Raw genomic sequence first — 244,394 nt, 5'->3', positions numbered from 1 at the left:
GTTGGTAACCTATTTTTCCAATAGGGCTTGTTTATATTGCACGATTTCTAGGATGGTTTCTGGGAACACAACTATCGTGCTATACGAGGACTGACTATTTGTCCCCAATAAAAGCCCATGGGCTTCTATTTGGAAAACAAAATCCTAATATGGGCCTCTTAATGGAAAAACCTGGTACTTGGCCTCAGTCTTCACTGGGAGCACAATAGTTAAAATTGAATGCAATAAAGCAAATGAAATTTATTTTATTTGAGTGTTTCTTGTTATACTGTTTAGCATGTTAGGTATGCTTTTGCTTCCTGCTGTGATTCTTCAACTCTGTTGGTAATGGTCCCAAATAAACATCTTTAAGATAAATAAATTCATCTGTGGATAAAGTGATGTGTGCTGTTCTGTTTGAAAATTACTTCCCTCTGCCAAGTCAACTTGAATTGTCTGTTGGAAAATAAAATTTTTTGCAATGTCAGGATGCTTGAACCGAACCTGGAATATGTTTCTCCCATCCCCCAAGAAGGGAGGAGATACTACAAAGTTTCACGTACCAAAGCACAAGACATTTCATTTGAGCTAGTCTTGCAAATGCTTTCAACTGATGAGACTTCAATTTCCCATATTCTTACATTCTGTTCCCTTTGATACTGAAATAAAACATGTAGTTATCACTGTCCCTGGGTGCTAAATATTTCCTTGATCAGAGGACAATTCTATTGCACTTCAGATAGTGCAATGGAATTGTCCCCTATAAGAATCTATAATCATCATCCAAGTTTTTGGAGGGTGATTATAGATTCTTATTAATTTCAGATACTGCTTATTGTTTTATCCTCTAATCAAAAGTATTTCTTTTTCTAAAAATTGAAGTTTTAATATTATTCCAATGGCTTGGTTACTTAGTGCACTGTTGTCATCCTGTGTCAGGGTTGGTAAGCTAGGAAGAAAAGTAATCTATCTGCAACTAAAGGGAGAAAATGGGTCCCAAAAAAACTGAGCTTGGCTCTCAAAAATAAATTAAAAAAACCCTGCAAGATCCAAATATATCAGAACGAAAATATTATGGATTTGATTTTTTTGTAGATAAGTTTCCACCCTTCCTTGTGCAAAAGTATCTGGGAAAGCACAGCAGGCTGTCCATCAAGATCAGCAGACCTATTAACACCTAACAACTGCATACTTCTCAGAATATGTTGAAGAATCATCATTGAATCACAACTCATTAACATGCCAGGTGATTTATAACAAATTACAAGATCAAGGGGGCTGCAAATGGTATGGAAGCAAGGTGGCACGTGATTTCCTGCACGAAAAATTGTCATTAATTTCAAACGTGGTGCTTTAAGTGGTGAAGTTTGGACACTCAGATTGCAGATCAGTGTTTCTCAAAATTATTTAAAATATTTTTAAAATTATTTCCCTCTAAAGGGCTTTTTTAGACTTTTTTTTTTTTTTTTTTCCCCTGTCGCCCCCATGAAATTTTAGACAAGAAAATACTTTATATTTACTCTTTATTCACTGGGATTCCTGAGCCTGATACTACTTAGCTAAAAATTCAATGTTTGGTATGATAGTAAATTTAATTCTAATGTCTCCTCTTGAACATATATCAATTCTGTTTCTTTCCTTTGTTAATATTTTCTTTACTGAACACATTGTTGGATAATGAAGGTTAGTTGTTTTTTTCCCAACAACTAGGCCATTCCATCTTTTTCAAATTTATATTTGCATTCTACATTTTAATTCAATGAGTTCCTGAATTTCTTCACTAGGAGACCCAAAATCACATTCAATCGGATATACCATCCATGGCTTCACTTCAAAAGAAAAATCTGAAAACCTATTTTTCATTTCACCTTTTTAAAGAATGCAAATGATTATGAACAATTCTTAAAGATCATTCTCGGTGAGAGATTGATTGATTTCAGCTAACTCTTGCATACCATGAAATTGTTTTCTCATTAAATTGCTTTCAAATATTTCCAGTCTTTCTGTGAAGGCTTTTAATCTGAGTTTCCAGTCTATTTTTTATTATTAATTTCCCTTGAACTTGAAGTGATACTTCATTAAGTATTCAAAAATTCAAAGCCATATAGCATAAGTTGTTTTTGTGTTTGCTGATTTCCCTTGCTAAATCTGTCTCCTCTTTGTATCAAAAATGTTTACAAATATTGTTAGTTTCTTTAGAAAGCCCACTGACTTCTGTATGTAAAAGAAGCTTCACGTACTGTTCTTCCTTATCAACACAAAATTTTCTGAAAAGGCAATCATATTTGCTATGTGACTTTATTTTATTGATGGTTTTAATAACTATACTGAGAAATTGATAAAGAAAAGAACTTCCTAAAAAATGAAAGGGGCCAATTAATTTGGTGTAAGGAGCATGTCAAATGGATCTGCAACCAGTGTAAGTCAGTTATTTTTCCGAATGGGAAGAAACCTGCATGGCTCTGATGGGAGACAAATGATTTGCTGTAGATGTGAAGAATAATCCCATACAGACTGTATGGTGTCTACAGTGAAATTCCCTACCAGCCAAATGATACGGAGGATATTTTGTATCGTGGAATAGGTCACCTGCAGGCCAACCAGGGGGATAAAGTACCTGCCTGGCAACCCAAAGGTCAGAGGATTGGATCAGAGTAGTGCAAAAACTTTGGGAGGTGCATTATGGCCACAAAAACTGATGTGCCAACAACTAACAAAAAAAGTCACCTGCAGTTTATTAAAGGTTCTGTAAAGGCAAATTGCTGCCCACCATTAGAGCCCATTTCAACCTACCAGGTAACTGCATTTTTCAGGATGACTGCTTGTTATCAGGTGAAAAGTGTAAGTAGGTACTTCTGTAGTTGCTTTAACTTCATTTCTGCATTAGACGTTCAACAGTAATATTTACATTTGTTAAAGGTGAAAAAAATGGAAGAACAATCCATTACAACTCAGCTGGCCAAGGAACAGCTTGGACCTGGATTCTATAGAGAACTGTCATGTGGAATCGGCAGTTGCTAGAATCCAAGACCCGTCGCGAACTTCAGGAAGCCATAATTCGTGTTTGGAACCACGAACTATCAGTGAAGTTCTGCGGTTCAATGCTGGGTCCATGTTTTTGATACTGGGGTTATTTCAAAAATTTTGTAACGAAAAACCGTCATGCGAAAATGTATTCCAGTTTAATTTATCTTCTACTGGATCAAATTTAATGAAATTTTACACAGAACTTCATCTTGAATCTATACTATAGGAAAAATCCATGTCTGAAAATTTCAGTACTTTTTCCAGGATAGTGGAAAATATGAACATTGTGATCAAGGATATTTTCTCATTGTTTTCAAGAATACAAAGGTTTTAACTGATGCTACATTTTTTGTTTCATTATTCATCAAGACTCCATAACTAAATCCTTTCTCTGCATAGTGACTTCTGCTACCACTCCACATTGACAGAATTATAGCTACAACCTGTTCCTGCTAATCTTGTTTTTGAATGACATTACTACTTCTGTTTGACGGTACACGTTTTCTCTTTATGGACTTTTGGGCAAAGACAGATTTTGGTTTTATTTTATTTTTTTAACTTTATGCCAATCTTGTGTATGCACATGCTGTTGCCTGCATGGGGTTCAATTGAATAACTCCAAACTCGCTTTGGACTTTCAGTTCGTGACTGTTAAGGTTGGCCATGGTTCGTGCGTACTTGTGGCTTGCCTCCCAGTGGTGTAGACGGGGTGGTAAGCCATCATCGCCTACCTGGTCACAAAACGTACAAACAACACTGCACGAACATATTACACACATTTCTGGCCTTTTACAGTGCTCTGCAACCATCACAAAGGTGGAGATAAACTTTCATTCAGGTGCCGTCCTACATAAGGTACTATACATGCAGGGCCGCCGTAAGTGAGGTAAGCGCGCTTACGAGCAGCAGCAGTTCAGGAGGGTGGAAAATTTTTTTGACACGTTCAAGTAGGACTGTTTAGCTAACTTCTTAATGGCAAAATTTTCTATTGAGCGATTTTTTTTTTAATTTCCTCTTAGTAATTATATTTAATAAATATTGACTAAAATAACCCTGGGTGCTCATATTTATTATATGAAAAAGGTCGAGGGTTACTTTATTATTGCGAAATTCTGTATTTTGCTTTTGTAAAATATATGGCGATTGTAAAAACCGAGTAATCAATTTGAAGAAATTTATCTGCTATTTTAGGTAAGCATGAAAAAAGTGCAGTACGTATTAGAAATCATAACTGGTTAGATCAGGGACAGTCACTAAAGTCAAACATTACAACCTACGCTAGAGAGCAGCGATTATATGATATAGAAAAAAACAGGTAGTGGTATTCGGTAATTGAAAGAATCTTTACCAAGGCAGTATCATGTTCGGGGATCTTCAAAAGATTTCAAAAGATAATATGAAAATAATGGTAACTTACCGAAACAATTGCTAAATTTGATTCAGCTAGGGTAGAACATGTTCGCTGTTTCTTATTCAGAAATCTGAATTGAAAAATATCGGCCTTATTTGGGTGATGAAATATTTTCACAAAATATGGATAAAATACTATAAATAACTAAATGTTTTGCTTTGATTTTGGATACCTCAGATGTAACTCGACTGATATTTAGAGACATGCACTATGAAAGTTGAAATAAGCAGAAATTTTGGGATTTTATCGTACCGTGATTCTAACAGAAAGGGATTGTTTGAGTGTATATCGAATTTAGCATTAGCAGAGGCATTTGATGCAAGAAAGCAAGCTTATGCAGCATCAGCCAAAAAAAAACCACTTCCACTTCACCCCTCTGTTCATTCAAAATACCTGTCCAGCTGAGCCTTAAACTTATTTAGGCTATCAACCTCCACGACAAGGGATGGGAGTCTGTTCCACCAATCAACCACCCGCTGGCTAAAGGCAAATTTCCGCACGTCTATCCTACATCAGTCTTTCCTCAATTTGAATTTATGCCCTCTCAGGTGATTCTGAGCTAGAGGAAGAATCCCATCAGCATTGAGCATGCTCAAACCATTCAACACTTTATACACCTCTATCAATTCACCTCGCTGGTGCCTAGTCTCCACTGTAATTTGCAAAACTTAAGCCTTTCTTCATAAGAGCACCCCTTTGTTCCATTCACTAATCTTGTTGCCCTTCTCTGTACTCGTTCCAGCAGCTCTACATCCTTCTTGAAATGAGGTCTCCAGACCTGTATACAGTACTCTAGGTGTGGCCTAACCATTGCCTTATACAAGGGAATAATCACCTCCTTATCCCTGCTGGAAAAATTCCTGTATATCATTGACCATACTCCATGAGCTACTCTTGCAGCCTGTCTGCACTGCTCAGAGAACTTCATATCTGCCTGCACAACCACCCCCAAGTCCCTTTCATTCTCTACCACTGTCAGTGTAGTACCACAGAGTTGATACGTTGCTCTGGGGTTGATAAGGGGAATGTCCAAGTTTGTGGACATTATTATTTAATTAATTATCGAGCAAATTTAAATAATCAGAATTTACGCGGCGAAGGTTCGAATGTGAGCCGAAAATGCCAGTTTATAAAAAAAAATAAGTTGATCCTAGAGCATTTTTCATTCCGTGTACTGCTCACCCTAAATCTTGTAAACATCGCCACTGAGACTTCCTTTGAAATAGTTGGTTTTGTTTTTTTGGAATTGTTCTTATCATCAACCTATCGTTGGAACGTACTTAAAAATATACAAATATATATAACTAATTTAACACAATCCTTTGTCTGACAGTCGATAACAAAGTTTAAAATAGAGGCCAAATAGAAGAAATTAACGATACTTTATTGAAATCACTGAAGACGAAAATATATATGGATACATGGAATCATGATTAATCAATAGCCTTAAAAATAACATCTTATGTTTCTTTATTCAATTATAATTTGGCATGATATTTTTTTAAAAAAATTTATCCAGTAAGTAAAATGCTCCAAAAAAGGTATTTTGATATACTGTACTGGGTAGTGTTAAAATAATTTCCTATTCAACAGAGCCTGGTGTTAAAACAGTTACAGTTAGCGCTGGGAAATCACTTTAAATTTCCACCACCATGGGAGAAATTGACAATGTATAAACATGAGCTGGAATGCTTAACTTAGGATTAGATTTTAATATCAGAACTTAGAAATCTACAGATATTGTTTTATGTGCTTTCCTTTACTTGAGATGGCATTCTGATAACGCAGCCTGTGACAGGCTTTCGCATAGCATCTCATTGGAGATGTTTGCTACATGCTATTTAATGCTTGCTTTCAAATCAACAAGTGTCTGTATGCTGCCACGGTAAACTCTGTCTTTCAGAATCCCCATAACCAGAAATCACAGGGATTGAGATCTCTTGATCAGGCTAGCCAGAACTGCGGAAAGTCTCTAGAAATGATACGATCATTTCCGGATATTGAACGGAGCAGTTCCTTCACTTGTCGCCCAACTTGGGGAGGGGCGACATAATGTGATCTCTTACAGAAGAGCGCAGTCCTGTTCACCAGTTACCGTACAACTTATGGGACCATGAGGTGTAGACTCTTCTAAGAAAAATGGTTTGAATCTAAACTGCTGTGAATTCACAATACTATAAAATATGGACTTGTAGTGGTCTTTTATGCACAACAGATGGACGAGAGTATTCGGCAGTTTTGTGCATTTACAGCCCCATCGAATTTTTGTGCATTTACGCCCTGGTACATGAAGCTTTTGAATGTCTACAAAATATGGAATATTTTAAAGAAAATATTGCAGAGGAAGTATGTCGCACCAGACTACAAGATCATTTAAACTCATGTATCGTCAGGTTCCATAAGAGCCAAAAAATCGTAGAGCAAAGTTTTATTGCTGCTGATCACAAGACTAGTTCTTGTATGGGTACCAGCATGAAATTATAAAAAAATACTTTACATACAGTAGACTAAGGAAGGTTCAAGTCTCTTGACACACCCTGGAACTACTGACTGGTAGTGTTTTGCATTCTGACCATTGCAACCGCCAATACATCGGTTTCTGATACTTGGTTGTCCTTTGCCGAGAATTACACCTAAGTCCCCAGTCGGTCGCTTCAGATTTCTTTATTAGTTTTCGAAAACCCAATGATGTCAAAGGTCCTTTACACAAACCTTTAAGTTTCCTATATCCAAGTAGTGCTGCATTAGCATTAGTTTTCTGGTAGAACAAGTTTATTAAAAGAGCATGTTCCTTTTTTGTAAGTGCTGTAATGGTTATTGATGGTGGCTTTGGCTTTTATCTAACAGGACGTTATTTTCGTAAGCAGTGTATCTTGAAGTAAATGACAAATTTTACATATGTGCAGCGCCGATTTTCCCCCAGTGGCTAAAATGTGAACTAATTTTTTTTTTCTTTCTGCCAATCGCTTCCCCATACCTCTCTGAGCATTTTGACACTAGAGTTTCCTAAATAGGGAAACTTATTTAAACGCCCTGGTACATGAAGCTTTTGAATGTCTACAAAATATGGAATATTTTAAAGAAAATATTGCAGAGGAAGTATTGTAAGAAATTCTCAATTTGCCTAATATGGCTATTATTAGCATTAGGATAGGCATATGATGCAAGAAAGCAAACTTATGCAGCATCAGCCAAAAAAAACTCCCATTTCACCCCCACCTTTCGTTCCAAATGCCTGTCCAGCTCAACCTAAAATTTATTTGGGATATCAACTTCCACGACAAAAGTTGGGTCTGTTCCACCAATCAACTACCTGCCGGCTAAAGGCAAATTTTCACACATCTATTCTATAACTGCCTTCCCTCAATTTGAATCTGTGCCCTCTCAGGTTCTTAATCTCAGCAAGAGGAAGAATCCCAACAGCATTCAAGGCCTTATACACCTCAATCAGATCATCTTGCAGGTGTGCCTACTGCCCAGGTGCTGCAATTGGCAGAACTTAAGCCTTTCTCACCAATCTTGTTGCCCTTCTTTTGTACTCGTTCTAGCAACTCTACACCCCTCCTAAAATGAGGCCTCCAGACCTGTACACAGTACATTAGGTGCGGCTTGACCATTGCCTTGTATAACGGGATAATCACCTCCCTGCTATTAGAATTCCTATATATCATTAACAAGATTCCGTGACCTGTCCTATGAGCCCGTCTGCACTGCTCATCGAACTTCATATTCCACTGCGCGATTATCCCAATGTCTTTTTCACTTCCCTTAGTGTAGTATCACACTGCTGGTGCAGTTCTCTTTCGTTATTGCTACCCATATGCAGTACTTTGCATTTGTCTATGTTAAACTTCAGTTGCCACTTCTCAGCCCGTAACTAACTAGATCCGTTTGGAGTAGCATACTGTGGTTAACAATCCTGCAAGCTTGGACATTAAACCTGATATACCTTCATCAATATCCAGTGCTTTTTTTGTAAAAAAATAGGTGCCCGTACTCATTCTTTTCTATCAGGAAAATTGAAAATTAAAAGGGTATGAAAAGTACTCTAAAAATTTTTGTTTCCTGATATTGTTACTTTCGTAGTAATGTTTTTGGAACAAGAACAACAAATTTAGTATATTAACACAGTTTATTAAGTATAAATTAATTCAAGTATATATAGAAAAATATGTAAAATGTGAATGAAATAAGTAAATAAATCGGTCAACTACTGAGTGCAGGGCACTCAGGATGACACGAATGGTCGTTAGCGTAGTATCTGAAATAGAGATTTTTATGGTAACTGAAAAACGTTTCTAGAACTTTTAGGCCAAGTTTTAGACTTTTAGACTTAGACTTTAGGCAAACTTTTAGACTAAGTTTTAGGCCAAGCCCCCGGCTTGGCCTAAAACTTAGGAAATAACGAAAACGTCTATTTGAGTCTTACCAGTTGTTGTGAATGCCAAGGGTGGGAGAAGCGACTCCGACTTCTTCCTGGAGTAGCGATTAAAGTCTCAGGGGAGAAGCGACTGGCAGGTGAGAGCCATGCAAGACTCCGCGCAGCCGCCTCTCCTCCACCACCACCGCCTCAACACTGGCCCTCTGAGTATCTCCTTACTGGGACAACTCCAGCTTTGAAAATTGGTAAAAATACTTCTGGTCGCAAAATTTATAAATGACCTTTATAGAATTATTAAATAACTTTAGCAACCTTTTTGTCATCAAAAGGAGAGTTATTAGTACAAAAAAGCATGCTATCGAAGTGCAATAAAAAATTGTTTTTTTTAATTTTAACACAAAAATACATGATAGATTTCAATCTAAATAGTTTTCTCTCGATAGGCATCGAATAACGCATAGTTTAGGTAAGGTAAGGTACAATTTGTTGTATATTGTTGTCATGTGGCACCAGGGGTTCCCCCATCTCCGCCTTGCTTTCTTTGTGGGTGTACTAGTTTCCTGGGAATGCCAGAGGTTTAAAAGTGTGTGGGTATTGTACCTGTGTAATCTCGTATACCGTTGTTCATCTGGTCATTTAGCCGCTGGAGCCCAGCGTTGCCCCACCTTCGCCCCGTGGAGGCAGACCAGGATACACCAGTAGACTAAGATTTATTCTGGCAGGTCCTGCTGCTTAATTTCCTGAGATTTCGGCAGCTAGGACCTAAAAAAAAAAAAACACTTATGTACACATGCACACATATACACAACAGTGATACATAATATATACGCATCCATGCAATCGTAATTACTTTGGATGTTTGCATACAGCACGTGTGCATGCATCCATATGGCAATGCATAGGATAATTAGGCCGAGACTGAGTGAAGATTATTTTTGGGCTAGATTAATTTAGTGTGTAGGGCGCTCGTGTCGTGTATAGATAGAGTGGGGGGGGAGGAAAAGACAGAAATATGGGGGACACAGAAGAGATTCCCCTAGGTGGTCAGTGAGGCATGCCCATGCCTCACCAGAAGGAAATGCGGGGTAGCAGGGGGGGGCGAGGCGACTGCTCGTCTCGTCCTCCTGCCAGGAAGGGGTATTAAAGGAGAGCCAGGCTAGTGCTTGGCTCAGGCCGCTAGAACAGCTGCAATTCGTTCTTCTTTCAGATTTTTAGTGACCATCCCGATCATCTTGTCAACCGTAGGTATGATGACAAAGACCCTACATAACAGGCTAGCAACAATAGGGCTCCCAGCGAACAACTACAAGGAACTCCAAAAAGTTGCAACCCTGAAGACCTGTAGTACAGTCAGAGAGTTCCTCGACCAACAGTAAGCCCTGACTTAACAACAACCACCCCATGTACTAGGTAGAATACTCGTCACGAGGTGGAACCCCCCGATCAGGGAGAAATAATATAATAATAATGATATTTCAAACAAGGCTCGGAATGGATCGTTGTGAACCAAACACCTTTTCGGTCCGTCAAGACCTTTGGCAATGTCATGTGTATATTAATTAATAAAAATAAGCTATTTTATTAACGAGCGATCTCATTTGTAAAATTTTCTATTTTCAAGCCCTGATTACATTTTTTTATCTTCCGACTGATGCTTTCAGATGCTAAACTTTGAGACATAATTTTGCCAGCACCACCACTAATATATTCTAATAGTACAGGCAGTTCCCGCTTTACGAGTTTTCGCTTTATGAGTTCCCGGGTTTACGATTTTTTTCCCAAAGTATCGAGTATTAACAAAATCGAAAATATGATCATTAATTGAAAAAAATTAATGTTAAACATTCATTAATACCACATTTCAAAGCACGCGAGTAGCTCTACAATACAATGTACCCCGCTTTATGATATTAAGCCGTTCCAGAGGTGCCATCCCATCATATCGCTAAAATATCGTAATGTGAACCCAATAACACATTGCTTTTTTGGTAATTCGTTACGACTTTGGAATTGAAATTTTCTCTATATAACTCTCTAAAAGGTCGTTTTTATAGTGCAAATTATATTATTTACCAATCCAAATTATTAAAATGCAGTACAATTTCATCGTTATCAGAACCTATCATATGTTCTGTTATATGAACCAAGTTTGAACGGCTTTGTGACATTTTTCTAAAGCAAACTTCTGGAGGTCCCGACCATATAACAAAAACAATTGCAGTTTCCGGTTTATTGGGTTTTTCTGTTACTGCAAGCAATTAAAAACGGGTAGTAAACTCCATGTTACTGCATTTGCGAAAATAACGTTAGCTGGAATTGTGTGGTGTTTTACGCTATTATGGCGACATGTGTTTCCCCTTTACTTCCAATCGTACAAAAAACATAAATAAATTTTCAATATCTTCTCTTCATTCCTTTTTTTTTAAAGCTTTGTAAACTTGTTACTCTGCGCAAATCGTGTTATTTGCAATTTGTGTATTCCGTTAAAAAATGCTTATGCATGCTGTCGAAATTTATAAAGAAAAGAGAAGATTATCTATGAAACAAACGCTTCTTCAAGCATTTCTGAAGAAGACGACTCCTTGTGCAACGAACCAACGAGTGCCGATCCGATTGGTGGAACAGACTTCCATATTTTGTTGTGGAAGCTAATAGCCTAAATAAATTTAAGACTGAGCTGGACAGACATTTGGAACGAATGGAAGGTTTTTTTTTGGCTGATGTTGCATAAGCTTGCTTTCTTGCATCGTATGCCTCTAGTAATGCTAATAACGAGTGTTCAAGGAGTGTGCATTTAATCGTTGATGATGAAGAATAAACATTCTTTAAAGACCCCAGGGGCTCACATCTCGTGAGTATGGGCTTGGCAAACCCAGGGTCCTGAGCTGGATATCATCATTCTTCTCTTTCTTGGTGATTCCTTTCTACTTCTGACACACTCTCTCTCTCTCTCTCTCTCAGGGTAACTCAGGGAATTTTTTTTTTTTTTTTTTGGCTGGTGCAGCATAAGCCTCAGGCTTCTTTGCATCATATGGCTAATAATAAAAATTAAAAAAAATAAAAACTTTGTAAGTCATAAATAATTTCTTTATTCTTATAATTTGCTTGATTTTACAATCTACGTTTTCAATTCTTTCGATAAATCAATAATTGTTTATATATAAACTAATTAGCTAACTAATTTCATTGTTGAGAACGTAACCCCTCTTTTTAACATTATGTCTATGAGATGTGTATTCCCGCTTTACTAATTTTCGCTTTACGAGCGCGCGCTAGGAACGAATTAACTCGTAAAGTCGGGAACTACCTGTATTTTACATTATTTGGTAACTATTATTTAATAGAGATCATAAAATCTATGATCCCATTCTACTGCCCAAATTGACATAACGATTCATCCCAACCCACTCCTGTATTATATTGTCTGCTAATAGAAACCAATAAGAAGCAGCTTGCTATTCGTCGGCTTTCATTGACCAATAATGAAGTATATAAGGTCTGCCTTGGTTCAAGATGGCAGCATGTTCAGAACAGGAGTTGGAGGAGAAATCATCAGGCGAAAGGCTTCCTCGTACTTCATTTTCTTATCAACATTCTGATTGTAATGTCGATTCCAGTCGTGTTAAGAAAATTAAGAATAGTGAAATGCCAACAAAATTGAATCATGAGGTAATACTTTTCATGAATTATAATGCGTACTTATATATGATTTGGTTTTTTTCTGAGTGAATTGAACTGGTTTATTTTACTTAGTAATTTCGCAGTTTTTGGCATTGGTTCTTTTATAATTTGCCGCAAGTGATTTTTTCGTAACAACGCATTTACAAATTTTCGTAATTAGGTTAATATTAGGAAAAGCATTTGGAAGGATAAATTACCTGAAAGCCGATTTCAGATGTTTCAACTTGCATGTCAGAGAAAATGGGGATTTTTCGTAAAGTGGAATATCCTTTACGTTTAGGAGGGCGAGGTGTTCGCTGTTCACTTGTTTGGAAAGGCCTGGATTTTGAATCTCTTTGGGGGCTGGTTAAATTCAGTGTTCTATAGTCGCTGTTAGCTGAACTATCTTAGGAGGAAGAAGTAGAATTCTTCCGTGAGTTCAGCCCGCACAACATGGAAATTGGCCGTGAGCGCACTTCTAAAGACATAATACGTGATAAAGTATACACAAGATCACATTTTTGTCGTGATTGATGTAGTCGACCCACCAAGAAAATTCATAAAAACAACAATACAATAATTAGCATTTAGTACAACTACTAAATTCACTTATAAGTTGCTTTGAAAAAACTTAATGGTAAGTGGTTATGAGGTACACATTTGTGGATTTAAACTGTCATGAGTCTTTCATTTTGTTTAATGCATATGTTTCAGATGGATACATATGCATTAAATAGAGGTTACTGTTCATCTCAGTATACAGTGGCAGACATAAAATCTGCATCACTTGTGAATTTTGCAAATAACGTGTTTTGCATTGTGGGTTGCAGAAATGCTCGAAATGCATTTGTTAGTTGGGAAATATATCTCTGTGAATGAAATCCAATTAAAATGATTAATCCTTTAATCATCTGATATACCTAATCGTCATAAATATCTTCCCAAAGGGTAAAATGCATAATTAATGGAAATATGAGAAATCATGCAAATGGCAATCATGACAACCAAACATACATTTTATTGCATTTACATGTACAAACTGAAATGACAAGTTAACGTAATAGTATTATGTACTGTAAATCAGCAAAATAAGTCCTCAATATTTTGTTATTCCTCCTTGAGCTGCAATTACAGCCTTGCAACGATCTGGCATAGAGTTAATCAACTTCTGGATATACGGTTACCCAGTTTTGTGGTACCACACGCTTACAGTGCTCTCCTGCAGCTGAATCTTACTTGTTGGCTTCTGACCAATTTTAGACAACATTATGTACCAGCAATTTTCAGTACGGTTCAAATGTGGACTGTTGCAGGGCCAGTCCAACAGTGTAATGACAGTATTTCTGAGGTATCATTGCACCTTAAGGGCGAAAAATGAGGGAAAACATTGGTGTATGTTTTAAGCCTTTAATCATTAAGTCTAAATAGCATAAAATGTACCAATTTTGCTGTGTGGCAAGTTGCTGAGTCCTGTTGAAAAATGCAGTTTTGGACATGTGTGGTGATCCTAATAACGGGTTTCAGGTACCCCTCCAAGATAGCAGTGTAGGCTTCTGCATTCACATTCCATTAATAAACTTAATTTGCCCCACCCCTTTGCTTATTATGCATCCCCAGATCATCTAGGTGGAGGGGGGGGGAAACTTTACAGTCAGGATGGAATTCCTCCAATTTTCCTTTTCCGACATATTGCTTCCCATCCAAGCCATGCAGGTTGAATTTCAATTCGTCAGAAAAGATGACGGTGTCCCATTGCTCTCTTATCAATGAAACATGCATTTTAGCCCAAGCAAGTCCTTTCTTTTTGATGCGATAGGCATGCAGACCACATTCTGAAAGCAGTCTTTGGATAATTTGTGCACTTGTTTCAACACCAGAGGCAATTTCAGAGTCTAGTTTTAGATCAAGAGCACTAGCATGGTGATTATGAAGGCATAGCCGTTTTAAATATTGATTTTGGGTAGGTGTAGTCACTCTCTGAAGGCCTGATCCAGGTCTGCTCTTCACATCACTGGTTTCACGCTTTAATTTCAACACCTGGGATACTGGTGGCAGGCTATTTTATCAGCGATAGCACTTGTAAAAAGGCCTTCCTGGGACAGAGCAATAGCTGCACTTTTTTTTTCTTGGTGTCAATTGAACATATTAAGCCATGCCACCTCTGCAAAACAGGATACTAATGTGTGTATACCCTTCCAATGCTGTATTTATAGAAACGGCTGATGCAGTAACTTGCAGTTACTGTCTGATTCAACAAAGCATTATCTGATGCAATACCTTTGCTTTGCAACAAACAAAATGACTGTAATCAAACAATATATTATACTTTTCACTACAAATGTTACTTTTTTTAAGGTGATGCAGTTTTTTTTTGTCCGCCACTGTACATGTCTTACCCCTATATTAGTTATGGCCAGGATATGTACGTGTGGTGTTGAAATTTAAATGCATCCAGTACTGCCATGCTAATTTTTAAGTTTAGGTTATTTGTAGTGAATATGCCCTTTTTTGCCATGTTTATCAGCATTAGTTTATTCATATGATGCACGAAAGCAAGCTTGTGCAGCATCAGCCAGCCGAAAAAAAAAAAAACCTTCCCATTTCATCCACCCTCTCACTCTAAATGTTTATCTAGTTCTTAAATTTATTTAAATTATCAACTTCTACAACAACAGATGGAAGTCTGTTCCCGCAATCAACTACCCGCTGGCTAAAGGGAAGCTTCCGCACATCTATTCTACAACTGTCTTTCCTCAATTTGAATCTATGCCCTTTCAGGTTCTTAGTCTGAGCAAGCGGAAGTATCCTGTCAGCATTGAGCCTGATCAAACCATTCAAGGCCTTATACACCTCAATCAGATCACCTTTCAGGTGCCTAGTCTCCAGATGCTGCAACTTGCAGAACTTTAGCCTTTTTTCGTAAGTGAACTCCTTTGTTCCTCTCACCAATCTTGTTGCCCTTCTCTGTGCTTGTTCTAGAAACTCTACATCCTCCCTAAAATGAGGCCCCGAGACTCGTACGTAGTACTCAAGGTGTGGCCTGACCATTGCCTTATATAAAGGGATAATCGCCTCCTTGTCTCTGCTAACAAAATTCGTATATATCATTGACAAAACTCCATGACCTTCTCTGGCAGCCCGTCTTCACTGCTCAGAGAACTTCGTATCTGATGGCACAATTATCCCCAGGTTTTTTTTCATTCTTCACCTCCCTTTGTGTAGTACCACACAGTTGGTATGTTTCTCCTGGGTTACTGCTACCTATATGCAGTACTTTGCATTTGACAATGTTAAATTTCATTCCATCTTCCTAATTTTTCTAGATCCTTTTATTATTATTATCCATATGATGCAAGGAAGCCTGAGGCTTATGCTGCACCAGGGGAAAAAAAAAAGTTCCCGAGTAACCCTGCGAGAGAGAGAGAGTCAAAAGTAGAAGGGAATCACCAAGAAAGAGAAGAATGATGATATCCAGCTCAGGACCCTGGGTGTGCCAAGCCCATACTCACCAGATGTGAGCCCCCGGGGTTTTGCAGAGCAAACTGTCTTTTACTATCATTAACAACCCTGCCAATCTTTGTATCATCTACAAACTTAGACATTAAGCCTGATATATCTTCATCAATAAATACACATAACAACAATGGCCCAGCACTGAAACCTGGGGGCTCCATTAATAATATTAGTCCATGTAGAGCAGTGTCCATTTATTACCACTCTCGGCAGTCTCCCATTCAACCACTCTATCATTATCTATTATCCCTTTATCCATTGCAGCAACTTGCCCTTAATGCCATAACATTGCAATTTGTAAGCAGTCTTCCATGTGCAACAGTATCAGAAACTTTCCTGAAATCCAAGTATATGATATCAAAATTATTTTTTGCATTCAGTTCCTTTGTGACCACGTGATAGTATCCAATCAAATTTGTCAGACAAGACTTCCCCTTAATAAACCCATGCTGTGTTTGAACTATTACGGCAGTCTTGTCTGTGTGATCCTGTATTGCATCTTTAACCAGTGACTCCATTATTTTCCCCGCAAAAGAAGTTAAACTAACAGGTCTATAATTATTTGTCACCCTTCGCACTGCCCTTTGTGAATTGACATTACATTTGCACATCTCCAGTCCATGGGGATATCCCCTGACTCTAAGGATGGATGGTTATGATGGAAGTTTTGAATTTGATATTAAACTAGCAGTAGTGACACTTGTCTGATAGGACCTCCCTTTAGCGAAATATCTATTGCACATTAATCAGGGTTCAAGATTTAGCAATGCCTACCATTGTACTTGTTTTATATGTGTGGTCTGAGTAGTTTTGGAAGTGATGTGTTATTGTTTTCATAGAAAAGGGGCTGACAGATTATGCACCCATTAGAATATAACTGGAGGTATCTGATGTGTCAGACTCCAAATTTTTAGTTTTATTTCTTAAATTTATTTTTTAAATTAAGCAAGAAACATATAAGATATAAGGCTAAAATGCCTCAGGCTGACTTTTTAGTTTACTGTAGAATAAGTTAGTGCAGTAGCATCATAAACCAACCAAAATTCTGCAGTGGCATCATTACAGAATGTCTCATATTGTGAATTTCTTCACGATTTTCCTATCATTATATTTCGAATAAGTAACATTTCCTGCAGCCCCAAAACAGCCACCTGGGTGGTGATACTCACTGAGAATAAGAAAAAGATCGAGAAGGCTACTTGGGAAAGTTACTGATTCAAAGTATATTGATAGAGGCAACCCATTGTCATTTCCATCACAATATGAGATGTTATATAATGATGCAACTTCACAACTTTGGATGGTTTACTGTATAGGAATGATGCTTTTGCCCTAACCTATACAACATTAAGCAAGAAATAAAAAAATTTAGGGGTTTAAAAATGTGTTTTTTACATAGTTATTTGCAATGAAACACAACTCTTTTGGTGTTCTGTCCCAGGTTCTTAGGCAAAATCACTTCTGGCTTAATTATCAGTTCAATATTAGTAGTGACTATTACTTTGCTGCTTAATTATATATATATATATATAGTCTTATTTAAGTAAGTAGTTTAATAATATTTCACACGCATTGAATTATTCCAAACAGAATTCTAAGGGGTACATCTGTAATAAGAGCATCAATTTTTGTGCAGGTAATGAATTTATAAACTTAAATAAAGACTAATGGTTTCATGTTCATATATTTAGTGTATGGATTTTTAATTTTTTCAAGCAAAGTTAAAATTTTTTTAAAAAATAACAGGTGCAAAAAATGCATTTTTAAATTTTCAATTTTTTCTTTAAAGTAAAATAGACTTAAGTATTTCAATTCATTAGTAAATGGGCAAGAATTTAAAAGGGGAAAAAAAAAAAAAATTTTTTTTTTTTTTTTTTTTTTTTTCAGAAATGAAAAGCAAAATTTTGGGATTGTGAATATTGCACCCTTATTGTTAGAATTGGAGTCACACTGTTGAAATAAAATATGGCTAACTATTGTTGTTTTGATTGTGCAATTTCTGACTTTAAATATTGCCTAATCAACTGCATTTTTACCTCAATGACCCATAGAGGCAACTTATTCCAATAATTAACTGTTGAAATAAAATATGGCTAACTATTGTTGTTTTGATTGTGCAATTTCTGACTTTAAATATTGCCTAATCAACTGCATTTTTACCTCAATGACCCATAGAGGCAACTTATTCCAATAATTAATAACTCGCTGGCTAAAAGAAAATTTTCCTGAAATCCAATCTAAACCTCTTCCCCATAATTTCAACTTTCTTTCAAATTTACTTTCACCTCAGAGCCCTATGCACCTCGGTCATTTTCTCCTCTAAGGTATCTACTTTTCAAGATCTACAGCTCACACATTTGAAGTTTTTCCTCTATAGGTGCCCTTTCACTGATCTCACCAGTCAGGTTGGTTGTGTTTGGATCTTTACAAGAGTCTTTTTAGGTGCAGTCTCTGTACTTGAACACAGTATTCCAAGTGTGATCTTACAATTGCCTTATGCAGGGGTATTATGACCTCCCTATCTATACAAGCAAATGTTTGATAAATAATCCATAGCACACCTTGAGTCCTCCTTGATGCCTTTCAGCACTGCTTGGAGAACTTCTGTCCAACTGTATCATAATTCACTCTTCCTCTACTATTGTTAGTTCAACCCCACTAAGTGTGCAAGTTACTTTTGGTTGCTATTCATGAAGTATAAGGCCTTCCATTATGCTGCATTAAATAATAGCTTCCACTTTTCTGATCATCTTTGAAGTCACTTGGAGAAGTTAAACTTGGTGTTAAGATTCTTAGCAAAGCTTATTATCTTAGTACTCACCTGTAGATCCATATTGGTTAGGGTTACATAAAGGAAAGTAAAGAGAGTCAAAGTAAAATTTGCTTGTATATGTACACATGAAAAATGTAAAAAATATCCTTATATCATTCATCAGACCTCATTAGCTATAGTAAAACATGAATTAAAAAAGAAATTTCGCAACAAATACAACTTATTACGCCAAATCCACTATTATAAATCCTTGTTAAAGAGGAAAGTGTCACAAGATGCATGGGTTAATTTTATAGAACAAAATAACACACAAATTACTGCCATCCAACACATAGTAAACCAAAGGCATAATAAAAAATGGGACACACTCACATGCAGGACACATAAACCCCAACCAACATCAGTCATGAACCTTTCTTCGAAACCCTTCACACCTACACAATTATCTGCACTTGAATATGGGTTCAATTTTTCTATTAACAATAATCACTACCCCATAAAAGACAGTATAATAGAGCTCCAAACAAAACTAGAGAACCACCCTGATAAGAATCGATTAATGCATGAAACAAATTGGATCATAAATTCAAATATCAAAACACATCCCAACATGAATACACAACAGTTAATGAGCCTTCAAAAATTCCGGAAAGACATTGTCATTCAGAAGGCAGATAAAGGTGACACGATAGTAATTCTAGACAAATCTACATACATCAAAAAAATCCAAGAGATTCTTTCTGATGAGGACGCCTATAAAATAGATAATGCATATACAATCACTAGAATAAAAAATCAATATGACAATCTTCTTAGACGGCTTAGAGCTCAAAAAGAAATTGATCTACATACCTTACAAAACATAGGTATTCGAAACAACATTCTACCACATATATTTTGGGCAATCAAACTACATAAAATAAATCGCCCATTACGGCCCATAATTTCATTCAAGAAATCAGCTTTTGCCCACTTATCAGCTTTTCTCGTAAAAATAATATCACTATTAATGAGATTCTCAGAATTTAGAATACACAATACTAATCAGGCATACGAGAAAATTAACTCCACTAGTGTATCAGACAGAGACACACTAGCATCCTATGACGTATCACTTTTTACTAACGTAAACGTCGATTACACACTACAAAAATTGCGGGAGTTATTGACCATAGATTCTACACTAAAAGATCACATGTCCCTAAACATCAACAGTATCCTAGAATTAACTAGCCTTTTAGTTAGGGCAATACATTTTCGGTTTGGGAATGAAATATACGAACAAGTATATGGCCTTCCAATGGGTTTGGGACATTTCGGCCCCACTTTCATAAATTTGTCTTGCTACCATTGAAAACCAAATACTTAAACCCTTTCCTTCTAAGATTAAATTATTCATGTGATATGCAGATGACGTATTAGTTATAAGCAATAAAACCACCATCGATGAACTCCTACAAAAATTTAATTCCATCCACAACAGACTAAAATATACTTTGGAACTAGAAGAAGATAATATTAATTTTTTTTAGTTTTTTGAAGATAGTATTAATTTTTTAAATCTGACCATATATAAATCTGATAAACTCAAAACGCTAACATACAAGAAAAAGACACATACAGGGAAATTCCTACATTTTCATTCCCACCCCCCTACAACACAAAAAAATCAGTATTATACAACCAAGTCTACAATGCAATTAAATACAATCATTCACAGGAAGATTTGACTGCAGAACTACTATACCTAACAAAAACCTTTATAGCTAGAAAATACCCCAAACAGTTAATTCAAGAAACCATATTAGCTGTAAAAGAAAAAATTAATAATCCTTGCATTGATAACATTAGTACTGATCATACACAAAATAAAATAGTCACACTTCCGTATCATAGCCAACTTGCACCTCAGCTCCGGAATATTTTTAGAGGGACAAACATTACACTGATTTTTTTCATCATAATAAACTAAGTACTTTTTTCAGCAAATACAGGGAAACATATATATGCAATATTCAAGACAAACAATATAATATACCTTATAAAATGCCAATCTGGATGTAATGCATGCTACATAGGTAGCACCACCACAAAATATGGAACTTCCAGAACAGCCAACACAAGAGCATACTATCATTATAATAGTTTCAAATCAGACCAACCAGGAACTGAACTCAGTCAGCACGTACACTCTTTTAATCATGATCCATTAATAGATAATGTAATTACACTAACTAAATTTAAATCGAATTATAAGATATTCCAGTACGAAGCCCTAGCTGTAGAATGGTTCCGCCAAAATAGATCTTACAAAATTTTAAACACTAAATTACCCACGAATCTATCACCAGTATGGCAGCTCACAAGAATCAAATTTCCATGCATTTAACGTAATGTATCCTGGGTACTACGATACTATAAATCAACACTTACACCTCATGTCATTCACCAACTGATGACGAGAACATCAAAATTTTCTCGTCTAGCTCTTGGTTTTTCAACATGCAAATCTTCTTCATATAATTTTATAAATGACAACTGGGAAAAAGTGGTGCACTTCCTCTTCCTAGAGACATGTTTTTAAATTAATTAATCTATTAATATAATTGGAAACTTTTACTCTCTTTACTTTCTTTTATGTAAATTTAATCCTAACCAATATGGATCTAGAGGTGAGTACTAAGATAATAAGCTTTGCTAAGAATCTTAATAGATAATCAACAGCTGTAAAATCAAGCTTCCAGCTGTAAAATTAGTCATCGTTACACTTGGTGTTAATAATTAACTACTCAACCAATCTTGATATCATTTATAAATTTTGACATCATGTCCTCTATTCCTTCAATGTCATTTAAGAAAATGAAAAATAAGAGTGGTCCCAGTACCGATCCTTTAGGGAACTCCATTTCTTACATTGGTCCAACCTGAAGAATAACCATTAATTACAAACATCAGTCTCCTCCCTGTAGCCATCCTGCAATCCCTCTAAGCATTTTCCATGCGATGCCATTCATCTTCCATCTTATACAGTAACCTCTCATGTGTGACTGAGTGAAATGGTTTGCTACAATCTAAGTTAAAAATGTCAAGGTTATTTCCTACATCCAGCTCACAAGTGACTCTAAAAACACCGTACCAGGCTAGTTAAATATGATTTTTCCCTTTATAAAATTATGCTGTTTCCTTCAGAATACCATTTCTGTGTAAATGATAATGTAATGCACTCTTTATCATTGCTTCCATGATTTTGCCTACTACTAAATGGGTAACTACCAGTTGGTAGTTATCCATTTCACTCTTGTAGCTACTTTTATTAAATATTGATACATTGGCACTTCTCTAAACCAAGGGGATAACTCCTGAGTCTAGTGATGGCCTCATAATTAACTTCAATGGTTCAGTTCACTGTCTTGCCACCTTCATCAAAATTACCAGGTATATCATCAACTCCAGGAGCCTTACTTGCTTTTAGGCCTGCAATTTTAATATCTTCATGGTGAGGAGAAATTATTCACTCGAACAATTTCTTCTCGCCATGTAGGGTCTCTGTTCTATAAATATTACTGCAAAGTATCTGTTGAATTCATTCACATCAGCAGGGTTGACTAATTTTCCTGCATCCATTATGCAAGGGGTCTGATCTGATTTGCTCCCTTTTTTGCAGTATTCATCTACAAAAAAACTCCTTGTTCTCCTTCTTTGCTCTTTTAGCCAGTGATATCTCATCTGTCTTTGTTAGCCTAACATTTCCTGTGGTATTGTTACAGATCAGTTTGTGACTATTATAGGCTTCAGGGCAATTTACAGTATTTTCTGCTCTTTTAAACTGCTAGTTCATTATTCATTCATCTTGGAATCCTTGTATTTTCTTAATGATATATACTCTCTCTAGCCATTTGTTACTATAGAATTTGAAGTTATACCATAATTTAATTTTTTCACACTGTGCTGTTTTTCCAGTTGGTAGAAGCCCCGTAGCATCTTAAGTTTTCATAATCTCTTTTCCTGAAGTTGAAAGCTGTTCCTTAGCCTTTAATAACTGCTAACTCTCTACTCATCATCCAGCTTAGAACTCCATCATCACTACTGGCTAATGGTTCCTGTACTGTCAGCCCTACGATGTCATCTGGTTAATGAGAGATGATCAGATGTAGAATACTTATTTCTGTAGTACTTTCCCTAGCGTGTGTCAATATGAATTACAGTCATCGAGTTAATTTAAATTTTGTTCACCATGGTTGAGTCCCTCCCACTTGTTCTTGTCAGTTATTTGCAAATTGAAATCACCCATAATAAGAGATTAACACTTGCTTGCCCATTCCATTTCTGTATTGAGGCTCTTATTCATAAACTTTTGGGAAGTTTTTAGGAAGCCTTCAGGGATTTAATTTTGGAGGCTACTAGGCTTTTCGTTCCAACTAAGAGATACTGTTTAAGGTTTAGGCCTAAATGGATGTCAGATGAACTAATGAGGCTTGTGGCAGAGGATAAAAATGTATGGGATGCATATAAAGTATCGAGTGACACAGAAGCCTATGGCAGATATAAACTAGTCTGTAATCAAGTCACAAAGGAGATTAGGCAGGGGAAGGCAGATTATGAGAAAACCTTGGCAAAGGATGCAAAGAAAAACAGCAGAGTTCTTTACTTATGTAAACTCTAGAAGGAAAGGGATGAATCAGATTGAATCACTTAACATAGATGAGTTGACTATTGATGATCATGCTCAGGTAGCTGATAAACTGAATGAATATTTTGCATCTACATTCATACATAAGGAGTTATTCAATGAGGGGAGGTCAGAAGTTTATCAAACTCTAACAGGGAGTTAAGTGATTTTGTAATAACTGAGAGCAAAGTGGAGGAGAAATGGTTGAAGTTAAACATAAAAAAAGGCACCTGGGGGTGGATGGGATCTATCCGGTTATATTAAAGGAGGCAGCAAAGGAAGTAAGCAAACCTTTAGACATAATTACGAGAGCTTCCTTGGACTCAGGGGAGGTCCCCATGGACTGGAGGTGTGCAAATGTATCATCAATTCACAAAGGGGGGTTCAAAACGTGACATAGATAACTATAGATCTGTTAGTTTAACTTGTGGAAAATAATGGAATCACTGGTTAAAGAAGCATTGCAGGATCATCTAGACAAGGCTGCAGTAATAGTTGAGACACAGCATGGGTTTGTTAAAGAGAGATCTTGTCTGACCAATTTGATTGGATACTATGATGTGGTCACAAAGGAACTGAATGCCAAAAATAATTTTGATATCATATACTTGGATTTCAGAAAAGCTTTTGATACTGTTGCACCTGGAAGACTGCTGTACAAATTGGAGAGGTATGCTCACCCTCATTAAGGGTGAGTTGTTATAATGGATAAAGGGATGGTTGAGTGAGAGACGACAGTGGTAATCAATGGATGCTGCTCTTCGTGGACAAATATTATTAGATGAGTTCCCCAGGGTTTGGTGTAGGGCCCATTGTTGTTTTGTATATTTATCAGTGATATTGATGAAAGTAGATCAGGTTTAATGGCCAAGTTTGCAGATAATACAAAGGTTGGCAGGGTTGTTAACGACAGTAAAGACAGTATACTACTCCAACTGGATCTAGATAAGATGGACAAATGTGCTGAAAAGTGGCAACTGAAGTTTAACATTGACAGATGCAAAGTACTGCATATGGGTAGCAATAACCAAAGAGAAACCGAAAAAGACCTGGGGGGTAATTGTGCAGTCAAATATGAAGTTTGCTGAGCAGTGCAGAGAAGCAGGTCATGGTGTCTTGTCATATAGAATGATAGAAAATGTCATATAGAATGATATATAGAATATTGCTAGCAGGGACAGGGAGGTGATTATCCCGTTATACAAGGCAGTGATAAGGCCACACCTAAAGTCTGGAGGCCTCATTTCAGGATGGATGTAGAAGTTGCTAGAACGAGTACAAAGAAGGGCAGCAAGATTGGTGAGGGGGAACAAAGGGGTGCTCTTACCAAGAAAGGCTTAATTTCTGCAAATTGCAGCACCTGGAGAGTAGGCACCTGCAAGGTGATCTGATTGAGGTGTGTAAGGCCTTGAGTGGGTTGAGCAAGCTGAACGCTGATGGTATTCTTCCTCTTGCTCAGATTAAGAACCTGAGGGGGCACAGACTGAATTGAGGAAAGACAGTTATAGAAAAGATGTGCGGAAATTTGCCTTTAGCCAGTGGGTAGTTGATTGGTGGAACAGACTTCCATCTTTTGTTGTGAAAGTTGATAGCCTAAATAAATTTAAGGCTGTGAGCTGGTCAGGCATTTGGAACGAATGGAGGGGTGAAATGGGAAGTTTTTTTTTTTTTTTTTTGGCTGATGCTGCATAAGCTTACTTTCTTGCATAGTATTGCTAATGCAAATTTCATAATATTCTGATCTATAGATTATTCATATTTCTTGTTTGGAAAGCTGTGATTTCATTAGAAATAATATAGGAGTTTTATGTAAAATGAATTAAGACATTTTAAATTCAGTTCCAGGAAAATGTTAATCGAAATAGTAATAGGAATTTTGTTGCATATCCATGTTATTTTAGCTATTTCTTTTTAAAAAATATTTAATTATACATTAAAATTTTAATGTATAATAAATGTTTAACAGCATTACTTTTTATGACTGTTCTTATTTCCACAAATTTACTGAGGCTCTGGGGATCTTTCCAGAGCCTTAGTAAATTGGAACAAATACTGCACGACTCGTCATATTAAGCTGTATGATAACCATTTGTGTTTTATATATACAGGATGTCTCAAAAATATTGGTACAAACATTTAGGGGAGGTAGGTAACATCTAAAGGAATGTGAATTGCATAGGAACCCATAACCTTAAATGTCACTGTAAGTCGGTACATAGCGCTGTTCATCAGTTCGCGAGAGGGAAAATTTCTGATTTACTCATTCAAGCAGTAGTCGCTGCACAAAGAGCATGCATCGATATACGAACTGTGAGCTGGCAGCTCACAATCATATGGATTAGCAGAGGGCAATGGACGAGCCGCTCAACGAATTTATGGAGAATTCTTCCCAGACAGACATGTACCGGACCACCATTTGTTTGTGCGTTTGCATCAAAATTTGTGCGATTATGGGTCATTTAGAGTTAACAGGAGTAGTGCGGGCAGACCACGTTCGACGCGAACTCCTGCCATGGAAGAAAGTATTGAATGCTGTCCAGAATAATCCTACTATCAGCACACGTGTGCCATTGCCTCTGCCTTAGGAGTGTCTCGTTGCAGTGTACAGCATGTCTGGCATGACGATTCCTTACACCTCTTTCATCTCCAAAGGGTTCAGTTACTGCTTCCCCGGCCGACCGGGCTAGCCGAGTGGGTAAAGTACCTGCCCGGCAACCCAAAGGTCACGGGTTCGATTCCCGCCTCGGGCTTGGAGCAAAGTACTGCAAAAAACCTTGGGAGGTGCAATATGGCCACAGAAGCCGATGCGCCAACAACTACCAAATCAAAAAAAAAAAAAAAAAAATACTGCTTCCCCAAGATCATCCTGCATGTGTGGCTTTTGCGCAGTGGTTCCTCCAAGAAAGTGTTCAAGACTTGAATTTTCCAGCCTATGTTTTGTTCACGGATAAGGCTTATTTCACTCGGGAAGGCTTATTCAATCAGCACAGTGCTCATGTGTGGACGTGAAATGTGAGACAACATTTGGTTTTAACATGACGGGGCACCTGCCCATTATGGAAGGTGTGTTTGTGACCATTTGAACAGGCGTTTTGAGCATCGATGGATTGGCCGTGGTGGACCCGTTGCCTGCCCCCACGCTCACCTGATTTATCAAGCCTTGATTTCTTTCTGTGGGGGGGGCCCTCAAGTTTATCGTGTATGAATTGCCTGTGGAGACGGAAATGGATCTCGTGGCGAGACTCGTCTACACTGCTGCTACTGTCAAAGAAACTCCAGGTGGGTTCAACCATGTCCGCCAATCCATGCCGTGTTGGCGTCACGCATGCATCGCGTCTCGTGGTGGAACCTTCGAGCATCTGTTGTAACATCATGAAATGCATTCATCTCATACTCCATTATTAATATTATGTCAAATAAATGTTTGCCACTAATTACTGTCTTGTGTCATTTCTGCTTCTTGTGCCTCTGCTACTACTTTCCAGTGATGTTTCCGGTTATGGGTTCCTATGCAATTCACATTCCTTTAGATGTTACCTACTTCCCCTAAACGTTTGTACCAATATTTTTGAGACACCCTGTATTATATAAAAGCCGGTTAAAATTCAAGAAAAGTTCAAACTTCATTCGGAAGTTGAGCTCTGATCATTGTTAGAGCTTAATTGACATGTATCGTTGTTATGTGTGTACACATACATTTGTCTTAGTTTAGTGGCACCAGAAATGTTTTTTCAAATCTGCCTTATTATTCTGTGAAGGTAGAATACTGTAAATTGCCCAGAAGTATATTATTTTATATATAGTGATACGTTATGTTGTTTTTTTGTGTGTGGCTATTTTGCTATCCAGGAGTGGTGACATGGAAAGCCACTGCTGAAAATCCATGCCTACAACAGAGGCAGGCTTCTACAATAAATTGTTGTCAGTCTTCTAAAGAAGAAAATAACTTTGCACTCATAGGATTACACCTGACTTTGCAGGTGTAGGGGAAAAAAAATGGGGCAAGCAAAAAAAATAAATTAAAAATAACAATAAAATAAAAAAAATTAAGAAAAAAGTAAAAAGTGAGAGGAAAACTGTACACTACAGATATAAGTGTATTTATACATTTTTTTATATAAAAATTTTATAAATAAAAAATTACATTTTATTTGTAAATATTTAAATATATTTTATTATATTACATTAAATATAATATAATTAAAGATGTTATATTTATATATATATATATATATATTTTTTAAATATATCCATGTATTTATACTTATTCCCTCCCTACAAATATTAATACATATTTGAAAATGCAGCATACAGATGTAGAAGCTCCTGTGTTTCACATTTTAATGCCATATATTTTTATGCTTTTCATGCCATATATTTTAAACATTTTATAGTAATATTTTACTATAAAATGATAAAATTAAAGTCTGGTAAAATGCTTTTACCAGATTTTAATATTTAAATTATGGCTAAGGGTTTGCTTACTTCCTTTAATATAACTGGATAGATCCCATCCACCCCAGGTGCCTTTCTTATGTTTATCTTCAAAAGTTTCTCCTCCACTTTGGCCCCGAGTGTCAAGCAAGTGAACATAGCGATTTACAAAGTGATTTGAAAGCGTCTTTTTTCCAAGTGACTGATTAGAGAGATTGTTAAAACCTTTTCTTTTATAAAGTTATTTATTTTGGCTCTTCCTAAATAAAGAAGTAAGTTTCCTGCCAAGAAAGGAGACACCTTTCTATTATATATATAATTAACTTCTCTAACACACTAATCACTTATCGTTTGGTCACTGGTGGCATTGCTCCTGCCTCCACGTGGTGGGGCCGGTAACCTGGGAGAAGAAAGTCCCTCTCCCGGGGCTAAAAGGAGCAAACATGGAATTTGATGATTTTCCTCCAATTGAGCCTCGACGCTCATCATGTCCAAAAGTCAATGACACAGACCATACACATCATAGTCGAAAAGACTATGAACTGACAAAGAGCAATAGGAATTCCCATCTTTCCTAATCTTCCATTTCTGATACAGAAATGCTTGGAAAGCTCATCAGGTTCGCCTAAAATGGTGAAAAGGCTTAGATTTGGAGATTTACTAATAGAAAGTGTGAGTCGTAAGCAGTCAGACTCTGCTGAACCTCTCAACCTTTGGTGGTATTCCTGTGAAAATTACTCCACATGCAACACTAAATGGGCGCCTCCGTAGCCAGGTGGGCAGGAGCAGCAGTGCGTAGCACATGCTTCTTGATTAGACTGGGGTTTGAGCCTGTGACCACTAAATACGGAGGATGCGGAAAGGTCAGGGAATGACCACCGCATATCCCCGGAGCTATATGGCCTTAGTTGCTAATGCTCCTAAAAACCAAACAACAAACAAACATAGCAACACTAAATAGCTCCAAAGGGGTAATTGCTGAGTGGGATTTGATGAATGTCACAGAAGAACTGGTCCTAGAGTTAAAAGAACAAAGTCACACAAGCTAAGCGGATTATGATCAGAAAAGATGGTCAGCTTGTTTCCACACAGAACATTATCCTAACATTTGGCATACCAAATTTACCATTGAATGTTAAAGCCAGCTACTTCAGCTGTCACGTAAGAACCTACATTCCTAATCCCATCAGGTGTTATAAGTGCCAAAAGTTTGGGCACTCTGACAGTCTGTTGAGGGGATGCAGTGTGCCCAAACTGTGGTTCAAAATCTCACACACAAACGGAATGTGATGCTGAAACGCCACATTGTCTAAACTGTCAAGGCCAACACCCCGCTTATTCAAGGACCTGTGAATTATGGAAAATGGAAAAATATCCAAAAATACAGAGTAGAGCGGAAAGTGACTTACCAGGAGGCAAAGAAGCAAATTATGCTTATGACACCAAAATATACCTATGCAACAGCAGCAAAGAAATTCCAGTCAGCCACCACTCAAACTGACGTGTCAGTTCCCCCAACCATATCTATTTCAGATTGGGCCCGAGAAATACTCTCAACCTCACAGCAATCTACTAAACAATAGCATGTGACAGATCGTGCCAATAATACACCAATTACAGTACCGCCAACTGCATCACAGTTTTCCTCAGAAACCATAAAAACTAAGACAGCTCCAATGCAGAACACTCAGCCAAATTTAACGAATATGGATACAGATGAAAACATCAACCAGGATGAGCCAATCTTAGATCTGCATGCAGAAGACGACATGGACACCTATCTTTTCAAAAAAAGAAAGAATGAAATTGGAGAGACAGAAACAGACTGGACCTAAAAGGCAGACTGAACCAGACCCAACTGCTAAAAACAAATAATGGATCACATCATACACTGGAACTGTAGAGGCCTATGTAGCAACATTGATGATATCTATGACCCAATCCAACAGTATAGTCCGGTAAGCATATGTTTACAAGAAACTAATCTACCACCACAAGTAATTCCAAAAATCAGAAACTATACTATATACAGGTTGACCATCACTAATCCGGCAGCGTTGGGACCTGTGGATGTCAGATTAGTGAGTTTACTGGATCACCAGTGGTTATTTTAGCACATACACTTTACCCAACAGTTAACCACCTCATCCTACCTTTAACACATTGACTGCCAAGCTAATTTATGAAAAAAATTCCCCAGGGACCAAAATATATTTAGCAAATAATTTAATTAGTAATTCTAAGATAAATATAGTAATGTCAGTATTGTCGTTTTTTCGCTTAAAATATCCAAAGAAAAGTTTTTTTTATGTCGCATATGTGTGGCTGACGTGGCCCAGTAGGCTAGTTTATTTCTTGAGAAGCCATGTCGGCCACATACGTGAGATGCTCTTACGGCATACATATGAAGGTCATTTGAAGGTTTTGTTAAGGGGAAGTCTTGCCTGACCAATTTGATTGGATACTATGATGCAGTCACAAAGGAACTGGATGCAGGGCATAACTTTGATATTATATACTTGGATCTTAGAAAGGCTTTTGATACTGTTGCACATGGAAGACTGCTGCACAAATTGGAGCAGTGTGGCATTAGAGGCAAATTGCTGCTATGGATAAAGGGGTGGCTGAGGGGAGAAGACAGAGAGTGGTAATCAATGGACACTGCTCGTCGTGGACTAATATTATTAGTGGAGTCCCTCAGGGCTCATTATTGTTTTCTGTATTCATAAATGATATTGATGATGGTATATCAAGCTTAATGTCAAAGTTTGCAATGATACAAAGGTAGGCAGGGTTGTCAAGGACACTACTGACACTATGCTGCTGCAACAGGATCTGGAAAGGTTGAGCAGATGGGCTGAGAGGTGGCAAATGAAGTTTAACATTGACAAATGTAAAGTACTACACATGGGAAACAGCAATCCCAGAGCAACGTATCAACTCTGTTGTACTACACTGACAGTGGTAGAGAATGAAAGGGACCTGGGGGTGGTTGTGCAGGCAGATATGAAGTTCTCTGAGCTGTGCAGACGGGCTGCAAGAGTAGCTCATGGTGTATTGTCAATGATATATAGGAATTTTTCTAGCAGGGATAAGGTGGTGATTATTCCCTAGTATAAGACAATGGTCAGGCCACACCTAGAGTACTGTATACAGGTCTGGAGGCCTCATTTCAAGAAGGATGTAGAGCTGCTGGAATGAGTACAGAGAAGGGCAACAAGATTAGTGAATGGAACAAAGGGGTGCTCTTACGAAGAAAGGCTTATGTTTTGCAAATTATAGTGTCTGGAGACTAGGCACCAGCGAGGTGATCTGATAGAGGTGTATAAAGCCTTGAATGGTTTGAGCATGCTCAATGCTGATGGGATTCTTCCTCTAGCTCAGAATCACCTGAGAGGGCATAAATTCAAATTGAGGAAAGACAGATGTAGGATAGACGTGCGGAAATTTGCCTTTAGCCAGCGGGTGGTTGGTTGGTGGAACAGACTTCCATCCCTTGTCGTGGAAGTTGATAGCCTAAATAAGTTTAAGGCTCAGCTGGACAGGTATTTCGAACAAACAGAGGGGTGAAGTGGAAGTGGTTATTTTTTATTTATTTATTTATTTTTATTTATTTTTCTTTTTTTTTTGGCTGATGCTGCATAAGCTTGCTTTCTTGCATCAAATGCCTCTACTAATGCTAATGCTAATTTGTGATTAGTTTATTGCACGTGCGGTGAGCACTGCAATAAAACTAATTGCGATAAAATAAACTCAAACATTGCAATACGTTTGTCAGTATTGTTAGAAATTTTGTGAAAACATGTTCGTTAGCACACTGTATTATGAATCATATTGTGTTGTGTTTTTCCGAAGGTTTGTACAAGTGTGTTGTAAAAAAAAAAAAAAAAAAAGCTAAAAAGGAATGGTTAAAAGAAAATTACCAAAATAAGAGGAACTGAGAGAAATTGCTGGAATTTACAACTAAGTAGAGTTAAACTTCTCACATACACACAGCTGTTGAGTTTTTTCAGAAGTTCAACTTTATGTGTTATGGACAATGTACTGTGTTTGCGCTTTACACCACGAGACGCACTTCCTTTATGCATTGGAACCATGGCTAAATGTGAGCAGATCATGATAACAAATGTAGAAAATCAAGTAAAAATGGCTTGCCAGTGTTTACGATTTCGTGCCAACAGCTGATGCTGCAATCACTGCCACAAAAACAGTAGCGGCAGGTCGGTGCTCGAACCTGGGAATTTGAAATTACGTTCGCGGAAATTATGTGCCAATTAGCGGTGGAACTGGATTAGTGATGGTCGACATTAGCATTAGTAGAGGCATATGATGCAAGAAAGCAATCTTATGCAGCATCAGCCAAAAAAAACCCACTTCCACTTCACCCCTTCGTTCATTTGAAATACCTGTTCAACTGAGCCTTAAATTTCTTTAGGCTATCAACTTCCACGACAAGGGATGGAAGTCTGTTCCACCAACCAACCACCCGCTGGCTAAAGGCAAATTTCCGCACGTCTATCCTACATCTGTCTTTCCTCAATTTGCATTTATGCCCTCTCAGGTGATTATTCTGAGCAAGAGGAAGAATCCCATCAGCATTGAACATGCTCAAACCGTTCAAGGCTTTATACACCTCTATCAGATCACCTCGCTGGTGCCTAGTCTCCAGACACTGTAATTTGCAAAACTTAAGCCTTTCTTCGTTAGAGCAACCCTTTGTTCCATTCACTAATCTTGTTGCCCTTCTCTGTACTTGTTCCAGCAGCTCTATATCCTTCTTGAAATGAGGCCTTCAGACCTGTCTACAGTACTCAAGGTGTGGCCTGACCGTTGCCTTATACAAGGGAATAATCACCTCCTTATCCCTGCTGGAAAAATTCCTGTATATCATTGACAAGACACCATGAGCTACTCTTGCAGCCTGTCTGCACTGCTCAGAGAACTTCATATCTGCCTGCACAATTACCCCCAGGTCCTTTTCATTCTCTACCCACTGTCAGTGTAGTACCACAGAGTTGATACGATGCTCTGGGATTGCTGTTTCCCATCTGTAGTACTTTACATTTGTCATTGTTAAACTTCATTTGCCACCTCTCAGCCCATCTGCTCAACCTTTCCAGATCCTGTTGCAGCAGCATAGTGTCAGTAGTGTCCTAGACAACCCTGACAACCTTTGTATCATCTCCAAACTTGGACATTAAGCTTGATATACCATCATCAATATCATTTATAAATACCGAAAACAATAAAGGACCCAATACTGAACCCTGAGGGACTCCACTAATAACATTAGTCCACGATGAGCAGTGTCCATTGATTACCACTCTGTCTTCTCCCCCTCAACCACCCCTTTATCCATAGCAGCAATTTGCCTCCAATGCCACACTGCTCCAATTTGTGCAGCAGTCTTCCATGTGCAGCAGTATCAAAAGCCTTTCTAAGCTCCAAGTATATAATATCAAAGTTATTCCCTGCATCCAGTTCTTTTGTGACTACATCATAGTATCCAATCAAATTGGTCAGGCAAGACTTCCACTTAACAAAGCCATTCTGTGTCCGAGCTATAACTGAAGTCTTGTCTAGATGATCCTGCAGTGCTTCTTAAACCAGTGCCTCCATTAATTTTCCTGGAACAGAAGTTAAACTCACAGGTCTATAATTACTTGTGTCAGCCTTTGATCCTCCTTTGTGAATTGGGGTCACATTTGCACATCTCCAGTCCGTGGGTACCTCCCCTGAGTCCAAGGAAGCTCTCATAATTATGGCTAAGGGCCCGCTTACTTCCTTTGCTACCTCCTTTAATATAACTGGATAGATCCCATCCACCGCGGGTGCCTTTCTTGTGTTTATCTTCAACAATTTCTCCTCCACTTTACTCTCATTTATTACAAGATTCTCTAGCTTATTGCCAGAGTTCAATACACCTCCGGCATTCCTCTCGCTGAATAACTCCTTGTGTGAATGTCGATGCAAAATATTCATTTAGTTTGTTAGCTACCTGAGCAGGATCATCAACGTTTGACCCATCAATATCAAGTGGACCAATCTGATTCATCCCCTTCCTTGTAGAGTTTACATAAATAAAGAACTCTTTGCTGTTTTTCTTTGCATCCGTTGCCAAAGATTTCTCGTAATCTGCCTTTGCCTGCCTAACCTCCTTCGTAACTTGGTTACAGATCAACTTGTATCTATCATAGGCTTCTGTGTCATGTGTTAATTTATATGTATCCCATGCATTTTTCTTCTCTGTCATATGTCTCATTAGTTCATCTGACATCCATTTAGGCCTAAACCTTGAACAGTATTTCTTAGTTGGTATGTAAAGCCTAGTAGTTTCCAAGATAAGTTCTTTGAATGCTTCCCATTTTGAATTTGCTGTTGGTAACATCTTCAGTTGCTCCCACTGTATTGAATTTAAATACTCTCTCAGACCATCGTAGCCGCCTTTACGAAAGCAATAACCCTTCCCTTTACCCCTGATGGTAGTTACCTCTTTGAGTAAATCCCACTTCAGCACACTGTGATCACTGCTGCCTAGTGGTTCCTTTATCTGCAGATTCTTAATGCATGAAGAATCACTACTGATAATCAAATCAAGATTATTACTCCCTCTAGTTGCCTCCCGAACATGCTGATGTAGAAAACAATCATCCAATAAATCCACAAAAGCCTTGCTAGTGTGTGAGTGACCAACCCACAAATTCCAGTCAATATCTGGGAAATTAAAATCCCCCATTATAAGACTCTCTGATGTACTGGCCCTCTCTGTTTCCCTGTACAATTTCTTATTATACTCATCAGGAGTGTGCTATAGGCCTAATCCTACTCTCAATTTTGATCTCCTAATGCTTATGTCACACCAAACTGACTCAACACTGCACTGTCCAGCAATGTTGACTGGCTTCACTTCCTTGGATTTTATGTGTTTCTTAACTAATAGCATAACCCCTCCTCCCTTCCTATCCTGTCTATCCTTTCTGTAGACGTTGTACTCCCCAAATTCCAGTTCTGCATTCCTTATATCTGTGTGACACCGCGTCTCTGATATCCCAACAATATCAGCCTTTGATGCTTTGAGCAATACTTCAAATTCATCAAATTTATTTACCAAACTCCTAGCATTGGTGTACACGCAAGTATACATTCATCATACCTGTATCAGCATAACAGAAATAATAATAACACTGTGTGTGGTGTGGCCATTCTTGTAAACTCAAGAATCCCTACTAAACATATTCCACTGCAGACCCCCTTAGAAGCAGTAGCAATATGTGTCTCCTTAGGAATCATGTTAACGATAGTTTCAATCTACCAATCGCCAAACAAAGAATATATTTATAATGACCCGGTCTGCTGCAGATCCCTCCTCCCTTTTATTCATTAATGGATTTTAATGCTCACCATCCACTCTGGGGCTCCCCACATACAGACAGACGAAGAAAAATTCTGGAATCGCTGCTTGACCAACGTAATCCAACACTGCTGAATACTGGTGCAGATACTTGCATTTATTTTGCTACTAGAACAACTACAGCTATAGACTTAACAATCTGCTCTCCAACATTGTATCCACTCATTCGCTGGTCAGCATTGGATAATCCCCTAAACAGTGACCATTATCCGATAATTTGTGAAATCCAAACATCTAGAATACCTCAGGCAAATAATACTCACTTAAAATGGAAATTTTGGAAGACAGATTGGAAGTTGTTTGCTTCTAATATCTCATTCAACAACAAAATTATCAGACATCAATCCATTGATGATGCCGCACAACACATCACAACTGAGATTCTAAATGCTGTAACCAAGTCTATACCCAAAATCCGTACTGTTTCCTCTAAACCTGCAAATTTGTGGTGGAGTGATGCGTGCCAGCTTGCCAAAAAAGAGAAAAACCGGGCATGGAACCTGTTTCGAAAACACCCAACAACGGAGAACTTTATAAATTTCAAAACACTTAAAGCAAAAGCACGATTTGTAAGGAAAAAGGCCAAAAAAGATTCTTGGATCCAGTTTGCCTCTACTATAACGAAAGATACCAACTGCAGAATAATCTGGAATAAAATAAAAAAAACTTAATGGTAGATTCCTACCAGCACACTATACAATACTGAGATGGAACGGACAAGACTTATCTCCAGTTGAAATAGCCAATGCTCTTGCAGAAAATTTTGCCAGAATCTCTGCATATGAATCATCCTTTCAGCAACAGAAAAGAGGGCTGAGAAATGCAAATTAAATTTCAACACAAGACTAACACGCCCATATAATCAATCCTTTACATTTTCGGAGCTACAGGAGGCTCTAAAAAAAAAATCAACAAATTGGGCATCAGGTCTTGATGAGATTTATTACCTCATGTTGCAACATCTGTTTCTGAATTGGCTCTTCTCTGAAAGCCATTATCCTTGCTCATGGTGCCATTCAACAGTGCTAGCTTTTCCTAAACCTGGAAAAGATTAGACAAATCCATGCGACTATAGACCAATATCCCTTACCAGCTGCTTGGGCAAGACATTAAAAAAGATGATACACAATAGACTTGTATGGTACATAGAATCCCACTCAGTCATCAACTGTAATCAATACGGCTTCCGCAAAAACCAATCCACATTCAACCTAATGGTGAAAGCTGAGTGTAACATACAAAACGCCTTTATCCGAAAAGAACATTTTGTCCTGGTGTGCCTAGATATTGAAAAAGCATTTGACACCACCTGGCACTATGGCATTCTACAAGACCTCTACGTATATAATATACGTAAGTTAGTTATAATCCAGTTTAATACAAATATATACTAACAAAATCAGTAGCTTTCGAGACGCGTGTCACCACCTGGCACTATGGCATTCTACAAGACCTCTACGTATTCACTTTTGTAAAAAACATCAGTTAGTAACGAATGGGCCTGGAGTACTGGGGTCCATAGGTTATAATATATGTAAGTTAGTTATAATCCAGTTTAATACAAATATATACTAACAAAATCAGTAGCTTTCGAGACGCGTGTCACCACCTGGCACTATGGCATTCTACAAGACCTCTACGCCATAGGACTCAGAGGTTGACTCCCAATGATCATAGAGAGTTACCTTAAAAATAGAACTTTTCAAGTGAGATACCGTAATGCTCTTTCACAATGTTTTGTCCAAAGAGAAGGTGTACCACAGGGATAGGTACTCAGTGCTACACTCTTTGCTCTCAGCATAAACAATTTAGTGCACAACATTTTGGGTAATGTAGACATCTATCTTTATGCTGATGATCTTGCAATATCTTGCCATTCACAGAATATGCATTCCATTGAACGACAACTGCAACTTTCCATAAACAAAATAGTGTCATGTCAAGTTTACCATAGAATCAGAGGTGAACGGTACGCTCCCATTCCTGGACGTCCTAGTGCATCGCGTAATCCCACATCTAGAGACCTCAGTATGCCGCAAGCCTATGTGGTGCGGTCAATTCACTAACTACAGATCCGGCCACGCACCAAGCCATCTCAATAGCACTGCCCGCACCCTATTCTCCAGAGCTTGGAGCCGTTCCAGCACCGACACAATTAGGCATAACGAGATCTCCCGTGTGAAGGCGGACCTAACCAAATGTGGTTATCCATCCCATGTACTAAGCAGATGCCTACTACAGGCAGAACTCACATCCAACCAAAGACCACTGAGCCAAGTTGGTATATCATCCGCCTACATTCCCTATTATCCAGGCGTGTCAGGACGGATCTCGAAGGTCCTTAGAAGTTACAACATCAAATGTGTGCAATTACCCTGCAGGAACCTACGTTCACTTGTCTCCAGCGTGAAGACCCCTGTAACACCTGTCTTACGCAGCAATGTGGTATATCGCATCACCTGTAGAGACTGTAACAGTTGCTACATAGGAGAAACATCAAGGCGTCTCCAGGATCGCCTCATGGAACACGACAGAGCAATCCGGCTTGCCGAAACTGGCCAGTCCGCGGTTGCGGAACATTTTTGGGCCACCAACCACGATCTTGACCCCAAACGCGACTTTGAAATAGTAGACCATTCACGACACTTTCGCCACCGCCTATGGCTAGAATCACTCAACATAGTAAGCAATCCAAAGGCATTAAATTGCCAGAAAAGCATACGTCTACATCCCATCCTAGAGACAACCGTTTTATCGCCGGATGATCACTGGTGTAGAAAGCAGCGCACGTCCGTGCAACAACAGTGATGCATGATTAATGTGCCTCACTCAGCTTGTTGTATTTTTGTATTTAATTTGTCAGTTGACAGAGGGACACGCATCTCGAAAGCTACTGATTTTGTTAATATATATTTGTATTAAACTGGATTATAACTAACTTACGTATATTATAAACATCAGTTACATCCAGAACCTGACTTATCATTGGGAAATAAACCGATACCAATTGCTAGCAATATCCGATTCTTGGGTATGACAATTGACACCAAACTGACATTCCAGAAGCATATACAGTAAACCCCTGCTATTCGTGGTTTTGCATATTCGCGGTCGCTGATTTAATATAAAATGAAACCTAAAAAAAAAAATGTGAATTTTAAAGCGCCGTGAACATTTTCCGCCATAAAAAAACATGGGCGTAGCTAAAATTCTTTCCCGGTCAAAACAGCACTCAGTGGGTGGGGGGAGAGGGGTAACAAAATCACGAGTGGGGTTGTTTCTCGCTAATCCATGTTCAACATGTGTTATGCGCTTGTCATGGAAGGTGTCATCGTTTGCTTTTAATTAATATGCTTATAAATTGAATAAATTTATAAATTGATATGCTTACAAAAGTGATAAATCTACCATTTTGCAGTGTAAAACAGACTTTTTCGAGTGTGTTAACGGAAGAAAGTGACTTTATTGTGGACAAGTTCTTTCTAACCCATACAAAAATGTGGCTACGAATAACAAGGGAAATGTGAAAATATCAAAGAAGGTGATGGCATTAGCGAATAAAATTGAGTTATTAGACAAAATTTATAATGGTGAAAGTGTCTCTTCAGTGGCAAAACATTATAAAATCAATGAGTCAATGGTACGATCAATCAAAAAATCGGAAGAAAAAATCTGCAGTAGTGTCCGTGAAAACGTCTAATTGCTTCAAAAATTTGCTCTGTAACTCGTGATGTTAAATTAGAAAAAATGGAAAGCTTTAAATATGTGGATAGAAGACCTAACTCAAAATAAAATTCCGTTAAGTTCACTCCTCATTCATGGGACTCCTTTATCAACACTTTAGCGAAACTGGTGATAGCACTGGCGGGATAAGTTTTTTAGCTAGCAAAGGCGCTGGTTTGAAAGATTTGTTTGAAATTTCTAATAAATATTACATTTAATATTAAATTGTTTCTTATTTTCATTTCAATGCCATATGCTTGCATTTCACTATGTACATAGTCATATTATGAAGGTACATATAATACATACATAGACAAAATTTTAGACTATTTTTTTCTTATAAATTTCATACTCTGGAACGGAACCCCTTTATTACTATGGGAGCCATAACTCAGTATTCGCGTTTTCGGGGCATTTCTCAGGAACATAACCCCGCAAATAGCGGGGTTTTACTGTACTACAAACATGAACTATCTGTATGGAAAAGCTGAATGTACTTAAAGTCATTTCATCCATGACATGGGCAGCTGATTGCTATACTCAGCTCCATCTATACCGAGCTTTAATAAGATCGCAATTAGATTATGGGGCTCCAGTTTATGATTCTGCTTGAAAGACTCTGTTGGCCTGTCTTAACACAGTACAACATAGTGTGCTCAGGATTGCTCTTGGGGCTTTCCTTGTTCAGTATCTGTTATGCGCTTGTCATGGAAGGTTTCGTCGTTTGCTTTTAATTTGTATGCTTATAAATTTATCAATTTATAAATTGATATGCTTACCATTCAAATTGAGGAAAGACAGATGTTGGATAGATGTGCAGAAATTGCACATTCATCGGACATTCATTTAGGCCTAAACCTTGAACAATACTTCTTAGTTGGTAAGTAAAGGTTAGTAGCTTCCAAGATTAATTCTTTGAATGCCTCCCATTTTGAATTTGCTGTTGATAACATCATCAGTCAGTCCCACAATATAGAATTAAAATACTGTCTCAGACCACCATAGTCACAATCATCCAATAAATCCATAAAAGCCTTGCTAGTGTGTGAGTGACCAACCCACAAATTCCAGTCGATATATGGAAAATTAAAATCCCCCATTATAAGACTGATTTACTGGCCCACTATTTCCCCATACAGTTTCTTATACTCATCAGTCATTAGGCCTATAGCACACTCCTACTCTCAGTTTTGATCTCCCAATGCTTATGTCACACCAAACTGACTCGACACTGCAATGTCTGGTGATGTTGACTGGCTTCACTTCCTTGGATTTTATGTGTTTCTTAACTAATAGCATAACCCCTTCTCCATTCCTATCCTGTCTATCCTTTCTGTACACATTGTACTCCCCAAATTCCAGTTCTACATTCCTTATATCTGTGTGACACCACGTCTCTGAAATCCCAACAATATCTGCCTTTGATGTTTTCAGCAATACCTCGAATTCATCAAATTTATTTACTAAACTCCTAGCACTGGTGTACACGCAGGTATACATGCACCTGTTCTCTTTCTTAGCTCCCCTAACAGAACCCATGTGTTTTCTTGTATCGCATTGACTCCCAGCAGGCTTTGAAATACCCTGCATCTTGTTTTCCAGACTGCTGCTCATTCCAATAGAAGCAGTGCAAGAATCACTTTCACCTCTGCCAGTGTCTACTGTTAATCTATTAGTCCTTATATCCCCTCCCCCAAGCTAGCAGTTTTCCGACCCACCTAACACTGCCTCAATAGCATCAGCAAATATTCTTGCACCCTTCCTATTTAAGTGTATCCCATCCCTGTAGAAGCAGTCACCCCAGTTAACAAGTACAGATCAGGCTGGAAAAAAATTCTACCCCTTGAGCCTTGCACAATCTTTCCAGAGGCCGAATTGATCATCAAGGCTTTCATCGTATACTCCCTTTTATCATGTCTGGGCAGAATTGCAGATTCAAATTCAACCCTAATTCACGGCTTTTTTTTTTTTCAACAGTGACCTGTACTTGTTAAGTAATTCTGCCGGTCTCCTACGCTTAATATCATTAGTGCCAGCGTGTACAACAATATCACCTTTTGTGCCCTTAAAAGATGATACCCGTTCTACAACGTCAACAACCTTTGCCCCTGGTAGACATAACCTGGTCCTGTTCCACTTATCCTTTTTACATACCATGTTCCCCGTTTCCCTGACAATAGTCAACAACAACTACTAGTTCCTGTGGGACCAGCGCATTCTACCTTGGGGTTTCCCGCTGTGTTGTGTGATGATCAAGTGCAAGCTCTGGCGTTGATGTGGGCAGCTGAGAGCTTGATGGGCCCCTCAACTTAGATCCTTCGACGGCATCCATCCACCTTTCAAGCTCTCATATAGGCCCATAACAATGCTGAGTTGTCGCCTGATTTCCTTACACTCCATACATTGCACACACACAAAGACATCCCCCATGGCAATATCATGTCCCGCACCCGATTGATCCACAAACATCAAGCAAGCAGTGCATTTTAAAAGGCTGTCATTCAGAGGGCAACTGCCCCCCCTCAGTTCTCCTCTGAGCCACAGCATTCCCTTTTTTGCTTTGCTGCTCTGGTCTGAGTCATGATTTTGATTTAATTTCAATAAAATTTCAATTTCAGTATAAAATTATAACCCTAAACTTGTATCCCAATGCAGTTATAACACTATATATAGTAGCCATAGTAGCCCTTGTGCCAAAAAACAATAACATCTCCACTTTGCTCTCAGTAATAATAAAATCATCTAGTTCACTGCCAGGGTTTAATTCATCTCTGGTATTTTCTCCCTCAATAACTCCTCATGTGTGAATGTAGATGCAAAATACTCATTTAGTTTGTTAGTTACCTGAGCAGGATCATCAACAGTTGAACCATTGATATCAAGTGGACCAATCTGATTCATCGCTTTACTTCTAGAGTTTACATAAGTAAAGAACTCCTTGCTGTTTTTCTTTGCATCCTTTCCCAAAGATTTCTTGTAGTCTGCTTTTGCCTGCCTAACCTCCTTTGTGACTTGGTTATAGACCAGCTTATATTTATCATAAGCTTCTGTGTCACTTGTTAATTTATATGTATCCCATGCATTTTTCTTCTCTGCTACATGTCTTATTAGTTCATCTGACCTCCATTTAGGCCTAAACCTTGAACAGTACTTCTTAGTTGGTATGAAAAGCCTAGTAGCTTCCACGACTAATTCTTTGAATGCTTCCCATTTTGAATTTACTGTTGGTAACATCATCAGTTGGTCCCACCGTATAGAATTTAAATACTGCCTCAGGACCACCATAGTCACTTTTATGAAAGCAAAAACCCTTCCCTTTATCTCTGATGGTAATTACCTCTTTGAGTAAATCCCACTTGAGCACACTGTGATCACTGCCACCTAGTGGTTCCTTTATCTGCAGATTCTTAATGCGTTAAGAATCACTACAGATAATCGGATCAATAGTATTACTCCCTCTAGTTGCCTCCCAAACATGTTGCTGTAGAAAACAATCATCCAATAAATCCACAAAAGCCTTGCTAGTGTGTGAGTGACCAACCCACAAATTCCAGTTATTAAAATGTAAATTAAAATCCCCCATTATAAGTCACCGTGGTTTACTGGCCCACTCTATTTCTCTGTACAGCTGTTTATTATACTCATCAGAGTCATTTGGCCTATAACACACTCCTACTCTCAATTTTGCTTTCCCAGTGCTTATGTCACACTAAACTGACTCAACACTGCACTGTTCAGCCATATCGACTGGATGTACTTCCTTGAATTTTGTGTTTCTTAACTAATAGCATAACCCCTCCTCCTTGTCAATCCTTGCTGGGGATGGCATTTGGGGAGTACACATTGTACTCTCCAAATTCCAGTTCTGCAATCCGTATATCTGTGTGACACCACTTCTCTGATATTCCTACAATATCTGCCTTTGATATTTTGAGCAAAACCTCAAATTCATTAAATTATTTACCAAAAATCCTAGCATTGGTGTACACCAAATGTACATATACCTATTCTATTCTTAGCTACCCTAACACAGAACAATGACTCCCAGAAATTGCTGGGAGTCATTGTTCCGCAATGACTCCCAGCAATTTCTGGAATCCCCTGCACCCTGTTTTCAGGCTGCTGATCATTCCAGTAGAATCAGTGCAAGAATCACTTTCACCTCTGTCAGCAGCTACTACTAATATACTAGTCTGTTTATCCCCCCCCAAGCTAACAGTTTTCTGACCCACCTAACACTGCATCGATAGCAGGGCCGAATTGATTGATAAAGGCTCTTATTATATACTCTCTCTCTCTCTGAGATTGACGAGGCAAACAAAGGGTTGCTCTTTCCAAGAATGGCTTAACTTCTTCAAATTGAAGCATCTGGAAACTAGGCACCTGCGAGGTGATATGATTGAGGTGTATAAGGCTTTGAATGGTTTGAGCAAGCTCAATGGTGTCCCATCAACTTTGAGCAAGCTCAAAGTTGATGGGTGTCTTGTTGCTCAGATTACAGAACTGAGGGGGGCCATAAATTCAAATTGAGATAAAGACAGTTGTTGAATAGACATGCAGAAATTTGCCTTTAGCCAGCATCTAGTGGATTGCTAGAACAAATTTGAATTTATTGTTGCGGAAGTTGATAGCTTAAATGAATTCAAAGAAGAACTGGACAAATGTTTGGAGCAATTGGATGAGTGAAATGGGAATTTTTTTTTTTTTTTTTTTTTGATGATGCTGTGTCAGCTTTCTTTCATCATATGCCTCTACTAATGCTAATCCAAATATATGATATCGTAATTATTTTTTGTATCTAGTTCCATTGTGACAACATCATAGTATCCAATCAAATTGGGCAGACAAGTTTCCCTTAACAAACCCATGCTGTGTCTGAACTGTAACTGCAGTCTTGTTTAGATTATCCAGCAATGCTTGTTTAATCAATGACTCCATTATTTTCCCCTGAACAGAAATTAAACTAACAGGTCTGTAATTCCTTGTGTCACCATATGATCCTCTTTGTGAATTAGGGATATATTTTCACATCTCCAGTCTGTGAGGATCTCCCCCAAATCGAAGGTTGCTCTCCTAATTATGGCTAAGGGTTTGCTTACTTCCTTTTCCTGTCTCCTTTAATATAACTGGATAGATCTTTTCAACCTCAGGCACCTTTCTTATGTTTAACTTCAATTTCTCCTCCATTTTGCTCTCAATTATTATAAAATCATTCGACTGGGTACTGTTGTTATGGAAAAACAGGGTTAGGTTCTGAAACTTTATGTAGGGAATTAAAACAATCTTTGTTACAAATGGTACAATTTATTTTTAAAAGAAATTAACAATTTTAGTTTATAATTTAAAATATATTCCAACTAAAAACATAATGTATGGAAATACTAATTTTCTATGTTAATTTTTGTGGGAAAGGGGGTTTCAAAAATGAATGGTGAGACTGACTTTCTCCATAATTTCTCATCTCTTGTTCCATTGATTCAATTGAGTGACAGTGAGTTCGTGCCCCCTAATGGAAATGTAAAGTGCCCCTATGTTAAAAGAAAACACAATGAAAGAAAACTAAACCCCAAAAAATCAAAACTAAATTATGGAAACAGCAAAAACTTAATCTGGTATATGCTTCCATTATGGAATTGAAATGAATTCCTACATAATTTTAAAATAAAACTGTATGCTGAAAAAAGTAAAACAATGAGTTAAAACTCTTAATTGACAACTTACCAACACATATGAAGGAACATTCAGTTGTTTCAACTGTTCAATATTATAAATTTGTAATCTGTTGGCACATTGTTTTATTTAATTTTTTAAATTCTGCCCGGTATCTGACACTTTGCCTGTCACTATTTACATCCTATTTTTTGAGTATATATATATATACATGAACTCCCCGACTTACATAAGGGTTGCGTTCCGTGGAACGCTACGTAAGTCAGATTTTACCTAAGTCGGAATTTCCCCCATTCTTGTGCAGCACTTGCAACTGTGCTTGCTGAATTGATTGAATCAAAAAAGAAATGTTCGACTAACATTTGAAATTATTTATTGTATTTATTAAATTTTTTATCTCACATGCAGGAAAAATTACGAAAGCGTGCAGTTTAAAAAATTTTCAAACTAATAAAATTACAAAAAATAGAGGAGACAGGCATAACTTCGGAAAGTTTTACCTCTCGAGCATCGTTGCCAGAATCGAGGTCTTCAGCTGATAAGTATGCCGCTGCGGAGGTTGAGGGCTGTGGTGATTTAGAAGCGGTCGGCTGCTCAATCTTACGAAAGAACATATTAATGGATGACTGGAGTGGCTTTTTTCTTTTCTTCGTAGATTTCTTTGTAGCAAGCAAGCATATCATTCGCTCCTCTGTTAACTTTTAAGAATTGTTTGCTGTCAGGATCCATCTTCTCAAACCTTGCCATTGCCGATGCAATTTCACGAAATGCCATTGCCATCTCTCTGGTGATGAAGCGTCTTGGCTCGTCATTTGGTTCATCCTGAGCTTCATCAGCATTTTCTTCCTTCTCTTCTTCCTCTATTAACTCCTCCACGTCTTTGGCATCAACCTCCAACTGAAGTAGCTCTGCCACCTTTACAATCTATCTGTAACCTCTTCATATGATTCGTCTTTTTGAAATACTTTGAAAAATCATTCCATGCACCATTTAAACAACTTTAGTAATTTCCGCCCAGGCCCTATTAATGTTTAAGATGGCGTGGTAAATATTGTAAGATTTCCAAAAGTCTTTTAAAGTAAAATTTTTCTCATAGTCTACTACACACAATGCCTGAGCAAATTTTGTGTGTAAATAGTATGCTTTTAAATTCGAAATAACACCCTGATCCATAGGTTGGATGAGTGAAGTTATGTTTGGCGGTAGAAATATGACTTTCACATTTGAATTAAAATCATCTAGATGCGTAGAATGTCTAGGAGCATTATCTAATAGAAGCAAAATCTTGAAAGGAATGTCATTGTCTTTACAATATTTTTTACCTTGGGAATGAAGCAGCATTTAAACCAATCCTCAAAGAGAGATATTGTTATCCATGCTCTCTGGTTTGATCAGAAATGCAGAGGTAGGGTGGCTTTATTGATGCTCTTAAATGTACGAGGATTTCTAGAATGGTACACGAGCAGTGGTTTTAATGTGTAATCTCCTGCTGCATTAGCCCCAAGAAAGAGCGTTGCCCTATCTTTTGACACCTTGAAATTTGGCATTGTATGTTTGACAATTTGTGTTGCCAAACATACATTGCCTCTTTGGCAATGTATGTTTGATCCAACATTTTTTTCCAATACAGACAGTCTCGTCAACGTTAAATATTTGCTCCGTTGAATAGCCGCCTTCATCAATAATTTTTTCCACTACATCAAAAAATTTCTCTGCAGTTTCAGAATCGGCACTGGCGATTTCACCGCATACTTTAACGTTGTGAAAACCAGCGCGATGCTTGAACCTATTAAACCGCCCATTGCTTGCCACGAACTTGGGTTGGGGTTCGCTGTACTTATCCTTAATATCTGTGTAAATACTTGTTGCTTTTGCTTGATTGGTCATTAGACTCAGAGGCACTCGCTTCTAATAGCTTTTCCATCTTCGATATAGCACCTAAATGCTCTTTTGTGATCACTGTTGATCTTAAATGCATTGATCATTTGACATGTTCTTTTTTATACTCGCACTGTCCTTTAAAATAGTATTCACTGTTGAAGCAGCGAGACCTAATTCCCTTGCAATAGATGACAAACTTTGTCCTGCTTCGTACTTCTTAATCATTTTCATCTTCATTTCTAAATCAATTTTGTTTCATTTCCTGGCACTACCACCACTTGCTCTTTTCGTTGGTTGCTTTCCCTTAATCATTGTAATACGTAAATAAGAATGAAGAGAAGTTTCTGAAAATTTGTTTTTTATATGATCGAAGATTTCAGTGAAACGGAACACGTTTCACCATAATAACGTAAAAGCCCACACAATTGCAGTTATCGGTATTATCGATAATGCAGTAAGATCGAGTTTACTACCCGTTTTTAATTAGATGCACTAACAAAAAAAAGCCCAGTAAACTGGGCTTTTTTTTTGTTAGTGCATCTAATTAAAAACAAACAACCAAAAAACAATTTTGGTCACAACCAAAATTGTTTTTTGGTTGTGACCTCCAGAAATGTGTTTTTGAAAAATATCACAAAGGCATTCAAAATTGATTTTTATAACGGGAACATATGATAACAGTGAACGTGTCATGCAGTTTCCATCATAAATATGACCTTTTAGAGAGAGATAAATAGCTTAGTAATATAGCAAAATTTTGAATTTTCAAGGACTTGGAACGAATTACAAAAAAATAAATAAATAAATAAATAAAAAAAAAATGTACTATTGGGTTCACATTACGTTATTTTCATGATACCTCCATTTATTCCTCTGGGATTCAAAATACGTTTCCACGATTTTTTTAAATTTGCACCGGCCAGCAAAAACTTACGTAAAGTCGGATTTCCGTAGGTCGAGTATTAGGTAAATTGGGGAATTCCTGTAACGTGTGATTAATTTTTAAGATTTTTTTTCTTATTATATACATTTCTAAGATTTTTTTCTCTACTGCTTATGCAACAAAAATAGTACTGTTTTAGTTAAGGATTGATTTGTACCAAATTGGGTGAAATCACAACTTGAAAATAGTAAAAATTTTAAGGCAGCAGCTAACTGGTGTAGCCATTTAATGAAAAAAAAATTCTGATTTTGAGACATAGACCAAAGTTGCTCAAATTACAGAAGGAAGAAGTTTTCAGAAGGTTATAAAAAGTTGGAAAATACATGGATATCCATTATCTTATATTGCCAACACAGATGAAATTCCCATTAATTTTGATATTAGCATTAGCATTAGTAGAGGCATTTGATGCAAGAAAGCAAGCTTATGCAGCATCAGCCAAAAAAAAAAAAAAAAACCACTCCCACTTCACCCCTCTGTTCGTTCAAAATACCTGTCCAGCTGAGCCTTAAACTTATTTAGGCTATCAACTTCCACGACAAGAGATGGAAGTCTGTTCCACCAACCAACCACTCGCTGGCTAAAGGCAAATTTCCGCACGTCTATCCTACATCTGTCCTTCCTCAATTTGAATTTATGCCCTCTCAGGTGATTATTCTGAGCGAGAGGAAGAATCCCATCAGCATTGAGCATGCTCAAACCATTCAATGCTTTATACACCTCTATCAGATCACCTCGCTGGTGCCTAGTCTCCAGACACTGTAATTTGCAAATCTTAAGTCTTTCTTCGTAAGAGCACCCCTTTGTTCCATTCACTAATCTTGTTGCCCTTCTCTGTACTCGTTCCAGCAGCTCTACATCCTTCTTGAAATGAGGCCTCCAGGCCTGTATACAGTACTCTAGGTGTGGCCTGACCATTGCCTTATACAAGGGAATAATCACCTCCTTATCCCTGCTAGAAAAATTCCTATATATCATTGACAATACACCATGAGCCACTCTTGCAGCCCGTCTGCACTGCTCAGAGAACTTCATATCTGCCTGCACAACCACCCCCAGGTCCCTTTCATTCTCTACCACTGTCAGTGCAATACCACAGAGTTGATACGTTGCTCTGGGGTTGCTGTTTCCCATGTGTAGTACTTTACATTTGTCAATGTTAAACTTCATTTGCCACCTCTCAGCCCATCTGCTCAACCTTTCCAGATCCTGTTGCAGCAGCATAGTGTCAGTAGTGTCCTTGACAACCCTGCCTACCTTTGTATCATCTGCAAACTTCGACATTAAGCTTGATATACCATCATCAATATCATTTATGAATACAGAAAACAATAATGGACCCAACACTGAGCCCTGAGGGACTCCACTAATAACATTAGTCCACGACGAGCAGTGTCCATTGATTACCACTCTCTGTCTTCTCCCCCTCAGTCACCCCTTTACCCACAGCAGCAATTTGCCTCCAATGTTACACTGCTCCAATTTGTGCAGCAGTCTTCCATGTGCAACAGTATCAAAAGCCTTTCAAAGATCCAAGTATATAATATCAAAGTTATTCCCTGCATCCAGTTTCTTTGTGACTGCATCATAGTATCCAATCAAATTGGTCAGGCAAGACTTCCCCTTAACAAAACCATGCTGTGTCCGAGCTATAACTGAAGTCTTGTCTAAATGATCCTGCAGTGCTTCTTTAACTAGTGCCTCCATTAATTTTCCTGGAACAGAAGTTAAACTCACAGGTCTATAATTGCTTGTGTCAGCTTTTGATCCTCCTTTGTGAATTGGGGTCACATTTGCACATTCCAGTCTATGGGTACCTCCCCTGAGTCCAAGGAAGCTCTCATAATTATGGCTAAGGGTTTGCTTACTTCCTTTGCTGCCTCCTTTAATATAACTGGATAGATCCCATCCTCCCCAGGTGCCTTTCTTGTGTTTATCTTCAACAATTTATCCTCCACTTTACTCTCATTTATTACAAGATTCTCTAGCTTACTGCTAGAGTTGAATACACCTCTGGCTTTCCCCTCGCTAAATAACTCCTCATGTGTGAATGTCGATGCAAAATATTCATTTAGTTTGTTAGCTACCTGAGCAGGATCATCAACAGTTGACCCATCGATATCAAGTGGACCAATCTGATTCATCCCCTTCCTTCTAGAGTTTACATAAGTAAAGAACTCTGCTGTTTTTCTTTGCGTCCCTTGCCAAAGATTTCTCGTAATCTGCCTTCGCCTGCCTAACCTCCTTTGTAACTTGGTTACAGATCAACTTGTATCTATCATAGGCTTCTGTGTCATGTGTTAATTTGTATGTATCCCATGCATGTTTCTTCTCTGCCATATGCCTCATCAGTTCATCTGACATCCATTTAGGCCTAAACCTTGAACAATATTTCTTAGTTAGTATGTAAAGTCTAGTAGCTTCCAAGATAAGTTCTTTGAATGCTTCCCATTTTGCATTTACTGTTGGTAACATCATCAGTTGGTCCCACTGTATAGAATTTAAATACTGTCTCAGTCCAACGTAGTCGCCTTTACGAAAGCAGTAACCCTTCCCTTTACCCTTAATGGTAGTTACCTCTTTGAGTAAATCCCACTTCAGCACACTGTGATCACTGCCACCTAGTGGTTCATTTATCTGCAGATTCTTAATGCATGAAGAATCACTACTGATAATCAGATCAAGAGTATTACTCCCTCTAGTTGCTTCCCGAACATGCTGATGTAGAAAACAATCATCCAATAAATCCACAAAAGCCTTGCTAGTGTGTGAGTGACCAGTCCACAAATTCCAGTCAATATCTGGGAAATTAAAATCTCCCATTATAAGACTCTCTGATTTACTGGCCCACTCTATTTCCCTGTACAGTTTCTTATTATACTCATCAGAGTCATTAGGCCTATAGCACACTCCTACTCTCAATTTTGATCTCCCAATGCTTATGTCACACCAAACTGACTCGACACTGCACTGTCCAGCGATGTCCACTGGCTTCACTTCCTTGGATTTTATGTATTTCTTAACTAATAGCATAACCCCTCCTCCCTTCCTATCCAGTCTATCTTTTCTGTAGACGTTGTACTCCCCAAATTCCAGTTCTGCATTCCTTATATCTGTGTGACACCACTTCTCTGATATCCCAACAATATCTGCCTTTGATGTTTTGAGCAATACCTCAAATTCATCACATTTATTTACTAAACTCCTAGCATTGGTGTACACGCAAGTATACATGCACCTATTTCTATTCTTAGCTACCCTAACACAACCCATGTGTTTACTTGTACCGTAATGACTCCCAGCAGTCTCTGAAATATCCTGAATCTTGTTTTTCAGGCTTCTGCTCATTCCAATAGAAGCAGTGCATGAATCTCTTTCACCTCTGCCAGTGGCTACTGTTAATCTATTTGTCTTTGTATCCTCCCAAGCTAGCAGTTTTCCGACCCACCTAACACTGCCTCGATAGCATCAGCAAATATTCTTGCACCCTTTCTATTTAAGTGTATCCCATCCCTGTAGAAGCAATCCCTCCTGTTAACAAGTACAGTCCAGGCTGAAAAAAATTCTATCCCTTGAGCCCTGCACAATCTTTCCAGGGCTGATTTGATCGACAAGGCTCTCATCATATACTCCCTCCTATCGTGTCTGGGCAGAATTGCAGACACTTTCAACTTCAACCCTATTTCACGGCTTTTTTTCAACAGTGACCTGTACTTGTTAAGCAATTCTGCCGGTCTCCTACTCTTGAAATCGTTAGTGCCCACGTGTACAACTATATCAACTTTTATGCCCTTAAAAGATGATATCTGCTCTAGAACGTCATCAACCTTTGCCCCCTGGCAGACATACCCTGGTCCTGTTTCACCTATAATATGCTTGGTAACTGTACCATTCAGTTGAAATGCTCACAGACAATCTTTGTAAAATTAACAGGATACTAAAATACAAAATTCACTGTATTCACTTGCACAGCTGACAGAACAAAATTAAAGTATAATTATTTTCAGAATAAAAAAGGATGCCAAAAATAGTTTCCAGCAGAGTGTTTTTGTTCATATTAACAAGATAAGTTGAATGAATGAAGACAGGGAAGGTAGCCTGCACCAAGAACAGATTGTTAGTATTGATTGTGTTCTAATACCATTTAATAATGTAAAGAAATAATTGAGAATTCTCAACAACACTGATATTGCAGTTGAATCAGAAGGTGTGACATCATTAGTTCAGGTGTTAATGTCTAACACCTGAATTAATAAACCATTTAACCATTCCAGTGGTGCATATATGGCTCTACATTTGATGGTTGCTTCAAACAATTTGTTTGAAATGACCTTCAGTGTGATTTGCATTAATTTTTGTATACATGCAGCCATCTTTGTGTGCCCAACTAATTTTAGACACAGGTAGAATAATAGCAGATGAAAATAGCCTTAAAAATTGAAAGTAAGCACCCATTAACCTCAGTTGTTGATTTGTGCTCACAAAAACTAAAATTGAAGAATTTCTGTAGAATTCAGATAAAGAATTAGATAAAACAGAATCCCCAGGGGCTCACATCTAGTGAATATGGGCTTGGCACACCCAAGGTCCTGAGTCTCTCTCTCTCTCTCTCTCTCTCTCTCTCTCAGGATAACTCAGAAATTTTTTTTTTTTCTTGGCTGGTGCAGCATAAGCCTCAGGCTTCCTTGTACTATATGTCTATTAATAATAATAATAATAAATAGATGTAAAGGATATTGCATCAAAAAAATAGTAAAAATTGTACAAATTTTTTATGAATTTGAATTTTTTTTTTTAATTTAAATTTTATTTTTAACAATTTTACTCCAGTGTTGGGCAATAAAGTCAAAATAAAAACATATCAATATTTTAAAGCATTTATCTATGTTTTCATTTCTATAAAATTTCAAAATTCCATGAAAATATTTCAAAGTAGTGGGCCCTACATATCCTACAGCTCTGAAAATTCGCTACGAGGAACTTGCCCATATGTGGCAAACTCACTGCTGAAAAAGGTTAAGGATCACATTCTTAATGGATAGAATAAGTGGATAACTGAAGAAGAGAAAACCTGCAATGAGCTGTTTATGGCAGTGATCTACCACATAACAGTGAGAAATGTTCATTCTGTTCTGTGTCAATGGATTATTAAAGCATGGGTAGAAATTAATAAGGAGATGACATTAAACTCTTAAAAATTCTGTAACTTTGGAGAATGGGACACTTATATAATGTTCCAAAAACGTATACCTGAGAAATTTCGTCAATTATTTTCATCTGGTGAAGAAGGTGAACAAATTCTTGTTCAACTTCATCTATTTCTAATATTTTCAAGTATTTTTATAATATCAATTATAAAAATATTTTGATATTTTTTTGATATTTTGACTAATTGATATCAAAATATTGATATCAATTAGTCAAAATATCAAAAAAATAATTTCAATTAGTCATTGATATCTAGTCATCAACTAGATATCAATTAGTCAAAAAATAATTTTGACTAATTGATATCAATATTTTAAAGCATTTATCTATAAATTTTTTTCATTTTGATAAGATTTCAAAATTCCATGAAAATATTTCAAAGTAGTGGGCCCTACATAGCTCTGAAAATTTGCTACAAGGGACCCACCCATATTGGGATAAACTCATTGCTGAAAAAGGTTAAGGATCACATTTGTAATGGTTAGAATAAGTGGATAACTGCAAGGATATTCCGACAAGGTAGTGCAACATGTCTCAAAGCATTGATCACTTGGAAATGGTTCCAGGAGTACGAGGATGTTTTTACCTTAGTTTATTGGGCTGCTCACTCATGAGATCTCTACTCAGTTTGTTATGTAGAGTGAGGTGGAAACAGTTGTTTATGGCAGTGAACTACTGCCATCCAATCTAAGGCAGTGGCAGGATGTAATACTCTGTATGACTTGGATAAAGGAGGCTCAGCTTGCTGTTGGGTCAATGAATCTAAAAAATTGACTGCTCAGTGTGTTTACATGTTATCAAACTGAAAGTATATTTATAGACATCTGAAAAGAAATATTGAATTTTAGCATTCTTACATCAGACATTAGTCACTATTTTTCTTTGTACTTTTTGATGTGTAAACGTCTTTGGCTGCACCCACTAAAATTTGGACGGTAGTAAAATCAATCTTTCACGATTTTGCAACGTGGAAATGGTGTCATTTGACATCATTTCTGTTTCATAACAAAAAAACTGAGTCGAGAGAGGCGATCGTGCGGAGGATCATGGGAGGTGACCTTGGATGTGCTCAGAGCTGGCATAAACCAGCTGGTGGTGGAAAAACGTTTATGATTCAGGGTATATCACTTATGTGGCTTTGGGCTAACCATTGCCACCCATGGCAGTAACCTTTTGGTAATCAGAGAAATGGATATCTTTCACAATTTAAAGTAAAGCATTTAAAGCAGAGGGAGGTGTGGATGTGCTCAGAGCTGGCATAAACCAGCTGGTTGCGGAAAAACATTTATGATTCGGGGCATACCTGAATCATAAATGTTTTATGTGGCTTTTGAGCTAACCATTGCCACCTGTGACAGAAACCTTTTGGTAACCAGAGAAATGGATATCTTGATCTTGATGGTAGTGATCTTGGATGTGCTCAGAGCTGTCATAAACCAGCTCTGAGCACATCCAAGATCATTACATCACAGCTTACCATTTGAAGCACATGTAATGTAGGTGTTACAGTAACCATCTGTATTACTGAATATTTCTATCAAAAGGCGAATGATAAATGTTTTTCTGCAACCAGCTAGTCTGGTCAGGAATATTTGAATCAGTTTGTGATTGGGAGATAATAGACTCCAAATTACATGTATGAGTAGAATATTTTGCTTGTCATTGGCCATTCTTATTAAGTTGCAGAAATCCTTGCTGGTCATTGAGTTTTCGCATTTCTTTGCAATTGCCGTGAGCATGGCTAGCTTTAGATCCTTATTCATCTTGCTGTTTGGATGATTGTAAAAATTTCGAAAAGTGTCTTCTCGCAGTCACGTTACAAGGCTATGCAGGTCATTACTGCATGCTTCGTCAGGGTCAATGTAGTCGTTGTCTTGACACATCTTATATATTTCAATCGTTTTGCAAACGTCAAGTCCAATTCATACAATTTATTATCTAGTACATTAAAAATCATACTATCATGTTGGATCATGTTACTCTGTCGTGCTTTGTCAAAAATTACACATGCAGCATGAGATCTGCAATAAACGACGGCATCCATGCATAATACACTATCAAAACTATGACTTGGCTCAGGATTTCAAGTGAGAGATGGTAATGCTGCACATTCCATTTCACAACGAGGAAACAGAGATACTGTCAGATGAAATATGTATCAAGATCTATGACGACAACGAAGAGTTTTTTAATTTAAAGGAAGTTGACGCCCTCTGCCATATGTATATTATTATTATTATTAGCTATATGGTGCAAGGAAGCCTGAGGCTTATGCTGCACCAGCAAAAAAAAAAAAAAAATCCTTGCGTTACCCTGAGAGAGAGAGAGAGAGAGAGAGAGAGAGAGAGAGAAAGTAGAAGAGAATCACCAAGAAAGAGAAGAATGATGATATCCAGCTCAGAACGCTTGCAATTGTGAAAATGTGATAAAAAGAAAGCTCCCTATGGATCTTAACTATTGGTACCACCTTCACTAGTTGTTCTTGAACATAAGCCATCTGACATTTATGATCTATAGGATGTCAGATGAGATAAACAGTTGTGAAAAATAAATTCACATTTCTGGACCAGAGCTGTTCCCATGAACTTGAAGATCTCTTGAGAGATTTAAATCTGCCCAAAAGGTCTGCAGAGCTTTTATGATCAAGACTGAAATCCAAGAATTTGTTGGTCCCAGGAAGTTCATGGTAGAGACATGTGAAAGAATTGGTTTCCTATTTTTCCAAAGAAGACTCGATGATATATTGCAAGAATATTTCTGCAGTTATGAATTTTTTTGAATTTTCTAGCACCCAACAGAGTGGAACCTATTTATTGATCATTGAAGCGAGACTTCAAAGGAGGAGTCCTTCAAAATGGAAACAAGTATGCATCCATTCCTGTAGCCCATTCAGCACACCTAAAAGAAATGTTAAGCTCCTTTTGGGAAAAATTCACTACAAGGATCAGTGTATTAAGATTTTAAAGTTATTGTCTGCTTTGTGTCCAACAATTTGATTCCACAAAAATGCCTTGCTTTCTGTACAAGTGGAATAGTTGAGCAAGAAGTAAACATTGGGAAAGGAAAGTGGTACCTACCAAGACAGTCTCTGACACCAAGCTCAAATAAGCAGTTGAAGAAATGGAAACAGTACCAATGTGGATGGAACATCAATATGATGGCTGGATACTAAAAAGAGGAACAGCTACAGAAACTAGCTGTCTAAGGAAGTCAAAAAGGCACAAGTTTAACCCAGTCAAGTGTATGAGAAATCTAGTTTTCTGTCCATCAGTGCTTGTAGCTTTTTTTTGATAATCCTGTTTTTTACATATAAAAATTTTAGTTATTTATATAAAAATAACCTATTTATAAAATCTGTAAAAATACAGAATAAACAAGAAATGCCTCTACCAATCTTTTCTTTCTTTTTCTTTTTTTTTTTTTTTCTTTGTAAAAAAAATTCTTCTATGATAGAGCAAATTACGTAATTTTCAAAATTTCCATTATGAATGTAGTAAGGGTAACCTGCAGCCATTATCAACCAATTCATGCTGAGGGAAATGGACCATAATCTGCCATGCTGGTCCAGTATGGGTTGGCAGATCGACTGTATTTAGCAGTCAGGGGCTTGAACCCCGGTCTACTCAAAGAGCGTGTGCTACTGCACTCCCGCTCCTGACCACTCGGCTACGGAGGCCATGAATGTACATATTACTTATTATCAAAGAACTTTTCTCTGCTGATAAGTAATATGTACTTATAAGTACATATTGTACTCATTAGCTTGTCAGTTTGTGTTAGTAATATGAACTCATCACAGATTCTAAGAAATCATTAAGAACATTTTCTTAAAATGCAGAACAGTTAATGTCAAGTCTTTTAGGTATTGTTTGTGTATCTCATACAGAATAAACCAGAAATGCCTCTACCAATCTTTACTTTAATTTTAATTTTTTTTTTTTTTTTTTGGATTTTTGTAAAAATCCTTCCATGATAGAGCAAATTAAGTAATTTTCAAGATTTCCATTATGTGAATGTAGTACATATTACCTATTATCAAAGAACTTTTCTTTGCTGATAAGTAATATGTACTTATGAATAAGTACATATATTGTACTCGTGAACTCGTCAGTTTATCAGTAATTTGAACTCATCACAGATTCTAAGAAATCATCATTAAGAACTTTTCTTAAAATTTTATTCAGTAATTTTATTATTATTTTTACAGACAAGTCTTGTTTCTTTTTAAGTGTTTTGCTTGTCTCAGCTTGATTATTTAAGACTTTTACATATTTTAAATTAGAACACTTTTTAAATTAATTAAACAATTCATTAATTAAGTAGTTTATGCATTCTTTACATTTATGTACTCTTGATAAGTTTTTATTTAGCAAATTTTTTTTCAGCTTTCTGTGATTTTTTTTTTTTTTTTCCCTTCCCTGGATGTATTAGGTTAAAGAACAAAACACAACTGATGACCTCAAAAGACTTCCAGATGATCAATTCAAGAAATTGCTTGATGAATTGTCCACATTTAACAAACCTATTACAGAACAAAGTGACTTATCTAAGCAGCTTAAAAAGGAAGCAGCTGATCCACTAGAAGATGTTAAACAGAGTGAACCTGTGTGGGAAGGGTCAAGTCGTGGTAAGAAAGTTCGCAGTATTGGTTGTGCAAAGGGAAGGGGATCACATGGACTGGATGGTGATGATATTTTAAATTGGAGCAATAGTTTGTTTTCCTCTAAATTAGCAGATACGGGTAAACGAAGAACTGGAATTTTAGGAAAGTGCAAAGAAGATCCCCATTTAAAAAACGTTAATGTGGGAAGTGAATGTGCATTAGGGAAGACTGGACTTCAGTCACAGTCTCTTCAAGACTTGGCTAGCACTGAGTCAATAAGAATAAACGTTGGTGGTCGTAGTGTACATAGGCTTCAAAAAGTTCAACGTGCCTCGTCTTTTTCTTCAGCATCTCTAGAGGAATCTATAAACAGTGTATTAGAACCTGAACAATTTAGATCTGTTAATAAAGGTAAAATTAAAACAAATAGGCATCAACACCATTCTCCTAAAAATGAACTAATATCTTCTGTAGAAGATATAGTTGCTGATGATAATGCAGGTACCTCTAGGATTTTGGGTTGTAATATTAAAGAATCAGAAATAAAATGCAGTGTTTCAGATATGGACACAGCTGCAAATATATGTGAACTTCTTTGTTCTAGTCTTCAAGCAAGTGAGAAAATGATAGAAAAAATGTCAGATAAAACTGATAGTGAACAGCAGAAAAAGAATATTTCAGCATGGCCAAATAAAGTGTCTTCCTATGATACAAAGTCTTATTCTTGTAATGAAGCAAGGTTGAAAGACATAAAACGAAAAGGAAAAAATACACTGGATGATAAATGTGAAAAAGAGAGGCCTGAACTGACTCGTCAACAAAATTGTGATGGTTTTCGAGGAAATAGCAAATTTTACATAGATTGTACAGAAGTAGATTCACCAGTAATGTTCCCATTAAAGGTAAGTTTAACGTATATATAAGTAGAAGGAATTTTATTGATATTCACTCTGCCATAAGAAATGTTGCTTGTTAGAATTCATGTTTTAAATTTTTGATTTAAATAACACTCTTATTTTATTAAAAGTTTTTTTTTTTTTAAAATTTTATTTATTATTTAATCAAAGTTGAACCCTACTTGGTTCAATCCCTGATTAGCCAACCATCCCAGGGACAAGAGGATGGAGGTATACATCCTTATCTCACAAGATAGAGTAATTTAAAAATAAAGTAACAAAGTAACACAATGCTACTGATGGATTTTACAATTTGGAAATTCTGGATGTCCGGGAATTGCTGTAACCATCATGGATGACATCAGCTTTAATAGTACCTGGCAAATCTGGAGTGGTAAGGTACTAATTGAAGGGTAGGATAGGAATACCTGGAACATCTTGGCACACTAGTTTAATAGTGCAGTGTTACCTCTAATGTGTCCAGCAAGAAATGCTGACTTTCTACACTTCTATGCAAGGTAAAGTCTCAGAGTCTCTCTCTCTCTCTCTCTCTCTCTCTCTCTCTCTCTCTCTCTCTCTCTCTCTCTCTCTCTCTCTCTCTCTCTCTCTCTCCCCCCCCCCCCCTCACAACAGTATGATTTGTTTTTACAAAGAATTTCAGCATCAGTTCCCATAGTATTGAACATTTTGTTAGAGTTGAATGAAATCATTCTTTAAAGGTATGCAGTATCATGAAGGGTGCTCTGCCTACATTTGTGATAGACATACAAGTAATGAGTCATTAAATTGAATGGGTGTGTGATACCCCTACTATTTAAAATGAAGGGAGGTTAGTCCTCCATGCCAAGAGCAAGTTGATGATAAATTTGGCTCTAATTTGAATTCAGAGTTATCTGGAGTGTATCTAATGGAAGAAATGCAGTCAAATTTGGCTGCTGTGTCTTTGGTGAATTGCACCGATAAAAATAAATAAAACTAAAAAATAGTTCCAAAATCACAAACAGGAGAAAAGTTTTTGGTGAATGAGTGTTCTGCTTGGCTGTGTGCGCTGCAAATGAAGAGCACTCCATTAGCACCAGTACAATAACATTGTCACTTTATTTTTTGATTTTTAGTGTAAAAGCATAGATAACATGTGGCATGATGTGTTAAGTAAATTAACACGTAATGGTACAGCACCAGGTTCTAGTACAGTGGTATACAGTGCCACTTGTTTTTTGTGTAACTCTACATCCAACAAATAGTGTTGTTGTTGTTGAAGAAGAATTATTAACCCGTTACATGATTTAGCTGTGTGTACCACATTTGAAAAACACTCGAGTGATATTGGTACAGTAACACTCTTATTTTGTGTGACTTTTAGTATAACAGCATTATTGCTAACCATAACACGTAGCATGTGTATTTTCAAGCATTATCACAATATTGATGGTGGTATAACCTGTTCTGAATGTGATATTTGATTCATCATTAACCACTTTATATTTCCACAATATGGCACCATTGTAGTCTATAACGGGGCATATCTAACATGCTACTCTCAGTAAGATCAGGTTAAGCTGCCAATGACCATTTTCTGAGAATGTGTGGGTTTACAAAGAAGCCAGATGGACTAAAAGGAAAACAACTTAAGCACGGAAAAAGGACTATTCGTATTGGTACTTGGAATGTTCGTGGAAGCTCACACAAGAGATAGTTACAGAAGCAAAAGAGATGCACCTTGATATTCTTGTCATGACCGAAACAAGGGAAAAGGGAATGAACTGATTGGAGAATGTGCTCATTACTGGAGTGGGGTTGAAAAATCAGAAAGAGCTAAAGCAGGAGTTGGTGTTCTAGTGGGTAAGAGACTAGAAGGATTTGTTAAGGGCTATGATCAAATTAATGAAAGATGCATTAAAGTCATTTTAAAAATACACAGCCAGGAAATTATGTTTGGTGTGTATATGGACCTGTAGACAATGTGCCCGATGCTGAAAAGGATAAGTTCTACCATATGCTTTATGGACAAATTGATTTGGTTAAGAAGAATCAACAAATAGTTTTGACAGGAGATCTAAATGAATAGGTTGGATCAAAAAGGAATGACGATGTAGTTGGTTGCTTTGGAGAAGAGACTATGAATGATAATGGCAAGAGACTTATTGATTTCTGTAAACAGTATCACCTGAAAATTAATTTTTTTTCAACACAAAAACATCTATAGATGTACATGGGAGCGACCATCACTTCAGCAGAAATCAATTATATACTTTATAATTACTCGCCAGAAGTCAGTATGGACAACAAAAGACTACAGGGTAATGAGAGGTGCCAACTGCAGGTCAGATCTGACCTGCAGTTGGCATGCAGAATAACACTTATTCTGGTATTTGAATAATATACCCGTAATCACCTGGTGATTACGGATGTACACGACAACGTACATCCGTAATCCTGGTGTACACGACAGTATTAAAAATCTTTACCAGAGAAGACTCCAGAACCATCTATCTCACATTGGAGAAATAGAAGAGGTGAATATCTTATATACCAGCATTAAAACCACCACACATAAGGCTGCTAACGAAGCACTACACCTAAAAAAAAAAAAAAAAAAAAAAAAAAAAAAGTAAATTGCAGTCATTTTCAATCCACTACAGGATGTTGTTGTTGTTATTTAATTTTTGGGAGCATTAGCAACTAAGGCCATATTGCTCCGGGGATATGCAGTGGTCATTCCATGACCTTTCTGCATCCTCCGTATTTGGTGGTAACGGGCTCGAGCCCCGGTCTAATCAAGAAGCATGTTGCTCCTGCTCACCTGGCTACGGAGGCTCCACTGCAGGATTGAAGCCTCCTCAATGACTCATGTTATGGGAAATGGACCATAATCTGCCACGTTGGTCCAGTATGGGCTGGCAGATCGACCGTATTTAGTAGCCAGGGGCTTGAACTCTGGTGTACTCAAAGAGCGTGTGCTGTCGCACTCCCGCTCCTGACCACTCAGCTACGGAGGCTAGGCTTAATAGATCATAAATATAAATAACAGTATGGTGGAATGAGGAAGTAGCAGGTTTGGTGAAAGAAAGGTCTATAGCAAATGGTTAATGAATGAAAATCAGGAAAATAAAGAAGAATACAAAAGGTGTAATAGATAAGTTAAAAGGAAAATTGCTGAATCCAAGGATGCAGCATGGGAGAAAAGATGCCAAGAAATTGACAGCACATCGGGAGGAACACAGTCATCCGAAGCCTGGTGAAGCTTGAGAGCACTGAAAACAAATGAATCTCAATTGAATAACAACTATAGATATGCCAACATGGGAAAATCATTATAATAATCTCCTAAATGAAAGACTATCTCAATATCAGAGCGTAATTACCCCTCTACCAGTATATAAGGGAAATAGAAATTACAAAACATCTAGGCCCTGGGAACATAGTGATGGAACTAATTAAATATGGACCACCAAGTCTTTTTGATCTGATAGCACAGCTGATTAACTGATGTATACAGCTAAGGAAAACTCCAAATGAATGGAAAGTAAGTTATATTTCATCCATATATAAAAAAGGAAATAAGCTGGATCCGGGGAACTATAGAGGCTTGAGTCTTAATTGCACTATGTCCAGACTATACACTAAAGTGTTTCAGTTAAAATTACGAGAGGAGGTAAAAGATAAGATAAGTGAAGAACAAAGTGGATTTAGGTCAAGTTGCTCTTGTGTAGTTTGTTCTACAACAGCTAGTGGAGAAAAGCAAAGAATAAAGATACCTTCTTTGCCTTCATCGATTTAGAAAAGGCTTATGACTCCGTTCCAAGAAAGAAATTATGGAAAGCCCTACAAAATATGTCAGTTGATCCACCCATGTTTAGTCTCTAGAGCAAAGTTTCTGGCATCCCCCTCCCCCCATACTTCTCCTTCAACCTATGCATGGTACTAAGTACTATAGGTTTTGATACCTTTCGTGTTTGGGGTTTTCATAAAAAAAAAAAAAAAAACCTGATCAGGGAATTGTACGAAAACTTGGCATGTTTTAAAGTTGGGAATGCTTTATCTAATCCAATCTATCCAACAAAGGGACTGAAACAAGGATGCAGTCTATCACCTTTATTGTTTAATATTTTCTTGGAATGTGATTTACAAGAATGGAAAAGAAGCTATTATGGAATAAATGACCAATTAATGACATATCTTTGGAGTCTAAATTTTGCCGATGATCAGGTTATCATTGCACAAGAAGCTTATGATTTAGAATACATGTTGAGAAAATTGCATCTTACATATGACCTGGGGTCTCAGTATCAATTTTGCAAAGACAGAATATCTAAGCACAGCAGAACATCCTGATGAATTGGAAGTTATACAGTCTATACATCTAAAATCTGTTGACTTTTTCAAATATCTTGGATGTAGATTAACTAAGGAAGGATTGGGGGGAAAAGGAAGTTTACACACAGATGCATCAAATTAGGAAGATTCTTAGTGCCCTCAACTCTACTTGGTGGGACAACAATGTGTAGAACTGAAAAACATATCGGACAGTCGTTAGCGGACTTGGTACTTTGCTATGGCTGTGAGGTAATGAACACTGAAAAAGGGTGATAAAAAGAAGCTTAGGGCCCTAGAGATGTTTTTTTTTTTTTGTTTGGTTTGGTTTTTTTTTTTTTTTTTTTTTTTTTTTAGGAGCATTAGCAACTAAGGCCATATTGCTTCGGGGATACCCCCAGGGGCTCACATCTGGTGAGTATGGGCTTGGCACACCCAGGGTCCTGAGCTGGATATCATCATTCTTCTCTTTCTTGGTGATTCCCTTCTATTTCTGACCCCCCCCCCCCCTCTCTCTCTCTCTCAGGGGTAACTCAGAATTTTTTTTTTTTTTTTTTTTGGCTGGTGCAGCAAAAGCCTCAGGCTTCCTTGCACCATATGGCTAATTATAATAATAATAATATGCGGTGGTCATTCCCTGACCTTTCCACATCCTCCTTATTTGATGGTCACGGGCTCGATCCCCAGTCTAATCAAGAAGCGTGTGCTACACACTGCTGCTCCTGTCCACCTGGCTACAGAGGTGCCCCCCTAGAGATGGACTAGCTGCATCACAGTGCTAGGGTTTCTAGGCTAGAGAGGATAACGAAAGAGGAATTAAGAAGATATATGCACACAGATGAAGATATAGAACGAAAGAAAATAGGAGGTTGAGATGGTTTGGACATCTGCTGCACTTGAATGAAGAGAGATGGCCTAAAATTATATATGTTTGGATACCATAAGGGAAGAGAAGGCGAGAATGTCCTAAAAAAAAAATAGAAGGAAGGTGCACTATCAGTCATGAGAAAGCGAAATTTGAAAGCTGAAGATGCCTATGTCCTGTGACTTTGGAAAATGGGAACAACAAGAAAGTAGCAATCTGCCGTGTATTAAGTCGAACATAAATAGATAGAATTTCTGTCGAACTGGTTCTAATAGTTATTCTGATTTACTGGCTTACTCTTTGTATGTTATACTAATCATGGTCATTATAATAGTCATCATAGGCTTATAAAATGCTCTTACTCTTCCTTTTTTTTTTCCCCAGTGCTTTTGCCATACTAGACTGACTTCATTATATTTTTATTTTCTCATGTTTATCTCACTCAAAATAAGTTTCATTTAGTTTGTTCTACACTGAAAATTAATATAGTCAAGTTTTGTTTTCCCTGCCACTGTTACTACTGCTGTCTGAGAGCATTTGTTTTTTAAGAAATGAAATTTAGAGAGAGAGAGAGAAGCAGAAAATTGGAATACAGTGTATGGATTGAAGTTAAAAGTATCGATCTACAGGCAACCCCTGTATAACATGGTTTCGCTCTAGCACGATTGACGAATGGTGGCAATCCTCATACAAACGGTATTTATATAACATGGTTAGAGAATTACAGAAAACCTTGCATAACATGGTGTTTTTTAGCTTTTGTGCAGGCAAACCCTGCTATTATGTTGGATGTAATTTTTCAACATTTCCATTCTTTTTTGTGAATACCTGCTGTTGACTCACTAGTAATTTTTCAAAAAAAAAATTATTGGGAAATCCCCGTATTTTATTTTGTTGGAAAATCTCCATGTTAGGTTTAATGCTGTTGAACTTGTGAAAAAATCTAGATTTCAAAGTTTTATTACTATTAGATAATGCACCAGGCCATCCAAAAGATTTAAGTCATCCAAATGTTCAATTAATGTTCCTACAACCTAATTACGGCTTTAATTCAGCTATTGACGACCGGGCTAACCGAGTGGGTAAAGTACCTGCCCGGCAACCCAAAGGTCGCGGGTTCGATTCCCGCCTCGGGCTTGGATCAAAGTACTGCAAAAACCTTGGGAGGTGCAATATGGCCATAGAAGCCGATGCGCCAACAACTACCAAATCAAAAAAAAAAAAAAAAAAAAATTCAGCTATTAGATCAAGGCATTATATCTACCTTTAAAACTCATTACATCATCAAATTGCTACAATGGATTTTGGAAAAAATTTATTCCGAATCTATCGAAGTGATGGAGGCATGGAAACACTTCAATTGTGGACTGTATCAGCTTTATTGCTCAAAGAAGTAAAACCATCAACATTAAATGTGCATTGGAAAAATGTATGGCCAGAGTCAGTTCATTCAGGAAAAATGGTTGAACCGGCAGAAAACTGAATCGGTACAATAGTAGAACTTAAGTGGGTAGGAGGGGAAGGTTAAGATGATATGACTATTGAAGCCCTCCTTGATAACGTAGTTGGTAGAATTGCTGTTACCCCCACACCAAGAGGAAAATACCTGAGTTTGAATCTTGTTGATGACGGGAGGGATTTTTATGGATCTTTTTCACAATGTGGCTGAGTTACCCGGTCTCAGGTAAGGAGTAGCATGGTTTTTTTTTCCCAGAAATTCTGGTTTTTCATCCAAAATGCAATTTATGGATAATATACACAGAACAATGTGGCCTTAGTTACCAATGCTCCAAAAAAAAAAAAAAGGTATGATTACTGAAGACGATCAAGAATTTCTGATAGAAAAAGAGGCTGGTGGAAACAGATTTGGTGGAAATAGCATCGGAGATAAATCAGTTCAGAGGATGATAGTGCAGATGAAAATTCTGAACTTCCATATTTAACATTAAAAAGTATATGGGAAGGCATAAAGTTAGCTGAGCAATTAGAATCTTATTTTTTGAATGCAGATTCTTTGACTGAAAGGAGCCCAAAGTTCAAAAGGAAGCTTCAAAAATGCTTAGTTCCATCTGAAGAAATTTACAAAGATCTATCAAGCAAATGCAAACAAACCCAGATTACTGATTTTTTAAAGAGAGTAGAAGATACACGAAACCTAGAATGGTGTATTTTTGTTAGTTTTGTTAACATTTTGTTAATGAAATGGTGTATTTTTGTCTAGTTTTGGAACGTAATCCCCTTTTTTACTGGTTCTTAGTCCTGTATAGCATGGTTTTGCACAACATGAGATTTTATAGGAACCTAACTACCGAGTTAGGTTCCGAGGGTTACTTGTAGTTTTTCCAGTAAAGGTTTACAGAAGATTATCTTAATATTTTTCATTTTGAAGGAACAAATCATACTTCCAATGTTGTTTATCTCTAATGACAAGTGTTCTAAATCCCTTGATTTTTCTCAGAATTAGAATTGTGTAATTATACTGTTTAGAAAATATCATTAACCATTAATGCAAAGGCAACTACAAATTGTTTGGCTTCATATAAAGGTTTATTTTACAGAAATTTATATTTCAGAATTATTTAATGTGGTCATGGAGGAAAATTTCCTTTCTAATTTTACCCAAGAGAGAACATGGTAAGAGCTTTCCATATTGCATCATCTTAATGCAGTGCATGTTTTTCAACAGGCCCCAAGTGCCAAGCATTTCTAGTGATCAGGCGATTTCTCTGTGATTCTAAAGTGATAGTGTTACATATATCTAGAGTTTAAAACTAATACTCAAGTGTGTGTGTGTGTGTAGTTGCTGAAAAGTATCAGCGCAAATGTTCCCAAGAAAGGAAAGACCTTTCTTTTTTTTTTATATCCTAGTCCTACTAACCACTAATCTACTTTTGCTTAGTCACTAGGTGCCACCGCTCCTGCCTCTCTATGTTGGGGCTGGAAACCTGGGAGGAAAAGCTCTCACACCCAGAGTTAAAAGGAGCAAACATGAGTAATCCAAACATCACAACCAAATTAACCCCGGGGGCTCACATCTGGTGAGTATGGGCTTGGCACACCCAGGGTCCTGAGCTGGATATCATCATTCTTCTCTTTCTTGATGATTCCTTTTTACTCTCTCTCTCTCTCTCTCTCTCTCTCTCTCAGGGTAACTCTGGGAATTTTTTTTTTGCTAGTTCAGCATAAGCTTCAGGCTTCCTTGAACCATATGGCTAATAATAATAATAATAATAATAATATCCCCAAGATCCGGCTCAAAGGAGTCAGAAAAATGAGGACAATGAAACTATTGTAACTAAAAGGCAAAAAAAAGGATGTAACATGCACCAACATTTATTGTCTTTCATTCTATGACAGAACAGCCATTAGGAAAACTGCTGCCATTTGTCATCCACAAATGCTTAGAAAGTGTGGCTGGAACACCTAAAAATGTCAAACGACTAAAATCAGGAGACATTCTAATCGAGACAGCAAATGCAAAACACGCAGAAAGACTGCTTCAAACGAAAACATTTGGTGGGATCCCAGTAAAGGTCTCTCCCCATAATACGTTAAGTGAAGGCTAAGCGAAGGCTGGATATCTAAATTGTAACATCAGACCATACATTCTAAATCCTCTCCACTACTTTAAATGCAAAATGTATGGCCATTCACAAATGGCATGCCGTGGTGTTGCTATCTATTCCAACTGCAGGTCTCAGTAACACAGCAGCCAGAACTCTTCAGCTGAGAAACCGAAATGTCCAAACTGCAAGGGGGACCATTCCACCTATTCCAAGAACTGTGAATATTGGAAGAGAGAAAATTAGATTCAACAATATAAAGTAGAACAATCTGTCACATACCAAGAAGCTAAGAGAACTGTACTACTGACTACCTTAAACAGACCATACAATGTGGCCCTAGCAGCCTGTGTGTCATTAAATTTCATCACAACAACAACAGCAAACTTAAACAGACCTTTCTATGCACAGGTCATAACAAATCGGCATACAATAGAAACCCAAACAGATTTTACAATTTCTCCAAAGAAGTCCATCTCAGACTGGGTGCGAGCACTACTTACAGCATCCCAGCCAAAACATCAAGAGAAACTCACCAACACACCACTATCTGTACCTCCCGATGCAAAATACTCAAACGGAAGCCCTGCAAGAAAAACAATGTCATAACCCAGAAGTCAACTAAACAGATGGAGACAGAAGCGACCAACCAAGCAGAAGAATCAGTACTAGAGATTTTGCAGAAGAAGAGATAGATACCAGTAAACCATCTTTCCCCAAAAAGGAAAACCCTATGTTTGAAAGAATTAAAACACATGTAGGAAACAGTCCGAAAACCTCTCCATAACTAAATAATGAAAACCATAATCCAGTGGAACTGTAGAGGATTCTGCACTAACATAGGTGACATATTAGCATTAGCATTAGTAGAGGCATTTGATGCAAGAAAGCAAGCTTATGCAGCATCAGCCAAAAAAAAAAAAAAAAAAAAACCACTTCCACTTCACCCCTCTGTTCGTTCAAAATACCTGTCCAGCTGAGCCTTAAACTTATTTAGGCTATCAACCTCCACTACAAGGGATGGAAGTCTGTTCCACCAACCAACCACCCGCTGGCTAAAGGCAAATTTCCGCACGTCTATCCTACATCTGTCTTTCCTCAATTTGAATTTATGCCCTCTCAGGTGATTATTCTGAGCTAGAGGAAGAATCCCATCAGCATTGAGCATGCTCAAACCATTCAAGGCTTTATACACCTCTATCAGATCACCTCGCTGGTGCCTAGTCTCCAGACACTGTAATTTGCAAAACTTAAGCCTTTCTTCGTAAGAGCACCCTTTTGTTCCATTCACTAATCTTGTTGCCCTTCTCTGTACTCGTTCCAGCAGCTCTACATACTTCTTGAAATGAGGCCTCCAGACCTGTATACTGTACTCTAGGTGTGGCCTGACCATTGCCTTATACAAGGGAATAATCACCTCCTTATCCCTGCTGGAAAAATTCCTGTATATCATTGACAATACTCCATGAGCTCTCTTGCAGCCCGTCTGCACTGCTCAGAGAACTTCATACCTGCCTGCACAACCACCCCCAAGTCCCTTTCATTCTCTACCACTGTCAGTGTAGTACCACAGAGTTGATACGTTGCTTTGGGGTTGCTGTTTCCCATGTGTAGTACTTTACATTTGTCAATGTTAAACTTCATTTGCGACCTCTCAAGCCCTTCTGCTCAACCTTTCCAGATCCTGTTGCAGCAGCGTAGTGTCCTTGACAACCCTGCCAACCTTTGTATCATCTGCAAACTTGGACATTAAGCTTGATATACCATCATCAATATCATTTATAAATACAGAAAACAATAATGGACCCAACACTGAGCCCTGAGGGACTCCATTAATAACATTAGTCTACGATGAGCAGTGTCCATTGATTACCACTCTCTGTCTTCTCCCCCTCAACCACCCCTTTATCCATAGCAGCAATTTGCCTTCAATGTCACACTGCTCCAATTTGTGTAGCAGTCTTCCATGTGCAACAGTATCAAAAGCCTTTCTAAGATCCAAGTATATAATATCAAAGCTATTCCCGGCATCCAGTTCTTTTGTGACTGCATCATAGTATCCAATCAAATTGGTCAGGCAAGACTTCCCCTTAACAAAACCATGCTGTGTCCGAGCTATAACTGAAGTCTTGTCTAAATGATCCTGCAGTGGTTCTTTAACCAGCGTATCCATTAATTTTCCTGGAACAGAAGTTAAGCTCACAGGTCTATAATTACTTGTGTCAGCTTTTGATCCTCCTTTGTGAATTGGGGTCACATTTGCACATTCCAGTCTATGGGTACCTCCCCTGAGTCCAAGGAAGCTCTCATAATTATGGCTAAGGGCCCGCTTACTTCCTTTGCTGCTTCCTTTAATATAACTGGATAAATCCCATCCACCCCGGGTGCCTTTCTTGTGTTTATCTTCAACAGTTTCTCCTCCACTTTACTCCCAGTTATTTCACGATTCTGTAGCTTACTGCTAGAGTTGAATACACCTCTGGCATTCCCCTCGCTGAATAACTCCTCATGTGTGAATGTCGATGCAAAATATTCATTTAGTTTGTTAGCTACCTGAGCAGGATCATCAACAGTTGACCCATCAATATCAAGTGGAGCAATCTGATTCATCCCCTTCCTTCTAGAGTTTACATAAGTAAAGAACTCTTTGCTGTTTTTCTTTGCATCTCTTGCCAAGGATTTCTCGTAATCTGCCTTTGCCTGCCTAACCTCCTTTGTAACTTGGTTGCATATCAACTTGTATCTATCATAGGCTTCTGTGTCATGTGTTAATTTGTAAGTATCCCGTGCATTTTTCTTCTCTGCCATATGCCTCATTAGTTCATCTGACATCCATTTTGGCCTAAACCTTGAACAATATTTCTTAGTTGGTATGTAAAGCCTAGTAGCTTCCAAGATAAGTTCTTTGAATGCTTCCCATTTTGAATTTGCTGTTGGTAACATCATAAGTTGGTCCCACTGTATAGAATTTAAATACTGTCTCAGTCCATCGTAGTTGCCTTTACGGAAGCAATAACCCTTCCCTTTACCCCTAATGGTAGTTACCTCTTTGAGTAAATCCCACTTCAGCACACTGTGATCACTGCCACCTAGTGGTTCATTTATCTGCAGATTCTTAATGCATGAAGAATCACTGCTGATAATCAAATCAAGAGTATTACTCCCTCTAGTTGGCTCCCGAACATGCTGATGTAGAAAACAATCATCCAATAAATCCACAAAAGCCCCTGCTAGTGTGTGAGTGACCAGCCCCCAAATTCTAGTCAATATCTGGGAAATTAAAATCTCCCATTATAAGACTCTCTGATTTACTGGCCCACTCTATTTCCCTGTACAGTTTCTTATTATACTCATCAGAGTCATTAGGCCTATAGCACACTCCTACTCTCAATTTTGATCTCATAATGCTTATGTCACACCAAACTGACTCAACACTGCACTGTCCAGCGATGTCGACTGGCTTCACTTCCTTGGTTTTTATGTGTTTCTTAACTAATAGCGTAACCCCTCCCCCCTTCCTATCCTGTCTATCCTTTCTGTAGACGTTGTACTCCCCAAATTCCAGTTCTGCATCCCTTATATCTGTGTGACACCACGTCTCTGATATCCCAACAATATCTGCCTTTGATGTTTTGAGCAATACCTCAAATTCATCAAATTTATTTACTAAACTCCTAGCATTGGTGTACACGCAAGTATACCTGCACCTGTTTCTATTCTTAGCTACCCTAACACAACCCATGTGTTTACTTGTACCGCAATGGCTCCCAGCAGTCTCTGAAATATCCTGAATCTTGTTTTTCAGGCTTCTGCTCATTCTAATAGAAGCAGTGCAAGAATCTCTTTCACCACTGCCAGTGGCTACTGTCAATCTATTGGTCTTTGTCTCCCTCCAAGCTAGCAGTTTTCCGACCCACCTAACACTGCCTCGATAGCATCAGCGAATATTCTTGAACCCTTTCTATTTAAGTGTATCCCATCCCTGTAGAAGCAATCTCTCCTGTTAACAAGTAGAGTCCAGGCTGAAAAAAATTTTACCCCTTGAGCCTTGCACAATCTTTCCAGGGCCAAATTGATCGACAAGGCTCTCATCATATACTCCCTCCTATCGTGTTTGGGCAGAATTGCAGACACTTTCAAATTCAACTCTAATTCTCAGCTTTTGTTCAACAGTGACCTGTACTTGTTAAGCAATTTTGCCGGTCTCCTACTCTTAATATCATTAGTGCCAACATGTACAACTATATCACCTTTTGTGCCCTTAAAAGATGATATTCGCTCTACAACATCAACCTTTGCCCCTGGTCTGATGTGATCTGATTGCGCAGTATGCTCCACTATGTCTTTGCTTACAAGATACATACAAGACTACTTTAATAAAGAACTAAACAGCATATTGAAAGGACAGAGTAATAGGCTATACAACCCATGGTGGTGTGGCAATACTAGTAAATTCTCACATTCCTTCCCAGATTGTCCCACTAAACACAACCCTTGAAGCGGTTGCAGTACATATAGCCACTAGATCCCTCATAACAGCCCCTCGACGTGGGCACCTGTACGTGGTGAGGGGACCTCCCAGTGACGTTGCTGGATTTCCAGACTAGCATCACTGGGATCCAACACCCACAGCCCAGGTTCCAGGCTTACATCAATGGAATCCGGCGTGTTTGCCGTGCGCTGCAACCCGTGGAAATTCGGAAAGGGGGATCCTGGTGGTTGAGGGGCCCAGCTTCAATACACCACTTTGGCCCCTGCTTCGACAAAACGGGTGGTCCTGGAAGGCCCGGCTAGGATCAATCGGCTAGTAGGCTCGCCTGCGAGGGTCAACCGTGTCAATGCCACGCCCCTACCCTCATGGTCCGAGGGACAGGATTCAGGCTGGCGGCAGTGCGGGTATAGTGTCTGGGTAGCCCTGGCGTTCCACTCCCGAGCGCATTTATTGCATGCCGGGTAGTGGACGTCCCTTTGGGTTCCGTGGTGGGTGGGGAGCCCGGGCACTGAACCATTTAAAAAACTATATGAATCCTGATAAACTTATTTCTTCAGGGGCCCCAACCCGGTCCCTATCTGAAAACATTGACACAGATACAGATAGCAATATTGCTAAAAAGAGGCAGCGAACCGAATTACCATCAGGGCCAGTCCCAAGGTTCTTAATCATGCATTCTACCAATGAGACACCGATTGGTAAAATGTCGCCCTTTTTTATTCAAAAAGGGTTAGATGGGTTAGCAGGTTCACCCAAATCAGTTAAAGGGCTTCGTTCTGGAGACCTTTTAATTGAAACAAAAAATGACAGGCAGTCCGAACATCTACTCAGAACAACATCAATCGGAGGAATCCCTATAACAGTGACACCACACAGAACACTCAATTCATCGAGAGGTGTCATTTCGGAGTGGGACCTTCTCGACGTAACCGAGGAGGAAATCTGCTCCGAATTAAAACCCCAGGGAGTCATTGCCGTCAAGAGAATCACTGCGCGAAGGGATGGAAAAATTGTTAAAACCAGGAGCGTTATCCTGACTTTTAACTCTCCTAAACCTCCTGACGAGATTAAAGCTGGATACATCAATTGTTCAGTGCATCCATACGTTCCGAACCCTTTACGGTGCTTTAAATGCCAGAAGTATGGACATTCTCAAATGGCCTGCTGTGTAGTCCTTGCATGCACTCGATGCCGTTCAAAGGACCATGAAACAACAGCATGTTCAGCCGCAAAACCCACCTGTATTAACTGTGAAGGCGAACACCCGGCCAATTCACGAGCATGCCAGAGGTGGAAAGAAGAAAAAGAAATTCAATGGCTGAAGGCAGAGCTAAATATATCATACCAGGAGGCAAGGAAATCGGTCAAACCCCTGAATATCAACAAACCTACCTACGCCCAGAAGGTAGCAGGGAGATGTTCCGTCGGAACTCAGACGGACATGACCATTCCTCCAAAGGAGTCTTTCACTCCCATCGCGCGGTATCTCTTAAGTTCTCAAAAACCTACACAAAAGGACCAATCAGCTGCCACTCCTATATCGGTACCTCCTAATGCTCCCCAAGTAACAAAGGTAATTATGAAAGAAAAGAATAAGAAAGGGGAAGTCCCCCCTAGTACCCAAGAAAAGATGGATGTAGAGCAGAAAGAGGTACCCGAAGATTCAGTCTTGGAACTCTTTGCGGAGGAGGAAATGGACACGGGACAGCGTCCATTCTTCCCCAAAAAAGACAAATCCAAGACTGATAAAAGTAAGCCCTCAGCACCTCGGAAGCCGCCTGATGGACCCACCAAGCCAAAATAATGGCTAAATTCCTACAATGGAATTGTCGTGGATTCCGGTGAAATACTGATGACATCAAGGCCCTCCTGCAAAAGCACGAGCCAGTTTGCTTTTGCTTGCAGGAGACATATTTAAAGGCAAATGATGATCCCACCATGCACAACATCACAGTTTTTCGAAAGGATAGAATTGCGGATGGCTCTGTACATGGGGGAGTGGCTATCCTTGTGGGTAACCAGACCCCAGTGCAGCCCTTGCTAATTACAACCAGCATAGAGGCTGTTGCAATTCGCCTTTCAGTGGGATTTTTATTAACTGTGTGTTCCATTTATTTGCCACCTGGGACTGACATCTCCCAGGCAGACCTTGATGATCTTCTAACGCAGCTGCCTCCCCCTTTCTTACTTCTTGGGGATTTTAACGGACATAACACCCTGTGGGGTAGTGCTAACATCAACGGAAGAGGACGAGTCATAGAGCGTATGCTCAATGACAATGACCTTTCCCTTCTAAATACTGGAACAAACACCTTCTTCCACATGCCTACCCGTACTTTTTCTGCCATTGATCTCTCTATCTGCTCCCCTTCTCTACTCCCTTCACTCACTTGGGAAGTGGAGGAGAATCCATACGGAAGTGATCACTTCCCTGTGATAACCTCGTTATACAGTGGGAAACCATGTCTTCCCTTCAGGTTACCACGGTGGAAGATTGATCAGGCTGACTGGACTGCCTTCCAACATCAGGCAAATTTTGATCTTAGCACGGTCAGTCAAGAGCCTATCAATGATGCAGTTAAGTACATCACAGAAAATATTGTCCAAGCAGCTGCGAATGCTGTTCCAAAATCATCTGCCCGGTTTCCACCATTTCCCAAACCTTGGTGGAATTCACAATGCACAGCAGCAAAAAAGGCTCAAAACAAAGCGTGGGGGATATTCCGCCGATATCCTACCACGACCTACCTTATAGCCTTTAAACGTGCACGAGCCAAAGCACGATATATCCGTCGTCAGAGTCAAAAGGAATCATGGATCCGTTTTACATCATCTATTAACCAGGCTACCAATTCTAAGGCAGTCTGGGATAAAATCCGGAAAATGAAGGGAAAATATACATCCCACCCTTCTGCAATCCTAGATTATAATGGATGGGCTATTGCAGATCCAACTGCAATAGCCAATTCTCTTGGGGAAACATTCTCTAACATCTCTGAACATCTTCGTATTCCCCAGAGTTCCTGGTCCTGAAATATAAAATCGAAAAACAGGCACTTAACTTTAAATCTAAGAGCATTTATCCCTACAACGGGGATTTCACTATTCTGGAACTGAAAAGAGCCCTAGCTCTTTCCAAAGCAAGTGCCATTGGACCAGATGGCATCCATTATGAAATGATTAAACATCTTTCCTCGAAATCTATGGATTGTCTTCTCCTTCTGTATAACAGAATCTTTACTGAAGGGTAGTTTTCGGACTCCTGGCGAAAGGCAATCGTTCTTGCCTTTCCTAAGCCAGGAAAGGATCCAAAAGTCACCACCAATTATCGTCCTATTGTGCAAAATCCTGGAGAGAATGGTTAATTCCCGTTTAATATGGTACTTAGAATCAAATGACCTTCTCTCCAAAATCCAGTGCGGCTTCCGAAGGAACCGGTCCACTTTGGACCATCTTATTAGACTGGAAACATCCATCCGGGATGCTTTCCTAAAACGCGAACACTTGGTGTCGGTGTTCTTTGACATGGAGAAAGCGTATGACACAACTTGGAGATTTGGCATCTTAAAAGATCTGCATAGCCTTGGCCTTAGGGGGCAACTCCCCATTTTTATTAAAAATTTTTAGCCAATCGATCTTTCCAAGTTCGTGTGGGATCCTCACTCTCTCGTTCCTTCAGGCAAGAGGAGGGAGTACCACAAGGATCAGTATTAAGTGTCACGCTTTTTGCCATCAAAGTAAATTCCATCACAGAACAACTTCCTCCAACTGTAAACAGTGCCCTCTATGTTGATGACTTTAGCATATTTTGTCAGTCATGCAACAAGAGGGTTATTGAAAGACAACTGCAGAAAGCTATTGATCGCCTCAACTCCTGGGGTCTTGCTAATGGCTTCAGGTTCTCGCCGGAGAAGACTGTTTGCGTACACTTTTGTCGTAAGCGTAATCTTCATCCGGAACCTGAATTAAGGCTCGGAAAAAATGCAATTCCAGTAGCAGCAGACACAAAATTCTTGGGACTCGTATTTGATAAAAAGCTGACCTTTCTGGATCACATCCGTCAACTCCGCAAAGTGCACAAGAGGGATGAATATTCTGCGCTCTCTTTCCTCAACGTCTTGGGGTGCGGATCGATGCACCCTACTACGCATCTATCGTGCACTTGTACGATCCAGACTAGATTACGGGTCCCTGGTATACAATTCGGCCAGAGACAGTGTACTTCGATGGCTGGATCCTGTCCATCATCAGGCTCTCCGTATCGCTATTGGAGCATTTCGAACATCTCCTGTCCACAGCTTATACGTTGAAGCAAACGAACAACCGTTATCACTTCGACGTAAGCAGTTGTCTCTAAAGTACGCCTTAAAACTGAAATCCCTGCCAGATCATCCTACGTGGCCATTTGTTTTTGAGCCACGATGGGAAAATTTGTACACCTGTAAGACTGCCAATCGTCCTTTTGGTATTCGTATCCAAGAGCTACTCAAAGAACTTAATATTAAGGTAGACAAGGTTGCCCAAACACCAAAGCAACCCCTTCCACCCTGGCATGCTCATGTACCAACATGTGACTTGTCCCTTAGAAATTGGGGAAAGTCGGACACTCCATCGTCCGTCTACCTGCAGCTTTATTCAGCGCACCGAGCTGAACATTCTGACTTCGCGCCAGTTTACACGGTTCGAAGTCGGAATCATATGTGGGATCTGCTGCTGTCTTTACAGACAGCACTACATCGGAGCAGATTCCCTCTGAATGCAGTATATTTACTGCAGAGCTGCATGCTATAGAGTTAGCCTTGGATCACATTAGTGAATGCCAATACCAACGGTTCATTTTATATTCCGATTCTCTCAGCGTGTTACAGGCTTTAATATCTGTGAGATATAATCCTCATCCAGTTTTCAGCAGAAGATTCACTTCCTCCGTGGACGTGAATATGATATCCGCTTCTGCTGGATTCCCAGCCACATTGGGATTAGGGGAAATGATTTGGCTGACGCCGCAGCCAAATCAGCAATTCCCAATAATAACCGCTGCCTGTCAGTCCCCTATACAGACTACATGCAAATAATACACCAAAAGATATATTCCCAATGGCAGGATTCATGGAATAGACAGACTGCGAATAAATTATATCGTATAAAGCCTGTTATTGAACCGTGGCAGGAATCGTAAGGAGGAAGTTGTTCTTGCCCGGACCCGCATAGGACACAGTCATTTGACTCATTCGTTTTTGCTGAGGGCTGATGACCCTCCTATGTGTGAGTCCTGTGGCACAGTTTTAACTATCAGACACCTTTTAATTGATTGTCCAAATTTTAGGAATATCCGTTTTACCGCTTTTAATCATCTGACTGAGCCTTATATACTCAGTCAGATTTTATCTGACAATGACCATGTGTCTGCTGTTTTTAGCTATTTTAAATTAATAAAAGTTTTTAATTGTATCTAAAATGCATACGTTATTGTTATTTCTTTATTGATTTATTTTTTAGCTATTTGTTATTATATACCGTGACTTGGTGGCCCAACCAATTAGGTCACCAAGAGCTTAAATTTTTATGTTACCTGTTCTTGGCGCATTATAGCCTCAGTTGCTGATGCGCCACTAAAATACAATCAAACAAACAAACCTCATAACAGTAATAACAATTTGTTCTACCAAACCAAGATTTATTACAACAGGAATTAGAAGACAAAGTAATGCAGTTACCTACTCCCTTCTGTATACTAGGCGACCTCAACGGGTATAGCCCTGTGTGGGGTAGCACAACCACAGATAAGAGAGGAAAACAAATTTAAAAATGGATAGACAAGAATGATTTAACTTTGTTGAACGACGGCACACATACATACATATACACATCTTCCATCAGGAAATAGTACAGCTATAGACCTGTCTGTATGTTCTCCAATACTATTTCCAATACTTAATTGGTTAGTGCACAGTGATCCTCTCAGTAAGGTCACTATCCAAAAATCATCACCAGGTCCTGAGTGCCAAGCAATATTAGTGACCACAGCGCCTTTTCTTAGTGATTATCTGGTATGCTTTATTGTAAATACGTTTCTCCTGAGTTTCGCAAGTTGGTTAACTCTGGAGTATTAGAATTAAATAGATATATCCAAATAATATAACCCAAAAAGGAAAGTACCTTTCTTTAACTTCCTTTTTTATTTTTAGTTCATACCACTTTTCGCTTGGGTCCCTAGGTGGCACTGCCCTTGCCCCCACATGTCGGGGCTGGTAATCTTGGAGAAAAAGATAATCTTCCAGGGCCAAAAAGAGCACATCGTGAGTAAATCAAACTCTGACTTATCCAGGTTGCCAGATGCACCCCAGACATCTAAAAATAAAGATAGTTCCATTGCAGGAACTTTCAAATGTTAGAAAACTGAGACAGAGACGCATCTAATTCCAACTTTCTTGATCATTCACTCAACTGGTGAAAATGCAATTGGCAAATTCTCACCATTCAGAGTCCAAAAGGAATTAGAAAGTAGAGCTGGATCTCCCAAGTCTGTAAAAAGACTGAAGTCAGGAGATATTCTTATTGAGACTTCTAATGCCAAACATTCTGAGCGACTGTTGAGCATTAATCTCTTTGCAGGTTTACCAGTAACTGTGACACTCCAGATCACTGAACATCTCTAAAGGGGTGATTTCAGACTGGGATTTATTAGATGTATCTGAAGAGGAAATGCTAGAAGAACTGAAAGATCAAGGAGTAATTCGAGCCAAGAGAATCTCCACCAGAAAAGATGGCAATCTGACCCCTACAGAAAATCTCATCTTGACATATAACACACTGCATCATCTGCAAACATCACTGCCAACATCCATTAAGGCTGGATATCTGGTATGGAATGTCAGATCATATATTCCAAACCCGCTACTGTGTTTCCAATGTCAGAAGTACAGAATTCCCAAACGGCTTGCGAGGGAATCCCTACTTGTGCAAAGTGTGGTTCAATAGAACACTACTGTGAAGCCTGTACTGTCCCTCAACCAATATGCCAAACTGTAAAAAAGACCACTCTGCCTATGCCAGAACATGTGAATGCTGTAAAATGAAAAGCTTATTCAGAAGTATAAAATAATGTTTCCTATCAAGAAGTAAAGCAGATCATCTCACCACCAACCCATCCAAACAGACCTACGTATGGCCAAATCACCAAAAGATAACAGCAACGCAAACAGAATTATCAGTACTCCCAAAAGAGCCTCATTTTTTTTCAAATTACCTCAAAACCTTGTACAGTGCAACCCAAACTCAAGCAGTCAGTACACCAATATCCATACCACGCAAAAAACTTCACCCCTCGGACGAAGAATGCGAAGAAAAATAAATCAAAACCACCAGACATCAAGAGGAAATGGATATTAATGAAAAATCTGCAGATGATGGTGTCCTAGAAATTTCTGTTGAAGAAGATATGGACACGGGAAAGCCTTAAAATAGGGAAAACGATAAAAACAAGAGTGAAAAACAGAACTTCAACAACACAAACATTCTGAAAGCCTAACAAGAAACTACTAATGAACACAATAATTCAGTGGAAATGTCATGGTTTCCGTGCCAATATTGGTGATGTATATGATCTTACCTCTAAATATACTACAATATGTCTCTGCCTTCAAGATACATATTTAAAACCTCAAGATACACCAAAACTGAGTCAGTATAATATCTTTAGAAAAGACAACCCACCAAAATACTGCACATGGTGGTGTAGCTGTTTTAGTAAACCCACATGTTCCTGCCAAGCTTGTCTTACTGAATTCTCCACTTGAGGCAGTAGCTGTCCGAGTAGCTGCTAACATTCACATTACAATATGCTCCTTGTACATTCCTAGTTATAGCCTTCCTAGTTATAGCCTTCAATAAAATGATCTAAATAGTCTCATAGCCCAGCTCCCCACATCTTTCCTCATTCTGGGAGATTAAAATGGACATCATACACTATAGGATAACAACCACATCTTTTTGGGAAATTTCAATACTCAACTCAATAAATGGATGGGGTTGATAATTATATCTGTTCTGGATTCTGTAGGCAATCAAAGAAAGTGGATGTGTTTTAAGTTGGCTCCAGCAGCTTAACTGAAGGGGATTAAAATTAGGTGTCAGGTAGACCAAATTTGTTAAATTTAATTTCTGTAATTTTTTAATCTTATTTCAGTAATTTTGTGAAATTCTAATAAGAGCAGAAAATGACAGCCAAGGAAAGTTGCAAAGTGAGGAAAAGTACTGAAGACTACAACAGCTACACATTGATCTCTAATAGCACTAATTTAGGTTAGGCTAAGGCTGTCAGAAAGCATTGGCTGAGATAAAGAATGTGGACAAGGAGTTTTTTATGTATGTGAATACAAAGAAGAAAATGAATTGTATTGGTCCCTAAGGTGTGGGAAAGTCTTAGTTAACCCAGCTGATTTGGCTGATGAATTGGATAAGTACTTTGCTTTGGCCTTTATTGACGAAAGACCCTTTCATGGTGAGTAGAGGCCATGTGAGTAAGGCTGGGACATATGAAATTAGTGATTTTGAAATTACAGGTTACTGTTTATTAGAAAAATCTTTGAGCTTAAAGGCAGTAAGGCTTTTGGAGTTAGCATTAGTAGAGACATAAAATACAAGAAAGCAATCTTATGCAGCATCAGCCAAATAAAATTTAAAAAAAAAAAAAAACTGCTCCCATTTCACCCCTCTATTAGTTCCAAATACCTGTCCAGCTCAGCCTTAAATTTATTTAGGTTATCAACTTCCACAACAAAAGATGGAAGTCTTCCACCAATCAACTACCCGCTGGCCAAAGACAAACTTCCGCATATCTATCCTACAACTGTCTTTCCTCAATTTGAATTTATGCCCACTCAGGTGATTATTCTGAGCAAGAGGAAGAATCCCATCAGCATTGAGCATGCTCAAACTATTCAAGGCTTTATACACCTCAATCAGATCACCTCACAGGTGCCTGGTCTTCAGGCACTGTAATCTGCAGAACTTAAGCCTTTCTTCCTAAGAGCAATCATTTGTTCCATTTACTAATCTTGTTCCCTTCTCTGTACTTGTTCCGGAAGCTCTACATCCGCCTTAAATTGAGGCCTCCAGACCTGTATATATAGTACTCAAGGTGTGGCCTGACCATTGCGTTATACAAGGGGATAATCACCTTCTTCTCCCTGCTAAAAAAAATAGTAGCAGTAGTAGTAGTGGCATGTGATGCAAGAAAGCAAGTGTATGAGCTTATGCAGCATCAGCCAAAAAAAAAAAATCACATCATTCCCTCCAAATGCCTGTCCAGTTCCTCCTTAAATTTATTCAACCTATCAACTTCACAGCGACAGATGGAAGTTTGTTCCAGCAATTAACCACCCGCTGGCTAAAGGCAAATTTCCGCACATCTATTCTACATCTGTCTTTTCTTAATTTGAATTTATGCCCCCTTAGGTTCGTAATCTGAACAAGTGGAAGGATCCCATCAGAATTCAGCGTGCTCAACCCATTCAAGGCCTTATACACCTCAATCATATCACCGCGCAGGTGCCTAGTCTCCAGCCACTGCAATTTGCAGAACTTAAGCCTCTCTTGGTAAGAGGATCCCTTCATTCCCCTCACCAATCTTGTTGCCCTTCTCTGTACACACTCAAGTAAATCTACATCCTTCCTAATATGAGGCCTCCAGACCTGTATGCAGTACTCAAGGCGTGGCCTGACCATTGCCTTATACAGAGGGACAATCACCTCCTCCCTGCTAGCAAAATTCCTATATAACATTGACAAAACCTCATGACCTGCCCTGGCAGCCTGTCTGCATTGCTCAGAAAACTTCATATCTGACTGCACAATTACTCCCAGGTCTTTCATTTTCTACCACCTTAAGTGTAGTACCACACAGTTGGTACGTTTCTCTGGGATTACTTCTACCCATATGCAGTACTTTGCATTTGTCAAGGTTAAACTTCAGTTGCCACTTCTTAGCCCATCTGCCCAAATTATCTAAATCCTGTTGTAGTAGCACACTGCCATTACTGTCATTAACAACCCTGCCAACCTTTGTATCATCTGCAAACTTCGACATTAAGCCTGATATACCTTCATCAATATCATTGATAAATATACAAAACAACAGTGGACCCAACACCGAACCCTGTGGGACTCCACTAATAACATTAGTCCAAGAAGAGCAGCATCCATTGATTACCACCCTCTGTCTTCTCCCACTTAACCATCCTTTTATCCATTGTAGCAACTTACCCTTAATACCATTCTGCTCCAATTTGTACTATAGTCTTCCATGCGCAACAGTGTCAAAAGCAAGTGTCAAATTCCTGTATATCATTGACAAGACACCATGAGCTACTCTTGCAGACCGTCTGCACTGCTCAGAAAACTTCATCTCCCTGCACAATTACCCCCAGGTCCTTTTCATTCTCTACCACTGTACCACACAGAGTTGATACGTTATTCTGGGATTACTGCTTCCCATATGTAGTATTTTACATTTGTCAATGTTAAACTTGATTTGCCACCTCTCAGCCCATCTGCTCAATCTTTCTAGATCCTGTTGCAGCAGCGTACTGTCATTAGTGTCCTTAACAACCCTGCCAACCTTCGTATCGTCTGCAAACGTGGACATTAAGCCTGATATACTGTCATCAGTATCGTTTATAAATATAGAAAACAACAATGGACCCAACACTGAACCCTGAGGGACTCCACTAATAACATTAGTCCACGAAGAACAGTGTCCATTGATTACCACACTCTGTCTCTCCCACTCAACCATCCCTTTATACATAGCAGCAATTTTCCTCCAATGCAACATTGCTCCAATTTGTGCAGCAGTCTTTCATGTGCAACAGTATCAAAAGCCTCTCTAAGATCCAAATATATGATATCAAAGTTATTCCCTGCTAACCTTTGATATCAAAGTTAGTCCAGTTCCTTTGTGACCACATCATAATTTTCAATTAAGTTGGTCAGGCAAGACTTTCTCTTAACAAAACCATGCTGTGTCTGAGCTATAACTGAAGTCTTGCCTAGATGATCCTGCAGTGCTTCTTTTACCAGTGCCTCCATTAATTTTCCTGGAACAGAAGTTAAACTAACAGGTCTATAATTACTTGTCTTCCTTTGATCCTCCTTTGTGGATTGGGGTTACATTTGCACATCTCCAGTCCATGGGTACCTCCCCTGAGTCCAAGGAAGCTCTCATAATTATGGTTAAGCATTTGCTTACTTCCTTTGCTACCTCCATTAATATAACTGGATAGATTTCATCCACCCTGGGTGCCTTATGTTTATCTTCAACAATTTCTCCTCCACTTTCCTCTCAGTTATTACAAAATAATCTAGCTCACTGCCAGAGTTTAATTCACCTCTGGCATTCCCCTACCCGAATAACTCCTGATGTGTGAATGTAGATGCAAAATACTCATTTAGTTTGTTAGCCACCTGAGCTTGATCATCAACAGTTGAACTATTGATATTCAGTGGACCAATCTGATTCATCCCTTTCCTTCTAGAGTTTACATAAGTAAAGAACTCTTTTCTGCTTTTCTGTGCATCTTTTGTCAAAGATTTCTCATAATCTGCCTTTGCCTGCCTAACCTCCTTTGTGACATGGTTACTGACGAGCTTCCATGTCACTCATTAATTTATATGTATCCCATGCATTTTTCTTCTCTGAACAGTATTTTTTAGTTGGTATGTAAAGCCTAGTAGCTTCCAAGATTAATTCTTTGAATGCTTCCCATTTTGAATTTGCTGTTGATAACATAATCAGTTGGTCCCACCGTATAGAATTTAAATACTGTCTCATACCTCTGTAGTCTCCTTTACGAAAGCAAAAATCCTTCCCTTTACCCCTGATGGTAGTTATCTCTGAGTAAATCCCACTTCAGCATACTGTGATCACTGCCACCTAGTGGTTCCTTTATCTGCAGATTCTTAATGCACGAAGAATTACTACTGATAATCAGATTAAGAGTATTACTCCCTCTAGTTGCTTCCCGAACATGCTGATGTAGAAAACAGTCATCCAATAAATGCACAAAAGCCTTGCTAGTGTGTGAGTGACCAACCCACAAATTCCAGTCAATATCTGGGAAATTAAAATTCCCCCATTATACGACTCTCTGATATACTAGCCCACTCTATTTCCCCTGTATAGTTTCTTATTATACTCATCAGAGTCATTAGGCCTATAACACTCCTACTCTCAATTTTGATCTTCTAGTGCTTATGTCACACCAAACTGACTCTACACTGCACTGTCCAGCGATGTTGACTGGCTGCACTTCCTTGGATTTTGTGTTACTTAATTAATAGCATAACCCTTCACCCTTTCTATCCTGTCTATCCTTCCTGTACATATTGTAATCCCCAAATTTCATGTCTGCATTCCTTATATCTGTGTGACACCACGTCTCTTATATCCCAACAATATCTGCCTTTGGTGTTTTGACTAACACCTCAAATTCATCAAATTTATTTACCAAACTCCTAGCACTGGTGTACACGCAAGTATACATGCACTTGTCCTATTCTTAGCTACCCTAACACAACCCATGTGTTTACTTATACTGCAATGACTCCCAGCAGTCTCTGAAATCCCCTGCATCTTGTTTTCCAAGCTGCTCCTTATTTCGATAGAAGAGTTGATGGCATATACACAGTAAATTTGTGCTGGTTGGCTAGAGAGAGTATTGAACCATTAAGATTAATTATGAGGGCATTGTTGGACTCGGGAGAGGTTTCTTTAAATTGGAAAAGTTCCAGTGTATTGTTAAGACATAAAGGTGGTTCTAACAGAGAAGTTGGTAACTATTGGCCGGTAAGTCTGACTCTTTACGAAGGATGTTGAGTTGCTTGAGTGTGTCCAGAGAAAGGCAACAATCTCGTCTTACCAAGAAAGACTTGAGTTCTGCAAATTGCCGTGGCTAGAGACTAGGCACCTTCTAGGTGATCTGATTGAGGTGTATAAGGCCTTGAATGGGTTGACCATGCTGAATTCTGATGGGATTCTTCTGCTTGGGACATAAATTCAAATTGAGGAAAGACAGTTTTAGAATAGATATGCGTAAATTTGCCTTTAGCCAGCAGGTGGTTAATTGCTGGAACAAGTTTCCATCTGTCGTTGTGGAAATTGATAACTTAAATAAATTCAAAGAGGAACTGGACAAACGTTTAGAGGGAATAGTTGTGTGAAATGGGATTTTTTTTTTTTTTTTTTTTTGGCTGATACTACTAAGCTCATATGCTTGCTTTCTTGCATCACATGCCTCTATTACTACTACTACTACTTTGATGGCAAGTAAAATCATGGAGGTAATGATTGAGTTCAATCCAAGGACACTTAAAAAACCAAGGACATCATTTTGTTAATGGAAAATCATGTCTAACTAATTTAGTAGGCTATTTTAACACAGTTACTCATGAGCCAGATGTAGAAAACAATTTGACATAGTATATTTGGATTTTAGTGGTTGCTGAGCAGAGGGCTGTGATTAATGGATATTCTTCAGCTCTAAATGTTAGAGGTAGAATCTCCAAGGATTGGTTCTTGAACCTTTTTGTTTCTCATTTTCATAAATGACACTGAAGGGATAGAAGGCTAATGTCAAAATTTGCAGACAATGTAAAGATTGGTAGAGTTATTAATGTTCAGTGCCAAGCAACGTGCATTTAGGATGACTTGAACAGGTTCCAGGAATGGTCAGAAAAGTGGCAGCTAAGTTTTAATGCAACAAAATAAGAGCTCTTACATTTGGGAAGAACAACCACAAAATAAATACATTTGGTTCAGTTGAATTAAAAACGGTAGGGGAAGAAAGGGATTGGGGAATTATGATATCAGCAACGATGAAGTTTTGTGGGCATTATAAACAGGTGGCCAGGAAAGCCCACAGTTGATTTAGCAAACAATATTCTGTAGAGTTAGGGAGGTCATAATCCAACTTTGCAAGCAAAATTATAAGACCAGATTTGGAATATTGTTTCTAAATATGGAAACCTCATCTGAAAAACGACATTGAGTTTCTTGAACGGGTTCAAAGAAGGAACCTCACATGGTGATATTGACAAAAGGCTGACTGTATTAGGTAAGACTGATTATGCGGGCTACAGAGCTTGGCAACCAGGCACCTTAGAGCAGGGCTTCTTATACTAGTGATTGCTTAAAAATTTTAGGGGGCTGCAAAAAATTAGGAAAACTAAAAATTTTGATAAGGCTAATGGAGTTACTAATCACTCTTTCTTGAAAAGGCCACAATTATAGGCTATTACAGTTTTGTGTCTGCATTTGCAGTCAAGAATGTGGGCCGACACAACAATCAAAATCTGAATCACACTTAAAAAATTATGGTTGCGCAACATTGCTGGCAGAGCCTGTACAATTATGATGAGTATCCGATAGAGGTGTTGGAGTAATGGTATGATGTCATGATTTAGCGGTAAATATGAATTAGAAGAAATGTAAACGAAAATTAGAAGAAATGTATTTCATTTATGCATTTGTCTAAACCTTCGCAAGAGGTTTGTCATTAGATAAACCTCTTGCGAAATTGTATTGTATAACTGCACAAATTTCATTTTGTGACCGTGATGCTATATTTGTTATTTTTAATTGCACCTGTGCTCAACAATTTCTGCACAGCATTAACGGTTATTACCACTCCCCCTCTATTGAGATCTTTGAAATAACACCCATCTAAAGTCCTGACTGTTCTTAGAACTAACATATTGCAAAATTTTCCTGGTGACCTTTGTACTACAAACAGTTGCTGTTCCAAACACAATCGAAAGAAACCCAGTTGTTAGTCATACAGTGCCGATCCAATTGTTGATTTGCATGCAAATCTTCAACATTCTTTGGGTGAGTTTATTGTTGTAAGAAAGTAGGGTGTAACATTATTTGAATTTTAATGGTACTGAAAATTTAAAATATAATTAAATTAATTATTATTATGGACAAATGGTTAAATTTAGTTTAAAAAAAAAACAAAAAACAAAAAGACAAAATCGGAAAAGAAGATGATGAGATGAATGCTGGAATATCAGGAAGTAGTAAAATGACACAAGAATCACCTGCATATACAAAAAAGAGGAAATATAGTGAATCGTTTTTGCAATATGGATTTACTTTTAACTCTAATCATGATGAACAGCAACCAGTGTGTTTAATTTATAATGAAACTTTGGGCAGCGAAAGTTTGAAATCTGCAAAATTAAGAAGACATCTCGAAACTAAATATGCTACCTACTCCAGTAAGTCAGTAGAATATTTTGAAAGATTTAAAATCCTTAAAAAAAGAAAAACAATTTTTCGAAAAATGTGTAAGTGTTCCAGAAAATGTTTAATTGCATCTTATGAAGCGTCATATTTAATAGAGAAAGCTAAAAAACCATATACGATCGGTGAAGATCTTATTTTGCCTATTGCAGTACAAATTTATCCTTGGTGATTTTAATGTTCGCAACTTCAGCTGGCTTCCGTTTTTTGTCACACCGACCCAGCAGGTCGAGATGCTGAGGCTTTTGCAATTACTAATGACCTAGCACAGATTGTTCATTTACATACAAGAATACCCGACAATCCTAATCATACAGCCAACACGCTTGATCCTTTTCTCACAAATAACCCTTTTAAGTATACGGTTGAAGTGAGAGGTCCTTTAGGCACTTCAGATCACAACTTGGTGATTGTCTCTTCTCTAATGGAACCTTTATCTCATGGCTATTCTCAACCTCGTGTTGTTTGGCATTACAAGAATGCAAAATGGGATGACCTGCGAGACTTCTTTTCTTCTTTTCCATGGTCGGATTACTGTTTCAAAACTTCTGATGTCAACATTTGCTCAGATCGTGTCAGTGAAATTATTCTTGCTGGAATGGAATCCTTTATCCCACACTCCACTTTAAAATCTCGTCCTTTATCTAAACCTTGGTTTTCCAATAAATGTGCTAAGGCTGTTCAAGAGAAGAATGTTGCATATCGTAATTGGCTTGTTTCTAATTCTTCAGTTTCATTTTCTGCCTACACCAAAGCTCGCAACAATTGTAAAGCAGTTATTAATCAGTCCAAACTAGAGTTTGAACAGGCTAAGAGTAGAAAACTTGCTTCTTGCCCTAATGGTAGCCGAGCATTCTGGTCTCTTGCCAAATCTATTGGCCGCAACTTTTGCCCATCTCTGCTCCCACCTCTGTCCAAACCAGATGGTTCTGTTGTCATTCAGCCAAGGATAAAGCTGACCTGCTAGCATCCCATTTTTCTTCCAGCTCATGTATTAATGATCTTAGTAAAACACCTCCCACCATCCCCAACACGCTCCATTCAATGCCTCCTGTGGTTTTCCGTCAAAAGGATATCAGAAGGATTTTGATGAATCTCGATTCTAAGAAAGCTCCAGGTCCTGATGGTATTTCTCCACTTGTTCTCAAAACCTGTGCTCCTGAACTTACTCCTATTCTTTGCCGCCTTTTTTCACTTTCTTATTCCAAAGGCTTGGAATAAGAAAGTGAAAGTTTTTCCTTCTGCTTGGAAATTTGCTCATATCCAGCCAGTTTCTAAAAAGGGTGACAAATCCCTCCCATCCAATTTTTGTTCCATTACAGCTACCTAGACACTACCTAGAAACTTCAATCTGATCAACGATTGCCAGTATGGATTCCGTCAGTGTCGATCCACTGGTGATATTCTGGCTTATGTTACCCATTTATGGACTAATTCAATGGAAAGGTTCGGTGAAACACAAATAGTTGCTCTTGACATCTCAAATTCTTTTGATCGTGTTTGGCATAAAGGTCTTCTAAACAAGCTTCCATCTTATGGTTTGCCAACTGTTTTTAGTAATTGGTTATCCAGTTTTCTCTCTGATCGCTAACTGAGGGTGATGGTAGATGGCTCTCTGTTTTCTAACTTCTCCACTAATGCCGGTGTTCCCCAAGATTCAGTTCTTTCCCTCACTCTTTTCCTCTTGTATATTAATGACCTTCTTCCATTGACTGGAAATCCTATCCATAGTTTTGCCGATGATAGCACATTGCATTCCACTTTCCATTTTGAGAAACGTTGTCCTGCTCAATCAGCTTCAACTTCTCAAAATCTGCTACCAATTCTTTAAATGCCGATCTTCAGGTAATTCTCCAATGGGGCAAAGACAACTTAGTTGATTTCAACCCTTCTAAAACTGAGTCTTGTCTTATATCTCACAAAAAGGATTCTATGCTTATCTTTAGTGACACTCAGAGTTCCAGGCAAAATGATATATCTCTTTTGGGGATTACCCTGACTTCTAATCTCTCTTTTGGCACAAGCACATTACAAATATTGCTTCCTCTGCATCTAAAAAACTTCCTTTTCTCTTTCGCTCTCGGCGTTACTTTTCTTCCAAACAGCTGCTCACTCTGTATAAATCACAAATCCACCTTGCCATGGAATATTGTTCCCACATCTGGGGTGGTGCCTCCAAAACCTCTCTCAGGCTTCTTGATTTCATTCAGAAGAGGGCAGTTAGGTTAATTAATGATTCATCTCAAACAGAGTCTCTCCACTCGCTTTCTCATAGACGTACTGTTTCTGTTGCATGCCTCTTCTACAGATACTTCCATGGGCACTGTTCTTCTGAATTGGCTTCTATATTTCCTGCTCTCTCTCTCTTTCAAAACAGTCCGAACACGTGCCGCCACCAGCCAACATCCATTTACTGTCCAACTTCAAACCCACAGAACCAACTTTTCATCTTCCTCATTTATTCATTCAACTGCCGTTTTCTGGAATAACCTTCATTCATACGTATTTCCTGAAAATTACAGTCTACAGAAGTTCAAGTCCAATGTCAACAAATATCTTCTTTCATCTTCTCACCCTCCAACCCAAGCATGGTACTAAGTACTATAGGTTCTAATACCTCTCGTGTTTGGGGTTCACATAAAAAAAAAATAATAATAAAATAAAATAACAAACAAAAATAACAAAAAATAAACAAATTTATGGAAAAAATATGCAAAAGAATTAAATAAAATTCCTTTATCAAATGACACAGTCAGTAAAAGAATATCTGAAATTAGCAATGACCAGTTCCAGCAAATTATCGTAAGGATTAAAGAGTTCCAAATTTGCTATTCAGCTGGACGAGTCAACAGACATTTCAGGCTTAGCCCTACTGTTAACATTTGTTAGATATTGTTATGATGGCAATGTACAGTGAGATTTATTATTCTGTTGGCCATTGCATGGACATACAACAAGTGAAGATATTTTTCAGAAAGTGGATGCATTTTTCAGGAAGGTCTAGAATGGAGTAACTGCATTGATGTAATGACTGACGGTGCCGGAGCAATGATAGGCAAGAATGTAGATTTTTAGCCAGAATTAAATCTGCTAATAATAACACATTACTTTTACTCATTGTGTCATTCATTGAGAGGCACTTGTGGCTAAGAACATTTCTGCTGATCTTAATACTGTACTACAAGATGCAGTAAAAGTTATCAACTTCATTAAATGTCGTGCACTTAATAGCCTCCTTTTTGCAAATCTATGCAAGGATATGGGATCCGATTATGATAAACTGTTGTTGCATAAAGAAGTAAGATGGTCGTCAAGGGGACAACGTTTCAGACAACTAATGGAGTTAAAAAATGTAGTGTTACTTTTGTCTGAAAATAACTCAGATTTTGCAAAACTTTTTCATGACATTTGGCTTTGCAAATTATCTTATTCATCAGATATATTTGAGAAACTCAACAAACTGAATATGTCTCTGCAGGGAGAGAACACTAATATTTTCCTTCTGAAAGATGAAGTCCAAGTGTTTATGAAAAAAATAAACATATAGAAGAGTAAAATGGAAAATGACTCATTTGAAATGTTTCCATGCATGGGCGAGTTTATTAGTAGAAATAATTTCAGTTTTAATCTGATAAAGCAGATTATATTTGATCATTTGATATGCTTGGAAAATCAATTTTGTAAATATTTTCTTCCAGATTTTAAAACTGATCATTTTGATTGGGGTCAAAAACCATGCATTGTACAAATGGAGGAGGTAAAACATCTCTCATTGCAGGCTCAAGAAGAATTTGCAGAGCTTTCTAGTGATGGAAATCTTAATTTTGAATTATCAAAGAAATCTGAATGCTTTGTGGCTTCAGGTTAAAGCTGAATATCTAATACTCTCTGATCTGGCAATGAGAGCACTTCTATCATTTGCCACCACTTATTTATGTGAGTCAGCATTTTCAACGTTGGCTCTAATAAAGATGAAATACCATTCTAGTCTTAACAACATCAAAGTTGCTACGAGACCTGCACTAACAAAAATTTTGTCAATATTTAATTTATCGTGCCAAAATAAACAAGCTCATCTATATCATTGACGACTTTTACATTTGTGTTTGTTCTCATGTTTGTTTGCTTGCTGCATATTTAATTGTACTTTCATATTTTTTTATGTTTGCATTTTTGTAAGGGAATATTTTTTGTAAAACTATAAATTTGAGTATAATAAATTTTTGTTTAATACCATGTTTTATGTACCTCAATGTACAAGGTACAGATAAGGAAGGAATGTGTTACACACTTGCTAATAACCACTTGTTTGTTTGATATATTGAAATTGTATGAAAAATTGTAAATTTTAGGTTATGCCCTTCTGAAAGAGGTTTGTTTTGGACCATATATAATACCAGGGGTCGCAAAAATTTTTCCATTGTAAAAAGAGGTAATGAGTGAAAAAAGTTTAAGAAGCTCTGCCTAAGAGGGTACCTGATTTAGGTTTATAGGCTTTTAGAGGGGTTATTAAAATGAATTAAGGCAGAATTTTCACTGTTATAATGAATTCCAGAATTAGGGGCCATAAATTCAGATTACAGGTGGAAGAGGTTTAGGGTAGATTGTTGGAAATTTCTTTTAGGCAGTGAGTTGTTGATTACTGGAATGAGTTGCTTGCACATGTAGTTGCTGCTGACAGAAGAAATTTAAAGGTTAACTGGATAGTTACCTACAAAAGGAGAGGAGTTTGTGTGTATTTTATTATGTACTTGTTACTTTTTTTTGCTGGTGCAGAAAAAGCTTTCCTGTGCTATATGGCAAATACTTCCAGAATCTCACTCTGTTAAACACTATCACTCACACATATGTGCATCTACCTAATGGATTACCATCAGCCATTGATTTTTTATTTGTTCCCCAATTCTGTATCCCATCGTTGAATGGATAGTAATAAATGCCCCACTTAATAGTAATCGCTTTCTGATAATATGTAAGATTTAAACAAGTGTCATGCAAACAGAAATTCACAAGAATGGAAAGGCAGACTGGGTAAAATACAAATCACCCATTTCATTAGATGAAAAAAATTATTCAGAGAGAATCAATTGAATCAGTTGAGCACATTACAATCAGTTACTAGCTGCTGCACATACTGCTATTTGGCAACCATCTCATAAACACCTGATTAGTAACTCCTTGTAGATTGAGGCATGTGATATCATCAAAAAAGAGAAGAATAAAGCATGGAATCTGCTTCAGATGTTTTCTACCAGCAATCGAATAAATTACAAGAAACAGAGCAAAGGCACATTGCATAAGAAAGCAAGCTAAACATGATTCCTGGATTCATTTTGTCTTTATGATCACTAAAGGCTTTGACTACAAATTAATATGGGATAAGAATGCTTAATGGTAAATTCCCTGATTGTTAAGTGTAATGGGAAGTAATTATCCTCCCTACTTAGACTATGTATATAAAGTGCTTAGCATCATAATACACAGCCATTTCTGAATAAACAGAAAATTTTTAAGGTGGCATCGTTTTAGGTTATATCTCATATTGTGAATGCCTTATGAGATATAACCTAAAACGATGCCACCTTAAAAATTTTCTGTTTATTCAGAAATGGCTGTGTATTATGATGCTAAGCACTTTATATACATAGTCTAAATTTGTTCGCAGCTTGAGGCTCTAGCCCTAAATGCGCCTTACTCCCTACTTAGATATTGCAAATGTCCTTGGTACCACTTTCTTCCAAGTGTCAGTATCAACTGCATTCAGCCCATCTTTCCAAAAAATTTTAATCCATATCTGAAACAGAAAATTAGCTTTCAAGCAAATTATCATTATAACCAGCCCTTCATGGTTTGAAAACTAAAACATTCCATCAATAGATCTTGCAGTAGTGCTTCTAGCCTAATAGGATATTCTATCAAATTTTCCAATTCTTGGAAAATTTGATAGAATATCCTATTGGGCTATCAAGGCATTACAGCTTATTCCGTATTTTTTAATTGAATATTCCTGAGACCACATATCCTAGTTCTTGGTGCCATTCAATTGTGCTCGTCTTTCTAAAATCTGGGAAGTATCATTCTGATCTACACAACTACTGGTCAGGCTTATTTACCAGCTATAAGTCTGGAAAAGATTATTCATACCTACCTGATATGATACCTAGAATCTCAGAAGTTGTTGAACACAAATCCGTATGGATTTCGCAAGAATGGGTCCACCCTAGATCCCATGTCAAAGCAGAATCACATAAATGCAATGCATTTGTAAGAAAGAAACACTTCATAATAGCCTGTATTGATATACAGAAAGCTTTTAGTGCTACCTGGTGATAAGGCATAATTCATGACCCATATATTCTTGGACTGTCAGGAATCTACTGTCATTTATTCAAAATTTTCTACACAATACATTTCAGGTGTGCTATCAAAATGATCTTTCACAGTACTTTGTTTGGGCAGAAGGCATCTGTGCTCATTGCCACTTCATTTTCAATTAGAATAAACTACATGACAAACAATATACCAAGTACCATACACATGTACCTTTGTGCAGATGGCCTTACTATTTCATACCAATCTCAGAATGTGCCCTCTGTAGAGCAACAACTTACCTTACATTGAATAAACTGCTCCTATGGATGAATAAAATGGCTTCTGCATGTCTCAACAGTTAGGAGAGCACACAATACCTGTTACTAACAGCATCTGATTTATGGGTTTAATTCTTGACAGCAAGCTTAACTTCCCTGTCACAGGGTGCAGATCATATCACCCTTTTCCACCAATCCCTAATTAAATCCTGACTAATAATGCACTCAGGATTTCTCTGGGCGCCTCCAGAACATTCTCAGTTCACAGCCTGCATGTTGAAGCTTACGAGCTACAGTTATTCCTTCAGAGAAAAGTGAGTGATATTACTGAATTATGTAGCAAAGATCCAGTCTACCTAATCATCCTATCTGACCATATCTTTTGATCCAAAGCAGGTTACCCATCACACAAATTCACCCAAAGCAGGTTACCCATTACACAAATTCAACCAAAGCGAACAAAGCGAACGAACTAGTAGTTGTGGTGACTCTATTGTCAGGGAAACGGGAAACATGCTTTGTAAAAAGGATAGGTGGAACAGGACCAGGGTATGTCTGCCAGGGGCAAAGGTTGATGATGTTGTAGAGCGGATATCATCTTTTAAGGGTACAAAAGGTGATATAAGCCGTGAATTAGGGTTGAATTTGAAAGTGTCTGCAGTTCTGCCCAGACACGATAGGAGGGAGTATATGATGAGAGCCCTGTCGATCAATTCGGCCCTGCAAAGATTGTGCAGGGCTCAAGGGGTAGAATTTTTTTCAGCCTGGTCTGTACTTGTTAACAGGAGAGACTGCTTCTACAGGGATGGGATACACTTAAATAGAAAGGGTGCAAGAATGTTTGCTGATTGCTATCGAGGCAGTGTTAGGTGGGTCGGAAAACTGCTAGATTGGGGGGGATACAAGGACTAATAGATTAACAGTAGCCACTGGCAGAGGAGAAAGTGATTCTTGCACTGCTTCTATTGGAACGAGCAGCAGTCTGGAAAATAAGATGCAGGATATTACAGAGACTGCTTGGAATCATGGGGGTACAAGTAAATACATGGGTTGTGTTAGGGTAGCTAAGAATAGAAATAGGTGCATGTATACTTGCGTGTACACCAATGCTAGAAGTTTAGTAAATAAATTTGAGGTATTGCTCAAAACATCAAAGGCAGATATTGTTGGGATATCAGAGACTTGGTATCACACAGATATAAGGAATGCAGAACTGGAATTTGGGGAGTACAACGTCTACAGAAAGGATAGGCTGGATAGGAAGGGAGGAGGGGTTATGCTATTAGTTAAGAAATACATAAAATCCAAGGAAGTGAAGCCAGTGGACATTGCTGGACAGTGCAGTGTCGAGTCAGTTTTGTGTGACATAAGCATTGGGAGATCAAAATTGAAAGTAGGAGTGTGCTATAGGCCTAATGACTCTGATGATTATAATAACAAACTGTACAGAGAAATAGAGTGGGCCAGTAAATCAGAGAGTCTTATAATGGGGGATTTTAATTTCCCAGATATTGACTGGAATTTGGGGGCTGGTCACTCACACACTAGCAAGGCTTTTGTGGATTTATTGGATGATTTTTTTCTACATCAGCATGTTCGGGAGGCAACTAGAGGGAGTAATACTCTTGATTTGATTATCAGTAGTGATTCTTAATGCATTAAGAATCTGCAGATAAATGAACCACTAGGTGGCAGTGATCACAGTGTTCTTAAGTGGGAGTTACTCAAAGAGGTGACTACCATTAGGGGTAAAGGGAAGGGGTATTGCTTTCGTAAAGGCGACTATGATGAACTGAGACAGTATTTAAATTCTATACAGTGGGATCAACTGATGATGTTACCAACAGCAAATTCAAAATGGGAAGCATTCAAAGAACTTATCTTGGAAACTACTAGGCTTTACATACCAACTAAGAAATATTGTTCAAGGTTTAGGCCTAAATGGATGTCAGATGAACTAATGAGGCATATGGCAGAGAAGAAAAATGCATGGGATACATACAAATTAACATGTGATAGATACAAGTTGATCTGTAACCAAGTTACAAAGGAGGTTAGGCAGGCGAAGGCAGATTACGAGAGATCCTTGGCAAGGGATGCGAAGAAAAACAGTAAAGAGTTCTTTACTTATGTAAACTCTAGAAGGAAGGGGATGAATCAGATTGGTCCACTTGATATCAATGGGTCAACTGTTGATGACCCTGCTCAGATAGCTAACAAACTAAATGAATATTTTGCATCGACATTCACACATGAGGAGTTATTCAGCGAGGGGAATGCCAGAGGTGTATTCAACTCTAGCAGTAAGCTAGAGAATCTTGTAATAACTGAGAGTAAAGTGGAGGAGAAATTGTTGAAGATAAACACAAGAAAGGCACCTGGGGTGGATGGGATCTATCCAGTTATATTAAAGGAGGCAGCAAAGGAAGTAAGCAAACCCTTAGCCATAATTATGAGAGCTTCCTTGGACTCAGGGGAGGTACCCATGGACTGGAGATGTGCAAATGAGACTCCAATTCACAAGGGAGGATCAAAGGCTGACACAAGTAATTATAGACCTGTGTGTTTAACTTCTGTTCCCGGAAAATTAATGGAGGCGCTGGTTAAAGAAGCACTTCAGGATCATCTAGACAAGACTTCAGTTATAGCTTGGACACAGCATGGTTTTGTTAAGGGGAAGTCTTGCCTGACCAATTTGATTGGATACTATGATGCAGTCACAAAAGAACTGGATGCAGGGAATAACTTTGATATTATATACTTGGATCTTAGAAAGGCTTTTGATACTGTTGCACATGGAAGACTGCTGCACAAATTGGAGCAGTGTGGCATTGGAGGCAAATTGCTGCTATGGATAAAGGGGTGGTTGAGGGGGAGAAGACAGAGAGTGGTAATTAATGGACACTGCTCGTCGTGGAATAATGTTATTAGTGGAGTCCCTCAGGGTTCAGTATTGGGTCCTTTATTGTTCTCTGTATTTATAAATGATATTGATGATGGTATATCAAGCTTAATGTCCAAGTTTGCAGACGATACGAAGGTAGGCAGGGTTGACACTATGCTGCTGCAACAGGATCTGGAAAGATTGAGCAGATGGGCTGAGAGGTGGCAAATGAAGTTTAACATTGACAAATGTAAAGTACCACATATGGGAAACAACAGCAACCCCAGAGCAATGTATCAACTCTGTGGTACTACACTGACAGTGGTAGAGAATGAAAAGGATCTGGGGGTAATTGTGCAGGCAGATATGAAGTTCTCTGAGCAGTGCAGATGGGCTGCAAGAGTAGCTCATGGTATATTATCAATGATATATAGGAATTTTTCTAGCAGGAATAAGGAGGTGATTATTCCCTTGTATAAGGCAATGATCAGGCCACACCTAGAGTACTGTATACAGGTCTGGAGGCCTCATTTCAAGAAAGATGTAGAACTGCTAGAACGAGTACAGAGAAGAGCAACAAGATTAATGAATGGAACAAAGGGGTGCTCTTACGAAGAAAGGCTTAAGTTTTGTGAATTACAGTGTCTGGAGACTAGGCACCAGCGAGGTGATCTGATAGAGGTGTACAAAGCCTTGAATGGTTTGAGCATGCTCAATGCTGATGGGATTCTTCCTCTTGGTCAGAATAATCACCTGAGAGGGCATAAGTTCAAATTGAGGAAAGACAGATGTAGGATAGATGTGCGGAAATTTGCCTTTAGCCAGCCGGTGGTTGGTAGGTGGAACAGACTTCCATCCCTTGTCGTGGAAGTTGATAGCCTAAATAAGTTTAAGGCTCAGCTGGACAGGTATTTCGAACGAATAGAGGGGTGAAGTGGAAGTGGTTATTTTTTATTTATTTATTTTAGTTTTTTTTTTTTTTTTTTTTTTTTTTTTTGGCTGATGCTACATAAGCTTGCTTTCTTGCATCAAATGCCTCTACTAATGCTAATGCTAAATCGCCAAGGTCTCTGGCTATGTGAGCTAGAGGAAGACACATCTTTACAAAATCACAAAAATGGATAATGCATTCTTCTGATCATACTACAGATTCTGGCCCTGTCGATCTGAGACAGTATAGATGATTACAAGAAACAATAGAAATGAAGCTTTCACTTAGAGAAGGCATACATATAAAATTAAGAGACTGTACCTCAGTGTTCTTTTGTAATGCTTCGGCATGCCGAACTCCTGAATTCAACTGAACATAAAAGTATTTAATGACTTCTCTCCTCCAAAGACTCATGAATGGATCGACATATCTGCAATCTATAGCTAAGGACCCCCAACCCGACAGCCAACACATCAAACTACCACATTGCCCTGGGTGTCAGAAATCAATAAAAGGGTTGTGGAGTGTAATACTTAAAAAAAAATAAATAAATTAGTTAAAATAATTTTGAAACAAATTTGAATAACTTGCTTCCTAAAGTGGATTGGGGATTTTTGATAGTATGTCTTGGTCGCAGGATGGGAGTAATGCGCGTTAAATGAGTGCCTTTAATATAGAGATTATTCAAAATGCCCAAAAATTTTTTATAAGTTGCCCATATCTGATTCGTGGTCATTTTCGCGCATGCACCAAGACACCAAATAATATCTATATTAAAGTCTCACTCATTTAACTTGTGTTACTCTTATCCTGTGACCAAGACATACCATCGAAAAGCCCCAGTCTGCTTTAGGAAGGAAGTTATTCAAATTTGTTTCAAAATTATTTTAACTAATTTAAGTAATTTATTTTTTTTTAACTATTATGCTCCGCAATCCTTTTATTGATTTTATAATTAGACGTTAATGCCTTCTGTCACCCAGAGCTATATGATTGTGATGTGATGTGTTGGGGGGGGGGGATTATTAGTTATTGATCACAGATGTGTAGAGCCATTCATGCGTCTTTGGAGGAGGAGAGAAGTCATTAAATAATTTTATGTTTGGTTGAATTCAGGAATTGTGCACTACCTATATATGGTAGTGCACAATTGTAGACTTCATTGAGCATCACAGCTCTGTTGATGTTTACCTTAAGTTGACATTTAATATTCCTTTGACTTTGGCACCACTTCTATTATATCCTCTTAAATTTAGCAATCATGAGAGGTATTTTGGTGCATAATTACATTAAAATATGCAGCCCAAAAACACTGTATTATTTTAAAAATATTGTCTTCATAAAAATATAATTCCGAAATTCACCAAAGTTTAATTTTAATCACAAAATTCCTGGTATAATAAAATTGGCTACTAATACGTCTCGTAATATTATTGAATTAGCTTTGAAATCTCGGAAAACAGAGATATCTTTCCCAGGTTAAACAGGTTCGCAGTAGACTAAAAAAAAATTTTACGCCCTAACGATATGTTATCATTGAAAACTATTAATGTACTCCTCGAAGTTTTAGCTGTTGAAATTAGAAACCATCATATTGATAAGTTGAATGCATTATCAGGTACATCTAACCATGTTGAAGCAAGATTCACTATCTAATCATGCTTATAATGAAGTAATATGCAATATCTGTGTATTATTGCATAGTCCCGACCAGACCCAGTAGTTCATCCACTACTCCTAAAACTGGTAACACAACTATATATCAACAATAACTAATGTCTTCACACAAGTTGTCACAGGATCCGATTTTACTTCTTTCTAACTGTAACCTACCACCTCGTTTTTTTACCCAAGAAATATTGAAAAAATATAAAAATACTGCAATTGATATTGAATTTGGATTACAAAATATTAACCTCTCATAGATGTACTGTTTCTGCTGCATGCCTCTTCTACGGATACTTCCATGGGCACTGTTCTTCTGAATTGGCTTCTATAATTCCCGCTCTCTCTTTCAAAACAGTCCGAACACGTGCCGCCACCAGCCAACATCCATATACTGTCCAACTTCAAACTCACAGAACCAACTTTTCATCTTCCTCGTTTATTCATTCAACTGCCGTTTTCTTTAACAACCTTCCTTCATACATATTTCCTGAATATTACATCTACAGAAGTTCGAGTCCAATGTCAACAAATATCTTCTTTTGTCTTCTCAACCTCTAACCCAAGCACGGTACTAAGTACTATAGGTTCTAATATCTCTCGTGTTTGGGGTTTACATAAAAAAAAAAAATAAATAAAAAAAAACCCAACAAGACTTAATTGTACAGCAGGTAAACCAGGTGATTAACAACTTAAAGTCAGAGGTTACTAAAATTAAGCAGACACGAAAGTAAGGCCTTACATGATCTATGGAAAAAACAAGGATATTGTGATTCAAAAAGCTGACAAGGGGGGTATGGTAGTAATTCTCAATAAATCAGATTATATCAATAAGTTAAACTATTATCTTGGACACGTCCACATATATTGAAGTAAACCCTTCTTTGTTTACAAACTTGGTCAATCAATACAAGAAAACAATTAATTAATTATTGAAAAAAGGATTTTTTCACTGTCCCAGCTAAAAGACTTGGAAGCCAGAACTTTTAATATTCCCACTCTTCACAAAACGGGATTTCCCATTCGCCCTATTGTTTCCTACAAAATATTCTGCTTTCGCATCACTAGCCACTCACCTGTACAATATTATCAAACCTTTTAGATAGTCGATTAAATTTGGTATTGAGAATTAAGATTTGTTATTTCATAACCTGAAGGATTGTAATCTACATAACAATGATAGCCTGTTCTTCCTAAATGTCACATCCTTATACACAAATATACATGTTGCGTATATTGTAGAAGTAGTGTGGGATATGTTAAGCAACAACTCTATATCTCTTAACCCAACTTTAGACTCCTAATAGAAGCATATTTTATTACATTTCGCAATAAAGTATATAAACAAATTTTCTGGTTGCCCATGGGCTTAAATCTCAGTGGTCCCATATCAGAAATTTACCTTTCCACTATTGAGTGCATGTATTTGACCCCCCCTTTTTTTTTTTACCTCAAATTAGATATTATGGGAGATACCTAGGTGATGTTCTCTGTATCACTGACGACAGTACTATTTATGATATTTTATATTCTTTCAACAATATCCACCCCAGATTGAGTTTCACATTAGAAGCAAAGAACATTAAAACAAAATCGCTTAATTTCTTAAACTTTACGGTTACCCGTTACGTGAACAGTATCTAATTAAATATTTATCGGAAATTGACAAACACTGGCATATTCCTTCACTACAACAGCTATCATCCGTTCACTTAAAAACAATGTATTATTTTTAACCAATTTCTGAAAGCATATAAATACTCCACACTGGAATCATCGTTAATTACTGAAGTCCAGACATTTACTGAAAGATTTTTAAATAGAGGTTATCCTCTTTACACCATTTACTAAATTAAAACACAGGCTAAAAATAAATTATAGGGGAAAACACTAGTCAATAGCAATAATAGCACTTCCTAATTCATTTCACAAATATATGTGGTCTCAATTCTAATCTCAACGATGTCCATTTCCACTTGCAGTCTGCCAAACACCATGTACTTTTTCTGACAGAATCTCAGTTATTGGTTGATTCAACTACTGCTCATCTCAGATGCCCAAATTATTCGCTGTATGATTCCTTTCGCCTCAAAGGTGGTACTTGTGCATATGTCCATTCTGATATTCCCTGTCAGAGACTTGGCAATTTGGAATCTCCTCTCTTTGATTTTCTCTGGCTAAAAATCTCTCTACCTCATTGTGTCAAATTCATCTGTTGTCTCTACCCATTCTCCCAACTCCACTAATCACTTGGAGCTCTTCTACTTCCTCTCTTTGCAACTTGACTTTCTCCAGTCCAACTTTCCTAACAGTGAGGTAATTTTCCTTGGTGATTTTAATGTTCACAACTAGAGCTGGCTTCCATTTTCTAGTCATACCGACCCAGCTGGTTGAGATGCTGAGGCTTTTGCAATTACTAATGATCTTGCACAGATTGTTCATTTACCTACAGGAATACCGGACAATCCTAATAATACAGCCAATACGCTTGATCTTTTTCTCACAAACAACCCTTCTAAGTACACGGTCGAAGTCAGAGGTCCTTTAGGCACTTCAGATCACAACTTGGTGATTGTCTCTTCTCCAATGGAACCTTTATCTCATGGCTATTCCCAACTTCGTGTTGTTTGGCCTTACAAGAATGCAAAATGGGATAACCTGCAAGATGTTTTTTCTTCTTTTCCTTGGTCGGATTACTGTTTAAAAACTTCTATTGTCAACTTTTGCTCAGATCGTGTTAGTGAAAATATTCTTGCAGGAATGGAATCCTTTATCCCACACTCCACTTTAAAATCTCGTCCTTTATCTAAACCTTGGTTTTACAATAAATGTGCTAAGGCTGTTCAAGAGAAGAATGTTGCATATCATAATTGGCTTGTTTCTAATTCTTCAGTTTCATTTTCTGCCTACACCAAAGCTCGCAACAATTGTAAAGCAGTTATTAATCAGTCCAAACTAGAGTTTGAACAGGCTAAGAGTAGAAAACTTGCTTCTTGCCCTAATGGTAGCCGAGCATTCTGGTCTCTTTGCAAAGCTATTGGCCACAACTTTTGCCTATCTCTGCTCCCACCTCTGTCCAAACCAGATGGTTCTGTTGTTACTTCAGCCAAGGATAAAGCTGACATGCTAGCATCACATTTTTCTTCCAGCTCATGTATTAATGATCTTGGATAATAAACACCTCCCACCATTCCCAACACGCTCCATTCAATGCCTCCTGTGGTCTTCCGTCAAAAGGATATCAAAAGGATTTTGATGAATCTTGATGCTAAGAAAGCTCCAGGTCCCGATGGTATTTTTCCACTTGTTCTAAAAACCTGTGCTCCTGAACTTACTCCTATTCTTTGCCGCCTTTTTTCACTTTCTTATTCCAAAGGTGTTTTTCTTTCTGCTTGGAAATTCTCATACCCAGCCAGTTCCTAAAAAGGGTGACAAATCCCTCCCATCCAATTATCGTCCCATTGCAATAACTTGTACTCTTTCTAAAGTAATGGAGAAATCAATTAACCGCCAACTCTTAAACTACCTTGAAACCTTCCGTCTGATCAACGATCGCTAGTATGGATTCTGTTAGTGTCGATCCACTGGTGATATTCTGGCTTATGTTACCCATTTATGGACTAATTCAATGGAAAGGTTCGGTGAAACACAAGTAGTTGCTCTTGACATCTCAAAGGCTTTTGATCGTGTTTGGCATAAAGGTCTTCTAAACAAGCTTCCATCTTATGGTTTGCCAACTGTTTTTAGTAATTGGTTATCCAGTTTTCTCTCTGATCGCTCACTGAGGGTGATGGTAGATGGCTCTCTGTCTTCTAACTTCTCCACTAATGCCGGTGGCCCCCAAGGTTCATTTCGTTCCTTCACTCTTTTCCTCTTGTATATTAATGACCTTCTTCCATTGACTGGAAATCCTATCCATAGTTTTGCCGATGATAGCACATTGCATTCCACTTTCCATTTTGAGAAACTTTGTCCTGCTCAATCAGCTTCAACTTCCTTAACTTGCTGAATTAAATGCTGAAGATCAGCATTTAATTCCTTAAATGCTGATCTTCAGGTAATTCTCCAATGGGGCAAAGACAACTTAGTTGATTTCAACCCTTCTAGAACTCAGTCTTATCTTATATCTCGCAAAAAGGATTCTTCTGCTCCTATGCTTATCTTTAGTGACACTCCGATTTCTTAGGCTAAATGATATATCTCTTTTGGGGATTACCCTGACTCCTAATCTCTCTCTCTTGGCACAAGCACATTACAAATATTGCTTCCTCTGCATCTAAAAAACTTGGTTTCCTGTTTCGCTTTCGGCATTTCTTTTCTTCCAAACAGCTGCTCACTCTGTATAAATCGCAAATCCGCCCTGCCATGGAATATTGTTCCCACATCTGGGGTGATGCTCCCAAAACCTCTCTCAGGCTTCTTGATTCCATTCAGAAGAGGGCAGTTAGGTTAATTAATGATTCATCTCTAACAGAGTCTCTCCACTCGCTGTCTCATAGACGCACTGTTTCTGCTGCATGCCTCTTCTACAGATACTTCCATGGGCACTGTTCTTCTGAATTGGCTTCTATAATTCCTGCTCTCTCTTTCAAAACAGTCCGAACACGTGCCGCCACCAGCCAACATCCATTTACTGTCCAACTTCAAACCCACAGAACCAACTTTTCTTCTTCCTCATTTATTCATTCAACTGCCGTTTTCTGGAACAACCTTCCTTCATACATATTTCCTGAAAATTACAATCTACAGAAGTTCAAGTCCAATGTCAACAAATATCTTCTTTCGTCTTCTCAACCTCCAACACAAGCACGGTACTAAGTACTATAGGTTCTAATACCTCTCGTGTTTGGGGTTCACATAAAAAAAAAAATAATAATAATAATACCAAAAAATACTTTATTTTCACCCCCTACATTGAACAATGGCATAAGCCGCTAAACAGGCTTTTCAGGGATACAGAATTTAAAATTGTCTCTAGACCTGTATGTAAATTACACTCCCAACTAAACAATTGTTCAATCATGTTCTCATTTTTGAAGCAGATAAATGATCTAATGTATCTCACGTAGTGAACGTGATGCAGCCTGTTAAGGATCGACAGTACGTACAATGGATGTGATTAAACAACACTTGGCCTCGATTCATGCTTCTAGGGCAGGCACCTCTGAATTACCTTTTCATGCTATCAATAAAAACCAAACTTTTTTATTTAACAAGTTCAAAATACTTAGTATACAGCATAACTACAATAAATTGTTAATCACCAAAACCCTGGAAATCAAAATGTGTAGAAATTCGATTAAAGTACATATCTCATATCTGATTCGTGATCATTTTCGTGCATGCACCAAGATACCGAATAATCTCTATATTAAAGTCGCACTCATTTAACTCATATCCTGTGATCAAGACATACCGTCGAAAAGCCCCAGTCCGCTTTAGGAAGGAAGTTATTCAAATTTGTTTCAAAATTATTTTAACTAATTAAAATTTAAGTAATTTATTTTTTTAATTATTACACTCTGCAATCCTTTTATTGATTTTATTATTAGACATAATGTCTTCTGTGACCCAGGGTTATGTTGTGGTGGTTTCATGTGTTGGCTGTCGGGTGGGGGTCCCTAGCTATCGATCGCGGATGTGTCGAGTCTTTGGAGGAGAGAAGTCATTAAATTATTTTGTTTGGTTGAATTCAGGAGTTCGATGTGCTGAAGCATTCTACAAAAGAGCATTGAGGTACAGTCTCTTATTTTTTTTTATATATATTAGTGCACAATTGTAGAATTCATTGAGTGTCACAGCTCTGTTGATATTTACGTAATATTGGACATACATAACTAATGCACAGTTTTCTTGTGATAAAAGATGGTCCTCCCCAGTGTCACAGATGCTATTTTCACCTGACAGTAAAACATATTTTCATAGAATGTGCACTTTATCATAATGTTTGACAAACAATTTTTCAAACATCACAAGACCCACTAACTCTGCAGACAATTTTAGGAGACGAAATTTTAAATCACATTTTTACTTTTTTTAAACCAGCAAATCTTACAAGTCACATTTAATGTAAACTTGAACATGCTGAAAACAAAATAGTGCATTGTAGCCAAAGTAACTTTTGTATTGACAAGTCCCCAAAGGGCAACAACTGACATGTAATCTCAATGATGTGTATTTTCAAAGTCTGCCAAGCCACAATTATTTTTTCTTAGAGAATCCCAATTATTGGTTACCTAACCCAGTACTTATCTTAGTTGCTTTGATTATTCACCATATGATTCCTTTTTGCTTCACTTATAATTCATAAGAAATATTAGAGTGGCATATGCCACTATAATATTTCTTGTCAGAGACTTCTCAATTTAGAATATCCTTTTTTTTTTTTTTTTTAATATTTTGGTTGAAAATCTCTTTACATCAATTTTGCCAAATTAATCTGTTTTTTTTTTTTCTACTATTCTAACTCCACTAATCATTCAGAACTGCTAATTTTTGTTTGAATTTTGACTTTCTACATTGTAATTTTCCACAAGGAGGTAGTTTTTCCTTGATTTTAACATGCACAATTCCAGCTGGCCTTAATTTTGTAGTTATGTGGAACCAGCTAGATGTTGAGGCTTCTCCAGTTGCTAATGATGTTACGATATTTGAGCATTTACCTATACCAGATCACAATCCTAATCACATACTCAACACTCCTGATCTTTTCCCTCATCAGTGACCCTTCAAAGATAGTGTTAGTGATCCTCTAGTCACTTCAGATTACAACTGGGTGATACTCTTCCAATAGATCCCTACCCCACTCGTGGCGATTCTCAGCTTCATGTTGTTTGTCATTACAAGAATGCAAAATAGAAGATTGCATGATTTCTATTACTGTGTTCAATCTTCCAGTACCAATGTTTTGTGTCTCAAATAAATTCCTTTATTTAGCATTCCACCCTAAAATTTCATTCTTTATCTCAACCTTGGATTTCAAATAAATGTGATAAGGCTGTTCAAGATAAGAATGAAGTGTTATAGTTAGCTTATATCTAAATCTCCAGCTTCATTTCCTGCCTACACTGAAGCTTGCAACAATTGTAAAACTGTTATTAATCAATCCAAACTTGATTTTGAACAGGCTAAGAGTAGAAAACTTGCTTCTTGTTTGAATAGTTGATCATTCAGGTCTCTCGTGAAAGTTATTGGCCATAACTTTCACAATACTCTACTTTCATACTATATATAACTTTCATCCTACTATACCCAATACATTCCACTCCCACAGTCTTCTGACAAAATGTTGTTAGAAGAATTCTGAACCATCGCAATACCAAAAAGAAACGCCATGTCCTTAGGTTATTTCTCTGCTTGTTCTCTAAATTTGTGCTTCTGAGTTTGCATCTGTTCTGTGTTGCCTTTTCACACCTTTTTATTCCATTGTTTTTCTTTCAACTTGGAATTTGCTCATATGCAGGCATTTTTTTAAATATGGTGAGAAACTCTTCAGTCCAGTTATCACTACACTAAGTGATAGTTATCAGTTACTTTCTTCTACTCTTTTCAGAGTAATAGAGGAATCCATCAATCACCAACTTTTAAACTATCTTGAAACCTTCCATCTGATCAGGGATCTCCAATATGGATTCCATCAGTGTTAGTCCACTGGTGATATATCAGCTTATGTTAACTCATCTCTGTACTTCTAAACAAGTGCCCATCAACAAGGGTTCCAATTTATTTATTTTATTTTTGTAGTTGAAAGAAGATTTTCTCTGACTGCTCAGTGTGGTTGATGGTAGATTGCTCATATCTTCTTCTAATCTCCTAATGCTGGTGTTCCCTAAGGTTCAATTCTTTCTCCAATTCTTTTCCTCTTGTATATTAATTTCTATTTCCACTGATTGGAAATCCTACCCATAGTTTTGCTGGTGATGGTATGTTACATTCCATCTTCTACTTTGAGAAACCTTACCTCCACAAGCTATCTCAACTTCTTGAAGATCTACCACCAATTCCTTACTTCACATAATTCTGCAGCAGGGTGAAGAAAATGTAGTTAACTTCAATCCTCCTAAAACTCGCTCCTTTAATTTTCTCACTGAAAAGTCTACTTCTATGCTCATCTTTGACGACACTCAGATTTCTAGACAAGATCACATATCTGCACAAGGATTATCTTGACTTCTTATCCCTCTTGACATAAGCAAGTTACAAATATTGCTTCTGCATCAAAAATGGATTTGATTGTTGCTCTCAATTTTTACTTTTCTTCTAAACAACTATTTTCTCTGTAGAAGTCTAAAAGCTGTCCTACAATGAAATATTGTTTCCAGAGTTGTCCTCAACACCCCTCTCTCTCTCTCTCTCTCTCTCTCTCTCTCTCAGCTCCGGGTGCCAAGCGTTATAGTGAACAAGCAATTTTCGGGTGATTCATAGAGTGCTTACTCAAAGCCACAGATCTTCTTCAGTCTGAAAAGTTTTTTTTTACGTTCTCGTTAATCAATAACAAACTTAGTCTTACAAATTGTAAGAAAGGAAAGCCACCTTTCTTTCTTTTTCATTTAGACCAACACTAACTTTTTACTGCTTGGTCACTAGCGGCACTGCTCCTGCCTCCTCGTGGCTGGGCCGGTAACCTGGGAGAAGAAATCCACTCTCCCAGGGCTGAAAGGAGCAAAGATGGATAATAAAATGTTTCCACCTTTAGAGCCATCGAGCTCAAAACTAATGTCAAATGACACCAATGACGACTACTGTCATCCAAAGCAGCTGAAAACAGCCCCCTCAAGAGGAGATACCTGCTTTCCTCATCTTACATTCACTATCAGATCAGCCTCTGAGCAAATTAACACCCTTCCTAGTGCAGAAATGCATTGTCTGCTGCTGGTTCACCCAAATCGGTAAGGCGACTCCAGTCAGCGCCTCCGTAGCCAGGTGTGCAGGAGCAGCAGTGTGTAGCACACGCTTCTTGATTAGACCGGGGTACCAGCCCGCGCCCACCAAATACGGAGGATGCGGAAAAGTCAGGGAATGACCACCGCATATCCCCGGAACAATATGGCCTTAGTTGCTAATGATCCTAAAAAAAATCAAATAACAGTAACAAAGCGACTCCAGTCGGGTAATCTTCTGATAGACTACTCAACCTCAACATTCTGTGAAGCTATTAAAGCTCACAACTAACTTTGGAGGACACCCAATAAAAGTTACTCCTCTAAGGGAATAATAACAGAATGGCACTTATTACTTGTATCAGAGGAGGAAATTGTCCAAGAATTACACGATCAAAAGGTCATCCAAGCAAGGAGAATCAAGACCCGAAAAGATGGTACTCTGGTTCCAACAGGGAGTATAGTTCTTACTTTCAGCACTTCTAACTTTTCTACATCTGTAAAAGTAGGCTACCTACATTGCAGTGTCCGACCGTATATTCTGAATCCCGTCATGTGCTACAATTGCCAAAAACACGGACACTCACAAACTGCATGTCGGGGTGAGGCAATATGTCCCAACTGTGGTTCAAAGGAACATAACCAATCTGAGTACACCATTACCACTCCACATTGCCCAAACTGTAAGGGGAACCATCTGGTTTTCTCAAAAACATGTGAATTATGGAAGCAAGGAAAAAAAATTCAGAAATATAAAGTAGAAAACAAAGTGACATACTCAGAGGCAAGAAGATAGATGATCAAAACAGAGACAAAGCGCACATATGCCACAGAGCTCAACATTTCCAGTCTGTTGGGATGCAACTGAAGTATCAGTTCCTTCAAATATATCTATTGTGAATTGGACACATTTGTTACTCTCTATTTCAAAACAGTGTTCTATACAACAAAGTGAACAAGCCAGCAATGCCCCAATTACCATACAAACCAATGTTTCATCAACAATAAAACCAAAAGTGACAGAAACCATGAAATCACGAGTATCACTCTCCACTGGAATGGACATCGATGAACATCATGATTCAGATGATGGATTCCTAGAATTACATGCAACCGATGAGATGGATGTGACACGTCCCTTCTTTCCTAAGAAAGACAAAACAAATAGATTGATACAAGCAAACTACAACTAAAAAGCGCAATAGCTTTTATATAAATCCCTCCAAATTTCTCTTTCTCCTCAGATGACTTAGAGAACCTAATAGATCAACTACCATCTCCCTTCTGCTTATTCGAGGACTTCAATGCTCATCATCTGCTATGGGGGATCTCCAGCAATAGACAAAAGGTGCAAACTAATAGAATCCAAGTGGAAATTCCATAGGGCTTGCTGGCATGAATACGCCTCTCTAATTCAGTTTGATGATGATATAATCCAGTCCCAGCCCATAGATAATGTCACTGATCATATAACCAACCAGATATTACAAGCTGCTACTTCTGAAATAGAATCCCTGATAATTTCTTTCTGAAATACCTAAATGTGTGCCTGGAAACATAAACACAGCAGTTACTGTTGGAATCAGGATTGCCCACATGCTAAACAAGGAAAACAAGAACAAGTAATCCTACAATTACATGCAACCGATGAGATGGATGTGACCCGCCCCCTTCTTTCCTAAGAAAGACAAAACAAAAATAGATAGATACAAGCAAACTAAAACTAAAAACCAGTCAGAACCAGAAACAACCCATAAAACCACATAATGAAAAGAATCCTTCAATGGAATTGTAGAGGCTTTTGGAATACAAAAGATGATTTGTAGGATCTCATCAATCGGTATGCACCAGCTGTCATAGCTTTACAGGAAACTCTTTTAAATTCTTTAGTGTGTCCTACCATTAAAAACTATGCTATCTATAGACAAGATAGGAATATTGATACAACTCATGTGGTGGCATTTATTGTCAGAAACAATATCCCACCCAAACATGTTTCTCTTCAGACTCCTTTTGAAGCACTGTGCATTGTAATTGGTATCACTCTCACAATAGCTTCTATATACCTCCCTACAAATTTCTCTTTCTCTTCAGACGACTTAGAGAACCTAATAGATCAGCTATCATCTCTCTTCTGCTTATTCGGGGACTTCAATGCTCATCATCCGCTATGGGGGTCTCCAGCAATAGACAAAAAGGGAAAACTAATAGAATCCCTGCTTGATACTCATCATCTTACCCTGTTAAACACTGGTGAGCCTACCTATACCCATTTGCCTACAGATTCATGACTGCTATAGATCTCTCAATCTGTTTCCACTCCATATATGCCAGTATGAAGTGGTCAGTTCTTGATAATCCACTAAACAGTGATCATCTACCAATCCTTTGTAAGATTCAGACACGAATACTGAACATCCCTGGATTCAATCTATACCTCTTTGTGATAATTTATTTCTGAGATGGGGACTTCCTGCCAAACAACAACTTACAGCAACTACATGAAGCCCACACTTTAGAAAACTCAGAGAAACTACTTATTTATACTGATGGCCCAAAAAACTGATGAAGCTGTAAGTGCTGCAGCAATTTGCTCTACCTTTTCAATAGCTATGCCTCTTCCTACAGAATGCAGTATCTATACAGCAGAATTGCATGCAATGAAACTAACCCTAGATAATATAACCAAGCAGCAATTCAAGCAAGCTCTTATATATACAAACTCTAAGTGCAGTCACTGCCTTTCAGTGTACTACTTCTTACCACCATCCCATTCAAATCTGTTCTCAGTTATATCGATATCAAACATCCAACCAGATGGTCACATTCTGTTGGATCCCTAGTCACGTCGGCATTCCAGGTAATGAATGTGCAGATCGTGCTGCTAAACATCCTGATAATGGATCTTTCTGCCATCTAAAAGTGCCATACACTGATTATAGATCCATTATTAAAACAGCATGTATGAATCAATGGGCTGAACTGTGGCAAACTCAAGTCAATAATAAACTATTCCAGATTAAAAAAGAACCTCAACTGTTGGACATTTCCTATATCATTAGGTCATTCCTATATCTGTTCCTGCTTTTTTTTTTTTTTTTTTTTTGTTAGTTGTTGGCGCATCGGCTTCTGTGGCCATAATGCACCTCCCAAAGTTTTTGCATTTTCTACTCTGATCCAAGCCAAAGGCACAACCTTTGGGTTGCCAGGCAGGCACTTTACCCACTCTGCTAGCCTGGTCAGCACAACATTGGCAATAATGCGTATTTTGAAGCTCTGTTTCAATACTTGATAAGCATTAATATATAATTGCCTCTAATGATATTATAAAAAAGTCAGCTATACGTTAATGACAAAAAGGCACAATATGGCCCATGAGTCCCTTGCACCAAAAAACACCCAGCACAACAACAACCCTCTCTCAATGCTGGTGTGTAACAAAATTCTGGATTCATTTTGCAAAATTATGCCTCTGGAGATTCTCAGCTCTAAGCTGCTAGACTAAAGATTTTGATATTTAGGTGGAGGGCTGTTCATCCTGGAGATAATTGAATGCACTTTTTATGCTGAAATCAGAAGAGTTGTTTATCTATTCTTTATTAGGCAGTTTTACTAGGTGGTAGATGATTCTCACTGCCCTGTGAAATACCACCACTTTGCTTATTGGAGGCTTGAAGTAGTTGAACTCATGTTTAGTCTCCACATCAAAGCTCTGACAATCCCCCTCCCCATCTCTTTCATCATGCAGTATGATTGATGACTTTTGAGGTTATGGTGGACATCCTGGCGAAATCCTGTCTTCTTTATATTTTGAGTAAAATGGTTTTTGCAGGCGGCCACTAGATAGTCCACCAGACCAAACCTATTAGTAACTCTCTAGGAAGCTTCCAGATCTGCCTAGCGTATAGTCTTGCTGCCTCTACTCTGTCAGAAAGTGACTGGAAGGAATCTGAGTAGTGCGTATGCAGGGTGGGGATGGACATTGTCGAGGTCATGCTATGTCAAGGAGCTGGGTACATTCTTGCCTTATATGCTATATCCAAGGATTTCAGCTGTCCTACCTCCCACCTTTTCTTACCACTGAATATATCATGAATTGTCTAACTTATCTGCGAAAAAATCTAAATCTCCCAAACACTTCCTCATTAATTTCACAAATATATGTGGTCTCAGTTCCAAACTCAGAGGTTCATAGCTTTCTGAAAGAATCCCAATTATCAGTTGATTCAACCACTGCCCATCTGAGTTGTCCAAATTCACTGTATTTTTCCTTTCACTTCAAATATGGTACTTATGCATATGTCCACTCTGATAGTCCCTGTCAGAGACTTAGGAACTTGGAATCTCCTCTTTTCAATCTTCTTTAGCTTAAAATCTCTCTACCACATTCTGTAAAATTCATCTGCTGCCTCTATCATTCTCCCAACTACACTAATCACTTGGAACTCTTTGACTTCCTCTCTTTGAAACTTGACTTTCTTCAGTCCAAGTTTCCTAACAGTGAGGTAATTTTCCTTGGTGATTTAATATTCACAACTCCAGCTGGCTTTTGTTTTTTAGTCACAGACCCAACTGGTTGAGATGTTGAGGCTTTTACAATTACTAATGGCCTCACAGAGATTGTTCATTTACCTCCCAGAATATCTGACAGTCCAAACCATGCAGCCATCAAGCTTGATCTTTTTCTCACAAACAACCCTTCTAAGTACACGGTCAAGGTGAGTGGTCCTCTAGGTACCCTCAGTCACAACTTGGTAATGGCCTCTTCTTGAATGGAGCCTTTCTCAGTTGGCCATTCTCAGCTTCTTTTTGTTTTGCATTACAAGAATGCAGAATGGGATGATCTGATAGATTTCTTCTGTTCTTTTTTTTGTCGGATTATTGTTTTAAATTTGTTTTAAATCTTTTGATGTCAATGTTTGCTCAGATTATGCCAGTGAAATTATTATTGTAGGAATAGAATCCTTTATTTCACACACCACCTTAAAATTTCATCCTTTGTCTAACTCCTCAGTGGCACCTCCGTAGCCAGGTGGGAAGGAGTAGCAGTGCGTAGCACAAACTTCTTGATTAGACCGCGGTTCGAGCCCGTCAACACCAAATACGGAGGATGCGGAAAGGTCAGTGAATGACCACCACATATCCCCGGAGCAATGTGGCCTTAGTTGCTAATGCTCCTAAAAACCAAATAACAAATAACTAACCCCTCAGTGTGGCTACCTGTACGTGATGAGGGTGACACTGCTGGGCTTTCAGATTATAGCATCACTGGGATCCAACGCCCACAGTCTGGGTTCCAGGCTAACCTCATAAGAATCTGGCATGTTTGCCATGGTCTGTGATCCATGGAAATTCGGAAAGGGGGATGCTAATGGTTGAGGGGCCCATCTTAAACACAACACTTTGGCCACTGGGTGGTCCTAGAAAGTCTGGCCAGGATCATTTGGCTAGTGGGTTTACCTGTAAGGGTCAACCGTGTCAATGCCATTTCCCTACCCTCATGATTCGAGGGTGGCTGTGCGTGTATGGTGTCTGGGTAGCCCTAGTGTAACACTCCCAAGTACTTTTATTGCTTGTTGGGGTAGTGGGAATCTCATTTGGGTTCCATGGTGGGTGAGGAGCTTGGGTACTGAACCAAAATAAAAAAAAACAGTACAAATCCCAATAAACTGATTTCTTCAGCAGCTCCAACCCCAGTCCTTATCTGCAAGTACAAATGGAGAAACAGAAACTGCTATTGCTGCAAAGAGACAGCAAACTGAAATATCATCAGGGTCCTGTTCCAAGGTTTTTTATCATCCACTCCAACAGCAAAATACCTATTGGGAAAATGTCACCGTTTTTATAGAGAAAGTTTTAGAGGGGTTAGCAGGTTCCCCTAAATCAGTTAAGAGGCTTCGTTCTGGAGACATGTTAATTGAAACAAAAAATGACTGGTATTCTGAGCAGATAATCTGAGCAACACCATTTGTAAGAATATTGATAAACGTGATGCCACATAGAACACTCAACTCATCGAGAGGTGTCATTTCAGAGTGGGACCTTCTTGAGGTTTCTGAGGAGGAAATTTTTGTGCATATGATTGGGAAACTTGTTCCCACTAGAAACATCCTGATTCACCATCTCCTAATGAAATAAAAGCTAGCTTCATCAAAAGTCTAGTGCGTCCATATGTCCCAAATCCTTTAAAGTGCATTTGCAAATGGCCTGCTGTCAAGTCTATGCATGCGTTTGATGTGGTACCAACAATCACAAAACAATATGATAGTTCAGCTACAAACCCCCATCTGCATTAACTGCCAAGGAGAATACCCAGCCTACTTGCAAGCATGCCAGAGGTGGAAAGAAGAAAAAGAAATTCAGCGACTTAAGGTAGAGCTGAACATATCATATCAGGAGGCAGAAAAACAGTGAAACCTATAACTATCAGTAAATCCACCTATGCCCGGAAAGTAGCAGGAAGATGTTTCATCAAAACTCAGGTGGGCCGACAGGGCTAGCCGGGTGGGTAAACTGCCTGCTTGGCAGCCCAAAGGTCGTGAGATTGAATCCCACCTCAGGCTTGGATTAGAGGAAATGCAAAACTTTGGGAGGTGCATTATGGCCACAGGAGCTGATGTGCCAACAACTAACAAAATAATAATAAAAAAAAAAAAAAAAACTCAGGTGGAAATGACTGTTCCTCCAAATGAGTTATTCACTCCCATTGCACATTACCTCTTAAACTCACAAAAACCCGCACAGAAAGATCAGTCAGCTGCCACTCCCATATCAGTACCTCCTAATGCTTCACAATTAAAAAAAAGCAATTGCCAGAGAAAAGAACAAGAAAGTTGCAGTACCCCCTAGTACCCAAGAAAATATGGTTGTCGAGGAGAAGGAAGTGCACGATGATTCAGTCTTGGAAATCTTTGCTGAGGAGGAAATGGACACAGGATAGCATCCATACTTGCCCAAAAGAGATAAATCCAAGACTGAGAAAAGTAAGCCCTCAACATTCCGGAAGCTGCCTGATGGATGACCGACCAAGCCAAAATAATGGCTAAATTCCTACAATGGAAATGTTGTGGATTCTGGTGAAATAATGACATCAAGGCCCTCCTGCAAAAGAATGAGCTAATTTGCTTTTGCTTACAGGAGACATACTTAAAGGCAAACGAAAATCCTTCCTTTCGTAACATTGCCATCGTTCGTAGGGACAGAACAGAGGACTGACCTGCTCATGGGGGCGGGGGAGGGGTATTGCTATTCTTCTGGGCAACCATACCCATTTCAAACTATTCCTCTCTCCACCAAAATAAAAGGGGTAGTAGTTTGCCTTATAGTAGGGTTTTTAACTAACAGTCCATTCGGTTTATTTGCCACCTGCGGCTGATATTTCCCAGAAACACCTTGATCTCATTTGAAGCTGCCTAATCCAGTCTTACTCCTGAGTGATTTCAATCGACATACTACCCTGTGGGGGTAGTGCTTACGTTAATGGAATGGGATGTTTCCCAAAATTCATTTGAATAAATGAATGCTTTCATGTGGTCTTATATAATTTTGATGATAACCTAAAACATTCTTAAAATTTGTTTATTTTATAAAATTAGATAGGAATTGGCTTTTTAAACATGACCAACTAAATTTGTTAATACATTCTGTTACAAAATGTATTTAGTTGTCAACAGCTGATAAATATTTTTGTTATTAAATTTTAAGCCTATCTACAAACCACTAGACAGATAAATTTATAAATTAATATAGTTTCTTCAATTTTTTCTACAGATGCTTGCAAGTAATGGAGAACCTAGTGAATCTGATGCTAAACCTAGCTGCAGTGATACACATACTAAACGTCCTAAAGAAGTTACACTTTCACAGTTTCAAATTCATCACATGACTGGCTCTTATTTAGTCGAGCAGAATTCTAGTACTGGCAAAAGTAGGTTTCTTTTTTAAGTAACAAATTTAATTATTTATTCTTGCATTTTATTTTAAACTAGGTCAATAAAATTATGAATTACAGGAGGTGCAAGATCTTACCTTAATTGTCATCTGAATCTTCTGTGAATTTCACCCTCTTGAAATACTCTCCTTTGAACTATACACACTTTTGCCACCATCATAACCACACATTAAATGCTTCTTGCATGACATTTTTCAAAAGACTGCAAAGTGCTTCAATTGTGGATCTGCATGCATCGTTGTTTCGTATTCGAAACACTTGTCTTTCAGAGCTTTCTTCAGATGTGGAAACAGGAAAATACAACACAGGGTTAAGTCCAGTGAATGAGGGGGGAGGGGGGATGTGGCAGAACCTCGGCACCTATGGCAGTGATCACTGCCTGCACAATATTAGCTGTTGGTGCCTTGCATTGTCTTGATGGAGAAACAACTTCACACTGGAATATGGCCGTCCTACCAAAATACTCATTACCATACTTCTTTCATCTCTTTAACTGTTTCCAATACATTTAAGCCCTGTCTAACATAATAACAAATTACGTATTGCTGTTCAATCTGTTTGTCCGACATGATACTTGCTTCATATCAATCATCAGTGACGAGTGGCTAAAATAAACTCTTTTCACGCAACACTAGCTCGACAAGTACTGGCACGTGCCCATAGAGTATGCTCAGTAGCAATCAGGGAGAGCACTTCTAGTGGCAGTTATGGAAAATATGAGCTTTCTTGCATTATAAATCCTTCTAGTCTTTCTCAGATGTAAATTAATGAAAATAGTTTGAAACTGATAAACTTACATACTTTTTTTTTTTATATATTAAACTTACAACAGTTCTAACATGCTCCCATGCTATGGTCTGTTGGCAAAAGAAACTCCAGTTTGACAACCCATTTTTCTTTCTCCAACAAACTATGATACAGGAGTACAGGTACCTTTATCAAGACTGTTAGTTCAGTAGGCAAGGCAATGCAGGCATGTAAGTTTATCAGTTTCAGCCTTTTTTAATTTTTGTCTATGAGGAAAAATTTTGGGAGGATTCATAATGTAGGGACTATTTAATATATTTTAGTTTATCAAAATTTGTAAATTTAGAAAACAGCTAAAATTTGAATATATATCTTTATCTACATGTGCCAAGCAGGAATGAATCACTTGTATTAGGAATTGCCATTCACTGCCATTTATAGTAGCAAAAGTGTAGTACCACAGAGTTGATACGTTGCTCTGGGGTTGCTGTTTCCCAAATGTAAAGTACTACACATGGGAAACAGCAACCCAAGAGCAACGTATCAACTCTGTGGTAATACACTGACAGTGGTAGAGAATGAAAGGGACTTGGGGGTGGTTGTGCAGGCAGATAGGAAGTTCTCTGAGCAGTGCAGATGGGCTGCAAGAGTAGCTCATGGAGTATTGTCAATGATATACAGGAATTTTTCCAGCAGGGATAAGGAGGTGATTATTCCCTTGTATAAGGCAATGGTCAGGCCACACCTAGAGTACTGTATACAGGTCTGGAGGCCTCATTTCAAGAAGGATGTAGAGCTGCTGGAATGAGTACAGAGAAGGGCAACAAGATTAGTGAATGGAACAAAGGGGTGCTCTTACGAAGAAAGGCTTAAGATTTGCAAATTACAGTGTCTGGAGACTAGGCACCAGCGAGGTGATCTGATAGAGGTGTATAAAGCCTTGAATGGTTTGAGCATGCTCAATGCTGATGGGATTCTTCCTCTAGCTCAGAATAATCACCTGAGAGGGCATAAATTCAAATTGAGGAAAGACAGATGTAGGATAGACGTGCGGAAATTTGCCTTTAGCCAGCGGGTGGTTGGTTGGTGGAACAGACTTCCATCCCTTGTAGTGGAAGTTGATAGCCTAAATAAGTTTAAGGCTCAGCTGGACAGGTATTTTGAACAAACAGAGGGGTGAAGTGGAAGTGGGTTTTTTTTTTTTTTTTTTGGCTGATGCTGCATAAGCTTGCTTTCTTGCATCAAATGCCTCTACTAATGCTAATGCTAAAATATATTTTCATTAGCATGTATCATTGGGTGCTGTGACTTAACCCTTGAGTCATGGCAATTTTTTTTTTTTTTTTTTTTTGAGCATCACATGGAAAAAGTAAACCCCCATTTATAACCTTAAAAATCAGCAAGTAATAATTCAAAATTGTTCACTGTGTGATGCCACTTTTTTCAATCTGTTGTGAATACAATAGTAAAAAATCCATTTTTTATATTAAAAATGTATACTTTAATTATTTTTTAAAAGAAAACTCTATAGCACATGAGATTGTGCACTTTAGACATGCTTTTTCACCTCCCTTATTTGGGAGTTTCCTTCATTGTCAGCAAGCTAGGGCTTACAATACTGAGATCCCGGTATTCGGGATCCTTCACACCTTTTTTTCATTATTCAAAAATTTCAGTATTGATACAAAAATACTGGTTTTTCAGTAATAATTTAAAAAATAATTGTTTGATTTATTCACATAAAGGTTATAAAATCGACAACAATAAATTATTAATATTACTGAATTTGCAACCGAGGGAATGTTATACACAATACAAATGTAACAGAAACCCGAAAACATCATGAAACTCCGATCTGGTTTACTAGACACTTGGTTGCACATGCAAAAAAGTAAGTATTGTCTGTTAATGAATAATTTCAGAGATTGTTGTATTATTATTGTCTTATAAAAATATTGCAACAGATTTTGGCAAAGAAATTGTCTTGCAATTAGATTTCAAGACTCCTTGGAACAGTTAATTGCCTATGCCTGGAAAAGTTTTTTGAGTTGGAGATATTGTGTACAGGAAACTTTAATTGACTTAGATTCAAATATTCATTTCTGTGAGAATGAATTTAATTTATTATCTGCCTATAAAGTTAGTGGTAGATGCACTGTGCCATAAGGAAGTTAAATCTTTTAATCGCAGATTCTGCCATAAAATTTATGATGCAATCTCTTTGGAAATCAAAATTCTTAAATAGCTAGAGAATTGCATATGGTGTTGAAACTATATATTTCACAGAGGGGTAAAAATTTGTCACAGGTTCTTCAGTATTTGCAAAACGGGACACAAGATGATAGCAGATTATTTCCTAGACTCAGCAAAGCTACTATAGTGAACATTATACTATGCTTAATAAAATATCTTTCTTCAGAAAATGATGAACAGAATTTAATAATTCTTTCCAAAATAAGGAATTGCGTGACTTTAATGAGATACAGACATTAAAAGATAAACTTGAGTCGTAAATTAATGTATGACTTTTAACTGTTCCTGCTTAAAAAAAAAAGTTCAAAAGCCTAGAAAATTTGGTTAAAAAGGAAATAAGATTCCTTGAAGATGAGGGAATAAGGGAAATAAACCTGCAACTCGTCTACATCTCAGTACAGTGGCACCATCCAGCATAGAATCCGAAAGGGTGTTTTCTGCCTCTAATCAAATATGTACAAAAATTTAGATCCAGTTTAAATGATAACTATTGATTTCTTATTTTTCATAGGGGCTCACTTTATTCGGATGGGTAGAGTGGATGCTTAAACATAACTAAAATTTGCAGTGTTAACATGTATATTTTTTTTTTTTAGATTTACTGTATTTTTAATATTGAAAGGTATCCTGATAGGTCAGGAGTTTCACTTGTGTAGTTAAAGTAGTTGAAGAGTACAACATTGCTGAAGGATTTAAAAATGCACCTCACACTGTGTGTTGATTTAGTGCAAGTTTATTATTAGTGAGATACATGGGAATTTATACGTGTCTCATGGAGACTATGCAGAAACACAGGAAACATGCCAGAAATAACTGTGCTAAAATTAAAATTATATAACAGACATTTTATGAACTCCAAGTTTCCTGGATTGCTTGTCAGTGACAAACATGCTCCAAATCAGATTCATCTGTAGGTGCTGCAGCAGTTTCTTGCACCTTCTCAGCAGCTGTCTCTCTTCCTATTGAATCTGTACTGCAAAATTGTTTGCAATAAAACTAGCTCTAGATAATATAAACAACCATCGTATAAAGCAGTCACTTATAAATACAAACTCCTTAAGTGCAATCACTGCCATTCAGTCTACTTTTATCCCTCTCATTCCGTTCATAAAGAGATCCAATCTAAATTATGTCACTGTCAAACAGCTAACACCAGAAGGTTACCTTTTACCGGATTCCTGGTCATGACGGAAATCCAGGTAATGAACGTGTGGATGATGCAGCTAAACATCTCGAACCAGATCTTTCTGTCAACTGAAAGTGTCCTACACTGATACAAATCCATTATTAAAACATGCAGGAAAAAATGGTCTTAATTCTGGCAAACGCAAATCAATAAAAATACTGCTGCAGATAAAAAAAAAAAAAAAAAAAAAAAAAGAGCCACAGCTGTGGGCATCTAGTTTTATGAGAAGCAGGCGAGTAGAAGTGATTCTGACAAGACTCTGCACCAGATATTCCCATCGAACTTGTCTGTATTTGCTTACGGGAGAGAACCCTCCTCAGTGTTTCTTTTGCCAGTCGCAGCTAACAATAAAGCATATACTCATTGAATGTCCCATCCCCTCCACATTGCTATATAAATATGACTGTTAAACATATAAATACAAAGGGTACTAGGAAAGTTTTGCAATATGACGCAACAATGAATCACAGGAAGCTGCTTGTTGCTGCATGTTGAGACGTTCATACGTGCATAGTAGCCGCCGCGCCAAGTCGATGGGCTCAGTTATTCATTAGTAGTGAGAATGTAAAGTGCTTGCGATGGCATCGTGGTCACGAAATGAGATAAGGACAGTTTTGCGGTAATTTCGTGCGTGGTTTAACCATAGACCAGTGCTTAGAAGAAATGACTCTTGCACTAGATGATGATTGTCCACATCGTACAACGATATTCAGGTGGTATAGAGAATTCCAAAGGGGAAATTTCACTCTGGAGGATTCTGAGAGGCCGGGAAGGCCACGAACGTCAGTTACGGAGGAAAACGTTACTGCTGTGAGGAAAATGCTTGATGAAAACAGGCGAGTGACCTACCAACAGATAGAGGATACTTTGGGCCTAAATGCACCAGCAATTCGTTCAATTCTGCAAGATCATTTGCACGTGAAGAAACTTTGTTCTCTCTGGGTGCCGCATCAACTGACTGAAGAGCAGATGACACGACGTGTGACTTGGTGCCGGGAGATGTTAAAAAAGTTTGATAAGGGACAATCTCGGTATGTGAACAACATCGTGACAGGTGACGAGACTTGGCTGTACTATTACGATCTGCCGACCAAGGCTCAAAACAAAGTTTGGGTCTTTGATGATGACGACACACTCGTAATTGTCAGAAAATCCCGATCTGTAAAGAAGAAAATGATAGCTGTATTTTTCAAATCGAGTGGAATTGTGGAACGTGTCGTTTTGGACACGCAGAAGACAGTCACAGCTAAGTGGTATACTGAACAATGCCTGCCTAAAGTCATTGGATCTATAAAGAACCTGTGGCCAAAGTCAAGAATGGACACCTGGTACCTCGATCACGATAATGCTCCAGCTCACCGCGCCAAAGGCTGCACCGAATATTTGACCACGACAGGACTGAAACTTCTTGAGCACCCTCAAGAAGTCCAGACCTTGCTCCCTGCGACTTTGCACTGTTCCCGCATGTGAAAATGAAGCTAAAAGGGAGGCGGTTTCCCAGTGATGAGGACCTTCTACGGGCTTGGGACAACGAGTGTGCTTTACTCCCTAGTGAAACTTGGCAGAACTAGTTTAAAGATTGGTTTCGGAGGATGGAGAGGTGTATTGAATGTAGAGGAAATTACTTTGAAAAAATTAAATAAACAAAGCTGTATTGCAAAACTTTCCTAGTACCCTTTGTATGACTGTTAAACACATTCTCATTGACTACCCCTATTATAAACAAGACAGAATTTCAACCCTACAATCACTGGTTATCCTTCAACAACCAATAACCCTAGAGAATTTGATTGGTGACAAGACCAGTATATCTGAATTTTTCCGTTTTCTGAAGCAAACTAGAATTTTTAATCTTTTCTGATTAAGGACTTTTCAGACAGTACGATTCTTTCTCTTTTCCTTTAACATAAATGAATAGGCACATTATAGCCAAAGTAGCTTATGTGCCATGAAACCCCCACAACAACAACAAATTGAATGTCCCCAACAATTGATATCTGAAAATCCAACTTGTAGGGACCCTTAACTTTATCACATAGTCTTGGCAATGATGCAAATTTCGAAGAATTGTTTAACTATTTGAAATGCATAAATTTGTATGATTGTCTCTGATCATAATAATGTGTAGAATTAGTCATAAGTAAATTATGAGCAGGCCCAAGAGGTCCTTGTGTCAAAACCCCCAAATACAACAACAACCATTCCTACAAATCAAACGTCAACTCAATAATGGGCTAAAATAAAAGGTAATGAAAAAAAAAAATCAGGGGTAATTACTTGTTGCAAATGTAAATGGTTGTCAAATGAACTAACGAGACTCGTGGCAGAGAATAAAAATGCATGCAATGCATATAAATTATCAGGCGACACAGAAGCCTATGGTATACATAAGCTAGTCTGTAATGAAGTCATAAAGGAGGTTAGGCAGGCGAGGGCAGATTACGAGAAATCTTTGTCAAAGGATGCTAAGAAAAACAGCAAGGATTTCTTTACTTATATAAACTCTAAAAGGAAGGGGATGAATGTGATTGGGCCACTTGATATTGTTGGTTCGACTGTTGATGATCCTGCTCAGATAGCAAACAAACTGAATGAGTATTTTGCATCTACATTCACACATGAAGAGTTATTAAGGTTTGAAAATGTCATAAGGTTATCAAATTGTAACAGGATGCTTAATGATTTTGTAATAACTGAGAACAAAGTGGGAGAGAAATTGTTGAAGTTAAACATAAGAAAGGCACCTGGGGTGGATGGGATCTATCCAGTTATATTAAAGGAGACAGCAAAGGAAGTAAGCAAACCCTTAGCCATAATTATGAGAGCATCCTTGGACTCAGGGGAGGACTGGAGATGTGCAAATGTGTCCCCAATTCGCAAAGGGGGATCGAAGGGTGACACGAGTAATTACAGACCAGTTAGTTTAACTTTTGTTCCAGGTAAAATAATGGGGTCACTGGTGAAAGATTCATTGCAGGCATATAGACAAGACTGCAGCAATAATTCAGACACAGCATGGGTTTGTTAAGGAAAGTCTTGTCTGACAAATTTGATTGGTTATTATGATGTGGTTACAAAGGAACTGGATGTAAAAAAATAATTTTGATATCATATACTTGGATTTCAGGAAAGCTTTTGACACTGTTGTGCATTTCTACTGACTACTGTACATATTGGAGCAGAATGGTATTAACAGTAAGTTGCTACAATGGATAAAAGGATAGTTGAGTGAGAGAAGACAGAGGGTGGTAATCAATGGGTGCTGCTCTTCATGGACTAGTGTTATTAGTGGAGTCCCACAGGGTTCGGTATTGGGTCCCCTGTTGTTTTGTATATTTATCAAAGATATTGATGAAGGTATATCAGGCTTAGTATTGAAGTTTGCAGATGATACAAAGATTGGCAGGGTTGTTAATGACAGTAATGGCAGTGTGTTACTGCAACAGGATCTAGAAAATTTGGGCAGATGGGCTGAGAAGTGGCAACTGAAGTTTAACTTTAAAAAATGCAGAGTACTGCATATGGGTAGAAGTAACCCCGAAGAAATGTACCAACTGTGTGGTACTACACTTAAGGAGGTAGAAAATGCAAAAGACCTGGGAGTAATTGTGCAGTCAGATATGAAGTTTTCTGAGCAATGCAGACAGGTTGTCAGGGCAGGTCATGGGGTGTTGTCAATGATATACAGGAATTTTGTTAGCAGGGAAAAGGTGGTGATTGTCCCTCTGTATAAGGCGATGGTCAGGCCACGCCTGACCATTATGTTAGGAGGATGGTATATGATGAGAGCCTTGTCAATCAATTATGCCCTGGAGAGGTTGTGCAAGGTCCACGGAGTAGAATTTTTCTCATCATGGTCTATGCTTGTTAACAGGAGATTTTGCTTCTACAGGGATGGGATACACTTAAATTGAAAAGGTGCAAAAATATTTACTGATGTTGTCGAGGCAGTGTTAGGTGGATTGGAAACTGCTAGTTGGGTGGATAGATTTGACCAATAGATTAACAGTAGCCACTAGCAGAGGTGAAAGTGATTCTTGCACTGCTTCTATTGGAATGAGCAGCATTCTGAAAAACAAGGTGCTTGGGATTTCGAGAACTGCTGGAAGTCATCGTGGAACAAGCAATAGATAGGCTGTATTAGGGTAACTAAGAATAAGAACAGGTGTATGTATACTTGCATGTACACCAATGCTAGGAGTTAATAAATTTGAGGTGCTGGTCAAAACATCAAAGGCAGATATTGTTTGAGTATCGGAGGTGTGGTGTCACACAGATATAAGAATGCAGAAACATATGAAATCTAGGGAAGTTCGTCCAGGGCCAAATTAAGGTTGAAAGAGGCCACGGCCATATTTAAATTTGAGGCCTCTTCAATATATATATATATAGTTCTTTACTTATGTAAACTCTATAAAGAAGGGTATGAATCAGATTGGTCCACTTGATATCGATGGTTTGTCTGTTGATGATCATGCTCAGGTAGATGACAAACTGAATGAGTATTTTGCATCACAGAAGATATTCAGGGAGAGGAATTCCAGAAGTTTATGAAACTCTGGCAGGAAGCTAAATGATTTTGTAATAACTGAGAGCAGCAAAGTGGAGAAATTGTTGAAGTTAAACACAAGATAGGCATCTGGTGTGGTTGGGATCTATCCAGTTATATTAAAGGAGGTAGCAAAAAAAGTATGCAAACTCTTAGCCATAATTTTGAGAGCTTCCTTGGATTCAGGGGAGGTTCTCATGGACTGGAGATGTGCAATTGTATCCCCATTTCACAAAGGGAATCAAAGGGTGACATCAGTAATTACAGAGCTCTTAGCTTAACTTCCATTCCGAGAAAATTAATGATGGCACTGGTTAAGAACACTGCAGGATCATCTAGACAAGACTGCCTTTATAGATCAGACTTTACATTTGTCAATGTTAAACTTAAGTTGCCACCTCTCAGCCCATCTGCTCAACTTTTTTAGATCCAATCACATCATAGCATCCGATTTGATTGAATACTATTACGTTACTGCAACAGGATCTAGAAAAGATGAGCAGATGGGCTGAGAGGTGGCAACTGAAGTTTAACATTGTCAAATGTAAAGTATTGCATATATCAGTAACAGTAATCCCACAGTAACATATCAACTGTGTGGTACTACTCTCAGGGTGGAAAATGAAAAAGACCTGGTGGTAATTGTGCTGTTATTTGTTATTTTGGTTTTTAGGAGCATTAGCAACTAAGGCCATATTGCTCCGGGGATATGCGGTGGTCTCTGGCTCGAACCCTGGTCTAATCAAGAAGCGTGTACTGCGCACTGCTGCTCCTGCCCACCTGGCTACCGAGACGCCTAGGTAATTGTGTAGCCAGATGTGAAGTTTTCTGAGCAGTGCAGACAATATGCAAGAGTAACTCATGGTTGGTGTCTCATCAATGATATACAAGAATTTTTCTAGCAGGTATAAGGAGGTGATTATACCCTTGTATAAGGCAATTGTCAGGCCACACCTTGAGTACTGTATGCAGGACTAGAGGCTTCATTTTAGGAAGAATGTAGAGCTGCTGGAACAAGTACACAGAATGGTAACGAGATAGGTGAATGGAACAAAGGGTTTATCTTACGAAGAAAGGCTTAAGTGTTGCAAATTGCAGTATCTGGAAACTAGGCACTTGTGAGGTGATCTGATTGAGGTCTATAAAGCCTTGAATGATTTGAGTAAGCTGAATGCTGATGGGATTCTTCCTAATCAAGACTATGCACTATGCACTACACACTGCTCCTCCTGCCCCACTTGTCTATGGAAGTGCCGGATTCTTCCTCTTGCCATTTTACAAACATGGGACATAGATTCAAACTGAGGAAAGACAGTTGTAGAATAGAAGTACGGAAGTTTGTGTTTAGTTGATTGCTGGAACAAACTTCCATCTGTTGTGGAAGTTGACAGTTTAAATAAATTCAGTGCAGAACTAGACAAACATTTGGAGTCAATGCATGGGTGAAATGGGAAGGTTTATATATTTATATATTTTTTTGCTCTGTAAGTTTGCATTCTTGCCTCATATGCCTATGCTAATTCCTGGTAATTTATTAGCAAAAATATTTTAACTAATGAAGGACATAAAGAGGATTGAAAGCTGATTTAATGTAAAAAAAAAGAAAAGATTGTTTAAAAAAAATTGATTCATGAGGACATTTTAGGTTGAGAAGAATTGCAGATTAGAATTTTAAAGGAGATTTTCTGAATTTAATTGAAACATTGTCATGCATTTCCAATCGTGAGAGGTTAAAAAATTTTTGTAATTGCACCTTGGTTCCTGCGATTATTTGACATTTATCGTTTGTACCTGAAATATAATGAATTTGGTTTACTTCTGTTGTCATTTTCTTAAATACATGTCATAATTTTTACAAAACACAAATTATAACACATGGGTTTTTTTTTTTTTTTTCCTTGATATTGTAGACAGAAATAACCAAGAATGTGTAAAGAACTCTTTTCTGTTTTTCTTTGCATCCTTTGCCAAGGATTTTTCGTAGTCTGCCTTTGCCTGCCTAATCTCCTTTGTGACTTGGTTACAGACCAACTTATATCTACCATAGGCTTCCATGTCACCCATTAATTTGTATGTATCCCATGCATTTTTCTTCTCTGCCACATGTCTCATTAGTTCATCTGACAACCATTTAGGCCTAAACCTTGAACAATATTTCTTAGTTGGTATGTAAAGCCTAGTAGCTTCTAAGATAAGTTCTTTGAATGCTTCCATTTTGAATTTGCTGTTGGTAACATCATCAGTTGGTCCCACTGTATAGCATTTAAATACTGTCTCAGTCCATCATAGTCGCCTTTACGAAAGCAATAACCCTTCCCTCACCCCTAATAGTAGTTATCTCTTTGAGTAAATCCCACTTCAGTACACTGTGATCACTGCCACCTAGTGGTTCATTTATTTGCAGATTCTTAATGCATGAAGAATCACTACTGATAATCAAATCAAGAGTATTACTCCCTCTTGTTGCCTCCCAAACCTGCTGATGTAGAAAACAATCATCCAATAAATCCACAAAAGCCTTGCTGGTGTGTGAGTGACCAGCCCCCAAATTCCAGTCAATATTTGGGAAATTAAAATTTCCCCCATTATAAGACTCTCTGATTTACTGGCCCACTCTATTTCCCTGTACAGTTTCTTATTATACTCATCAGAGTCATTAGGCCTATAGCACACTCCTACTTCCAATTTTGATGTCCCAATGCTTATGTCACACCAAACTGACTTGACACTGCACTGTCCAGCGATGTTGACTGGCTTCACTTCCTTGGATTTTATGTATTTCTTAACTAATAGCATAACCCCTCCTCCCTTCCTATCCTGTCTAACCTTTATGTAGACATTGTACTCCCCAAATTCCAGTTCTGCATTCCTTATATCTGTGTGACACCACGTCTCTGAAATCCCAACAATATCTGCCTTTGATGTTTTGAGCAATACCTCGAATTCATCAAATTTATTTAATAAACTCCTAGCACTGGTGTACACGCAAGTATACATACACCTGTTCTTTTTCTTAGCTACCCTAACAAAACCCATGTGTTTACTTGTACCCCAATGATTCCCAGCAGTCTTTTAAATATCCTGCATCTTATTTTCCAGTCTGCTGCTCATTCCAATAGAAGCCATGCAAGAATCACTTTCACCTCTGCCAGTTGCTACTGTTAATCTATTAGTCCTTGTATCCCCCCAATCTAGCAGTTTTCCGACCCACCTAAGACTGCCTCAATAGCATCAGCAAACATTCTTGCACCCTTTCTATTTAAGTGTATCCATCCCTGTAGAAGCAGTCTCTCCTGTTAACAAGTACAGACTAGGCTGAAAAAAATTCTACCCCTTGAGCCTTGCACAATCTTTCCAGGGCCGAATTGATCGACAGGGCTCTCATCATATACTCCCTATCGTGTCTGGGCAGAATTGCAGACACTTTCAAATTCAACCCTAATTCACGGCTTTTGTTCAACAGTGACCTGTACTTGTTAAGTAATTCCGCCGGTCTCCTACTCTTAATATCATTAGTGCCAACGTGTACAACTATATCACCTTTTATGCCCTTAAAAGATGATATCCACTCTACAACGTCATCAACCTTTGCCCCTGGCAGACATACCCTGGTCCTGTTCCACTTATCCTTTTTACAAAGCATGTTTCCCGTTTCCGTGACAAAATTATTTTACTATCAAACAGCCAACCAGAAGGTTACCTTCTGTTGGTCATGTCAGCATCCCATGTAATTAATGTGGATGACGCTGCTAAGCATCCCATCTCTGGATCTTTCAGTCAATTGAAAGTGCCCTACAATGACTACAAATCTGTTATTAAAACAACATGTAGGAAACGCCCCTGGCAAACTCAAACAAATAATAAATTGTTTCAGATAAGAAAATAGCCACAACAGTGCATCTAGTTTCATCAGAAGCAGGCAAGAAGAAGTGATTCTGGCAAGATTCTGCATCAGTCATTTCCCTCCAACTCATCTGTATTTTCTTATGGGAGAGAACCCTCCTCAGTGTTTTTTATGCTAGTCCCAGCTAACAAGAAAGCACACTGTGGCCCAAGAGGCCTTTGTGCCAGATACAACAACAGTAATCAAGTGTATATTATTAATCCCCCCCCCACATGCTTATTGAACAGTAAATTCTTATTACTTGGTAAGCTCCAGTTCTATAAGCTTCAAAGTTTGGGAACTAGGCATTTTTTGTTTTTCACGCCTTGATTAAGGTGTTTCAGCCCTTAAAATGGTTTAATAAATTCATTGATGAAGGCATATTTTCTCTTTTTTGGATAATGAACAACAAGTGGCATGGATTCAAGTTAATTTGCCTTTAATGAATGTTGGAGTAAGGTACAGATATGCAGTTTTAGTGAGGTAGAAGGTGAATATTTGGAAATAGATAAAATATAAAACTAAGGAGATATTTTTATTTATTTGCTGAATTGTATTTATGTACATATTTTTTTATGGCAGATGCCGTGGTAAGCTTTGCTTTCTTATGTTCCATCAGGGATTGGTGTTTCTCTTATTTCTGATATTGTTAAATGACAGTGAGAAAGGGATATGGGGTGCGATGTCAATTTCCAGATGTGAAGATCAGGTGAGTGGTTATTAACCTGTAAAGCAGTGCTTCTTTACACTTGAAAAATAACAACACCAAAATAATTTATGCACTTGGAGGGATTAAATTAATAACTGCAAAGACAGGCAGCATGCCTAGTGAGATAGGCAAAAGAGTGTTTTGAATATTGAGCCCTGTATATTCTGGCTACAGAATTTGATAACAAAAGGTACCTTAGAGAGGACCTGACTGAGATTTATAAGACTCCCAGAGGGGATAGTAAAATTTAACAGGTAAAAATGTTTGGAATTAAAGAAAAGAAATTTGGAAAATAAGATTGGTGCCAGGAGACCTTAACCGGAGTTGTAATTCCAAAATTTCTTAGTTTACAGAGTACAGTACAGAACTCCGTAGCTGAGTGGTCAGGAGCGGGAGCGCAGTAGCACACACTTTTTGAGTAGACCGGGGTTCAAGCCCCTGACTGCTAAATATGGTCGATCTTCCAACCTGCACTGGACCAGCATGGCAGATTATGGTCCATTTCCCTCAACATGAAGTGTTGAGGAGTCTACCATCCTGCAGTGGGTTGATAATGGCTGCAGTTTACCTTTTACAGAACATATAAATATAATGAAGTGTAAACCACTCTCTTGGTATGTGAGGCTATTGGTAACTTCAGGACAACATTGTAGCAGTGCGAGTATTCATAGTTGCCCATTTACTTAATGTTCATTTATTATTAATCTTATTAATCAAATTAATAACTAATGTAAAATTATTTAAAACTGTTAAAGCTTAATTCTTTGTTTGATAGTAATAGAGGCATGTGATGCACGAAAGCAAGCGTATGAGCTTATGTAGCATCAGCCAAAAAAAAAAATTCACATAACCATTCCCTCTAAAAGTTTGTCCAGTTCCTCCTTGAATTTATATAAGCTATCAACTTCCACAACGACAGATGGAAGTTTGTTCCAGCAATTAACCACCCACTGGCTAAAGGTAAATTTCCGCACATCTATTCTACAGCTGTCTTTCCTCAATTTGAATTTATGCCCCCTTAGGTTCGTAATCTGAGCAAGTGGAAGAATCCCATCAGCGTGCTCAACCCATTCAAGGCCTTATTATACACCTCATCAGATCACCTTGTGCTAAGTCTCCAGCCCCTGCAATTTGCAGAACTTAAGCCTCTCTTGGTAAGATGACCCCTTCATTCCCCTCACTAATCTTGTTGCCCTTCTCTGTACATACTCAAGAAAATTTACATCCTTCCTAAAATGATACCTCCAGACCTGTACGCAGTACTTAAGGCATGTCCTGACCATTGCCTTATACAAAGGGATAATCACTGCCTTTTCCTTGCTAGCAGAATTTCTGTATATCATTGACAAAACCCTATGACCTGCTCTGGCAGCCTGTCTGCATTGCTTAGAACACTTCATATCTGACTGCACAATTACTCCCAGGTCTTTTTCATTTTCTACCACCCTAAGTGTAGTACCACACAGTTGGTACATTTATCTAGGGTTACTGCTACCCATATGCAGTACTTTGCATTTGTCAATGTTAAACTTCAGTTGCCACTTCTCAGCCCATCTGCCCAAATTTTCTAGATCCTGTTGCAGTAGCACACTGCCATTACTGTCATTAACAACCCTGCCAACCTTTGTATCATCTGCAAATTTCGACACCAAGCTTAATAAATATACAAAACAACAGTGGGCCCAACCGAACCCTGTGGGACTCCACTAATAACATTAGTCCACAAAAGCAGCATCCATTGATTACCACTCTGTCTTCTCTCACTCAATCACCCTTTTATCCATTGTAGCAACTTACCCTTAATACCATTCTGCTCCAATTTGTACAGTAGTCTTCTGTATGCAACAGTGTCAAAAGCTTTCCTGAAATCCAAGTATATGATATCAAAATTATTTTTTGCATCCAGTTCCTTTGTAACCACATCATAGTATCCAATCAAATTTGTCAGGCAAGTGCAGTCTTGTCTAGATGATCCTGCAATGCATCTTTAACCAGTCACTCCATTATTTTACCTGGAATAGAAGTTAAACTAACTTGTCTGTAGTTGCTTGTGTCACTCTTTGATCCCCCCCCCTTTGTGAATTGGGGATACATTTGCACATCTCCAGTCTGTGGGGACTTCCTCTGAGTCCAAGGATGCTCTCATAATTAAGGCTAAGGGTTTGCTTAGTTTCTTTGCTGCCTCCATGGTAGATCCCATCCACCCTAGGATTAGTTAAGAAATAACTATTAGCCAATAGTTATTTCTTAACTAATTCAAGACTAAACTTTATCAAATAAGAAATCTGTAATCAAATTAATGGGTAACAATGTATAATCAAAATTAACCACTTTATGTAAATCATATCATCATAATTTACCAGTTCTGCTGTCTTTACAGTCACTAAAGAAGTGGTACAGACCATAACACTTAATTGCATGGCAGTTTTTTCAAAGTAAAATATGTGATTATATGTTATATGCAATTATTGGGACAGACATTATGGGATCATGGGCCAAGAGTTGCCATGGCACTAAAGGTACATGTGATGGCAGTATGAATATCTTCCACATGTATGTGCATAGTGATTTGTTTATGTAATGATATATTAATACTTTTATAGCATAAATAAATTTTTCATATCTTTTCATTTATTGAAGGTAAAAAAATAGACAAAAATGCAAATTCTTTACAGTAACTATAAGTAAACCCATAAAAACAGCTAGTGATGTGAATGATAATATATTGCCTGCAAAATGATTTTAAACTAAAGTTGCACACAGCGAGGGATATTGTATGTTTTTTTTTTTTTTTTGCTCTCCTTGGCTCTAAATAGTTTTTCATTACAATTAGTGTCTTCTGCTTTGTAGTGCTCATGGTTGTCAGGCCAAACATAGCTCTGCTGTCTCCTTGTCACTACTTTGATTTTCACCATTTAATATTTTGAATTGAATCACATGGCACTGACACCATCGATGAATCCATTATTGATTAAATGTTTCTTGCACATCCAGTTGCTTAGCTAAAGCTTCTGCTTTTTCAAGGAGACCCTGGAATCTGGTGTGCCACAGACTTGGATGTACCAACAAAATCAGGCTTTGTCAGCATCATCTCTTCTGGTTAATTCTCTTTGTTGTTTCTTACTTTGATTAGCATTTCCTATAATTGATTTCCTCCTGATTTGTTTTCATTCATAACACTTGCATTTGTGATATTCCATACTTCTTTGCTATTTCATTTTGCGACAGCCTACTGCACAGGTCTTTGATAACAGCGACTTGTTCTTTAAGAGTTAATTCCTCCTGCTTTTGTAACATCACTGGGTAAAAATAAAATGTCTAAAATATGTTTTAACTTATGCATTCAAGTTCTTGATTCAAGAAAGTTCAGCTGTCTGTAGGCTACATCCAGTTGCTTTACAACCAAGGAACAACCTTTTTACAACATGCACTTACATAATGTGGGAACATATATACATTGTATGTATTACACTGTATTTATGTCTGTGGGGAAACATCATTAAGAACCAGCAAACTGAAAAACTGTTGGTAAAAACATAAAATGAAAAAACATTATTAAAAAAATAGAATTAAAAATGTTATCAACCTGTAGGAAAACAATAAGCTAGCACATTTGTAAAAGTAAACATGTGCATAGGCTGGAAAACATAACATGAATGTTTTAAAAAAACAACTATTTAATTAGCTATTACAAAATGTGTTAGAAAATTCTAGTTGACTCAGCTTGGGTATGCAAAAAAATGCTATATGTATATCATTGACACTACCTTATGTTTCTTATGTTTCTATTACACATTTATTTGTAATAGAAACATAAGAAACAGTTTGATGTTTTACTTTATGCAAATAAGCATTATGCAATTAAATTACAGTCTGTACCTCAAAATGTTCAAGAATGATCTGTAATTCTTTAAGAAATTAAGGCAGATTATGCTCCATGCAGGTGTTCATTATTTCACCAGGTTCCAGATGATAAAAGTTGCATTTTCAGTTGGAAGTTTTTCTTCTGCAACTGCTGATTGAGGGTACCTCTTGTCTGATGAGTGACCCAAATAGGTCTGAAACCGATCAAGAGGCCTCCATAGCCAAGTAGTCATGAGGAGTGCAGTTGCATACACTCTTTGAGTAGACTGGGATTCAAGCCCCTGACTGCTAAATATGGTCAGTCAGCCATCTGCACTGGACCAGCATGGCGTGTTATGGTCCATTTCTCTCAGCATGAATTGTTGAGGAGGCTTCCATTCTGCAGTGGATTGATAAAGGCTGCTGCTTGCCTCTTTTTAATAATTACCTTTTATAAGTTGCCTTCTCAAACTGTTACTATCTTTGGGGGGGGACAAAATTTCCCCACACAGTAATGATGGAAATGCAGTATTCCATTATTTTTCCAAACTAATACACATCTTAATTTTAAATGAAAATGAAACATGAAAAATTATTCTTGTTTCATTTTCGTAAGTAGTAGTCAGGTGTTCTGATAACTTCATTTAGTATTTAATTGTTTAGCAGACATATTGTAAGTATCCTAAGAAAAAAAAAAAAAACAGCAAAGGTATTAAATTATCTGCTAAAATTGCATGAATGTGAATATTAATATTGCAATTGAATACATATATTAAAAAAAAAAAAAATATATATATATATATAATTGCTTTGTTTGTGCTTGTAAACGTGTATACTACTACGTCATATCTCATGTTCATTTTTTATATTTTTGGTTTCAGTTTTGATTTTGTCAGATTTTCAAACTTTTGTATCTTGCACCCCCCCCCCCCCCCCCATAAAAATAATAATAATAAAAATAAATTTTCACTCTCCATCTTCAAGTACAAATAAACAGAATTGACATGAAATTTAACTTTGAGTATACATATTCCATAAATTAATATATATTTTACTATATTATTAATATATATTTTAATCTCAAAGATTGAAATAAATAAAATATGCTCCATACCTGGATTATTTTTTATTTATTTATTTTTTTTATGTGAACCCCAAACACGAGAGGTATTAGAACTGATAGTACTTAGTACTGTGCTTGGGTTGGAGGTTGAGAAGACGAAAGAAGATATTTGTTGACATTGGACTTGAACTTCTGTAGATTGTAATTTTCGGGAAATACGTATGAAGGAAGGTTGTTCCAGAAAACGGCAGTTGAATGAATAAATGAGGAAGATAAAAAGTTGGTTCTGTGTGTTTGAAGTTGGACAGTAAATGGATGTTGGCTGGTGGCGGCACATGTTCGGACTGTTTTGAAAGAGAGGGCGGGAATTATAGAAGCCAATTCAGAAGAACAGTGCCCATGGAAGTATGTGTAGAAGAGGCATGCAGCAGAAACAGTACGTCTATGAGAAAGTGAGTGGAGAGACTCTATTAGAGATGAATCATTAATTAACCTAACTGCCCTCTTCTGAATGGAATCAAGAAGCCTGAGAGGTTTTGAGAGCACCACCCCAGATGTGGGAACAATATTCCATCTTAGGGCGGATTTGCGATTTATACAGAGTGAGCAGCTGTTTGGAAGAAAAGTAACACTGAGAGCGAAAGAGAAAAGGAAGTTTTTTAGATGCAGAGGAAGCAATATTTGTAATGTGGTTGTGCCAAGAGAGAAATTAGAAGTCAGGGTAATCCTCAAAAGAGATATATCATTTTGCCTAGAAATCGGAGTGTCACTAAAGATAAGCATAGGAGCAGAAGAATTCTTTTTGCAAGATATAAGACAAGACTGAGTTTTAGAAGGGTTGAAATCAACTAAGTTGTCTTTGCCCCATTGGAGAATTACCTGAAGATGGGCATTTAAGGAATTGGTAGCAGATTTTCGAGAAGTTGAAGCTGATTGAGCAGGACAAGGTTTCTCAAAATGGAAAGTGGAATACAATATGTTATCATCAGCAAAACTATGGATAGGATTTCCATTTAATGGTAGAAGGTCATTAATATACAAGAGGAAAAGAGTGGGGGAAAGAACTGAACCTTGGGGGACACCGGCATTAGTGGAAAAGTTAGAAGACAGAGAGCCATCTGCCATCACCCTCAGTGAGCAATCAGAGAGAAAACTGGATAACCAATTACTAAAAACAGTTAGCAAACCATAAGATGGAAGCTTGTTTAGAAGACCTTTATGCCAAACACGATCAAAAGCCTTTGAGATGTCAAGAGCAACTACTTGTGTTTCACCGAACCTTTGCATTCAATTAGTCCATAAATGGGTAACATAAGCCAGAATATCACCAGTGGATCGACACTGACGGAAACCATACTGGCGATTGGTGATCAGATGGAAGGTTTCTAGGTAGTTTAAGAGTTGGCGGTTAATTAATTTCTCCATTACTTTAGAAAGAGTAGAAGTAATTGCAATGGGATGATAATTGGATGGAAGGGATTTGTCACCCTTTGTAGGAAATGGCTGGATATGAGCAAATTTCCAAGCAGAAAGAAAAACACCTTTGGAATAAGAAAGTGAAAAAAAGGTGGCAAAGAATAGGAGTAAGTTCAGGAGCACAGGTTTTGAGGTTTTGCTCCATTAGGACCTGGAGCTTTCTTAGCATCAAGATTCATCAAAATCCTTCTGATATCCTTTTGACGGAAAACCACAGGAGGCATTGAATGGAGCGTGTTGGGGATGGTGGGAAGTGTTTTACCAAGATCATTAATACATGAGCTGGAAGAAAAATAGGATGCTAGCAGGTCAGCTTTATCCTTGGCTGAAGTGACAACAGAACCATCTAGTTTGGACAGAGGTGGGAGCAGAGATGGGCAAAAGTTGTGGCCAATAGCTTTGGCAAGAGACCAGAATGCTCGGCTACCATTAGGGCAAGAAGCAAGTTTTCTACTCTTAGCCTGTTCAAACTCTAGTTTGGACTGATTAATAACTGCTTTACAATTGTTGCGAGCTTTGGTGTAGGCAGAAAATGAAACTGAAAAATTAGAAACAAGCCAATTACGATATGCAACATTCTTCTCTTGAACAGCCATAGCACATTTATTGGAAAACCAAGGTTTAGATAAAGGACGAGATTTGAAAGTGGAGTGTGGGATAAAGGATTCCATTCCTGCAATAATAATTTCACTGACCCGATTTGAGCAAACGTTGTCATCAGAAGTTTTGAAACAGTAATCCGACCATAGAAAAGAAGAAAAGAAGTCTCGCAGGTCTTCCCATTTTACATTCTTGTAATGCCAAACAACACGAGGTTGGGAATAGCCATGAGATAAAGGTTCCATTGGAGAAGAGACAATCACCAAGTTGTGATCTGAAGTGCCTAAAGGACCTCTCGCTTCGACGAAGAAGGGTTGTTTGTGAGAAAAATATCAAGCATATTGGCTGTTTGATTAGGATTGTCGGGTATTCTTGTAGGCAAATGAACAATCTGTGCAAGGTCATTAATAATTGCAAAAGCCTCAGCATCTCGACCTGCTGGGTCGGTGTGACTAGAAAACGGAAGCCAGCAGGAGTTGTGAACATTAAAATCACCAAGGAAAATTACCTCACTGTTATGAAAGTTGGACTGGAGAAAGTCAAGTTGCAAAGAGAGGAAGTCAAAGAGCTCCAAGTGATTAGTGGAGTTGGAAGAACGGTAGAGACAACAGATGAATTTGACACAGAGGTAGAGAGATTTTAAGCTAGAGAAGATCAGAGAGGAGATTGCAAATTGCCAAGTCTCTGACAGGGAATATCAGAACGGACATATGCACAAGTACCACCTTTGAGGCGAAAGGAATCATACAGCGAATAATTTGGGCATCTGAGATGAGCAGTAGTTGAATCAACCGATAACTGAGATTCTGTCAGAAAAAATACATGGGGTTTGGCAGACTGCAAGTGGAAATGGATATTAGAATTGAAACCATGTTTTGTGAAATGAATTAGGAAGTGCTTGGGAGGTTTAGATCTTTTCGCAGATAAGTTTGCTCTATTAGTTTTACAATTCATGGTGTATTGAATAGTAAGAAAAAGTGGGTGGGACATGCTGTATGAAGTAATGAAATTTTTGGATATGGCTTACACGTGGTAAGAATATACCCAGATCCTTGACATAACGGGGCCTCGACAATGCTCCCCGCATACACACTACTCTGACTCCCTCCAGTCACTATCTGGCAGAGTAGAGGTAGCAAGACTATACACTAGCTGATCCGGAAGCCTCCTAGAGAGTTACCAATAGGTTCGGTCCGGTGTACTAACTAGCGGCCGGCCTGCGAACACCGTTCTAGATCTGTACCCTCAAATGTAAGGAATATTGGATCTCGCCACAACGTTCATCATAACCTCAAAAGTCATCAGTTATACTGCATGATGGAAGAGATAGGGAAGGGTTGACCGGAACTTAACTCTAGAGACTAAACGTGGGTTCCACCACCTCAAGCCTCCAATAAGCAAAGTGGTGGTATTTCACCGGTTGATTAGAGTCATCTACCACCTAGTACTGCCTGGTAACATAGAGGGGTGGCGTTCCTCCATGAGGTGTGGGCGCCACACCTCAACCCCTGCTTGGTTCACACCTGGGTGGTCACCCACCATGTACTTGTGCATGGAAGTTATACCCAGGATTACTAACAGTCCCACCATCATGAAGGTGCAAGCAGAGGATTTGGCTGTCACAGACCATCCGGACTTCACCGAAATTGGGTCCCCTTGACTTGAGTGTCACCGGAATATCAGTTCCATCAGCATTTTAGACTCCCAGGTAGCAAGTACAGCTTGTCTGGCATATCTGAGAGAATGTCTGTGACAACCTCAAGGAACAATATAGTGCAGTGCTTTTAAAAAAAAAAAGTCAGAGGTTCTCAAAGTGTTAAGTTAAATACTTTAGGAATCACCGGTTTAGTCTGGTGTTCTGATAACTTTATTTAATTGTTTAGTAGACATATTGTAAGTATCCTAGCAAAAAAACCCAGCATAAATATTAAATTATCTACTAAAATTGCATGTAAAGTAGCTAATCCAACCGATAATCCAAACTAATTGGCACTGGGGGTTTTCAGACTTCCAATTTGTTCGAATTTTCAAATTTATCAAAAATACAATTTATGAAGACTAAAAAAAAGTTTAGTAAGTTTAGAAATAAAAACACTAAGTTGTACTTACATATTTTTAATCATAGGTAACAAAACAAATGTAACTTTTACAGCCACAGTAACACACATGATAGGCCTTAACGAAAATAATTACTTATTTTTTGCTGAATCATTTTTGAACTTCATTTCTTTGTCGCCAGATCTTTGTTTCTTTGTTGCTCATACCTAGCCCTCGTAGGTAGCACAGTTGGTAAAATCACCATCCTCCCCACTCGAGTTTGAGTCCCGTCAATGATGGGAGGAATTTTTATGGCCCTTTTTTCACAACATGACTGAATTAGTCAGTCTTAGTTGAGGGTAACATGTTTTTCTCACCAAAACTTGGGTTTTTTTTTTTTTTTCCAGCAAACAGAAAATCGAACATGCAATTTACAGACAGTATACACGGAGCAAGATGGTCTTAGTTGCTGATGCTCCCAGAACCCAACAACAACAAAAAAAAAAAAAAAAATAGCACCTTCAAGGAATGCATCATTAGCTGTCCTCATAGTTTTTTTTTTTTTTTTTGCACCATCATCTGAATCAAGTTTTGATGCGAACTTTAAAATTTTTTCCTTGTTTTTTTTTTTAAATTTCTGTTATGGTTGAATTTCCGACCTCAGAAAATATTGCTACCGAAGACCCGCTTTCTTCCTTTGAAAGTCTGTTGTTTAAAATCTCAATCTTTGACTTGTAAAAAATTTGTTTCCTTTTAAAAGAAGAAGAAGATCATAACTTCAGTACGGTAAATTAAAAACTGTAAATGTCTTCTTTCCTATATCTAAACTTCGTAAACATTTTACTCAGTATCTCACTTGCTAGTTATTTCTTTGTTATTGATTGATCCTTTTTTTTTTTTTTTTTTTTTTTATATATTTTGCAACTAAAAAAAAGTCAGTGAACAGAAATATCAGATTACAAAATGTTATGTTATGTTTAGTTAGTACTGTATATATATTAATTAAGCTATGTACGTAAGCGTAAATTTATTTTTATTTTGCTAACCCTGTGGATAATATTCTTCTGATTTTCATGTATCATTTAATTTTGTTAATTGGTAAGGTATAATAGGTACAATAAAGGTATAAATTTGTGCTTTATATCTTAATTTTTATAGCCCATGGATAATATTCCTCCAATTTTCGCTTATTACAATTGCCGTTTAATAGAATCAAAATTCAATTCACAAATGTGGTCACAATAACCAGTGCTTACTGGAATTTATTTTAGGTACCAGCAAAAAAAAAAACCAAAATAAATAAATGCGCTGGCTCATTCGGATTACTGACATTTCGAATTATTGACATTTGGATTTTCAACGTTCTACTATAGTTACTATTATTGTCCAGTAGTGTGTCAGAATAAAATTATGAAGTGCACTATTTTAAATGATTTTTTGCATTTTATTTAAAAGTACTGGTTGTCTATGAGCATATTATAAATGCACTTGTAAGTATTCCCCCCCCCACCCTACATGCTTGCTAGAAGAATAAGGGCTATACTAGACAAGTGCTTAAAGTGCCAGCATCAGCTGCTGTTGTAAACAGCGCTACATGTAGCAATTCTAACATCGTTTCAAACTAGAATTGCCATTTCTAACATTGCATTGAATACCACCAGCGACTCACTTTTCTAGTCTGTTTTGAGATGGATGTTGTTCAAGTTGGATGTATTGCACATTTATGTATATAGTTGATTGCGAGTAAAAAGAGAAAACGACGATGGTGGTTTCATCCAGCAAATTCAAATAGGTTAAAAACAGGACAGATTTATATTATGTTGTTTGAAACACACAGGAAGTTTACTGAGATTTTTTTCTTTTTATTTTACAGAATGTTGATACAGAGTTTTGATGAACTTCTAATGTTAATTAGTCAAAAAAGGGCAAAATTTGATACCATGATGCAAAAATCAACACAAGCTGCTGTTTCACTGCAATAGACATTTGGTGGTTATGGATGCAAAGGTGATTCGAATATTTTTAAAAATTCAAATTTTGGACGAAGGTTGCTAACAAAACAACTTAATTTACCATTAAATATAGTTCTTCCTGGTACAAATGAACTGGCAATGCCATTTGTTTTTGTAAGGGACGAAGCATTTGGACTGACTGAAAATTTAATACTATCATTTAACATGCCCATCAAAAATTTGAGCAGTGAGCAAACTTTTCAATTATAGATTAACTCGAGCAAAGCAACTTGTAGAATGCAAGTTTGGCATACTGAGCAATAAATTGCGTATTTTTCACTCTAGCATATTACTGAATCCTCATTCTGCTATTGACGTAAAAAAAATTTGTTGCATATTGCATAATTTTGTGAGAAGGGATGGATCTGTTTTTGAAGACATTAATTTGTGAGACGGAAGAGGGAATGGAAATGACAGCAGCAATTGAAGGGCAGTCTTCAGGCGTCTCAATAAAGGATTCTTTTTCAACACGTTTCAACTGTGTTGGTGCCCTTTCATGGCAAAATACTAGAATACTTAAAATAAAATTTATCCTATTTTTTAAAATAAATATTAGTGTTTAGTAGAAAATTTAAATTCTGAAATATAAGAAACTATGTACAATGAATTTGAATTAAATGTATGTGGCACTCAAAAGATTTTTTAATTATTTAATACTTTCCTTCACATATAACAAATTTTGTTAAACCCTTTGTTAGTCCCCTGCGGTAATCCTTTAATGCTATGTTGTACAAGCAGAGTTGAAAGTGATTCTTGCACTCCTTGTATAGCAAGTACTGGGGAATTCAAGGGCTGCTGGGAGTTGTCATGAAACAAGTAAATATATGCGTTGTGTTGGGGTAACTACGAGTAAGAATAGATGCATGTACACCAATTCTAGGAGTATAGTAAATAAATTGTTAACAGTAGAGATTGCTTCTACAGGGATGGGATACACTTAAATAGAAAGGGAGCAAGAATATTTGCTGATGCTATCGAGGCAATGTTAGGTGGGTCAGAAAACTGCTAGCCTGGGGGAATTCACTGACTAATAGATTAACAATAGCTGCAGGCAGGGGTAGAAATGATTCTTGCACTGCTTCTATTGGAATGAGCAGCAGCTCGGAAAGCAAGTTGTTGGGGATTTCATGAACTTCTAGGGGTCATAAAACAAGTAAATACATGGGTTGTGTTAAGGTAACTAACAGTAAGAATAGATGTATGTTTTCATGTACTGCTTCTATTGGAATGAGCAGCAGCCAGGAAAGCAAGCTGAGGATCATGAAACAAGTGAATACATGGGCTGTGTTAGAGTAACTAAGAGTAAGAACAGGTGCTTGTATACTGGCATGTACACCAATGCTAGGAGTATAGTAAATAAATTTGATGAATTTAAAGTGCTGGTCAAGACATCAAAGGTGGATATTTTTGGGATATCAGAGACATGGTGTCACACAGATATAAGGAATGCAGACTTTGAATTTGTGCGAGTAAAATGTGTACTCAGATAGAAAGGATAGGAAGGGAGGATGGGTTATGCTGTTAGTTAAGAAAGACATAAAATCTAAGGAAATGCATCTAGTTGACATAGATGTACAGTGCAATGTTGAGTCAGATTGGTGTGACATAAGAACTGGGGAAAGCAGAAATTAGCATTAGTAGAGGCATATGATGCAAGAAAGCAAGCTTATTCAGCATCAGCCAAAAAAAAAAAAAAAAAAACACCCCACTCCCATTTCACCCCTCTGTTCGTTCGAAATACCTGTCCAGTTGAGCTTTAAATTTGTTTAGGCTATCAACTTCAACAACAAGTGATGGAAGTCGGTTCCACCAACCAACCACCCGCTGGCCAAAGGCAAATTTCCGCACATCTATCCAACATCCGTCCTTCCTCAATTTGAATTTATGCCCTCTGAGGTGATTATTCTGAGCAAGATGAAGAATCCCATTGGCATTGAGCATGCTCAAACCATTCAAGGCTTTATACACCTCTATCAGATCACCTCGCCGGTGCCTAGTCTCCAGACTCTGTAATTTGCAAAACTTAAGCCTTTCTTCGTAAGAGCAACCCTTTGTTCCATTCACTAATCTTGTTGCCCTTCTCTGTACCCGTTCCCGTTCCAGCAGTTCTACATCCTTCTTGAAATGAGGCCTCCAGACCTGTATACAGTACTCAAGATGTGGCCTAACCATTGCCTTATACAAGGGAATAATCACCTCCTTATCCCTGCTAGAAAAATTCCTGTATATCATTGACAAGACACCATGAGCTACTCTTGCAGCTTGTCTGCACTGCTCAGAGAACTTCATATCTGCCTGCACAATTACCCCCAGGTCCTTTTCATTCTCCACCACTGTCAGTGTAGTACCGCAGAGTTGATACGTTGCTCTGGGGTTACTGTTTCCCATATGTAGTACTTTACATTTGTCAATGTTAAACTTAATTTGCCACCTCTCAGCCCATCTGTTCAACCTTTCCAGATCCTGTTGCAGCAGCATAGCGTCAGTAGTGTCCTTAACGACCCTGCCAACCTTTGTATCATCTGCAAACTTGGACATTAAACTTGATATCCCATCATCAATATCATTCATAAACACCGAAAACAACAACGGACCCAACACTGAACCTTGAGGAACTCCACTAATAACATTAGTCCACGTTGAGCAGTGTCCATTGATTACCACTCTGTCTTCTGCCACTCAACCAACCCCTTATCCATAGCAGCAATTTGCCTCCAATGCCACACTGCTCCAATTTGTGCAGCAGTCTTCCATGTGCAACAGTATCAAAAGCTTTTCTAAGATCCAAATATATAATATTAAAGTTATTCCCTGCATCCAGTTCTTTTGTGACTACATCATAGTATCCAATCAAATTGGTCAGGCAAGACCTGCCCTTAACAAAACCATGCTGCGTCTGAGTTATAGCTCATGCTGCGTCTGAGCTATAACTGAATTCTTGTCTAGATGATCCTGCAGTGCTTCTTTAACCAGTGCCTCCATTAATTTACCTGGAACAGAAGTTAAACTAACAGGTCTATAATTACTTGTGTCAGCCTTTGATCCTCCTTTGTGAATTGGGGTTACATTTGCACATCTCCAGTCTATGGGTACCTCCCCTGAGTCCAAAGAAGCTCTCATAATTATGGCTAGGGGTTTGCATACTTCCTTTGCTGCCTCCTTTAATATAACTGGATAGATCCCATCCACCCCAGGTGCCTTTTTTATGTTTATCCTCAACAATTTCTCCTCCACTTTCCTCTCAGTTATTACAAAATCATCCAGCTCAGTGCCAATGTTTACTTTACCTACATCATTCTCCTTCCTGAATAACTCCTCATGCGTGAATGTAGATGCAAAATACTCGTTTAGATTGTTAGTCACCTGAGCAGGATCCTCAACTGTTGAACCATCAATATCCAGTGGACCAATCTGATTCTTCCCTTTCCTTCTTGAGTTCAAATATGTAAATAACTCTTTTCTGTTTTTCTTTGCATCCTTTGCCAAGGATTTTTCGTAGTCTGCCTTTGCCTGCCTAATCTCCTTTGTGACTTGGTTACAGACCAACTTATATCTATCATAGGCTTCCATGTCACCCATTAATTTGTATGTATCCCATGCATTTTTCTTCTCTGCCACATGTCTCATTAATTCATCTGACAACCATTTAGGCCTAAACCTTGAACAATATTTCTTAGTTGGTATGTAAAGCCTAGTAGCCTCCAAGATTAGTTCCTTGAATGCTTCCCATTTTGAGTTTGCTGTTGGTAACATCATCAGTTGGTCCCACTGTATAGAATTTAAATACTGTCTCAGACCATCATAGTCGCCTTTACGAAAACAAAAACCCTTCCCTTTACCTCTGATGGTAGTTACCTCCTTGAGTAAATCCCACTTCAACACACTGTGATCACTGCCACCTAGTGGTTCATTTATCTGCAGATTCTTAATGCATGAAGAATCACTACTGATAATCAGATCAAGAGTATTGCTCCCTCTTGTTGCCTCACGAACATGCTGATGTAGAAAACAATCATCCAATAAATCCACAAAAGCCTTGCTAGTGTGCGAGTGACCAACCCACAAATTCCAGTCAATATCTGGGAAATTAAAATCCCCCATTATAAGACTCTGATTTACTGGCCCACTCTATTTCCCTGTACAATATCTTATTATACTCATCAGAGTCATTAGGCCTATAGCACACTCCTACTCTCAATTTTGATTTCCCTATGCTTATGTCACACCAAACTGACTCGACACTGCCCTGTCCACCGATGTCGACTGGCTTCACTTCCTTGGACTTTGTGTTTCTTAATTAATAGCATAACCCTTCCTCCCCTCCTGTCCTGTCTATCTTTTCTATACACATTGTATTCCCCAAATTCCAGTTCCGCATTACTTATATCTGTGTGACACCACGTCTCTGATATCCCAACAATATCTGCCTTTGATGTTTTGAGCAGTACCTCAAATTCATCAAATTTATTTACCAAACTCCTACCATTGGTGTACACGCAGGTATACATGCACCTGTTTCTATTCTTAGCTACCCTAACACAACCCATGTGTTTACTTGTACCGCAATGACTACCAGCAGTCTCTGAAATATCCTGCATCTTGTTTTCCAGGCTTCTGCTCATTTCAATAGAAGCAGTGCAAGAATCACTTCCACCTCTGCCAGTGGCTACTGTTAATCTATTAGTCCTTGTATCCCCCACAACTAGCAGTTTTCCGACCCACCTAACACTGCCTCGACAGCATCAGCAAAAATTCTTGCACCCTTTCTATTTAAGTGTATCCCATCCCTGTAGAAGCAATCTCTCCTGTTAACAAGTACAGTCCAGGCTGAAAAAAATTCTACCCCTTGAGCCTTGCACAATCCCTCCAGGGCCGAATTGATCGACAAGGCTCTCATCATATACTCCCTCCTATCGTGTCTGGGCAGAATTGCAGACACTTTCAAGTTCAACCCTAATTCACGGCTTTTTTTCAACAGTGACCTGTACTTGCTAAGTAATTCCGCCGGTCTCCTACTCTTAATATCATTAGTGCCAACGTGTACAACTATATCACCTTTTGTGCCCTTAAAAGATGATATCCGCTCTACAACGTCATCAACCTTTGCCTCTGGCAGACATACCCTGGTCCTATTCCACCTATCCTTTTTACAAAGCATGTTCCCCGTTTCCCTGACAATAGAGTCACCAACAACTACTAGTTCCTGTGGGACCAGCGCATTCTGCCTAGGGGGGGGCTGCCTCTGTGTTGCCTGATGACCAAGTGCAAGCTCTGGCATTGATGTGGGCAGCTGAGAGCTTGATGGGCCCTCAATTTATTTCCTCCGAGGGCATCCACCCTGTCCTTCAAGCTCTCATAAAGGCCCATAACAACGCTGAGTTGTCGCCTGATTTCCTTGCACTCCTTACATCGTGCACACACAAAGACATCCCCCTTGGCAGTATCATGTCCCGTACCCGACTGCTCCGCAAACATCAAGCAAACAGTGCATTTTAAAAGACTGTGATTCAGAGGGCAACTGCCCCCCTCAGTTCTCCCCTGAACCACAGCACTCCCATTAGCTTGAGCCTTTTGCTTTGCTGCTCTGGTCAGAGTCATGATTCCGATTTATTTCAATAAAATTCAAAACAAAAATTAAATCCTTAAGTTATATCCCAAAACAGTTATGTTATATATATATTTTTTCGGTATCTAGTGTTTTCTACGAGTTCCTTTGTACAACTTCTGTATCACGTGTACCACTATAGTTATGTATTAATTATTTGTTAGGATTAAGTCGTTATATATATATATATATATATATATATAGAGTTAAAAATACAATTTAATTGACAATAAAGTTTATCAAGATTAATAGATTTACTGATTAATTGACAATATTATATTATGCACTATACTACACTAAGCTTATGCTATCGTGTAAAAATGGCGGGAATTCACGAACGGTATTTCTACAGACTCGTAAGTATTGATTAGCTTCCAAATCTCGCTATCTCAATTTAGAATAAACTAAGGATCCTAACTAGGTCTATAATCTACTTATAGAAGATAATTTGATATAACAATTGGTTAATAAATCGACTAAATTTGGTTAAAAAAAAAAAGAAAAAAAGACCTCTCGTTCAATTTGTGACACGTGGATTTGATACCGTTACCGATACTAAGTAATATCTACAAAATCTCTGTCTAAGTTAAACTTTAAACTAAGTATCGTAACTAGGAATATAAAGCTACTCTAGAAAATAAGTTAATATGACAATTTAAACTAATAAAGCAGAAAATAAATCAGGAAAAACTTCTCTGTTTCAAGAGCTTTAAGGAGCAATGTCTGCACAGGCTAAGCTCGCACCCGGCTAGTAGTTTGTTATAGGCCTAATGACTCTGAGTATAATGAACAATTATACATACTGAGATACATATAGAAATAACTAACAATTATACATATAGAAATAATGGACCAGTAAATCAGTGTATCTTATAACGGGGGGATTTTAACTTCCCAGATATTGACTGGAACTTATGGGTTGGTCATTCACACACTAGCAAAACTTTTGTGGATTTATTGGATGATTGTTTTCTACAACAGAATATTCAAGAGGCAACCAGAGAGAGTAATACTCTTGAGCTGATTATCAGCAGTGATTCTTCATGGATTAAGAATCTGCAAATAAAGGAACCACTAGATGGCAGCAATCACAGTACTGATATAATTACCATCAGGGGTAAAGGGAAAGGTTTTTGCTTTCGTAAAGGTGACTACAGTGGTCTCAGTTTTTTTTAATTTTATACGGTGGGACCAACCGATCATGTTATCAACAGCAAATTCTAAATGGGAACCATTCAAGGAATTAATCTTGGAAGCTACAAGGCTTTTCATACCAACTAAGAAATGTTCAAGGTTTAGGCCTGAATGGAAGTTGTGAACTAATGAAACTCGTGGAGAGAAGAAAAATGCATGGAATGCATATAAATTATCAGGAGACACAGATGCCTATGATAGATATAAGATAGTCTGTAATCAAGTCACAAAGGACATTAGGGAAGCAAACAATGCAAAGAAAACAGTAAAGACTACTTATGTAAACTCTAGAAGGAAGGAAGGAAGGAAGGAAGGAAGGGGATGAATCAAATTGGTTCACTTGACATCGATGGTTCAATTGTTGACGAACCTGCTGAGGCAGCCGACAAACTGAATGAGTATTTTGCATCTACATTTACACATGAGGTCTGTAGAGAAGTGGGAACCATAAGTTTAACTAACTTTGGCAAGGAGCTAAATGGTTTTGTAATAATTGAGAGTAAAGTATATGAGAAATTGTTGAAGTTGAACATAAGAAAGGCACCTGGGGTGGATGGGATCTATCCAGTTATATTAAAGGAAGCAGCAAAGGAAGTAAACAAACCCTTAGCTATAATTATTCAGGGGAGGTCCCCGAGGACTCGAGATGTGCAAATGTATCTGCAATTCACAAGGGTTCAAAGGGTGACACAAATAATTATAGCCGTGTTAGTTTAACTTCTGTTCCAGGGAAAATAATGGAGTCACTGGTTAAAGATGTGATACAGGAGCACCTAGACAAGACTGCAGTAATAGTTCAGACATAGCATGGGTTTGTTAAGGGAAAGTATTGTCTGACCAATTTGATTGGATACCATGATGTGGTCACAAAGGAACTGGATGCAAAAAATAATTTTGATGTCATGTACAGGTAGCTTCATTTTGTGCTGGTCTGATTTGCAATAGCACCGACCCCTAACCACAATGCCATTTTTATTTATTTATTTTTGCATTTTTTTTTTATAAATTGAAAGTGCGAAGTGTTTTAGAGATCTTCAAGTACCGTGTTAATAGGCTAGTAAAGGATAGCGAATGCTTAGAAAGCGGTACTCGCCTTGAATTAATCTGCGATGGCTTACTTGGCAGCGTGGTTAATATTTAGGTTGAATTGTTAAATTGAATAAAATTAAAAAGGTAAGTGTTGACTGAGTTAAAATAGGCGCAAGGAAACAGAAGCGTACACATCCAATCCTTGGTTGTCATTGAAGTAAAGAAGCAAAAGAAAAATTGAAAACTAAATAGGTGAATATGGTGAAGCCAATAGTCATTACTGGGACTTTCGTTGGTTAAAACGTCTTCAGTTGCAATGTGTGGAGAGTGAACGCGCATGGTATTTAAGAAATAAATTATACTCTCGTGATGCCTTTTTTGACATGTGGGAACTTTAATCGCGAGAGGTTCCAAATTGGGGAAAGATTGAAGGGGAGTTTGGAGTTTAGAATTTTAAGGTTTGAGGTACCATTCAATAGCTTGGGCTTCATATTGAAGTATTCTGTAGCTGGATTTTAGTTTAATGATGGAAATGGCAGAGTCAATGAGGGGGGGGGGGTTCTGGGCATGAATTGTAAGTTCTGTAACAGATTGGTTAGACATGAGACTATGGAAATGATAGTATGAAGTCCCCTTCAATCTTTCCACGGTATGTTATGGCGTTGGATGTTTTTGATGAGCCAAATTTAGTAGTGGTACTTCCGATGTAACATGTATTACAGTTTGGTTGACAATTAATGAGGTATATTATATTATTGAGGCCGTTTGTAGGATATTTGTGTGTGTCTTTATAGGTGCTTAAGAAGGAGCCTAGCCTAATTTGTTGTAGGTGGAAAAAAACAAGGGAGATATCAGTGTCGTTAAATAGACGGCGGAACTATCCTACGAGCTCATTGTGATAAGGGAGGACTATGCGGATATTTGTTTTATTGTTGCCTTTGGTTGGACTGTTAAGTTTAATTTTATTTTTAGCGATGAAGATTGTGTTTAAAATAAGTTGGTGGGGGTAACCTCTGGATATAAATTTGTCGGTGAGATATTGGATTTCGTGGTAAAGGTTGGTTGGTGAGGACTTTAGTGCATTGTGAATTTGATTATATAAAACTGCTTTTTTAGTGTTTAGGGGGTGATGAGAAGCAAAATGTAGGTATTTACAGGTGTTTGTATTTTTTCTGAAAATTTTCGTATTTAATTTTGTGCCTGTTATATAGATAGTGAGATTGAGAAAATTTATCCGATTGTTTTGTCCAATCTCAAGGGTGAATTTAAGTCTGTCGTGTATAGAGTTGAGTTTTATGAAGAGGTTATCAATGATGGATCTGTTGCCTATTACAAGAATGTTGTCAGGGTAGCGCATGTATAGTTTTAGTTGAGGGGGAAAGGGGTGTAGAATTTGGCTCTCGATGGCAGCTAGGTAAATTTCAGACAATGGGGCCGAAATGCCCAGCCCCATCGGTAAACCAAATATTTGTTGGAAAATTTTTTTGTTAAATCTAAAAAATCTTTCTTCTAATAGAAGCAAGTATATTTTTTCTCAAAAATATGGTCTTTGGAAAGGGAGGTACGTTTTGTTAAGGTATCGTCTGTTTCTAAAAACTTGCATAAGGCTTGTAAAGTAAATGGAATGTGGACATTAGTGTAGAGAGAAGTGACATCATAGGAAGCTAAGATGTCTGTATCGGATATTGTAATATTGATTTTTTGAAAAGCTTGATTGGTGTTATTGATCTTGAATGTGGAAAATTTAGTGAGAGGGGTTATAATTTTGACCAGAAAGGAGGATAAATTAGCGAAAGCTGATTTGCTGTATGAAACAATTGGTCTTAAAGGATGGTCGGTTTTGTGTAACTTAATGATCCCAAACATGTGGGAGAGGATGTTATTGCAGATTCCGATTTGCTGTAGTGTGGAAAGGTTGATTTCCTTATTTTGCCTGAGTTTCCTGAGAATTATGTCGAGTTTGTTTAAGTTTTGTGATGTTATGGTTATTTCATTTATGTATTAGTAAAATAATAAGAGGAGTTTACCTCAATATAGTACGTAGAACACTTCTGTATGATACCCTCCAGAAATTAAAAGAAAAAAACGAAAAAATTGACAACTTACCGGTACATTAGAGTAAATTATAAATAATTAAATAATCGATTTGACACAATACAAATCAATTTAAAACAATTAAAAATCAAATTAATGCAATTAAAAGAATCTAACGAAAATATTCAAAATGATTTTCCTTCCTGAAGCTGACAACGCTTTTCGATCGTGTCGTTCCTGAAGCGTTGTCAGCTTCAGGAAGGAAAATCGTTTTGAATATTTTCGTTAGATTCTTTTAATTGCGTTAATTTGATTTTTAATTGTTTTAAATTGATTTGTATTGTGTCAAATTGATTATTTATTATTTACTCTAATGTACCAGTAAGTTGTCGATTTTTTTCATTTTTTCCGTGTTAATTTCTGGAGGGTATCATACGGAAGTGTTCTATGTACTATATTGAGATAAACTCCTCTTATTATTTTACTAATATTATTATCAACGTAGAACATATTGAGTATTACAGCTCTGATTCATACTATCTAATTCATTTATGTATGTATTTGGATCTCCTAAGATGGATTCTAATTTTTCGGTATAGGTATCTTTATATATTATAACAATCATGTCTCCTTTGTCAGCTTTTCGAATAATAATGTTAGAAGTTTTACTGAGTTTGTGTAAATCCATAAGCTGTTGTTTTTTTATATTAGAGCGGGAAGAAAGTTTGTCATTAATAATATTATTAGTTTGGTGTATTAGATGCTATTTATCCGGATGTTGTTAGAGTTTGGACTAGAGTTCAACAATGCAGTCTTTAATAGGGTAATGTTGATTTTTGATAGCAAAGTTAAAGCCGTATTCCAGGCCAGAAAGTTCAGCGGGTGTAAAAGATTTGGAAGAGAGAAGAAGAAAATCTTTATTGTACAGTAAAGATACAATAATAAGGTTAACGGTGGTGATTTTTGGGGGGAACGAGATGTGAGGGAATTCCATTTTTTGTTATGTCTTTGTATTATATTTTGGTTGGTAGCGTTAATGTGTGTATTGTTTTGATTGGTGAACTCAATCCAGGCATGAGGGGTCATTTCTTTTTTAAGATAAAATCTAAGTTGGTGTATGTTATTTAAAAAGTTATATTTTTTGTTAAATCTCTTCCTGTGCTCTTCACGGATGATCATGATAGATATATGATGTGTGGCAATAAAACAAATATCTGCATAGCCCTCCCTTATCACAATAAACTCGTAGGACAGTTCCGCCGTCTATTTAATGACGCTGATATCTCCCTTGTTTTTTCCACCTACAACAAATTAGGATCCTTCTTCAGTGCCTATAAAGACACACAAATATCCTACAAACGACCTCAATAATATAATATACCTCATTAATTGTCAACCAAACTATAATACATGTTACATCGGAAGTACCACTACCAAATTTGGCTCATCAAAAACTTCCAACACCCGTGCATACTATCATTTCCGTAATCTCATGTCTAACCAATCTGTTACAGAACTTACAATTCATGCCCAGACCCACAACCACACCCTCCTCATTGACTCTGCAATTTCCATCATTAAACTAAAATCCAGCTACAGAATACTTCAATATGAAGCCCTAGCTATTGAATGGTACCGGCACCACTCAAACCTTAAAATTCTAAACTCCAAACTCCCCTTCAATCTTTTCCCAGTTTAGAACCTCTTGCGATTAAAGTTCCCACATGTCAAAAAAGGCATCACGAGAGTATAATTTATTTCTTAAATACCATGCGTGTTCACTCTCCACGCATTGCCAACTGAAGACATTTTAACCAACAAAAATCCCCATAACGACTATTGGCTTCACCGTATTCACCTATTTAGTTTTCTATTTTTCTTTTCCTTCTTTACTTCATTGACAACCAAGGATTGGATGTGTACGCTTCTGTTTCCTTGCACCTATTTTAACTCAGTCAACACTTACCTACTTCCTCCCCTTTTTAATTTTATTCAATTTAACAATTCAACCTAAATATTAACTACGCTCCCTAAGTAAGCCATCGCAGATTAATTCAAGGTGAGTACTGCTTTCTAAGCATTCACTATCCTTTACTAAATTGAAAGTTTAAAATCAGCATCATACTGTGCTATATGTTGTTCACTGTTCACATGATTTAGGACAATCTGAGCCAATCAGCAATTAGCGTTCGTATCAGAGACGAAAAAGATTCTCACCCTCAAAGTAACCACTTGTGGATGCAGGTAGTAAAGGTCCATGCAGTGAAGCATTCATTTGGTTGTTTGTTACACTATTTACAAGTTTTGGGAATTTATTATGCTAACATTTTTTTTTTAATTGTCCTATTAATAAATTGTGTTATAAAGTTTTTAATTTAATAGAATAAAGACATGCCATGTCTGGTAGAGTAGTTAATTGGAATCCTAGTGCAATATTCGAAGGATAGAATCTGATGAAAGCCACCTAATGTGTGTAGGGCTATGAATATGCCTCTATTGACTATTACTACAACTAAGAAGAATGTTAATGAAATAAAATCGATGCAAAGTGGTAGGTAAAATTTTTGGTGCCTGGAACCTAACCTTGTGATTTTCGATTGACTCCATTATATAAAGGGTTCCATTTGTGCCTGTCTCCCCAGGAACCTAACTCTGACATAAATCGAGGGCTACTTGTTTTGGATTTCAGGAAAGCTTTGACACTGTTGCACTTGGAAGACTACTGTACAAATTGGAGCAGTGTGGTATTAAGGATAAGTTTCTACATTGGATAAAAGGGTGGTTGAGTGGGAGAAGACAGAGTGGTAATCAATGGACGCTACTCTTCCTCGACTAATGTTATTAGTGGAGTCTCCCATCAATTTGGTGTTGGGCCCATTTTTGTTTTCGATATTTATCAATGATATTGATGAAGGTATATCAAGATTAATGATAGTACGCTACTGCAACAGGATCTGGAAAAGTTGAGCAGATGGGCTGAGAGGTAGCAACTGAAATTTAATATTGACAAATGTAAAGTACGTACTGCTTATGGGTAGTGGTAACTCCAGAGTATTGTATCAACTGGATGGTACTACACTCAAGGTATTGGAGCCTTTGGGTAATTGTGCAGTCAGATATGAAGTTTTCTGAGCAGTACAGATGCTGATGCAGTACAGTAGAGATGTCTGAGCTGCAAGAGTAGCTCATGGTGTCTTGTCAGTGATATACAGGAATTTTGCTGGTAGGAATAAGAGGGTGATTGTCCCCTTGTATAAGGCAGTGGTCAGGCCACACCTCAAGGTGTGGCCTGACCATTGGTATACAGGTCTGGAGGCCTCATTTTAGGAAAGATGTAGAGCTGCTGGAACAAGTACAAAGAAGGGCAACAAGATTGGTGAGTGGAACAAAGGGTTAGTGTTACCAAGAAAGGCTTAAGTTCTACAAATTGCAGCTTCTGGAGACTAGGCACCTGTGAAGTGATCTAATTGAGGTGTATAAGGCCTTTAATGGTTTGAGAAAGCTCAGTGCTAATGGGATTCAGATTACTCACCTGAGTGGGACATAAATTCAAATTGAGGAAAGACAATTGTCGAATAGATGTGCGGAAATTCGCCTTTAGCCAGCGGGTGGTTGATAGTTGGAACTAACTTCCATCTGTTGTAGTGGAGGTCAACAACTGAAATAAATTCAAGGCAGAAGTAGACAAACATTTTGAGTGAATCGATTGTTGAAATGGATGGTGTTTTTTTTTGCTGATGCTATATAAGCTTGCTTTCTTGCATCATATACTTCTACTATTGCTGATGATATACTATACTGGGACCTCTTCATGACGCTGTTCTTGTTAAGACAGTCTGAATCATATCCTGAACCACAGAGACCATAATGTTTGTGACCACAGAAAGCACAGTGACTGGCCTGCAGTTACTCAACTCCTCTTTAGGACCGCTTTATGGATTGGGGAGACATTATCACTTCTCCAGTTCAAGGGAATCTTCCTAGCATCTGATGAATGTTTTGATACACTCATATGCAGTCTTTTTAATTGCAACTGAATATATGTCATCTTCTCCTGGAGCCTTATTCTCCTTTAATCTCAGCAGCATTTTCTAACTAATGCTTTTCTGAGATCACTATATTACATATTTTACAAAAATCTGATACTTTAACAATCCCCAGCATCTCAAACTTAGTTTTGACTGCAAATATCAATGAAAGTATCTGTTCAGCTCATCTGCCATGTCTACTTTTCTTTCTGTAGACCTTTCAATGCAGCCACTTAGTGGATCCGTTAGATTCACTTCATAAAATCCATAAAAAATTATTTAAAAATAAACAATGAGTTGCAAATGTTTAAAGTCCAGTCAGTGAAGGAATAAATAAATTCTCAACTCACCACATTCTTTCAAGGTGAACATCCTTTGGGTGTCCTTTGTTCCACATTGTTTGTAAAAACAAAATGGAATCGATACTTTCACTACTTAAAGAGGTTTGATGCTCCTGCATGATGAGCTTGGATGCACAAAAATTTCTTTCACTGCTTTTGCACTGGTGGTAGGTACAAAAAGTATATGTTTGGCAATTCTCAATAGAAACTGAATTTCCTGTCCGTGGTTTCTCCACCAACAAAGTAAGTTCAACATGATGAATGTCAATATGCACATTTAACTTTCCGACCCTTTGGTTTCATCTTCAAACACTGAAATCAAAAATTTTCTTTCTTATATGTTGATCACTGTTACTTGCACTTTCCTTGCAAAAACATTCTGATGTAACTGGAGTGTTCCAAAATTCTTTGTCACATTTAAAATTTTCTTTTAAGTTTCACACATCACCCTTTGTTACTTGTTCTTCTCTTGAAAGCTTTCTCATTTGGTGGAAATTTGGCCAGAAAGTTCAAATTGGAATGTGTGGCTGAATGCCTAATTTCACAAGCCTGCGATTCAGCTCCAGTCTGATATTAGTGGCAGTTTTACAAGCATCGGTAAAATTCACAAGTGAATGGTACTTTATTCCCCAGCTTCAATTATCATCAATATAGTGCAATGTTAGCATTATGTAGTATAGGTGCTTATGGTCATCTGTACACATTTCAGGATGCACTGCATTGACATAGATCAATTAATGACTGAATACTGAGGATTCAGATGAATCCTCAGTATTAATGAATACACGACTTTTCAGCTTTCTTTTGTGCATTGTGGGAAATTGTAGTAGGATGTGGTAACAAATATATGATGTTCAGATTTCTGTACATTGACACTACTTTTATTAAACAGTGGGAATAAATACTATAAAGCTAGAACTAGTCACAATGTCAAAGGGTCTAATGTCTTTGAAGCATAGTGAGATACAAGTTTAGTCACTTTCTGTGTACATGTAAGGGCGGATGTGAGTGTTTCTCTGTGCTGCTTTGCCCAGCACTGATTTTATAAGAATGATGACATAAATGCAAAGTTACGTTTTGTGTATATCACAAAATGATTTTCATACTTCATTTTATCATGCTTTTTTTCCATCTAGATATATTCACTACTTTTTAATTTTCCTTTGATAATATCAAAATTCATTTTGAGGGGTGTGTTCTTTTGCATGTTTGAAAAAACAACTAAAACCTCAAAACCTATTTATAAATAATTAGTGTATTGTTTACATGCTCAAATCCAGAATTGTGAATGCAAAAATCTGAATGAAGTGATCCAAAAATCAGCATTGTCAACTCTCACTGCTAATAAGTAACCAGATGCACAGTTAAAAAGTTTTTTTTTTTCATATAAAAAAATTATCAAATCAAGTTTTATAATGTTAAAAATCACAAAAGTTACCTATACAAAAAAAAAAAAAAAAAAAAAAGCAGCATTTCTTCTTCATCCACATTTCATTCTGTTGCAACACGGGTCAGAGAACAAACATATTGAGCTATTGTGGGTGTAACAGTAGTGGGGTTTCAAAATGTCAAGATTGGTCTGGTCTTGTGCAAATCAGTTCCTGGTATTTCATAAGAATGACAGTTTGTTCCCATTCATAACCGTTTGTCACTAACTCACTTTACAAATCCCTTACACTTTGCAACTTTTTGCTATAGTTGGCAACACTGCCAACTATGGCAGTTCATCCCTGCCTGCACATATGAGAGCTCTACTTCTTCAATGCAGCTAATGGGAAAGTAAGGCTTTATTGCAAAAACAATTCCACATTTCTACATGTATTGAGCTCAATTGAATAAAAACTGGTAAAATCAGTTGCGTTTTATATTCAGACTGTGCAGTTTATGTTATGTTATTATAATAATACAGGGTTACCTTGGTCTCTTTATAGGAAGGCTTCTTTTCCAACTCTTCTAGTCCATAACGTAAAGGATTCAATAATAAAATTCATTTTTTCATGTGTTCCATACGATTCAGTAAATCGGAATCGCCGTTGAGGCCCCAACCCGACCTCTAAAATACCAACCGTGACGCAACCGTTAACATAGGGAATATTATGTCAACATTAACAAATAGGTTAGAACAATATGAATACGTGTAGACAGATATTTTCCTCCTTAAGTTGAACAAATACCTTTCGATGCCTCGTGTTCACAGGATGGAATAGAAATAAAATTGAGCCGTTGCGTTTGCATTTTAAAAAATTTTGTTCTCATCACACATGTGTTTATAGGGACCAATCATCTGATATCAAAAAAGGTCTGCGAATGTTAATGGAGTTTTCACAGTTTCATTTAAAGAATTTTGGGAGTACCATGTGTACAGGAAGGATAGACAGGATAGGAAGTGAGGAGGGGTTATGCTATTAGTTAAGAAACACATGAAATCCAAGGAAGTGCAGCCAGTCGACATCACTGGACAGTGCAGTGTTGAGTCAGTTTGGTGTGACATAGCACTGTGAGATCAAAATTGAGAGTAGGAGTGTGTCATAGGCCTAATGACTCTGATGAGTATAATAAAAAATTGTACAGGAAATAGAGTGGGCCAGTAAATCAGAGAGTCTTATAATGGGGGATTTTAATTTCCTGGATATTTACTGGAATTTGTGGTTTGGTCACTCACACACTAGCAAGGCTTTTCTGGATTTATTGGATGATTGTTCTCTACATCAGCATGTTTGGAGGGCAACTAGAGGGAGTAATACCCTTGATCTGATTGTCAGTAGTGATTCTTCATGCATTAAGAATCTGCAGATAAAGGAACTACTAGGTGGCAGTGATCACAGTGTGTTGAAGTGGGATTTACTCAAAGAGGTAACTATCATCAGGGGTAAAGGGAAGGGTTTTTGCATTCGTAAAAGTGACTACAGTGGTCTGAGACAGTATTTAAATTCTGTATGGTGAGACCAACTAATGATGTTACCAACAGCAAATTCAAAATGGGAGGCATTCAAAGAATTAATCTTGAAAGCTACTAGGCTTTACATACCAACTAAGAAATAATGTTCAAGGTTTAGGCCTAAATGGATGTCAGGTGAACTAATGAGACATATGGCAGAGAAGAAAAATGCATGGGATGCATATAAATTAATGGGTGACATGGAAGCCTATGATAGATATAAGCTGGTCTGTGCATCTTTAGCAAAGGATGCAAAGAAAAACAGCAAAGAGTTCTTTACCTATGTAAGTTCTAGAAGGAAAGGGATGAATCAGATTGGTCCACTGGATATTGATGGTTTAACTGTGGTTTTCAACCGGGGTGCCACAACAACATTCCAGGGGTGCCATATAATTTGAGTTTAAGTTACTTAAATTTATTATTATATTTTTTATTTATATGTTTATTTCATTATAAAAATGTGTTCAGTATCTTTTTAATTTTGTGGTAATCTATAATTGATGTTTACTTAGTACCTCTGTATAAAGAATAAAATTATATACTGTGTATATATATATAATTTATATTATGAAATGTTATTTTTATAATTACATTATTATAATAAATATCATATAACATATATATTTTTAATATTATATATATATATATATATATATATATATATAAAATATAGAAAATTAATAAATAACTTATGTAAAATTAACTTAGCTATAACTTGTTGGATCATATAGGTATAAATAAACTTATAAATATATACAAACACGATCTACCTATTAGCAATTTGAATATTTATACCAGATTCAATTATAATAAGCCAATAGGACTTAGTCTGTAATTATAAGCCTGCAACTTAGAAAAGAGTGATGTTGAGGCAGAATGTTTTTGCCATTTGCCTCAATATCATAAGTATGTGGATAAGGATCACAGTCATATCATTACAGGTGACCTTAGTATTATAACTGACACTGAATTACGTACATTGCTCTCTATGGATTTAAATATAGACCTAACACTATCTGCAATACCAATAAGATGTATAAACAAATACATTTAGACCTCATGCACTTTTGCCTAAAATTAGCATATAAGCACAACATACCATTAGAAGCCTTCCACAAATGGATAACCCTTACATATCAAGCTATTTATAAACAGGTTGGCAATATACATAAAAATAAACACCTACCAAGACTTTTGATATGTTCAAAATAAAGCAACATTTAAAAATGTTGCAAGCTAAATTTATTACAACTACCATAGACAAAGCAGCCAACAACTACAGCATTATATGTAGGAAATTTTATACTACAACAGTACTAAATGAACTGAATAACAGTTCTACCTACAAATTGGAGGCCATTAACCGTAGTACCATTATAAAAAAAATTACTGGCTATCCAAAAAAGTTAAAATTAATTAACCCTATCACCAATTTTCCATATATATATATATATATATTGTATACCAAAATTCCATAAATCACCCACTAGTTTTAGATTTATCACTTCCTGTAGGAATAGTTACTCAAAAATTCCACATAAAAAACTAGTAGAACTGCTAAGTATTATTTTTAAAAATATAAATAATTCCAGAATTATTCTCAACAATAGCCCCATTTTAGAATATTTAAACAACAATAATCATGCGATTGAACATATCAATACCTATGACTTCAAAAATCTTTTACTAGCATTCCACACAACAGTTTAAAATATGTGTTCAGTAACTATTACACAGAATATAATAATATATTGCTTTGCATGTAACAATATTGGAATGACCTAATAAATCCTTGCATTTTCAATAGCTATATCTACAATGGTACCAATATACACACACACACACACACACACACACACACACACACACACACACACACACACACACAGTAAACCCCGGCTATTCGCGGTCGCTGATTTAATATAAAATGATACTTAAAAAAAATGTGAATTTTAAAGCGCCGTCATTTTCCGCCATAAAAAAAACATGGGCGTGGCTAAAATTATCTTTCCCGGTCAAAACAGCGCTCAGTGAGTGGCAAAATCGCAAGCGTGGATGTTTCTCGCTAATCCTTGTTCAGTATGTGTTTATGCGCTTGTCATGGAAGATTTTGTCATTTGCTTTTAATTTATATGTTTATAAATTGAATAAATTTATCAATTTATAAATTGATATGCTTACAAAAGTGATAAATCTACCGTTTTGCAGTGTAAAATAGACTTTTTCGAGTGTGTTAATGGAAGAAAGTGACTTTATTGTGGACAAGTTCTTTCTAACCCATACAAAAATATGGCTACGAATAACAAGGGAAATGTGAAAAGATCAAAGAAGGTGATGACATTAGCGAATAAAATTGAGTTATTAGACAAAATTTCTAATGGTAAAAGTGTCTCCTCAGTGGCAAAACATTATAAAATCAATGAGTCAATCGTACGATCAATCAAAAAATCCGAAGAAAAAATCTGCCGTAGTGTCTGTGAAAACGCGCTAATTGCTTCAAAAATTTGCGCTGTAACTCGTGATGTTAAATTAGAAAAAATTGAAAAAGCTTTAAATCTGTGGATAGAAGACCGAACTCAAAATAAAATTCCGTTAAGTTCACTCATCGTTCGTGAAAAGGCAAAACTCCTTTATCTACACTTTAACGAAACTGGTGATAGCACTGGCGGGATAAGTTTTTTTTGCTAGCAAAGGCGTTGGTTTGAAAGATTTGTTTGAAATTTCTAATAAATATTACATTTAATATTAAATTGTTTTTTATTTTCATTTCGATGCCATATGCTTGCATTTCACTATGTACTGTCTATGTACATAGTCATATTATGAAGGTACATATAATACATACATAGACAAAATTTTAGACTAGTTTTTCTTATATATTTCATACTTTGGAACGGAACCCCTTTATTACTATGGGAGCCATAACTCAGTATTCGCATTTTCGGTATTCGCGCCATTTCTCAGGAACGTAACCCCCCGCGAATAGCGGGGGGTTTATTGTATATATATATTTGATAATAGAGAGCTATTAAATGCTCAATTCCTATATTCTATTATATTATAAATCAACAGGGATTACCTTTGTTTTTGATATAGGAAGCTTCTTTTCCAACTCTCCTAGTCCAACTCACTAATAATTCTTGAGGATGGCGATATCTATTTTGTAAAGCAGGTGGGACATCTTCCCCACTGTCAGAACCTTAGTGTTCAGACCGTGCGGTCTCAACAATGAGCGCTCATGGCTGCTGTCTACAAACACCATACTTCTGGCAGCATGGAAACCATTACTTGGATTGGCATAAAATTAGATTTTGAGGTCTAAACTGTTTAATAAATATACAGACCGATTATTTCTTTCGGTCCTACAACTGGACTTTAGAGTTTGATTTAGGGTTCTAATAAAATTGGATATGGGGGGGGGGGGGATTATTCTCTACATTCCTTAAGTCGGACTAGAACTTTTCGGGCGTCGTGTTCACAGGAACGGAGCTACTCACAATTAATTCAAAACTTTTGTCTTATGTTGTAGTGTTTGTTCTTCACGCATGCGTATAAGTGACCAATCGTCTGACAATCGGAATGGCCTACGGATATTGATTGAAGTTTCATGTAGTTTCATCTCTAAGGTTTCTGCAATAAGTAGTTTGTGATAGTTGTGTTGAATATTTATAATTTCTGTTTCATTAAAGCTGAATGAATGAACGACATTGCTATGGGCGCGTGTAGCTCTTGCCTGGTTGCCAATCTTTACCTGCATTACTTTGAAATAAAAATTAATAAGGAAATAACTATGTACAGATACATTGACGATTTAATTGTATTCATTTATCCTAACTTTCACACCGAAATTTGCAGCTATTACCCGCAGGAACTAGAAATAGTAGCTGCTAATAAGCATAGTACTAAAATAGCCACATACCTGGACATAAACATACAAGTACAAAATAATAAAATAGATACCATGTTTACGACAAGCGTAATGCATTTGGATTTGACCTAACCAGTTGGCATTCAAATATCTCCATAAGGATCCACAAAAATATTATTTTGTCACAGGGTATTAGAAGAATCAAAATATGCAATAATGCAGATAATATAATCAGCACACTTATAGATTTTAGACATAAGCTAATCGACAAGGGATTCCCGGAACGTTTTATTAATATAAACCTACATACAGCTATTTTGATAGCTTTAAATAAATACAATTATCATCTTAACCAGCAATACATCATAGCCAAAGTTTTGCGGCATTAATATTTTACTCTCCTTATTGGTACTTATTCAACTACTGTATTGTTGACTTTAGCGGTATCTACAGAGCCTAGCCTGTACATATGTACATAATTAGGCACTGCCTCGAGCAATACTAATATAGCTTACGCTCATTGAAAAAGTTGTACCTATATTTGCTTCTGAGATAGTAATTAATTCATGGCTTTCCCCCTTAGCCATCTTTTTCTACTGAGAACCTTATATCTAACTATTTTTTTCACCTCTTAATATAATACTGAATTTTAGTGCCATATACCAAATTATGCTATTGGGCCCTTTTTTGCTATTAGGCTTACTTTATTTAATTATTTCTCAACTAAATTACATGTCAAAACTGCAAGGGCGCTGGCATCTGCTAACATTGGATATAAATTGACAGCGTGTTCTTTCTTATATTTCATTTTCGTGGTAAGTTGGATTTTGCCTAATTAGTTTGATTTTCTTAACGTAACTTTTTACCACGATTTAAGCATGTAGGAATTAGCCTTTCCACAGTCCGATACATTATATTATCATATTTTGTTTCATTATACTTATGATATACCAGGATCTCTTTCTATAAGGGACGGGAAGTTACGCTCCCGGTACAATCTGACGTACATTTGCATTATAGCTTTCCCTTTACTTTTAACTTTTACTATCATATTCTATTTTTCTTACCTCATGAACTATTAGAGTAATTTGAGGGGGATTGAGGTACTATTGCTATTCTTAAACCTTGAATCCGTTCTCCTTTTTTAGTTTATGCTCCTTTTGTGCTTATTAATATGATATTAATTGAAGGATATTGGTTCTCATTTATTTATCTTCTTCCTTAATGTATGCTTTTGCCATCTTAGCTATTGGTCGGGCTAAAGTCATCCAGCCTGTTAACAACAAAATTGTCTAACTTTAATTATACTTATCCATTTATCGCATTAATTGCCTTTTGACTGTGTTAAACAGGCAGACGATATCAGAAACTGATAGCCGAGTTAATTGTAGGGGACATATTGAAAGGGTTAGCCCTCGATAAAGTCCCTTTCAATGTGTCCTATTACCTATAATTGAGATGATATATATTATTATTATGTTTATTAATTGTTTTATTTTTACTTTTGCTTTGACTAATGATCATCCTTTACTAGGTTTGGCCTCGTGGACCAGTTATGGCTATTATAGGGTTAAGTAGCTACCAGCTTATCCTATATGAAATATATCTTACCTATTTTACTAATTGTACTTAAACTATACAAAAAAAAAAAATATATATATATATATATATATATATATATATATATATATATATATATACATACACACACAGAGAGAGAGAATCGGATCTAACAGGCCGAAAATTGAAATTGAGTAGGGGTGCCGTTATTAAAACAAGGTTGAAAACCACTGGTTTAACTGTTGATGATCCTGCTCAGGTGGCTAACAAACTAAATGAGTATTTTGCATCTACATTCACACATGAGGAGTTATTCAGGGAGGGGAATGCCAGAGGTGAATTAAACTCTGGCAGTGAGCTAGATGATTTTGTAATAACTGAGGAAAGAGGAGGAGAAATTGTTGAAGATAAACATAAAAAAGGCACCCGGGGTGGATGTGATCTATCGAGTTATATTAAAGGAGGCTGCAAAGGAAGGAAGCAAGCCCTTAGCCATAATTATGAGAGCTTCCTTGGACTCAGAGGAGGTACCCATGGACTGGAAATGTGCAAATGTGACCGAAATTCACAAATGAGGATCAAAGGGCAACAAAGTAATTATAGACCTGTTAATTTAACTTCTGTTTCGGGGAAATTAAAGGAGGCACTGGTTAAAGAAGCATTGCAGGATCATCTACACAAGACTTCAGTTATATCTTGGACACAGCATGGTGTTGTTAAGGGGAGGTCTTGTCTGACCAATTTAATTGGATACTATGATGTGGTCACAAAGGGAATAACTTAGATATCATATATTTGGATCTTAGAAAGGCTTTTGATACTGTTGCACATGGAAGACTGCTGCACAAATTGGAGCAGTGTGGTATTGGAGGCAAATTGCTGCTACCGATAAAGGGATGGTTGAGTGGGAGAAGACAGAGAGTGGTAATCAATGGACACTGCTCTTCGTGGACTAATGTTGTTAGTGGAGTCCCTCAGTGTTCAGTGTTGGGTCCATTGTTGTTTCTGTGTTTATAAATGATATTGATGGTATATCAGGCTTAATGTCCAAGTTTGCAGATGATACGAAGGTTGGCAGGGTTGTTAAGGACACCAATGACAGTATGCTGCTGCTGCAACAGGATCTAGAAAAGTTGAGCAGATGGGCTTAGAGGTGGCAAATGAAGTTTAACATTGACAAATGTAAAGTGCTTCATATGGGAAGCACTAATCCCAGAGTAACGTATCAACTCTTTGGTACCACACTGACAGTGGTAGAGAATGAAAAGGACCTGGGGGTAATTGTGCAGGCAGATATGAAGTTTTCTGAGCAGTACTGACGGTCTGCAAGAGTAGCTCATGGTGTCTTGTCAATGATATACAGGAATCTTTCTAGCAGGGATAAGAAAGTGATTATCCCCTTGTATAAGGCAATGGTTTGGCCACACCTTGAGTACTGCATACAGGTCTGGAATCATCATTTTAAGAAGGATGTAGAGCTGTTGGGATGAGTACAGAAAAAGGCAACAAGATTGGTGAATGGAACGAAGGGTTGCTCTTACGAAGAAAGGCTTAAATTTTACAGATTACAATGCCTGGAGACTAGGCACCTGCAGTGATCTGATTGAGGTGTATAAAGCCTTGAATGGTTTGAGCGTGCTCAGTGCTGATGGGATTCTTCCTCTTGCTCAGAAAAATCACCTGAGAGGGCATAAATTCAAATTGAGGAAAGGCAGTTGTGGGATAGATGTGCGGAAGTTTGCCTTTAGCCAGCGGGTAGTTGATTGGTGGAAGTGACTTCCATCTTTTGTTGTGGAAGTTGATAGTCTAAATAAATTTAAGGCTCAGCTGGACAGGCATTTGGAAGTAAGGAGCAGCAGTTTTTTTTGGCTGATGCTTCATAAGCTTGTTTTCTTGATCGTATGCCTCTACTAATGCTAATTTCTGCAATAAGTAAGTTACTATAATTATGTTGGGCATAATTATAGTAACTTTCTGACATTACATACCATATCTGGTATGTAATGTCAGACCCTATGTCCCAAACCCGCTATGGTGTTTCCGATGCCAGAAGTATGGACATTCCCAAACAGCTTGCCGGGGAACCCCTACTTGCGCAAAGTGTGGTTCAATCGAACATGACTGCGAAAACTGTAATGCTCCTCAATCAGTATGTCCAAATTGCAAAAAAGATCATCCCGCTTATGCTAGAATATGTGAGCGCTGGAAAAGTGAGAAACTTATCCAGAAATATAAAGCTGAGCATAATGTTTCTTACCAAGAAGCAAAAAGAATCATCTCACCACCAACTCATGCAAACAGACCTACGTATGCCCAAGCCACCAAAAAATTCCAATCAACTGGAATGCAAACTGAACTAACAGTACCCCCAAAAGAGTCTTTCTCGAATTATGTAAAATCTTTGTACAGTGCAACTCAAACCCAAGCAGTCAATACACCAATTACCATACCACAAGAAAACATCCACACTCCGGATCAAGGACTCAAAGAAAAACATATCCTAACTTCTAGTCACCAACAACAAATGGACACTAAAGAAAAATCAGCAGATGACCCTGTTCTTCAAATTTTTGTTGAAGAAGACATGGACACCGAAAGGCCTTCCTTCCCAAAAAAAAGATAAAAATAAAATTGAAAAACAGAAAACCTCAGCAACCCGAAAACGCTCAGAAAGTCTAATAAGAGACAAACAATGAACAAAATAATACAGTGGGATTGTCGTGGATTCCGTGCCAATATCGATGACCTATATGATCTTTCCTGTAAATACTCACCATTATGTATCTGCCTTCAAGAAACTTATTTGAAACCCCAAAATACACCAAAACTGTCTCGTTATAACATTATTAGAAAAGACAGAACCAATGAGAATATTGCACATGGTGGTGTAGCCATTTTAACAAACCCACATATTGCTACCAAACAGGTCTCACTGAACTCTCCCCTCGAGGCAATAGCAGTCTGTGTAGCTGCTGGCATCCATATGACAATCTGCTCCTTATACATCCCACCAAGCTATGCCTTCCAACAAAATGATCTCAACAATCTTATAGCTCAACTCCCAACACCTTTCCTCATTCTGGGAAAGGTGTTGGGAGTTGAGTGAAGTTGAGTGAGTTGAACAGTGTCTAGACAATAACAACCTCCTTCTTCTAAATGACGGTTCACCTACATATGTTCACCTTCCTTCAGGAACAAGCACTGCAATAGACTTATCTATCTGTTCAGCAACCTTATACCCTATTCTAAAGTGGACGATAAAAAACGATCCGCTACATAGCGATCATTTCCCCATAATAATTGAATTACTTAATAAGCCCTCTCATCATCCTACTAAAATTCCTCATTGGCTTACTTAATAAACAGATTGGCAGTCCTATAAAAAATTAACCAAGCTCGATCCTGAAATAATCCAAAATTCCACAACTGATGAAGCAGTTGACTATGTCACCAAAACGATATTACATGCCGCAGAACAAACCATACCGAAATCCTCATCAAAATTACCGATTCATCCAAAAACCTAGTGGAGTGATGAATGCCTTGTGGCTAAAAAAGAGCAAAGCAAAGCTTGGAATTCTTTTCGCAGGAGTCCAACTACAACCAATCTCATTCAATATAAGCGTGCTAGAGCAAGAGCGAGATGTTAGACGCTGCAATAAAAAGGCTGCTTGGATCCGCTTCACTTCGACTATTAATCAAGCAACGCCTACACATAAAATTTTGAAAGCAATCAGAAAAATGAGTGACAAATATAAAACGATACCTCTACCCATCATGGAATGGAGAGGGCAGAATGTAAATAATCCTGCTGGAATTGCCAATATACTAGGTGAAACCTTTGCAAAAACATCAGCAATAGAAAGTTATACACCGACCTTCAGAAGATTAAAAACAAGTTTAGAAAAACAAAAGCTAAACTTCTCTTCAAAAGGAGATGAACAATACAACTTACCTTTTACCATTCACGAATTACATAGAGCTTTGTCAGCATCTAGACGCAGTGCTGTAGGACCAGATAATATTCACTATTCCATGATACAGAAACTAAGTACCGAATCATTACAGTCACTTCTTCATCTATTCAATAGACTCTTCCTGGAAGATAAATTCCCTAATCAATGGCATCACGCTACGGTCCTTGCCTTCCCTAAACCAGGTAAAGATCCTACAAATCCCACTCATTATAGACCAATCGCCCTGACCAGTTGCATTTGCAAAATTCTCGAAAAGATGGTGAACCGCCGACTGATCTGGTACCTTGAAAATCTCAATCTACTACATTCTGCACAATACGGTGTCCGACAAAACAGATCTACATTAGATATACTGGTCAGACTAGAGAATTCCATTCGGAATGCATTCCTCAGATCGGAACACCATGTGTTAGTCTGCTTTGATATCACCAAAGCGTATGATTCCACGTGGAAGTATGGAATACTCCGTGAATTACATCGTCATGGACTTCGGGGTCACCTCCCGAAGTCCATGACGTACATTCAAGCGTACATTCCAGGTTCGATTCAAAACCTCACTGTCCCAAGTATTTTCCCAAGAAGAAGGAGTTCCTCAAGGCTCTGTACTCAGTGCTTCACTTTTTATAATTGCAATAAACACCATTGCCGGACAAATTCCAGACACTGTTGATAAAGCAGTGTTTGTAGACGATCTTAGTATTTGGTGTCATGCTAAAAATATGAATACTATTGAGAGACAGTTGCAAGTGGCAATAAATAAGATCTGTTCATGGGCTCAGACTAATGGATTTCAACTTTGTCCAGAAAAAACATTTTGCATCCATTTTTGCCACCAACGCAAACTCCATCCCAATCTGGAGCTACAACTGAATCGCCAACAAATAACAGTTCATCCCAGCATACGGTTCTTAGGAATCACTTTAGCCCATAAACTCACTTTCGTTGAGCATATCAAAAGACTAAGAACATCATGTCAACAAAAACTAAATATCATCCGGGTTCTCTCTCTGCAACCAATTGGGGAGCTGATCGCCTTACTTTATTACGGTTATATAGAGCATTAATAAGATCGAAACTTGACTACGGAGCACCAGTCTATAGTTCAGCAAGACCTAGTGCCCTTCGCTGGCTTGACCCTATCCATCATAGTGGAATACGCATTGCTTTAGGAGCATATCGCACGTCTCCAACACATAGCTTATATGCTGAAGCACACGAACCCCCTCTCTCAATCAGGCGACAACAACTGATACTACGTTATGCCTATAAAATTAGATCTATGCCAGAACACCCGAACTGGTCCATACTTTTCACATCACAGCACAGTAGGTTATACCAAAACCGCCCTAATGCTAATCGTCCTTTGGGTATGAGAATAAAACACCTCTTAGAAGAACTAAATTTAACCTTAGACAATGTGGCACATAGCCTCCCATCCTCTCTTGCTCCTTGGAATATCATTCCACCCTCATGTGACTTACATCTGCATGAATGGAATAAATCTACTTTGCATAGAGAAAACTTCTCGCAACTATACCATGCAGTAGTGGACCAGTTTCCCAGCTTTTCCATAGTACATACTGATGGATCAAAGAATGATGTCCACGTTGGAATCGCCGCAGTTTTTCCAAACATCACATTAGCTTATCAGTTATCACCTGAGTTCGGTATATTTTCCGCCGAACTAATAGCAATTCAGGTTGCACTGAATCATATCGAGTCCTCTGATATTAACAACAGTATAATTTTCACAGATTCTTTAAGTACTAAAAAACACCATGAACATCACCCACCCAGTCGTGAAAAGAATAGTCAGCTCTTTACATAGCTTATCAGAACTTGGAAAAAACATACATTTCTGCTGGGTCCCAGGACATATGGGAATTCCTGGAAATGAACTAGCGGACAATGCTGCCAAATCAGCTCACCTACCACCCGAGAAAAAGTGGAAAGTGCCTCATCAAGACTATCGACCAATAATCCAAGAAAAATGCATGTGCCAATGGCAGTTATCATGGGAAAATCAACCTAATAATAAACTTCGAAGTATCAAGCCAAACCTTGAGCGATGGCCTTCCAGCTTTAGTTCAATCCGACATCAAGAGGTAATATTGGCTCGCCTGCGAATAGGCCACACAAATATCACTCATGGTTATCTTTTAAGAGGAGAGATACCCCCTCAATGTCATCACTGTAATACACTGTTCTCAGTGAAACACATTCTGGTCGAATGCACAAAATATACAAGAGAACGCCAGATTCTTTGCACTTCAGCCACAACAAAAGATCCTACACTTACCTCACTTTTAAACAATGAAACAAATGTCTCAAGCATATATAACTTTCTCAAGATGATTAAAGTATATCACCTCCTTTAGTTAGGTAAAAAAAAAAAATGATTTTCTGGTTTCTTTTTCCATTTTCTGTAATTGAGAAGAAATGGCATGCATAATTATCATATGTATGGCGCACTATGGTCATAGTTGCCGATGCGCCCAATAAATCCCGAAACAAACAATCTGACGTATAAATTAGCAGCAGTTAGCAAAGTCACCCTCTGCATTGCCACATAACAAAAGTGTTAACCTATCTTTTTCAGCTTTGAAACCTGGGGCGCTTTTCTCTTCTTTTGAAATGAATATTTGCCTTGGCATACGCTTCCAAAATAAGCCATTCTCATCGGCATTAAACACTTGACTTGTTAGATAGCCTCAGTTGTAATAACGTTCTTGAAAGTTTTCAGATACAATGAAGCAGCTTCCATATCTGCACTGGCTGCTTCACCCGTTAATTTTAGATTTGACAACTTTGACTTTTTTAAAATTTTCAAACCAATCCTTACTGTCCTGAGTGACATCTGCATTGGATGGACCGGCTTCTTCTTGTAAGCGAATAAAAATTTTAAAAAATTTGCAGAGCTTTGGCGTGAATAATATCTGAACTAAAAGGCATTCTCTTTTGATAAAGATCTATCCAGAAAGAAAGTAATTTTTCAGTTTTCTCTATTAACAGATTTCTCACTTTTGTAGTGTTTTTTGTGGAACAAATAACTGAAGTTTTAATTTCCTCAGCATTTTCCCTAATTCATCGAATGCTAGATTCATTTATGCTGTATTTCTTGGCCAATGTCACAACCTTTTTGCCATTTTCAAACTCCTTAACGATTTTTAATTTTTTCTCTAAATGTATAATTTTTTTTTTGTTTTAGCTTTCTTCATTTTAGGCACTAATTAAACACACTTTATATAGATAAGAAATATTAAATCAGCAAAAGCAATGCTTACCCATTAAAACACTTTACATTGCATGAACCAGAAAAATATTCTGTCTGAACAGCTAATGTAGGATAACTGATGAAGGGGGTTCCCGAATGATGAAGTCGTTTCAAAAATAACCGGACAAACACAACACCATTTATTGCTATGTTTTGCTATAAGAATCGGTTTTGAATGCTTTTGAGATATTTTTCTAAAGCACATTTCTTGAAGGTCACGACCATAAAACAATTTGCACTTTCCAGTTTATTGGGCTTTTCTGTTAGTGCATCTAATTATAAACGGGTAGTAAACTCAATCTTATTGCATTTGCAATGATACCGACAGATGGAATTCTGTGGGATTCTACGTTATTATGGTGAAATGTATTTCTCCTTCAATGAAATCTTTAATCATGTAAAAAACTAAATAAATTTTCAAAATCTGCTCTTCGTTCCTATTTTTGAAGCCTCGTAAACAAAAAATTGCATGGGTAGCAAAACTTGCTATGCAATCTAAAATTTTGGTAGTAAATACCTGACAGCGCAAATCGAGGGATGACTGTATATGATATCAAAATTATTTTTTTGCATCCAGTTCCTTTGTGACCACATCATAGTATCCAATCAAATTGGTCAGACAAGACTTCCCCTTAACAAACCCATCCTGTGTCTGAACTATTACTGCAGTTGTGTCTAGGTGATCCTGTATCATCTCTTTATCTAGTGACTCCATTATTTTCCCCAGAACAAAGTTAAACTAACAGGTCCATAATTATTTGTGTCACCCTTTGAACCCCTTTGCGAATTGTGGATATATTTGCACATCTCCAGTCCATGCGGACCTCCCCTGAATCTAAGGATGCTCTCATAATTATGGCTAAAGATTTGCTATCTTCCTTCGCTGCCTCCCTCAATATAACTGGAAAGGTTCCATTCACCCTAGGTGCCTTTTTTATGTTTAACTTCAACAATTTCTTCTCCACTTTGCTCTCAGTTATTACAAAATCACTTAGCTCCCAGCCAGAGTTTGATAAACTTCTGGTATTCCCCTCCTTGAATAATTCCTCATGTGTGAATGTAGATACAAAATACTCATTCGGTTTATCAGCTACTTGAGCAGGATCATCAATAGTCAAACCATTCGTGTTAAGTGGACCAGTCTGATTCATCCTCTTCCTTCTAGAGTTTACGTAAGTAACAAACTCTTTTCTGTTTTCCTTGCATCCTTTTCCAAAAATTTCTCATCTGCCTTTGTCTGCCTAACCTCCTTTGTGACTTGATTACAGACCAGCTTATATCTGCCATAGGCTTCTGTGTCGCTTGATAATTTATATGCATCCCATGCATTTTTCTTCTCAGGCATGATATCCATTTAGGCCTGAACCTTGAATAGTATTTCTTAGTTGTTATAAAAAGCCTAGTAGCCTCCAAGATTAAGTCCCTGAATGCTTCCCATTTAGAATTTACCATTGGTAACATCATCAGTTGATCCCACTGTATAGAATTTAAAAACTATCTGAGACCACTGTAGTCACCTTTACGAAAGCAAAAACCCTTCCCTTTACCCTTGATGGTAGTTGCATCTTTAAGTAATGCAGTATGGTCAATATTTTTGCAGTATTCAGTGCAGTGTGGTTAGTATTTCTGCTTCTCATCTTCATCCAGCTTTTTTTTTTTTTTTTTTTGTTTGTGTCAGACGGCACCTGGGATTTCTCCCATCTCCATGTGTGTATCGAGGACAGTACACTGTCAAGCCAGAGACTTGAAAGTGTGTGGGCCTTGTCTGTGCAGTGTGATATGTTATGCCCATTGTTTATCCGGCTTATTGACCGCCAGGCCCCTAGTGGGGCCCGACGTATCTTCATCCAGCTATGAAAGTGAACCTATTTAGCTTTGGTCTATAGTGGTGGGTTATAGTTATTGGGAGGGTCCCAGATGGTGCCACTTTCTGCCTCAGCCTTCACCTTTCCTTGGGGAAGTAGGTCCGACAAAGTGACTTTCATGTTTTTTTTTTTATTTTTTTGCACTTAGATTCAAAATCGGGTCCATGATATAGCTTGTCCATCATCTTAACTGCTGGGCCAATCGCTCCCCATTACTATTATCATGATCATCATGTAGTGTGCACTGCTCCAGCTTTTGCCATCTATAATGTGAATTAGATGAACTTCCTTGAAGTTTTGTTAGTAAGTGAAAAGTAAGCTGAAGTAATATATAATAATTCTCAGAAAAACGTATAAAAATTCTTTCAGGAGTAAATACTGTTGTTATTTATATGAAAAGAAACACATATATAGTAGAATTTCATGCTTTCCCATTCACGTGACAACTAAGGAAATTTTTTTGGAATTTTTAATAGTGAAATAAAAGAAAATACTTTTTGCTGTATTGAATTTTAGTTGGGTGGTTTGAGTATGTGAAGAGCATGAAATTGCAAACATTAGGAGTGCAATGTCTTACAATAACCATGCACTCCTAATCTGGAGTTAAAGATAACATAAATTTTTTCCCGGGTGGGTGCTGTTGATTTACCACTGATCCTTAAGATATAATTATTCCCTTACACATTCTGCTAGTTAGAAATTAAAATAAATAAATAATAATAATAAATAAATTTTGTTTCTACTCTGGGATGGCCACATGGTCAGAGGGATTCACAACAGGGATAATACAAGAAATAGCACCATATTTAGTAGTTATCTGTGCTTGAACCACAGTTACTGAAAGCACACATACTTTGTGCCCATTGTACCTGACTACTCTGCTGTAGTGTATTTGTATGTGATCATTTTGAAGTTTTAATATCTTATAATTTTATTTTTATTTTCTTTAGTGTCTAATATTTTGTTTTTATTTTCATTAATAATTAAATTTTGATTCTTATCTGTGAAATATTAATCCAGCTCTAGCATGATCCAGCTGTTATCGATAATACATTTAGAAAAGCGTTTACTGATTCAGTCACTTAACAACAATTCAAAGAATAAATAAATATATATAATTTCAATATAAAACGGCCCCAGGTGCCCAGCGTTATAGTGATCAAGAAATTTTCCGAGTGATTCATAGAGCATTTACTCAAAGCCACTGTACTTCTTTAGTCTAAAAAAGTTTTATGTTCTCTTTAATCAGTAACTTAGTCTTAAGAATTGTAAGCAAGTTTTAAGAAAGGAAATCCACCTTTGTTTTTTTTTCTTTGAACTAATGTATTAACCCTTATACCGCTTGGTCATATAGTGGCACTGCTCCTGCCTCTCCATGGCAGGGCCGGTAACCTGGGAGAAGAAATCCACTCCCCCAGGGCTGAAAGGAGCAAAGATGGAAAACAATTCATTTCCACCTTTACAGCCATCGAGCTCAAGAACAATGACAAAGGACAATGAAAATGGCTTTTCTCAACCTAAGAGGTTGAAAACAACCCCTCAAGAGAAGATACCAGCTTTCCTCATCTTACATTCACTCTCTGAGCAAATTATCACCTTTCCTTGTGCAGAAATGGATTGAGACTGCTGCAGGCCCACCTAAATCAGTAAGGCAACTTCAATCCGGTGATCTTCTGGTTGAGACTACCCAACCTCAACATTTTACAAAGCTTTTAAAGCTCACAACTTTTGGAGGACACCCAATAAAAGTTACTCTCCATGCCACACTAAACTCCTCTAAGGGAGTAATAACAGAATGGGATTTATTAACAGTATCAGAGGAGGAAATTTTCAAAGAGCTATACGAACAAAAAGTCATCAAGCAATGAGAATTATTACTCGAAAAGATGGTATTCTTGTTCCAACAAGGAGCATAATTCTCACTTTTAACACTCCTAGCATACCATCATCTGTGAAAGCAGGCTGTCTGCATTGCCGTGTCCGACCATACATCCCAAATCCCTTCAGGTGCTACAAATGCCAAAAATACAGACACTCCCAGACTGCATGTCGAGGTGAAGCAATATGTCCTAATTGTGGGATTAAAAGAGCATAATCAATCTGATTACACCATTACCACTCCGCATTGCCCAAATTGTAAGGGTAACCATCCCGCCTTCTCAAAAGCATGTGTACTATGGAAGCATGGGAAAACAATTCAAAAATATAAAGTAGAAAACAAAGTGACATACTCAGAGGTGAGAAGACAAATAATGAAAACAGAAACAAAGCGTACGTATGCCACAGCCACTCAACATTTCCAATTAGTAGGGATTCAAACTGATGTATCAGTTCCTCCGAATATATCCATTTCCAGTTGGGCACATTCGTTGCTCGCTACCTCGAAACAGTCTCCTTCTCAACAAACAACTGAATAAGCCAGTAACACCCCAAGTACCATACCAACTGATGTTTCTTCAACAAAACCAAAAGTGTCAGGAACCATGAAATCACAATCATCACTCTCCACCGGAATGGACATTAATGAATGCCGTGACTCAGATGATGGAATCCTAGAATTACATGCAACCGATGAGGTGGGTGTGACCCGCCCTTTCTTTTCTAAGAAAGACAACAAAAATAGATCGATACAAGCAAACTACAATTAAAACATTCCATAAAACCACATAATGGAAAGAATCCAATGGAATACAAAAGATGATTTTCAGGATCTTGTCGATTAGTACAAGCCAGCTGCCGTAACTTTACAGAAATCTCTCTTAAATTCTCAAGTGTGTCCTACCATTAAGAACTATGCTTTCTTTAGACGCGATAGGAGTATAGACATGCCAGCTTATGGAAGGGTGGAAATTATTTTCAGAAACAACATTCCATCCAAATATGTTTCGCTTCAGACTCCTTTTGTGGTGGTGCACATTGTAATTGGTATTACTCTCTCAATAGCTTCTATATATCCCTCCTATTTTCTCTTTCTCTTGGATGACTTAGAAAACTTAATAGATCAGCTGTCATCTCCCTTCTGCTTATTCGGAGACTTCAATAAATGCTCATCATCCGTTATGGGGATCTCCAAAGTTGACAAAAGGGGCAAACTAATAAAGCCCTGCTGGATATTCATCATCTTACCCTATTAAACAATAGACCTTACAATCTGTTATCCATCCATTTAATGAAAAAACTTTTGAGCCTATAGGCCAGTAAGGCTTCTGGAGTTGATGGAATATACCCCATAATCTTAAGGGAGGCGGCAAGTGGGTGCATTGAACCATTGAGGCTAATTATGCGAGCATCACTAGACTCTGGGGAGATTCCCTTGGATTGGAAAAGTGCCAATGTATCTCCCATACATAAGGGTGGCTCTAAAAGTGAAGTGGGATATTATCGACCTGTCAGTCTGACTTCGGTGGTAGGGAAAATCATGGAGGCAATGATCAAGGATGGAATTCAGGATCATTTGGATCGAATTGAAATTCTCAAGGATACTCAGCATGGTTTTGTAAAGGGAAAATAATGTTTAACAAATCTGGTTCGCTATTTCGAAAGGGTCACTCACGAGCTGGATTTAGGGAATAATTTCAACATTGTTTATTTAGATTTCAGCAAAGCTTTTGACTCAGTCCCACGTGAGCGGTTGCTTTATAAGCTGGAACAGGTTGGAATCACTGGGAAAATCCTTAGATGGATAGTAGGATGGCTTCAGGGCAGGAGGCAGAGGGTTGTGATAAATGGCTAATCCTCAGATTGGGTTGATGTAAGAAGTGGGGTTCCCCAAGGATCAGTTTTAGGACCACTGTTGCTTTTAATTTTCATAAACGACATTGATGAAGGGATAGCGGGCGCGATGTCTAAATTTGCAGACGATGTTAAAATTGGTAGGGTGGTTAATGATCACTGTCAAGCTGAGCTTCTTCAGAGAGACTTAGATAGACTTCAGGAATGGTCATAAAAATGGCAGCTATGCTTTAATCCAACAAAGTGTAAGGTATTACACCTGGGGAAACAGTAATCCCAAAATAACTTATTCACTTGGTGGAGTTCAACTAAACCCAGTACTGGAGGAAAGGGACTTGGGTATTACGATATGGTAAGACATGAAATTCTCTGAGCATTGTAAACAGGTTGCAAGGAAGGCCCATGGTGTCCTATTGATGATCTATCAAACTTTTGCAAGTAGAGATAGGGACGTGATAATCCCATTATATGAGGCTTTTGTAAGACCACACTTGGAATACTGTGTTCAAGTATGGAGACTGCACCTAAAGAAAGATATCGAGCTTCTTGAAAGGGTGCAAAGACAGGTCACTTGCCTGGTGAGATCGGCAAAAGGGCGTCCTTATGAAGAAAGACTTTGAATATGTGGGTTGCAGAGTGTGGAAACTAGACACCTTAGAGGAGATTTGATTGAGGTGTTTAAGGCTCTGAGAGGCATCAGTAAAATGAATGAGGACGAAATTTTCAAGCTTATAAATAATGCTAGAACTAGGGGACATAAATTCAAGTTACTGGGGTAAATGTTTAGATTGGACTGCAGGAAGTTTTATTTTAGCCAGCAAATTATAAATTACTGGAATAAGTTGCCTACATGGGTGGTAGAGGCTGACAGTTTGGGGAAATTCAAAGGTCATCTGGATAGTACCTTCAGGTCTGGGAAGTGCATAGGATGATAGGTTTAATTTCCTTTTTTTTTATTAATTATTATTATTTATTTTATTTTTTTATCATTTTTTTTTTTTTTTTTTTTTTTTTTGGCTGGTGCAGCATAAGCCATAGGCTTTCTTGCACTCTGCGGCCATTACTAATACTAATATGCCAATACGGAATGGTCAGTACTAGATAACCCACTAAACAGTGATCATCTATCGATCCTTTGCAAGATACAAACACAACTAAACTTGTCCCCATCGCATTGCTCCAACTGGAAATTCTGTAGGGCATGTTGGCATGAATACTTCTGTCTAACTCAGTTTGATGATAACATAATCCAGCCCCAGCCCATAGATAATGTCACCGATCATATAACCAATGAGATATTACATGCTACTACTTCTTCAATACCTAAATCTCAACCTGGGAAACGTAAACACAGCAGTTATTGGTGGAATCTGGAATGCACACATGTTAAACAAGAAAAAAATAGAGCTTGGAATTGGTTTTGAAATTTCCTACATCCGGTAATCTTGCAAACTTTAAAAGACTCAAGGCAAAGTTCCGCCAAATAAGAAGAAAAGCCAAAAAAGATGCCTGGATAAGTTTTAGTTCCACTATTAAAAAGGGCATGGACAAACTCATCTAGAAGAAAATTCAAATAGTTAATGGTAAATACGTGCAGTCCCCATCCTCAATCCTAAACTGGAAAGGACGGGAGTTGTCCGCACCAACAAATTTAGCTAATGCATTAGGCCAGTGGTTTTCAACCATTTTTTTAATAATGGTACCCCTAAGTAATTTATTTTATTTTGCGGCAAAGTTCCGCCAAGGCAAAGTTCCGCCAAATAAGAAGAAAAGCCAAAAAAGATGCCTGGATAAGTTTTAGTTCCACTATTAAAAAGGGCATGGACAAACTCATCTAGAAGAAAATTCAAATAGTTAATGGTAAATACGTGCAGTCCCCATCCTCAATCCTAAACTGGAAAGGACGGGAGTTGTCCGCACCAACAAATTTAGCTAATGCATTAGGCCAGTGGTTTTCAACCATTTTTTTAATAATGGTACCCCTAAGTAATTTATTTTATTTTGCGGCACCCCTACTCAATTTTCTGCTTGTTAGAACCGATTCTCTCTCTGTATATATATAAAATATTGAAAAATATACATGTTATATCAGTTATTACAATAATATAATTATAAAAATTACATTTCATAATACAGTATATAATAATTTTATTCTTTATATAGAGGTACTAAGTAAACATCAATTATAGATCACCACAAAATTAAAAAGATACTGTACACCATTTTATAATGAAATTAACATAAATTTAAAAAATAATAAGTTTGAGTAACTTAAACCCAAATTATGTGGCACCCCGGTTGAAAACCACTGTATTAGGTGAATCATTTGCCAGTATATCAGCAGTGTCCACGTACAACCAAACCTTTCAAAAAATTAAGGCATCTGCAGAAAAACAAAAAAATAAATTTCTCTACTAAGGTAGAGAAATTTATTTTTTTGTATCTGTACAATCAGCCATAATCACTCTAAAGGAACTTTTAGAGTCTCTCAATAAAACATCCAGTACTGCTTCTGGTCCGGATGGAGTCTGCTATATAATGTGAAAAAAACTAAATAACAATGCACTAAGCTCCCTGTAAATTGTACAATAGAATATTTTTAGAAAATAGTTACCCTCAATCCTGGAGCCACTCAATTGTTCTAGCTTTTCAGAAACCAGGGAAGGATAATACCATCCAGCATAATTACAGGCCAATTTCACTGACTAGCTGTTTTGGAAAAGTCTTAGAAAAAAAAAATGGTGCTCAAGCGGCTAACGTGGTTTCTGGAAACCAACAATCTGCTAAACAAAAATCAGTACGGTTTTCGAAAGAATTGCTCAACCTTGGATATGATGATCAAAGCAGAAGCAAACATTCGCAATGCTTTTGTAAGGAGACAGCATCTGGTCATGGTTAATGTAGATATTGAGAAAGCTTTTGACACTACGTGGTGATATGGTGTCCTTCAGGACCTTCATTCTTTTGGATTGAAGGGCAGTTATACCCCAATTTATACAGAACTTTCTACGCCACAGAACGTTTCAGGTCAGATATATGAACAGTTTATCCAAACCATTTAAACAAGAAGAAGGTGTACCATCCTAAGCACAACATTATTCACAATAAGAATTACTAATATGACACGAAACATACCTGTTTCCGATGACCTGTTATCTCTTGTCAGTCACAAACTGTGAATGCCATTGAAAGGCAACTTCAAATATCCATAATCAGAATAGAATGGCGGGTGCAATGGCTATTCCTTAGCAGAAAATAAATCACCAGCATTGCATTTCTGCAAAATATGCAAACTACATCCAGATCCTGAAATATATTTAGAAAATAACCTGATTCCTCTTACCAATAACTTTCGTTTATTGGGTTTGTATCTAGACAAACGTAATTTTTCCAATCATATAGCCTACCTTAGAACGGCCTGTCTAAAGAAATTGAACATCTTAAGGGCTGTCTCCGCTAACTCCTGAGGTGCTGATAGACACTCACTATCATCTCTATAGAACTTTAATTCGGTCCCGCTTAGATTATGAATCACCTGTGTATGACTCTGCAAGGAACAGTTCCTTGTTGCGGCTAAATACAATTCAGCATAGCCATGGGAGTCTTCAGAACATCTCCAGTCCACAGCCTATATATTTGATGCAAATGAACCCCCATTACACCTCAGGCGAAAAACCTTACTTTGTAATAATGCTGCAAAAATTAAAAGTATTCCATCTCACCCCAGCTGGGAATACCTGTTTGATCCTCAAAATGTAATGTTATACCATAATAAACCTAATGAAAACTGCCCTGCGTGTCTTCGATTGCAAGAGATCATGAGTAGTTGGAATATTAACTTTCAGCATATCCTTGATGACTGCTTCTCCTGAACTTCCCTGGATTCAATTTTCACCTCATTGTGATACTTTCTTTCTGAGATGGGGAAAACGCTACCTGCAAAACGACATCCTACAACAGCTACATGAAGCCCATATCTTAGAAAACTCAGAAAAACTAATTATCTACACTGATGGCTCCAAAACAGTGAAGCCATAGGTGCTGCAGAATTTCTTCTACCTTCTCAATATCTGTATCTCTTCCTACCGTATGCAGTATCTATACCGCAGAATTATATGCAATAAAACTGACCCTAGATAATATAAGTAAGCAGCATTTCAAGCAAGCTTTGATATACACTGACTCCTTAAGTGCAGTCGTCGCCATTCAATCTGTTACTTCTTCCCACATCCATTCTGAAACAGATCCGATACAGATTATATCAAACATAGAACCAGATGGTCACCTTCTGCTGGATCCCTGGTCATGTCAGCATCCCAGGTAATGAACGTGCGGATCATGCTGCTAAACATCCTGACAGTACCTGGGATGCCGACATGATTTTATTAGATTTTAATTATTTTATTAGAGTTGATTATTCTGCCTTCTGAAAGTCCCATGCACTGATTATAAATCCACTATTAAAACAGCATGTAGGACTCAATGGTCGGAACTGTGGCAAACACAAGTCAATAATAAACTATTCCAGATTAAAAAAGAACCTCAGCTGTGGACTTCTAGTTTCAGGAGAAGCAGGCGAGAAGTTATTTTGGCAACACTTCGAATTGGTCATTCTTATACAACGCACCTGTTCTTGCTTATGAGAGAGAAACCTCCTCAATGTCCCAGCTAACAATTAAACATATTCTAATAGAATGCCCTGAGTATGCAACTATCTGAAAATCCAGTTTCTATTCTCTGTCCAATTTGCAGGAACCTTTATTACACATACATTGCATTTAAAAAAATGCAAATTTTGAACAACTATTACAATACTTGAAATGCATAAAGTTATATAACCATCTCTCTCAAAGACATAATATACAATTTTCAGTCATAAGAAATTCACTAACGGGCTAGCATTAGTAGAGGCATAAAGTAAAGTGCAGCCATTATCAACCCACTGCAGGATGGAAGCCTCCTCAGCAATTCATGCTGAGGGAAATGGACCATAATCTGCCACGCTGGTCCAGTGCGGGTTGGCAGATCGACCGTATTCAGCAGTCAGGGGCTTGAACCCCGGTCTACTCAAAGAGCATGTGCTACTGCACTCCCGCTCCTGCCCACTCGGCTATGGAGGCCATTGCAGTAGAGGCATATGATGCAAGAAAGCAAGCTTATACAGCATCAGCCAAAAAAAAAAAAAAAAAAAAAACACTTCCTATTTCACTCATCCATTCACTTTCATTCCAAACATCTGTCCAGTTCTTCCTTGAATTTATTACAGCTATCAATCTCCACAATGACAGATGGAAGTTTGTTCCAGCAATCAACCACCTGCTGGCTAGAGGCAGATTTCTGCACATATATTGTACAACTGTCTTTCCTCAATTTGAATTTATGTCCCCTCAGGTACGTAATCTGAGGGAGAGGAAGAATCCCATCAACATTGAGCTTGCTGAAACCATTCAAGGATTTATATACCTCAAAGGTGCCTAGTCTCCAGACGCTGCAGTTTGCAGAACTTAAGCCTTTCTTGGTAAGAGTAACCCTTTGTTTGCCAATAGGCACCTCCGTAGCCAGGTGGGAAGGAGCAGCAGTGCGTTACACACGCTTCTTGATTAGACTGGGGTTCGAGCCTGTCACCACCAAATACGGAGGATGTGGAAAGGTCAGGGAATGACCACCGCATATCTCGGAGCAATATGGCCTTAGTTGCTAATGCTCCTAAAAACCAAAAAATAACAACAATAGCCTCACCAATCTTGTTTCCCTTCTCTACTCGTTCCAGCAGCTTTACATCCCTCCTAAAATAAGGCCCCCAGACCTGTATGCAGTATTCAAGGTGTGGCCTGACCACTGCTTTATACTAGTGGATAATCACCTCCTTATCCCTGCTAGCAAAATTCCTATATATCATGACCATGAGCTCCTCTGCAGCCTGTCTGCACTGATCAGGAAACTTTGTATCTGGCTGCACAATTACCCCCAGGTCTGTTTTTTTTTTTTTTTTTAATATAAGCTTCTGGCCTCCACTTCCCAACAGAAATCCTCATGTGTGAACGTAGATGCAAAACACTCATTCATTTTGTCAGCTACTTGAGCAGGTTCATCAACAGTTGAACCATCGATATCAAGTGAACCAATCTGAGTCATTCCCTTTCTTCTAGAGTTTACATAGGCAAAGAAGTTTTTGCTGTTTTTGTCTGTATCCTTTGCCAAAGATTTCTTATAATCTGCCTTATCTTGCCTAACCTCCTTTGTGATTTGAATACAGACTAGCTTATATCTACTGCTATAGAAAACAGTCATCCAATAAATTCACAAAAGTCTTGCTAGTGTGCGAGTGACCAGTCAGTATCAGGGAAGTTAAAATTCCACATTATAAGATATTCTGGTTTACTGGCCCACTCTATTTCTCCTACAGTTATTCGTTGTACTCATCAGTCATTAGGTCTGTAATAGACTTCAATTCTCATTTTTGCTTTCCATTTGCTTATGTCATATCAAACTGACTCAACCTTACACTGTCCACCTTTGAAAACTGGATGCATTTCCTTAGATTTTTATGTATTTGTTAACTAACAGCATAACCCCTCTTGCCGACCGGGCTAGCCGAGTGGGTAAAGAACCTGCCCGGCAACCCAAAGGTCGCGGGTTCGATTCCCGCCTCGGGCTTGGATCAAAGTACTGCAAAAACCTTGGGAGGTGCAATATGGCTACAGAAGCCGATGCGCCAACAATTACCAAATCAAAAAAAAAAAAAATAAATAAATAAAATAACCCCTCTTCCCTTTCTATACTGTTTATCCTTTCTGTACACATTGTACTCCCCAAATTCCAATTCTGCTTTCCTTATATCTGGGTTACATCCAGTGGTGAGCTGTGAATATTTTAACAATGGGCTCGCAGTTTTTCTACTCAGTAAATTTTGATCAGTCACGGAAGTGACGTCATCCACCACTTCCACCAGAGGTGCTTCCCACACTCCCACTTCTAGTAGTGTGATTAGAGCGCCTGACACATTTTTCGTCACCAGTATGATATCTTGAGTTAGGGGCAGATTCAGAGAAGGGTGCACAAATGGGGCTTATTACCCCCATAACCATGCTTTTAGTGAATGTGTAAAATGTTCCTAGGTCTGTCTATCTAAAAAAAAAAAAAAATTAAAAACTTGGTCGTCATGCCTCCCCTTATGACGATAACTGGATACAAGTGTCTGGAGTTCTAACTTTTTAGAATTCTTGAATGGTATGACATCACAATCATACTTCCTGAAGTTACTACTGCAATAAGTATGATTGCAACAATACAAGTATTTGTCGACAATTTCTTTTTTTCATCTCACATTTTTGTTACATTCCATTGTTAGGTGCCTCTAACAGCTCCATATGTTGCTTCAGCTATAAGATCGGTACTTCAATTGACGCTGTTTTCCAGAGACATTTAGATACATTGCAATTGCAAGTATACATCTCTTACTTTAGTTATCATAAATCCATTGTATCTTGTCTTCCAGAAATTATGAAAATTTGTGAATGATCAATAAAATATTTACAATAAAAAAGCTCTTTTATTTCATAATCAATATACAAATAGAAATACCTAAAAGAAACGTGAAGGATGTTTCACATAAACCATCTACGCATGTGCTCGGTACAGGTGCAACTTTTTTATTAGTCTTTTTTTTTAACAACTAAGGAAATATAATGGATACATTTTTTTCATGATAAAGTATTAATATTGCAAATAAAATATAACATGAAATATATTTCTCATATCACAAATAACATAAAAACTATCACAAAACATTCCACAATATAAAACCAAATATTATATAAAAAACAAACTTTCCAGAAAAAGTTCACAAAAAAAGATTACACGAAAAAATATTACACGGATATTCAAGAAAAATTTATTCTAAAAATTGCCATATGCAATTTACTTCTTTATTAATATTAGTTAGCATTAGCATTGGTAGAGGCATACGATGCAAGAAAGCAAGCTTATGCAGCATCAGCCAAAAAAAAAAAAAAAAAAACTCCCATTTCACCCCTTCATTCATTCCAAATACCTGTCCAGCTCAGCCTTAAATTTATTTAATCTATCAACTTCCACAACAAAGGATGGAAGTCTGTTCCACCAACCAACTACCCGCTGGCTAAAGGCAAACTTCCGCACATATAATAAATAATTTTCTGTTTATACTCCGGGACGACCAAACGGTCAGACGAGTTCACAAGATGGAAAGAATACAAGAAACAACGCCGTATTCAGCAGTCATGGGCTTGAACCCAGGCCACTAAAGGCAGATGTACTTATGCACCTGCACGGGGTCTTTCCTCAATTTGAATTTATGCCCTCTCAGATGATTATTCTGAGCAAGAGGAAGAATCCCATCAGCATTGAGCATGCTCAAACCATTCAAGGCTGTATACACCTCAATCAGATCACCTTGCAGGTGCCTAGTCTCCAGCCACTGTAATTTGCAAAACTTAAGCCTTTCTTCGTAAGAGCAACCTTTGTTCCATTCACTAATCTTATTGCCCTTCTCTGTACTCGTTCCAACAGTTCTACATCCTTCTTAAAATGAGGCCCCCAGACCTGTATACAGTACTTAAGGTGTGGCCAAACCATTACCTTATACAAGGGTATAATCACCTCTTTATCCCTTCTAAGAAAATTCCTGTATATCATTGAGAAGCCAAGACACCTTGCAGACTGTCTGCACTTCTCAGAAAACTTCATATCTGACTACACAATCACCCCGAGGTCCTTTTCATTCTCTACCACTGTTACCGTAGTACCAAAGAGTACTTTACATTTGTCAATGTTAAACTTCACTTGCCACCTCTCAGCCCATCTGCTCAACTTTTCTAGATCCTGTTGCAGGCTTACTGTCATTAGTGCCCTTAACAACCATACCAACCTTTCTATCATCTGCAAACTTGGACATTAAGCTTAATATACCATTATCAATATCATTTATAAATACAGAAAACAACAATAGACTCAACACTGAACCCTGGGGGACTCCACTAATAACATTAGTCCACGATGAGCAGTGTCCATTGATTACCACTCTCTGTCTTCTCTAAATCAACCATCCCTTTATCCATAGCAGCAATTTGCCTCCAGTACCACACTGCTCCAATTTGTTCAGCAGTCTTTCATGTACAACAGTATCAAAAGCCTTTCTAAGATCCAAATATATGATATCAAAGTTATTCCCTGCATCCAGTTCCTTTGTGACCGCATCATAGTATCCAATCAAATTGGTCAGGCAAGACTTTCCCTTAACAAAACCATGCTGTGTCTGAGCTATAACTGAAGTCTTGACTAGATGATCCTGCAGTGTGCTTCTTTTACCAGTGCCTCCATTAATTTTCCTGGAACAGAAGTTAAACTAACAGATCTATAATTATTTGTGTTGCCCTTTGGTCCTCCATTGTGAATTTGGGTCACATTTGCACATCTGCAGTCCATGGGTACTTCCCCTGAGTCCAAAGAAACTCTTATAATTATGGCTAAGAGTTTGCTTACTTCCTTTGCTGCCTCCTTTAATATAACTGGATAGATCCCATCCACCCCGGGTGCCTTTTTATGTTTATCTTCAACAATTTCTCCTCCACTTTCCTCATGTGTGAATGTAGATGCAAAATACTCATTTAGTTTGTTAGCCACCTGAGCAGGATCATCAACAGTTGAACCATCAATATCCAGTGGACCAATCTGCTTCATCCCTTTCCTTCTAGAGTTTACATAGGTGCAGAACTCTTTGCTGTTTTTCTTTGCATCCCTTGCCAAGGATCTCTCGTAATCTGCCTTCGCCTGCCTAACCTCCTTTGTAACTTGGTTACAGATCAACTTATATCTATGATAGGCTTCCATGTCACCCATTACTTTATATGTATCCCAAGCATTTTTCTTCTCTGCCATATGTCTCATTAGTTCATCTGACCTCCATTTAGGCTTAAACCTTGAACAGTATTTCTTAGTTGGTATGTAAAGCCTAGTAGCTTCCAAGATAGGTTCTTTTAATGCTTCCCATTTGCTTCTGCTTTCTTATTGGCACACTTGGTAACATTATGAATTGGTTCCACCGTATGGAATTTAAATACTGTCTCAGACCACAGTAGTTGCCTTTACGAAAGCAAAAACCCTTCCCGTTACCTCTTTGAGTAAGTCCCACTTCAGCACACTGTGATCACTTCCTTTATTTGCTCCCTCTATTACTCCCTCTATTTGCCTCCCGAACATGCTGATCTAGAAAACAGTCATCCAATAAACCCACAAAAGCCTTCCTAGTGTGTGAGTGACCAACCCACAAATTCCACTTAATATCCGGGAAATTAAAATCCCCCATTATAAGACTCTCTGATTTATTGGCACACTCTAATTCCCTGTACAGTTTCTTATTATACTCATCAGAGTCATTAGGCCTATAACACACTCCTACTCTCAATTTTGATCTCCCAATGCTTATGTTACACCAAACTGACTCGACACTGCACTGTCTGGCGATGTTGACTGGCTTCACTTCCTTGGATTTTATGTGTTTCTTAACTAATAGCATAACCCCTCCTCACTTCCTATCCTGTCTATCCTTTCTGTACACATTGTACTCCCCAAATTCCAGTTCTGCATTCCTTATATCTGTGGTCACCACGTCTCTGATATCCCAACAATATCTGCCTTTGATGTTTTGAGCAATACCTCAAATTCATCAAATTTATTTACCAAACTCCTAACATTGGTGTACACGCAAGTATACATGCACCTGTTCCTGTTCTTAGCTACCCTAACACAACCCATGTGTTTACTTGTATCGCAATGACTCCCAGCAGTCTCTGAAATACCCTGCATCTTGTTTTCCAGGCTGCTGCTCTTTCCAATAGAAGCAGTGCAAGAATCACTTTCACTTCTGCCAGTGGCTACTGTTAATCTATTAGTATTTGTATCCCCCCAAGCTAGCAGTTTTCGGACCCACCTTACGCTGCCTTGATAGCATTGGCAAATATTCTTGCATCCTTTCTATTTAAGTGTATTCCATCCCTGTAAAAGCAGTCTCTCCTGTTAACAAGCACAGACCATGCTGAGAAATATTCTACCCCACGAACCTTGCAGACTCTCTAGAGCCGAATTGATTGAAAAGGCTCTCGTCATATACTCTCCTATCGTGCTTTGGCTGAATTGCAGATGCTTTCAAATTTATCCTAACCTGCGACTTTTTTCAACATTGATCTTTACTTGTTAAGTAAATTTGCAGATCGTCTACTCTTAATGTCATTAGTGTCGACGTGTACAACAATATCACCTTTGTGCCCTTAAAAGATACCTACTCTACAATGACAGCTTTTGCTACTGCAGACATACCCTAGTCTCTTTCATCTATCCGTTTTGCACAATATATTTCCTGTTTCCTGACAGTTGAGTCACCGATAATAACTAGCTCCTGTGTGACTAGGGCATTCTGCCTTGAAGATTGCTGCTGTATCCCTTGATGCACAAGAGTGAGCCCTGGCTTTGAGATGGAAAGTTGAGAGCTCAGTGGATCTCCCATTTTAATTCTTTTGATGGTATCTACTCTACCCTTCAAACTCTCATAGGCTCACCCATTGCGATTCTGAGTTTGCACCTAATTTCGGTCAACCCTTCCCCATCTCTTCCATCATACAGTATGATTGATGACTTTTGAGATTATGATGAACATCATGGTGAGATCCAATATTCCTTACATTTATAGGGTACAGCTCTAAAACGGGGTTCGCAGGCCGGCCGCTAGTTAATACACCGAACCTATTGGTGACTCTCTAGAAGGCTTCCGGATCAGCTAGTTTTGCTACCTCTACTCTGCCAGATAGTAAATGGGGGGGTCTGAGTAGTGTGTATGCAGGGAGCATTGTTGAGGCCACGTTATATCAAGGATCTGGGTATATTCTTACCACGTGTACGATATATCCAAAAATTTCAATACTTCGTACAGCATGTCACACCCACTTTTTCTTACTATTGAATACACCATGAATTGTCAAACTAATAGAGCAAGCTTATCTGCGAAAAGATCTAAACCTCCCAAGCACTTCCAAATTCATTTCACAAATATACGTGATCTCAATTCTAATTTCAACGATGTCCATTTCCACTTGCAGTCTGCCAAACCCCATGAACTTTTTCTGACAGAATCTCAGTTATCGGTTGATTCAACTACTGCTCATCTCAGATGCCCAAATTATTCCCTGTATGATTCTTTTCGCCTCAAAGGTGGTACTTGTGCATATATCCGTTCTGATATTCCCTGTCAGAGACTTGGCAATTTGGAATCTCCTCTCTTTGATCTTCTCTGGCTTAAAAACCCTCTACCTCATTGTGTCAAATTCATCTGTTGTCTCTACCGTTCTCCCAACTCCACTAATCACTTGGAGCTCTTTGACTTCCTCTCTTTGCAACTTGACTTTCTCCAGTCCAACTTTCCTAACAGTGAGGTAATTTTCCTTGGTGATTTTAATGTTCACAACTCCAGCTGGCTTCCGTTTTTCTAGTCACACCGACCCAGCTGGTCAAGATGCTGAGGCTTTTGCAATTACTAATGATCTTGCACAGATTGTTCATTTACCTACAAGGATACCGGACAATCCTAATCATACAGCCAATACGCTTGATCTTTTTCTCACAAACAACCCTTCTAAGTACACGGTCGAAGTAAGAGGTCCTTTAGGCACTTCAGATCACAACTTGGTGATTGTCTCTTCTCCAATGGAACTTTTATCTCATGGCTATTCCCAACCTCGTGTTGTTTTGCATTACAAGAATGCAAAATGGGATGACCTGCGAGACTTTTTTCTTTGGTCGGATTACTGTTTCAAAAGTTCTGATATCAACGTTTGCTCAGATCATGTCAGTGAAATTATTCTTGCAGGAATGGAATCCTTTATCCCACACTCCACTTTAAAATCTCGTCCTTTATCTAAACCTTGGTTTTCCAATAAATGTGCTAAGGCTGGTCAAGAGAAGAATGTTGCATATCGTAATTGGCTTGTTTCTAATTCTTCAGTTTCATTTTCTGCCTACACCAAAGCTCACAACAATTGTAAAGCAGTTATTAACCAGTCCAAACTAGAGTTTGAACAGGCTAACAGTAGAAAACTTGCTTCTTGCCCTAATGGTAGCTGAGCATTCTGGTCTCTTACCCAAGTCTTCTGTCATGGTCTTCATGGTCTTCCGTCAAAAGGATGTCAGAAGGATTTTGACGAATCTTGATGCTAAGAAAGCTCCAGGTCCCAATGGTATTTCTCCACTTGTTCTCAAAACCTGTGCTCCTGAACTTACTCCTATTCTTTGCCGCCTTTTTTCACTTTCTTATTCCAAAGGTGTTTTTCCTTCTGCTTGGAAATTTGCTCATATCCAGCCAGTTCCTAAAAAGGGTGACGACTCCCTCCCATCCAATTATCGTCCCATTGGAATTACTTCTACTCTTTCTAAAGTAATGGAGAAATCAATTAACCGCCAAATTTTAAACTACCTAGAAACCTTCCATCTGATCAACGATTGCCAGTATGGATTCCATCAGTGTCGATCCACTGGTGATATTCTGGCTTATGTTACTCACTTATGGACTAATTCAATGGAAAGGTTCGGTGAAACTCAAGTAGTTGCTCTCGATATCTCAAAGGCTTTCGATCGTGTTTGGCATAAAGGTCTTCTAAACAAGCTTCCATCTTATGGTTTGCCAACTGTTTTTAGTAATTGGTTATCCAGTTTTCACTCTGATTGTTCACTGAGGGTGGTGGTAGATGGCTCTCTGTCTTCTAACTTCTCCACTAATGCCGGTGTCCCCCAAGGTTCAGTTCTTTCACCCACTCTTTTCCTCTTGTATATTAATGACCTTCTTCCATTGACTGGAAATCCTATCCATAGTTTTGCCGATGATAGCACATTACATTCCACTTTCCATTTTGAGAAACCTTGTCCTGCTCAATCAGCTTTATCTTCTCGAAAATCTGCTACCAATTCCATAAATGCCGATCTTCAGGTAATTCTCCAGTGGGGCAAAGATAACTTAGTTGATTTCAACCCTTCTAGAACTCAGTCTTGTCTTATATTTTGTAAAAAGAATTCTTCTGCTCCTATGCTTATCTTTAGTGACACTCCGATTTCTAGGCAAAATGATATATCTCTTTTGAGGATTAATCTGTCTTCTAATCTGTCTTGGCACAAGCACATTACAAATATTGCTTCTTCTGCATCTAAAAAACTTGGTTTTCTGTTTCGCTCTCGGCATTACTTTTCTTCCAAACAGCTGCTCACTCTGTATAAATCGCAAATCCGCCCTGCCATGGAATATTGTTCCCACATCTGAGGTGGTGCCCCCAAAACCTCTCTCAGGCTTCTTGATACTATTCAGAAGAGGGCAGTTAGGGTAATGACTCATCTTTAACATCTCTTACAGAGTCTCTGCACTTGCTGTCTCATAGACGTACTGTTTCTTCTGCATGCCTCTTCTACAGATACTTCCATGGGCACTGTTTCTTCTGAATTAGCTTCTATAATTCCTGCTGTCTCTTTTAAAACAGTCCGAACACGTGCCGCCACCAGCCAACATCCATTTACTGTCCAACTTCAAACTCAGAGAACGAACTTTTCATCTTCCTCATTTATTCATTCAACTGCCGTTTTCTGGAACAATCTTCCTTCATACGTATTTTCTGAAAATTACGGTCTACAGAAGTTCAAGTCCAGTGTCAACAAATATCTTCTTTCATCTTCTCCAACCCAAGCACGGTACTAAGTACTGTAGGTTCTACCACGAGAGGTGGTAGAACCTGTGGTACTAAGTACTATAGGTTCTACCACCTCTCGTGTTTGGGGTTTACATTAAAAAAAAAAAAAAAAAAATTCTTCCCACTCTCTACACTTAGCACACACACACACAGACATCATCCTTCTTGGCTAGAACTCTGTCTGTTTTTGAAATTTCTGCAAATATTTCACAAGTTGCACGTTTTTTAGGCTGTGATGCATTAAAGAATTGCCCCCGTCAGTTCTCCCCCTGAGCTACAACACTCGCACTACTTTGTGCCCATTTGTTTTCTGTCTAGCCTGGGTCATCATTTCCATTTAAATGAAATTTAATTGGTTAAGTGACAATACTACACTAAGCTAATAGATTTCTACATGCAGTAATATGTATTGCAGTATGTTTTTTACGTTATGCCTTGCACCAACAAGTTTGAGATATACATTACGCCAGCAGTTCCCAACCGTTTTTGACTCACGAACCCCTAAGCCTATATTCTCTGAAATCATATAAAAGTACTGAATTTTCATTATAAAATATATCCAGTACTAAGTTTTTATAAACAACATTGCATAATAAAAATTAAGTATTATTTATCCTTTGTGAAGCAGTTATTGATTAGTTGAAGCTAGATTTTGAACGGGCTAAGAGTAGAAAACTTGCTTCTTGCCCTAATGGTAGCAAGAGCATTCTGGTCTTTCCAAAGCTTGGCCGCAATTTTTGCCCATTTCTGTTCCCGCCTCTGTCAAAACCATGTGGTTCTGTTGCCACATCAGTCAAAGATAAAGCTGACCTGTTAGCAACCTATTTTTCTTCCAGCTCATGTATTGATGATCCTGGTAAATCGCCTCAAACTGTTCCCAGTACAGTAATACCCCGACTTACGCTACTCGGAGTTACACGGTTCTTGATTTTTTCGTTTGGTGTATATCTAAAATTAGCTTACCAGTGATTTGGAAGTCAAATCATAAAGCTTGGGTGACAGCTTCTGTTTTTGAGGACTGGTTTGGTCACCACTTCATACCCGAAGTCGAACGTTATTGCAAGTCTAAACAGATTCCATTTAATGCAATGCTTCTTAATGACAATGCACCCGGTCACCCTCCTGCCACCCTAATTAATTTCGACCCACGTGTGAAAGTTGTGTTTTTGTCTCCAAACACAACCAGCTTGCTTCAACCGATGGACCAGGGAGTCATGAAAACATTCAAGGCTTACTACACGAGGCGTTCGTTTGCACGTCTGAATGAAGCTATGAGATAAAATAGTGAGATATTTGTTAAAGACTTTTGGAAACAATTCAATGTTTTAGATGCCGTAAGAATCATTGAAGAATCTTGGGCTGAAATTCACAAAAAATCATTGAATAGTGTCTGGAAGAAACTTTGTCCATTTGTTTTCAAAAACGAGACGCAAACAACGCCAGAAACTGATCATGTCGCTCATGTGATAGAAGAAGTTGTTAATCTTGCCAGGCAATTAGATTTGGAAGTCAGTGGTGATGATGTCAACGAGCTGTTGGATTCACATAGTCAGGAGCTGACAATGAATGAGCTCATAGAGTGAGCAAAACGTCACTGAAGTATCCGACACTTCAGACCCAGTTCCACCAGAAAAGCACATGACAATTGCAAGCTTGACAGAAGGTCTCGGCTCAATTGAAAAGGGCTTAAAAATTTTAGAAAACAGACTCAAACGAAGAACGCGTTATAGCTACAAAGCAAGGAATAAAAAAATTATTAGCTTGCTACGAAGAAATTCTGCGTGAAAAAAAGAAGGCGTTGTGTCTTCAGACAAATTTGTTAGATTTTATGAAGCCATCGACGTCGAAATAACTTTTTTACGTAACTCATTTATTTTTTTAAATACATATTTTGTATTAATATGTATAAAGAACTGCAATTTTATTAAATATTTTTCTTCTAAACTAGTGTTTTTGTTAGTCCTTGGTCCCAATTAAACAAAATTTATATGTATTTATATGCAAAGTTGTACCCCGACTCACACGAATTCGACTTAAGCAATTTTCTTCGGACCCACCTATCGCATAACTTCAGGGTATTACTGTACATACCATTCAATGAATCCTGTGGTTTTCCTTAAAAAGAATGTCAGAAGGATTTTGATGTATCTCATTCTATGAAAGCTCCAAGTCCTGATGTTATTTCTCCACTTTTTCTCAAAACCTATACCCATGAACTTACTCCGGTTTTGTGTCATCTTGTTTCACTTTCTTATTCCAAAGATATTTTTCCTTCTGCTTGAAAATTTGCTCATATCCAGCCAGTTCCTAAAAAGGGGGACAAATTCCTTCCATCCAATTATCGTTCCATTGCGATTACTTCTACTCGAATGAAGACATAAGAGAGAAAATGGAAGCGAAAAAGAATATTATTGACACTATCAAAGAAAAGTGTTTAAGGTGGTATGGACATGTAAAACGGATGCAAGAAACCAGATATTCAGAGGCTAACCTGGAATGGATACCTCCTGGAAGAAGAAGAGTAAGACCTAGGAGGACATGGATGGATGGAGTACAGGAGTGCATGGCAGCCCGAGGTTTAACTGACCAACACACCTTGAACTGCACTTTATGGCGGGAAAAATTTCTACCAAAAAATAACTTGTAAGCCGAGGAAACCCATTGTAAATGGGGAAACACTCCTCTTGAAGATGTGCATCTATGGACAAATTCAATGGAAAAGTTTTTGGTGAAACTCAAGCCATTGCTGTTGATATTTCAAAGGATTTTGATCGTGTTTGGCATAAAGATCTTCTAAGTAAACTTCCATCCTATAGTTTGCCAGCTGTTCTTTGTGATGGGTATCCAGTTTTCTCTCTGACCGCTCACGCTCACTGCGGGTGATGGTAGATGTCTCTCTGTCTTCTTATTTCTCCACTAATGCTGGTGTTCCCCAAGGTTCGGTTCTTTCTTTCTTCCACTCTTTTTCCTCTTGTATATTAATGACCTTTTTCCATTGACCAGAAATCCTATACATAGTTTTGTTGCTGATAGCACATTACTTTCCACCTTCCGGTTTGAGAAACCCTGCCCTGCTCAAACAGCTTCAACTTCTTGAGTATCCACTGTCAAATCCTTAAATGCTGATCTCCAGTGAGGCAAAGAAAACTTAATTTCAATCCTAAAACTCAGTCCTGTCTTATATCTCGCAAAACAGATTATCCTGCTCCTATGCTTATCATCGATGACATTCCAATTTCTAGGCAAGATCTTGCAGATTACCCCGATTTCTAATCTCTCTTGGCACAAGCACATTACAAATATTGCTTCCTCTGCATCTAAAAAACTTGGTTTTCTCTTTCGCTTTCGGTATTACTCTTCTTCCAAACAGCTGTTCACTCTGTACAAATCGCAAATCCGCCATACCATGGAATATTGTTCCCACATCTGGAACGGTGCCCCCACAACCTCTCTTTGGCTTCTAGATTCCATTCAGAAGAGGGCAATTAGGTTAATTAATGACTCATCTCTAACAGAGTCTGTCCACTCTGTCTCATACACATTCTGTCTCTGCCGCTTGTCTTTTCTATCGATTGCCACTTCCATGGGCACTGTTCTTCTGAATTGGCTTCTATAATTCCCACTCTCTCTTTTAAAGCAGTCCGAACATGTGATGCAACTAGCCAACATCCTTTTACTGTCCAACTTCAGACCCACAGAACCAACATTTCTTCTTCCTCAATTATTCATTCAACTTCTGTTTTCTGGAACAACCTTCCTTCATACTTATTTCCTAACAATTACAATCTACATAAGTTCAAATCTAATGTCAACAAGTATCTTCTTTCATCTTTTCAACCAACCCATGCATGGTACTAAGTACTATAAGTTCTAAAAAAAAAAAAAAAAAATTAGTATGGAAAACATTTAATTAAAAAAGGTTGTTTTGCCATGGATAATGCACTTCCATCATTTCTACTACCTAGGTAATATGAATGCATTGTTTATTCATATCTCATATTGTGAATGAACCTTCAGAACGAGTGGCCGAGATATTGCACTGCTTTGAATAAGTAACTTCACCAGACTAATGTTACTTATTCTCTGTAGATACTACCACCCATGTGGCACTGATTCAAAGCTTGTTGGCTTACTCATCGGTGGGTGGGCAGGCAGGTACCCTGTTGTTGTAATAGTGACAACCCGGTTATGAAGTATAACTCCACAATATGAGAGATGCTTGATCGTGTGCATGGTTTAATTTTAAACTATTTCTTGGCTAAATGTCCAAGAGTATGAAAAAGGTTGTTTATGCATGGGCAATACACTTCCATCATTTCTACTACCCAGGTAGTATGCATGCATGTTATTATATCTTGCATTACCCATGCAAAAACAACATTTTTCATACTCTTAGATGTTTAGTCAAGAAATATTTTTAAATATTTATTTAACATAATATACTGTAAGATAGTAAAGGAATTGTGGGAGATGCGGTTTATTTCTTTGGCAAATTTTTACTTTTTATTTGATTTTATTTTACTTTATTTTTTATTATTAGTTATATTTTGTAGTTTACAATAGCAGACGCCATTACAGAATTTTTAATGTGAACCCCCCAGGGGTTCACCAATCGCTGCATTGCGCTATACAGTAACGATCACTATGTTAAAAAAGAACATTTTTAATATATATATTTACGAAAATTTATTTTGTTTCTCAGAGCAAACTAAACATAATTACAATTAATATTAGAGTGTTTTAATATTAGATTACAATTAATATTAGATTATTAATATCTAATAATAGAATTACTGCCCCATCACAGAGGCAGTAATTCTATCCATAGACAAACGCTGGCCATGTCACCACCATATGTCACAGCCACAAACATCAACAAACAATTAACCACACGCCTCACGCACCATCCTGGCAGTGTATATCTCTATTCCAACTGCCATTCATGTATTCAATCTGAAGAAGGCTGCCTCCCAGCCGAAAGCTTATTAACTGTAATTATGTTTAGTTTGCTCTGAGAAACAAAATAAATTTTCGTAATGAATCCAGAGCACGTAGGCCTTTTTTAGTACAATATATATATTTATTTATTATTATTTATTTTTTGAAGTCTGAAATGTATTGTTTGTCTTATCTTAGGTGACTCTAAACAGATTGATATAAATGGGAATCAGTGTCCCCGAGTTCATTGTTCTCGACGGGAGTGCAGCTTTCCTTCTATATCTACTATTTCAGAAACCACCATTTCAAAACATATAGATGGACCTAATCGTAAACACAAGAGGACTAGAAATAATGGAGAAAATCATAAAGTGAAATGTGTAATGGCTGAAGAAATTGCTGGTCATCGAGGAACTGAAAGTATTGAAACTCTTCTGGAGTTTATTAATTCGTCTGATAAAAAAGGAAAGATCATGAGTAAGGGAGCAAATGGAAGTGGAAACGGTGTCTCATTTACTCCCCCATCAAGTAAACTCTCAATTAGTGATTCTGATAAAAAAGATAAGCTTTTAAATAAAGACAACAAACACAATAGGAATGTATTTTATTCATTCAAAAAAAAGAATGCTGGTTCACTTGATAGCGATGTTCAAGATGAAAATTGTTTACATTCTTATACTCCAGACATTTCTTTGAAAAACATTCCAGCCATACCCAATTGTTTCAAGACTATTTCTGGAGAGTCTGTGGTTACAGAATGGGTAATTAGGGATATAGATGTGACCTCCGAGTTTAGTACTGAGAATTCGTCTTCTTTACTAGATATTTCTGATTCTTCTAACATAAAAGCTACCACCAATTTTGCAGAAAATCAGATTTCCAATTTTGTTAATGATTTTTATAACATTACTGATGTTACTTCACCAGTATTTGAAGAATCTGGGTTTCGAGTGGTTAAGAAGAAGCAGCGGAAGCATTATCAGAGTAAAAGAGAGTCATACAGGTGGCACACTGCAGTGGCACGTGCTGGTGAAAGTTCTAGTGAACGTGACTACTATATTCATAGCGACTCTACTCGTGATAGTAATATATTCTTGCCTGGTTTACCTCTTTCTCAGAGAAGCCAGTGTGGAAAGCAAGATTCACGCCGCAAGTCTACTAGCAGCATGCCACCATCTGAGCATTCGTCTGCAGATAATTCAGATCTAGATAGTGTTCATTCTCTTCCTGTTAGGGGATCCGTACCACATCCAACTCAACCTCATCCCCATACAACTCCGTCATCAACATCTTCCACTCCTCAAGCATCCTATGCAGATATTGCAAAAATGCCAATATCAAGCCAGAAAGTGAATTGTATTCTTCATAGTTCACACTCAGTTATACCTTCCAAATCAACAAATATTTTATGCAGTCTACCAAAAGAAGTTCATATAGAAAATCAACAACTGTTACAAAGAGATGATCCCCCTGACTTATTTTCAGTACCAGATGAAAATTATTCTAAACCAATTAATGGAAAAGCAGTCGAAAGACTGGATTTTGTAGAGAGTGATACAAGTGCCACTTTTAACACCTTGCCAGAAACGGTCAGTGCTATTCTTAGTGCAGAACAATCATTGCAGTTAGCTAAGAACACCCGAGAAAGCAACACACAAACTGATCCTTTCTCTCTGTCTTCTGCAGCCCCGACTAAATACAGGGATTCAGCTGTTCATCCAGGTGAAGTGGTAGACTGTGAAAAGCACGAAGATCATTTGCACAAAGCCACCAGCACCAGCACTCTTGATCAGGGAGAACTTGCAACGGAAGATATGTCTTACTGTATTAGTGACTATGAAAGTATTATTTCTTATAGTGGTGCGAATGATAATACTAAACATTCATTGTTTGAGCAAAAACATGTTACAAGTAAACAAATTAGACCAGCTGTTGTTATAAGGAACAGTTTGCCACATGATGATATTTGTGATGTTAGTTTTGGATTTAATATAGATGAAGTGTTAAGCACTTGTTCTGTTACTAACAGATCATGTAGGTGTATAGAAAACTTATCTAAAGATCTCATCCATTGTGCCTCAATTCCTATATTGCCAGCTGTCCAGAATGTAGAAGGGATGTCAAGGAAGTGTAATTCACTTTTGAATGCTGTTGAGGAAAAATATGTGAATAAAAATTCTTCAAAGAGTAATGGTAATGAAGAATTGGAACATGTGTGTGCTCAAAAAAATCATCAAAGTGACAAGTACCTGCATGATTACAAATTATCTAGTCTGTCTGAGAAACTTTTTTTGATTGCAGGTCAGCCTGTTCATTTTCGGGATTCTGCAGCAAATGTGGAAACTTTCAATTATAATCAGATAGTGAATTTCTTTGATTGCGGTAAGTAGTATTACTTTATCCTCCAAACTATTCAAAAGTTGTGATGACCAGATTAAATTTTAATTTTTTTTAGAATACAGTATTTAAAAATATGAAAAATGCTTTGTTACCTCAGTTCTCAAATATTCTTATACACAAAAAAGTTGTTAATTGATATTTTACATAGAAGATAATTTCTTTGATTTTGTAGGTCACATATTTTGCTTTGTTTTTTAACAATCATCTACTCATCCTCATAGGTGTCTTCACAGCTACATATTTCTAAATTTGGAAAACAATTTGTCATTTTTTTTTCGGTCGGAGTATTTCTGAACATACCAGTTTTTTGTTGACAAATGCAAAAATTGTATTCATTCTTTAAAAATCATTGTGTACAGGATTTATATTATTAAATGTGAAATATCATTAAAAGCTGAGCAATAATATGTACTCCCTCTACTGCACTGGTGACCAACATATTGTGAAAAAAAAATAAAATATACAACCAATTTGAATAATCAGAAATGAAGCTAAACACAGTTTAAATTCCACTTTTATTTCCATAAATTATGACTCCAGTTTCAAAATGACAGGACTACAATTTTACTGCCTTTTAGTGACTGGTGATATATTAAGGAGTCCTTATGTGCTGTGATGTAATGACTAGATTGTAGATATAGCTTAGCTTAATTTTCAGCACTCACCTCATAGTAATCTGCTTTGTTTGTTGAAAGTTTTACCACGTACATAGTAATTATGAGATTTTAACAACTTAAAGAAATTATAAATTTAAAAAAAAACTAAATTATGAGCTTTAAAAATTTGCCTAAGAAAGGAAAGTGCACCTTCCATTCTATGGTTGTTTAATTAAAATTATGTATTAAAATAAAATTAATTAAAGTGAGATAAGAAGATAATAGCCGCACACGAGCGACTTTCGAAAACCGTCTTCAGTTAGCTATAGTGGGAAGAGAAGAGAGCGCAAAGTGTGTTATACTGGTTAAGTTCCCGAAATGCATTTCAGTACATGTGGAAACTTTATACGTGCTAAATTCCAAATGGGAAAGAAGTTGGTTGGAATCTTTTTCTTTAATATGTTTAACAATGTGTGGCACTTAAACCACTCAATGACAAGGGCTTCATTTTGAAGAATTTTATAACTGGAATTTAGTTTAACTACTGTAATAGCTGAATCGATGAGTGGGTTATGATTATAAGATTTAACATGTTGTGTTAGTTCTGTACTTGATAAATTAGATTTGAAGCTATTAAAGTGGTAGTAGGCACATGTGTTAGAAATTTTTGAAGTCCCAAATTTAGCTGTCTGTTGTACTACCAATGTAACATGCTTGACAATCTGATTGACATCTAATCAAATATATAATGTTATTATAAGATGTAAATATTAATTTGATATCTGTGTTCTTAAAAATCTGTTGAAGTCGTATGGCATATTGTTGATGGAATGGGAGGGCGATAAGGGGTTTGTGTATCTTATTCACGTGGTGATTAATTTTGCTAGGCTTATTGGTACTATTATGGACTTAGTAATGGTTACTTTTATTAGTTGTAATGGGTATTTCCTGTCGATAAACTTTTTGGTGAGGCATTGCAATTCTACAGATAGGTCTGTTAGTGTGTGACTGTATTTGATAGCATTATATATCTGATTATAGAGAACTGCTTTTTTGATGTATAGAGGATGGTGTATGTGTGTTCTTTCTGTATATTTTGATGCCTAAAATTGTACCGATTCTGTATATAGTGAGATTTAGAAAATTAATTTTATTATCGGTTTCTACTTCGAGGGTAAATTTGAGTCTCTCATGTGTTGTGTTAAATAAAGTGTCGATAGTGGTTTTGTTGCCCATTAAAAGGACATCATCTGCTAATCTCATATATAATTTAATACCTGGGGGAAAGGGTTGAAGTATTTTTTCTTCAATAGAAGCAAGGTAAATTTCGGATAAAGGGCCAGAGATGCCGAGGCCCATAGGAAGGCCAAAAATTTGTTCACAGATGTTATTTTGAAATTTAAATTGCTTTGCATTAAGTAACAGTGATGTGAGCTCTAAAATGTCATTAATGTTTAAGTCAGTACATTTTGTTAAAAGTGTCATCTTTGATTAATAGTTCTTTAAGAGCCAGTAGCAGGGTTTCGATGTGCTTGTTTGTATATAGGAAGACGACGTCAAAGGATGCGAGAATATCATTTTCAGATATGGTCACAGAAGTTATACATTCGTGGGCCTGCTTAGTATTGTAAACCCTGAACTGAGAAAATCTCATTAATTCTGTATAATTATGCTGTCTGTACTCTGCCAGCTAGTGACTGGAGGAAGTCCAAGTAGTGTATATATGTGGGAGGCATTATTAAGGCCGCTTTATATCCATGTATACTCAACAATTTCCATGGAGAAATCCATAAACCACCAACTCTCAAACTATCTCGAAACCTTCCATCTGATCAGATTTCCATATGGATTCCATCAATGTCGATCCATTGGTGATATATTCATTTGTTATTAATCTTTTAACATACATGATGGAAAAGTTTTGTGAAACTCACAAAATTGCTGTGTGTTTGGCATAGGTCTTCTAAACAAGCTCCCGTGTTATGCAGTTTGCCAACTTTTTTTTTTTTTGAAATTGAGTGTCCAATTGTTTATCTGATCACCCACTGCATTTAATGATTGATTGCTCCCAGTCTTCTTAACTTTCCTCTGTACATTTAACAACCTTCTTCCACTGGCTGGAAGTCCTATCACAGCTTTGCTGATGATTGAAACTTGCTCTGCACAAAGAGCTTCAAATTTTCAAATTTCCACCCCAGTTGCATAGATGCTGATCTTTAGATAATTCTTGATGAAATCAAAAAAATTTTTGATTTCATCAAGAATTATTCATTATCATTCATTCAAAAATTTCATCCTAAAACTCAGTCCTGTCTTATTTCTCACAATTATAGAGTACTGCTCTGGACAAGATCACATATCTCTATTAGCTTTACCCTGACTTCTCTCTTCGTATAAGTAAATCCCAACTATTGCTTCCTCTGCAGGCGCAGCAGTGCATAGCACACGCTTCTTGATTAGATCGGGGTTCAAGCCTGTGACCACCAAATATGGAGGATGTGGAAAGGTCAGGGAATGACCACCGCATACTCCTGGAGCAATATGGCCTTAGTTGCTAATGCTCCTAAAAATCAAATAATAAACAGCTTCCTCTGCAAGCATCAGAAAAATTGGATTTTCTTATTTTGCTTTTGGTTTTACTTTTCTAAATAGCTTTTCACTCTGTACACATCTAAAATCTGCCTTACCACGAAATATTGTTTCCAGATCTCAGGTGGTGCCTCAAAAACTTCTTGCAAGCTTCTAGATTCCATTCAGAAGAGGACAGTCAACTTAATTAAAACTGATCTCTTACATAGTTCCTTCATTCTGTCTCTTAAATGTGCAGTTCTGTTGCTTGCATCTTTTCTTAGATACCTCCTGGTCACTGTTCTGAATTGGCATCTGTAATTCCCCCACCCTCTTACAAAATCAGGTCACAGCCAGCTGTCATCCATTCACTGTCCAACTCCAAACTCACTGAACAGTTTTTTCCTCTTCCTTGTTTATCTTCATTTATCCTTTTTACTTCTATTGGCTGGAACAACATTCCTTCACACATATTTCACAATCTGTAAAAATTTGAGTATATAACATAGGTGTAGATACACCATAGTTTACCCATAAATTTAAACTATGTATGTGGTATAAAAGGCATCGTTTTAATTGTATCTCATATTGTGGCTGGCTTCACAACGAGATACCAGTTATTTAAAGATGCAATGCACAAGGCATAATTATATGTGGGTTTTAAATAATTAACTGTATAATATCAGTGTAGATACAGCATAGTTTACTCATAAATTTGAACTGCATATGTAGTTTAAATTCATATTGTGGCTGCCTTCACAATTAGATACCTGTTATTTAAAGATACAATGCACAAGGCATGAAGGCAGCCACAATATGAGATACAATTAAAATGATGCCTTTTATACTACATACATAGTTTAAATTTATGGGTAAAAAAGTAAAGTAAAGTGCAGCCATTATCAACCCACTGCAGGATGGAAGCCTCCTCAACAATTCATGCTGAGGGAAATGGACCATAATCTGCCACGCTGGTCCAGTGCGGGTTGGCAGATCGACCGTATTCAGCAGGCAGGGGCTTGAACCCCGGTCTACTCAAAGAGCGTGTGCTACTGCACTCCCGCTCTTGCCCACTCGGCTTAAAACCTATATATAAATATGCCTTGTGCATTGCATCTTTAAGTAAAAATTTCATTTGCAGTATCCATGTCAATAAGTATCATCTGTCTTTTGAACCTTTTCCGCATGCAGAATACTAGGTTAGTAAGTCAGCTTCTAAATACCTTTCACATTTGCGAGTTTCAAAAAAAAAAAAAAAAAAAGAAGTAAATAAGTTATCTGGGATGAATCTATCCAATTACATAGGTACCAGCTCTCCACATGACAGAGAATGTCTCATTTCAATAACATAGTTTTCTGTCTTTCTTTTTTGCAAAAAATAATAAAATGCTATTAATATTGGAATTTTTTTTTTTTTTTTTTTTTTTTTTTCATTTTGCAAATTTCTTATTTTTGTAATGAATTCAGCTATAATAAACATCTAAGAATAATTTGCCATAATTGTTCAGTTTGCCATTAAAAAAAAAAAAAAAAAAAAAAAAAACCTTTATTCTGCAGATTTTTCATTTTCATTATGATTCAGCCTGCGGTTTAGACATGTAGAAGGTTAATAAAAGAGTGAAGTTTATTGAAAATTAATATCAGTAAAGATTTATTTTTAAAGAAAGAAATGTATGGGGTGATGGCAACTCCTCTAACTCACATTGCTAACAGTCTAGAAATGAGTCACACCCCTGTCAATAAATAATAAAAGCTGCCTTCAAAGACCAATGAAAGATGAGTACAAAGACTAACTCATGAACATCAGAACAGATTGATGAATGATGAACTGTACACCACATTTGTGGCAAACTTTACCATAAGCATTGCATACATTTCAAAAATGGATGTGATTTGTGTTGATGCTATCCAAGAAAGAGTTAAGATTTGAAATTTTAATATAGTTATGGGAATAATTGAAATATCTATTAAAGCATTTTCATAATCACTTCATACATCCTCCTTGGCTAGATCATGTCCTGTTTTAGAAAGTTCAGCAAACATTTTGCACATCTTTTGAGACTGTGATGCGTTGAAGAATCACCCTCTTTGTTTCTCCCCCGAGTCACAGCACTCTTGCTACTCTGTGATCTTTGCTTCGCAACTCTAGTCTGGGTCATGATTTCTGTTTAAATACAATTTAATTAAAAGTGGAATTTAATAAGATTAATAAATATTTTTGATTAATTGATAGTAGTATACTAAGCCTAACGATTCCTAATACAGTGCTTCGTATTTAGTTTTATGTTGTACCTTACGCTATCAGTTCGAGATATATATGCGTTGCACTATTTCTTATCGATTACAATATGGCGGCTAGTTCATCAATATTGACGCCAACACCGGGAGTCGTAACTTTCAAAATCACTAATTAAATTGAAAATAAGAATCTAATGAACACTACTACACCTATATATTATCTTTGTAAAATGCAATGTAGTAAGTTAATTAACGAAGAATACGGTAAATCTATCAAAATACTTATCCATTTACAGCAGCCAAAAATCCACCGACCACAACCTCTTCCGCAACCACAGTGCCCTCCAATAATAGGAAACATACTTAAGAATGATTAAACACCATCCAGCACAGTGCTCTGAGAGTCGCTCTAGGGGCTTTCAGAACCTCGGCAGTTCAGAGCCTTTATATCGAAGTCCATTAACCTCCGTTACATCTTTGCAGAAAAACATTACTTCTGTTGTATGCCACAAGTCTGCAGTCTTCCCTCTCACCCTTGTTAGAGATGTCTGTATAATACTGAATGTGAGTCATTTTACAACATTAAACCTAATGAAATCTGACCCACTCCACTTAGATTTAAGGAACTGGTTCAATCATGGAATATAGAAATCAGTAATACATTTCAGGGCACGACACCACCAGATCCACCCTGGACAAATATCTGTGTAATACAGTGGGACCCCAACATCCGATGGTAATTCGTTCCACAAAACCCATTGTATGTTGAAAATATTGTAAGTTGAAACCAATAATGCATTGATTTTCTGTAATTCGTTCCCCAACAACACATAAAATAAGTATTTCTCACATGTTATACTTCATTTTTGCGGCGCCTCCGTAGCCAGGTGGGCAGGAGCAGCAGTGCGTAGCACACTGCTGCTCCTGCCCACCTGGCTACGGAGGCGGTCTAATCAAGAAGTAGCACACTTCTTGATTAGACCGGGGTTCGAGCCCGTGATCACCAAATATGGAGGATGTGGAAAGGTCAGGGAATGACCACCGCATATCCCCGGAGCAATATGGCCTTAGTTGCTAATGCTCCTAAAAACCAAATAAACAAAACAAACAAACAAACTTCATTTTTACCTTAAAAATGAGTTTTTTTTATAAAGATTACTTAATAAATAGTCATAGACATTTAAAAAAAAAAAAAAAAAAACCAGTCTTGTTGCCCTTCTCTGTACTCATACTAGCAACTCTACATCCTTCCTAAAACAAGGCTTCCAGATCTGTATGCAGTACTCAAGGTGTGGCCTGGCCACGCCTTTAACCAGTGACTCCATTATTTTCCCTGGAACAGAAATTAAACTAACAGGGTATAATTATTTGTGTCATCTTTTGATTCCTTTGTGAATTGGAAATACTTTTTACATCTCCAGTCCATGGTGACCTCCCCTGAGTCCAATGATGCTCTCATAATTATGGCTAAGAGTTTTACTTCCTCTGTCCCCTCCTTTAATATAACTGAATAGATCCCATCCACCCCAGGTGCCTTTCTTATGTTTAACTTCAACAATTTCTCCTCCACTTTGCTCTCAGTTATTCCAAAATCATTTATCTCTCTGTTAGAGTTTAATAATCTTCTGTTCTTCACTTCCCCTAGGAGCAGCAGTGCATAGCACACGCTTCTTGATTAGACCGGGGTTCGAGCCCGTCACCACCAAATACGGAGGATGCGGAAAGGTCAGGGAATGACCACCGCATATCCCGGAGCAATATGGCCTTAGTTGCTAATGCTCCTAAAAACCAAACAACAAACAACAATCAATTCTTCACTTCCTTATAGAATTCCTCACGTGTGAATGTTGATGCAAAATACTCATTCACTTTGGCAGCTATCTGAGTGGGATCATCTACAGCCAAACCATTGATATCAAGCAGACCAATCTGGTTCATCCCCTTCCTTTTAGAGTTTATAAAAGTAAAAAGGTCTTTGCATCCTTTGCCAAAGATTTCTCTTAATCTTCCTTCGCTTGCCTAACCTCCTTTGTGACTTGATTACAGAGTATCTTATATCTCCCATATGCTTCTGTGTTGGCTGATAATTTATATGCATCCCATGCAATTTTCTTCTCTGCCACGAGTCTCATTAGTTCATCTGATATCCATTTGGGCCTAAACCCTCAAGATTATCGAGATATATGCTGTCAAGTACACTATATCGTAACAATTGCAATGTTAAATTATCATTTAATACAATATTTTTTATTCAACTTTAATTTAATGATAAATACAAAAGATATATGCCCAATAAGTGATTAAAACCTTCCAAACTACTTAAGTTATCATGATTAAAACCTCACTGTTTCTCTACACTACTGGGTTACATTCTACCAGAGATAGGGGATGGTGAGTTTCAGCACAGTATGTATAATGTATTTAGGAAGAATAGTGCAGATAGAAGAGGTGGTGAGGGTCATGCTTCTTATCAAAAGCAACCGACCGCAATGAATGCTTTCCCAAATTCACGCATTTCGCATGCTAGGTGTGAGGTAGTTGGAAGCAAAGGTACAATTAGAGTGGTAGTAACCTACAGTCCAAGTAATTGTAAAATTGTGAACATTATGATCAGTCCCTACATGGAAATGGAATGGGAAAGTAAGCTTGAATGTCTTATTTTAGGTGAGTTTAATTTGCCTCTAATTGATTGGAGAAAATGCGAAGGAAACTCCACATGGGTGACAAAATTTTTAAATCAGTTAGATGATTTTTATTTGTACCAACATGTCAGGGAAAGTGCCATGGAAAAGAATATTCTATAACAGATCATCATCCATGAACCAGACGACATAATAGGGCTGACAGTACAGGAACCAGTAACAGGAAGTGATCACAGAGTTCTAGGGTGAATGATGAAGAGAGAGAGAGAGAGAGAGAGAGAGAGAGAGAGAGAGAGAGAGAGAGAGAGAGAGAGAGAGAAAGGTAGCAGTAGTTAAAGGCAAAGAAATGGGTTATAATTTCAGAAAAGAAATTATGATGCCTTAAGGTGCTACATGACCTCTATTAACTGGGTAGATATTTCACAGAGAGTGAATATGATTGAATTATGGTATACCTCTAAAACATTAATCACAGAAGCCTTGAATGTGTGTTTATACCTTTAAAAAAATACTCCATGAGGAGGATTCCAAGTTAGATGAATAATGAAGTTGCCAGATTTCTTAAGCAGAAAAAGACTGCATGGAAAAGTTAGAGCAATGCAAAGTACTGAAGCCTGTAACAGCTACAAAGTGATCTGTAATAGTGCCAAAGAAAAGGTTATGCTGGCAAAGAGTGGAGATAAGGAATTCTTCACATATATAAATGCAAAGAAGAGAAGGACAAACGAGATCAGACCTTTATGTAATGGACATGGGATAGTATTAGATACCACTGCTGATGTTGCAGATGAACTCAAAAGTTACTTTGCATCTATATTTATAGAAGAAAAACCCTTTGTCTATGAGAAATTATGGGAATTAAGTTGAAAACTATGTAATTAATGATATTGAAACTTCACATGATTATTTAATGAAAAAAACTTTTGAGCCTAAAGGCAAGTAAGGCTTCTGGAGTTGGCATATACCCTATAATCTAAAGGGATGCGGCAAGTGAGTGCACTGAACCACTGAGGCTAATTATGAAAGCATAACTGGACTCGGGAGTGATTCTGTTGGATTGAAAAAGTGCCAATGTATTTCCAATTCATAAAAGCAGAAGAGTGGAGTTGAGGAATTTTTCACATATATAAATGCAGTAGTAGGGAAAATCATCGAAGCAATGATCAAGGGTGGAATTCTGAAGGATACTCAGCCATGGTTTTGTGAAGGGAAAATCATGTTTAACAAATCTGGTAGCTGTTTTGACAGGGTCACAGATGAGCTGGATTTAGGGAATAATATCAACATTGTTTATTTGGATTTCAGCAAAGCATTTGACTTAGTCCCACATGAGCAGTTACTTTATAAGTGGGAACAGGTTGGAATCAGGGAAAATCATTAGATGGATAGCTTTAGGGCAGGAGGCAGAGGGTTGTGATAAATAGTTACATTTTTCTAATGTTCCCTGAAGTCTATCTAGGTCACTCTTCAGAGTGACCTAGACAAACTTCAGGGAACATTAGAAAAATGGCAGCTGTGCTTTAATCCAGCAAAATGTATAGTATTACACCTGGGGAACTGTAACCGCAAAATAACGTATACACTTTGTGGAGTTGAACTAAATAAATCAAGTAGTGGAGGAAAGGGACTTGGGTGTTAAGATATGGTCAGATATGAAGTTCTCCAAGCATTCTAGACAGGTTTCAATGAAGGTCCATGGCATCCTATTAATGATTTATTGAACGCTTGCTAATAGAGGTAAGAACGTCAGAATTCCATTATATAAGGCTATTGTGAGACCACACTTGGAATAGTGTTCCTGTATGGAGACTGCACCTAAAGAAAGACGTTGTTCTTCATGAAAGTGTCCAAAGACGGGTAACTACGGATGAGATCACAAAAGGGCGTCTGTATGAGAAGACTTCGAATATTGGGTTGAAGAGCTTGGAAGCTAGGCACCTTAGAGAAGACTTGATTGAGGTGTTTAAGGCTCTGAGAGGCATAAGCAAAATGAATGAGGAAAACTAGGGGGCATAAATTCAAGTTACAGGGTGGGGAGAGATGTTTAGACTGGATTGCAGGAAGTTTTATTTTAGGTAGCGAGTTATAAATTACCTACATAGGTAGTAGTGGCTGACAATTTGGGGAAATTAAAAGGTCAGCTTGATAGTTATCTATGGTAGGAAGGAAACACATGGGTTTTCTATTTACTTTTCTTTTTTTTTTTATTAGTTATTTTTTAAAATTTTCTTATAATTATTTTGTTCTTTTTCTTTCTTTCTTTTCCCTTTTTTTTTTTTTTCTTTTTTGGCTGGTGCAGCATAAGCTTCCTTGCATCATGTGGCCATTGCTAATACCAATACTAATTTGATGACTGAATGACACTCCAATTTCAGCAGTTTCATAATTTGATATAGGTGTCTTCCTTCTTTCTGTTACAACAACACAGTTTAAAAAGATAGTGGGATCAAAATTAGTATGATTCAAGTTAGATATGTAGGAACATAATAAATCATGAATCATTGAAATATAACCATGGGAAGTACCTTAGTTAGATAATTTATTGAACACCCCTTGTAGTTTTAGGTTCAGTTTAATTTAGAAGTAGGCTTTAGTGCTAGCAGAGTGAAGAGCGTAAATATATACATGCATAACACACGTGATTTTTTTTTATTGGCATAATCATTTATATAAATGCATAATCACTCATGCATGCCAACAAATATCATACCGGCATAAATCCATATAAACAATGAAACACATACAGAAAAACACTGACATACTCTAAAGCAGCTGTTCCCAAACTACTGAGATTTACGGACCCCTTCAAAAATCAAAACATGTTTCCGGACTTTATATATAATAACTTTATCTATCATCAGTTTGCTATACATAGAACGAATAATTTGAAATATGTTTAACATTATATATATTAATCATATCAAAAATAAGTAATGTTCTATAACGAAATTCATTGTGATTCTGAGTATATTATTTTAAAAAAATAAACACATATTACTTGATACCTTTTGAATGTTTCGTGGACCCCCAGGGTTCCTTGACCCCAGTTTAGGAAACACTGCTCTAAAGCATATACATATACTACCATAATTACACAAATGCAAGATTTTTTTTTTTTACTGATTCACAAATATACAGCACTTTACATACTCATACGCTCTCATTCCCCTCACAGACACACTTGCACAAATAGACACATGCACGACAGCCAAAAAGGCACACCACTCCTCAAAATACATATATGGGGAAAAAAACAAAAAAAACAGGCTGGATTAAGTCTGAGGAACATACGGGTAAAGGCACCCTGCCAATGAGAAAACATTAAAAGAAGCCGGGGAGAGTTATGTTTCAGAGAGTTAAAGATTAGAGGACAGGAGTGGTCAGTGGGAACAAACTAGTATATTTAGGGGATGCTGATCTCAGAGTAGTCAAGGGTGGAAGAAGAAGAAACCTTATAAGCTAAGGAAAATAAGGAGGGACAGGACAAGGAGTGGTCCAGTGCACCTGTCCATCACATGGTCACAACAGTGACATACCAATATGCAGAGTCACATTTTTTTTTATTTTTTATTTTATTTTTTTTTTTTTTTTTTACCAATTCAGTTGCATGAACAAGAGATGGTACATTGTCACAAAGATCCAGGGATGCAACACCATATTCTAATAAAGTAACTGGTTTTTTAAATTTTATTATCCAGTGTAATGTCACAATCAAGAATAAAATTTTTAAACTATTTCTTGCCTTTTCTCCAAAAGAAACTGATCGGCATAAAAAATTCAACAGCACCTGCTGATGGATCTCAATTGCCAAGCCAACTAGATAGTTAAGTAAAATGAATGAGTAAAATGAAACTTTTGAATTTATAAAAAGTATATTTGTAGAGACCACTGCTTTTTAAATTAACATATCTGAAATGTTTTTTCTTGTTAACTGTTTCATTGTTACTGATTTCCACAGATAATGAAAGATTTTTGTTTAATTTTTTTTTATAGCATGGAATAAAATATTGCAAGATTATGATGAAGGTAAGTTTTTCACATTCATTTTGTAATTTACTGTAGCAGTTTACAAAAAGAGCTGCAATGACTTTGTTTTTTTTTTTTTTTTTTTTTTGAGAGTATTTGCAATGACAGGGGAAGATGGAAACATATGGATACATGTCTGAGGGAGAGGTCCCCGTGGACTGGAGATGTGCAAATGTGTCCCCAATTCACAAAGGGTAACACGAGTAATTACAGACCTGTTAGTTTAACTTCTGTTTTGGGAAAATTAATGGAGGCACTGGTTAAAGAAGCACTGCAGGATCATCTAGACAAGGCTGCAGTAATAATTCAGACACAGCATGGGTTTGTTAAGGGAAAGTCTTGTCTGACCAATTTGATTGGATACTATGGAAACGAATTTTGATATCATATAATTGGATTTCAGGGAAGCTTTTGATACCATTGCACATGGAAGACTACTGTGCAAATTGAAGCAGTATGGCATTAAGGGCAAATTGCTGCTATGAATAAAGGGATGGTTGAGTGGGAGAAGACAGAGTGGTAATCAGTGGACACTGCTCTTTGTGGACTAATGTTAGTGGAGTCCCCCAGGTTTCGGTGTTGGGCCCATTGTTGTTTTCTGTATTTATTAATGATATTGATGAAGGTATATCGGGCTTAACGTTCAAGTTTGCAGACGATACGAAGGTTGGCAGGGTTGTTAATAACACTAATGGCAGTGCACTACTGCAACAGGATCTAGAAAAATTGAGCAGATGGGCTGAGAGGTGACAACTGAAGTTGACAAATGTAAATTACCACATTGACAAATGTAGTTGACAAATGAACATTGACAAATGTAAAGTACCGCATATGGATAGCAGCCCCAAGTGCCAAGCAATTTTCTTGAGTGATAAATAAAGTGATTTTCTGAATGATTTCATTCCGTTTTCTTTCCAGTGCCTTTCTTATTGTCAGTTCTTTAGAAGTGGTTCTGTACTTAATAGATTTTGTGTAAGAACCCATAAAGGAAAATCACCTTTCTTTTCTTAGTGTATTAATCAATTTTTTTTTCACTAACAAACTAACCTCTCCAGGTGCTTGGTCACTAGGTGGCACCGCTCCTGCCTCCCTGTGGCAGGAAACCTGAAAGGAAAAAATAATCCTTTCATGGCTCTCTGAACAGTCCAGGTTACTTGCCCATCCTTTTTTTTTTTTTTTTTTACGTAAACCCCAAACAGGAGAGGTATTAGAACCGATAGTACTTATTACCGTGCTTGGGTTGGAGGTTGAGAAGGCAGAAGATATTTGTTGACATTGGACTTAAACTTCTGTAGACTGTAATTTTCAGGAAATATGTATGAAGGAAGGAAGGTTGTTTCGCAAAACAGCAGTTGAATGAATAAACGAGGAAGATGAAAAGTTGGTTCTGTGAGTTTGAAGTTGGACAGTAAATGGATGTTGGCTGGTGGCACACGTGTTCGGACTGTTTTGAAAGCGAGAGCGGGAATTATAGAAGCCCATTCAGAAGAACAGTGCCCATGGAAATATCTGTAGAAGAGGCATGCAGCAGGAAACAGTACGTCTATGAGACAGCGAGTGGAGAGAGACTCTGTTAGAGAGGAGTCATTAATTAACCTAACTGTCCTCTTCTGAACAGAATCAGGAAGCCTGAGAGAGAGAGAGGTTTTGAGAGCACCACCCCAGATGTGGGAACAATATTCCATGGTAGGGCACATTTGCGATTTGTACAGAGTGAACATCTGTTTGGAAGAAAAGTAACGCCGAGAACAAAAGAGAAAACCAAGTTTTTTAGATGTAGATGAAGCAATATTTGTAATGTGCTTGTGCCAAGAGAAATTAAGGCGCCTCCATAGCTAGGTGGGAAGGAACACAGTATGTAGCACACACTTCTTGATTAGACCAGGATTTGAGCCCGTCATCACAAAATACGGAGGATGTGGAAAGGTCAGGGAATGACCACCGCATATCCCCGGAGCAATATGGCCTTATTTGCTAATGCTCCTAAAAACCAAATAACAAACAACAACAAGAGAGATTAGAAGTCAGGGTAAACCCAAAATAGATATATCATTTATCTAGAAATCAGAGTGTCACCAAAGATAAGCATAGGAGCATATGGATCCTTTTTGCGAGATATAAGACAGGACTGAGTTCTAGAAGGATTGAAATCAAAGTTGTCTTTGCCCCACTGGAGAATTCATGGAGATCGGCATTTAAGGAATTGGTAGCAGATTTTTGAGAAGTTGAAGCTGATTGAGCTGACAAGGTTTTTCAAAATGGAAAGTGGAATGCAGTGTCCTGTCATCGGCAAAACTGTGGATAGGATTTCATGTCAATGGAAAAAGGTCATTAATATACAAGAGGAAAAGAGTGGGGGGAAAGAACTGAACCTTGGGGGACACCAGCATTAGTGGAGAAGTTAGAAGACAGAGAGCTATCTACCATCACCCTCAATGAGTGATCTGAGAGAAAACTGGATAACCAATTACAAAAAACAGTTGGCAAACCATAAGATGGAAGCTTGTTTAGAAGACCTTTATGCCAAACACAATCAAAAGCCTTTGAGATGTCAAGAGCAACTGCTTGTGTTTCACCGAACTTTTTCATTGAATTAGGCCATAAATGGGTAACATAAGCCAGAATATTCCACCAGTGAATCGACGCTGACAGAATCCATACTGGCGATCTTTGATCAGATGGAAGGTTTCTAGGTAGTTTAATAGTTGGCGGTTAATTCATTTCTCCATTACTTTAGAAAGAGTAGAAGTAATTGCAATGGGACGATAATTGGATGGGAGGGATTTGTCAACCTTTTTAGGAACTGGCTGGATATGAGCAAATTTCCAAGCAGAAGGAAAAACACCTTTGGAATAAGAAAGTGAAAAAAGGTGGCAAAGAACAGGAGTAAGTTCAGGAGAACAAGTTTTGAGAACAAGTGGAGAAATACCATTGGGACCTGGAGCTTTCTTAGCATCAAGATACGTCAACATCCTTTTGACAAAAGACCACAGGTGACATTGAATGGAGCATGTTGGGAATGGTGGTAGGTGTTTTACCACGATCATTAATACATGAGTTAGAAAAAAAATGGGATGCTAGCAGGTCAGTTTTATCCTTGGCTTGAAGTGAGAACAGAACCATCTGGTTTGGACAGAGGTGGGAGCAGAGATGAGCAAAAGTTCGGCCAATAGCTTTGTCAAGAGACCAGAATGCTCGGCTACCATTAGGTCAAGAAGCAAGTTTTCTACTCTTAGCCTGTTCAAACTCTAGTCTGGACTGATTAATAACTGCTTTACAACTGTTGCAAGCTTTGGTGTAGGCAGAAAATGAAATTGAAGAATTCGAAACAAGCCAATTACGATATGCAACGTTCTTGTCTTGAACAGCCTTAGCACATTTATTGGAAAACTGAGGTTTAGATAAGGACGAGATTTTAAAGTGGAGTGTGGGATAAAGGATTCCATTCCTGCAAGAATAATTTCACTGACACGATCTGAGCAAACGTTGACATCAGACGTTTGACACAGTAATCCGACCAAGGAAAAGAAGAAAAGAAATCTCGCAGGTCATCCCATTTTGCCTTGTTTCGTATTGTTGGGCATTACATTCTTGTAATGCCAAACAATACGAAGTTGGGAATAGCCATGAGATAAGACTCCATTGGAGAAGAGAGACAATCACCAAGTTGTGATCTGAGGTGTCTAAAGGACCTCTCACTTCGACTATGTACTTAGAAGGGTTGATTGTGAGAAAAATATCAAGTGTGTTGGTTGTATGGTTAGGATTGTCCTGTATTCTTGTAGGTAAATGAACAATATGTGCAAGTTCATTAGTAATTGCAAAAGGCTCAGCATCTCGACCAGCTGGGTCGGTGTGACTAGAAAACGGATGCCAGCCAGAATTGTGAACATTAAAATCAACAAGAAAAATTACCTCACTGTTAGGAAAGTTGGACTGGCAAAGAGAGGAAGTCAGAGCTCCAAGTGATTAATGGAGTTCGGAGAACGGTAGAGACAACAGATGAATTTGACACAATGAGGTAGAGAGATTTTAAGCTAGAGGAGATCAAAGAGAGGAAATTCCAAATTACGAAGTCTCTGACAGGGAATATCGGAACGGACGTATGCACAAGTACCACCTTTGAGGTGAAAGGAATCGTACAGCGAATAATTTGGGCAACTGAGATGAGCAATAGTTGAATCAACCGATAACTGAGATTCTGTGAGAAAAAGTACATGGAGTTTGGCAGACTGCAAGTGGAAGTGGACATCGTTGAGATTAGAATTCACACCACGTTTATTTGTGAAATGAATTATAATGTCTTTGGGAGGTTTACATCTTTTTGCAGATAAGCTTACTCTATTAGTTTGACAATTCATGGTGTATTCAATGGTAAGAAAAAGTGGGGGATGACATTCTGTATGAAGTAATGAAATTTGTGGATATGGCGTATACATGGTAAGAATATACCCAGATCTTTGACATAACGTGGCCTCGACAATGCCCCCCCGCATACACACTACTCGGACTCTCTCTAGCCACTATCTGGCAGAGTAGAGGTAGCAAGATTATACACTAGCTGATCCGGTAGCCTCCTAGAGAGTTACCAATAGGTTCGGTCCGGTGTACTAACTAGCAGTCGGCCTGAAACACCGTTTTAGAGCTGTACCCTCGAAATGTATGGAAGATTGGATCTCACCACGATGTTCTTCATAACCTCAAAAGTCATCAATTCTATTGCATGATGGAAGAGATGGGGAAGCGTTGACCGGAACTTAGCTCTGGAGACTAAACATGGGTTCCACCACTTCAAACTTCCAATAAGCAAAGTGGTAGTATTGCACCGGTTGATGAGAGTCATCTACCACCTAGTACTGCCTGGTAACACAGAGGGGCGGCATTCCTCCATGTGGTGTGGGCACCACACCACATGGAGGGTGCACACCACTGGGTAGAATCCATACCCAGGATTACTAACAATCCCACCATCATGAAGGTGCAAGCAGAGGATTTGTCTGTTACAGACCGTCCAGACTTCGCCGAAATTGGGTCCACTTGACTTGGGTGTCACCCGAATATCAGTTCCATCAGTGTTTTAGACTCCCAGGTAGCAAGTACAGCTTGTCTGGCATATCTGAGAGAATGTCTGTGACAACCTCAAGCACCTTGCAGCTCATCTGTGTTCCTTCGTGGTCATCGTGCATCCACAGGGCAAACGACTCTTCCAGTAGAACAATGTGCACTCCCTCACACAGATCAATTGATGATTAGAACATGGTTTGAAGAGAATTCTGCAGATACCATTATGGAATGGCCTCCCTGTTCATCAGACAATGAACCCTGTGGAGCAACTTTGGAATGCTGTGGAAAGGTCTGTTCGAGCTTTGGATCCTCCACCCAGGAATGCGACAGAATGGACAGCAGTGAGACAAGCATGAAATACCGGTGAAACACTTTCGTGAATTAGTGGAATTGATGTCTGGCCGTGTGACTGCCCTTATGTGGGCAAAGGTTGGGCCTACCCGTTACTAGGTAGGTATCCCATGATTAATTCAATCAAATGTATGCATTCAAATTGGTCAGACAAAATCACCCATTAATAAATTCATGCTGTGATTGCAGTATAACTGCATTCCTGCCTAGATGCTCCTGCACTACTTCTTTAACCAATGACTATTATTTCCTGTGGAACAGACATTAAGCTAATACATCTATAATTACTCATGTCACATTATGAATTGGGGATACACAATTGCACATCTCCTACCCTATAGGGACCTACCCTGAATCCAAGGATGCTCTCAGAATTATGGCTAAGGGTTTGCTTAACTCATTTTGTGATTCCCTTTAATGTAATTGGATAGATTTCATCTACCCCAATGCACCGTTTTTATGTTTAACTTCAACAATTTCTCATCCACTTTCAGTTATCACAAAATCATTTGGCGCCTCTGTAGCCAGGTGGGCAGGAGCAGCAGTGCGTAGCACATGCTTCTTGATTAGACCGGGGTTCAAGCCCGTGACCACAAAATACGGAGGATGCGGAAAGGTCAGGGAATGACCACCGCATATCCCCAGAGCATTATGGCCTTAGTTGCTAATGCTCCTAAAAAAAAAAATAAATAAATAAAATCATTTAGCTCCCCATTAGAGTTTAATAAGCTTCTGGCATCCCCTTCCCTAAAGAATCCCCCTGTGTGAATGTAGAAGCAAAATATCCATTCAATTTATCAGCAGTGTAAACTGGATCATCAACAGTTAATCATTCATATCTAGTGGACCAATATTATTCATTCAACTGCTTTCTAGTGTTTACATAAGAAAAAACATCATTTCTTTTCCAGGACTTCTCGTAGTCTGCCTTAATTTGCCTGGCCTCCTTTGCAGACAAGTTTATATCTACTATAAGCTTCTGTGTCACCTGATAATTTATTCATCCCATTCATTTTTTTCTCTCTGGCTCGAGTCTCATCAGTTCATCTGACATCCATTTATTTCTATGCCTTGTTTCTTAGTTGGTATAAAAATCATAGTAGCTTTTACGATTGGATCAATCTTATCAATTTGCATCACTGCAGTAACCTGACAGGAAGACAAGGTCTCCCAGTAATTAGGATGATTATCACGGGGAAGTGATCACTTCCATACAGGTTCTCCTCCACCTCCCAAGTAAGTGAACGGAGAAGAGGAGAGCTGATAGAAAGATCAATTGCAGAAAACGTACGAGTAGGCCTGTGGAAAAAAGGTGTTTGTTCCCACATTAAGAAGGGAGAGGTCATTGTCAGTGAGCATACACTCTATGACTCGTCCCCTTCCATTGATGCTACCCCACAGGGCATTATCTTGAAGTTACAAGATCATCAAAGTCTTTCTGGGAGGTGTCAGTACCAGGTGGAAAATATATAGAGCAAATGGTTAGTAAAAACCTCCACTGTTATTCGAATTGATACAGCCTCTATGCTGGTCGTAAGTCGCAGAGGCTGAAATGGGGTATGGTCACCCACAAGGATTGTGACTCCTCTGTCAGCAGGGCCTTCCCCAATTCTATCCTTACATATAATAGCAATGTTATGCAGTCTGGGGTCATGATTTGCCCTTGGGTAAGTCTCCTGTAAGCAAAAACAAGAAGGTTCATGCTTTGCAGAAGTGCCTTGATGTCTTCTGCATTTTGCCGGAATCCACGACAATTCCACTGTAGGAATTTAGCCATTACATTGGCTTGGTGGATCCATCAGTCGGCTTCTGAGGTGCTGAGGGCTTACTTTTATCAGACTTGGATTTATCTCTTTTGGGGAAGTATGGATGCTGTCCTGTGTCCATTTCCTCCTCTGCAAAGAGTTCGAAGACTGAGTCATCGTGTATCTCCATGGTTTCGACATCCATTGTTTCTTACCTTGATGTGGGTGGTTCAGTTTTCTGTATTGTTACTGCTCACTTTTGGTAATCCTGGAGCACTAGGAGGTACCAATATTGGAGTGGCGGCTGACTGAGTTTTCTGTGCTGGTTTTTTGCAAACTCAGTAAGTAGCAGGCTGTAGGTGTAAATGACTCTTTTGGTGGTACAGTCATTTCAATTTGAGTACCTAGAGAGCATTTCTTGGCAACCTTTTCAGCATATGTTGTCTTATTGCTATTTTCTGGCCTCCTTATATGAGATGTTTAACTTTGCTTTAAGTCTTTGTATTTCTTTTTCTTCTTTCCCACCTCTGGCGTGTTATAGAGTAAGCAGGGTGCTCACCTTGGCAGTTAATGCAAGTGGGTTTTGAAGATCAATTGCAGAATCACAGCAAGCACAAGCAAGAATACTGCACAAGCAAGAAGGCCATTTGTGAATGTCCATATTTCTGGCACTTGAAGCACCTTAACGATATGTTCCAAACCATGCAGTTCAGATAACCAGCTTTTATCTCATTAGGTGACGTAGATGTATTAAATGTAAGGATTCTATTTCTAGTCGGGACTAGATTCCCATGCCTACATACAAACATTCGTTTTGCAGCTGTCACTCCTTGCTCTCTATGTACGAAAAAAATCTGGACAAATGCAGGTACACCACTGAAAAATTACTTGATCAGCATAATCTGATAACCCTCAATAGAGTGCAAATGTGCACTCTTTTTTCATACAGGATCTATCTTCACTAGAGGAACATCGGATCCAAAAATACCCCCTCCCTCCATAAATTCAGCATTGTAGTATATACAGGGTGTCCTGTGTCCATTTCCTCCTCTGCAAAGAGTTCCAAGACTGAGTCATCATGTACTTCCATGGTTTCGACACTAAAAAATGTTGGCACAAATGTTTAGGGGAAGTAGATAACATCTAAAATAATGTGAATCGCATAGGAACCCATAACCGGAAACGTCACCGTAAGTCGGTGCACAGTGCTGTTCATCAGTTCGCGAGAGGGAAAATTTCTGGTTTACTCATTCAAGCAGTAGTCGCCGCACGAAGAGCATGCATCGATATACGAACTGTGAGCTGGCAGACATGCACCTAGTGTATGGATTAGCAGAGGGCCCATATGGTGGGCGCCCCCATGCAGCACAACATCGCTTTGCAATAAATGTGTGGGCAGGTATGGTTGGTGACTGCTTAGTCGGCCCATACCTGTTACCATCCTGCATGAACTCCGCTAAATACCGGATCTTTCTTGAACAAGTTCTACAGGGTTACTTGACGATGTTCCAGCAAATGTGAGACACAACATTTGGTTTCAACATGACAGGGCGCCTGCCCATTATGGAAGGTGTGTTCGTGACCATTTGAACAGGCGTTTTGGGCATCGATGGATTGGCCATGGTGGACCCATTGCCTGGCCCCCACACTCACCTGATTTATTGAGCCTTGATTTCTTTCTGTGGGGGGGGGGCCTCAAATCTATTGTGTATGAATTGCCTGTGGAGACAGATCTCGTGGCGAGACTCATCTGCACTGCTACTGTCAAAGAAACTCCAGGTGTGTTCTACTGTGTCCGCCAATCCACGCTTCGTCTGTGTCATGCATGCATCGCGTCTGTGAAACCTTCGAGCATCGTGGAATAGACTTCCATCACTTGTTGTTGAAGTTGATAGCCTAAACAAATTTAAGGCTCAGCTGGACAGGTATTTTGAACGAACGGAGGGGTGAAATGGGAGTAGTGGTTGTTTTTTTTTTTTTTTTTTGGCTGATGCTGAATAAGCTTGCTTTCTTGCATCATATGCCTCTGCTAATGCTAATCTGTTGTAACATCATGAAATGCATCCATCTCTTACTCCATTGTTAATATTATGTCAAATAAATGTTTGCCACTAATTACTGTCTTGTGTCATTTCTGCTTCTTGTGCCTCTGCAACTACTTTCCTGTGACGTTTCCGGTTATGGGTTCCTATGTGATTCACATTCCTTTAGATGTTACCTACCTCCCCTAAACATTTGTACCAATATGTTTGAGACACCTTGTATATATATCTAACCAAATACTAAAGGCAGCAGATCTAGCAATCCCGAAACAGCCCATAATAATTCGTACGCATCTGAAAACATGGTGGGATGATCGAATGCAGTAAAGCTAAAAGAAACAGAATAGAGCATTTAATATCTTCAGGAAGTTCTCAAAAACTGCAAACTTTATAAAAAGGCTGAAGCAAAATCAAAACATGTTAGGTGAAACAGTGAAGGAGATACAGAAGTGTTTTGCTTCAATACACTTTGGAACATATCATGCAAGACACAATAACAAGGACCACAAGGATCTAGACAATATGGACTAAAATACTGTGGATGTATTCTAAACATCCATGTTTAGAATACAACTATATGTATTGAGTTTTTTGTTAAAAATAAATAATAATACTAACTGCACATGATTCATGATGTAGCAAAACCCAAAGATATAGCAAATGTATTATGTGAAACATTTGAAGAAATTTCAGCTACATCCTCTTAATTAGCCCAATTCTGTAAGCAAGAAACCAAGCTGAAAACATTGCCTCATTTTTGAAACAATGCACAGCACTTTGTACATCCCATTTACACTGGCAGAATTGCATCAAGCCCTATCCACCATCAAAAAATGGTGCAGTAGGACCTGATGGAATTCACTACATAATGATTTCTCAACTTACTGAACCAACTCAAGACAATGCTGTTACTCCATAACAGGATACATGCTTTCCCAGACAAGTAGCACCATGCTTACATTCTGGTTTTTTGAAAACCTGAAAAAGATAATACAAAATCATAACACTATTGGTCCATTGCTCTAACTAGTTGTATGAGCTAGGTTATAGAAAAATTATCAATGCTTGATTGACCTAGTTCCTAGTACAGCATGACCTCCTCAGTCCCATGCAGTGTAAAGATAGATCTGCCTCAAAATGCTGATTTGGTCAGAAATAAATATCCATTATGCTTTTATACAAAACAAACATGTTTTAATGCTATTTGATATTTAAAAAAAAAAAATGCATTTGACATTGCACAGATATATGGTGTATTGCATTACTTATACCACCTAAGGATGTGGGATGATTTCCCATTGTTCACAAAAAACTTCCTGCATGAACAAACTTTTTCGGTTTGACTTCATAACCATCTATCTCTTAAACTTATTGAAGAGAGAGGGGGGCCCCACAGGCTCGGTACTCAATGCCACTTTATTTATTGTAAAACTTAACACAGTCTACCGAAAAACAGTATCTACCACTCTGTATGTCGATTACCCCAGTTGGTTGGTTGGGTTTTATTGCCGCATTAGCATCCAGTTATTCCTCCAATATATGAATGGTGGAAAGACAGATGCAAGGAACCATCAACAAAATTGTTACATAACTAGAAACACTGGTTTCTGTCTCTTATCTCAAAGACTATTGGGGTACACTTTTGTAGGAAATGTAACCCACACTCAGATCCGGAACTCTGACTGGACAAGTAATCCCTATAGTTTCTAGCATCTGCTTCCTAGATGTAATATTTGATTTAAAAAAAAAAAAAAAAAAAACTCCAAATCACATGCCTGAAAATTCTAAACATCTGAAGAGTGTTTTCTGCCACAACATGAGGAGCCAACTGATTTATGCTGCTACACTAACTTTCTATGTACCAACAGTCAGAAATTTGGTGAATTGGATGTGCACCAACTTTCTGATCATGCAGTGTCTCCTGAATGGCATGTGGATTAACCTAATAGATAGGATATCCTATCCATCCACGCATCAACCTTCCTATACTGTACAATTCAGTTGAAGACTCAATTTTAAAAAATATTCAATTTACAGGTATATATCCCTGAGTATGACAGTCTGGGTGGGGCCTTGCTACCTTGGAGCCTAAAATGCTAATGGAACTGATAATCAGAGCCACTTGACAAGTGGCTCTGACTATCAGTTCATCAAAAATTCTGGATGAACACTTCATCTAGTATACTGGAGGCAACATAAGTAGGAGTTGGGGTATGATGGTCACAGGTAACTCTCAGGATCCAGTGCTGTTCTCTGGAGACTACACATGGGTTTCCCCTTTGCTTATTTGAGGATTGAAGTAATGAAACCCATATTTAGTCTCTTCAAAGCTCCAGCTAACCCTATCTCTTCAATCATGTAGTATGAATGATGTCTTTTGATGTATTCATTGATATCATAGCAAGGTTCTGTATTCCTTACATTTCAAGGTGCAGCTCTAAAATGGTTTTCACAGACTGCCCCTGCCAGTGCGCCATAAAAAATCAAATCAAACAAATCAAAATCAAACAGACTGCCCACTAGATCAGTGCTTCTCAAACTATCTGTGGTAAAGGACCAGTTCCTTTTATTTACAATCCGTCACAGACCAGTACTTTTGTAAAATACAATCGTTGCGGACTGTTAGTGGAAGAATCGTTGCAAACCAGTAACATCCACTATGAGTTTCCAATTCATCGCAGACCAGTAACAAACAGTTTGTGGACCGGTCTACTTGACTGAACCTGTTGGTAATTCTCTAGGAGGTATCCAGATTAGCTAGTATATAATCTTCCTGCATGTACTCTGCCAGCTAGTGACTGGAGGGAGTTCGTGTAGTGTGTATATGTAGGGACATTGTCACATATATATCACTTTTTTACAAATTTCATTAATTCATATAACATGAATTAATCGTTCTGTGAATCATGAAAGGCAAACTAATAGAACGAACGTATCTGTGAAAAGACATTGCACAAAACTTCCTCATTCATTTCAGAATTATAGGTGGTCTTAGTTCCAATTTCAGTTATGTCTATTTCTACCTGTAATTGACAAAGTTCCACTTTTTTTTAGTTTTTTTCTCTACTCTTTGACAGAATCTCAGTTACCAGTTGCTTCAACCAGCACTCATTTCAGTTTCTCTAATTATTTACATTTTCTTTCACTTCAGAGGCAGTACTTGTGCATATGTCCACTCTAATATTCCTTGTCGGAGACTTTCTAATTTGAAATCGCTTCTGACTTAAAATATCTCCAACCCATTTTTTTTTTTTTTTTTCCAAATTCATCTATTGCTTTTATTATTGTCAAAATCCACAAATCACTCTGAATTCTTTGACTTCCTTTCGTTGACAACTCTTGTTGGCTTCCGTTTTCTAGTTAAAGATGCCAAAACCTTTGAAATCTTTTTATTCCACATTCCACCTTAAAACCTCTCCCTTTTTCTAAACTTTTATTTTCCAATAAATGTGCTAAGGCTGTTCAGGATAAGAATGTTGCATATCGCAATTGGCTTGCATTCAAATTGCTAGCCTCCTTTTTTGCCTTCACTAAACCTTGTAACAATTGTAACAATTTAAAAGTTATTAATCAATCCAAAATTGATTTTGAAAAATTAAGAAAAGGAAACTTGCTTCTCATCCAAATTGTAGTTGAGCATTCAGGTCTCTTTGCCAAAGCTATTGGCTGCGATTTTTGTCCATCTATACTCTCACCTCTGTTAAAAATTGATGGTTCTATTGCATCCTCAACTAAAGACAAAGCTGACTTACTAGCATCCTACTTTTCTTTCTTCCAACTGCTTTTATTGATGATCTTGTAAACCTCCCTCTACCACTCCACTGAATGCCTCCTGTGGTCTTTCAGCAGAAGGATATTAGAAGAATTCTGAATAATCTTGATGCCAAGAAAGCTCCAGATCCTGATAGCATTACTCCATTTGTTCTGAAAACCCTGCTCCTGCACTTGTACAATGTGATAACAAAACATTGTATCACCTTTTTTCACTTTCTTATTCCACTGTTGTTTTTCCTTCCACTTGCGAAGTTTTTGCATATCCAGATAACCAGTCTGTAAAAAGTTTTAGAACTTTTTATAGAACTATTGCATTTACCTCCATTCCTTCCCTGTGTATAGTGGGTTCCCAACATCTGATGGTAATTTGTTCTGCGAAACCCATTGTACGTTGAAAATATTGTTAAGTTGAAACCAATAATACATTGATTTCCTGTAATTCGTTCCCAACAACATATGAAATAGGCATTTTTACATGTTATCCTTCATTTTTAGATTAAAAATGAGTGTTTTATAAAGATTATTTAATAAAGCCATAAAACATCTTAAAATAAAATAAAAAAAACAATAAATTAGCATTTACCTTAGACTTGAAGTGCAGAGCTCATGAAATCAATGGTGGTGTAGTAGTGGTGAGACTATATCAAGCATCAAGTGTCTTTTAAGTCTTTTGTCTTCTGCTACTACTACTGGCAAAGAAACTGTCCAAAGTGGACTGTTTTTGATAACTTTTTATAGCTTCCTGAAGTAAGAAATGACTTGTCTTCCGTTTTGCACATCATGAGTTCAGTGTTTTTAGTGTCAGGGTATTTTTTTGCTACTTCTCTTAAATGCTCCCAACAAGAATGACAGTCTTTAGCTGACACTTTTTGGGGTGTCTTTTTCTTCCTCTTCCTCTCCAGTGTCACTCTAATTTTCTCCAAATCTTTTAGCTTCTCTGTTGTTCGCTCATGTCCATGAGCGTCAATAAGGTCCTCCACATCCTCTTTGCCAACCTCCAGACCCATTGATTTACCAAGAGGAACAATATCATTTGTTAAAGGCCAGATGTTTTTCCAGGCTGAATTTAAGCACCTGGTGGAAACATCATTCCAATAACTTACAATCAGCTTCACACAGCCTTCGACCTCCAAAAATCTTTGAGGGTGACAGCATTTTCACTAGAGGTCACTGAAAATACTTGCGAACATTTTCATGGTGTAGATTTTCTTGAATTTGCAATCACTTGCTGGTGCATTGGTTGAAGAAGAGGAGTGGTGTTGGGTTGCAAAAATTTGACTTGAACAAAATCAATTGTGCGCGAAGAGATTGAACAAGGTTGGAATCATGGCCTGGTGCATTATCCAGCAGGAGCAGTGCCTTCACAGGAAGCTTATTTTTCTCAAGATAACTCTTCACTGAAGGACAGAAAACTTCAAGCTCCCATTCATATTGAAGACATATCCAGAAACCCAAGTGCCAAAATACTTCTAGCATGCCTTTGTTGACCTTTGTTGTTTAAATACTCTGGGGTTATTAGAATTGATACTCCAACAAAGTCTTCAGCTTAAAAAGAGGCATTGGCACCCGACAGGATAGTGAGCCTATCCTGTCGGGTGCCAGGATAGGCTTATGCTCAGGTAAACGAGCCTCGTCCTTAGTGATGTACGTTCTCCAGGGCATAAGCTTCCAGAATTGGCCGGTTTCATCAATGTTAAAAACCTGCTAGGGAAGATAACCCTCCTGATCAACAAACTCTTGGAATTAAATTTTAAAGGTCTTAGCTGCCTTTTTATCAGCACTGGATGCCTCTCCATGTCTTTCAACACTTTTAATATTCGGCCCTTTTTTTTTTTAAGTGCTCGAACCAGCCTCGGCTGGCTTTAAAGTCTTCAAAGTGTATAGCACTGCACTGCCACTGGTTGATGGAGCTTTAAGTTTCAGATCGTCATAGATCTGAAACAATCATATGAGTAATGTTCTGTGTACCATTGAACAAAAATGTTGAACAATAACAAAGACACTAATTGGTTGAGGACAATCACAAGAGTAATTTTCCGTGCACGACACATCTGAAAATTTTTAGCTCCTTCAAATTTTTTTGAAGTGTTCGAACCAAAAACTCGGCTGGCTTTAAAGTCTTCAAAGTGCATAGCACTGCACTGCCACTGGTTGATGGAGCTTTAAGTTTCAGATCATCATAGATCTGAAACAATCATAAGAGTGGTGTTCTGTATGCCATTGAACAATAACAAAGACGCTAATTGGTTGAGGACAATTGTACGAGTGATTTTCCATGTGCCACACATCTGAAAATTTCCACCCATGTTTGGTACCTGCAAATGGAAAGTATATCGATTCCTGAGAATATCGGATGTCAATGTCATCATAAGCCAAGGCCCCACTGTAATGGAGAAATCCATCAACTGCCCAACTCTTAAACTATCTTATTAGTGGTCACAAATATGGTTTCGATCAATTGGAACATAAGCTAATATGTTGCTCAATATATATATATATATATATATATATATATGAGTAACATAAATAACAAATTTAATGGAAAACTGCAAAACTCAAGCAGTTGCCCTTGACATTCCTAAGTCTTTTGATGTGTTTAGCATAACTTTTTGAAACGAGCTCCCCATCTTATGGATTGCCAAATGTTTTGTAATTGAGTGTCCAGTTTTCTCTCTGACCCCTCCCTCCTTGTGAGTGATGGATGGCTCCCTGTCTTCTAACTTCTCCACTAATGCTGATGTTCCTCAAAGTTCAGCTCTCCCCCCACTCTTTCCTCTTTCATATTAATGACTTCCTTCCACTTACTGAAATCCTCTCCTTAGTTTTGCCGATAATAGCGCACTTTATTCCTGCATCCAATTTGTGAAATCTAGTGCTAGAAAAACAGCTTCAAATTCTCAAATATCCTCCAAGATCCTGAAATGCTGATACCCAGGTAATTCCTCAGTGAAGAAGAGAAAACTTAATTAACTTTAATCCTTTTAAAACTGAGCCCTGTCTTATTTCTCTTAAAAAAAAAAAAGAGTCCAGTGCACCTTTGGTGGTCCTCAGTGACACTCAGATTTCTAAACATGATTACATATCTCTACTAGAAATTAACCTAACTTCTAATCTCTCTAGGCATAAGTAAACCATAAATATTGCTTCCTCTGCATACAAAAAATTGGGTTTTCTTTTTTGCTGTTGGCACTACTTTTCTTCTAAACAACAACTCACTCTGTACAAATATCAAATCAGCCTTACCATCTGGGGATTCTAATGGCCCCAAAACCTCTCTCAAGCTTCTGTGTTCCATTCTTCTCTTAAAGTGTCATCTCTCTCTCTCTGACTGGGCTAGCTGGGTGGGTAAAGTGCCTACTTGCAACCCAAAGGTCGTGGGTTCTAATCCCGCCTCGGGCTTGGATCAGAGTAGATGCAAAAACTTTGGGAGGTGCATTATGGCCACAGAAGCCGATGCACCAACAACTAACAAAAACACAGACACACACACACACACTTTTCAGTCACTCTCTTCCAAACCAGTCCAAACACATGCTACAATCAATCAGCATCCATTCCAAACTCACAGAACCAGCTTTTTCTCTTCCTAATTTATCCCTTCTACTTCTGTTTTGCGAACAACTTTCTTTCACATATATTTCTCAAAAATTACAATCTACAATTCAAGTCTAATGCCAACGACATTACACTTAAATCTTTTGTCTTGTCTATCTGCAACCTGTACACAGTACTAAATAATACAGGTTCTGATACCTTTTGTGTTTATGGTTTTCAGTAAAAAAAAATCATAAAATAAGGTTCTCTTCAGTTTCAACAGTGATGTGTAGAAGTGACTTTCTTGTGTATCACTAAAGAGAAATAATCTAAGGATCATATTGGCCTTTTCTCTCTTCCATTTCATTTAATTATGATTGAAGTGATGGGATAATAAAATTTCAGAATGTTTCTTCTTTTAATTTGGAAGAAACATTCTAGCATATTGGTTTGATACATTCCATCTGGAAAATATATCTGTATTAAGTTTTCTGGATTCTAGTTTCTAAAAGTTGACAAGTATGCATATTGGTGGAATTGAAGTTATGTAATGACTGAATAATTGAACGGAACTAATTAACTGGATAATTAAAGTTATGTAATCTTTATTGCATTGTATTAATACAATAAATCCTTTCTCCCATATATTCTAACAATATATATTCCCAATTCATATATTATTTCTATATTCATATGTAAAGTCATTTATTTTTATATGATGGTAATATGCATTTTTGGTTTCAGATGCAAGTGTGGAACAGAGTGGTGATCCTAAAATAAGGTATTATAGTGATTGTTGCTAGCCATCTGAATGTGAAGTCAATTTTGTTGCAAATTGTTTTGATCTCAGATATTTCCCATTATTGCCATCATTACTGAGTCACTGTCTCTTGGCAGGTTCAATTTAATTGAAGGTATTGTATAAAGTTTTTGAGGAGGGAAAACAAGCTTTATGATTAAAGGCAAAAAAAAAAATAAAAAAAAGTAACTTGTACAGGCACTGGATATATATATATATATATATATGTATATATATATGTATATTGGAACTTATGCCTTGTTTCTTCCTTGTGGAATAAATCCTCTTGAACTTGGAATATAACTTTGAAACAATTGTCCTGCTTTTGAGCATCAAAAGATTTCTGTGGATGATAAAGGAAGAAAAAGTTGAGACAATGCTGCAGAGAAAGTATTGCCTTCTTGCCATATTTTCCAGTTAATGCCCGTTGGCTTTGAAACTGTGATTTTGGGTTGAGGGAGGGGGAACACTTAGTGAAATCAACTGTCTGAAGCGAATTTCTCACATTTCTTTTCTGTTATGACAGCCGCCTGCAACGTTGAAAAGGAAATATTTATGAGAAGAAAACTTATGCCTATATAATGATTTGGTCAATAAAGGAAAAAAAAAAAAAGGAAAAAAAAAAAGCATCTTTGTTGTCATAGCTGCCAAACAACGACTTGAATGCATAGTATAATTAACTTCAGCTTTCACGCCTATTTTTATTCACCTGCTGTGCAGATGAAAGCTTAATTGTTTAATTTCAGTTAATTTGGAAAAATTTTGATCGTATATTAAAGTTTCTTAAATGAAGATTGTTAATGTTATTGTTAACTTAAGACCATAAACTTTATTAAAGTTAATTTTTTGGATGTTGTATTGCAGATGGACCATATTGGATGAAGTATAAAAATTTTTATAGTTTAAAATTCAATTCATTTATAATATTCAGTCTTTTCTCCTCACTTTTAATTTTGATATCAAATCAGTTCCTTAAATTCTGTGAATTTGTTTTTGTGAAAAAAGTAATAATTTGCAGCTACTGATTTTGTTTGTAATTCATACGTGTTTTTTTAATTTTCTGTTTTTTTCTCATAAGCCACATATAGGAACAAATGGTTGTGATGTAACTTTTTTTCTATTCTAGAATAGATTAATGTTACCTTTCAGTTTAATTTTAACTTTTAATATGAAGAAAGAAAAAATCTAGTTTGTATGCAATATGAAAATGTATTTTTATACTGTCTTCCAGCCTTTTTCTAAGCAAATATGTTGATATTGTAGCAATTAAAATAGATATGCTTTGTGTTCATATTTCTTCAACTATTCTGGAAATATTTAGCAGAACCAAAAACAGGTAGGCTTGTTGGTTGTTGTAATCTTGATTGCAGGATTGTTTGATATAACTAACTGGTCAGTTAATAATTGCAAAATATGTTCTTGTTTATACTCTGGCACGACCACTACGTCAGTGGAGTTTACAATAAATCAATCAATACAAACATTAATTGTATTTAGCAGTCTTGGGCATGAACCCCAGTCCACTCAAAGAGCGTGTGCTACTGCACTTGCACTCCTGACCACTCGGCTACATCAGGCCTATGCATTGTTTCATATTTGAAACATGTGTATATGTCATTTAGCTTTCCCCCCTTTATTTGGTCAAAATATCTGTTTATACATTGCTTAACTAATTGATTAGGACTCTCAGATACATAGTGATGCTGCTGTTTTGTCCTTTTGTGTACTTTTTATATGCCATAAGGATGCAGTTCCTTAAGTGTCTATACTGTTTATATTCCAGTGAATTGTCGTACTGTAGTGGAACAGTAGGTTTGAGTATATGGTTGTAAACTCTGCATTCAGATTTATTTATAAATGAGTATATGTCATGGAATAGAAATCATATTGAACAGGAAATGTGACTGAAGACAGTTTTATTGCCTGATCACTCATATACCAGCATTGATATAATGAATGCTGTTGTTGTACATGAGATTATTACTTTTAGATTTAGTTACAAGTGATGCTGCACTGTAGACAAGATGCAAATTGAACCTCAGGGAAAATTTCTGTACCCAGCTGCAAAATCTTTGGCATCATAATATGGATGCTCAGTTTAGCAGCGTAATCATGAAATAGTAATCACTATAGGGATGTTTCATTAAACAGGAATCTTTGCTTATACTTATTCTGCTATGGACTTCTTAATGTCCTTAGCAGTAGGTGTTTTTAACTCATTAGCAACTGTAAACAATCACGTACATACCTGCACACACACACACACACAATTTCCAACATGGGCCCTTGGAGTATGTAGGTATGTATATATGTGTGTGTGTGCATTTTGAAGGTTGTTTGGCATAGTATCAATAAATTGCATTTGTATGGGTACAGCAAATCTTTAAACTCTACTGGGATGTAGTGCCATCTGTTAACTTTGTTTACAAGTAATAGTAGCTGTTGTTTTATTTCCAATAATTTCGAAAACCTGCAAAAAAAAAAAAAAAAAAAAATGATCTTGATTTTATTTTTGATAATTTTGCTATCATATTCAGCTCTAAAAATGAGAAAGAAAAAACTTATTTAAAAATGTGCAGAGCTTTCATACTTTATATGAAACTTGTGAAAAGGTCATATCAAGTTGAGGTTTCTTTCTTTCTTTTTTTTTTTTTTTTTTTTTTTTCATTAAAATTCTGGATTGCTTTTCAGATCTTTTCATGTCCTTTATGGGAATTTCTCTTGATTAATTGAATCCTAAATAGTAATATTTTTTGAAAATCAAAAATTATTCCTATTTTAAATAATTTTCATGAAAATATACAATAACAACATTTGCTTACATGTTGATTGATGCTCCTCGTATTAAATTCAATTCTTTTAGGATACTTAAATATTTTAGTTGGCTAAAGGGACCACTATTCTGCGCAATTATTTTTAATATATTTGTGAAAGCATAATTAATAAGTGTACTGTACATAAATCGAGTTGATTCAGAGGCGGTATCAGATTTAAAATATTAGTGCTGAAAATATCAGTGAGCAGTGTCATAATGACTTTCATTTCAGAGTACATGTGAATAATATTTTACTGCCTTGCCTGTTAGCCATCGCATTTTAAACCTTAAGTGTTTGACGTTTCCTTTGAGTATTGTACTTTACATTTAGGCATTAAACTATGAGCATTTGACTGCTGGAATTCCAATATTAATAACTAACTATCAAAACTGTTTGTTTGCCCTCTCTCTCTCTCTCTCTCTCTCTCTCTATATGTATATTCTGAAATCTTATCTTCCTTTTTGGCCTATAGGCTAACTCTATATGCATATTAATTTTGCCTTGGGGGCTATATGGTATAGCTTTTATTGTACAATATTGTACTTTAGCACTGTTCGCATACTTTACCTTAAATCCTTATTTACGTACTATGTAATAATTTTATGGCATTAATCTGATCTGGGACACTTTTCCTGAAATTCCATTCAAACATATTCACTTTTACCTTTTATTAAGTCTAAATATATATATATAGTATTATTTTATTCTTCAGTCTGTAAAATTTTAATCCTGTGGGATTATAACTATGTCTAGCAGTTTTACTAAAAGATCAAAATAACTAAAGAATAATGTATAATATATAGGATAGAAATACAGACTGGCCTCGATTAACACGATTAGTTCGTCCCGCGAGCGCATTGCGCAAAACGGAAACGCGTTAATCGAATATAATAATCAATAGGAAAAATTATAATTGGTCCTTGACCTTCTGGAATGTCTATAAAGAATTTTAAATAACTTTTTAACTGTATACAATGTAAAAGATAATGAAAATAATTATGGAATTAAATGTTTATTGCATAAAACCGGTTCCCAAACTGCACGCCGCGGAATATTTTAAATTTTCGAGGGAAACACAGCGATACTCGACATCTGTCGGACACCGTGCGAACTACTAGCTCGAGGTAGTTCAGTTTCAGCATTTCTTATTAAGTTGTTTGGACCTAACTACTAAACGGAACTGTTAGGTATTTATTTTGGTCTGGGCCTTGAAAAAATTACTGAGACACTAAGGGCGCTGTGAACTGAGAAAGTTTGGGAACCTCTGACATAAAATACACAATGAAGAAATGACTGTTGCTGAAATATTTGAACAGTGTTGACTTTCTCTTTTCATCAATCAATTTTTGATAGCCGACAACAGTCTTCTCTGGGCCCTGGCGAAATAAATATCGCAGAAAACCTCAAACCTTTTGTTTGAGGTTCTCTGCGATACGAAAGATTTCATCTAATTCTTTTACCATTATCTCCTTTGCGGTAACATTTTCATCTGCCTCATTTAAAAATTTGAATTTTTATGCAAGTGTGCCTTGAATTCATTAGTAGGAGACAAACAAGTAACACGTCTTCTTCCGATGGTTGATGGAACACAGAGGCGGGCAAACATTTGTTTATTGGCCGTACGACTCGCGGTAAGCTTAACACGCGATTCAAATCTTTTTCAACTATCGCATTAAAAAAATAAATAAAAAATCGTGTTAACCGGAAATTTGCATCGTGTAAAGTGAAAAGTGTTATAATTTTTCAACTAGCATTAATCGAACTCGCATTATGCAAGGCCTGCCTGTAGACAACCCCCTTCAAGTTTCTCTAAGGAGTGCCAAAATTGGAATTAATAAATAACACTAAGTTAAAAGTATATTAATAAAGTTTATTATTTGTACACAGGCATTCTAGGAGTGGAACTTCCCATCCATGCTAACTGGATGGGAAGTTAGTGGAAAGTGGAGTTACTTGGTGGGAAGCCACTGGAAACTAATTGTCAGTTAAGACAGTGGTTTGGTCAGAAATGGTGGAAGGCCGATCATCTGTTTTCCTTTACAGCGAGCCCATTGGCCCATCTGACAAATGCCAGTGAGTTGACTCTAATGGAAAACAAAGAAATATTAATAATCCTTGTGTGGATTATTTAATTTTCGGGTTATCCATGCATGATTTTTCAGTTTGGTTTTTCTTATAATTTTCAGTACTTGATGAATTTATTGAAGACATTTAAAACAGTACATTACTATAAATTTAACAATGCTTTCACTTTTCCAGTTTCACTGATTGTTTGTTTCCAACATTCTAATTTTAAGTTTTAAAGTCCTCTTTGAGTAAGGAGGGCAAGAGATTATCAGTACATGATTTCTCATTTGTTTATTTTTAATAATCCATACCCAAGGTCATGCTAGTTGCCATTGCTGGTCTGATTTACTTTAAATGTCATGGCCAATTTCTTGTCCCAGTCTATTGCTGGTAAAAAAAGCTTATAGCTGTAGGAAGGCAGAAATAGTGGTAAGTAAAAAAGTTAAAGATGGAATAAACATTCTTGCTTTTCATTTTATTCTGATTGCTAGAAGTGGTGAAATGTTATTAAAGTTAAAAGCTTATGCAAGAAGTTGTATACAGTTTGATATTAGGCATTACCCTAGCATAACTGCACATTGGGTGGCTAGTAAAGGTTCGGAAAATTGTCTGGGGAGAATTTTTACATATAGTAAGCATGTCTGTGGTTGAATTACATTTCTTTTCCACCCAAAAAAATCCCACAGCATAAAATCTCTACCCCCCCCCCCACAATATGATATTAAATGCTACAGTGCTGTTCAAATAACAACCACCTCTTCCCCTACTTAGATAATTTACAGGACCTTTATTATCCTATATGTACAGTTACACTCTAAGAATGCCTGAGTGCAAACTTTTAAACTATTTCATTCAAGTACATTTAACTCACTGTTATCTATTAATTTTAACATACACTAGACCATTAGAGGAGCTCAAAGACAAGGGTTGTATGTTTCTTATCTTTGATTCTTTAACTAGCATAACTGCACATTGGGTGGCTAGTAAAGGTTCGGAAAATTGTCTGGGGCAAATTTTTACATATAGTAAACATGTCTGTGGTTGAATTACATTTCCTTTCCACCCAAAACAATCCCACAGCATAAAATCTCTACCCCCCCCCCTCCACAATATGATATTAAATGCTACAGTGCTGTTCAAATAATGACCACCTCTTCCCCTACTTAGATAATTTACAGGACCTTTATTATCCTATATGTACAGTTACACTCTAAGAATGCCTGAGTGCAAACTTTTAAACTTCTTCATTCAAGTACATTTAACTCACTGTTATCTATTAATTTTAACATACACTAGATAATTAGAGAAGCCCAAAGACAAGGGTTGTCTGTTTCTTATCTTAGATTCTTTAACTGTTTTTGCCTATATATTCTTAATTGCTAGACATGATGATCTCCCAACAGTAAAAACTTAAGAGATTGAAGAGTAAAATAATATACTGTATTTAACTTCAGTGCTCTATCTCTGCTGCAATGTGCAAGACTGGCATTATAATACTCAATACAGTACAGTATATTCAAAGCTATAATAACATACTAAATATTTATTTTAAAAAAGTAGAATTTTGTGTGTGCACATGCACACACACAATTTTACTTTTTTTTTATAGGGTGTTTTGTAACGTGCAGGCCATACTTTTAGAATTGATTCACAGGACCTGAAACAGTGAAAAATTCATATAAAAGTGTCGAATTCTCAATGGTCATGGTGCTATTGGCTGTTTGAAAAACTTGATGTGGAGTTTCCAATGATAAAATGGATTTTACCCGAAATGCATTTTTGAAAAATGGACATGGAGAAAAATTCCAATGGTAAAATGGATTTTACTCCACATATACATTTTTGAAAAATGGATGTGGGGGAGAGATGGGTCGGGAGAAAAATGTTCTCAAAAATGAATGTGAAGTTTCCAATAGTAAAAAATAATCAACATTATCTGTTGGTATGGCTGCCAGTGCAGCCATACTTTGTTCTTATAGTGGTAAACATGTATTTAGGAAACTTTATTTGTTTTATTATTTTTACCATTGAAAACCCATATCAGTTTCCTAAAATTCAAATAGCCATAGCTCCTTAATGATTCAAAATAAGAGGATGTATGTTTATATAAACTTTTTCTCATTGTTTATTTAAGTCCTCGGTAAATCCTGAAGAAAATGAACCAACATTTTCTGAAACTGTGCGTGCACATGCACACATACATTTTTATACAGCCTAGAATGAATGAGCAAATTAATGCTATTTGAATTTTAAGAAATTGATATGGACTTTTCAATGGTAAAAAATAATAAGTAGACACATACCTGATAAAATTTTTGTTTTATTATTTTTTTACCATTGTAAACTCCACATCCATTTTATCTGAAGTTTATGGTTTCTCTTTTTTTCTCCAATTGTGATGAATGTGTTATTTTTTCACTGCCAGTGCAGCCATACTTTGTTCTTATAGTGTATTTAGGAAACTTTCTCAAAATAAATTAAAGTTGCAAAAGTGTTGAATTGAATTATTCATCTGTGAACTGGGAGATTTTTATCCAGCCAGTCATTAGGAATAGAGTCCAACAGAAGAGTCAGATGGTGTCTGTGTTTTACCATTATAATTATGGCTCTTAAACGTGTTGTCTATGCATGCAAGCATACTCAAAGTTTGCTGCCATGATCAATTTTTCAAAAATTTAAATTGGTGCTTCACTTCATTCAAAAAATGAAACATAACAGTTTGAACATTCTTTTAGACAAACTGCAGAACAAAGTCCTTTCTGTTACCAGCATAGATTACTCTGGATGCTGTTATTACATATTATTCTTCACAGTCCCTTGCTCCAACAAACTACAAATACAGTAAACATTTAATTTAGTGTTTGCACGTCATTCAATTTTTGAAATACAGAATTCCATGTCTTGTTTTTGTTGTGACTAAGACACTCATAGTTGATTATTGTGAAGGAAGCCCTTATATATGAATAAACATGTGGCATAATAAAGAATAACACTTCATACATGCAGCTTTATCATAGGGATATTGTTCTGTTTTTAATTCTAATTCTTCATTAGAATTGTTTTAATCCACATTTGCACTTATTGCAGTACTCAAAACTTATCACTTTCTGTTTTCACTTTGCATATATAGATAACAGCATCTCAAAACCCTTAATTAAAATGCACTAATTTGCGCATATGTTATTTAATTTTCAACTTTGAAAAGACTCTTATAGTAGTTGCCAATGAAACTACACTGGAGATTAAAAAAATTGACTGGAGATTAAAAAATTGTCAGAATACTGTTATTATGACAATTCAAATGTAATTGTAAACCTCAAATTAACATTATTAGCATGTAAGCTCTCCTTTCGTTACTTTAGAAAAGCCCATTGTACTGTAATCCATTTTATCACCTAACTGTTGAAAATGTATAGTAAAACAGCCTTTCCAGCTGTTAAACTGGAAAGGCTTTTACTATACATTATTATTCATTTGGCAGAATGCAGTTTCAGTCATATTCAGGATTTTTTAAATCTGTATATGAAAGTTTAAGTTTCTCTTGTTGGTATAATACAAAACTAAACATAAATTTGTTTCTAAAATATAAGCTATTTGAAAGTAGATAGAAGTACACTTTTTTTTTTTTTTTTTCGCTTTGCTTTATCTGGAGCAAAATATGCATCTATCTACTTTAGCTTGATTTCAACCCACAATGCCCTATTATATAGAGCACATATTTTAAATACAGTTTATGCTTAATATATGGTGAACAACAATGAAACCTAATTTTGAATAGGTTAAGGGGCTGTTGAGAAAATGCTGCTCTCTACATTTAAAATCACATCCATGATGTGTTTTCTATTTTTGTAAAATGAAAAATAAGATGAGAATTTGATCTCTGTATTGTTAAATTTCAAAAAATTAACTGTTAGAATTCTCATAATACAAAATTTACTATTTCCACTAATCAAGTAAACTAGTTGAATGATTGTTTGTTATTGTTTCTTATAACATTTCAAAAATAATATTCTTATGCAACATATACACTGAATGATGTTCCTCCTTTCATTTGTAGTAAAATTTTATTTTGAGAAATTTACAAAATGAACTGGAAATATTTCCTTAGCAGTTGCTTATTTTAAGCAAACTTTGGGGGAATAAATAATTTATTTTTGTTATTTTATATATATATATTTGCTTTGTTGTTGCTAAAGAGAGTTTTTTAAACTTTTAGTAAGATGTCTATACATCTTTTTACTTGATGTTTACATCATTGTATTCTGTCTTTAAAAAATGTCTGAAATACTAGGCTAGTCACTCATTTTTTATGTCTTATGTTCATGTTAAAAACAGCTTTGTTGAATAATGTTTATTTTAAGTATTTTATTAAATAAAGTCAGAATAAATATTAAAACTTAAATTGTATCCTGACTTGTCAATAGTATTAATATGAGATTTGTAATCAAACTATATATATATTTTAATAAACAATAAAATATATAAATCAGTAATTTATTCTTTCTTAAATTTGGCATGAAAATTATATGATTTGTTAATGTGTACATCAGTTGTATTTGAGTAACTGACGTTAATATTTCCTCTCACATAAATTTCTTCTCTGTTGGGAGTATTCTGTTATTTTAGTTTTATATTTAATATAGTACAGTGTAACCAAAATAAATGTGTAAATCAAAAGTTTGTTATACAATGAAATGAAAGTTATTCTGGAATATTTATTACCCTTTATGTGGCTTATGAAAAAAAAAAAAAAAAAACTGTGTTAATGTGCATGCCTGACAACCAGTGCAGCAGCAAGGAAAAAAATAAAACAGTAGATTAAAAATAATTTGGTTTCCTTTGTTAGATTCAGTGAAGCAACAGTAATTTTCTGAACTTCATTCTGATTTATGACAATTTGTATCTAGTTTTTTGAGCATATACCCTTCCTATAATGGAATACTTTTTTTTCTATTAAAATATTAAATTATCTGATATTTTTGTTTAAAAAAAAAAAAATTAACTTGATTTGTAACTGAAAGGATGCCTTGCAGAATTACAACTCAGTTTTTACTGTTTCATCAGTATACTTGGTTATGAATTTATCAGTGCAAACCAAAGCTAACTTTAACAAATATTGCTTCAGTATCAAGTTTAGAAGGAAAGCTAAAATGCACTGGAGTGCACAAATCTACAAATATTTATAATTTTTTTTTTATATGGTTTTCACATTTGAACATTTAATTACATTATGGATCAGAATATTCTTGGCAGTTGTGCAGATAAATTGACTTTATCCTTCTGAAAACTTTATCAAATAAAATTACTGCAACACTTAAATCGCACTTAAATAAATAATTACACATAATTTTATATATACTATTATCACTTTAGATTAAATAATTCAGTAATTGCTGTGTGTATTTGTATTCAGTAATTGCTGTGTGTATTTTCTTGTTACACTGTATTTTTTTAAAAAAAAATTTAAATTATTTTTTATATTGGTTAATTAATTAAAGTAATATTTGTAAACATACAGTTTAGTTGATATTGACTATAATCATCTTTTGAAGCCAATTAGGCTTATATTAAGTTATATAAACATTTTAAATTAGTGATTATTGCAAATTGTGAAAAGATATAACAATACGAAAACTTGCTTTCTGTAAAATTTTCGTTTACAGAATATTCTCACAGTATGTTAGCATGTATTGCGCGGAAATCATCTTTCATCAACTTCTTAATACACTAACATACACTTCCCTACCATTAATATTCAGTCCCAAGTGCCATGCAATTTTTCTGTGCAATTCATAGAGCTCTTTACAAGTGATATGATTCTGTTTCTTTTCTGGTGCCATTTTCTCTTTAGTTTTCTTTTTAAGGAATAATAGCCAGTGTCAATACCATCTGCTAGTAATGCCAGACCAAATGGAAAATCCAGATTATGTTAGAAAGACATCAGATAATATTCCCATTGGACATTGTAGAGAATACTGAAAATATCCTCCTTTGGCAGAATTCCCACAAAGGTTTCTTGTCCCGATGAAATTTATATAATGTACATATTTACAATCGGGTCTTTTCTAAACATACACTCCCTAGTTCCTGGCAACATTCCTCTTTAATAGCTATCCCTAAACCCAGAAAAGATCATTTGGATTCCTCTTAACTATAGACCAATTTTCTAACCAGTTGCTTGAGTAAAACTTTGTCAAAAAATGGTGCACTATCGACTCACCTTGAGTCCCAAAACGTAACCGCTTGGGTAAAACTATGTCTCCCTTAAATGCTGAATCAAAAATAAGAAATGCATTTATCAGAAATCAACATCATTGTCATGGTTCTTGATATAGAGAAAGCTTTTGATACCAAATAGTACTGTGGCATTCTAAGAGATCTCCATTCATTTGATATGAGGCCATTTACTGTATTTTATTTAACACTTCCAAGTTCAATACTGGCAGGTTCTATCTTAAACATTCATACAGGAAGGACTCCCACAAGGCTCTATTCTCAGCTCCACTTCATTTGCAATAGAAATACAATATCACAAACACTCATCGACTGATATTTCTATGGAGATCTTGTATCCTCTTATTCCCAGAATATGAGCCACTTTGAGAGGCATCTGCAAATATAAAGATTGAACCATGGATGCAAATCTAAAGCCATAAGTTTCTGCAACAAGCAAAAAATGTACTTGGCCAATCCTCAATCATCCTCTCCAATTATGAACAGCTTAATTTTGATATATATTGGATTTCAGGAAAGCTTTTGGTACTGTTGCACGTAAAGACTGCTGTACAAATTGGAGCTGTGTAACATTAAGGACAGGTTCCTGCTATGGATAAAGGGAGGTTGAGTGGGAGAAGTCAGAATGGTAAGCAGTGGTACTTTAAACTCAGTTTAAACTCAGGCCGCGGCTTGAGTACTGCGTACAGGTCTGAAGGCCTCATTTTAGGAAGGATGTAGATTTACTTGAGTGTGTACAGAGAAGGGCAACAAGATTGGTGGGGGAATGAAGGGATCCTCTTACCAAGAGAGGCTGAAGTTCTGCAAATTGCAGTGGCTGGAGACTAGGCACCTGCGCGGTGATCTGATTGAGGTATATAAGGCCTTGAATGGGTTGAGCACGCTGAATTCTGATGTAGAATAGATGTGCGGAAATTTTCCTTTAGCCAGCGGGTGGTTAATTGCTGGAACAAACTTCCATCTGTCGTTGTGGAAGTTGATAGGTTGAATAAATTTAAGGAGGAACTGGACAGGCATTTGGAGGGAATGGTGTGATTTTTTTTTTTTTTTTTTTTTTTTGGCTGATGCTGCATAAGCTCATACATTTGCTTTCTTGCATCACATGCCACTACTACTACTACTATATTAAATTCTGTGCTTTTAAAAATATTAAACTGTTTATACCACTGTTGTAAATAAGGAACTTTAATAAAGTATTTATGTGCAGCGTTACTGCTCAATAATATCGATTCTGATTTATGTTTCGCTTGTTGCTGTATGGCCCTAATTAAACCGGGGCGTGTATCCCCTGTTCAAAAATCTTGTTAAAAGTACCCCAAGTTCATTATTAAGACATTCCTGCGCAGAAGGAATAAGCATTATAGAATTAATTGAAAATGATGCTCCTTTTATAAATAAAAGGGTGATAACTAGAATAATGTAAAAAATTATCTGTATTGGTGGGTTAATGATATATTTTAAAATGTATGCTATAATTGACTCTTGTTAGCGTAAAATTAAGAAAAGTATAGAATTCTTTCCTATTGTTTTTTTACTCTAAAGTAAATTTAAGTGTTATATCCAGTGGTGAGCTATAGTGGTCTCGCGAGAGCCCATTGTTTTTTTTTTTTTTTTTCTTTTCAATTTGCGATCCATTGTTGGGTTGGGATTTATTTTACTAATGAAATCCTGAATGCAATTCAGGAACCGAAACTACGGTGGAGCGAGTGGGACCCCATTCCCAGCATTTTAATGGCGCAGTCGATCAGTTTATTATTATTATTATTATTAGCTATATGATGCAAGGAAGCCTGAGGCTTATGCTGCACCAGCCAAAAAAAAAAAAAAAAAATATTCCCGAGTTACCCTAAGAGAGAGAGAAGTAGAAGGGAATCACCAAGAAAGAGAAGAATGATGATATCCAGCTCAGGACCCTGGGTGTGCCAAGCCCATACTCACCAGATGTGAGCCCTTGGGGTTGAATTTATGTATTTTAAAATTGCTTCATTTTTGATTTAATTACAGTCGGACCTCTGTTTAACGAACATCTTTATAGCGAATTTTTTTGATTCCCCTTGGTATTACATAAAATAGTTTCAATTGAACAAAGAAAATTTCCATGTAACGAACGGATTAGGAGAGAACTGTGTATGCATTGTTCTCACCTCTGGCCTTTAAGCAATTTAGATAATTAGAAAGTGCGAATTAAGGGTGAAAGGGATTACCGTTTCACAATGTTAGTGGTGTCCGTAAAACCTATGCAGTCACATACTGAGAAGTCGCGCTAGTCAATATACTTTCCATAGCCAGTCAGAGGATTAAGAAGATTCTTGACATGGATTATAGCCGCTGATCAACCTGTGTTGTGGTTCCCCTTTACTCCGACAAACGGACATAGGTTTTTCGGAGACGTGAGTGATCCACGCCTTACAGTAAATTTCTCTTGTCTGTGTTTACACGATCACAGTAGCTGAATATCCATGTGATTCCGACATTTTGCACTGTATTCAAAGAACTAGTGACAGTAGCAACGTAGAGTGGGGAATTGAGGCAACTAAGATATTATATAAACTTTACGAAGATGAATTGTTGGCAGATTTTGAAACTTTGCGAGCCTTTCACTGTGTAGAAAATGTTCTAAAATATAATGGCATACAGGCAATAATTAAAAAAAAAAACTCACCAATCTCCAAAAAACTAGCGCGAATTAAAGATCGGTCGTGTGTTCGGGCCACGATGGGCAGCTTTTAGCTTGCGGACGGCAATTGTGGGTTTTGGAGGAATTATCCCGCTTTGTGCAAACGTTTTGAATCAGAAGTTAAATACAGTAATACCCCGAAGTTACGCGATAGGTGGGTCCGACGAAAATCGCGTAAGTCGGGGTACAACTTTGCATATAAATACATATAGATGTTGCTTAATTGGGACCAAGGACTAACAAAAACACTAGTTTAGAAGAAAAATATTAATAAAATTGCAGTTCTTTATACATATTAATACAAAATATGTATTAAAAAAAACAAATGACTTACGTAAAAAAGTTATTTCGATGTCGATGGCTTCATAAAATCTCACAAATTCGTCTGACGACACAGCGCGTTCTTTTTTTCACGCAGAATTTCTTCGTAGCAAGCTAATAATTTTTTTATTCCTTGCTTTGTAGCTATAACGCGTTCTTCGTTGGAGTCTGTTTTCTAAAATTTTTAAGCCCTTTACAATTGAGCCCTTTTCAATTTTCAACCTCTCAAGTTTGCAATTGTCATGTGCTTTTCGCCGTTGCTTCATTTAGGTCTGTAGCACGTGCAATATCACATGGTCTTTCATTTCGCTCAAAGCGTTTCACAATTTCATATTTTTTCTCTATCGACAGAGGCGGACTGGCCATAAGCCTTACCGGGGAAACCTCGGTGGGCCAGTGTGATTTTGGCCGTAAACCATAGTATGAGGCCACTATAAATTTTCCCGGGTAAGAATTTTTGATCCAGTACGCCTCTGTTTATCGATATTGCTTTTTTTTTTCTCTCTGAATCTGCAGTGTCTTCACCAGGACGCTTCCTTTTCACACCTTTTAATTAAGTATTTTACTCATTTTTAGGGAATAAAGCACAATTACAAAACAAGGAGGCACGCTTGATACACATAAACAAAGCTGCGCGCACGTAGCAACTGAATAAACAACACCATAAAGGCAGAGATACACTATTAACACCTCACATTTCTAGGGGTTACTACCATAAAACAATAAAAATCCAGTTGCGTTTCTGCTAGTGAAATCTGTTATAAACTGGTAGTAAACTCGATCTAATTGCATTTGCAATTATACCGATAGCTGGAATTGTGTTGGTTTTTACGTTATTATGGTGAAATGTGTTTCCCCTTCACTGATATAAAAAACATAAAAGCAGCAAAGTTGAATTTTGTTCATCTTTCGCTCTCATTCTCCGCCGTCGCACCGTATATCGATAACATATGAAAAACGACCTTGAAGATAGTGGGCGGCAGCGTTGCCAAACGAAAAAATCAAGAACCGCGTAACTCCGAGTTCGCGTAAGTCGGGGTATTACTGTATTCCGGATTATTAAATCGACTTTTAAATTTGGAATTTCTTAACCATTTAGCACTAATGGTCGACTTCCTGCAAGAGCTCTCTTACCTTTCAGAAACTTAGAATCACTATGGTAAAAGCAGATAAATTAATTCTTCGAACTATCAATGCTATTGCTAATTTGAAAAATTATGAAGCTAAAGAGAGCATGTTGAAGTGGAAAGAATTTGAAGGAATCAAAATTGAAAGTAAAAAAATTACATCGTGACAAGTTATTAAATGCATTGTTTTATCCTTAAAGGATAACTTATTAATGGAACAGGGTGATTTTAAATTAAATAAAGAAAATAACGATACCATGGAAAGAAATTTTAAACATATGCTACCCGAAATCGTGAATTTTAAAAGAACTTTCGCCTCGGTGGCAAGACTGTGAAAACCGAATAAGAAATTTAAGTTTTCTGATAAAATATGAAATAAAAATTAATGATTTTAGAGATTTTGTCGAAGACAGTTTATCTTTAAAATCGAGTGAAATTATATTTTCAATTAAGAAAGCCAGAAATATCTTTGAAACCATTGCCAGTAGCAGTGCTGTAGCTGAGTGAGCTTTCAGCGTAATGAATACTATTGAGTGAATGAATAATGTTGAAATGGAAAACCATTGCTTCAATTTGATCCGGATCGTTACGTCAAATCATTCATCTGTAATCATCGCTCAGCTATTGAGCAAAGCAAAAGATCGACAACAAATATTAATAAAGAAGTAAATTGGCAATTTTAGAATAAATTTTTCTTAAATATTTGTGAAATATTTTTTTTCATGTAATCTGGGATTTTTTTTTTTTTTTGTACTTTTTCTAGAAAGTGTTTTTTTATGTAAAATTTGTTTTTATATTGTGGAATGCTTTGTGATAGTTTTTATGTTATTTGTGATATGGGAAATATTTCACGTTATTTTTTATTCGCAATATTAAAATTTTATCATGAAAAAAATTTATCCATTATATTTCCCTAGTTATTAAAAAAAAAGTTGCACGTATGCCGAACACGCGAAACATCCTTCGCGTTTCTTTTAGGCATTTTGATTTGTATATATCGATTACGAAATAAAAGAGCTTTTTTATTGTAAATATTTTATTGATCATTCACAGATTTTCATACATTCTGGAAGACAAGATACAATGGATTTATGATAACTAAAGTAAGAGATGTATACTTGCGAGTGCAACTTATCTAAATATCTCTGTAAAATAGCACCGATTGATGTACCGATCTTGTAGTTGAAGCGACATACGCAAATCAGGGGAATGTAACGAAAATGCGAGACGAAAAAAAAAAATTGTTGACAAATATTTGTATTGTTGAAATCATACTTACTGCAGTAGTAACTTCAGGAAGCATGATTGTGACGTTATACTATTCAATAATTCTAAAAAGTTAGAACTCCAGACACCGTCGTATCCAGTTATCATCGTAAGGCGGGGCATGACGACCAGGTTTTTAAGTTTTTTTTTTAGATCTAGGAACATTTTACACATTCACTTATACGCATGGTTAAGGGGGTAATAAACCGCATCTGCCCCCCCCCCCCCCCCCAAATTCTCCACTGACTCCAGATATCATACCGGTCACGAAAAATGCATCACGCGCTATAATCACAGTACTAGTAGTGCGATCGTGGGAAGCGCCTCTAGTGGGAGCCGCGGATGACGTCACTTCCGTGACCGATCAAATTTACTCGGTAGAAAGTCGGAAAAACTGCGAGCCCATTGTTAAAATATTCACAGTCCACCACTGGTTATATGTATATTATTAAAAGAATCCATAAGGTTATTTATAATATTTTCATGTGAAATAACAAGGTACCTACCATAAAATGTTAAATTAGGAATGAAAGAGTGGATATTATTAATTTGTCATTTTACTTGTGAGCACGGATTTCAACCGAAACAATTTAGTCACTTATAAAGAAGTTTAACTAAAAATAATGAGAAAAATTTGACAATTGTCTTCGATTCTGGTCTGTGATTGTGAGTTGGTTTAGTCTTGGGTGGTTCAGTGTGCATCGACTGCACTTCGCCTTTCCTTTCTTAGCAGTTGATGGATAATGGGAATTAAACGCAAGAGTATTTTTTTAATCCATTATGAAAAAAAGGTTAAAGTTAGTAATGCGATATTATCCATAAAATTTATTATCAATACATACGGTTTTATTAAAACTGGATAAGTTGGGGGTGAGTATTGGTTGAAGAGCATTCCTATAGTAAGGTATGAGAATTTATCTTATATTTAACAATATTACTGAAGTAGGAAGGATTGAACTTTACTGTTCTTGTCTTTAGCAATTCTCA

At 37.5% G+C, this 244,394-nt stretch overlaps 1 protein-coding gene and 1 long non-coding RNA gene across 2 annotated transcripts; both read left to right on the top strand.

The window, feature by feature from the left end:
* Positions 1-12,311: 12,311 nt before the first annotated feature.
* Positions 12,312-197,401, top strand: LOC150085765 (uncharacterized). The gene is made up of 5 exons (XM_090374687.1): positions 12,312-12,467; positions 57,115-58,188; positions 115,440-115,596; positions 195,319-197,333; positions 197,393-197,401. Exons 1-5 carry the CDS (start codon positions 12,312-12,314, stop codon positions 197,399-197,401), a joined length of 3,411 nt encoding a protein of 1,136 aa, XP_090230813.1.
* Positions 197,402-197,414: 13 nt separating this feature from the next.
* On the top strand, positions 197,415-227,056 carry LOC150085764 (uncharacterized). Its single transcript, XR_016546936.1, has 3 exons — positions 197,415-197,502; positions 209,558-209,590; positions 226,845-227,056. It is a non-coding gene; the product is annotated as an uncharacterized LOC150085764 (long non-coding RNA).
* The last annotated feature ends 17,338 nt before the right edge of the window (positions 227,057-244,394 follow it).

This window comes from Mastigoproctus giganteus, chromosome 5 (genome assembly GCF_048544385.1).
Source record: "Mastigoproctus giganteus isolate SK-2022 chromosome 5, ASM4854438v1, whole genome shotgun sequence".
Taxonomy (NCBI): Eukaryota; Metazoa; Arthropoda; class Arachnida; order Uropygi; family Thelyphonidae; genus Mastigoproctus; species Mastigoproctus giganteus.
This window is presented reverse-complemented; position numbering and strand designations above follow the sequence as displayed.

Bases quoted from the DNA above. Each gene is read 5' to 3' on its own strand.
- LOC150085765 (XM_090374687.1), top strand. From the start codon at position 12,312: ATGGCAGCATGTTCAGAACAGGAGTTGGAGGAGAAATCATCAGGCGAA. The intron at 58,189-115,439 runs GTAAGTTTAACG...TTTTTTCTACAG, and splicing joins CAGTAATGTTCCCATTAAAG to ATGCTTGCAAGTAATGGAGA. The intron at 115,597-195,318 runs GTAGGTTTCTTT...GTCTTATCTTAG, and splicing joins GAATTCTAGTACTGGCAAAA to GTGACTCTAAACAGATTGAT.